This window comes from Equus caballus, chromosome 7, assembly GCF_041296265.1.
Source record: "Equus caballus isolate H_3958 breed thoroughbred chromosome 7, TB-T2T, whole genome shotgun sequence".
Lineage (NCBI taxonomy): Eukaryota > Metazoa > Chordata > Mammalia > Perissodactyla > Equidae > Equus > Equus caballus.
This window is the reverse complement of record NC_091690.1, coordinates 22,928,522-23,216,879: the sequence shown is the minus strand read 5'-3', so window position 1 is coordinate 23,216,879 and position 288,358 is coordinate 22,928,522. Positions and strand designations below refer to the sequence as shown.

Genomic DNA, 288,358 nt, shown 5'->3' with positions numbered 1-288,358 from the left:
TCAAGTTAGTGCTGTCGAGCCTCCACCAAGGCCCCTGCAGGACATATGCCACTGCCTTCAGGCAAATAGGTCCGATAGGAACAATTTACTTGCCACAGCTAAGTACAGACAGTGATAGCCTTGACCATTTGCCTTCTCAAACCAGTGTGTGAATTCAGTCTTCCAGGGGACCACCCATAAGAGCTCCTGCCATCAGCTCTGCCTCCTCCTAGAGCCACTCCTCCTTCCTCTCTCTCCAACTGGGTTTACTGCCACCCTCAGAGTTTGACCAGCCAATTACGCTGAGATCTTCTATTTCCGTTCCAGACATTTCTCAACAAGGGCTTAAACTCAGAGGCAGGAGCCAGCCCTAAAGGTCTAGTGGTTAAAGTTGATGTTCTCACTACTTCCGTGGCCCGGGTTCATTTCCTGGTCATGGAACACCACGACCCATCTGTCAGTCGCCATGCTGTGGTGGAAGCTCACATAGAAGAACTAGAAGGACTCACAACTAGGATATACAACCATGCACTGGGGCTTTGGGGAGGGAAAAAAACAAAAAGAGGAAGATTGGTAACAGATGTTAGCTCAGGGCGAATCTTTCCTTGCAATAAATAAATAAATAAATAAAATAACTTAAAAAAATAAATTGACAGGCAGGACAGCCCAGCAATCAAGCATGTGGGCTCCTGAGTCAGAAAGCCTCTTTGCAAATCCTGCCTCTACTACTTACTATGTGACCATAGGCAGGTTTTACTATCACCTCTAAACTTTGGTTTCCCCATCTCTAACGTGGGAATAATAGTACATAATTCAGAGAATTCTTGTGAGAACTGAAGGGGCAAATGCCTGTGGAAACCTCACAGTAAGATCTCCATGTGAGTTGTTGTCATTGTTTCTTACTGTATGCTAACTCCTCAAAAAAGCTCGCAGTCTAGTCACTAGACTCTAGAGGAAGAAACAATCACATAAATAAGTGCTATATTGTGACTTATAAGAAATACATATTTGATCATTCAAAATGTATTTCTCATCTACATTTGGCCTTTGTCCACAGTTCCAGGCTCACAGCTCCTAAAACCCTTGGGATTTCCTGTGATGAGAGCAATAAAGGTGTCTTTTGTTAAGTTAATGGGGTGACTTTTGGAAAGCCCTTAGCTAAACTAAGGATGGGGGGCTGGGTGCCAGGAGAACCAACTGTGTGATTAGAGGATTGGAACTTCCTGCACTCCGGGGAGGGGGAAGGGGCTGGAGACTGAGCTCAACTGCCCATGGCCAATGATTTAATCAGTCATGCCTATACAATGAAGGCTCCATAAAAACCCAGAAGGACAGGGTCGGAGAGCTTCCAGGTTGGTGAACACGCAGAGGTGCTGAGAGAGTGGTGCGCCTGGAGAGGGCATGGAAGCTCCGCGCCCTTTTTCCATGCTTTGCCATATGCATCTCTTCCATCTGGCTGTTCCTGAGTTGTATCTCATGTGGATCAAGGCTGCCACAGGGAGAGAAGCCCAAGGCGTCCCGGCCTACATGCCGATCTATATGACCCAATTCATGTCTAAAGTTATATGACCACGCAATACCCAGATCTCACCTGCACTCATACCATTTTAACAACTTTTTACATCATCTTTCCTTTGTCTAGTAAAAATAAGTCATGTACCCATGCCTTATAAATTTAGCCCTAACCCTCAACACATTGCAGCCTTTCACTGCCTGTGGGTCCTGTCCCCAGGCTATTCTCTGAATAAAAGAGCACTACAACCAGACATTGAGAGTCCAAGAAATCTTTCTTTCAACTCCTCGGCTCGGCAATATAATATAATAATATAATAAACATATAAATATATAAATATAAATATAATAAATTACTAACTCTATATTCTCTGAGTTCCATGAGCTGTGCTAGCAAATTAACCCAACCTAAGAAGGAGGTCGTGGGGACCTCTGATCTATGGCCAGTCGGTCAGAAGGACAGGTAACAACCTGGACTTGTGATTGGCATCCTGAGTTGGAGGGGATCGTTGGAACCTCCAATTTGTAGCAGGTCAGTTAGAAGCACAGGTGACAACCTGGACTTGCAAATGGCATCTGAAGTGGGGTGGGGGTGGGGGCAGTCTTGTAGGACTGAACCCTCAGCCTATGGAATCTGACACTGTCTCTGGGTTGACAGTGTCAGAATTGAGTTGAATTCAGGCCACCCAGCTGGTGTCCAGAGCATTGCTTGTTGTTGGTATGGAGAAACCCCTCACATACATATACACGTTGGAATTGGGTCCAGGAATCCAAAAGAATTACTAACTTCAATTCAGAACAAAAAATGCTGTAATAAAAATACAGTTGCTTCTCATTATTCACGGATTCCATATTTGTGGATTTGCTTACTCACTAAAATTTACTTGTAACCCCAAAATCAATACTTGCAGTGCTTTTGTGATCATTCCTGAACATGCATCGAGTGGTGAAAATTTTGAGTTGCCCGACAGGCACAGTCTTAGCTGAGGTTGAACAAGACCACACTCTGCCTTCTTGTTTCAGCTCTCCCACTGTAAATAAGTGTCCTTTTCATGGTCTATTTAGTGCTACGTTTTTCGCATTTTTGTGCTTTTTCTTGGTGACTTCACTGTTTAAAATGGCCCCAAGGCATAGTGCTGAAGTGCTGTCTACTGTTCTTAAGCACAAGAAAGCTGTGATGTGCCTTTTGAGGATAACATGTGTTACAGAAGCTCCGTTCAGGCGAGAGTTATAGCGCTGTTGGCTGTGAGCTCCATGTTAATGAGTCCACAATATATCTTAAATAAGGTGTCTTTAAACAGAAACATTTGTCAAACAAGGTTATGTATTGATCAGTTGGTAAAGATGCCGCGCCCTGAGGTTCGCAGGAAACTGACCCTGTATTTACCCCGGGAGCAATCGCTCAGTATTTGCTAAGTCAGTGTTGGTGGAGACTTTACAAAATGTAACTCCTGTCCCGTGAACAAGAATCCGCTGGATGTAGAAAGAGCCTGGAGGACCCCGAGGAGGATCAGTCAGCTCTGCCTAGAGAAGGGTCTTCTCAGAGGAGGGACTTCTGAGCTGACTTGGCCGGGAAAAGTGGGAGCTTCCCGGTGAATCAGAGGCTAGTGTGATCCAGGCAGGTGGGTCCACGAGCAAAGCAGGAAGTGGAGGCAGGTTTGCGAACTGCTGAGGCAGAAGTCCGAGGGCCATCCATCCTTTCATTTAACAAATATTTATTGCGCACATCCTAAGTGTCAGGCACACGTGAGTGAGGGCTGAGAGTGGGGGCCGGAGTTAGGAGGGACCACGGAGAACGGCCTGGGATGCCAGGCTAAGGGCTCTGGAATTAATCCACGAGCAATGGAGAGTCATCAGAGGCCTTTCAGGCAGAAGGATACAGTGACCCTAGGTGACCAGAGAGCAAAAGGCCGCGGTGACACTAAACATTTTCTTCCAGTGACCCAGTAGACTAAATAACCCAGAGAAGCGCCAGCATTGCCTTCCCTGGAAATACTGGCGGTTGGTAGACATCTCTACGTTTCTCAAGGCCAGGTTTTGCTATTTTCTTACTTACCTTCAAGAGTCTCGCGTGTTTAGGATTAAGAGCAAACGCCTCAGCGTCTCTGACTCAGCCTGTTTCTCTCCTCAGTCCATCTCTCACCACTTCCTCACGTAAACCCTGCCCACCGGCCACAGGGAATTTCTTCCCGCTCTCTGTTGTCTCTGGGCTTTGCTACATTTTGCCTGGCGTACGGCTCCCTCTTCCCGCAAGCCTCTGCCTGCAACATACGCCTTGCTTACTCTCTTCATCCTCTAGGTCTCAGATTAAAAGTCACTTTCCCCAGGAAATCAGACCCGTGCACATTCCTTTGTGACACTTCACACTGAATTGTTTTGCCTGATTTACTGTCCAACCTGCCAAAAAGGCCACAAGCTCCTAGAGGGAGGCACCGCGTCTGTCTGATTTACTGTTCAGACCCCTTGTACCTAGTGCCTGGCACTCAGTAGCTGCCTGTGAGCCCAAGGGCAGGGGGAGACCAGGTTCGCCCAGGGGACTTTGGTGTCCAGCTCACCTAGTCTATGAATTGGTGGGGTTTTCCATTATGTTGAAGGTTGAATGTTCCATTCTCCACTATGGGCACTCCACTACGGTTTCCCGGGACCCAGGTTTCCTTAAGCCCCATCCGCTTCCAATGATTATCACGCTACTGAGGGTGCCGAGTTTGTCCTCCAGCCAGCAGGACCCTCTGTGAACTGTGAAACAATTCATTCTTCTCCAATGCACCAAGTGCACTTAAATGTCTGTAATTACAGTTGCACTTTCTAGAAGGACACTAATTATCTTTAATTCATGGATTATACTTATTGCCTGGGAGCAAGAAAAAAAAAAAGTGCAACGCATTGGGGAGGAGATGTTCTGCTTCCTTGCTTGGCGGTGAGTCTTTTTGGGGTTCTTTCCACTCACCCTCCCAGGTCCAGCTTCTCTCCAGCTAGCATACCAGCTCCACTATGGTAGGTCATTCACCCTGATCTCCGGGGGGATAAAGGGAGGGAGGAAAACAGGAGACTTTTTCAGGTTAGTCTCAGAGAAGGTCAGCGTCTTGAATCAGTGTTTGATCTTATAGGTTCAGAAACTTAATTTGTCATTGATCCATGGCTGCTGTGGTCACTGATTCATGCTAATCAGACTCAAAAGAGACTGAGTCATAAACAGACAGCAGACTCTTTTCGCTGGGTGGGAGGGGTGTGTATTGCCAGAACTTGGAATGTTGGTGGCTGTGATCCAGGCATTCCTGCCCTCAACTCTCAGAAGGTCAAAGGATATTGGATATTCTGGAGGTACGTTCTATTCTAGCTGCCCCCTGACAAAGCAGAGACAGCATGGATTATCAGTCCCACTTTCCAAAGAGATGGGCTCAGAGAGGTTTTACGCAGACGTCATGATTTGCTGAGTCTTCATGTCCTTATTTACAAATTTAGGTCAGGGCTAAGTTTTATTAACCGTGATCCTAATGATCAGAAATCTAAAGGGATGTATCACATAAGAATTTTTATTGAAAATGGTAGTAACTTAAGTCAGTAAAGCCTTAACCTGCTAAGGGATGGGGCTCAAATTTGGACCAAGTGCATATGGAGATGTCAGTCTCAACAATTCTCCCTTTGTCACTGTCTTAGCTCAGATTCCCTAGAAGCAGAGCCCAAGTCAGGGGTGTGGGGACATGTCATTTATTGATGGAGTGCTCTTCAGGGAAACCTGGTTGTGAAGGGAGGAGAAAGCTGAGCCAGGATGTGGTCTCAGGTGAAATGTAGCCCTGGCCTGATCCATGAGGGGAGGATGCTGGAGCATAAACTGCATTGACAGGTGTCTCCCTCTGTCTGCAAGAGGACCAGCCTTTTGAATGCCTGCATCAGTCAGTGGCTGTGGGCTGCCCCTGGTTGGGGGGCTAGGGGGAGTGGCATTGGCCTGTAACTTCCAGATCAGGTGCCTCCTGTCAGCTGAGAGCAATTCTCCCAAGAAGGAGGCAGCCGTGAGCCCTTAGCAGCCAACACTGTAGCAGCTAGGGGCTGGGTGTGCCGACCCAGAGAATAGGACATGGGTGGGGCACAGCAGCATCTACTAATCACTAATCCTGTGCCTTGTCCCTCTCACCTCTGGGCATTTTATACATTCTCTTCTCTCTGCCCAGAACTTGTTCCCCTCCTTTTTGCTCAGATAAATCTTTTTCCTTTAAGCCTCATCTCAGGCATTGCTTCCTCCAGGCAGCAAGACTGGTCTAGGCTCAACCTGTGTTTCCCCATCGGCACCACTTTACATGTTAAAGCTGACTCCTGCTTGTCTGCCCTCCTTGACTGTAAGCTCCAGGAGGTCAGGGACCATGTCTGTCTATCCAGCACTTAGAACCAGCCCTGGCACTCAATAAATGCTTTTAGTGTACAGGAATTAATAACGCTCTTCTAGAGGATTTAAACTTGAGAAAAAGTCAAGCTGCAGTCACTAATGAAGCTAAGCCAGGTGCACCAGAGTGGGGTGCAGTGATACCTACACTATGCCCCAATCACCATGAACTGCGGGAGAGTTTTGGGGGCCGGGAAGAGTTGTGCTCATGCAGAACAGCTGGTTTGTTTTGAATTTAGAAGCACAGTGAACTTTGTAAGTGATACTTCCCCTTTTTGCTTTGGGTGCTAGGAAGCTCAGAGCCCTAGCCCCCGATTAAGTAAAGGGTGAATTATCCAATTCTAAATACAGGCGCCAAAGTTCCTTTTAAGGAAAACACTTTGAAGGCTTGAGGGAAATGAAGCCCCAGGAGTGTGGTCTAGACCTGAAGAAGCAAGGGAAATGAAGAGATGGGTGCAGGTATTGGAGCGGGGAGGCAAGAAGCCCGTGAAGAGGGGCCTGGAGACCAGAGAAGGGAAGGGAGACAGCAGAACAACATGGTGAAGGGCAATTGGAGAAAGTGAGTCACTGAGAAATTCTTCATAAGGTTAAGAGCAAGGGTGCTGAGCATTTTAAGCTGCTGTGGTCCTACAGCGTCTTGAAGCTTCAGTAAAAGCTGCTACTCATATGTATTAGGGCCGGTGGAATTTCAGAGAATGAGGGCATCAGCATGAGTCTGGTCAGGGGTCATGTGATACAGAAAAGGATCTACATATGCTTAAAGTGAGATGATTCACAAATTGGCACTCAGTGCCACAGGAGCTCAGACCCAGGCGTCACCTGAAGAAAGACAAGTCATGGCCCTCCCCACCCCACCCCGGTTCCCTGAAAGACTGGAGGAATCATGGTGTGTGTGAAAGTTAGGGGTTTGAGCCAATTTCACTTGCATCTTAAAGATGGAGTTAATTTAGGTGGCACACATGTTAGAATTCTATTTTAACAAGCATTGTTGTCTAATTCAGAAATCACAGAATGTTGGCCCTCACAGGGACCTAATTCAACCTCTCATTTTACAGCAGAGACTGAGGCCGGAAAGGTGAATTTCCTTGCCACCATCACAGTCTCAATTTCTTCACCTGTGACAGAGGAGGTCTTCTCCTTTTAATTTTGTAAATCTTAACTCACAATAACATTTTAAATGGCACGAGGGGAAGGGTCACGTCAAATAGCTGGGATTTCCATATATGTCAGGGCCATGGGAAGGGGCAGAAATTGACCCTTGAGAGGAAAGGGGGCAATAAACTAAGAGCTTACCCTCCTCCTTCTAGAAGCATCGTCTGCCTCCTCTGGCCCACAAAGTGCTTAGTCCCTGCTCTCAAGGGCAGTGCCAGTCACTTGGGTGGGAGGCTTCAAAGGGACTCGTTCCTGCTGTTCCTGATCTTTCTGAAGAGCAGCCTAACTACTGTTTACCACTCTCTACCTCCTCTTTTGTGTAAACATTCAAAAGCTTTTCTCTAAATGGAAAGAGACAATAACCTGCCAGGGAAGAAGTCATTTCCTGGTCCTCCACACTGAAGGCAGAACAAAGGCAATATTAACTCACCATTATTTGCTGAGTGTTTGAAATTCATCACCAACTTTCCCCCTGAATTCAACAGATACTATTAAAGTAAAAATTAGAGTTTTAAGCATTATAGTTTGGCCAGAACCATAGAAAGTCTTCATTTTTTAAATATTAAAAAACTGGATTTTGAAACAGCACAAAACTTCCTTTTCCTTCTCTGAATAAATAGAAAATAGAAGGTGGTGGTGAGTTAACTGCATAATCTAATATTTAACATTTCTTATGCAAATCTGGCCAAGAGCCTCTGTATGGTTTATTACAATTTGCATTTTGTGTATAGACCTAAAGGGGAAAATTTTTAATGTATGAATCTATAAAAATAATTATACATATTTTTTATTAAAGAAAAATAAGCTGAATTCCCCGTCCTCTTTCCCCAGCAGCGTTGTAAGGGGAGTGTACGAAAGGAAATACTGTGGAGAGGTTTCTTGTTTGGGAAGGTTTAACTCAATTTAAATTCTGTGCTGTGTCAAAGGGCAAATTCAGGAATGGACGGCTCCAACAAGAGCCACGTGCGCCCTCTGCTGGCGATCGGAGGACAAAGGACAGCGTTTCCATTGAGCGCAAAACTGCCATCCGTCAGGAAGAGGATGGCAGACTGCCAAAGGGCAAATCATACTTCATTAGAAAATTTTGAAGTAGAAAGCTTCAGTGATTCTGCTCACGGTGGTGGTTTTCTTTGTGATAATCTTCCTTAAATCACCTGATTTGTCTCATTTCCACGGGCTTTGTTAGAAACAGCAAAAGGTTCCGGACTGGCTGACTTGAGAACCAGAAAATCTAGAACTTATCCCAGGGTTAGGTAAGAGTGCATTACTTTGTGGTCTCGTTCACAGGGATCTAAGTCCCAGGAGGCCAGAGGCTGTGTCACTTTCAGCATAGCATCTTCAGCCTCCAAGCCCGAAGCTCAGCATGTAACAGGGGCGCCATGAATATCTACTGAACCGACGAGGAGTTGTGAAGAAGACTCCGCAAGCAAGGAGCCTCTGGCGCTGACTTAGATATCAAGGGTCCACAAGATGGGTTTCCCTAGGCGTGGCTGGAGCCTCTCCATGGCATGGTTAAGGACTTTTGAGGAGCTTTTCAAAGAGCTTTTGAAAGCCATACATACTCAGTTCATGAAGGGATTTTTTTTTTATTGCGATAACATTGGTTTGTACCATTATATAACTTTCAGGTATACATCATTATATTTTGATTTCTGTGTAGATTACATCATGTTCACCATCCAAAGACTAATTACAATCCGTCACCACACACATGTGCCTAATCACACCTTTTGCCCTCCTCCTTCTGCCCTTCCCCTCTGGTAACCGCCAACCCAATCTCTGTTTCTCTGTTTGTTTGCTATTGTTTTTTTATCTTCTACTTATGAGTGAGATCATACGGTATTTGACTTTCTCCCTCTGACTTATTTCACTTAGCATAATACGCTCAAGTTCCACCCATGTTGTCACAGATGGCCAGATTTCATCATTTCTTATGGCTGAGTAGTATTCCATACATACCACATCTTCTTTATCCATTCGTCCCTTGATGGGCACCTAGGTCGCTTCCAAGTCTTGGCTATTGTGAATAATGCTGCCATGAACAGGGGTGCATGTATCTTTATGCATTTGCATTTTCAAGTTCTTTGCATAAATAACCCAGGAGTGGAATAGCTGGATCATATGGTAGTTCTATTCTTAATTTTTTGAGGAATCTCCATACTGTTTTCCATAGTGGATGCACCAGTTTGCATTCCCACCAGCAGTGTATGAGGACTCCCTCATGAAGGGAGCCTTAATGAATGTGGCAATATGTGGCTATATTAGCAGGTTAATAATATCAAAGTTATCTAATAGCTATATATCACTTAAAAGGTTACAAAATGCCTTCCCAGATATCTCATTTGATCTCAGTAGTCCTGAGAAACGATTATTACTCCTATTTTACAGGTGACCCCTGAGCCTGAGAAAGGTAGATGATGCTTTCCCGGCAATCAGTGACAAGCTAAGACTCACACATCTTTTCTGTCCCTTAGTTCTGAGCTCTTTCCACCTCCTCCTAGCCTCCATAAGATTTAATGGTCACCTTGCCTTCTCCATGTCAGCTGAGGCTAAAATTAGAGGGGGCAGTCACAGCTTTTAGAGATCAACCTAGTAAGTCATATCACGGACATCTCGTCTTATTACTCTTGACAGCCAGACGACGGGAATCACGAAAGCCAGGCTTCTCAGGCCGCACCACGCCGAATGGGTGAACAACCTTCTTAATCGCTTTCTCCCGCCCTGTCATTGCCCAGGACATTCAACGCCCACTTGCGTCTTCCTGAGTGAGAAAAGTTTGCTCAGGGTGAGACTGTCGAACACTTCCCCAGAACGTGGAGCGATAAAAGCCCACGGTGGGTCAGTCTTCAAAGAGAGTTATAAGTTAGTACCCGAGTGACCGCCAGGCAGTGTTTGCTAATGACTCAGTTGGTCTGTTTGGTTTCAGGGAAAACAAACGAAAGGCCAGCAGCCAAAGGTTTGCTTACATCCTGGCTTCATTCAGAGAACAAACCTGCAAGGAGCGTGACGGCAGGAGGAGGCATTTCATGCCTCTGTACACGATGTTCCAGAGAGAGCCCTTTCCTTCCCTGCCAGCCAAGCGCCCCCATTCAGCCTGCACGACCCAGAGCAAATGCCGCTTTCTTGACATCCCCCATCCAAAGCACCCTGCGCTTACTCATCTCAGAGCCCTCATCGCCGAATTTTAACTGTTTGCTTGTCAGTTCCCCCCAGTGACTAGAAGTTTTTTAAGAACGGGGCCGTGCCTTTCGTCTCTGTATACAAGTGTTGGCTCTCAGAGGTGAGTCCCAGAAGCCGGAGTACAATCCGATGGCTTTCAAACTTCTTCATCACAACCTACAGTAATAAATACCTTTTATTTCATGATCCAGTAGCAAATATTTATGGTTTTACATATATATGTACATATATTATTTTATAAAACTGAAAAAAGCTTCACAAAATACTACTATAGGAAGTGCTACTATCTGGGATTTTGTTTTCTAGTTTATTCTCTATTATTTTTCCAAATTTTTATGGTGATGCACTAAATTGAGTTTATGATACCCTAATGAATGGTAGCTTGCAGTTTGAAAAACACTGGTGTAGTTGACTTCGTCTGCCCTGCCCCCTTCCGTTTTCTGTCCGCGTCTGTTGAATGCCTTCAAGCTGGGAGAGGAGGCGGGAGTTCTCATTGGGGGATGCAGCTGGGAAGAGAGCCATGGAGCACGGATGGAGCACGGAGGATACCACGTTCCACCTGGTTCCCTTTTAGCCCCTTGAACTGGATTTAAGCTCCTATGAGTAGGACTGAGTTTTAGAAACTAACTAGAATGTTCATGAGAAACCTTATAAAACTCTGGGCACAAACAAGGCTGTTTCAGGGTCTGGATTAGGAATCAGTAAACTACAACCTTTGGGCCAAATCCACCTGTCTACCTGTTTTTGCAAATAAAGTTTTACTGGAACACAGCCATGCCCATTAATTTGCATATTGTATACGGCTGCTGACTTGAGTAGTTGAAATGGAGACTCTGTGACCTGCCAAGCCGACAATATTTACCATTTGGCCCTTTGCAGGAAAAGTTTGCTGACCCCTGGGAGAGATGGAGAGTGTTTCCCACCTCTCTGGGAAGACGCCAGAGTGGCTCTGAGGCATCCGAGGCAGAACCCTGGGCACGGGCAGTGTCTTTCTCATGACAGGCCACGTCATCCCTTCCCCAGCAGTGGCAGACTGGGCACGTGGACCGGCAGCAGCCCAGCCTGAGCAGGAGAGGCTGACACGGCAGATTCTGGGTGGGAACTGCTGCTGCAGGCTGCAGCACTGCCTTCGGAAGAACCTGGAAGCACCTGGCTGTTACTATGACTGCAAAGGTGAGGCCTCTTGAGCCAGCTGACCCTGGGCCATGGGTTTCATTGGCATTCTCAGTGCCTGGAGCAGGAAAGGTACAAAGAGGGTGCTGAATAAATGCTTGCTGAATATTTCTCAAATGAGAAAGGAATTGGTGGCCTGTGGTGTAGAAACTGAGTATTTTCACAGCCCCTCTGGAAGGTCATGCCAATAAAGAACCTGGAGGCCTATAGCCCAGGACTGAAATTCTCTCTCTCACTTAGAGACCAAGACATCTTTCTCAGCTGCCTTGGCAACTAATATCAAAGATGAAGATTATGGGGGTTGGCCCTGTGGCCCAGTGGTTAAGTTCAGTATGCTCCACTTTGGTGACCTGGGTTTGGTTCCTGGACACAGACCTACACCACTCATTGGCAGCCAGGCTGTAGCAGCGACCCACATACAAAATAGAGGGAGATTGGCACAAATGTTAGCTCAGGGTGAATCTTCCTCAGCTAAAAAAAAAAAAGAAAGAAAGAAAGAAAAAACGAGATGCAGATTATGATAATAATGATTATAGCTAACAATAAATAAAGTATTGTGTGTCTATCAAGTGCCAAGCATTATATTCTAGGTCCTTTATAAGTAGCAATTCATTTTTATTCTCTTGACAGAAAGTCCTATTTTAATCTCATTTTACAGATGAGGAAACTGAGGCACAGAGAGGTTAGGTAACTTGCCCAAGGAGGAACAGCTAATAAGTGGCATAGCCAGAATTTGAAAATGGGATGATCTTTGTAGCTGGGAAAAAAAAAAAAACTGGATTGCTGGAACGAACAGAGATGCAGGTTCATTCATTGAATCCAGTGAGTTTTCTTTCTCTTGCCATCTAAGAATTTATTCATTCATTTAACAAATCTTAAGGAGGGTACCCTGTGTCTTTTCCATTTTGTCTGTAATTGGTCTGGAGGTGGGCACGTCACTCAGTTCTGGCCAATATGATGTAAAAAGCCTGCTGGGGTCTTCTGAAAAAGACGTCCTCCCCTGAAAATCCCACTTGCCGGCAAAGGCGGAGGAGAAAGATGGATTAAACTGGATGCTCAATGACACTCTTGAGCCATGTTTCCTCCCAGCAGTGCCTACTTCTGAATTTCTGATTAGTGAGATTAATAAATCCCTATTGTTTAAACCTCTTTTAGATATTGTCACTCAAACAGCCTCCTTTCCATTATCCTGTTATATTCCCTTCATAGCTCTTATCACTATGAGAAAGTATCTTATTTATTGATTAGTTTCCTTATCTGCCTATCCCCCCACTCCCTCTTCTAGAACATGAACTCCCCAGAACAGGGCCCTTACCTCTGCCGTTTGCTGCTCTGTCCCCAGAGCCTAGACCGAAGTGTTAGGGAACAAATATAAATCTAAGAGTCTGACAGTTCAATGGGGAAACAGAAAAATACACGCTAACATTACAATGTCACAAATGTCATCCTCGAGGTAAAAATCACAGGCGACGAGTTAGGGACTGTGCTACGTGGCTGCTGTGGCCAGTCTGGTCTCAGACTTTTCTCCCCAAAACGTTCATAAGTAAAAGTAGAAAACCTATCATTTTCAAACTCGTTTTAAAAAGAGATTGCTTGTTTTTATAAAACAAATTTAAACCAGGGAATCCTGTTTTAAAGGAAAGCTTGCATTTTTGTTTGCGGTTGTGCAAATGTAAGCCAGGGCCATTGTGTGGGAGGTGAGCAAGTGCAGATGTTTCCAGAGCAGTTGTGGCCTTTATTCTGGGGTGGGCGGGAGATGGCACATGTTTGAGAGAGCCTGGTCTCCACTGGAAGTGGTCGCTTCTTGGTGGCCTGAGTGGCCTGTGGAGCTGGCTGCTGGGAATTTTCATGTGCTCTTCCCGGAGCGTTGCTTGCAGAAAGGATGTGCAGGCTTGGGCATCTCTGCCCGCTAGAGGGACAGAGGTGGACCTGGCTTTCTCCATCCAGCCTGGACTGGCCTGTTAGTGTCCTTCAGGATAGAATCTCTAGAAATTGTGATCAGGTTAGAATACTATGTTGTGAGCATGTCCTATGAGGCTCAACAATTGAAAGCATCCTGAAAACGGACTGATACTGTGTTACGACACTGTTGTCCTACACCACCAAGTAAACAAAAATGGACCGATGTTGGCCTCTTGTGCTCTGATGTGATTGTTAATGCACGTGGGGGAGTGCGGAGGAAGGGCTCTCTCCTGTGGGAAGCAGAAATGCCCACTGTCAGTAATCCTAGGAAGAGGGACATCTTGGGATGAGAAATAAGGACTGGAGAGATGGGCCTCAGACCGGGGTGAAGAGGGAGCTCCTTCTCTCTCTAGGGTAGGGGTCAGCAAATTTTCTGCAAAGAACTAGATAGCAAGTATTTTAGGCTTTGCGGGTCATACACGTGGTGACAATACGCATGGTGATGGGGTCTAGAAACCAGAGGGAATAGACATGCCACAAGGAGGTAAGCTAACTCCAAGGAGATGCTTGGCCAAGAGCTATGCGATCAGCCTACCTTCCAGGACCCTCTAAGGATGTGGGCTCCGAAGACAGTCATTTCTAATAGCAGCTAAAATAGTACCTAAGAGTTTCTAATAGCAGTAAGATAGTGCCTGTCATCTCTCTTGTTAACTCCTAAACCTTTCTTCAGGTAGAAGTCACAGCCTTGGCTCAGATGTGTTGAGGGAAGTAAGAGCAGGGTCTGACCATACTTGGGACCCAAGAGCAAAGGGGCCAGCTGTTCCCTGAGCCTGGAGGCGATGGTGGCCCCAGTGGACCCTAACAGAGGACGGCTGTGCCCCGGGCAGTCCCAGCAGCAGTGGAGGCTGTCGTGCAGTAGCCTCTGCAGAGTGAAGACAGTTTAACAAGAGAGGCCTGTCCCTGGGAGAGAAGGAGTCCACAGGTGCTCTAGAAACAGTAGTAAATAACTGCAGACACTTCTCTGTAGGCATGTGTGGTCTTGAGCCATCACAACTGGATGTTTAAGGAAAATGAGGTCCTCTTTGGTTATCACAGGCGGTACAGACTGGACATGCCAGTTCCTCCTTTGATGTCCTCGTAGCACCAGCGCTTGTGAGGAGCACAGAGTAGGTGGTCAAGACATTGTTCTGAGGCTGACTGACAGCTCCAACCCCATGCTAGACAAACCGTCAGGCCCCAGCCGTCAGCCTCTACTGAGCACAATGACCTTGGCAGTTAGAACCAGGACTGAAGTCCACTGGGCAAGTCAAAGGAATTGCTTTAATTGCGATCATGAAGTGTCATACAGATCTGCTCTGCTCCCGTCCCACCAGGGAGAAAAGCCCCTCGTTGTCAGCCATGGTGGAAGAATGACGTTGAGAGCTCTCCTCCAACTGTTGGATGGTCTAGCCAGCCTCTCTCACGGCGGCCTCCACCGCCTCCCGGCCCAGGCAGAGGCTGGAGAACCTCTGCTCGCCAATCATGCAGTAGCTGCTCTTCAGGGCGCCCATGATCACCAGGAAGCCCCCGGCTTTAGCAGGCTGCTGAGGTTCTTGAGGGCTGTGCAGAAGGCAGGGAGGTCAGGGCAGGCGGCATCCAGGCACAGCGTGCTCAGCAGGCAGTCAGCCAGGGGCAGGGGGACAGCGCCCAGCGGCTGGCTCTGAGTCACATCGCACTTCAGGACTTGCTTGACCACCTGCCTCAACTTCTCCTCCTTCTCTGGCCCCTTGACTCTGAAACACACAAACCAACAAACGCTGCTTGCTACCTTACTCATGGGGACCCCAGATCTCTTTGGTGTCAATGCGACTAAGCCATAATCAATCTATAAATCAAAATTCGGGTGAGTTTATTATGAGCCAGATCTGAAGACTAGCCTGGGGCCTTCCTTCCCCAAGGAAGGAAGGGCACCAAAAAAGCGGGGTGTACAGAGTGGTTATATACCATCTTGGAACAATGAGCATACATCACATACACCCGGAATGTTCCTTTTACAGTTGTTACAAGATGCTTAGCTGGCACAACAGATAGAGGAACACAACAGATCGGTGGTCACAAGGTGAGCACAGCAGGTCGGTAATTAATCCTTAGTTCCCAGGAAGAGATGCTTATCCTTAAAGAAATGCCCATATATGGGGAAGCCACATCCCTGTCTTTAAGGGCATCATTTTTGTCTTTGGGACATAGTATTTAAAGCAGATGTACAATGTGTGCTCATCAGTCCCTTTTGGAAAAACAAGGTCAGGCCGAATTAGTTTTAAATAAATAGCTTCTTCTTATACTGTAATATGTACTATTGCTTTTCATTTATTTATCATCGGTCAGGGCTGAAAATGGCAGTGTGTCCCAAATGTTAGGTCCTTAGAGCCATCCCTGTGGTAACAGCAAAGAAAGAAGAAATAAGGGATCATTTTGGCATCTGAACGTGACCACATTCCCTTATGCTGGGTACAATATCTTTATAAAGTAAATAAGAACATGGAAATGATAATACAAATACCCAGCTGCCGCCCTCTACAATGGACTGCCCCCATGAAATTATTCTTCTTCCACTACTTAGAATAGTGTCTAGTTCATTTATTATTTATTATTATTATTACTCTTGTCCCCTCTACCAAACTGCGAGGTATTGGCTATTTGACCCATATGTACCAGGTAATAATGGGCTTAAAATGCCGAAACGGGGTCTTTGCAGCAGCAACTGATCATTGAGGGGCAGTGGGTCAACTGGAGACGTTTATAGAAAATGTTGATCCCTATCCCACAGCTGTGGCCAAGGCTCCTCTAGAGAGAAGAAAACTACAGTTTTCCCTCTCAGGCTTCAAAAAATATTACAGATAGATAGTGTGTTTTCTGATGGAGATCATATTCTTGGTAGCCTTCCCAGGAATCTTATCCTTTTCTGTCAAATCAATGGGGTTTCTTTTCTTTTCTTTTCTTTTTTTGGTGAGGAAGATTGGCCCTGAGCTAACATCTGTGCCAGTATTCCTCCATTTTGTATGTGGGACACCGCCGCAGCCTGGCTTGATGAACGGTGTGTACGTCCATGCCCAGGATCTGAACCAGTGAACCCTGGGCCATCGAAGTGGAGCACATGAATGTAACCACTACGCCACGTGAATGGCCACCTCAATGGGGTTTCTGGAGAGAAAATCAGTTAATGAAAAGAGAAGAGAAAGCAAGTGCAAGAGATGGCATAGAGTGCCTCGGATCCTTTCGGAATTAGTGGAGGAATGAAGGAGCAAACTAACAAATTAACCAAATTAAATAAATGCATAGAGTGCACAAGAGAAACTAGAGAAACAGACAAGAGAGAAAGAAGTAGCAGAGAGTCAGAGGGGTAAGAGAAAGAGAAGAAACAATGAGTGTGTAAAGTGCTCAGAAGGTCACAGAGCTCACATAATAGGAGTGAGGATCGGGGGATCCAGCCCTTCGAGGAAGTTAATGAACAAAGCACCAGGGGTGCTTACATTCAGGAAACCCACAGCCCATTAGCTCCCGGAGAAGACGGCCACTTGGGCAGCAAGGCTTGATGGAGACAGCAGAGGACGGTCCAACATCAGAGCCAGCGAAAGAGAGGCTTCCAGTGGGACTGTTTCTGGTCATGAAGAAAGGCAGTGGTTTAAATAAAACTTGGAGGTTTACCTCCCGGTAGAATGATTTGAAATAGTAGCAATTAATGGTGGATATCTTATTTAAATATTTAGTTAAAATCTTAAGCCTAGTGTGTATAATCAGTTATTTGCAAACATCCGTTAGTTTTGTTATAATTTTCCATTTAAGAAGCTTAGCAATAAGCACATGAAAAGATGCTCAACATCATTGGCCAATAGAGAAATGCAAATCAAACCATGAGACACCACTTTACACTTACTAGGTGGCTATACTGAAAAAGACAGACAGCAACAAGTATTGTTGAGGATGTGGGGAAACTGGAACCTACACACACTGCTGGTGAGACTGTAGAATGATCAAGCTGCTTTGGAAAACAGTCTGAAAGTTCCTCAAAAGGTTCAACATAGAGTTACCACATGACCCAGGAATTCCACTTGTAGGTATATAGCCCACAAGAATTGAAACATGTCCACACAAAGACTTGTGCGTGAGTATTTATAGCAGCATTATTCATAATAGCCAAAATATGGAAATGACCCAAATGTCCATCAACTTATAAATAGATAAATATAATGTGGTATGTCCATACAGTGAAATATTGTTCAGTAATAAAAAAGGAATGAACAACTGATACATGCCACAACATGGAAGGACCTGGAAAACATTCTGCTGAGTGAAAGAAGCCAGACACAAAAGGCCACACGTTGTGTGACTCCATTTATATGAAATGTCCAAAAACACAAATCTATAGAGACCAAGAGCAGACCAGTGGTCGCCAGGGGCCGAGAGGATTAGGGGGAAATGGGAGTGACAGCTAATGGGCACAGGGTTTCTTTTGGGAGGTAGAAATGTTCTAAAATTGTGGTAAGGATCGTACAATTCTGTGAATATACTAAGAACTATTAAATCACACACTTTAATCGGGTGAATTGGATCTTATGGGAATTTTATCTTGGTAAAGCTATTCTATTAAAAAAAGAGAGAGAGAAGCTTAGCAAGGTATTGGTTTCAGGGAATTCCTATGAACCGATAACCTGGTATATAGGGAACAATAATTACCTTTGGGTGGCTCTACCCGCTCCCCTATCAAGGGTAGAAAGGGTGGGAGGGGACCAATTTGTACTGATTGTCCTGGACTCTTCTGGTTTCAGCACCGGCAATCCCACGTCGTGGGAACCCTCCCAGTCCTGGGAAAACTGGGAAGGTTAGTCAGTCCCAAAGCAGGAAAACCAGTTACAAAGCTGCCACCTAGCCTGAGAGAATGTGTATGATTTGGCAGAACATTTTAAGATAAAAAATAATAATTCAGGGGCCAGCCCTGTGGCTGAGTGGCTGGGTTCGCGCACTCCACTTCGGTGGCCCAGGGTTTCCCTGGTTCGGATTCTGGCCGTGGACATGGTACCGCTCCTTCGGCCATGCTGAGGCGGCGTCCCATATAGCACAACCTGAAGGACCCACAACTAGAATGTACAGCTATATAATGGGGGGCTTTGGGGAGAAGAAGAAGATGAAGAAGAAAAAAAGAAGATTGGCAACAAATGTTGGCTCACGTGCCAATCTTTAAAAAAATAATAATAATAATTCAACATTATGGAAGTCTGTGTGGAACACAGATTTGAATAGGTAAATTAATCTAGAATAGAAAAATTTCAAATAACCTATCTGTACCTATGGATAACTTAAGTGTACATAAAAAGCTAAAGAGGTGACAACATGGTGTTAATTGAATGTGTTTAAGGATCATCCTCTATCATGGGAACATTGTGGGAGCCTGTATTTAAGTGATTACATCGAAAGCAGGTTGGACCTCTGTGCCCTGTTGTGTGTTAAGCTATTTTAAAGACACAAGTTACCACAGAATGAGTACTTGCCAGTCAGATGATGATGGAAATTGTTCCCAAACTGTGAGTCACACTGTGAAGTCTAGAAAGCTCTCAGAGAATGTGCCAGTTTGAGAGGGAAATTTGTTGGAAACACCCACTGTGGCGGATACCTGTGTGTCCTTGGACGTACAGCCAACATCGGTGAACTCAGTTCCCAAGGTGGCTGAGTAAAGATTACGCCTCAGGGCTCCTCGGGGCCTGCAAGCCCACCCGCGGGGAAATGGACTCGCCTGGAGACCCAGGCAATTACCACTCAGCCTCGCTTTTAGCTTAAGGGGTAAGTGATAAACACACACTAGTAAAACGTTAGGCCCTTTTACAGAGAGGGAACAGCACAGCGCCATTTCTCTAGTTCTAAAGATCTGCTCTCTCAAAAGAATCAATATGCAAATAAAAGGGCAGTGATTTCCTCTGTAAATATGCTGTCTGTGAGAGCCTGAGGCAGCTGGGGAGGGAGGGCAGGAATGAAAGGATGAAGAGCAGGATTCCCGGGAAGAACATTTAGCAAGACTGTCTTCGAGAACCCCAGGAAATTATCCCGGGACTTAGAGCAGGTTGCTCCCGCCCTGTCTCGGCAAGGCAGGTGGTGAATCAGAATCCCCTGGACACAGTTTTTCAATTACACTCACCTCCTCCAAGCCCCATCCCTAGATGTTCCAGCAGGCACCTCCGGAGGGAGAGCCATGAAAACGTGTACAGGAAGTAAAAAGCTAAATGAGCTTGGATGTCAATGGAAGAGTTGTAAGAGCAAGGGATAATCATTGGTTGACTTTCGGTACAGGCCACAGCTGAGTCAGGTGGAAGACATTCTGGGAGGCAGAGTCTGGAAAGCAAAATGCACACATGTATTTTACAAAGATTTTTTTGAACCTCTGCTATGTGCTAGAAGAGTGCTGGGCAATGAGGATGTAGGTGGAGCAAATGAGAAATAGGTCCTATCCTCATGGAGATTACAGTGTGGTGGGGGAGAAAGAATTAACCAATGATCATCCACAAAAATGGAAAATTAAGCTGTGATAAATGCTAGGAAGGAGAGGAACATGGCACTGCTGGAGGAATATTGGGAGCTTAATTTGGTCTACAGTATCAGGAAAGCTCTGCCAAAAAGGAGTCAGGGCAGCAGAGACATAGAGGATAAATAAGGAGGAGTTAACTAGGCCAAAGAGAGTAGGGATGGGAAGAGGATCTCCCATAAGAGGAAATAGCAAGTGCAAAGGCACTGTGGTGGGAGGAAACATGGAGGGGAGGAGACTGCCAATGTGGCTGGATCTCAGAAAATAAAGCAGAGCATGGTAGAAAGTGTGGTAAATGGGGTCAACAAGTGCCAGACGGGGCAGGACTTTGTGGACCATGTTAAGAATTTTGCTTTTTATCTTAAAAGGTATGGACGGTCTTTAAGGAGTGCTAAAGAAGGGAGTGAGGTGATCAGATCTACACTTTAAGTTGATTACTACGTTAGGACAGGAGTGGAGGTGGGAGGCCACTTAGGAGAAAGAGGATGGTAGCTGGGACCAGGGTGATGGAAAACATTGGAAGAAAGACACTGGTTCAAGAGGAACTCAGGAAATAAAATGGACAGAACCTGGTGCTGGTCACGGAACATGACTGAGAGAGAGATGGCAAGGCTGGCTTCCAGGCTTCCGGCTTGTCCATTAATTGTGTGATGGTGCCATTCAAGGAGATAAGAACACCAGCAATGGAGCAGATTTGGGGGAGATCATAGTTCTATTTGGGCACATTGAGTTTGAGAGGCTTTGAGACCTATGAGTAGAAATGTTTACACTTTGAAAGTAATGGCCAGTTGAGGATTTCTCAACCTGCCCTGTTAATTTTCCCCAAGAGAGAATGCAGTGAGAGCACCTATTTAAGAGAAAAGCATCCTTTAAAAAGGCAGAAAGTTCTCAGAGGCATCGCTGAAACAATCGTCATGACCATCAGGATCCTGATGTTGAGGAGTGTCCATCCCTTACAAGACATGAAAACATAGAGATGCTCTGGAATAGAGGCAGTTCACTAGTTCATGGAACAAATTTGGCATGACTGTGTCTATTTTGGGCAATAGACAAACACCTTTTTTATTTTTATTTTTTTGGAAGATTGGTTCTGAGCTAACATCTGCTGCCAATCCTCCTCTTTTTTGCTGAGGAAGACTGGCCCTGAGCTAACATCTGTGCCCATCTTCCTCTACTTTATATGTGGGATGCCTGCCACAGCATGGTTTGAGAAGCGGTGCGTAGGTCCACACCCAGGATCCGAACCAGCGAACCCCGGGCCACCGCAGCAGAGTGTGCAAACTTAACCACTGCACCAGTAGGCTGGCCCCAACACCTTTTTAAATAGATTGAAAATGTTTATGTAGAGAACATCTGCTTTAGAGAACTGCCATTCTGCATATGCTCAAGCTTTCTCCTGTCAGGGACACTGAGGTAAGCGGAGGAACTGTTTTCTGTAGAGACAACCAGAAGGGGCTCCAGCCTCCCCAGGTCCCTCCTGGCTGCCCTGAGGGCTGAGGAGAATAACAGCAGAGCACACCTCTGACTCATGCGCATCCCCCAGTGTATCTTGTTGGGAAGCTCTGTTCTAGACACCAGTGCTTTTCGAACTGTAAAATGCATACAATACCCTGCAGATCTCATCAAAAACGCAGATGCTGATTCTGTAGGGAGAGAGCGGGGCCCAAGAGTCTGCATTTCTAACAGGCTCCCAGGCAATGTGGAAGCTGCTTCTCTGGGGACCACAAGGCAATCTGCTCCAAGTCCCAGGAGCCAGAGGTTAATTAATGCTGTTTCTAGGATGTCTTAAGGTAAAAGTTCATTTTCTTCGGTTCACGCTTGAGCAGTTAGTTATATCTTAGTATTTGACTTTCTGACTCGAGAAATGAAGAGTGTGAGGCAAGAATTTGGTACCAGTGTCTTACAACTTTTCAGAGAGTGGTAAAAATGAGTAGTATCTAAATGTATGAGACATATTCCAAAGGCGGAGGAACAGGAGACAGCTCAAATTGTCTCTGGCAGCAGTCAGCGCAAGAAATAGCTTCAGATAAAGAAGAAATAATCTCAGGGGAAATAGGCTGTGGGTTGACAGAGGTACTTGACGATGCAAGAAAGACATAAGCTGAATGGGATCACTATCATTCTCAAAATAGTTGAAGCCACAGGATCTAGCACGAGGATAAGGCTGAGAATGCAGAACTTGACTGCCAAAAATACAATCCCTTAATCTAACGGAGCGACTGGGAAGGGACAGTGTCTCAAGAGGCAATTGCTACAACTGACGATTCTGGCACGAGATAAGAAATGCTTTTAGGGTCCTGCTACATTTTAAGGATTCATTTCTGAATGAGATGGGAAGGCTCGTGATGGCCAGGGAAATTGAGAACAAAGTTCTAAAAGCCCTTTTGACATGATTTGGACTTCAGAAAGGTGTGTTGTCTGACAATGACTGAGAACTTTTTTACAAACTTTCCCTGAAATTCTTAAATCCTCGGAAATTCCTAATGTATCAAATAATTTTGGATATTGTCCAAATCCTCATAGCTACAGGTTTTTTTTTTTTTCCTAGTTAATACCAATTTCATTCTGTGGAATCATATAGTCAATAGAAAAGAGAAGTTTGAAATTACTTTTATTTTGAAGAATATATCTTCAGTTTGAAGACTACAGCCAGCATAAAATTCTAAGTAAGGGATTTGCAAGTTACAATGGCCTATGAAAGTAGCCTCTCTCAACTTCTTACTAAATGCCAGGGAGAAAAATAGAGCAATATTTAGGCAATATTAAACAGTTTTATGACGTTGCTTACATGTAAGGGCAACAAAAATACATTCCCAATATGCATAGACTTAGCAAATATGTCACTTACATGTTCTTGAAAAAATTACTTGAAGACCTATTCAGTTGACTAAGTGATAAACCAGAATTAAAACCCCAATGACTAGAAATAATCATATAAAACGAGCATGATATAAAATGTACACACACTTGCAAATATGATTACAAACCAAAAACAAATATCCAAATGTTTGGGTGTCAAAAATTGTTAAATTCCTCATATTACAAGGAAGAAAAACAGTTACTGACTTTTACCTGATATTGATAAGCTTAGAGAATTTGTCTCCAGTAGACCTGCATTATAAGAAATACTACAACAAGTTCTTCAGGTGATGGGAAATGATGCCAGATAGAAGCCTAGATCTGAGGAAAGGAATGAAGAATACTGGACAGGATAGATATGCGGGTAACTATAAAAGATTTTATATATGTTTGTTTCAAATGTTACTGACTGATGTGAATATGCTGAAAACTACTGAGCTATACACTGAAAAATAGTTGAGATGGAGGGGCTGGCCCCGTGGCCGAGTGGTTAAGTTCGTGCGCTCCGCTACAGGCGGCCCGCTGTTTCGTAGGTTTGAATCCTGGGCGCGGACATGGCACTGCTCATCACACCACGCTGAGGCAGCGTCCCACATGCCACAACTAGGAGGACCCACAATGAAGAATATACAACTATGTACTAGGGGGCTTTGGGGAGAAAAACGAAAAAAATAAAAATCTTAAAAAAAAAATAGTTGAGATGGTAAATTTCAGGGCATGCGTTGTGTTTTAACCACAATTAAAATAAAATAATAAAAAACAAATAAATAAAAGTACTACTGACTACTTAAAGCAAAAATAATAACAATGTATTGTAGCGTTACAGTATATATAGAGTAAAATATGTGACAACAAGTGCATAAGGAGTGGGAGAGTGGGTTAAAGGAATTACACTGTTGTAATATTTTACATTGTTCATGAGGGAATAAATATGTTAAAAATACATAATGCAGTTTCTAGAAAAATCACATGCATGCATACACATACACAATCATGCAAAACACAAAAAGAGGTCAATATGGGCAAGCCCCATGGCTGAGTGATTAAGTTTGCATGCTCCACTTCAGTGGTCCAGGGTTCACTGGTTCAGATCTATGGTGTGCACCAACACACTGCTCATCAAGCCATGCTGTGGCAGCATCCCACATAGAAGAACTAGAATAATTTACAACTAAGATATACAACTGTATACTGGGCCTTTGGGGAGAAAAAAAGAAAAGAAGATTGGCTACAGATTTTAGATCAGGGCCAATCTTCCTCACCAAAAAGAAGAACTGAAACTTAAAAAAATATATATTACCTTAAAAAAAAAAGAGTCCAATAGAGGAAAGAAAAGTCAATAGAGGAGATAAAAAGGAATACTAAAAATGTGTATACTTATATTAAATGGAATATCAAAAATTATTCCATTCACCAAGGAGAAGCAGGGAAAAAAGCACAAATGAGCAACAAACAGATGGAACAAATAGAAAATATATACTAAGATGGTAGATTTAGACTTGATCATACAATATCAGTAATTACATTAAATGTAAATGGACTAAACAATTCAGTTAAAAGGCAGAAATTGTCACATTGGATTGAAAAGAAAGACCTACTACATGCTATTTGCAAGAAAAATATTTTAAGTATAAAAACACAGACTGGTTGAAAACAAAAGGGTGGAAAAAGATATATCATGTATATTTGTTACCTGTTACTGCATAATAAATTACTCCCAAACTTAGGAACTTAAAATGACAAAGATTTATCTCACAGTTTCTGTGGGTCAGATATCCTGGCACAGATTAGATGAGTACCTCAGGTGCAAGGTCTTTATTGAGTTTGCAGGGTTGGCCATGTCTTCAGTCTCATCTGAAGATCCAACAGGGCGAAATTTTCTTCCAAGCTCACTTCTTAGGACAAGTATGTGAAAGACAGCACCCAACAGGGAAGCTGTAGTCTTTTTGTGACCTAATTTCAGGATTGATGTCCCACCACTCTGCTGCATTGTATTTGTGACTTGAATAGAGTCACTAAATCCAATGGACACCCAAGGGGAGAGAATTAAACAAGAGTGTGAATAGTTGAGGTGAGGATTGCTGGGGGCCATCTTAGAGGCTACCTACCACTCCAAGCAAACATCAAGCATAAGAAGGCTGGTGTGGCCACATTAATATCAAAGTAGACTTCAAGACAAAGTATATTACTGGTGGAAAAGGGAGATATTTCATAATCATAAAATGGTCAATTCATCAAGAAGACATAATTCTAAAAATGTATATAGCTAATAACAAAGCTTCAAAATGCATGAAGCAAATGTTGACAGAACAACGGAGAGCGAGAGATAAACCCACAATCATAGGGTGAGATTTTAACACCTTCTCTCAGTATTTGATAAAAAAAAATCATGTAGAAGTTTAAACAATGCTATCAATCTACCAGACTTAATTGACATTTATAGAAACTAAGTCCACAACTGGATAATATACATTCTTTTCAATGTAGAAAGTACATAGATTGTTCACCAAGATAGACCATAAGCTGATAAAATAAAATGCTGACTACAACAAAATTTGATTAGAAACCAAAAACAATAAGATATCTAGAAACTCTCTAGATTTTTGGAAAGTAAGCAAAACAATTCTAATAATTCATAGTCAAAGAAGAAATCACAAAGCAAATTAGAAAATATGCTAAATCAGATAATAATAAAAATATGACAAATCAAAAATCATGGGATGAAGCTAAAAGAGTGCTGAAGAAAATTTATAGCTTTAAATGCCTACAAGAGAAGAAAGAAATGTGTGAAATCAGTGACCTAGGCTTCCACCTTAAGAAGCTAGAAAAAGAAGAGCACATGTCAGAACTATAGTAAGTGGAAGAAAGAAATTGAGAAAAGTAAGAGTAGAAATCAATACAATACAAAATGGACTGACAATCGAGAAAATCAGTAAAGCCAAGAGTTGGTTCTTTGAAAAAATTAATAAAATTTATAAATCTCAAGCAGGATTGATCAAGATTTTAAAAAAAAAAGGACAAATTACCAATTTCAAGAATGAAAGAGGAAAGATGACTAAAGATCATATAGAAATTAAAAGGATAATAAAGGAATATTGTAAAACACTTATGCCAATAAAGTTGACAATCAAAATGAAAAGGACAAATTCCTTGAAAAATAGTACTTATCAAAACAGACAAAAGAAGTAGGAAATTCAAATACCCAATAAAGAAATAAAGGTTCTCATAAAAAACCTCCACAAACTTGAAAAACCCTCAGCTTCAGATAGCTTCACTGGGGAATTCTATCAATCATTTAAGGAAGAAATAATTCTAATAATACAAACTCTTTCAAAAAATGGAGGAGGAAGAAATACTTCCAACTTGTTATATGAATCTAGCCTCATGCTGACATCAAAATCTGCCAAGCATGTTACAAGAAAATAAAATTATAGCTCAATACCCCTCATAGATATAGATGCAAAAATCTTTAACAAAATATTAGCAAATCACATCCAGGGAGACACAAAAGGATACTACTTCATGACAAAGGGGTTTATGCCAGTTTGATTTAACATTCTAAATTATCCAATGTAATTCACATTTTCAGAATAAAGGAGAAAAATCATATGACCATCTCAACAAATGCAAAAAGTATGTATGAAAAGTTTCAACATTCAATTAAAAACTCCCAAGAAACTAGGAATACAAGAGAACTTAGTCTGGTAAAGAATACCTATGAAAAACCTATAGTTAAGATCATTCTTAATGATGAATCATTGAACATTTTTTCCTAACATATGGAAATAGGCACAAATGTCTGCTCTCATCATTTCTATTCAACATTCTTTTGGAAGTCCTAGCCACTGTAATAAGGCCAGAAAAATAAATAAAAGTCATAAACACGGAATAGAAGAAGTAAAACTATTTTTATTTGCAGATGATGTAAGAGTATACATAGAAAACCATATGCAATCTACAAAAAACACTACTAAAATGAATTAGGGAAGTCAGCAAGGTCACAGGACACAAGGGCAATATACAAAGATCAATTATATTTCTATATACTAGCAAATGAAATAAAAATAAAATTAGCATGAAACAAAAATGAAATTAAAAATTACAACTAGCAGTAGTATTAAAAAACATGAAACACAGGAAAAATTTAACAAAATATATGTGAAATATGAGAACTGCAAAACATTGCTGAGAGAAACTGAAGTCCTAAATAAACTGAGAGATAAACCATGCTGGTGGACTGCAGAATCAATATATCCATTCTCATAAATTTATTTGTAAATTCAAAGAAATCTCAATCAAAATCTCAGCAAGCCTTTTTTGAAGAAATTGACAAGTTTATCCTAAAATTAATGGCACTAAATTTACCAAAAAAATCTTGAAAAAGAACAAAGTTGGAGGACTCATACTATTTGATTTCAAGACTTACCATCCTTGGTGAAAAGGATAAAGGACTAGCATAAATCCAGTGGAAATTTAGTAACTGCATGAAAGCAAAAAGGTTAATTGCAAACAAAATATAAAACTCCTAGTTTATTCATACTGCTATATTATAAAGAGTTGTACCACGAATGAGTCACCTTGATAACTTAAATTTAACAATCCACGTTTTCTTCTAATACGACAGTGTAGCAACAATATGTAAGAAAATGAACATAAAGTTTGAAATACTCTTAATAACCTTGAAGTCAGCAGACCATTAAAAAGAAATGGGAGGGCTAAAGAAATAGAAGCAGACTTCAGAGTTAATTTCAGACAGGAAACTGACCCAGGAATAAACAAAAGTTGGTAAATAGATGGGAATCAAATTTAAATGCAACTATAGAAAAATGAATTGACCTTCACTCCAAGAAGAGCATGGCGGCAAGCATACTCCTTAGGGACACGTTAAGACCACAGGATTTCATATTTATTGTGGGGATTCAGGAGTATTACCTCAATCCTCCTGTTGTTGAAGTTCAGAAACATGGGAGTCGTCCTTGATACTTCCCTCTCCTCATTCCCATAACCAATCATTACCAACTCTTACCCATTCTATCTCAAAAATTCATCTCAAAGTAATCTACCTCTCTCCATCACCTAGTCCAAACCTCCATCATCTCCTACCTGGATTTAAATTGTCTCCTTTCTGCATCTCTCATTCTCCTCTAAGCCCCTCCAACCCATTCTCCACACGATAGCCAGAGAGATCTTCGTAAAAGTAAATTTGGTCTTATTGCTCTCCCCATTATACCTGTAAGGGCTTCTCCTTACACCTGAGGCCACAATCTTTAACTTGGCCTGCAGGCCCTAATGATCTGGCACCTGCTTGCCTCTTGTGATGTGACCTCTAGGTAACAAGGGACCTCCTCTGTCTTGTTCACCGTTCTTTCCCAGTAGCTAGTACTACGGCACAATGTAGGTGCTCAATTTAAGTTTGTTGAATGAATGAATGAATGCTAGTAACTTTAACCGTGAGCCAAAAAGTGTTAGCCCTTGTTTCTTGAGGGAGATTGTCTTGCGAGAAAATCAGAGCTCTTTCCTGACCAAATCGTGGGATATGTTCATTAAAAACATATATGCCTTCCCGTTGTGAGTGAAAGACAAGAAAAGGAAAGACAAAGGATGTTGTGCAACACGCAACGTCTGCAGTATATGAGCAAAAGGGGAAATGTAGGAAAAAGTGAACTGGGGGAAGGGAGAGAGACAGTTCATGTGCAAATTAAACCCTGGGTAAAAGAGCATGGGGAAAGAGAAAAAATGTACAAAACAAAAACAAAAAACCCCATAAGAGCAGGAAAAAAAAGAAAGGTAAGTACAACTGAGCATATAAGAAACAGCCGACAAGGCCAGCAGGATCCTAGGAGAAAGAGTAAAGTGGTCCTTTTATGAGTTTGCACAGGAGTCTGTGGGGTCTCAGCAACATGCGTAGCAGCAAAGACATGATGCTCCAGGAGCCGATGGTCCGCTGGGCAGGAGAGTGGGCCTGAGCTGAGCAATTATGGGACAATCGGCCGAAGACCGAGGCACGTCAGGACGAGAGAAGGACAAGGCGAAATGCAGAACTGGCCACCTCTGGCTAGCAGGCTGCTGCCAATTCTCGTGCGGGGAGAAATTAATTTAAACAAGATTCATTTGCATAAATTTTACTTGTAGACGGAGTAGTGTAAGATTTTGATCATTAGTTGTGAGTTTGTAAAGCTCTATTTTTATGGATGGTGAGTAACAAATTCTTTTCAAATACTTCCTTGATGCTGATAATCTCAGTTTAAAAACCTAGTCAGCTTTTGCTGTATCTGGTGGCGTCAGCACTGGCCACCCCCACAGCAGAGTTCTCTGTGCTTGGATCACTAGCAACAGAACGGCTCTGGGGCACGAAGCTCTGACAGCCAGAAGCTGCTGGTGAGGAGCTGTTTTCGCCTTAGCTGATGTTGTCCCCAAACAAGATCTGATGTACCTGACCGACAGGCTGCACCTACACACAGCCCTGGAAAGGTTTTGTGTGTATTCCTCTCAGCTCAGTGTGCATCTCTTCAACTCTCTCCCTGTGCTTTCTGCTATTCTGGTGCGTGCACACACACACTCACTTCTCCGTCTTGTTCTCTCTCTCTAGCTCTCTCTTTCTCCATCTGAATTTCTGTTTGGTTTCTCTCTTTCTGTTTCCTTTGCTTTGCAACTTGGACTTGACAGATAATTCTTGGTTCAGAAAAACAACTGTCACTCAGGTACCCTCAAAAAGCCAGGAAGCAGACCCCAGCTTCTCTATCTGTTCCCTTCCAGTTCACACACGTAAGTCACCACTGGGGACCAGTCGAAGGCCCCTGGCTCCTTCTTCAGCCACTTCTCCAGCTCTTGCAGGTTCTGGTCAGTGTAGTCGGTGGCGATGATCTCCTTGAAGGATTCACAAGCAGAGAGGAGCTGATAGATGGTGGGGCCAGAGCCGACGTCAATCAGGACGTCTCCCTGCAGGCCATCTGGTCTAGAGGAGGGAAGGAAGAAGGGGGGACCAGGCATTATATGGTAGCGGACGGAGCCGATTTGCATCGTCTTTGCCAGAATTGTGATGGAAAGCCCCAAGGAGAGCCCCAGAGGCAGGTCATCTCTCTATTCACTCCTCCTCCCTCAACGTCTTTTTTTAAAACATCTTTTCATTTTCTAGTCCTCAATCCAGGGTGGTGACATGTTGCTGGGATATTTTTAGGTCTAGGAAAAAGAAAAAAAGATCTATATGTGGTGTAGAGACCCCTGATCCAGAAAGACCGCTACACAGAGAATGTAAAAACTGTTGACGGGAAAGCCTCAAAACGAGTTTATTTGGGAATAGCCAAAACAATTGCCATTCAGGAGCGCATGCTATGGCAACCACGGGCAAAGCCGGAAGGGAAAGGAGGGGAGCAGCTTTTATAGAGAAAAGGAGGAGGAGGGCGGGCTGTTCTAAATGAAAATCCATTGGGGGAAGTAACGGTTCAGTGCATCAACAGCTTCTCATTGGCTGAGCTTCGGCATTTCTCATTGGCTGGGCTGTTGCCAGGTGGGGAGAGAAGTCTTCCTTGAGTAGTAAAGTGGTTTTACTTCCTGTCCAAGATGCAAGCCTCCCTCTCTTCCTGTCTGGGGTAATTGGTGACGTGTGATGGGGCGTGAGAGCTCCCCCTACAGGCCTTCCCAACTCCAATTTAGTTAAGGTTTCTTTTATTAATTTCCACAAAACTATTAAGGAGTACTTTGGGGGAAAGTTAAAAAAAAGTTTTTAAATTGAGTTTATATATAATGTCTTTCTCCAAAAAGCACCCAGTTCTTCATATACTGGGAATTTTTTTTCCCACGCATATTCACAGCATTCCTTTGAGTTAGGAACAGAATAAGTATTAGAATCTCTGTTTCTTAAGTGGCCCATCATGGTTAAATGGCTGGCTCTGGTCACCTAGCAAATTCATACAGAATCAAGGACAGCACTCTCATCCTCTGATACCCTTTTGCATGGCCAAAAAAGACAATGGATGCAAAAGCACTTTGTAAACTGTAAAATATCTCTACCAACGTTAGTTTTTACCCTCATTAAAGAAATGATGCCCAAAGGGCTGTCAAATAACAATGCCTAGACACAAAACCCAGTCATGCCCTGAGACTCTATCTCAAAATGCATGACTTGCCTTTCGGAGGGGAGACGCACAGACAACAGACAAACTTACCTAGGCAGAAGATCTTGAAAATGTTTTTCAGAAGATACCTAAGAGTCTCATTTTCTGCAGAGTGCCTGGACCCAAAGTTGTAATATTTTCCTAAGTAATCCTGAGGGTTAAAATGGCTCAGATAAGTGTCCTTGGAGGTGAAGCCAGATTCCATTGTGTCTCAGGCCTGCTGCCACCAATCTACCGCCCACGCTCCCTCTCCTCAAGAAACTGGGTAGTCACCCTGCGGAGGTTGACTTCCTAAGTCTCAGGCCATTAATCTTTCTTCTATCAGTTTAGCCCATCCCTTAGCAATAGATGTTTGGTTAAACACTAACTGAGAGAAATATACCAAAAATGTTCTGGCTGTTCTAGGAAGTGATGAAATTCCTGGGGAAGGGAGCCTAGGAGAAGGGCAGAGTGGGAAGGGGTGGGCCATGAGCTGTATGCAATGCTCCGCCAAGGGGTGAAGTTCAGCCACAAGGGATTATAGACAGGAGGAATCACCTGGGCTCATCAGGGAAATTATTTAACTCATAGAAGAACCGCAAAATTCAGAGAGATGAGTCATCTCCCCACAGCAGCATCATTCTTCTCCTTCTCGCAGGGATTCTCCCGGGAACGAGAGCCCAGAAGAATAGTTTCAATTTAAACATGTGGAGGAAAGAAAAGAAAAGAGGGAAAATAGGAGAGGAAATGTGTTCAGGGCTAGAGAAGGAATATCAGATGAAGTCTGGAAAGAGGGTAAAAGAGCAATTATGAAAACATGGATGAGGCTTTCTCCAGTGTCTAGGCCAGCTACAATCCTGTAACCCCGTCCTCGTGCTCTGCACACCCCTCCATCCCCTCTCTCTGTCTGCGGTTTCACCCACCATTTCTCAGCATCTGGCAAACACCTCCTCCCTGAGCCTCCCCACTCCTTTCAGTCAATCCAAATCCTGACGGTTCTTTCAAAGTGAACTTTAAGCCCTCTACTTCCTTTAACAAGTCCTTAAATTCCCTTTTCTGGACTCATATTGCCATTAGAATCAGCTCACCCGGCCAACCATTTGATTTTTTGGTGTTGTGTATTTGTTCCCGGTTTTTCTGAGTCAGTTTTCTTCCCAAACTAAATTTTACATGTGTGATACACTAAACCACTAGCTTCCTTAGATCAACGACCATGGCTCAGTCCTCTTCATGTCCCCTACCACACATCACTGGGTGGTCTTCCTAGTAGGTGTTCAAAACACTGGTTGATTAGTGGACTGTTATCATATTGCACCAAATGCAGTTGTAGCAGTGTTCCATGGGTGATGACTTAGCAAGGGCCCATTTGGTTCTAAGGCACAGAAACTCACTCAAAGAAGCTCAAGTAAAAAGGCAATATTAATAGGAAAATATAATGGAAACAAATTGTAGGGTATCTAACTGGGTCTCATGAACCAAAAAATCATTAGTCAGCTAATTTCTCTCTCTCTCTCTATTTCATTTTGCCTCTCTTTGGAAGGCTAGGGGCCTCTATTCTCTGCAAACCAGCTTCCTCTTTTGCTTATCCACTATGCATGGCTCCATTCTGGCCATTCCAAATGGTGGCCTCTGCACCTGAACTTACACAACCTTCTAACTCATCTCCTCACAGCCGGCTGACCAGGTCTGCGTGGTCCAAACCCGGATTCCTCAGAGAGATAATCTGCCTGGTCCAGGCTGGGTCAGTCATTGACCCTTCCTAGTAAATGGTGGTAGAGGGAGTAAAGAAGATTTGTGTGGTATTGAGACGGCTCATTGCAGGCACTTAGATGGGGCAGACAAATTGTCTCAGATTATTGCAAATGTTGTACCGCAAGTCACAGACCTGAAGGATGCGGAATCAAAGCAAGGTGTCTTTGTGAAGGGTTCCGAGGCCCTGCTGCTGCAGCACTGACAGCTCCTGCTTCTCCTGATGCCCTGGCAGTGCAGGGCAGTGGGAAGCATCCAGAACTCAAGGGCAAAAGTCACAATCTGCCATCCTGGTTTACCACCAACAATTTGTATGAAAATGGCAGTTAGGAAAACTAACTTTTGAGATTCTTAAGCCTCAGTTTTGGTGTAAAATGGGGATAATAGTATGGGGGGGGAATAAATTCTCCTCTACTCTCTTAGGGTCTCTGGCTGGGCCTAAGAATTAAACTGATGTAAGACAGACCAACAGGAGAAAAGAATGTAAATTTTATTAATTTTTTTACACATACAAGAGAGCCTTCACAACAGAATGAAGACTCAAAGATGTGACCAGAGCAGGAAGCTTTTATACCTTTTTGACAAAGAAACAATAAATTTGTGAAGAATTGACAAGACAAAGGGGTTTGGACTAGGGACAGGAAAGGATGAAGAAGTAACTGAGATGATAAGGGTTGGTTTAACAAGGTTTGTTTGTACAGACTTCTCAACCCCAAATTCCCCGTCTGTGGTGATAAGAATGTTTTCCTTCATCCTGGTACAGGGAGGGTACCTTTTAGATGGGAGATTTATCTCCTGTTTTCAGGAAGAAAAAGGAGGGTCAGAGTGTCCTTTTTGTACCTACTGTTTCTTACGTGTCTTTAATTAAATATAATCAATATGCCAAAGTGACATATTTTGGGGTGACATACTTTGGTTTCCTTCAATAGTATTTGTTCTGTTCAATGTTCCCTGTTCAAGGTATTGAGAAATTTAAACCATAGCTTTGCTTACATTAAATCCTTACCTTGGGAAATGTACTCTATTCCCACTCATGAGTCAATTAATCAGGGAACTTAAAAATAGTGGTTATGTTGGGCCAGCCCCGGTGGCCTAGTGGTTAAGTTTGGTGTGCTCTGCTTTGGCGGCCTGGGTTCAGTTCCTAGGCACAGACCTACACCACTCTGTTAGCAGCCATGCTGTGCTGGTGGCCTACACTCTAAAAAGTAGAGGAAGATTGGCACAGATGTTGGCTCAGGGTGAATCTTCCTCAAGAAAGAAAAAAAATGGTGTTTATATAGATTATATATGGCCTTGATACTGCAGTACCCCTTGCCTCCTCACCTCATCATTAATTTTTTCCTACCCTTTCAGAAGCCACCAGGATTTATATTCAGGATCAGGTTTCACTATGGATAGTGAATCTGCTCCCTCATAATAGCCCTCTGCCCACTCTTACATGAATGTTTGCTATGATTATGAGTGTTTGAATATACATATATACGTGTATATATGAAGATGTAGTTCCAAAAACAGCAGCCTCTGGAAGTTTTTCTGGAAAGACAAGCTTTTTTTCTTTTTTTTGGGGGGGGGGTTAACATATCCTCTATGAAAACAAACTCTTTAATTATATAAAACAAAGACAAGATTTTTCAATCAGATCCTGGACAGTTTAAACAAAAATTTAAATCTGTGGTTTATTTCATAATCCCAAACTGAATTTTTCCTTTTTCTTTATAAACAGGCCACTATGGAATTTTTCTCAGAAGCCATTAACCCCAAACCCCCAAATCCTTTCTCTAGCAGTTGCTGCTAAAAATCTGGAACTTGATAGCCCATGTCCAAGAAAGATGTATAAATGTGCTTCTTGCTTCATCCTTATTATCTGGAGTCCCTGGAAGTCTTATTTTCCTTTTTGGTGTGGATTCAGAAACAATTCAATATATCTACAGGGAACATGAGACCAATCTTTGAGCATAGCGGCAACAACATGCTCATGGGTATTGAAGTGCACATAAGCTTTTCCAGTGGCCTTCCCACTGGAACTGTGTTACATGGTGATTCTAACAGGCTTCAGTGGAGAAAAAACGTTTATAATGTCCTGGGCATTGGCATTGACATGGAAAGGCAATCCTCTCACGTGGACAAAATGTGGTGAAAACATAATTCCAAAATCAACAGCCTCTGGAAGGAACAAAGAGCAAGAAGGAAAGAGGGAGAGAGGAAGAAAGGAGGAAGAGAAGGGAGAGTTAAAGGGAGGGAAAGAAAGAGAAAGAACAAGCAAAGAAAGCATGCCATTCTCATAGAACCTGGTAGCTGCTCTTCACACGTGGTTGGCTGATAAAGCATTTGATTCATTATCTCCGAACATGACCTCACAGGAAAATAGTTCTGCAATACTTAGTGCATAAAAGATCAAGGTAGTAAGGCACTCTTCCCCAAAATACCATGCTCTAGACTCCAGAGGCTGCTAGATCAACTCTGTTGCTAGAACACACTATACAAACCCAAAATATAAATATTGCTTAAACTTTCTAGATAAAAGATTCCACATATTGACATATCAGTTTCCAGCAATATGCCTGCTAGCTCTCAAGACATACCCTCTTCCTGAAAACCACTAAAAATGCTGATATATAAACATAGATATGTCATATTTTATATATAGCAATAGAGATGTTTAACAGAATATTAGACATAATTGAAGAGAGAACTTGTAAATTAAAAGATAGGCTAAAAGAAATTACCCAAAATGTAGCAGAGAGAGAAGGAGAAATGGAAAATATGGAAAATTTAAGAGACACAGAGTATGGAGTGAAAAGGTCAAACATATGTCAAATCAGAGTTCCTGTTGGAGAGAAGAGGTAGAATGGATCAGAGTAATATATAAAGAGATTCCAGTACTCATGAAAGGTACTGTATCAGTCAGAGTCTAGTCAAGAGACAGAATCCAAACCAGTAATTTGAACTGGAAAAATGGAATATAAAATTTAATATAAAGAATTATTAAGTAAGTAAAAAAATAGTTAACTACTGAGAGAGTTAAAAAGAACTCTAAGGTGTAACAGAGGTGGCTAATGTGGAAAGTTGCTTGGGCTGACGGTACAAGGGAAACAGAGAAAAACTTAGAAACTTAGAGTACAGAGCCATAGAACTGAGAGTCACAGGCCTGATGAGAACACACTGCTGTTGCAGGAATTCTGGCCACCTCAGGAACCCAGGAAATGCCACTGCAGGAACTAGCCATGCACTGAGCCACTAGCTCAGTGAAGACTGTCATTGCTAGAGGCTTCTCTCAGGATCACAAGCCCACAACCAGACCTCAGGGGAAAAAAACTCAGGAAGTAGCAAGTCTCTTTCTCCTCCTCAAGTCCTGCGTGTCCCTCCAGCAGACCCCAGTGGCAGAACCTAACATAGAGACATCTGGCAAAGGAGAATTGTGTTTGCAGAACCCAGCTTTCACATCATAAAATACAGAAGGGCAATTGGAGCTGCAAAGTAACGAATTGATAACTGGCACAGATATCAATACACAGGATCAATAATAGGTAATATTTATTGAGCACTTATTCTGTGCAGGTACTGTTCTATGTGTTTTGTAAACATTAACTCATTTAATCCGTACAACAATTCTATGAGGGACTACACTTAGAAGAACAGTGACTCCCAAGTGAGACAGATAAAAAGCAATCCACTCCTAGACATTTTATTGATAAAACTGCAGAACAACAAATACTATGAGAAGATGTTGCAAACATCCACAGAAAAACACAGGTTACCTTCAAAGAGTGAAAGTTACACTGACAGCTGACTTTGCAGGGAGACTAAGGAAGCCAGAAGACAGAACAATATTGTCAATGGGCTAAAACAAAGTACCTGACAATTTCAAATCCTATAACCAGAAAAAGTCTTTCTTTTGCCATTAATAGGTCTTCTCTAATGGAAATCCTAAATGACATATTTCAGACAGAAGGAATGTGAACTCAGATGGACGGTCTGAGATACAAGAAAGAATGAAGAACAAGTAAGGAGGCTAATTTGTGAGTAATTCTAAGGACATATAAAAAATAATCCAGATGGAATTACATACAAAATAACAATAACCTATAAATTTCAGGGGAAGGTGAATACATGGAGTTGAAGTGGCCTAGATCATTGTGTTGTCCAAGAAGGGTAAAAGTATTGATTATCTTTAGACTTTGATAAGTTAACGATGCAAATTGTAGTTCTAAGCAGATGATGGTGCCCTGCCCATATTCCCTTGGCGCTTACCAAGTCTGAAGAGGTCAACATCTTTCCACTGTAAGCACCTGAGACTCTGCCTGAGGGTTTTCTCTGGTCACAGGAGCATGTTCAGCCTCCACATAGAATATGCCGGAAAAGCCAGGGAGTTAATGCAGCGGTCCTCAGGCCCTCACCCAATGACAGCGCAAAGTTGCTTAATGAGTACACCAGCTTCCTTGCTCCTGGGATAGGAATGCTGAAACGTGTTCTATTTACTCTCCCAGAGGTCCCCAGCAGGACTGAGCTCCAGCTGCCCACAGCAGTAACTGGCTCATTAATGCAGCCTTCCTTTCTTTCTCTGTCTCACTTTCCTATTCCCTCATTGGTGCTTCATGGAATCCAAAGTAAAATGCCTACATTCCAATTTTAGATTCCACAAAGATAATGTAATCAAACTGCATCGACTTCCAAATTAGTAGAGGAGGGGAAATGGAGTGACCAAAAAAAATCAATTCAGAAGAAGCCAAGGAATGAGAGAAAAAGAAACATAGACCTGTTTAGCCAAATACAAAGTATAAAATAAGGTCACTTACAGAGAGTTAAAAACAAACAAAAAAACATAATAATACATAATACTTGAACAGCAGGATTAATCAACTTGATTAATGGACACATATAAAATATTGCATCCAACACCTACACATTCATTTCAAGAATACAGAGGCTGTTAAAAATTACCATGCACTAGCTCATAAAGCAGGCCTCAACGTATTTCAAAGGACTGAAATGATATGGAGTATGTTCTTTGACCAATGCATTTAAGTCAAAAGTCAAAAATAAAAAGATAGCTAGAACACCCTAATTTGTTTACAAATTAAGAAACCAAGAAGTAACCCATAAATAACCCATGGGTCAAAGAAAAAATCACAATGGAAATTATAAAATCTTTTAAACTGAGTAATATTAAAAATAGTACATATCAAAATTTGTGGATTGAAGCTAACGCAGTATTTAAAGCGAACTGTATTCCTTAAATGTGTATTCTAGAAAAGAAGAAAAACTGAAAATTAACGAGCTTATGAAGTTAGGAAAAGAGCAGCAAAGTAGACATAAGTAGAAAGAAAAAAAATAACACAGAGTAGAAACTAATGAATTTAAAAGTTAAGTTACAATAAGGAAGATTAGCAAGGCCCAGAAGTTGGCTGTCTGCAAAGACTAATACAATTAATAAATTTCTGATTAGAATGATCAAAGAAAAAAGAGACAAGGCACATATATATAGCCAATGTCAAGAACAGAAAAGGGCGTCTCATGGCAGATGCTGCAGACATTCAAAAAGATATTATGAAGGTATTATGAATAACTTTATACCAATATATTTAAAATTTAGATTTAGAAGTTCTTACGTCAATATACAACACATACAAAACCAAAATAGACATATAACCATCAAAGAATTTAAATTGAAAATTGTTCCCACACAAAACCTTCAAGGAAGATGGCCTCACAGGTGAGTTCTAGCATATACGCCAGGAATCAATAATTCTGCTCTTACACAAACTCCTGCCAAGAACAGAAAAAAGGAAAATCTCTCTCCACTAATTTTATGTCTAGTAAAACAATAATACCAAGGTTATTTGTAAGAAAGAAAAATCACAAGCTAAAATCACTCACAAACACAAGTACAAAAACCCTAAACTAATTATTGTTTAGTCGATAAGATAGCAAACATTTGTACGGTTCTTTGTTCCAGGCACTGGTTTAAACATTTTGGACATATTACTAAACCTTCCAATAGTTCCGTGTTAGGTACTATTATCTCCATTTCAGCATATGAGGAGACTGAGGCAAGAGAGTTTAAGTAACTTGCCCAGGTCAAACTGCCAGATAGTGGTATAGCCAGGTTTCAGACCTAAGCAGTTTAACTCAAGAGCCTATTTTTTTAGTGGTCACACGATGACCCCTGACCCCAGTGGGTTCATACCAGGAATACAAGGCAACTTGACATTCAAAAATCAATTAATGTAGATCATCATATTTATATATTAAAGGGGAAATGCCTTTTGATTGTTCAACACATTTAGAGAGAAAAAAATCTCAAATTCAACATCTATTCACAATAAAAACACCTCTTGGCAAACTGAGAAAAGAGTGGAGCTTCCTTAATGCGATAAAGATTATCTATGAAAGCTCCAACTAACATCATACTTAATGATGACACATTTAAAAGCTTTCTCTTCCACTTGAGGACAGAGACAAGAATGCTAACGATTACCAATTTTATTCAATGTTCTGCCAGGGGTCTTAGACAGTATAGTAGGTAAGAAAAATAAATGAAAGCTTTAAGGATTGGAAAGGAAAAAGATATAACTATTAGACTAAGCAGTTAATATAATGATGATATAGATAGAAACTGAAAAATAATCCACAAATAAACTACTGGAATTAGCAAAGTTTCTGGATACAAAATCAATATAAAAAACTAAATTCATTTTGTAGAGGTGGAAAAATTTTTCCTTCTTCCCTTCTAGGTTCTTTGGGTGTTCTATTAACTAAATTGACATAAGACAGATTAACAGGAGAAAAACATTTAATTACATACGTCCGGGAGCCCCACAAAGACAGGAGACTGAAAGGTAGTTGGACAAGTGAGGTTGATACCATCATGAGTTAAGGAGGAGTAGCGGTCTGGAGCTTCAAAGGGAGGAAGACAATTCACGGGAAGATGAGAAGAGCAAATGTTTGGTAAACAAATGTTTGCCACACCGTGAAGATGCATCTTTCTGATATAAAAGGTTATCTCTGGTATTAGCTCTTCTCCTGGTACAGGCTCCCTATGTAAATTCTTTCAGTCAGTTAAGGGAGACGTAAAAGCATTTCCTGGGGCTGCTGAGTCTTAATTGCCTTCAGCTCCAAACAATCCACATGCCAAAGTGGCACATTTTGGGATGGCGCATTCTGCTTCCTCTCAATTTCTAAACAGCAACAGTTATAAAATGAAATTTAAAACAGACTTCATTCACAATGGCCTTAAAAGATGTGAAGTACCTAGGAATAAATCCAACAAAATATGTATAAGACATTAATGGAGAAAATTATAAAATTTTATTGAAAGACATTAGAGAAGACCTAAATAAATGCAGAAATATACTACTTCATGGATTGGAGGACTCAACGTTGTAAAGATGTCATTTCCTTCCAAATTGATTTATAGACTCAGTAAAATCCCAATTAAAATCTCAATAGGTTTTTGTTGGAACTTGACAAGCCAGCTCTAAAATTTATTTGACAGTGCCAAGGGCCAAGAGTAGCTACTCTTGAAGAAGAAAAATAAGGTACGAGGACTTGCTCTACACATATAATACTTATTATAGAGCTATAGTAATTAAGACTGTGTGCTATTGGTACAAGGGTGGACAAATAGACCAATGGAACAGAGCAGAGAGCCTGTAAATTGACCCACACCTTTATGAACATTTGATATATGACAGAGGTGATACCCCGATCAGTGGGGAAAAAGATGGACTTGTCAACAAATAGTGCTGGGATAATTGAGTATCCATAGGGGAGAAACTGGATTAGAATCTCTCTTCATACTATACACAAAAGTCGATTCAGATGGATTTAAAAACTATGTATGAAGGGCAAAACTCTAAAGATTTAGAAGGTAATATAGAAGAATATCTTCATGACATTGGGGGTAGAGAAGGATTTCCTAAGCCAGATACAAAAACTATTCATTGTAAATTTGAGTATATTGCAATTAAGAATGTCTTTTCAACCAAAGACGTACTAAGAGAGTGAAAGACAAGCCAAGATACTACAACACATAAAACTGACAAAGGACAAGGATCCAGAATTTAGAAAGAACTTCTGTGAATCAAAATGAAGATAAAGAACAACACAGAAGACTTGAACAGACCCTTTATAAGAAAGAAATCCAAATGGCCAATAAACCTATGAAAAGAGCCTGAATCTCATCAATGAAACGCAAATTAAACCGCAGTGAGATACAATTCCACGGCCGGCAAATTGGCAAAAATAACATCTGACCAGCACCAGGGACCTTGATCACAGATATTCTCATGTATTTCTAGTGCGCACATAGATGGGTTCACCATTCTGGAAAACAGGCTGCATTCACTGGTAGAGTTGAGTTTGTGCATATCCTATGCCCAGCAATTGCACTCCAAGTGTTACACCTAGAGAAAATCTGGCACACAAACATGAATGTTCTTAGTAGCATTGTTTGAAATAGCCCCCAACTAGCGACAACCTAAATGTCCAGCAACAGTAGAATAAATGAATAAATTGGAGTCACAACAACAAAAATGGACCCTTTACAGCTATAGGCATCAACATGGATGATTCTCCAAATGACATAGAATGAAGGAAACAAGGTATAAGGAAGACTTACATTTTAATTCCGTTTATATAAAGTTCAAAACCATCAAAAGTAAACAACATTATTTAGTGATGCATAAATGAATGGTACACTGTAAAGAAAAGCAATGAAATGGTTTCTGTAGACGGCAGGATGGAGTTGCCTCTGGAGGGAAAGAAGGGGGTTGTGCTCAAGCGAGAGAAGGGGTGCTTCTAAGATCCTGCAGAGTTCTATTTCCCAACTGGGGGTGGTTACCTGGTGTTCCTTTTCTATTAATCTTTATACTATATGTAAATGTTTTGTGAATGTTTCTATATGTATGATATATCTCATGACTTAAAAAAACATCCTGCTGTCTAGACACAGAGTCACTTTTGAAACAAGCGCAGATTTTGAGATCAAGGGCACTTGATCATATAGGTTTTCCCATTTCCTCTGTGAGTTAGACCCCAGCATGTCTCTTTTTTACTCAGTTTTATCCAATGGGGTTAAATCACTCAAGGGCATTAAAGGATAAATGACTATCTCAACAAAAATGGGTCAAGGATGGCAGGGAGCATGACAGAAACAGCCGCTCAAGTTTTCCTTCCAAGTTTCTCTTTCCAATCCTGGAAGAAGTCCTTCTGTGCTTCAGACATCAAGGGCTGCTTTAGATCAGAGGCGCGGAATGCTCCAGAGATGATCCAGGCTCCAGGAGGCAGGGATCTCTCCTTTTACATCCCTGGCTCCTGCTTATCTTCAAGAAAGAAATGTGGGCCCAGGTACACCACAACCATCAGGAGGCTGCCCCCATCACCTCTTCCCGCTGCACAGGGGCCAGGGTGGGGGGTGGAGGGGGTTGGCTTGTGCTACAGAGAAGCACGCCTCCTGAGCCTCCTTCTGGTTCTTCGCTCAAACCAGACCCGAGGCCGGGTGTGAGGCCCCAGGTCAGAATCCAAGGCAGGGCCAAATTAAGCAGCTCCTGGAGTCAGAGGAACCAGCAATTTGGGAGCCTTTCATGCCCTTGGTAATTAATAATAAACAAAATTACAAGCAAAATGATAACTCATCAAATTTGATGTGGTCTCATAGGGCCTGCTTTAGATTCTAATGAACACGTATGCTGAGTCCAGGGATGATTAATCTGAGATTTGATGGCAGGGAGTGGGGAGCCCTTCCTCAGAGTCCACAGTCTTCCAGCTTCTCTGTTTTGTTAAGAGTCCTGGCTACCTGTGAGGAAGAAAGCAGGCTGCTCCATCAGATCGGGAGAGGGGCCCTGTGTGTGCACAAGGAGCCGTGCTTGCTATGGTTCTAACAGTGCAGACTCTCACAGAGTTTTGGGTTGAAAACCCCCTGCCACACAGATACTGATTCAGGTGGGAACTAGTTATCTGGCTATCAATACTCACAAGTCGCCACATTTTAAACTGGCCACCGAATCTGTTGCCCAGGTTGCAGAAAGCTTTGGGAAAGATGCCAATGGGGTAGGGGTGGGGGGGAGTGTGATGTGATCTGCATGGCTAAAGGAAGAAGAGTGATGGGAGAAAAGCGTTCTTGGGAGTGGGGGCAGTTGAGGGCTACTTGGAAAACAAAGAGTTTCCTGAACCTCAGCCTGGGACAATTCCAGGATGCAGCCAAGAGACGTCCAGCCCCATCCGCCCCCATTGAATGGTTTGTGGACTGCCGGGAGAGAGCATTCGGGGCCTTTGGCAGAGCCAGGACCAGTGGCTTTGCTGCAGTAGGTGGCCAGCTTGCTGGAGATCAGCATGTACCCAGAAGATGTAATGCCAAAGCTCAGTGAGGCCAAAAATCAGGCAGGAGCTTCCTCAACACCCACCTGGTAAAAGCTGAGAACTTGAGTGGCTTCTGTGCCATCTGGATTGTTTTGTTTTGTTTCCTTTCCTCCTTGGGGTGACGTCCCTTAGTGATATGCTTACTTACAAAGCTTACTAAGATCTGATTTAGGGCTAGCTTCCCTGTTCCAATGGTTTTTGTTTCTTGTTCCATACTAATTACTGTAATGGTATAATATACGTTTAGGACACCCATTCTATCACTAATAATGCTATGCAGATATGAGCATAAAGTATTTCACTCTTTTCTCCCTCTGTTTATTACACAAGTAAAATCAAACAGTTTTATGTTCTGAGTAAAAGCTGTTTGGACTAAGATTGGATCTTGTGATTCTGTTCCCCTTTTATTGTTTTGTTTAGTTTTTGAAAAAACATGAGGTCAGGCGATTAAAAGAGAATGTTTATGAAACTGGAAAAAAGCAGTGAAGGCTGAACATAGACTTTTAAAAAATTGAGGATGGATGTAATAACCTCCTGGAAATCAGATTCTATCATGCAAAAGTAAAAAGCTGTGATTGTCAGTCTTCAATCTCTTGTCAGAAGCTTTTGAAATGAACTAAAAATCTGTATAGTGGAAGTGAGTTCATCCATTCAATTCTGTTTTCTTTTTCCCCTCCCACTTTTCTCTTTCATTCCCTCCATAGGCAACCATTCTTTGGTGTTTGATGTATATTTTCTTTATGTGTATTTTTGTAAAATATGTATTATTGTTTAGTATGCACATACCTTCATTTACATCCTTTTCACTCTGCTTTTAAGGCCCATTCACATTGCCATGTGTACGCGTGGTCCATTACTTTTTGCCACTGCATAGTTCTCCATGACTCGAATCCCCTCATTTACTTATCTGCTCCCCCAGTGATGGACACCCAGATTACCTCTAACTCCCCAATACAATGTTTCTGTAAATATCCATGTCTCCTCTGTGTCGACTGGTGTGAGGATTTCCACGGGGTATAGGCCCAAGAGTAGAATTGCTGAGTCATAAGATATCCACGTGTTTAATTTTAGTGAGAACCACCAGATTGCCCCAGCAAGGCTACACCAGCCTACATCCCTACCAGCAGGGCATGGGAATTCCTATATCACCATACACACACACTCCTCCAACCTCTACCACACACACTCATACACACACACTCCTCCAACCTCTACCACAATTCTTGGAATGATCTATTTTACCAATTTTTGCCAGTCTAATGAGAATAAGTGAAGTGGTACACTTTTTTATTTTGTCTTTCTTTCATGGATTTGAGCACATCTAAACACGCATATCAGTGAGGTAGGTGAAATGATGTAACAAACCCCAAATCTCAGTGGCTCAACAAATAAAGACTTATTTTTTGTTCACATCACAGTCCAGGGTGGTGGAAGGCAGGGCCAGGCTACTGTTTCAGGTGGTCACACTTCTATGTACGTGTAGCCCTGTCTTCTTCTAGAGCCTAGAGTCTTCCACTGGATTCTCTGCATCCAACAGCAGGGGAGGGAAGACAGTGGCCCAGGAGAATGGCACAGGAGGTTGGAGGGCCCTGTCTAAGCTGTGCCACACATTGATCCATTCATTCCTTGGGTGGAACTCAGTCACATGGCCTGAAGCAAGGGGGCTCAGAAATGTTGTCTAGCTCTGTGCCAAAGAAGAGAAGACGTGTAAATTGGTGAAGAGTTAGACAATCTCTGCCACAAAATGTTTGTAACTTTGGGGGTTTCCTCTTCTATAAATTTCCCAATCATATCCTTGCTCCTTTTTCTCTTTGGACTTCTTCCTATTGTTGTTGACTTGTATATTCTTTGTATAGTCTAGGAAGTATTGATTCCCTGTTGGTTTTATCCATTGCAAATATTTCTTCCAATAGGTCTGCCTGATCACTTCGGCTATGAGGTCTTTCATCAATCAGGAATTGAATTTTTACGTAACCTAGTTAATCAACATTTAGCCTTATGGTTTTTGTTTTTGAAATTGTGTTTGCTGTTTGCTTACAATCTCAACCTCTGGATTTCTCTTGAATGTACTCTGTCACTACTTCCTTTGTCAATTTCCCCATCAGTCCCCAGTTTTCAGGGGAGTCACTCATTAAGCCACAGGGAAGTAGAAGGTCCCATAGAAAAGGCCCACCCAGAAACTAATTTCCCAGCCTCCAAGTCTCCCTTCCAGCATCCAATTTCCCCTAATCCTGTAGGCCCCAGCCTGGAAAAACTCAGGTCTCCAAAGCTCTTATAGAAATGTACAAAACTGCTCAGGAATCCTTTCAACTGGCTGGAGAGGTAGGCAAGAGCCAGATCACAGAACGTGTACCCATTAAGATGGTTGCAACATTAAAGGCTGTTGAGTTGGAACTTTCTCAGACACACTGCAACTTCTTTTAACCTCCCTCCACCTAGTTTTTTGACTTTGATCTTTTGCTCACATTGTCCCTTTGCCTGAAAAGCCCTCTCTACCTTTGCATGGCAAAACCTTCTTATTCTTAAGACTCAACTTGGGAATTACTTCCAGGAAGCTGTCTCTGACCTCCCTCCACCCCACCCCCAAGTCTAGATTAATGCATCTCTTCTGTATTCCCCAATGCCCTGCACATCTCTCTCTCACTGAACTTAGCACATTATATTGCAAGGGCTATTTGTCTACCTGATTGTGAACTTCTGGGAAGAGCCTGAGTCTGATTCACCTTTGTCCTCTTAGCACTAGCATGGGACCTAACACATGCAGTGGACTTAATAGCTGTCGAATGGATCTGACTGGCGTACTATGCCCCATGCCCTGCACTTGGTCCCTCCGCCCCAGTTTCACAGGCTTTGGGGACGTTTTCACTATAGCAGAGAGGGCCCAGAAGAATTCCTCTCCAAAGGCCAGCTGGGGTGCCTCTCCCTTGGTCTGTCGTCCAGGCTACTTATGGGCCAGTCTCTAGTGGGGCCCTGGAGCAGGCAGACTGAGGTTAGGTTTCTGGAGCCTTAGCTTCCATCGTGGAGAGGGCAGTGCATATTACACATGGCTGAGTGAAGGTTGGTGAAAACCAGGGTGCTCTGTGCTGGCAGAGGCCCTCCTCCTCCTGGTTCCCCCATTCAGAGGTCAGGTTGAACAGGGAGACAGGCCTCAGGCAAATGAGCATGCCGTGGACAAGCAATGTTGAGGGAAGAGTCCTCCCGCCCCATTGGCCCTGCAGCCTGTCAAGCTCAAGGCTCGGCTGCCACCTTGTGTCCAGAGAGTGAAGGACAAGGGAAACAATTAAAACAGAGCTAAGACTGGTCCCCAGAGAGCCACTGGCTGTCCTTGAGCCTTCTTCTCCCGAAGGGCACACCCCCTCACAGAGACTCGCATTCAGCAGCACGACTTGCCTTGTCCTCCAGGAGTGGGCCACCCACCCCACTCACTGCCTGTCACTTCCCCCGGAGGTCTGAGCATCTGGGATCCTCCTCTGGAAGGCAAAAGGGAAGGGCTTGAAATTTTTAAACGGGGCTTCTTTGTGGGAGGCCTGCAGGATGCAGAACAGGCAGGAGAGCAGCTCCTGTTGGCCTGTCGATTCTGCCTCCAGAGGCATTCTCGCTCCAATTTTGGAGAGCTCTGTTATAAAGAGAGGGAGACGGTTGGGCTTGGCACCCCTCCCCCAGGTGCCCCTGCTCTCACACCACTGGCTGTGCGAAGTCCCATCTAGGTCTGTCCATCCCATGCACCTGTATGGATCCCCCCTCCCACCCACTCTGACCCCATTCCTCTCCACAGTATGACCTTGTTTGTATCCTTCTTAGGGCTTCTCACACTCTCTTTTCATCTACTCTTTTATTGTCTGCCTTCCCTTCCCCTCCCAAGTAGAAGGAGGGCAGGGCCTTGTTGGACTTGTTCCCTGTATCCCCAGAGTACAGAACAGGGCCTAGCACACAGCATCCACTCAGTGTACCCTTCCTGATCCAGGGTCCCGAACATGCCAGTGTCCACCCATGGCTCCCACCTTGGCCACGCTGCTTCTTCAACCTGAAATGCCTTTAACGCTCCAGCCCACCCCACCTCCACCTCACTGTCTGCCTGGCAACCTGGGACTTACCGTTAGTTCAAGGCTCACTTTAAACACGACCTCTTTGGAACGCCTCCCTTATCTCCTCCAAATTAGGCAATTCCTTCTGTGTGACCTCACCTCCCGTAACACTGCTGTCATGACTGTCTGTGAGCTCAGTGAGGTCAAGAATGATGTCGTATGTATTCTCGCATTCTCAGTGCCTGGCAGATGGCAGATGCTAAATAAATATTGACGACATCTGATAAGCCCTGGAGAGGCTCACAGAGCCCAATGCCCCAAGTTCCGTCCCGAGGTCTCATAGGGAGACCATACTCTAGGCAAAAGAAACATCATATCATTGCCCAGTATCTTCCTAAGGCCATGTATCGTTTCCTCCAGCAGGAATGCCTTTCCAACCATCCTCCTCCTTTATAACTCATCTTGCCTGCCACTTCCTCCATGAAACTTTCCTTGAACTAATCCCTCCATCTTCGGTGCTTCCCATCACCATCCCTCTCCCAAGCAAATTCTGCCTTGTAGTAGAGTCCCATGCCTACTCAAGGGGTGCTTAATAAAAGTGTGTTGTTCGTTAATTCAATGAATGTAAACCCTTTCCGGTCCCTTGCTACACCTTGCACATATTGGTATTTCTTTATCTCCCATGAAGCCAAACATGATTCTGACTCATATTCGGCCCGCAAAGTGTATGCAGTAACTTGAATGTCGTATAAAGGAGCCAATAGCTCCTTGATGTGAATGCCGGTGTAACTAACGCCAGGACCCCAGAGGAACCTACTCGAGGGTGCACACCCACACTTCATGCAGTGAGGTAGTGCATTGGGCAACTCGGTCCTGCCAGAGCACCTGCCCTGGACACCCTCCCCATACGCCAGCCCACCTTACTCTTCACCTTCTGCTTTCCGGCCCAGCCCAGCTTTATGGCCACATACTTCAGTGTACATTTGGAGCTCTCCTTGGAAGGAGTGTTAACACTCAGCCTCTGGGCCCGTCTACTGTAATCTTCTCCTGGCAGCTAACTCCTGAACTGAACTCAGCCTTCGGGAGTCAGCCTCACCTATGACTCATGTGGTGGCACCACAGATAGATCTGACCCACCCTCTACTACCATCGTCAGTGTGCACACACACACACACACGCACCTATTCACATACACACACGGGAATATACAGAGATGCACACACATTGGGTAGAATATAATCAAGGCCTTAGATGTTGCAACCATGTTTAGTGTGAGGCCCAGACCTGGGCAAAGGTTCTGACATGTAGCACAGTGCCTAGCTTTACGTAGGCACTCGACAAATATTTGTTGAATGAGTAAATTCCCTGTTTGCCCACCTCCCGCCCCCTACCAACTGTCACAGCTTTGGCATTTCTCTGCCCCCTTGAAGGGCTGGCCTATCCTACCATGCCAGGTGCCCAGTGTGTTAACAGTGCCCTAGAGGGACAGGGCCCTAACCTTTGTACCCAAGTGTCTTCAGTTTTTCTTGAAGTTCACCAAACACAGTATGTTAACTCCCTCGGGGTCTCGGCACATGCTCCTGGGAGTTCCTGCTCTTCATTCCCCTTCCTTCACCTGGCTGACTCGTGGCCACCCTTTAGATCTCTCTGATCTGCTGCTGATTTCTTGAAAAAGTCTTTCCCAAGTGCCCCATCCCTGTCCCAAACTGGGTTAGGTGGGTTCCAGTGGACAAAGAGGGAAAACAACTTCTCAAGCTCTCTTCAGAACTGCTTATTACACGCATATATAGGGTCAGCCAAAACCTGTACACACACAGTGTTCAGGTAGTTCTCTACCAAGTGTATTCATGTTATATTTTTCGGGTCTCATAATAACCCTGGGGAGGGATGTTATTATCTCCATTTCAGAGATGGGGAAACTGAGGCTCTGAGATATTGACAATCCAGCTAAAGTCACAAGAACAAGTTAGCCAGAGAGCCAAGTATCAAATCCGTGTCTCCTGACACGGGGCCTGTGTTCTTTTCCTCTCCTGGGGCGGGGCTGCAGCATTAGCGGGGTGAGGATACAGCGGGTGGATGAGCTCAGAAGCTGTGCAGTCCCGAATTATCTAAAATAGGAGATCGTGGGGGACTCCACCCTCTTCACTCCACACAACCCTGAGGAGCCCTCAAAACCAGAGGAGGCACAGCTTTATTTCTCTGGTCCAATTCTTTCCCCAACCCTCGGCTATTAGTGGAGTATATCATAAACCTCTCTGTTTGAGCTAAACATCCCTGTTTACCTGGCAATCATGTACAATAAGACTCTAAAAGCATTTGCTGGTAAGAGTTCTAAATGAAACTGGCTAAATGAAGAGGCAAGCAAATGAGGTGGCAGAATGACAGGTGGCAGTCTGCCCCTGCTCGCTCCTGGCTCCTTCCAGGTCTGCTGCATCAGTCCCTTCTCCGGGCCACAAGGAAGAACATGCCCGTGTAGTCTGAGCGGTCGTCTGAGCCCTCAGCAGGCTGCTGAGCCTTCTCCAGCTTCTCAATGGTGAAGCCCGTCTCCTGCAGGGCCTCCAGCAGGAATTTCTCCTCCAGGGGCAGTGCGGAGAACCTCTTGTCACCCACCATGTAAAAGGTGGTCTCAAAGCCCCTGCTCAGCACCAGATGGCCCCTGGGCTGGAGCAGGGTCCTGAGGTGGCGCAGGGCTGCCCGGCAGGCCCCCAGGGTGGGGCAGGCAGCCTCGAGGCACAGCAAGGAAATGAGGCAGTCGGCGGGAGGCAGGACTGCGGGTTCCAGGGGCCGTTCTTTCAGAATGTCACACTTGAGCACCTGGCGGACAGTTCTCCTTAGCCGCTCCTCCTTCTCAGCCCACTTGTCTCTGGAGTGAAGAGGAAAGAGTGGCCAGCTGGGTCATGCTCATCGTGTGAGATGCAGACAGCACCCCTAGTCATTCCCTGCCTTTTTCACACAGACTCCCAGAATATGAGGTTGCCAGTTTTACAGATGAAGAAACTGAGTCCCAGAGAGAGAGGGGGTCATGAAGCCAGCTGTTGACAAGGTCAAGCCTGGGACCTGCTGACCCTGTGGTCAGTGCTCCTTCCACCTGCAGGCCCTCTCCTGCTTGTACTCCCGGCAGTTAGCCCATTCTCGTTCAGCTAGGTCCGCGCTTAACACGACTCAGGCAAGGGCAACAAGAAAGGGCAAGTCTGCCTGGGGTCAGCTGAGGAGAACTACAAAGCGAGCTTGGTAGACTTGGTTGGGGACCCCCAGTCTCTCCAATACCTTTCCCTCCCGTGTCCCCCGGCCACTCCACTCAACCTCCTCATCACCACACTCGTTTTCTTCTCCCCTGTACCTGTTCTCAGGATGTGGGGTTCACTCATATTGAGGTGTGAATAAGGACTAGTAATTAAAAGGTTTACTCTTTCCAGTTCTGCATTTTAAAAAAGTCCTAGTCTTAAGTAAAAGGAATAAGAATTCACTGTACAACTTCAATCACGTTACCTAACTAGGGAGAGTCATATTTTGGGAGTGGAGGTGTTATGGTCGACCTTCCTGGTGCCCTGAGATTACACAAGGTAAGTAAATTCTGTTCCACCTGCATGCGAGATTGGTCTTAACTCTGTCCCCCACCTCATGTGGTCCACAGAAAAATTACACAAGCTTGGAGCCACCTGGAGGTTGGAATTGGAACAACAGGTGTCCCAGCCAATCAGAATGGGTGCCCGCCATAAACAACCAGCGGGCAGCTGCCCTGCCATTCCATAGCTGCTTGGGCTCATACCTTGGCATTCTGGGTAGGCTTTCGTGACAGTTTCTTTCTGGCTCCGTGTCTGTCTCTACTCATCTATTTCTGTTCCCTCTTTTGGTCTTTATAGGACTCATATCTCACTCTTCCTCCTTTCTTCTTCTTAGGGCCCCACTGACTTCCTTACTTCTTAGTTTCCATCTGCCTTGCCATTTCTACGTGAGTCCTCTGGAAAATTCTTGATTCAGAGAGCTAAGTGAAGCTCCTGGTATCATGAAGTTCCCAAAAGAAACAACAAACCCCTTACCTGCTCCCCTCAAGCTGACATACGTATTTCACCACTGGAGACCAGTCAAATGCCCCTGGCATCTTTTTTAGCCACTTTTCCAGCTCCAGGCGGTTCTTGTCTGTGTAGTCGGTGGCGATGATCTCCTGGAAAGACTCGCAGGCGGAGAGAAGCTGATAAATGGTGGGCCCAGAGCCAATGTCAATCAGGAGTTTGCCTTTCAGTCCACCTGCTTTAGAACAGGAACATTCTAGATTATCTGTACCAAAGCATGGCTCTGAGGTCCACACTTGCCAAAAGGCTGCACTCTCTCTATCCCATTTGGAGAGGCTGTAGCGAGTTGGCCATCTGGGAATGTAAACTCCAGGAATCTTGCCTGCACTGACAGCCTCGGGCACCACGTAGCACAGTCCTGGGCACTGAGTACGGATAGTTTGGGGAGGAGGGGAGAGTTTGGAACAGAAGAGTTTGTTTGGGTGGCGGGCAACTAGTAGAGAACCGACTTTGCCATTTCAACTGCCAATTCACCCTCTCAATAAGTGTTCACAGAAGAAATCTGGTCACATTCCTGAGGACCCTGGCTTCCCTATTCCAAGCACTTTTTGCTGAAGGGCCCTGTGGCCCCACTGAGATCATCTATAACATTCCGAGAACAATCAGCAAACATTTATGGAGCACCAACTGTATTCCCACAAACTTGCCTGGCAGTGTGTGGACTAAAGGAGAATATAGGGCCTGTTCACAGAGCCCTTGGTCTCCCCTCTGTATCCTGCCTTCTCTCCAGCCAGGGAGAGACTGGGTTAACACAAAATATGCCCACCTGGCCAAGGGCTTCCGAGGTAAACCTCATGGCAACAAGGAGAGGAAACTAGCTGGACCCAAGGGTTCCAACTACCTGCTGAACTTCACCTGCTCATTTGCTCCTGGATGCTCTTGTTACCTTTTGTTTGTTCCCCGTTCATGTGTTTTATCCATAGGGAATGGTGGCAGATAAATTCAGGCAGCCACCAAAGGTTTAAGAAAATTTTACGGCAGAAAATTTTTAATTGGGAAAACTCTAGCTATGGAGTTAGATGTTCTTCTCATGTGAATCATGAAAAGATACCTATTATTTGATTTAATGGTCCAGCCTGCCTAGCACCATTCTTCCCCTAGGGGCAAATCTGAGAGCCACTCGCCCAGGATGTTTTTGTTGTCCTCAGTGGTAATCAGGCAGAAGAGCGAACTTTGGGACTTTGGAGCAAGGCTTCCCACACTTCATGATGCGCATGTAGCTTCTTTTGTCAGGGAGACGGAGAAGGCAGGCCCGCTCAGGACCATCAAAGACCACAGTTCTTAGATTTCATGGGAGGAGAAAATCTTGACCTCAGAGACCGCAGAAACTGAGGGCATCTCACCATGTACCATACATTAAGTATATATAAAATCTTCCTGTAGGGCAGTTTCACACTCTCTGAAGGTCCAAAGTTCCTGTCAATCGTCTGACCGCCCTGCTCCACCCCCACCCCAAACCTGCCCTACAGTTGAAAAACACCAGCATCTGATTTAAGATTCGCATGGCCACCCAACCTCCCCCAGGGTTGAAGGAGCCCAGCACCTGATTTAAAAGTGGCATTGTAGTGTTTTAGCAGAAAATGGAGGAATTCATCACTCAAAGGATTCTGGCCCAACTTGAAGTAGTCCAGGTAGGCTGTGGGTTCAAAATTCGCCTGATAGACATCAGGCACCGTGGATTCCTGAAAAGCCATGGGGAGCAGTGAGGAAGGAAGGAACCCTGGGTTTGTCTGGGAAGGAACCCTGGACACTGGCCCTTCTTGATAAAGCTTAGGCTTAGTCACTCCCCCTGGCCCTCAAACGCTTAGATGACCAGACAGCCAATGAAGGACGTTTCCTAAACCCTCCGCCCTTCGGCCATTCACCTTTGTCACACTCGCCTCCTCTTCTCCGCCTCTCCAGGTCCCTCCTCTAGCGACACCACCCTCCACTCCTACGCTGGCCCCCGGGCTTTTCAGTAGCTTTGGCTTGTATGGAAGGGTTTCTAGTCCCTTTTGCTCCACTGTATTGTACCCTTTCCTACAGTGGTTTTTCAAACTATTTAAAAAGCATTCCTAATTTTTTTTTGTTACCTTTTATTAAGATTATGATAGTTTACAACCTTGTGAAATTTCAGTTGTACATTATTGTGTCAGTCATATTGTGGGTGCACCACTTCACCCTTTGTGCCCATCCCCACCCCCCCACCCTTTCCCCTGGTAACCACTAATCTGTTCTCTTTGTCCATGTGTTTAACTTCCACATATGAGTGGAATCATACAGAGATAGTCTTTCTCTATCTGGCTTATTTCACTCAACATAATACCCTCAAGGTCCATCCATGTTGTTGTGAATGGGATGGTTTTATCCTTTTTTATGGCTGAGTAGTATTCCATTGTATATGTATATACCATATCTTCTTTATCCCAGTCATCAGTTGATGGGCACTTAGGTTGCTTCCATGTCTTGGCTATTGTAAATAATGCTGCAATGAACATAGGGGTGCATGGGTCTCTTGGAATTGCTGATTTCAAGTTCTTTGGATAGATACCCAGTAGTGGGATGGCTGGGTCATATGGTATTTCTATTTTTAATTTTTTGAGAAATCTCCATAATGTTTTCCATAGTGGCTGCACCAGTTTGCATTCTCACCAGCAGTGTAGGAGGGTTCCCTTTTCTCCACATCCTCTCCAACATTTGTCACTTTTTGTTTTGGTTATTTTTGCCATTCTAACGGGTGTAAGGTGATATCTTAATATAGTTTTGATTTGCATTTGCCTGATGATCAGTGATGATGAGCATCTTTTCAAGTGCCTATTGGCCATCCGTATATCTTCTTTGGAGAAATGTCTGTTCATGTCCCCTGCCCATTTTTTGATCAGGTTGTTTGATTTTTTGTTGTTGAGTTGTGTGAGTTCTTTATATAGTATGGAGATTAACCCTTTGCCGGATATACGACTTGCAAATATTTTTTCCCAATTGGTGGGTTGTTTTTTGTTTCAATCCTGTTTTCTCTTGCCTTGAAGAAGCTCTTTAGTCTGACGAAGTTCCATTTGTTTTTTCTTTCTATTGTTTCCCTTGTCTGAGAAGACATGGTGTCCTATGATCCTTTTAATACAGATGCCAAAGAGTGTACTGCCTATATTTTCTTCTAGAAGGCTTATAGTTTCAGGTCTTATCCTTAGGTTTTTGATCCATTCTGAGTTTATTTTTGTGAATGGTGAAAAAGAATGGTCAATTTTCATTCTTTTACATGTGGCTGTCCAGTTTTCCCAGCACCATTTGTTGAAGAGACTTTCTTTTCTCCATCGTATGCCCTCAGCTCCTTTGTTGAAGATTAGCTGTCCATAGATGTGTGGTTTTATTTCTGGGCTTTAAATTCTGTTCCAGTCATCTGTGCAGCTGTTTTTGTACCAGTACCATGCTGTTTTGATTACTGTAGCTTTGTAGTATGTTTTGAAGTCAGGGATTGTGATGCCTCCAGCTTTGTTCTTTTTCCTCAGGATTGCTTTAGCAATTCGGGGTCTTTTGTTGCCCCATATGAATTTTAGGATTCTTTGTTCTATTTCTGTAAATAATGTCATTGGGATTCTGATTGGGATAGCATTGAATCTGTAGATTGCTTTAGGTAGTATGGACATTTTAACTATGTTTATTCTTCCAATCCATGTGCATGGAATGTCTTTCCATCTCTTTATGTCATCATCAGTTTCTTTCAGGAAAATCTTGTAGTTTTCATTGTATAGGTCTTTCACTTCCTTGGTTAAATTTACCCCAAAGTATTTTATTCTTTTTGTTGCGACTGTGAATGGGATTGTGTTCTTGAGTTCTTTTTCTGTTAGTTCGTTGTTAGAGTATAGAAATGCTACTGATTTAAAACATGCCTAATTTTTAAACTAAATTCCCTATGAGCCCCAGTACATATGAGCAATAATAGGATGGAGATGCCTTAGTTGGTTTTTAATCTTTAGTGTTCTCTGAACTACACTCTCCATCACAATGCTCTGGTTTCTGTCCTAGACTACTGAATGGATGTTGATAATATTTAGTAAAATATGGAAGACAAGAACAGGTTTTAGTTGAGGAGTGAGGAGGATGAGAAGATGAGAAGAGATGGGTTTAGTTTGGAGCACACTCAATTTGAGGCTGAAAAGTCTAATCTAACCCAGATGCAAGTCTAGAACTCTCAGAGAGATCTGAGCTGGAGCTACAGATGTTGTGGGCTGAGTGTGCAAAACATACTTGTTCCATAACTGAACTGAATTTCTTCTTCGAGTCTCATTCAAATGGGTGGTAGACATTAAATCTCAGTCACTTAGAGTCTTTCTTCACCAGGGGTGGGGTGGGGAACTTACCTGGTGCCAGGCAAGGGGGCTGGCATTTGTCTGTGCTGCTGGCACCTCCTGAGATGACACTGCATGATCTGGTCCCAGATCACTGATTAACACGGGTTTCAACATCCCGTTTACCCAACCTCTGTGCCTGTAACTCTTTCTCTCTGCCTTATTTCCATTCCCCACTCAAGAGCAATGGAAATCACTCTCCCCCTCCTCACAATGCTTTGGGCTGCAAAACCACCACAGTAACATTTCTTCTGCTCTGGCACCAGGTTGAGAGTAGGGACAAGTCTGGGGTCTTGACAATTCCTAGCCCATATTCAAGGAAAGGACACATTTCCTATGTACGTGGTTTCCTAAGTAAATAATGATAGAGAAGAAATAAACGTGTAATCAATAATACAAATTTGAACTCTGTATATTGAACTCTGTAATCTGAAAACAGAGGTATACTTTTTTAAAAGCTATCCATGGAATATTAAAAAATAGACTGAATATAAAACCACAGAGAAATTATAAAACTTCCCCAAAGTAGAAATAATATAAAATAACATACAGTGATCAAAATACAATAAACTAGATTTAATTACAAAACCAGAAAACAAGAGACCCTACCACACAGAAATTTTTAAATTTTTCTCTTAAACACTTTTTGATCAAGGAGGAAACAAAAACAAAAATCAAAAATACATAGGGAAAAAATCCTACAACTAGACAAAAATAAAGCAGGGGAAGATTCATGATCTTAAATACTTATATTAATAAACAGAAAAAATAAAGAATTAAGCATCCAAAATCAAGAAGTCAAAAAAGAATAACATACATTTAAAGAAAGCCTAAGGATGAAATTAATAAAAATAAAATCATGTCATCTGCAAAGAGTGACAATTTCACTTCTTCTTTTCCAATGTGGATCCCTTTTATTTCTTTTTCTTGCCTGATTGCTCTGGCTAGGACTTCCAATCCTACGGAGATGAGCAAGTGCAGATGGAGAATGTGACTGACACTTCCACAAACTTGGCTGTGAAAGAGAGGAAAGACATCAGGTGGCAGCTAAAAGTGGATGATCCTTAGATAGAAAGAGAAAAACACTAAATATTTTGACAGTAGAGGAAAAGGCAAGGGTGGGTGCCAATACAAGTCAAATTTATAGGAATGAGAAGGAAACTGAGAGTTCACAGCTGGAAATTGTGTTTTTCCTGAAAATAACAAGAAGGAAGGTACAAGTGTTTGAGATTAGAGGAGAAAACCAACAGCAAATGGAAGGCAAACACTAGGGAAATACAGGATTATTAGGTATTGTCAAAGGTCCACATAACTTGGTAGGAGTTCAGTCTGCCCAGAAGTGTGATTTTCTCCATCATGCTAAAAATCTGGGTGCAGGAGAGTGAAGATACTGGATTGGTGTAATGTTGGGGTTTTCCTGGGCAGGTGGAACAGAAGGAAATGGCAATAAAGGTAGAAGAGACCACCGTCTCTTCATCTATTCAAAATGCATTCATTGAGCACCTATTATGTAAGATAACAGGTTAATGTTTAAGAACATAGGCTCTGCAGCTAACCTGCCTAGATTCAAAATCTAGCTCCTCTGTTCAGAACATATGTCCTTGGACAAGTTATTTAATCTTTTTTTGCCTCAGTTTTTTTCTGGAACTCATGAGGATAATAACCTACCTCAGGGAGTTGTTGAGAGGATTAAATGAGTTAATTCAAATAAAGAATTTAGAACAGAAACTTCACTTCTGGCCATGATGGAGTAACAAATATTGGAATTACTTTTCACCATAAACAACTACGAAACTGGACAAGATGCATGACACAACTGTTTGCAGGCGTTGGACAACAGGCAGTGCACAGCTGCAATTCCTGAGAGAAGGAAAACCCATAAAGGGAGCCCAGCATGAACCAGCTGTCTGCCTGGGGACAACTTCCTGACTACAGCACAGCAAGGTGGAACCCAAGAAGAGTCTAGCGTCATGCTGAGCTCAGAAGCAAAGATCAGAGTTTGGAGCTGCTAAAGCGAATGGAACTCTTGGGGTTGGCTGCCAGGAAGGAGGGAGTCATGTAGAGGGGCCACCAAAAGTCTTTGTGGGCATGTATGCATTTGCTGGAGCTGCCACAGCAAAGTACCACAAACTGGGGGCTTAAACAACAGGAATTTATTCTCTCACAATTGTGGAGGCCAGGAGTCTGAAATCAAGGTGTCAGCAGGATTGGTTTCTTCTGAGAGCTGTGAGGGAGAATCTGTTCCATGCCTCTTCCCTGGCATCTGGTGATTTGCTGTCAATCTTTGATATTCCTTGGCTTGTAGATGCAATACCTTGGTCTCTCCCTTTTCTTCACACGGCTTTCTCTCTGCGTATATGTCTCTGTGTGCAATTTCAACTTTTTATAAGCACACCCGTTATTCTGGATTAGGACCCACCCTAATGATCTCATTTTAACTTAATTTTCTCTATAAGGACCCTTTTTCCAAATGAAGGTCACATTCTGAAGTATTGGGGGTTAGGACTTCAATGTATCTTTTTGGGGGAACACAATTTAACCCATAACAAGTTCTCTGTTGGGTTTTGGTCAAGAACTGGGCTGCACATGCACATGTTGAGACTTTGCAAGAGACTGCCTGCTATGGAGTTGAGAGAAGAATGGAAATACCAGAGGTCACATGGTGCTGGGAGTCATCATTCCAGCCCGAGTGGAAAGATCTTGTTGCAGCACGTATTATCTCAGCATTCAGCTGAGACACCAGAAAAGTCATGCTTTGGGAAGAAGGACCATGCCCTAGAATAAAGGCTACTTTAAAGTCACCCTAACACAGTCTAAAACCAAGCCTTGATAGGGGCAAGGAAAGCTTTTGATAAATTAATTCCCTGTCGCAACAAAACACAACACTCTTTAAAGGAAAACACCATAATCCAGACTCCTTCTGACAGATCACTCACAATATAGCCTACAATAAAAAAATTACTAGATACACCAAGAAGCAGAAAAGTGTTACCCACGAAAATAAAAGGTATCAATGGAAACAGGCCCTGAGATGATCTAGATGTTTAAATAACTTTAAAACAGTTATAATAAACGTGTTCAAGGAATTAAAGAAAAATATAGTCTTAAGAAGGAAACAGGGAATCTCAACAGAGAAGTGGAAACTTCTTTTTAAGGAAATTCTAGACTGAAAATACAATGTCTGAAATGAAGAATTCACTGGGTGGTTTTAACAGCAGATTGGAGATGGCAGAAGTAAGAGTCCAAGAACTTGAAGACAGAGCCGTAAAAATTACTCAGTCTGAAGAAGAGAGAGAAAAAAAGATTGAGACAAAATGAACAGAGCCTCAGTAACCTGTGGAAAAAAATAAAGCTGTTGAACATATATGTAATTAGAATCCTTGAAGGAAAGGAAGGAGAGAATGGGGTAGAAACATATATATGAAGAAAAAAGGTCAAAACTTTCCCAAATGTGGTGAAACACATCAACTTACAGCTTCAAGAAACTCAGCAAACCCCCAAGCAAAGAAAGTCACACCTAGGCACACCATAGTTAAACTTCTGAAAATCGTGCAATCATCCAGAGAAAAATGACATATTACATACAGGAGAACAATGATGTAACTCATGGCTGAGTTCTCATCAGAAATAGTGGAAACCAGGAGATAAAGGACAACATCCTTAAAGCTCTAAACAAACAAAATAGCCGTCAACCCAGAATTCCATATCCAGCAAAAACAGTCTGCAAAAATGAGGATGAAATAAAGACATGTTCAGATAAGTGAAAACTGAGAGAATTTGTTACCAATAACCCTGCAGTGCAAGAAATACTTCCTTTGAAGCTGTTCAGGCTAAAGGAAAATGATACCTGGTGGCAACTCAGATCTACAGGAAGGAATCAAGAAGCCTAGAAATGGTGAGTTCTAGGTTTCCCTACCTCAATTTGCCTCCGGCTTCCTCCAGGCCTTCAATCACCTTTTCTCCCCCTGCAGCCTTAAATACATCTGTTAGGAAATTTTCTTTTCCTGAGCCCCCAGGGATCCAAGAGGACCACAGGAAGAATGGAAGACTTGACTGCTGACATAACTTGTTTGCTTGCTCCACAACTAATTTGGGAGGGTTCCACTGGTCACATTGTAGAGAAAAAAAATTAGCCCAGGTGAACCAGGCAAACCTCTCTCCAAGAAGGCTTTGGGGTCATGACAAAGAATGCTATAGAAGAAGGGAGCTTTTCACGATATCTGGAAGGTCTGCACAGGGAACTCCTTGGGAAGCCTTGGGCAAAGGACGGGCTGAACAGACCCCAGAGCAGGAACCCACAGATGGGAGTCCAAGAAAAACCACGGGGCTGCAAGAAGCAAATAGTAGAACTTCTATTTTTATTTACTTGTTAAATTTTTAAAAAAATTTATTTTAGTGTATTTTATACTTAATATGGTAGTACAGTGGTACATGTATATAATGCATAAATAAACACACAAATATTGGGATGCATATTCAAAACTTTAATGAAAATTGTGCAAAAGCTATAAAGGTGGAATATGACTGACCCCAAAGGAATTGTAATCTGCGGGCAGAAATTGCTTTACAAATTTTATCTCAGGACTGACTCCATTGGTGTATTCTACAAGGTTTCTGATGAGGATCTGTGAATTGGCTACATCATCTGTATTTAAAATACAGACTCCCACGTACCATGCCCACAGGTTCTGATTCAGAAGGTCTGGATAGGGAACCAGATATTTGAGTGTATGTTCAAGGAGCAGAACAAAACTCCATGGGTTTGGTGCACAGCTGGTCTGGGAACCGTGGTAAGTATGGCGTATGGGGATTGACCCTCTCTCAACAGCCTCAGAGGAAGCAAGATAGAGAGGGAATTTTGTGAAGTGGGAGGATTGTACAGATGTTCTGCCCAGCTGGAGGAGGCTGGGCAAGGGACTAAAACAAGAGCTATAATTAGCTGATCTGAGGGTTCCTTTCAGCTGTCACACCAGAGATCCTGTAAGAGGGAGAAAGGCCACTGCTGCTCTCCTACATAGCTCCTGATGCCTCAGAGAGGCCAGTGATGTCACCACTCTACTGAGCCAAAGCAGGGTCGACCAGATGACTCTACTCCACAAGTTCTTTTCAGACCATTTCCTCCTTTTTGCCCCCTGTACCCAGTCCCATTTGGGCCCTCATCATTTCCAACTGGATAGTTAATAATAACCACTTGTTTCTTTCACAAGTCAACAGCATGGGAGGAAGGAGATATTTAATAGAAATTACAAACCCAGGCAGTGAGTGGACCTAGTTTGGCTCCTAATTCAAACAGACCAACTTTAGAAAGTTATCTTTGAGGTAATCAGGAAAATCTGAATAAGGACTGAGGGACGATACTAAGAAATCACTGCTAATTTTCGAAAGTGTATGAATGCTATTGAAGTTATATAAGAAAAATTCATTTTAAAAAATGCATACATTGAAGTATGTGGGGGGGAAGTGACATGATACCTGGGATTTTCTTTAAAATACTTCAACAGAAACAAAGGAAAGAAAAATGAAAGAAAAAGAAGGAAGGAAAGAAAGGATAGAGGAAGCAAGCATGGCAAAATCTTGATAATGTTGAATCTGAGGGATGGGTTTTGTAAGGGATTCATCATATTATTCTACTTTTGTGTATATTTGAAATTTTTCACTAAAAAAAGTGTTCAACAAAGAACTACAACTGTGTCTGGCACACGGTATTGTATGAGCATTGGCATTTGTTGTCATACCAACAGTGGGGCAAGTACCACTCTAAGCACCAAGGATACAGTGGCAAATGAGGCCAACTGGATCCTGGTTCTTGCAAAGGCTACAGGCAAGGGGGATGGGACATGGACCATGACAAGAAAACAAATAAAGAAAATATCAGATGGCGGTAAATGCTATGGGGGAAAAAAACTTGAGATGGGATGGTCGGGCAAGACCCCACCAAGGGGCAATATTTGAGCTGAGACCTGAATTATGTGTGAAAGAGGCAGCCAGGCAAAGATTTAGGGGGCAGAGGCTCTTGGCAGAGGGAACAGCACATGCAAAGACCTGTCCTCTCTGGGGGCAGATGGAAGGCAGTGAGGCTGAGAACAGTGGCAGGAGGAAAGTGGAAGGAGGTGGGTCAGAGAAGCAGACAGTGGCCAGATGATTTCACTGGCAGCAAGGAGAGCTTGGCTAGGAAAATGGAGCCCCATGATAGGCAGGAACTACACATTTAGGAAAAGTCTTGGCTGCAACAACTTGAAAGGCAGATCAAGTATATACTAAGCCTATAGCTCAAAGAGAAACTGTGGGGAAAGAACCAGAATGTTAGTGTGTGTTGGTTGTTCTCCAGTGTTTGTAGCAAGATATAATTATCAAGAGATGAATTCAGGAAAAAAAAAGACAAATTTCCAAGAAGAAATGAAAGAAAATTGGAGGAATCCAGTAATTTGTATTTTCTTGGATATAGGTAAGCTGACTTCTTCTATGCCCTAAATTATAGGAAATAAGACTGGAAAAGGCTTCCAGCAATAAAGGCTCATTATTCAAAATTCTCTTACAAAGGGATTCAGTCCTGTGGCACACATCAGATTAAGAGTGTTACCTTTCCCATCCACGCTGACTCTTTCAGATGGCCCCAAGATAGCCAACATGAAGTTGACAAGGAGGCTTGGATTTGAGGAAGAAAAAGGTTAATAATCCTGCACCCAGTGGAAGAGACAGGCACAGAGATGTGTGGACAAGGCTTCTGGTAAGAGCATGTTAAGTGTGAGATGCCTATTAGGTATTCAAATGTATGTGTCAGTTAAGCATCTGAGTCTGGAACTCAGTGGAAAACTCTAGACTCCCAAACTAAAATTTGAGGTCATGAGCACATACTAAAAGCCACAGAAGTGGATGAGACACCAGTGAGGGGAGGAGATAGACAAGGTAAGAGGGTCAAGGAAGCATTCAGAGCTGGTCTAATATAATATGCAAATTCCAGCAGAGCAAGAGGAAGCGGCCAAGGAGCCTGAGAGGCAGCAGCATGTGGGGGAGGGAAAAACCAGGAAAGCGTTTCTGGAAGGAGCCAGTTACGTCTAAAGCTGCTGAAAGATAAGTAAGATGAAGACAGCAAAGTAGCCATGTGTTTTGGAAAATAGAGCCCCTGATGAGCTTGGCGAGACCGTTTCAAGGAAGTGAAAGAGATAAAACTCAGATGAGAAGCTTTACCAAAAATGAAGACGACAGTGTCTATACACAACTATCTCGAGAATTTTGCTGTTCAGAGGAAGAGGATTTGGATGGTAACCGAAGGGGGCTGTGGGGTTAGGGAAAAGTTTATTCGAATGGGAGCCGTTGGCATGCCGATGGGAATAATCTGGTTGGGAGGGAGAAGTGAATGCAGCAGAGAGAAGAGAAAAGTGCACAGCAAAGAACTTGGAAAGACAGAGGATGAGACCCGGAGGGCAAGAAAGGGAGTGACCTTTGATACGAGGACAGCACGTGATCCCTTAGATACGTTACTAGGGACCCACTTTATGGGACTTCTGGGTGGTAGGGATTAAAGATGGCCCCTCTCTCCTGAGAGCAGGCAGGCAGAGAGCTGGGCTAATGTAAGGTCGTTCTTGGTGCTTATTTTCTTTTGTTTTGTCCTTGAGACTTCAGAGAATCTAATTTAAATATTGCAGCCCGGTCTCAGCTGTGCTCTGGGAACTGAGGGAAAGGTCAAGGTCCTGTGCCTGGGATAGGGCGTTAAGGAGGAATGCTAATTGCCAAGAGATTTCTGAGAATAAGGTGAAAATCAGTCAAGTCAAACTTGTCCAGCCCCCACCCCCTTACTCCTGCCATTTTGTGACTCCCTCCCTTCCCAAATGGGGACTTCTTAGGGAAAGCCTTTCCTTCCTCTGCCCATCAAAACCCACCCTCATGCATGCACTTTTGCCTTCTCCCCACCTGGTGTCACTAGAAGCTCACTCTAAGCTGAAGACACCGCTGATCTAGGGGAGGGAGAAAAAGTGAAATGCTGCTTTTTAAACAAGTGCTAACAGATGATACAGAGGGGGAGGTAGCCTTTGCTCTGAGGATCTTTACAGTTGGCAAGAGTCGTAGAATCTTAGAAGTTTAGTGTTGGGAGAGGTCTTCTAAACCCTTTAGTTGCATTCATTTGAGATGGCTGGAGGGGCCAAGAGGCAAGGAGAGACAAGATGATCCAGCCTAAGATCACTTCCAATCAAATTATCTGTAGACCCAAATGTCCGAGGGAATCGGATTGTACACTGTCTCCCAGGGGGCACAGGTGTGAACTTGAGAATTCAGATGCTAACCAGCTGGAGCGGGGCTGTGGCAGGTTGTGGGGACGGCACAGGCTTGCTCGCTGTATTAGAAGGACAGTTCTCTTTCGAGGCAGGAGCTGACTTCAGCGGCTTTCCGCGATGGCTTTTTTAGGCTCTCTGAAGGTTCTCAGGAAGTGAGTTTGTCCCACTGTCCCCAGCCTTCTGCTGTCACCTCTCAGGCCCTCAGTGAGCCAGGCCTGGGGCACTCTGAGCTCCTTGTGCAACCCTTGCTGGGCCTGCCTGCGTCTCTCCCAGCAACAAAGCTTGTGGGGAGCTGGATTGTGATGTGTGCGTGATCCTCCCTCAGTGTAAGACGAGGCCCCGTGGATCCCTGGGGTTTGGCTGGCTGGCAGCAGCTGCCACACCAGCCTTTGGGGCATGTGAGGAGTTGGATTTGACATGGCCAGTTGGTCAGTGGGGGAAAAGGTGGGAGAAAAAGGGTCAGGATAGAAATAGTGGCTCAGAAGAACTTCTGGAAGGCCAACCGAACTGTCTCCCAAGTAGTTTCAGGTGTTTCTTCTCTGGATTAAATCTGGACCACATTCTCTCCTTAAGCAGCCCGACCTGGTACAGCAGGCGACCCAAGGGATCCAAAGCCACTTACAAGGAAACAGGCCTTCCCAGTCATTTTCCAGACCCACATGAGCAGCAGAAGCACCTGCAGCCAGTGCCCTCTAGGTGGCAACAGAGTCCCGGTGATGCCAGCAGAGGACTGGTCCGCTCTAGACCCCAGGCTCCGGGGTCCTGGCTATGAGGGCTTCTACCCTGGAAATTACTGTCTAGGCCATCAGGTCCCCTCCCAGGCCAGCCCTGAGCCCGCTAATCATTTATAATTTTCATTTTTATGGCACTGTGGTGTTTAGAAGGCTGATTCACCTGCCTTGCTCGAGTTGACGATTGTCCTGAGGGTAGAAGGGGCAGGCATTACTGTACCTCCTTTTACAGTTGAGGAAATGGAACCTCAGAGTGGTTCTGAGTTGCAGTCAAGGTCAACCAGTAAATGGCAGAGCTGGCCTCAGACCCAGGTCCTCGACTCTGAACCCCAGGTTTTTTCTGCCAGATCCCAGCTGCCCCTCTTCCTTGGGTGGCACAGCAGCCACCATGCCATTTCTAATCAGAGCAGAGCCTGGGTTGCTGGATCACATGGGTCCGTATGCTGCCCCTGATGGTGCCCACCTGGTCTTCAGAAGGCTGCCATGCCCTACGGCCATGGCCCAGCTCAGCCTCATGGGACGTGAGGGCACTCACAGAAGCAGGCAGAGCCAGCCAGCATGGTTACGGGCACTCCTGTGCCAAGGAACGGGACAACAGGCAGGCAACCATCCCACGGAAGCCCGCAGCTGGCCTCCTCACCCCAGACTCCCCCAGGTGTGCGTGGGGGAGGGAGGTGGGGCTGCAGCTAAGGTTTGACTTAGTTTGCCCTGGGAGAAGCTTCTGAGAATGAAGGAAAGGCTTTGGTACCACGGGTTTCCAGCAAATTCTGGGCAAGCATGTGAAGGAGGCAGAAAAAGCTGGGAGCTAGAGGTTTTGATTCCACGCAGGACTTCCTTCCTCATGGCAAAGAGTGGGAACTGTGAGAACATACAACTAAAAGGAAATTGTCAGACCTGGGTGGGCAGGCGCCAGGAGCGGGGAGGAATCTCCTTGACAGGCAGCATGGCGGAGAGGAAAGAAAGCTGTTGGAATGAGAAGGCTTGGCTTCAAGTCCCACTTCCACCATCCACAGCTGTAGGGTCACAGACTCAGTTTACCTGTCTGTAAAATGCGGCCAGTGCTCTGCACCTGACAGGAGTTGTGAAAGCCAAAGGGAAGTTTCCCAGTGTCCTGAAATAGAATATCCCTTTTGGGGGGTGAGCTGGGGTGTCTAGCATGCTCCCCGCTCTGTGGAAGAGTCCGAACCAGAGAAGGACCCCTCCCTTGGGTCTGGGAGTATGTATGGAAGAAGGCAATGATTTTCTCATTGTTGTCTGGCCCCGGTGACTCTGGGGGGGTATCAGACTTGGGGGCTCTGTGCCAGGTTGCTCCCTGCACCCCGCATTCCTGGGGAGATGCAGAGGAACCGGGTGCAGCCAGCCGGCGTACAGTCAGGAGCTTTGCTATTAATGTAGTCAGTAAATAAATAAAGGAGGGCTTAAGCTTAGTGTACAGCAATCAGCTTAGAACTACAGCGTAATTAGCGCTGCAGGGGGCGCAGGGCTGTGGAGTCAGGTTTAAATGACTGAGTTCACTTTCACCGACGCACCCCCCAGAGAGCAGCAGACACAGCCCAGAGAGGAGCCTGCTCTCCTGCCAGCCCACTAGGGGCTGGGGCCGGGAGTGGGCCCAGAACCACGGAGAGAGCTGGGGTGGCCCCCCATCTTGGCCCGGGACCAGATGTCTTCATGCACATGCACACATGCGCACGCACACACACACACATACACCCAGTGATGCCCAAGCAGTTCCCTGCCTGTGATGTGCCACTGTCCTGTGCTGGCTGCTCCTCCCTTTGCACATGGCACACACAGTGCAGGTGTCTCTATGAGCCAATATGGGCACATGTGACAGGGAGCAGGAGCGCCGCTGCTGGGGTCTCGATGCAGCCTGTGACATGCATGCACGCAGAGGCACCTGGGCTGGCATGTGATGGGCACCTACTTATCCAGTCTCACCTGTCCCTGGCCACTGCAACCTCAGCCCCAGATGCTAACTGCCTCTCTCCTTCCCTCCTTCTCCCTCTCTTTTGTTCATCTGTTTATTCAACAAAGATTGATTGGATAGCTACCGCAGGCCAGACAGCATTAGGCTCTGGGAATATGAAGATACGCAACACACAATTCCCGCCCTCAAGGAGCTCGCAGTTGGACGAATGGGGACAGTTAAGAAAGTGGTGGTTGTGGTGCACTGCAGCAGGTGGAACCCTGGAGGCTCTGTGTAGGAGGGCACTGAAGCCAGCCTCGGTGGCCAGGGAAGCTTTCCTGAGAGAGCTAAGGTTTGAGCTGAGACCTGAGTAACGAGACATCGAGATAGCCACACAGAAGGGAGGTCAGGACGTCTGTGGGTGCAGTTCCCACCTGCAAAGGCCCACAGGGGATGGAGCTCGGTGTCTTCCAGAAGCCATCTCTGGTCCAGTTGTCTGGACCATAGAGTAGGGGGTGGCCAAGTGACGTGGAGTGATCCCGAGACGAGGCTGGTGGGGTGGGCACAGGGGCTCTATCACTGAGGGTCTTGTAAGCCTTGTTAAGGAGTCTGAATTTCATCCTAAGAGTAATGAGGATCCACCGGGGACTTTAATCAGAGGAGTGACATGGCGTTATTTGCATTTTTGGAAAATCCCTCTGGCCGCCACAAAGCAGAGGATGAAACAGAGGGAGGCAGAGCACCTGGGGTCTGTACCCCCAACCCTCTCCCCTTCCTAGCGGGGGGGGGGGGGGGGTGCGAGGGGCTCCGCAGGCAGCCGGGTGGGGGCGCTGGGCAATGTTGAGCTAGATGGAGAAGGCCATGGCCTTGGACAAAGCTCGCCATCTCTCTCATCTCACCTGCCACAACTTGCTTGACTCTTTGGCAAGCCTGCTGGCTGGGGCCTCGGCTCTCTCACCTGTGGCAGGAGGGGAACCCCACAGAGAGGCTGGAAGGAGAGCTGTTATGGTTGATAGGATGTGATCCAAGTACCACCTGAACTCGAGCTGAGCAGCCTGGGACAGGAAGGGACTTTGTGGGCATGGGGGGAGGGGGTGACTCCCGCCTAATGTCCTTGGAGACACATTCAGGAGGAATATAGCCCCTCCCTCGGCTGCCTGGCCCCTCTTCTGACCCCAGCAGAGCACCCTCGTGGCCAGTCCCGTCCTGGAGGAGGTTGCCCGCTGCTGCAGGGCTGGGGCAGAGGGCAGCTGCGGCCGGGGCGGGCAGGGGGGCGGGCAGGAGGCGGCGCCGGCCGCCTGCCCCAGGGAGGGAGGGAGGGCGATGGAGTCAGGCCACGGAGCGTTCTCAGGCTGGCCCGGCCAGGGCCCCTTTCTCTCCATGAGATCATATCTGGGTCAAAGAGCATGTAAAGCAGGCAGACCCCAGCGGCCACACAAAGCCCATTCAGCCCAGCCCCTATTCACTCACCTCCTCTCCCCCAGAGCCCGCGCCACTGCGCGACCCCAGCGCAGCGCCTAAGCCCCAGCTTTGATGTCCAAGAACAGAAAACGGCGATTAAATGTTGTTTTAAAGAGGGAGTGCTCACTGCCCTCCCATCTGTCAAGAGAAAGCTGAGGCCCAAGGAGGAGGGAGCGTTGGGGAGGGGAGGGAGGCCGGTGGGGGGAAGGAGGGGGAGGGAAGGGGAGGCCTGGGGAATGAGTGGGACCCAGAGAAGAAAGGGAGGGACGGATGGCTTGGGGGAATGGGGGCAGAGGCTCAAAATCAAACCACGTATGTCTTTGGCAAAGGATTGTTTTCCAAGATGAGAAACATGGGAGAGGAAAAAAAATGTGGGACAGAGACATGAAGGCTAAAAGAAACCCCAAGAGAAATAATGAGAGACAGAGAGGAGGAGAGAGGAATGGGGAGAGAGGAGGATTGGGTGAGAGGAAAAATGAGAGATGAGGGGAAGGAAAAATGAAAGGAAAAGAGCAGAGCAGAGAGAAAAGCAGCAGAGCAGAAACTGAAGGCAGAGCAGCCAGCTCGTGCAGAGACTGAGAGACCGCCCTCTGTCCCTTCCTCTTCCTGGGAAGGTCATCCAGGGAAGTGAGCAGAGCTCCAGGTGGTTCTCAGCCCCACAACCCCGGGGCCATGCAGACCCCAGGCCTGCCTCAGGAGCACAGGGGCTGGAAGGCCGCTCTTCTGATCCACGTCCAGAGCAGGCTGGTGAGGCAAAGCATCAGGCCTTCCACTCAAGCTGCCTGCCGAGAGGGTATTACGCAGAGCAAGGCTCCCAGAACCTCCCAACAATGCTGGGGGTCAGGCGGCCCCTGAGGCTTGGCATTGGTGTCACACCTTGGAGGGACCACTGTAGCAATCACTGTTGTGTCCCTAGGTCTTGGTGAGGAGACGGGTTATTTTGGTTGGAGTTGCATGGGTAAGATGGCCTGGGGAAGAGGTGCTGAACCAGAGCGTCTAGGATTGGCTGGAACTGGTGTTACAGCGACAGAGGACCAGGGCTATGCTCCTGCCCCCAGTAAGAGGAAAGAAGAAAGGCCTAGATAAGAAGTGTTGGCCCAGAGACAGGGAAAGGAGGCGGGAGGGAGTGGTGCCCCTCGAGTTTTCTGGAAATGCTTTATTCTGCTAGTGGTGACGCTGTGTTTGCACCCCACCTCCCGCCAGTTCCCTCCCTGCACAGGGCCACCTGCTCCAATCTCCCTTCTCCACGGGGCGTGGCTGCCACAGACCCAGGGAGCTTTAATTGGGTGGCAGCTTCTTGTTGAGAAATTTCTGAAGCTTGCTTAGCTGCTAGGAAAAGTTGAAAAGGTCTCTATGATCAAGACCAGACAGGAGACCCCCTGCCTGTGGAGCCCTGGGAAAAACAAACCTGATTTGGTATCAGGAGATCTGGACGCCAATTCTGACTCTGCCACTCACCAGCTGTGTGTCCCGAGCAAGTTAAAACATAAGGAAATGGATTGCAACTCAGCGGCTCCCTACAAGGTCCGCTCCCTGCGGGCAGGGGTCTGTCTGTTCTGCTGCCTCCGTTCCCAAGGCCCTCAGCAGCAGCTGGTCCATGTGACTGGATGGACTGCCCACGCTGAAGGAGTAAACGAACGAGCATCTACTTCGTACACTGTACCAAGGATCAAACGACAGCACTGTATTTAGTGCTATTTTTGAAGCTGAAAAGTATGTTATGGACTGGGTATGTGCCTTGTAAATATGGCATAAAAGTGCCACATAAATAAGGCTGAATGTGTGTAATGCAGAGCTTTCTCTTCTCCTATCCCCAGACAGAAATCTCAGTTCCTCTACGGTGTTCCCCACCCAAGAGGCAGAAAGACAAGGCACTTTAAAAAAGAAAAGGGGGACACGTCAAGCCAGAGACAACTGAATTGACTTTATTCTCTTCTAACTGCAGATTCAAGGTATACAACTGAACATTGCTATTTTTCTTATGAGACTTATAAATAAAAATACAAAAAATGTTCACTACAAAAAAATCTACTGTTAGTAGGATGTAAAAAATATTCTCTTTGCTATAGAAGGCACAAACTTCACTTAGTGACACATGGAGAGAGAAAAAAAACCTGCAGCAGTAAATTCATTTTTTCTTTTTTTTTTTCTTTTTAAATCTTGTCAGAAACACTGAAATTACAAAGAAACGCATCAATCTACACGAAACAGAGGCCGATGCGGGAAGCTGCAATCAGGACGCACAACCTCGAGTGAACTGCTTGGGGCCTAGAACACACAGGACCAGAGAGCACAGCGTGGGGTGGGGGGGTCAGGGAGGGAGCGGGGGAGGGAGGGAGAGAGAGAGTGAGAGAATGGGACAACCAGAAAGGAGAGGGAGGGCAGGGAAGAGAGACGGAGGGTGGGAGGGAGAAGGAAAGAGAGATTGATTTGTACAAAAAAGTAACCGGTAAAATTGAAGAAACAAAATCGGGCAACCTCCTTAAAATTAGGCTAAGAGGAGGTGCTGAGGTAGACATGAACTAGAACATCAATTAATTAAAAACACCATTCTGTAATACAGAACAATCGGACTGGCACTTGTGCTGTCACGACAGAAGACAAGCCACAAAAACAAACAAATAACAAAACAAAACATAATACCCAAACCAAAAGGCTTAGTTTTGCTTGGTCCAGCAGGGCGCCACAGCCCTCAGTGCTATAATTTACATACATATATATATATATTTATCTTTATATATATGGGTCGGATGTCATGGTGCACCACCACGGCTTCTTAACCTTACAAAGATCATGCATAACACTATGTGAACAAATTCTATGACACAGCAGGAGGCTGGTACCCTGTCTGCGAAGCGGGACGCCAAGGACTCAGGGAGGCAGGGCTGCTGGCTAACAGGCCTGCGGGCCAGCACCCTTCTCCCCTGACCCAACTTCCCTGGGCTGTCTTGCACCCCTATCCTGGTCAGCTCTGCCTTTTTCCTCCAGCCATCAGTCCCACCGTGTTGGGTTAGTCTGGCTTTTTTCCTCCAACTGAAATATCCAGGTAAGTGCCACCATGAAGCTCCAGGAAGGAGGAGACAAGATGGGAGGGGGAAAAAAAAGATATAACAGAGGCCTAGGAAAAATGAACAAACAGAGTTTGATCTTTTTCTCCTTTTCTATCTTATGTCCAGTACCCCCAGCTTTCACTCTTGTTGGGCTTGCAAGGAACTGGCCACAAATCTCCCCACCCCCCACTCCCCCTCATGGACCGAGTCCAAAGGCTGCCCCCACTGCTGTAAGCCAATGGCCCTCTCCCTCTGGGGCCTTGATGCCCCTGCAGCCGGTTGTACCAACAGCATCCAGAAGGGTACCATACACTTGTGAAAAATTGCAGCAGTTTTTTTTTCTTTTTTTCTAAACATGGAAAAACTGTTCAGGCACAAAGATTAAACAAGCCCGCGTTGCATCCCTGGATTGTACTGAATCACTGGGTCCCCCAGCCTCCCTACCCACCCCTGCCCCCCAGATCTACCTTCCCCGTATCCATGGCCTCCTCCAAAGCAGCCCAAAGCAGCAATGATATTTACTATTTTATATCTCTCTCTTGCTATATATATCTCTCTCTATATATATTTGTCTATCCTATATACACATAGGATTTTAATGCTTTGAATGAGTGAAGGAGTGAACAGGGAAAGAGCACATGAGTGAGGGGGGAAATGTCACCAAAAGCATAAGGGACACACCTGTAGGAGGGGAACACAGGAAAGGACTATTAACCAACTTGGACGTTCCAGGCTGGAGAAGTTCCACTCTGCTGGATAAGGCAGTAGCAAGTAAGCTTGTCAGCAGTACCACAGCTAAAGGCAGCGGGCTGGCCAAGGGGCCAGATGGCAGAAAGAAGAGGCAAGTGAAAACATTCAGATCTCACCTGGGGAGACAGAAACCTCCCCCCGCCTAGTCTCCCCAGCCCCCTTTATCCAGACACATCTAAAAGCCTCTAGATAACTTCTGACCGTCACCTTGGCCGTTAGGCTGTGGCAAGGTCAGAATTTTTTTGTCTTTGTGAGTCGGAAGCTGGGAAAGAGGCATGTTGGACTCTGTTGAGGGTGTCTGGGGCTTCCTGGGGGAGCAGGGGAGAGCAAAGAGTACAGACGTCTCCCCATCAGTATCCTTCAGAGCGCGCGCCCTGACCCGCTCTCCCTGCCTCCGTGGGAGCACCCCTCCCTCCTAGGGATGGTGGGGGCGGGCAGGTGCTGATTGAGTACCATCCAGTGCTGCAACACCAGATCACAACAATACTGCATGATTTAACACACAACCACACACGAAAAGCACACGCGCGCACGCACACACATAGTACAAAGGGATAGTTTCTTGTTGTCGGTGTTGGTGGGTTGTTTTTTTTTTTTGTCTTTTTTTTTTTTTTTTCCTATTCACATTACAAAAGGAAAGGGCAAGTTTCTGCAGAACTGACGAAGGAACTAACAAACATTACAAAAATATTACAATTTGTAAATATTAGCTCAACCCTCTCAGCTTGGATGACTAGGGGAGGAGACCCAGGCTGCGTGGGGAGGGTGGGGGAGAGCAAGAGGTGGTTAGCTAGGCCTATGGGATAGCTGGATTCTTCTTTTCCTTCCCACCAAAGTTGAATGACATCTCACTGTTACAATACTGTTTTCTGGGATTTACAGATCCCCTGAGGGCCAGCCAGTCTCCCCTTCTTCCCAGACCGGGGGAAGAAGGAACAGTGCAGAATGATTTCTTACAGACCGCTCCTCCCCCAATGACTTCACTCTTTTCACATTATAAACACGACAACTGCTCTAGTCACATATTCAAGTTTAACATTTTTTTTTTTCCTTTCCAAAGCACTAAGTCATTATTACAGTTGCAAAATAGCATCCTGCCTACTTTATATCCCCCATCAACACTCTAGTGACACAGTTCCCCCAGCTCATATTCCCGCAACACACAATTTTTAAGGCCTTCAGATTTGGTGGGCGAGATGGCAGGGCCGGAGGGATGGGGCCGAGGGACAGGGGGGTGGTCACAGCAGCACCCATCCCTCTGACTTCCCTATATTCCTCCCAACCCTTTTCCCCAAAACCGCTTCCCTAAACCACTTTTTAAAACCTAAGATACAAACGCAGCCGCAACTTTCTCAGAGAGAGAGAAAGGAAAGAGGAAAAAAACACAACTCTTAACAAATAAAGCACGAGATGAAACAGGAGGGCCCATCCCAAAGTGAACACAAATATTGCAAATGTGCTTTCCAAAATCCAGGGCGGGGCGGCTGGGGAGGACGGGGGAGCAGCGCGGCAGAACGGGAGGCGCGAAGGGAACAGAAGAACGACTGGACGAACATAAGAGGTAGCTTTCGGAAAAACAACACCCCACCCCAACGCAACACAACAAAGGCTGGCTCATCCCCACACCAGCCCTGAAAACAGACCAATTTTGGCAATGATGATGCACACGGAGGTGGGACCACACAGTTGCAAGGATCTGAATGATACAGGCCCCCAGACCCGAACGACCCAGCAAATGGGAAGAAAGGTGGGATCTTCTCCAGAGCGTTTTAGGCTGCACCGACGCTGGGCGAGGATGATTCACACCCAGGGCAGAGCCGACAGTGACCCCAGAGCGCCCCCCAATACACCACCCCTCCGCCCCCCTTCTGCTGACCCCCTGCTCTCAAGTTCAGATCCTTCTGGACAGCTCCTTCCAGCTGGAAGGCTGTGAGAGGGGATGGGAGGGCCTCGGCCAGCTGAAGTCTATTAAACCGACTATTAATTTACACAAGAAACAGAAAAGAACACCCTCCCCAATCCTCCAACCCCCAACCAAAAAAGAGATACAGGGGTTAAAAAAGCTCATGAGGTCACAAAAAACTGAGGTAATTCAAGTACAATGTGCTAACAGGGGAACAGGGGGCACAGAAAAGAAGCAAAACATAACACAAGGCCAATCGCTTTCAACTCCTCCTCCTCTTCCCTGTGGACTGGGGCCCTGCAAGCCAGCAATTCTGTCCCGCTCCGCACCTGGCTTTTCCCGCTGAGCTCACCAGGTCTGGGGTCCCCCGGGCCCCTATGTTCAAAGGGTCCCCAGGACGACTCCACAATTCCCTCCTCTGGCAGCTACCCCGACCCCGGGGCAGGGTGTCGCCTCGTCCAGGTGTCAGACACATCTGGAGAAGGACATCCACATGCTTCCCTTGGACAATGAGCCCTTTCATGGATCCCTGCTCCCAGGGGCTGCAACAGGGGGTGCCAGGGGCTGTGTGTGTTTGTTTGGTGGGATTGTGTGTATTTAGTTGTTATGTTTTTCCATTCGGAAGCAAAAGCAGCCCAGCAGGGTCTTGCTCATGACAGGGCTTGACCAGGGTGGGGTACTCCGTATTTATTTTGTTTCGGGTTCTCAGCAAGCTAAGGATGGGAGTGGGGGCTCTGGAGTCAGCTTCCCCACTAGGGAGCTGGAGGAGGCAGGAGAGGCCACCCATCCACAAGGGGCTGGGCCTTCCCTGGACTTGGAGGGCAGGAGTCAAGAGGAGGCAGGGGGCAAGGGGGTGGGGGAGGGGGTGAGAGCCACGAGGCTCCTGAAGACCATGAGGGGCCATCCAGATGTGGCAGAGCGGAGGAAAGCAACAGAACTGAGCGATAGAAGGGAAGGAGGGCCCCTCCCCACTCCACTCTGCCCCCAGCAAACTAGAGCTGCCATTTTGAGCGTCAACCAGTGACCCAGCCCAGCCACACCATCTGTGGGCCCTCTTTTCCCTCCCCGCCCAGCCCCCATCTTGCGAGGAGTCAGTGAGAGGACAGCAGGCAGAGATGGTTTGGCTCTGACCAGAGGACCCCTCATCCCCTCTCTTGCCTCCATTTCTGGACACAAAATGAGGGTCTGGGTAGAGGGAAGAGAAAAATATGCCAAGATCTGAGCTGAACAAAACCACCTCCAGCCGCACCCAAGAAAACCAGGCCAACCTCCAGGCAGGAGAGGAGGGATGGAGGCCCCCGGGGAAGGGGCAGTGGTCAGGCAGCCAGGTCACCTGGAGCCCCAGAGAGAATCCAAGGCCAGACAGCTATCAGGTTTCCTTTTTCTCCTCTTTTTTTTCTTTCTTTTTTCCTTTTTTTTTTCCTTGCACAGTCCTTCCTTGACTTCACCCTCCCTAACTCTTCTTTCCTTGCTCCCCGCTCCTCCGCCACTGCCGTGGGCCTCGCCTCACACGTAGCACAGGTACAGGTAAGTCTTCTCTATCCTCCAGTCGGGCGGGATCTCCTCGGGCTTGTGGCTCTTCATGTGCTTCTGCATGGAGGACAGGCTGGGGCAGTACTCCGTGCAGATGGTGCACTGGTAGGGCGAGGCGCCGTTGTGCGTCCTCAGGTGCTTGATCATGGCCGAGTAGTCCCGGGAGCGCTGGTGGCAGAGCTTACACTCAAAGGGCTTCTCACCTGTGGAGGGAGGGCAGGAGAAAGCCAGGACAGAGGGAGGGGCCGTGAGGGCCTCCACAGGGATGCTCTGGGCCCTCCTTCCACCCTCGGGCTTGTTGAAGAGTTTAGCACTTCCCGCTGGAACTTTCCATGGTGATGGATACACCATCCAATATGGTAGCCGCTAGTCACACATGGCTACTGAGTGCCTGAAATGTAGCTAGTGTGACGGGGCACTAAATTTTCAGTCTTATTTCACTAACTTAACTTTAGTTTTTTTTAACATAACTAACTTTAGTCTTATTTAACTAACTTAAATAGCCACATGCAGCTCGTGGCGGCACTATCGTCCAGCACAGCTCTGGCCCCTTGCCTTCCTCTTCTTAACTCTCCCAGACACAGACTCTTCCCTTCCTTAAGAAAAGAAATGGAGGTCTAGTAAAGGGGCAGTGAGAGCCCTAAAGGCCCACAGCTCCTTCCAGGGGAGAGAGGGCACGTGGCTACGGATGGTAGGAGGTAGGGGTGAGGTGAAATTGAGGGAACCTGTCCTTCAAACATGCTGCATCTGGGCGTGTCTAGTCCTCTAAGGCTCTAACAACCTCCATGGACCCTGTCTTCCCCTTTGGGGCTAGAATGAGGGAGGGTCAGAGAACCTGGGAGGGCGTGGCCACACCCTTGCTGCTAGCCGACCTCCCCTCTCTTACAGTCCCCTGGAGCTGAGCAGAGGATGTAAGGGAACCTTGTTTCAATACAGTAATTAACTGGCCAGCCATCTCACTATCGATACTCCTTCGTGCAGAGGCCCCAGCAAATAATGAAGTAATGAACAGCCAAAGTGATCTAACTATCGACCGGCTATTTACAATAGTCACTGCCAAATGCATTTAATGATCCACCTGCCAGGTCACATCCCCGACAAGGGGCTAAGGAAGCCCCAGGGCTCTGGGGAATCCTCTGGGCTTCTCTGGTTGTCAGCAACGAGCACCCCATCCTCTGTTTGTGGGCCATGCTGGAGGCAAGAGAGCAGAGCTATGACAACACGTACCCTCTGCTTACTGCTCCCTGGGCCCTCCCCAACCCTCCCACAGGAGCAGGCTCTCCCCAGGCTGGCAGGACCTGCCTGAGGTCACCTCTCCCTTCCTCTGCACAGGACAGCTGTCTCCCCTGATGAGAGGAGGCTTCCTACTTTGCCAGATTCCACTACCTTCTACTACCTCTCATCCTTGGGGGAAGTCCTTCTGAATGTCTACCTTCTCCCCAACCCGCAGTGCCCTGGTGGTAAATATGTAACAACTGGCTCTCTAAAAAGACCTAATTTGTAGCATTTGCTCATGGCTATGTTGTCAATACTCCCACCATGGACGATTTTAAGCAACCAAGGTGATGTCATTGAACTTGGGAAGAGATGTACAAAATTGGCTTTCATAAGCAGGTGAAGCTCCAGCATTCCACTGCCCCAACTCTGGCAATTCTGAACATCGGGACCACTTCCACTTGTTCTGTCCTCAGACCTTGGGGAAAACAGTAGCTCACATTTCTTTTACGTAAAAAGGAATGCGAAGGCCGTGTGAAATGGTAAAACATTATACACGTAGAGGGGTTATTAAATCCATCTGCTCCTCTATCTGAAAACCGAACTCTAACTTACACTTTCCCAACCTTCACCATAACCTAACTCAGTGCCCCTAATTCTTACTGTAACCCTCAAGTAACATAAAGCCATCCTAACATTCACTTTCAGTTAACTGGGTCAACCTAAACCTAATTCGGGATTCACGAACAGGCATCACCTTGCACATCATCTGTGAATTATTGGTATGGCAGCCTGGAGTGCTAGTCTGGGCCCATGGGAAGTGTGCTGTGATCGATGAGCAATGTCTGCTTCAGTGTGGGGAAGAGGCGGTGGCCCTCAGACCACCATACTAACCCTAAGCAGAATCGCTTCTACTCTGCGGTGCAGCCTTGGACTATCGTCACCTGGGCCTCTCCGGGGAACCATCTGCCCTGCCCCCCCCCCCCTCCCACCCAGGGCTCAGAGCCAGCCCAGGCACCCGCCCTGGCCCTCAGTACCTGTGTGCACCCTATAGTGCGTCTCCAGCTGGTGCTTGAGGCTGAACTTCTTGCCACAGCCATTGCACTCGTAGGGTTTCTCGCCCGTGTGGATACGTTTGTGGCTCTTGAGTGTGCTCTCATCCCGGAAGCAGCTGCCACAGAACTCACACTCGTACGGGTGGTCGCCTGTGGGGACAAGAGGCTGGATCAGGCCTTTGTATCCCCCTGCCCCGTCTTTAGGGGACAGGAGGGTATGTTCAGCGCACCAGGAAGAAAAGACTGCCACATTCAACATCCTGAAGGCGACTTAAGGACCCCCAGACTCTGCTAGCCCCAGAGCACAAACAGGGAGCACATGTGCGCCCACACGTCCATACTTTACTGTGGCTCAGTGGTCATCCATGGATCAAGGGCCAGTCTATGGAAGAGAGAGCCCATTTGGTTCAGGGACGAACAGCAGTCCCCAGAAAGCAGGCGCCCACAAGGGTAGAGCAGACCTGGGGACTTTGAGACCTTGCCCCCCAGCTTCTCGGGCTATCTTCTCTTCCTTTCCTCCAGGTCAGGGGCAAAAGCCACTCCCGCCTGACTCCCCTACCCTCAAAAGAATCCCTCTACACGTATCCCCATGTTCACTGCAGCATTATTTACAATAGCCAAGACACAGAAACAACCTAAGCGTCTATTGACGGATGAATGGATAAAGAAAATGTGGTATACACATACACAATGGAATGTTATTCAGCCATGAAAAGAAGGAAATCTCGCCATTTGCAAAAACATGGATGGACCTTGACAGAATATGCTAAGTGAAGTAAGTCAGACAGAGAAAGACAAACACCATATGATCTCACTTATATGTGGAATCTAAAAAAAAAAAAAGCAAGTTCATAGATATAGAGGTGACTAGTTAACAATACTGTATTATATACTTGAAAGCTGCTGAGAGATTAGATCTTAAAAGTTCTCATCACAAGAAAAAAGAAATTTGTAACTGTAAGGTGATGGATATTTAACTTATTGTGGCAATCATTTTGCAATATATACACATATCAAATCATTATTGTACACCTAAAACTAATGCAATGTCATATGTCAATTAAAAAAAATCCCTCCAATTTGGGGAACTTCTCATTGTTACCCAAATACCTCCTGCTCTTTCCCTCCTCCCCAGTTTTATGTAGCTGTTCTCTCTGCTCGATCCTCTCTCTCCCTTCTTCTCTCTCTGGCAAACTCCTAGTCATCCTTCAAGGCCCAGCGCACATGTCACCCCTGTTTGGAAGCTTCCCTTTAGTCTCCCAGGCAAAATGAGTCACACTTTCTTCTCTGTCCCCAAAGAGAAGAAAAATCCAGCATTTCGTTTTTTTAGTAGTAGTAGCAGAATTTTTATGGGACTTTCTCATTTAAATGGGCCACATTTGTTGCACGCTCACTCCTGTGCAAAGAAATTCGCAAGGACCACATCATGTAATCCTTGCAATCACCTTAGAAGAAAAATATTCTCATTCTCATTCTACAGATGAGAAAAATGAGATGCTTAAGCATGGTCCCCAAGGTCAGAGAGCTAGTAGGTAGCTGAGTCAGGATTCAGATTCTGGTTGGGTTCCAGAGTCTGGACACTGAAGACTTATCAGATTGCTAACTGACATGCATACTCTATCTCCTGTCATGCCCACGGTGCTTCTAGAATGGAAGTACCTCCAGGGTAAGAAGGGAGCCTTGTTCATGCTTGTAGCCTCAGTATGTAGCACAGGGACAAGCCAGAGCAGACCCTGGGGAAATGTTGAGTATATGAAACCGGGGAAGAACAGCCTTTCCTTGGCTTGGAGTCTATGCCCATCAGCCTCCTTTCTGTGCATTCCACTCCTACGTCCCCTGGAGGGTGAGAGGTTGGGGCATGGGGATTAACCATCTTTCGCTTTGTGCCCAAAGTGGGGGCTTTGGGGGATGACAGGTGAGAACTTCAGCTACTTATTTATTACAGGAGTGAAGGCACAGACAATAAAGATAGATTGATCACCCCAGACTTTGTTCATGAATATTTAAATATCGCTGATTCGTCTTGTCACTGTAATTACAATTTCTCTGGGCTGCATCTCCAACAACCACAGTTTATGGTAAAGAATGGCCCACTGTATTTCACTTGTCCCTCTGCAGATGTGCGGGGCTGCCAACCGTGTAATGTCCTCTGCATTTCATACATTTTCTTCAGCTGAAGAAGGTTTCAGTCATCCACAATGACCTACGTTTTTTCATTATCCCCATGTCAAACTGCGCTCGTGCCTGGGCATAAATTGTCCTTCTCGTTATAGACTCGCATGCCTGTGCCTTCACTTCCTCTTTAAAATGATATTTTACTCTCTGCTCTCCCTCCCCTCCGCAGGCCGCTAACCAAACCTCCCCCCTCTCCAATGCCGGGCCCTGTACCCACATAAATTCTCATCTCTGCTGATGGCTCTGAAGGGTTTTTAAGGCTCTGTGGGGAGTGGATGCTGGGGTCTGCTCACTGGCGGGCTCTCTCATGGGGAGAAGATTTGCAAGAAGCTCTGAGGGTGTAGAGGGGTGGGTGGGAGCACTTCCATCAAAGAGTCAGACAGGAGAAGCTCAAAGAGCAGAGCCATCCCATGACGTTGGGTTCTCCCTAATCTATGGGCCATTGCTCCGGCTCAGAGGCATAGCCAGAGCGTCCCTCCCATGCAAATCTGGGGATGACCTGAGTCCTGGGGTTCTTGGCACCTGTCCATCCTCTCACTGCCAGGGCGGGTCCCCAGCCTCCAGCCCCACTCAGCCCAAGGGAGTAGAGGCCCATGCAGACCCTGGTCCTAATTAGTTGTGTATCTAACAGAGAGAGGGGTCAGTCTGTGCGCGCCTGGGCCCGCATGCCACTCTCTCTGCGTAGACGTCTACACACAGCCCCGTCTGACATCCAACTCCCCCTCCTTACCGAATCTGCAATGATTACGACTTTAATCAAGGATTCAGTATCCTCATTAAGACATAAATAAATAAATAAAGCAAGGGCCACGTGAGACTTCAGCCAGAGCCGGTAATTAAAACGTACATCGGCAGCCACCCGGCCGGCGGGGAACCGCTGTCTGTGCCTTTCCCCTCCAGACGGGGGCCCTGAGAGTCCAAAAAAACAAAGGGTTAAGGCAGAGAGGTTTGTCTGACCAGATTTTTATGAATTTAATTATGAAGTGGATCACATGTTAAATGAGTTTAAATAGGAAATCTCCAGAGTCAGCCAAGGGAAGGGAAGAAAAAGAACTTAGAAGAAAAAAAGAAAGACAAGCCATTCACACTCACACTCACACTCACACACACACACACACACACAATCTGAAGCACGGTGAGCACCTGGCCTAAAATCGTCACCCTGAGTTAATCGTGTCCGTGTCGCCATAATGTACACAAAACTGGCGGCAGAACTCAAAATCCAATTTGTGGTATGTTGATTAACTCTGTAGCCTCTTTAATGAGCTTGACATTAAGTGCAGGACAAACGAGACTAATTAGAGCCCCCTCCGGCCTACCCAGTGCACCTGTGACCCCAGCAGTCTGTCCTTACCTGGTGGCTTCCTTGGCACTGGCCAGGCCCAGTGTCGCCCTCCCCACCCCAGCCCCATCCCGTTAGCTCCTCAGACCCCTCCCTTCAGCACAGCTGAGAGTTTATTATATGATGGGCCATGTGAATCAGGGATCCATCAATGCCAAGAGCGCGGCTGGACTAACCTACCAAACACAGCTGCCGATGCTAAACACCCAGCCTCAGCAGCAAATGGGCCAAGGAGAACGGAATATTAATGAGGCATTGTGTGAGGGGTGTGCTCGGCCTGGATATGGCTGGTGTGCACAGGGCCTCTCTGGTGTGAAAATCAATGGGTGTATGTGGGGGGGGGGGGTGTGCGTGTGTGTGTGCATGGGCAGCATACATGCTCCATGTTTCCTAGATTAAGCAAGTACTTAATCTAGTACTTAATCTCCCAAACTACGTCTGCAAATAGCCCCTCCCCATGAATCTGAGCCATGATTGGCACAGGGGCAGGTGACATTTTGATATCTGAGCTCTTAGAAGGTGGCATGGACAAAGCAGGGCATATCCTGGGTGGACTTAGCAGGACTGGGATCACTTGAGTCACATGAAGCTGACTGATTTGACCCAGCAGCATGCTCAGAAGTGGCTGAAAGGTAATTGGCCATCTTTGATAAGGCTGAACTTGGGCACCCAGTGGGGAGGTGCTGACAGGATGGTACACATACCTGCAGGGATGTGTCTTCAGTCACTATAGACAAAGTCCTTGTCAGCATCCCTTCCTCCTTAGCCTTTCTTGTCAGCCCTACCCTCTGGGACCTCCCCTTGTCCTATGCCAGCAAAACTAAATAGTTGTCAGCAAATGTGGTGGTGCTAAGGCAGTATGGTCCCCTGAATAGAATGGCATCCAGAAGTGAGAGCCCTGGCGGCTCCTTGGCGAGGATGCCAACTGCTGGCAGGACAGGCCCGCTCAATCTGGGATAAATAAAGCCCCCTCCCTTAGCCAGCAGAGTCTGCTGTTTGTGAAAGGCCTGGCCTGTGGACTTAATTCCAGAGCTGTGACAAGACTCAAGAATGAAGACGGAAAGGGTCCTGCCATCCGTGTCTTGAGGCACACCGAGTTTTTTATACCCTCTCCAACAGACATGAGCACACACCCTGTTCCAAACTCAGATGCAGAGTCAGCCTGTCTGTCTCCCGGGCCCCGCCCTGTCGCTCACTCTCACCCCAAACCCAGGACAGAACACACACAGGCAGAGACACATGTAGACTCAGACAGGGGCATTCCTTTGTCCATGGACAGTTAGTGAAGACCCAGTTCTGCCTTAGAGAGAAGAAAGAATTTCAGTCATCTATTCCCTCGCTGGTGGATCAGGGGCTGCTGCAAGGAAGCAAATGTCTCTTGGACCTCAGGGACCAGGCGTCCCACCCCCAAACCTAGAAGATGGTGGCAGGGACTGCCAGTTCCTAAGCACCTGGCTCAGCCCCCTTGACTCACAACCCCCCTCCTCCTCCATTATCTAGAACTGGCCAAGCAGGGCTACTCATGACTCAGTGTTTAAAGACCCTCATTGCCTCCCCTTAGCAAGGTTGAGGCCCAAGTATAGAAAATTTGCTTTTGTTATTGTGGAGCAAGTAGGACCACTTCTGCAATATTCCCTTAAGAGCCGAAGCTGACTTCAGGAGTATGTGTACATGGGTAGGGAGCAGTGAAAGGGGTGGGGGGTACAGAAGAGAGAGTCAGAGACCATGTAGGTCAGTGTTTCTCAAAATGCATTTTGGGTCCACCCGCATCAGAATCCCTGGGAAATATTTATTAATAGTGTTGGGTCTTGGATCCCATCTCAAACTCACTGAGCCAAAGTTTCTGAGGGTGGGACCCGAGAGTCTGAATTTTTAATGAGCACCCTCTCTGTCAATCACAGAGAGATAACCAACGGTCCACAAAATGGAGAAGCACGGTCAACATTTACCTGCGCTATGGAAGCCCCTTCATGCTCAACCCTTGAGTAAAGGAGGGCTGAGGGCCAATCCTCCAGGCACCTCCGCTTTCTGTTTCGGGAGGTAAATCCAGACACTGGTTCCCAAGACCTCAATGGGCGTACCTGTGTGTGAGCGCAGGTGGCGTTTGAGGGCGGTGTGGCTGGGGAAGGTGCGGTTGCACTCGCTGCAGATGTAGCTGCGCACGCCTGCGTGGACCTCCATGTGCTGCTGGAGCGCACTCTGCGCCTGGAACCGCTTCCCGCACAGCAGACAGAAGACCGCCATGTCTGTGCCTGCGGGAGATAGGAGTGGGAGAACCTCAGGGGAGCGGAACTGAGGGCCATTTTTACCCAGCTAGGCCAGAGGGAGAGCCAGTGTCAAGACTAGCGCCCCCAAGCCTCCATGCTCAGGAGCAAACGCAAGGGCGGCCCGGGCCATACAATATTGATGGAGCACCAAGTATATGGCTCCACAGTGGACAAAATCAACTTACCTCCTGCCCTTATGGAACCTAAAGTCTAGTGGGAGAAAGAGAAACGTTAATCAGATACATCGCAGCAGCAAATCTGAGTCTGCAATGGTGTGGAGTGCTACGCTGAAGGCAGGGTACCCAGACGATATATATCAGAGGGACTTTTCGGAGTCTGGGACAGAAGACGGGGAGGCAGGGTGGCCTCTGTGAGGAGTCAAAATAAGGAGGAGAACATGGGTCGGCCAATGTGTGAATGCAACTAATTTAAAATCACATCTCAGAATGGTAGCTCTACATCCTGAGCCTTCAGACAAGGCAAATGAGGCACAGACGGACTGAGTAATTTGTCTAAAGTTCCACAGAGTTCAGAAGCAGCAGAGCTGGGATTCAACAAGCAGCCTAGGTTTGAATCCTCTCCTCATGCCAGCTACAAACCTTATTCTTTTAACCACTTCTCCATTCATTAAAGTACACAGCTTAACGGTCCATTCATTCAACAAATGTTATTTTAGCATCTTCTACAAGTAGGACTCTCTTTTTGGCACTGGGGATGTAACCATGGAAAACTATACAAAGTCCCTCCTCTCATCATAGACGTTACCCAGCACACCAGGCCAGTGGGGGAAGACGGAACAGCATCTAGAAACACTCTGGGCTGGAAAGAAGTGCGCTGAGTCGGAGGATCAGAAAGAAGAACAGCACAGTTAGGGAGGCAGGGAGGAGTGGAAAGAATAGCCAAAGAGGCAGAAGCCAGGTTGTGCGGGGTCTTGGAAACCATGTTAAGAGCTTTAGGCTTTATCCCAAGACCAATGGGCAATTGTCAAGGACTTTGAGATTTCCATTTAATTCTGTCCAGTTGTTCCCTGCACTGATCAGAAGCGCAGGCAGGTACCCAATGGTACTCTACAAAGACAGGCTACCATTTTCCGTTTGTTATCAACCCCCTTCCTGATGTTGCTCTGGAGCCACGGCCTTCCTGGGTAGAGCCCCGCGTGAGGAAGTGTCTAAACTGCCCATCAGAGTCCTAACTGATTGCTCAGTGCCCACCATTTTCGATTCCATTTCTCTAAGTACATCAGCTTCTCCGGGAAGCCCATCGGCTCGCCTCTCTCTGCTGGCATCTGGGCGACATAACCTGTGCTTAGCCCCACACTGCCTTCCCCTGTGTGAGGGACACAAGCAGGAAAGGTAGGGAGACCCAGCATCTGTCCAGCCTCCCCAGAGTGGAGGGAGGGGCAGAGCTTTGGCTGCTGGGAGTCGTGGGCTGCTCAAGGTGGAATGAGGGGGCTCCTGGTGGAAAGTGGGGTGAACAGAAGGACAGCATGAAGAGCTTTGCTGCTTCTCTGGTCCATGGATGCAGATGGCAACTGGGAGGTCTGTTCTCAGCGCTTCAGTCCCATTCATGGCAGGCTGGGGATGGACTAGCAAGAACGCAAGACCTCTCTTTGTCCCCTGCTCCTCCACCCTTCACAGCCATCAGTGTAGACACCCTGGAGTCTAGGCCCCTGCAGCCAGGTTCCATGCAACCAGCAGTCGCTGCTGCATCCAGGTCCAGGGCAGGCTGAGCAGGGGAGACTGGAAACAAGCTAGGGCAGGAGTTTGCTCCTGGCCCCACACTGCAGAAGGGCAGGGAACTAACACAGGCCTTGCACTAGGTGCTTTATCTGTTTTTGCCATCTCACTTGAAACTGGCGATCCTGCCAGGCAGCCATTCTCATCCTCGTTTTTACAAACGGGAAATCCTAGCGATAAACTACCTGGCCTAAGGTCGCACAATGAGAAAGCAGCAGAGTTGGGATTTGAGAAAGCCTAGGTCTGTTTGATTTCAGAAACCACAGGGCTGGGCCCATGTCTAGCTCTGGGTCTGCCACCTGTCTGTCTGGGCTTCTCCCAGAAGAGGCAAAGTAACAACACCAGCAAGCCAGCTCCAACATGGCTTGTTCAGGAGCCCTGGTGCATCGTGGGCCTGCCCCAGCAAGGCTAGAGAACCCAGGGCAGGAGGAGTGCACTGGAAGCAGAGTCACAGGGATAGTTCTGTGAAGCCTTCCAACCCACTAGGGGCCAACAGGATCTCTGGGAGGGAGTGGGGTGCTTGGCTCCACTTGACTGAAGGGCACTGGGGGGAGTGGTCTGCCCGGGCAGAAGCAGACCAAGGGCTGACAGTGAATCCTCAACATCCAGCCCAGCCGGGTCAACATGCCTGGGAGTGGAGTCCGTCTGCAACATGTTCTGTGACACGGCTGCCCTGGTTGCTTCACCCCGAGGGCCCCCAGCACCAGCCCCCTTTCTGTCCCTAAAAGCCCCATGTCAAACAGCTGCCTTAAATCGGTAAGATGGAGCAGGCTTTCTGGATGAGCCATGCCCTTGAAGAGCCCAGGTTTCTCCTTATGCTTCCCCTGAAATCCTCAGCGTGGAACGAGCCTGAGTCCGAGGGAACACAAACAACATTCCCAGTAGGACACCTGAGCCCAGAGGAGCTCTGAGGGCGACAGCACCTGGCAGGGCCGCCTGGGAATCCTGCCGTGCTCTGACCACATGGTCTTGCCAAGGCCCTCAACACTGCCACACTGCGCTGTCCCCACTTCATCCGGATGGCCCGAACCCACTTCGTGTCCACTCAGCCGACCCAGTGAACATTACCCAGTGGAGGCACTGTGCTAGGTGACAATGGGGATGATGAAATCAACCAGAGAAACAGGGTCCCAGACTAGCTGGGGACTCAGACAAGTCAATGATCAGCCAGGGTGACTCCAAGAGGGCTTTGGAGAAGATTCTGAGTCAGGTTTTGAGAAATGAAGAGTATTGAGAAGCCGAGGGTCAGGAGGCATTGCACAGGAGCCAGGCTAAGGAAACACCGTCAGCTGATGTCAGAGCAGGCGAGGCTGGAGGACAGGCCCTGAGGGCAGAGACGAGCAGGGAAAGTTCCTGGGGATCAGATCACAGGGAGCCCTATCGTGGGCAGGACAGATGAGACTTCATTCTACAGGCAATGCAGAGCCATGAAAGGACTGGGTGATGCTAGCATGATGCCAGCTATATGTGAGGGCAATGCCCCCAGGGGCAGCATGGGGACCAAGAGCAGTGGCAAGCGGCTGGAAGCAGGGAGAGAGCCGATAGCTTTTGTGCTACCACTGGAGGAGGATGGGGACGCACTAGGGTAGGAGCTGTGAGGACAGGAGAAGGAGTGGAGAAATGAAATCCAGGAAGGTGGCATGCCAGGACCCGAGGCCTGGGCTCGAGTCAGGAAGCGTGGTGCACCTGAAGTCCCGGACAGCCAGCTCTGCACCTTGGTGATAGGTTTAAAGTTATATGGTCACCACCTAGAAAGAAAATGCTACAATGTCCCTACAATGGCCTTTCTCCCCTTCCTGGGACAGATATCTCACAAGGTGCAGGGGCTCTCCCTGGCCCCCAATACACTGACCAAGGCTCAGAGGAGAAGCAAAGGGGACTCTGAAGCCCTGCACCCCATCTCCCCGTTCTTCTGTTTGGAGACCAACAGCTGGGAGGATGGAAAAATACTTAAAAAGAAAAAAGGAACGGTTAGGGGGGAGAAGAAGATGAGACACAAGAAAAGCTATTGGTGCATGCAAGTTAAAAATCTAGAGACTAGATGTGAGTTATTAAACAATTTGCTGTAGTTTCTGCCTAGCTGATTGTTCGCATGTATGAAGAGTCAGGGCAGATTCTATTACACTGGGAGATTAAGCAAATAAATGCTAGCTTTTGGAAACACATTAAAATGTGGGACTATGGAAATAAAATTATCTATAAAATTGTATTAGCAATTCATTAGCTGCAGTGAGCTGTGCGGTGGGGCAAGGGGGCCCGGCAGCTAGAACACTCTGCTCCCTTCTGCGCCTGAGCTCCTGAGTTACCTGCTGCTCCCTCCTCTGCTGCAGAGAGATCTCATGCCTGACACCACTGGGGAGAGGGGAGGAGCCTCCGCTGCTTGTAAAAGACCTTCAGAAATCACATGCAGCACGACACAAGGGAGAGAAAAGAAGACAGGGGTCCTGGCTCTGCCACTTCCTTGCCTGGTGACCCCGAGCAAGTCACTGAACTTCTCTGGATCAGAGTTTGCTCATCCTTTGCCTTCTTCTTTGCAGTTGTTGAGAGGATCAAATGAGATACCCATGTGAAAAAGCTTTATAACTACAAAGATGTGGCAGAGCCAATGCCAGCCCAGATGACGCCTTTGTCTGAATTAGAAAATGATGCCTTCTCCTCTGCGCAAACACAGATCCTCGCCTGGGCGCACAGCTCTGGCATGCACGGAGGGCTGGATCCAGCCTCCGTTTGCCCCCTCAGCTGGGCATCCTCCTGCAGTGGACAACCTGGATGAGGATCATGGCAGTCCTACACAATACACAAGCCTGAGTTGTTTCATCGACTCTGAGCTGCTTCTTCTAGGAAGCTGACCCTAGCGAAGGCATCTTGGATGAGTTACACCATTTAGGACTCAGCGCCAAGAACACCTTCTTTCTCCGAGCCCTCACAATTATAGCACATAAAACCCTTTGCTGCCTTACTTTTGTCATTCAGCCCTGCCTATGCCTACTAGATTGTAAGCCCTGCAAAGCAGGAACTATTCTCTTCATCTTTACATCCCCCAACACGGAGCACAGGGCCCTGCATAGAGCGGGCACTCAATAGCTGCACAGTGCATTAAAGAATAAATAAGGAGCTGTGGGATAATCACCAAGAGCATGGGGTGGGAGAGTGGACATAGGGCAGGGAGAGTCATGGTACAGACAGACGGGCAGAGCTGGTGAATGCTCAGACCAAATGAAGCCATTACTGAGAGCTTCCATCAAGGCTCTCCTTGGAAATCAACAATTCCAAGTGACTCACACACAGCTGAGCTCTTTGGGGCCTCTCACGTCTATCTAATGGGCTGGAGAGGGCCCCCAGTTCTTGCTCCACGTCTGAGCTCTCTTGTTTAGGAGCAAAGACTCAGACCACAGGAGGGCCAGTTTTACCACGTCATGGAGTGAAACAGTCAGAAGACCCCAGTTCAGGCCCAGAAGTGCAGCCCTTCCCGGCTGTGTGACCCTGGGCCAAGTAGCTGCTGCCCTTGGCCTCATTTCTTTATCTAGAAACGGCATTCATAACTAACCTGCCTTTTCCAATACTGACTTCACAGTGCTGTTATGAGGCAACTGACAAAGGTTTTTGAGTATGTAAATTCTACAAATCTATCATGTTCCATCAATCTGTAAATTTCAATGTAAATCAGATACATAAATGAACCTTGACCCAAAGAAATAATTTATCGGGTTAAAAAGTCAGCACCTCCTCTGCTCTCCTGAAGAATGAATGGGGCTCAGTCTTAGGCTGGATGCCAAAGGTGTCTGCCTGAAGGAAATCTGAACTAGGAAGAGGGAATGAGTGTGGCAAGGTTGAATGGAAAGCCTGGTTCTGGGTAACATGGGCAGGGTCCATGCAAATATTTGGGTCCCCATTTACATCTATTCTATCTCTGGAGATGGTGACCCACCCCACCCCCACCCCCACCGCCAAGGGCAGCACTGCCAGTTCTGGCTTCAGGGCATGGCATGTACGACTCACAGACTCCAAATTTAAAACAAGTTTAATTTTAGCCAAAAAATGGGAGAAAGCCAAGGCCAGGGTGGAACAGGAGACAGGAGGGGTGACACAGATCCCGGGTATTTATTTCACCCAGGTGATGACTAGGTCTGAAATTACGAGACACAAAAACCCTCATGTTTACACCTGTGCCATTTCCATACCAATTAGCTCTTTAATAGAAAGGAAGGAACAGGATCAGAGGAGTGCACAGCTGGAGAAGATTTTCAGGTGCTACACCTTCTTGGAGCAAGGCTCTTATTATCACCAGCTATAAGCAGTTTCTTAATCAGAAGAGCAGAGGGGTCTAAATATACTCCGGCTGTTTTTGGTAAGCTGGCCGTGACTACTACATGTGCATGAGCCAGGGTATGTGCATGCCTTTGTGTGTGTGTGTGTGTGCATGAACATGGACCACGGATGGGCCTCTTGTGTCCAACCCCACTCGACCTCACCCAGCAAAGGAAGAGGTGCTTCCCCTGCATGCCCAGCAGCTTCTCCCCACAAGAAGAAAATATCAAATTTACAGGAGTGTGAAAACTTTCATTTAAACTGGAACCAACTCCCCACCCCCACCCCCAAATCCTTCAGACATGTCATTCTCCTTCCTCTGACCCCCAGGATTACTCTTTTCCCAGATGCCATGGGCAGCCCTGTCACCACACACCAAAACCATCACTGAAACTGCCACCTTTCCTCCTTCCCGATCTTTCTCTCCCCCTGCCCCCAGGTTATTGTTAGAGAACATGGTAGAGCTGCATCATCCACCGTCAAGAGAGAAAGACAGACAGAGACCAGCAGTCCAGGGCTGACTCATGCCAAAGGCAAGAAGACTCCGTGTGCATCTCAAAGGATAGAGATGCTACAGGTGTGTGGGGGAGGGCCAGGGGGCAGACAGAAAGGAAATCAACACTCAGCCCATGACATCGGCATGGGTGCCTCCCTTCTGACTCCCCTGTGCCATCATTTAAGGCTTGGCTCCTTCTTAAGGGATCCACTGGAAAAAGGGTCAGGAGCTCCCTCTCGAGTTCTCCTGTTGGGCATAAGTTGCAGGATCATCTGGGAGGAGCTCCTGAACTCCCAGCCTTCCTCAGAAGGCTAGCTATGTGTGCAGTGAGGGCCCAGTCTGCCTAGCCCAAGAAAGTGTCAGCCCACTGACCCCTGGGAATGACAGCTGCCACTGAGTGGGAGGTAAGTCCCAGCGTTTCCTTTACTGCCTACGGCCTCTCTCTCAAGAGAAGTAGAGAAGCTGAGAAAACATCTTGGAAGGCTTGTCTCAAACCAAATTAGCTGCAAGCCTGTGCATGGGTGCTGGTCTCCTGAATCTAGTGTCACCTACTGCTGGGCACCTTTAATCATCTGCCCAGTTACATCTTCCTGAACCAAGCTAGGAGCTAAAAACCTTAGCACCTAGCCTTCTTGTCAATGCAGCCTTGTCAAGTCCAGTCTCCTTATCCAGCCCTCCCTATTTCTTTCTCCTTTCTTTCTTATCTGCTTAGAATCTTGGAAGACACCTATACATCTGTATAAGCTTCCTTTTCCACAAGGGAAAGGAGGAATGTTATGGTTTCATATCCTTAGTCCAGGGAGCAGAGAGTTCTCAATGAATAACCAAAACGGAGAGGAGCTGGAGCAGCTGATTCAGATTTGTTTTAAAATGAAGCCAAGGATGGGTGAGTGATTACATGTCTCAAAGCACACACATGTGTGTGCACATATACACACACACACCCCTCTCTCAGTCTCTTGGGGAATGTGGCCGCATCCTCAGGCGGCAGCAGCTAGCAATGCTGGCTCCCAGAAAACCATGTATTTGTTTAGCAGTGAGCTGCAGACACAAGTGCATTTCATTACTCGGCACCTTCAGCTACAGTAAACAAATTTGTCAGCTCACTAGCTCATTAAGGTGCACCCTGGACACAGGGGATTTATTGAGACCTGCACAATAAAAGTAACATGAATGGATTTACTAATTTTGTCAATCACTCCAACAAACGAGCCGAAGACGGGGAGAACCTGGGGTAGAGGGACAAGAAAAGGGGTGGAAAAGAAAGTAAAGGAGGTAACAAGGAGGAGGAACATTGAGTTTGGTTTGCAAGAGACAGTCAATGGGTTAAAATGGGGCCAGATCTGCGCTCTGCTGCCTGGTTACATGACAGCCTCCCCGTTCGCTCTACCTCATGCTGGGCCACCCTTTCTAGGGTGAAAAGCTGTCAAGGGCAAAATAGGTGCCAAGGGCAAACTCAATTCCAAGATGCCAATGCGGTCCTGGACCCCTAGCAGTGCCACACTGATAGGGACACACCCCTCCAGCCCCTGGATCGGATGAGGAACTTAGGAATCTAAGGATTAAAAGCCACACGAGGGGAAGCAGCAGCCTCCTCCACATGAGAACAGACCAGTTACCTCTCCTGGTACCTCCCACCCGCAGTCCCTTCACAGTCCAGTTCCTGGACCCTTTCAGACATTCCAGAATGAATCCAAACTTCCACAGCAAGAGCAAGGGGAGGAAGACGGCAAGGCAGTCAGTGTGTATGTGTGTAGTGGTGGTGGTGGCAGGGGTGGAGTGGGGTGGTGGTGTTGGGGTGGGAAGTAAATCCGGAGAGGTATGCAGCCCTCTGGTCTGTAACTTTCAAAACGACAGCAGGACTGGGGCAAAGGTCATGGGGTCCGAGGCCTTAAGCACCTCCGCCAGCTGTGGCGGTGCAGCCTGGAGCCCGCAGGACGCCTGCCCGTATAAATCAGCCATAAGCAGCACCCGCTGGGGGTGAGGACAATGGGCCCACACGGGGGTGAGAGGCAGGACAATGAGGCTCGGCCAGTGCGCAGGCCCGGAACAAATGTGCCCTGGCACCACAGGGGCCCCCATTTGTGAAACTAATTGGCCCACGATTGAAAAATTGGACCCACTTCAACAGTCGTGAGAGGAGAGGGGCGGCCCAGAGTCCCGTCACCTAGCCCGGCCCTGCACAGCCTGAGGGCCTGGCCCTGGGGACGGGAAGCTTCTCTCGGGTACCCATTTTGGCCTTTGAGATGGCACCAGTCTGGGGGAAGGTGGGCTAGGGGGTGGGGCAGGTGGGCACCGTACTGCCTTGAAGGACCCCTGTGCCCAGCGTCTCCTCCCAAGATGCAGAGACAGACTGCCTTCCTCAGTTTCTCTACGCTGCTTATTCTGTAGGAATAAAGCTCACAGAAGAGAGACAAGAGCTTGTCCATCCTCTGGGATCCCAAAGCCAAAGGGCTCCCTGCTTCCCTCATTTGGGGGTAGGTGGGTAGTGAATAAACACATAGCTACAATAAGTTCCTTCCTCAGTACATCCTCACTGGCACGTGCTCAGCTCTCCGCCCTCTGTCCGTGGCCACGTCTGAGGCCTGCAGCTCTCTGCAAGGCTGCATGGGAGCCAGACTGTAAGCAGCTAAGGGCCCTCAGTCTCTAACTCATCTGGTCCTGGAAGCTTCTGGAAAGAGAACTCCTGAAGTGTGTGGTGGGAAGTCAGGATGGTGTGGGAAAGGACAGGCCAGGGTAATCATCCCACCTTTGTCCTCTTGCCCTACCCTTTCCTGTGACTTTTCACTGTAGACTCCCAAATGAAGAGAGGTGGAAGCATGGGAAGCACTGGAATCTTCAGCTGGGAGGCCTGTCCTCAAGTCCTGGTTCAGAGACCAACTCGATTTGCACTCTTGGGTAGGTTCCTAGACCTCTCTGGGCCTCAGTTTCCTTATCAGAAAAATGAAGGTGGAAGTAAATGATCCTTAAAGGGTTTTCCCCCTACTCTAACAGCCAATGATCTCAGGCCTACTGAAGACGGTGTTGGATGACCGAAAAGGGCTTTCTCCCATCAAGATGTATTTCACTATTTCCAAAGTCAGCCTCGACAGCCTTCTTTTAGTTAAAAAGAATCTCGAGGCTTCACTGGGAACCACAGAGGGACAATCACAGGCAAGGCAAAGGAAAGACCTGAGCTTGACTGAGCATCTGCTAGGGGCCCGTCCAGGTCTGTCACTTTGAACCGTCTCAAGCAGCCCTGTGGGATGGGGATTTTCAGGAAGATGGGAGAAAAAGACTTGAGAGAACCTGCTATGTTCTTTCTCTCAAGGGGCCACCTGCTAGCTCCTCCCAGAACTAGCCATACACCCACAAGGGCAGTTCTAAAAGAATCGCTGTCTAAGGGTCCATGCATCTCCCTCTGTGCTGGGTGAGGGCCTGGCTGATGGGGTGGGAGAGGGGCTTTCTCTCCCATGCCCCCAGTGCCGGGGTGACAGAAAGACAATTGAGAGACCCTGCACAGAGGCTGTCAGAGAACCAGACCCTCTGAATCCAGTGGTCTTATTTCCTTAGCACAGTGCCAACGCATGGTAGGCACTTAAATTCTGAGCAGTGTGTCTAGAGCTTCCTGGGGGGGGCCTGGAGGGTCCCCTGAAGATGAGACCCCATTTCTTTATTTGGACAAAGTTATTGCCAGTCTCTTTCATCCCTTGTATTCCTCAAGCGTACAAGACATTTTCTATAGAGGTCACTCTCCAGTTCCAGGCATCTCCAAAGTCATCCTGAGGCCCCTGGGGAGGAACCAGGGCCCAGAAGAGGCATCTTTGGGGGAAAAAAACCAACTCAGCTAGAGTCTTATTTAAAATGTCCTGTGAACCCCAATGTATTCCAGAGACAGTGAGGTGGAGACAGGAGGAGGTCCAGATAGAAGAGAAGGGACAGACAGGGAGAAACAGACAGACAGAGGCAAGACAAAGACCCAGAGAGACAGAATGGGGTTGGGAGGGGAGCTGGGCTGGGGGAGCCAGAAATTCAAAATAAAATGAAATACTGATTGTTACAGAAATGAAATACTGATTATTTAAATACCTGACAGACATCGGGCAACGAAAAGAAAAACTACCCCATATAAATAAACAAAACCAAACCAAAAAAAAGAGAGGACGTATTCATTTTACTGACATTTTAATGGGTCCTCTCCTTTCCCCCCCAGAAGATGATTACAAATTAAGCAGCATTTAAATGCTTTTTACTGTCAACAATTAAAAGCAGGGCTGTGAGTCTGAGAGTGCCGTGGCCATTCATTCCCACGGTAACCAGGCTATCAGAGGCACTGCCAGCCTTCCCGTACTGTACCGCACACAATGGCCAAAAAGGGAAACATGTGCACACCGTTAATTTTGCAGGACACTCAGAAACAAATTAAAATATAAAAAGCTCCCGGCACAAAGATAGATACCAAGAGTGAGGGCAGGGCAGGTCAAGCTCATGGAGTTAAAGTCTCAGCAACGGCAGAGTTTCAGCACAGCCTGATTATACCTTATTGAAGGTTGCCTGGGGTTTGTTTCATGTAGTGTGTGTGCGTGCGTATGTGTGGTGCAGGAAGGATGAAGGGTGGAGGTGGCTTTCCTAGGGACCGAGGAATAAACAATTAAGAGAGTCCAGCACCTCTACGCCAGACCTCAGACCCCAGGGAGTCAGGGGTGGACACACCAGTGGCCCCAACCTGAGCTTCAACTGTGGGCATCAGTCCACCAACATCCACCCCTCCAGTACCTGCACCATTGCCTTTTTTCTGCTGGACCACAGGTAGGAACCAGGTGATCTTAATTTCACTCAGGCCAGAGGAAAGGATTTCATTCCAGGGAGCACCAAAAGAACAAATCTAATTTTTCAGAAATGGACTCTCTTTCTTCACTGTTGACACTGTCGCTACCAATTCATGTGCAACCCCTGCCGGCCCAGCCCGATACCACCAAGACTCACGTCTTTCTGAAAGGTTGAAATGCAGTCTGTGTTGTGTCTCAGTAAATTTTATTGCTAGAACTCTCTTTGAGCCAACTCAAAATGGATTCTAAGAACTCACATGGTCTCATGTACCTTTTAGAATAATGGAATAATGAAAACTCAACCCCAGGATGAAGGGGAGAAAAGAAAAGCTTACAAAGGAAAAGGAGTGGAAAGTGGGGGGGTTTGGGACGTGGGATGTAGCTACCAATTCCCTTTCCAGTTTGGAGACCAAGATGGAAAAGCAACAGAAGTGAGCCGGCTACCAGGTGGAGGGCGAGAGGCTGGGTTTAGAAGCAGCCGGGTACACTTGTGTGCCGTAAAGTTTAATATGCAGGAGGGATGACACAGAAATAAAAGAGACACGTCCCCTTTAAAAGGAAATATAATTTACAGTGTGCAGCCAGGCGGCCCATAGTTTCAATCTCGTTTACTATAGAGAAAACTCTGCTAGCTGTTCTCTATCCCACAAATCCGATTTAATCAGACAAGCCAGCCAGCGTGGCTTGGAGTAAAAACGGATAATTAGTAAACAGAGAGCTACTCCAGTGGTTCATTGGCATTCGAGTTGGGCTACTGTGTCGCATTTAAAATGCAGTCTGATGAAGTTTACAAAATCAAACCATTTGTTACTCCTATTGAAGAGGCTTCAGGCCACTTGCAATTAAATTGGAATTAGTGCTCAGAATGAGACACAGCAAATTCATACTAAAAAGGGATCTGACTTTGAGACATTTGACTTCACTTCAACAGTTTTCTGTGTGAGTGTGTGGGTGGGTGTTACTAAAAGACTCCTCGATCACCCCGACTCTGCAGGGCTCCCGACTCAGGGAGCCTGCCCCCCACAACCTGCTACTCTCTGGGCTGGCTGTGGGGGATGGGGCACGGGGGAGGGGAGGGACAGCTGACACTGGGGAGCCAGGCCCTGCATTCACACCAGGAAGATACTGTACGAGGGAAAATGTGTCCACAAAGGACCATATGGCTCCCTTCTGCATTGAGCCTTTGGACAAGGGGGTGGAAGGGGGGCGGGGAAGCTGCCAGAAGGCACACTTCCAGGGGGCACTGGCCCCGCCCACCTCAGACAGCAGGCTGGCGGCTTGGGGAGAATGGGGGCACCTTCCCCCTGTTGGCTGGGTTCCTGTGATGCTCCTGCCTTCTCTCCTTCAATGGCCCAGGCACAGGCAGGGTTTCTGTCACCATGTCCTACTCATCAGCACACGCCTGGTCCCCAGCACTACCATTCCAGAAGGGCAGAAAAGGTGGGGCTGACTCTGTCTTGGCAGGGCTTCTCAACCTAAAGTCCATGATGCCCCCAGCAGTCCAGGGATTGAACTCAGGAGGCTGGTGAACATGGAGGGGAAAAAAGTGACGTCTTTATTGTCACCAACCTCTAACTGAAATTTAGCAGTTCCTTCACTGGGGAATGAAAGCAACAAACCCGTCGTATTCGCTGTACTTGTGACTTGGTCATCGACAGCGCAGATATTTTCATACCATGGTACCAGTGTGGCAGTTATCTGCAAATATTTATGCAAACCACTCCTGCAAAAATACAATAGATATGTGACCACGGCTTGAGCTTAACAACAAAGGATCACACATATACTCTACTACAAATAGCTTTTTAAAAAATATTTTGATACCTGTATTTAATGCCACTGAACTGTATATTAAAAATGCTTAAAATGGTAAATTCTATGTTATGCATATTTTACCAAAATAATACAAAAAAGAATCCTTAGTCTGGACTGGTCAAAAGTTACTTGTTCCTCTACAAGCCCTCTGCTGCCCAGAATCTAGACTAAAATCCAATTTTATTCCTTCTAAACTTCTTCAACTGCAGTGAATGACAGAAAGGAACGCTCAGGCTCCCAGGAAGCAGGGAGCTGTCACTGATGGGTCCTGGAAAGGATACTGCAGGAGGTCCAGGCTCCCTTCTCATCTCTGACACCAACTAGCCTTGGGGGAGTCGCTTCAAGTTCAAGGTTTACTGTCTCCCTCTCCCCATCAGAATGAAAGCCGCCTGAGAACAGGCACCCGATTTCTCTCATACAGGGCTGTGTCTCTTGGACCCGCCAGGTTTAGGCAGGTGATGGCTATTTACTGGATGGAGGCAAGGAGGAATGGACAGGTGAAAGATTAAACAGATGAATTTTCTCTCTGTACCCCAGTCTCATCTGTGATTTAAAGAGGATAGGCTCTGTGATCCTTGAAGGCTCCTCCAGTCCCAAAGGGCTCCATCTGCTTACCTGCTCCTCTGTCTCCTGCCCACACCTTTGCCCCCCAGTGAGCAGCCGGGAAGCAGACAGTGGGTGGTGCGCGTGCATGGGTGGGGGACGACGGGCTATGATAGGAATGTGTCTGATGTGGAATACTGAGGGTGACGGCACTGCCCTTGGGTCCCAGGACTTTCCCGTGGACCTCAGAGATGGCCCTGCCCTGGCTCACTAGGCCTCATGCCCTGCCACCCAGAGGGGAAATGGTGACGATGGTGGTGAGAAGGAGGACAGTGAATTTGTAGGTTAGCTGAACACACAAGCGATGAGACGGAGCCACGAAGGACTGAGGAAGGGGCTTTTCTCTAGTGTCAGGCGGCATGTGCGCCTTTGAAAGCCTGGAAAGAGGAGGAGATCAAACTTTTTGTTGTTCAGGGAGGGTGGGAGAGGAATTTGATGATGGTCAAGAAAATCCACCAGCCTTTCCCACTTCCCCCAAATCTGGAACGACCCTCCTTCCAAGGAGGCTGTGTGGCTGACCCACTGAATCTATCCCAGGGAAAGGAGACAGAGCATCCGGCAGACACACGCCTGGGCCTCAAGGCCGAGTTAGGTGGTGTGCGTGCTCCTCAGACAAGTGATGGGCAATCCGGTCCTGCCCTCCCACACACTCACGCACTCATGCACGTGCATGAACACACACACTGCTTGACATTCTGAAGGAAGGTCTGTAGAGAAACCCCAGCCTCAGATTCTAAAAAGGAAATGCAAAGTTAAATGTCACTCGGTGGTTTGGGGTTCTTGTTTCCTCCCTTGTGGGTTTTGTTCCCTAGGTACCTCCCCTTTCGGTTCCTCCTCCGGAGTTTCTGGGCCACTCCCTGACAGGACTGGAGGTTGGCCCCGGAGCAGACGGGAAACCTTGTGGTATCTGTTCTGTTCTGTTCTATCCATCCAACACTAGTGTCGCTCGGCTGCCACCTCTTCCTACCCTGTTCTTCCCCTTCCCCTTCCAATCGCCTCCATTCCTCTCTTCGAGGAGTAGTACTTTGATTTCCCCGGGAGACAAGATGGGAGAGTCGCTTTTAGCATCACTCACTCCTTCACTCACTCACTCCTGCACCTGCATTTCTCAAATTTTAATTCTGCGTAGGCATCAAATACCAAGGCTCATTGCTAAGATACTTCTTGCCCCCAAGAAACTTACTGTCTAAAAGTGTAGAGCAAAAAGCCTGGACTTTGAAGTTGGATGAAACTTAGGTTCAAATCCTGGCTCTGCCATTGACGTATCAGCTATAGAATCATATGCGAATTTCCTAATATCTCTGGGTCTTGGTTTCGTCATCTGTATTAGAGTCGCAATACCCACCATGCAAGGTTGCTGGGAGGATTAGAGAAAATATGTGAGAAGTGTCTACCTCAGTGCCGGTTGGTAGGGAATCGAGAAATGGAATTTAGAACAGTGATCCAGTGGACTGAGTGAGGGCCGTGGGGAGACAGGGAGGTAAATAAGTGGACTTGGTGTTTTAACTTAGGTCCATGAGCCGAACAGGCCCCCTCCAGGAGGTGCTTGTAGAGAACACTCTGGAGCTTCCATCCCCAATAAGAGCTATTCCTTTGAAGTGTTAAATTTAAACCTCCTTCCCTTCAAGTTCTCCCATCCAATTACTCTCACCAGAACCTCTCTTTGATTTCCAAATCTCTCCCGAGCACGCCCTTCCTTCCTTCTCTCTCCATTCAGTCCACACTTCAAGGCCGATGGCTCTACTACCAGCTGCCTCCTTGCCAATTCCTGAACTCTCTTGCTCATTATCCTTCCATGGCACCCACAGTGCCAAACCCTAACCCTGGATCAGTCTAACTCATGCCCCTTCTCCACTCCTAGAGCTGCCTAGACACCCCACCTCTACTTCCCAAGCACGCACTTAACTCCTCAACCCACCATGATCGCATTCCTGCTCCCATTGTTCCACTAAGACCACAACTGTTTGCCTCTGATAACCAGGAATCCCCCATACGTCACTAAATCCAACAGACATTTTTCAGTCTTCCTCTCAGGAGACTTCTGAGCAGCATTAAGACTGATAACTACTTTTTCCTCTTTGAAACCTTTTTAGCTTCCATGACACCACACTCTCCCGGTCTCCCTCCTATTTCTTCCAGCGACTCCTTTTCAATCTCCCTCGTGGGTGTGATTGTCCTGGAGGGGCATTACATAATATGTTGGGCTTCCTCTGGATCCTGTTCTAAGCTCTCTTCTCTTTCTGTACCGTCTTGTTTTGTAAGCTCACCCACTTCCAGGGCTTAAGGATTATTCATATGCTGACGACTCCAAAAGTCCAGGGAGTCTCTCTTCTGACTTCCAGACATACCTGTATATCCAAATGCCTCTTGGATATTTCCCCATTATGGACGTCACACATGCCTCCCAATTGCAATATCAAAACATTATCTTAACAACAGCAACAACAAAGTTCTGCTTCTCCTCTTGTGTTCTCCATTTCAGTAAAGAGTGCCACTGTCACCCAATTGCCCAAGCAAGAAACTCCTTGCTTCCTTTCTTGATTCCTTCCTTCCATCCTTGATTCCTTTCTCTCTCACCTCTCACAACAAACCAATTCCCAACTTTCTTCAGCCTCCTAAATATCTTGATTGTTTCCACTTCTTATCCATCCCCACTGCAACCACACTGGCTCAAGATACCATAATTTCTTGCCTAGATTATGGCAACATTGTCCTAACTAATCTCCCTGACCTCAGTTTAAACCCCTCCAATCTATTCACAACCATGTAGTCAAAGTCATTTTTCTAAAACATAATCTGATGCCACTCCCCTGACTAAGACCTTTTAATGGCTCCCTATTGACCTCAGGGAAAAGGCAGAACTACCTAACGTGGCTTTCAGGGGCCTTTCACATTGAATGCCCATTTATCTCTCAAACCTTAGGTCTTGGCCCTCTTCCCCACTCCCATTGTCAGTTCCATGAACTTGTCTTATTCTCTCCTAACTGTGGACATTTACCCATGTTGACCTCAGCCTGGTCTTCTTCCCTTTCTCCCCTAGGACCCCCATCTTCTGCACTTAATAACTTCTTCTCATCCTTTAGATGACAACTTAGAGGACACCACCTCCGGGAGGCCCCCCCCACCCCGCAATTTCCCATCCAAGTTGGAGGCCTTCATGTGTGCTCTTATAACATCTTATGTCTCCAATATAACAATATGTCTCCTCTATATGATTTGCTTACTTACTTATCTGTCTCCTTATAAGGCATGAGCCCCCTGAGGATATGGATTTCATTTTGCTTACTAGTATGTTCCCAGAGCTTAATATACTAGTAGGTACATAATGGGTATTCAATAAATATTTACTGAATGGATAAATAAACAAACGGCTACGTAAAAGTTTAACCTCCTAATACCTCTGTGGGCTTGGGCCACAGTCCTTGGCAAGTTATGATTTCTAGAGCCCAAGCCATTCATATCTGACTTACCAACTTCAAGGAAACATGTCTCCTAACCCTCTGCAGCCACCCCACCACCAGCCTAGATTCCCTGTGAGTCCAACGCTTCTAGACCGGGGTGTTCTATATCTTTAACGTGTATGACTGTTAGGTGTACACTCGTATCCATATGCTTTAGAACCAGGACATGGGCTCTTCTGGGCTTGGTTTCTCCTCCCAACCTGGAAGTACTCATTCATATATTCATTCACGTACACTCATTCAAGTGCTACCCAGTGCAGAACTATCCGGACATCTCTTCAAGAGAGAGTGTCATTCACATCAATGGAGGATCCAGGTCTTTGAATGGGAGGGCTGTAGAATGGAGTTACAGATATTCCATGGCCAAAGCTGTGAGCTGGCAGCCAACAAGGACTCAGATGGGACCTAATGTCAAACCTGGCACCTCCTCTTGGTCACTGGCAGAACATGGACCCAGTACTGCAGATGCCCCTGGTACACACTTTTTACCTTTCTCCTCTAAGACCATAGCAGGCACTCAGCTCTCGGCAGGGCCTGCTTTTAGCTGCACACAGGTCAGCCCCCGCGTAGAGCCCTCTGCACCCGGCACTGGGTTCCTCAAAAATCACACTCTTGGTGGGTTTCATCCCTTTTCAGATGGTGATTATGTGTAATATACTATTCTGAGATTCGATTTCTACAGCAGATGGAAAACCCCTAAAACAGGGCTGCTAATGGAAATGTCAAAAGCCATGTCACTAACATGCACATAAATTGTGACCTCCAATAGCATCCAGCTAGGAAAATAAAGATTGATTTTTCTTAAAGAGTTGAACAGGCTTTTGTCAGATTTCGGTCCAGCGTTGCTCTCGGCACTGGCCAAAGACCCCAGTTTTTGTTGCTCTAGGGATGACCAGTCAGCAATGAACGCAGTGCCAGGCGTCCTTGTGAGCAAATGTGACAATACAGGTAGCCCCAGGATTACCAGTTCCCAGGCAAAGGTGCCCTGGCTCTGCCTGTATCCATTCAGGTCCTCCCTTTGTCCAGACACCATGCTCACTCCTATTTCCTGATTCCCCACCTCTCAAGCTCTAAGAACCCTTAAAAATGAGAGAGAGAAGCAACGTTTACTCAATCATCTTCATGCTTCTTTCCTAACTTTTTTGGGGGTGTGGGGGCTGGTGATTTTTTAGCCTAGTACAAGGGGCCATTGAGAATCAGAAAACACTGATGACACTTTCTGTTCATTCAGGTTAGAGTAACTGTAGGTTTGGAGGATTCTGGCAAAGGTCATTGAAAGGAGTGAGGAATCTTCGAAACGTTTCCATGTAAGCCCAGATGGAAGCACTGTGGAGTTTTGGAAGCTTTCAGGACTGGTGGAAAGGCAAGAAAGAAAGACCCTGTCCTTCCAAAGATGTCTACATCAAGGCTGGTTCCCCACTACCCTCACCCAGGACTGTCTTGTTTCACGAGTGTTTTCCACGCAGGAAACATGAGAGACAGCTCTGGATGGACGTCTTGTGGTCAGGGCCACTTTTCATGACATGAGTCTCCCCTTGCACTTACAAATTCCTTATTCTCCGTGGCGCCTTTATTTTCCAAACACTTCCCTCTTCTTCCCCTTTCCTTCTTCCTCCTGCGTCACCCAGTTGTAGTTGTTTTTCTGGAACAACGGCCCATTGAGAGCAGACTGTCATTTCCTAGTAATACCAGCACAGAGAATGCTAGAAGCCACCTCTTCATCCGAGGGGCCTGGAGAATAAAGCACCCAGAAAATGGCCATGAGGACAATCCAGGCCTCAGATATGGATGGGAGAGAAACAACCCCCAATCTCCCAACTACGACACCTCAGCAGCTTGTGAGCTGTGGGTCTACTGACATGCAGTGAGGGTGGTGGAAAATCAGGATGGCCTGAGACGGGGGTGATGTGGTGAAAGGGGACACATGTGGAGTCCCTGCTTCATTTCCTGACTCAGCTGCATCTAGGCCTAAGGTGTCTTTTCCTACCTCCACTGTCATTGGTTTAATACACACTTAATTTTAAAGACTTATGTTTTTAAAGATTGGCACCTGAGCTAACAACTGTTGCCAATCTCCTTTTTTCTTCTCCTCCTCCTCCCCAAACCCCCCCAGTACATAGTTGTATATTCTAGTTGTGAGTGCCTCTGGTTGTGCTACGTGGGATGCCACTTCATCATGGCCTGATGAACGGTGCCATGTCCACACCCAGGACCCAAACGAGCGACATCCTGGGCTGCCGAAGCGGAGAGCACAAACTTAACCACTCGGGCCACAGGGCTGACCCCAATATGCACTTAATTTTAGACAAAGCAACTTCTCTAAGCTCTGAACAGGCAGGATTTGGCTTGATTCCCCCAAAGAAGCTCATTCTGCAAAGGCTGAAGACCCCAAGGATAAAGTTTACTGCAGGCTGGATGGGCAGTCGTGTACAGTCAGCACAGGAAGGCTGCCTCTGAAAGCGAAGACAGAGCGTTCATATTAATTAACATCTTCACAGAAAGAAGACTCTCCAGGGAGTATCTGTTTGATTATTCTTATTTACTCAGTGATTTTGCTACTTGGTTATTCCCTCCCCTCACTCCTAAGGAGTCTAAATGGATTCTGTGAAGGAAGAGGAAACGGTGAAGCCTTTGGATGGAGACTATAGGAAAAGAAAGGGGAGAGGGTTCATTCTTCTGTTGTGTGTAGACAAGCTGCCACAGAGCGCTGTGACGCTCACAGATATTCTATGTCCTTTGTATGCCTGCAAATCTTCAACCCGGGACACTGGGCAAGACGTTCACCTGGAAAAGGTTTATGACAGAAGTCCGGCACCACTCAAAACTTTCTAAGTGACTGCTCTGGTGAGTGTCCCCACCCCATCTTATTCAGTCCTCATAACTGTCCCCAGATGGGAACCATGTGAGGAATAGCTGGATTATTGATTGACTGATTTACTTATGTACTAATTATTAGTTTAATTAGTTAATGAGTGGCTACCATAAGGCAATAGAGAGAAATAAGAATGCTATTAGAGCTTCCATCCCATTTATATTAGGCACCTTGTATGAACCCATCGCTGTGCTATACGGGCCTGGGGACACACTGAATCAGACAGAGGCCCTGCCCTGGCAGAGCTTCTTGTCCACCAAAGGACTACTTATAAAACTCTCAAGGTCGGAATTTGCAAGTCGAGAAGGGGTCAGGCCCCAAGTGAAAAGTGTCCCTATGCCTATCCCTCACAACATAAAGTCATACACTCTTCTTTAAGAGGCTATAAAGTGACACATTTACACACACACACACGCATGTGCACTCACACACATGCCTCCATTCCAACACCCACAGTGGAGACATGAATGGCTGCTATTCAGGGCTGGGGCCTGGGTTATGTCATTATACAAGAGCGGGCAAGCAGTTGCTCAAACTTTCTTGTACTGGAAGTCTGCTTCTGCCTGAGCTGATTTATTCCAAGGACCATCTGGGCGCAGAGAACAATGTGCTCTCCTATCTGAATGACCGGCTGTATTAGTCATACCCTCTTAGCTCGACCCCTCCATCCCCTAATCTTCACACTTTCCTTCATTCCCTTTGACGGAGGCCAAGGACTGGCTCTCTTTTCTCACCTCTTCCTGGGCTGGAGAAGTTCGTCAGGGACAAAGAGCTTTGCCCTCATGCCTGTGGGTCCCACAGTCAAACTGGGACAGGCTGCATGAAAAGGGACCTACAGTCCCCTCTCTCCTGGCCCCCACTGCCCTGTTTGGACATGAGGATAAACAGCCCCCAACAATGCCTACCCCAGGCTTCCCAGTACTTCCAGGCCCCAAGCCAGAGGGACTCAAGAATTAGCTCAAGGCAACTCATGTCCTAAAAGCTCCCCTTGAACTGGTCTTACTCCACTCTGACCCTACACACTCCCCAGTACTTCTGTGTATGGCTTGTACACCACCATCGCATCCTTTTTCACACCTGCCTTAAAGTGTCTAGCTGTTTAACGTAGGGAGCATCATATCTACTTTTTCTTTAAGCTACAGTTCCTCTAGAGCAGGGAAGAAAAACGATCTTTCATTTTTATCTCCCTCACAGCCTAGGACATAGCTAGACCCAGCGTCACAACTCGATTTTGCAGTAAGCGTGAGTGGATCCCAACACAGAAACTCTGAACCTTCTGCCTGCAGTAAAGAGTTCGAAGGGCTGCTTCATCCCACCCCCCAGCACTCTACCCAAAGGCCTGGGTTCCTCTGGGATGGGAAGGAGCCAGGCCTGCTCAGACTCCTAATCCGGCATCATACACTTGCTCAGAAAATTCCTTTTTAGGATTTCACCTGGATGCTACAAGTTGCTGTTTATCTTTGTGACCTGCAGGTTTTGTTGCTGGGGATGTGCTGATCTTCAACCCTCCCTTCCCCACTCTGGCTCCCACCAGACGCACCCCATCATTGTCTGCTCCATTCAAATGAGGTGGGTCTCAGCGCATCTGCCACTTGGTCCCAACCCCACTACACACACACACACACGGCTTTTACTTTATGTCTCGCCTGGTGCCAGGACAGAATTGATGGTGATGAGCGAAGGACACAGGAAAAAACTCAAGCGGACGATTAGCTGGGTTAGGTTTATGGCAACAGGCAGCAAACTCATTCATTTCATGTTTTGCAGAATATAAAAGCACTGAAACATTTTAATTTTAAATTCTTATCATTGAATTTACTGCTTTTCTCTCGCAATGATTTGTGTGGCTTTTTAATTTTTACAGTCTCTACAGAAGCCAGATGCTACTGCCTAAGGACAAAATAATAAAACCCTACTGCAGTCATGAGTTACAGAACAAAAAAGAAACAAGCAGTTGACAGAAGTTAATATCTCAATTTAACAGTGCTGCTTTGCTAATGATCCTTTGATATGTGTTTATTTAGAAAGGTCTGATCTTGACCTTGAAGGCAAACTCAACCACAAAGTCTTTATGAGAAAAAAGAAAGACTTTATTTATAGATTGGCTTTATGTCAATCATTCTGGCAGCTGGTCCCAGAATGCCAAGCCGCTGGAGGAGGGCGTAGAGGGAGAGTGGGACACACGTCCCAAATGAAGTGTTCACTTAGGGATCAGTGCGGGAGAGGGAAAGTGGAAGAAGGGCTGTGAGGGTAAGTAAAACCCAAATGGGGCAGGGCCCAGAAGCCCTGTTCTCTGCTTCCTTTGAAGGAATCAGGGTGGGGTGCTTATATTCCATCCAGACAGTGACACAGAACCAAGCATAACAAACCTCAGAAAAGAGACACACACACAAAAGGATGGTGCACAGGGCAATGGAACCAGCATGAAGGGTTCACCTGGGCGAGACTTCCAGGAAGGTCTGTGCAGAGCGGCAGGGCCTTCTGTAAGAACTCTCCCAGAACCGCGTGGAGGACTGACCTTCCACTCCCGGGAAGCAGGAGCGTAGACCTGTAAGCCCTTAGGGGCCCCGTAGTTCTGAGATTATTCCTCTAGCCTGTCAGCCTCTTTTCTCCCACCTCAGGCCAGGCCACTGGTCAAAGGAGATCCCTGGGGCTCGAGAACGTCAGGAGCTGGGCTGGTAGAGCGCCTCCTCACCCTGCAGAGCCCCCATTTGTCTGTGGGAATCCCGCCCCAGGCCACGCCTTGAGGTTCCTCCAAGGAGAAGCCCTGTGCATGCAAGGCCCTGTGCTGGTTTCTGTGAGACCTGAGGAGCTGCCTGGGGCTGAAGCCCTTCTCTGCTGAACAGGGCCTTTTGCTCCCACGGTATTCTACCCACTATGCTCCCCACTCCCACTATCTGTCCCAGGAAAACGCTACTTTCATGGTGTCAGTGACCACTATAAGGCTCAGAATCCCACCTCCAGCCTGGATGTCTCTTCTGAGCAGAAAATCCATAAATCCAAGAGGCCCCTGGATGTTCCACAGGCACCAAATACTCAACGTGGCCAAACCTGAAACCCACATCTTCTGCTCCCAAATCCACTCCTCTTCTGTCTCAGTCGTTAGCACTAACATCCGCTCTGTACTCAGGCTAGATGCCTGGGTGTCATCCCGGAGGTCTGTTGTTCTCCATCCCCACACATCCCAATCCGCCTAATTTTTTGTTACCTAAGAACTTCCCATACATGTCCTTCTCATTCCAAGAAGAAACTGCCTGGTCCAAGCCACTAGCATCTCTCACCAGGATTCCTGCGAGAGGCTCCTCAACACGGCTCGTGTTCCTCAGCTCTGACCCGCATACCACCACCCAAGTGGCCTATGGGAAATTGATGTGATCTCGCCACTTCCTTTTAAAGGCTTCCCAGGACTCCTCATCACCTCTGGATACAATCAAGGCTCCTTACACAGCCTAACAAGACCTCTGTGGTCTGGGCCTGCCCATCCCTCCAACCTCATCTGCCACATCTGTCTCTGACATGATACTTAAGCTACACCACCGCCATTTCCAAACACACAGGTCTGTTTCATCTGCCTAGCTCTCCCTTTATCTTGGCTAATTTCTACTTCTTCTTTACATAGGTAAATCCTGGTGTGCCTTCTTCTTCAGAAAGCCTTATCTGTCCCCTGGGTATCCACTGTGTACCCTTCCTCTGGGCTCCCACAGTGCATCTCCATCCCAGCACACAGCACGGGACACTATATCACCTGCTTACATGTCTGTCTTCCCAACCCCAGGTCCCTGAATCAAGACACCAGGATTTACCCATGTTTGCATTCCCAGCGTTTAAGCACATAGGAGGCCTGCAATGAATGTGGGATGAATGATGGCCAGTTGTTTTGGTTTTCCGAAAACAGCAGGCATGGGGGTCATTTAGTGACATGCCAGCTCAGTGAGAATCCGGATTTGGTGTGGGGGAGAGAGATGCTTCATACTTCCCTCCATCTCAGCCCTGCATAAGCCGAGGGAACATGCGCATGCGCTACAGGCTGCCTTCAGGGTAGATGTTTTTAGGCTGATAGCATCAAGTTTTGTCAGGTTTCTCTGGGGCCCAAGCAGGTTTTTCCAGACCAGCTGGGTGGGCATTCCCCTGCAGAAGTTCATCAGTCTCAAATGCTGGAGGCTGGAGCAGTAGTCTTTCTCTCTGTCCTTGTCACCCAGCCTCCTTCGGACCAAAGATAACAGCCAAGTCAGAGCCCTTATGGACTCAAACAGCAATTCATCTCCCTACTGAGGGTGGAACAAGGGAGAGGAAGGCCCACCGGTCAGTCCAGGCACAAGGCCGGCTGAAGCAAGACTCAAATCATGGACAAGAAACGTCTCAGCCCACCCCCAGCTCTGCTAGGAAGTAATCAGCACCCAGATCGCGGACATTTTTGCATTTGTCCCCACCCACCCAATATGCCAAAGCGGCAGCCTTTACAGGTGCAGTGTGTACGAGGGAGAGGGGGCCCCTGGGGAGAGAGGGCGGGGAGAGAACAGTCCATAACTGTTCTCTTCACAGCTCGGCAGCCCCATGGAGAGGTTCGCTCAGGGCTGCAGGGCCTGTTCTTACCTGAGATAAAGCAGGAAAGGAGATAACAAATGGAAGCCACAGCCTTATCTTGGCCTTCCTTCATCTAAGCTCCCACGTCCCCACCTGCTGCTCTGTTAAACCCTTCTCTCTGCCAACAGCCCTTCCATTTCTGGGTTGGCACCATGGACAGAGTCCTGGCCATTGAGGCCAGCCCCCAACCTCTGACTTTCCAGGTGGGAGCAGCCAACCTTTCTTATATCGTATCCATGGACGATGCTTGAATTTTACGGTCAACATCTATTATTTTTAAGATTTGTAACCACAAGATCATTCAAATTCAACTTTTACAAAATGAAAAACGATGAAAAGCTGTAAAAAGCTAAGGGCACATGCATGTGCACACACTCAGTAGAGGCAGTTCTAGAGATGAAGATTCCTCAGTCTCTCTCAGGAACATCTTGTCAACTCAGGAAGTTCTTACCAGCGTCTAACCTAAGCTTCTCTTTTATTTATTTATTTTTTTAAGGTCATTGCTTCTTGTCATAGGGTAAAGAAAAAGGGAATTCTTTCTTACATCCCTTGTACATGTTTCTCTGGGTTTCTATTCTCTTCCCTGGCACAGCTCACAACATCTAGGTGGAATCAATATATTCCACCAGAGAGAGACTGGAATGAGCCACCCTGTTTTTGCCTTCCCCTTCTTGGTAAGAGCCCATTCTGAGAGGCGAGTTCTTGGTCATCCTGGGCTGGCAGGCCAGGTGACCCTTCTCCACAATCCCCCAGAATGAGGAGCCTGAGCCTCCTTCTCTAGCAGAGGTGATGGAAGAGAATGGAACAAGTGAATCCCGGGGCCACTCAAGAAGAGCAAGAGGGCCACTTTAAAACAAGTTCTTTTACTGCAGGCAGCCAGCGACGGTCCAGACTGAGTTATGAGTCCTTTGTGTTGAACAACTACTAGTTATCAGGTAAGTCATAAAGGATCATTCATAAAATTAGATTCACCACTCGTTTTTATAGCACTCATTAAAGGACATAAAAGACAATTCTTTTCAGCATTTTGGTGCTGAATTATAAATTCAATTAACTGGACACAGTTAACTTCATAGATCCAGAAATCCTTATATCAAAGAGGCAACTCCCAACCAAGAGGAGAAAAAAGAAGACATGCATTCCAGCTCTCTCTGCAGGCCTCGCTTGCTTCTGCTTTTCCCTGTACTCATGCCTTGTCCTCTGCTTTGGGAAAGGAAATGGATTTTGAGGTCGGGGGGAAAAAAGGTTTTGAAAACTTGGGCCAGATACAGAACCTCTGTTCAGCCCCAGTTTACTCTGGGGATAAGAATAGCCATAGGTCAGTAATAAGGGTTCAGTACAGCATAATTAATATACTTGGCTGAGTACCTGGCACCTGGTCAGCATGCAATATACGGGAGATGGTTATCAACATCATTTTCTTAAAACTTAAATTCATTTCAACCCCACCTACCCCACTCAATCTTTCCTCGTAATTTAACCCGCATTCATGGACCATTTCACGTGTACCAGGCCCTGCGTTAGGTCCTGGGGATGGAGGGATGAGTAAGGCCCTTGCTATGGGAGTCCAGCAATGAGACTCAGTACTGTCCTTGTTAACATATTCCTCCTCTAAATTCCTCTCCATGCACCACCCAGGCTGGCATCTGATTACACAGTGACCTTTTGCTGGTCTCTGGTTGATTTATATATGTCTATATATAGCGTCTCCCAGCAAATTTATGTTAGGATAGTGGGAAAAGACAACATGAGCACCAGCATGAGGAAGCGGGTAGATTCCAGCCCAGCGCTGAAATCTAAAGAGTCAGAGTGGTAACGGGGTTGAAGTGTGAACTCTGCAGTCATTCGCTGTAACTAAAATCCAGGCTGGCCACTTACCACTGCTGTGTGACCTCAGGCAAGTTACCTTACTCCTCTGTGCCTATGTCATCCTCTGTAAAACCAGGATAACAACAATACCTGCCTTACAGGGATTTTATGTGGATTTAAGGAGGTCATGCATTTAAAATGTTTAGTACTACCTAGCAAAAAAGAAATGTTAATAAATATTAGCTATAATGGTTATCAGATATATATACCCCAGGGAAAGACGTTCATGGCTCCCTCATCTGGAAACAAGAATGTTCACCTTGAAAAGCTGATATAAGGACTAAGTAAAATGATCCAAATAAACCACTAGCACAGGGCATGGCACCCAGTAAATTCTGTAAGAATTCAGCAAATGCTGGTTTCTCTTCCCATGAGCAAGAACCAGATCCCACACGGCTTTAGGATCTTGCTCACCGCGGTACCCCATCAGTCCAAGTCAGCATTCACTAATTTAACTGGAATGGGGATGGAGGGAATAGAAAGGATTAGGATTTCTAAAGCTACTCTTTAGAAGACAATTCTTTGTATTGCGTTTTTTAAAAGGGGCAGGGGGACAAAATCAGGAATATGGGGGACAGGAGTTTCACGTGACTCCTACAGATAACTAACTCTAGGCAAATAAGTCCTCTGCCTGGGTTTCCAGTGTTGTTTGCTGAGCTGAGCGCCACGGGCAGAGGGTCCCATCAAGGTCCCGCTTCACTATCCTGGGGTATCACCAGGCAAGGAGCCTGGGTGGGATTTTAGAGCGTAAACGCCTCCCTGTAGCAGCGAGGCCACAGGGGAGCAGCACGTAGAATGAGGTGTCCTGGCCGTCCCAGGTCCGGGAGGTCCCCTGTCAGCACACAGGTGGACAGAGGCAGCTTCCACTGTGGCCACTGCTGAGCTTCAGCAGGAGGAAACTGAGTCAACCGTTCAGAAGGACATCCAGGCTGTCGGGGGAGGGGTGCTGGTCTTTAAAACCAAGCCGAGGACTTGGAGCCTCTCTCTCCGCAGATTTTGAGGAACAGGGCACAGAACAATTCCTCCGGGCCGTGCGAGTACAGCCTGTGTGCTCCGAGGCAGGGGGAACGAGCTGGGTGGTCCCTCAGGAGTGGTTCTCAAGTCTCGAATATCCAGGATTTAAAAACAACAACAGGAACATCACGTTTATCTTCCCTTAGCATCTGAAACTTCAGGAAACAATTCGGTGTGCTAAAATGAGCACGAGAAGGAGGGTCGGGAGAGCAGATTCCAGTGCCTGACTCTGTAACCCGCTAGCCATGGGACCCTGGGTAAGTGTGCTCGCCTGCCGCAGAGCTGTTTCCTCATCTATAACAAGAGAAAGTTGGACCAGAAGGACCGAAGTCCCTTTCTCAATGTTTACGGCTGTGCTACAGTCGAAGGATGAACTCCTTCCTTCCCACTGTCCCAAGCAGGGTCCACACTAGGCAGTGAGCGGGGGTGGGGGAGGGAACGCTGGGGAACCTGGAGGACATCTGGGGAGGGGAAGAGACATGACAAAGACCCTTACTTATTTTCTTTTTCTGAAAGTCACTCCCAGCTTCTTGGGACACAAAAGTATCTGTTAAGGTAAGTTAAACCTTCTCGAGATGAATTTTCCTGCTACTTTTAATTAAAAGTTCTTTACAATTAAAAGGACACTATTCAGAAAAGGTTGAGAAAAAAAATTTCATTGACACTCCCCCTACCCCCTCCCCCTTTTCCCAAGGAAAAGAAAAAGCTGTTTTGTGCACAGCTCACCCGGTCCACACTGTACAAAAGGAGGTGGACTGGCGGCAAGACACATGAGATGACCCTTTGACCCCGAACCGCTGACAAGTCCTCAATGGCATAAATACCAGATAATCAATCACATGCCAGGAGGGCGAGTCCCCCTGCCCTCGCCCCAGCGTCGGGGTTTATGAGAGATACACTGTAAATAGACACTGCCTTCTTAAAAGAGGCCCCCTCGGCATTCCAGGGGCCGGCCATAATCCTGAACCAGGCCTGGCCAGATCCTTGACCATCTCGTTTTACAGCTTTCATCGCGAGCTTATAAAGCGCTTTTCCCTCCCAGGCCACCACTGCAAGTCGGACTTCTGGTATGAAATGAAGCCAATCCTCGCCCCCTACCCATATACCCCAATCCAAGAGGGAACTCTGAAAATGACAGCAAAGAAAGCTAGAAAACAGAAGGAGCAGGGAACGGAGGAGGTCACCAATAAAACCCCTGTCGGGGTGACTGGTAGGGATGGGTGTGTGGGGCAGGAGCCAGACCTGGGGAGGTGATGAAGAACCAGTAATAATGACATTGATGACAATGACAACAATAGTGATAACGGTAGCTAATGGCTGTGAAACACTTAGTAAGTGCATCACACCAGTCTTAGCACTTCACGAGTATCCTGTTATCTATCCTCAAAAATAATGCTCAGAGGCAGGCACTGTTATTGCCATGCCCATTTTACAGATGAGGAAGCTGGGGCTCAGAGTTCAAATAACATGCCCAAGGCCACAATGACTCAGCAACAGGGAGGATGGGATAGAAACCCAGACAAATGACTCAGGTCCACAAACAGCCCCACTCCGTCCCCCCAAGTCTGTGGATTCCTGCCTGGAAGGAGAAGATGCTGGAAATCAATCCTTCGGATCAACCAGTACTTTTAGGTCATACAGCAGCCGGGTGGAAGGAGACATTAAAGAAAGTTCTGATGAATGTGGGTCTAAAAATCAATATACCATCTGGATAGAGTCAAATTTCCAAGATAACCAAGAAGCAGGCTGGTGTCAAGGAGAAAGAATTTTAAAACCAGCCCACAAGTTCTGTCATGCAAGATTCTCATCTCTGCCCATTCACCTTAGACCCCCAAGAGCTCTGGCAGCAAGTGCCAGGTCTGATGTGTCCTAAGGCAACAGTAGTCTTCTGTACCTTTCCTCTTGCTCCGAAGAAGTTTACCAAGATCCTAAACCCGCCCCTGCAAACAGGGAGGTGGGGGTGGGGAGAGGAAGACAGAGCCTCTTGGTAACTAATTTTGATAACGCTTTTGTGTCAGGGTCAAAGGTTAAATATGGCCACACTAATCCGCTTCTTCCAGAATTCAAGCACAAGGGAGATTGTTCTGTAGCTTAGCAAGAGGGCCTTTCTCATTGCTGGAGAAATGGTACTAACCAAGCCCACTGAATGGGGACGCCTGGTTGTTGGAGATAGATTCTTGGGTTCATTTGGACAGAACATCCCAGCTCCTGGCTGTGCAGTTAGGGTTATTTATTATTAAGATGGAGGTGAAAGGAATGCAAAGTGGCACTTAAAAAATTTGAGTCCCTCGGTCCTGCCCCACCCCCTCCTGAATAAGGCTTCCTGCAACACCCTAGAAAGAAGGGAGGTGAAAATGCTTGGGGGGTTTTCATTTGAGCTTCAGAGCAGGCCTATTAGGTAAGCGGGGTTTTCTGACCCCATTGTACCAATGAGGAAACTGAACTTCTAAAAGGGCAAGTGACTTGCCCAAATAAGTAGCAGCGCCACGACCAGAAATATTCTCTGTTCCTGTGCCTGCAGGAGATGTACACACAGGCATCCTTCAGGACGACATATGGGGCTCCTCAACAAACGTGAGACCCATGACGAGAAGGCCAGAGGAATTCCAGGCCAGAAACATGTCTCCTGAAGTCCTTTTCCCGAAGCTTACCCCCGGGAAGAGGGTGCTTCTGAACTGGCAGGTGAGACAGGAGTGAGTCGTGGAGACCGCTGGAAAGCTACCTGGGGGGCCTGAGATTGAGCAGCCCCCTCCTTTCCTCCCACTCTGACTGAGAGCTCATTTCGCTCCTCCTCTGCCCCCCCACCCCGTTGGGGGAACAGTCACCCCCCCCAAGGCAGAGAGGGGAGCTCCCGAGGGAGGCAGTCGCCTTGCAAGAAATGATTGTCCAAGTGTCAACAACCTGCTGCTTCCCAGAGCCTCGGGGTCAGAGGCCAGGACGGAGCACAATGGCTTTCTCGAGCTGAAGGGTCCAGGCAGAGGGGCCTCTGGGGGGTCTCCGGAATGCGGAGGCTCTGAATCCAGGCACCGGGGTCTCCTGTCTTGCCCTTTTATATCCTTCCTCCCTCTGAAAATCCCAGACACCACCAGCCTCAGAAACAGGAGAGCAAGAAAGGAAGGGGATTAGTAACAGCCTCCATACACATGCAGACACACAAAGGTTTACTCTACGAGACAGGGCGGGCAAATCATGCGCCCTCCTCACAAAGTAAGTTTGCCCTAAAGCAGGAGAGACGAGGGTGAGAAGAAAATTCAGTTGCAGCACCTCCTCCTGCCTCCAAGCCTTCCCTGCCCATGGCCCTCATCAGGGCGGGCACCTGCCCTCCTTGCATGCACGCCTCTGTCACAGCCCTCTTCCTGTCCGTGAGCTCCTGGAGGGCAGGCGAGGCAGGCTGTCCCTGGATGCTGGTATGTATGCCCGTGGTTGGTGCTCAAATCACGGCTGATGAATGAGGAAGGAATGACAGAGTCTGGGGAATCTCTTCCTTCTGAAACTTTCTCCACACTGGAGGTTACAGGTCTGGAAGGGTGAGCATGTAGGATCTGTCTTACTGACCCACAGAGGTCACAGTCAGTTATAAATCCTAGGATACCTCTCCCCCTAATTTCTGCCCACCATGTGACATTGCATACTTGATTACTGAATGGACCAGCTTGCTTGCTTCATCATTTTCTCTACAAATTAAGATAAATTAAAAAGCAGTTGGGGCCAGCCCCAATGGCCTAGTGGTTAAAGTCCAGCACGCTCCACTTTGGCAGCCTGGGTTCAGTTCCTAGGCACAGCACCACACCACTCATCTGTCAGTGGCCATGTTGTGGTAGTGGCTCATGGGAAAAAAAAAAAAAAAAAAGGAGGACGACTGGCAACAGATGTAGGCTCAGGGTGAATCTTCCTCAGCAAAAAAAAAAAAAGTAGTTGGCTTGCTTTCATACAGCACTCATTGTATGTGTAGGGCAGAGCACAGCAGGTGCAAAAGAGGAAGCCAAAGCCCCTGAGGGTATCAAGAGATGTCACAATTATAACAATACCTTAAATTTGATTGTGCTCAAGACCTTACAAAGACATAGTTCCTTCTAAGATCATTCTGGACCTCACATCCGTCTTTGAGGTATATGGCAATAACGGTGTTTTAATTTTTCATATAAGGAATCTGAGACTTGCAAAGGTTGAGTGACTCGTCCAAGGCCATACCGCTGGCAGGTGTAGAGCAAAAATCTGAATTTGGACAAGAACAGATTCCCCTTTCCCACTTCTAACCAGGAAGCTCCCTTCACTACTTTTGGTTAACCACGCAACAAGTATTTATTGAGTGACTACTTGTCCTAACACAGTAAAAGGGCCCAGGGACCCAAAGACGGTTCAGACAACACCTCTCACTCACAGAGAAGCAAGATGGCCAAATGCTGCAAGTGGGGTCGGTCCATGGTAGAGAAGACCAAGAGGAGGAAGTGCTTCCCACTGCTTATTTGGGGAAGGGTGTGGCAGACAAGGATACTGTCTTAGTCTGCACAGGCTGCTGTGACAAAATAGCACAACTGGGCGGCTTAAATAACAGATATTTACTTCTGCCAGTTCTGGAGGCTGGAAGTCTGAGACAGGGTGCCAGCATGGCTGGGTTCTTGGTGAGGGCCCTCTTCCTTGCTTATAGATGGCCGCCTCTCACTGCGCGCTCACATGGTAGAAAAGAGAGAGAACTCTACCCTCCTCCTCCTCTTAGAAGGACACTAATCCCATCAAGAGGGCGCCACCCTCATGACCTCACCTAAACCCGCCCAAAGGCCTTGCCTCCAACTACCATCACATTGGAAGTCAGGGCTCAATATATGAATTGGCAGGGGTTGGGGGGCAGAGGAGACACAAACATTGAGCACGTAACAGGTACACAACTGAGCTGAGAAGAAATATGCCAGGCAGACGAGACACACGAGAGCGTGGGAGTTAGGGGAAGATACAGCTATGCGTCGTAATGACGTTTCGGTCAATGACAGACTGCACATGCAACGGTCTGCATACACGATGGGGGTCCCACGAGATTGGTACCATGTAGCCTAGCTGTGTATAGGCTATACCATCCTGGTTTGTGAAAGTACTCTAGGGGAGGAAGAAATTTTCCTCCACCCTTATAGGTTCTTCTGGCTGGTCTAGGAATTAAATTGACATGAGACCGATTAACAGGAAAAAAACAAACAAAAGTTTAATAACACGGGAGAAACCCAGGATAACCAAGTAACTCAGCAAGTGGCCAAAACCCTCACCTTGAATACCATCCTCAGCTAAAGATGAAAGAAGATGTTGGCAGTGGGAAGAGCCAGGGACTTCAAAGGGAAGGAAAGCAATTCACAGGGGGTGACAAAGAGCAAAAGTCTGGAAAGCAAGTGGTTTTTTGGCTGCACAGAAACAGAAGAACACAGAGGAGAGCCCAACAACAGGTTTTCTAGATTTCTGCCCGTCTACCACCCAGTTCATGCTATGAAAGGTGACCGCTCACTTCCCAACTCAGCTTTTTTCATCTGAATTCTTTTAGGCAGTTAAGGGGGAGTTAACAGGAAAAACTTTCTGAGTCTTTCGTTCCTTAAAAATAATCAGCCTAAAATAATCCTCATGGTAAAGAGACACGTTTTGGGGTGGCAAATTTTGTCCCCCTTCACTATACTCTAAGATGTTCGCACAACAACAAAATCGCCTAGTGACACGTTTCTCAGGATGTATCCTCGTTGATAAGCGACACATGACTGTACATGGAGGAGAAAAACAGCAGGGAGAGGACGGGAGGATTGCACGTGGCTCAGTACAAGAACGCTGTAGGGGATGGCCAAAGATGAGGCCCGAGACTCTGACTGTGACGTGCTTTCCGGGCCGTGTACTGGCGTCAGATCTGATACCATCCAGAAGTTCTCAACTCTGGCTATACATCTGAATCTCTCGGGGAGCTGTAAAAAAATCTACATCTGGGGGGCCAGCGTGGTGGCACGGCAGTTAAGTTTGCATGTTCCACTTTGGTGGCCTGGGGTTCGCCGGTTTGGATCCCCGGTGCAGACCTATGCATGGCTTGTTGAGCCATGCTGCGGCAGGCATCCCACATATAAAGTAGAGGAAGATGGGCACGGATGTTAGCTCAGGGCCAGTCTTCCTCAGCAAAAAGAGGAGGATTGGCGGCAGATGTTAGGTCAGGGCTAATCGTCCTCAAAAAAAAAAAAAGAAAAATCCATATCTGGGCTGCATGCTGGAGATTCCGATTCAGCTGATTTGGGGTGGAAGCCCTTGCTTGGTATTTCTTTTCAAAGCTCCCCCAAGTGATTTTAATGTGTAGCAGGGGTAAGACCATGAGAATCCTTTGAAGGATCAGCACGGGAGAGGCAACGCTGGGTGAGCATTTCAGATGCCAGAGCCATCCTTGCCTGGGATGTAGTGCACGGGACCAGGCACTAAACCCAGGCTGGATCCACCCACTTGGCGTCGACCCCTCCCCTGCCACCTTGGATCATGCCACCATCCTGGGGTCTTAAATGATACACCCGTCTCCTCGGGTCTTTTCCCAGAGTCAGCTGCTTTCAAACCAACAAGCTGTAGCCCATCTAATCGAGTGCTCCCTGGTGATCAGGTGGAGATGCAACGTGGGGAAACACCGTGTGCAGGATCTATGGGTTTCTGGCCGCAGCAGAAAGGATTTCAGGCAGACAGGGATGCGGGACAGTACAAACAGCACCCTAGACCCTCATAGCACTTAGTATATTGAATTGCCTAGTATCATTAATTATCTTTTCAGACACATCTGTATTTTTTCCTTCCTAGCAATGGTTAGCTTTCTGAAGGCAGGATTTGGGTCTGATTTTTCTATTTGGCAAATATTCAGAGAGTACTTAGAACAGCACAATGGGTAGGCAAACGAGGTCTGAGGACTCCAGAGCACCAGCACTGTGCCTGCTCTGGGCGCCCCTGGCCCGCGTGGGGCCCAAAAGCTCTCAGTGCAGACCCTGACCAACGGATTGACAAAGAGGGCCACATGGGACAGAATCTCCCACTCTGGAGATCTCCTGGGAAAGGGGAAGACGATTATTTTCTGGAGACGGCACAGAGTTGTGGGTATCTTGGGGGACAGCAGGAGTGGTCCAAGACCAGGACTCTTGGGTTCTAGCCCACAGTTCGCCCCTCTAACTTGCTGTGTGATCCTGGGCAAATCACTGAACTTCTCTGAGCCTCAGGATCACCCTCCCTAATGCCCCTTGCTCCAGTTCAGAAGTCTAGGAGTCTACAATGTTAGAATTCTAGACCTTGAATTAACCTCTTCCAATGCGAATACATCCCAACACCGGGCCTAGCATATGTAAATAGTAGCTCCAGGCTCTGCTTCTAGAAGGTGGGGGATGTGGCACTATGACTCACTGTTGGGTCAGGCAAGTCCTCCTTCTGAGTAGCAGCCAGGCCCCCTCCTGGCATCCAGGAGCAGAAGATGGGGAGCCCAGAAGCATGCCACACCAGGGAATCCCAGCTGGGAGCCTGACAAGGTCAGCGGCCAAGACCTCGCCTTCTGGACCACCTCTCTGGAGACAGGGATCCCAAGTCATTTCAAAACAGAAAAACACTTGCTGCTCATTCATTTGTCAAAAACCTCAAGTGTGTTTCCCAGAGGAGAGAAGTCAGAGCCACTCCAGGGCCCCCCGGGGCAGCTTTCCGAGGCAAAGTCTCCCCCTTTTCAATTCCTGTAACTAAAATGAATATGGAAAAGATAATTACCTTTAAAACATACTTAATACTTGAACACATTATCTCTACCTGCAGAAAAAGAATGTTATCTGATGGGATCTTCCCCATAAGCTTAATCAAATTGCTATCTTAAAACTCTCTGGAGTCCTGTGAAACAGTAATAGAAAATCCAAGGCAGAGGCTGCAAGCATTTTATATTTGTTTGGTTGAGGGGAACGGGCATCCCGTCTGACAATGGGCACTTAGAGACAAAGTCATTTCCAATCTGTAATGGATCTTCTCCGAGGGGCGGCAGGGAACATCTCATCCGACCTAAACCTGCAGTCCCTCCCTTAGGTAACTTTCCCTAATGTTCGGAGAAGGAGATTCCCAAAGAAAAGGCTTTTTCCTAACACCTGTTTGGGGCTCTTTTTGAGGAAGTCTTCCCTAGTTGGGCCTAAGATACTTAACATGCGGAGATGCTTAACTTGCTACTTAACTCCGGGTTTTAACTTGGCAAATAAATCGATGTCTCTATTTCCCTTGGTCTGCCCAGCCCCCAGGCAGTGCCATTCGTTAAGTTAGTAGAGGAGGTAAATTACCTGCCCAGATCCTGCCCAGGGCGAGTGGCCATTTGCAAGGCTGGAGAAAACCAAAGGCAAACAGCTTCTAAGAAGATCGAATGTGAGGACTGGATATGTTCCCAGCATCTCAAGCTTGCCTGGAATGGCCAAGTAAACAGCTGCTGCAAAAGCGCCTGGCCGGTCCAGTTTATCTTGTTGACAGAAGCAGCAATAGGTAAGAGGTGATAACGTGCGGCATCTCTGTTAGTCCCTTCTTCTGTCTGCAGTTCCCACAAGGTCCTTGGGATATGGGGCCTGGTCCCCCGACCAAAGCATGGAGGGCAAGGGAGTGTCCCAGCGCACAAGTAAGGCACATCAGGGCTTGCCAAAAAAAATGAATGGGCTTAAAACAGAATACTAGGAAACCAGAAAATGATCAAGATACAGGTTTGTTGGCATGCAAGTAACAGATTACAAAGCAGCATGCATTGCGTATTACCACCCCATTTTCGTTTAAAAGAAAACAGAAAAAGATGGTGGGACTACAGGAAACATATTTCTCTTGTTTGCATGTATTTCTCATTTCCCCACACTGAGCACATATTAGTCGTGTGATTCTTTTCTTAAAATGGGTTGCCTGGGTCCGTACTGCCCATCCTGCCTTTGGCAAGAGTGATGCCGCCCGGGCAAGATAAGGGCTGGTTTCTCTTCTTGAGATCCACACCCCAAGGCGACTCCCCAGTCTCCTCCTGACGTTGCAGACGTCAGACTCGCATTCTTCTCCTGTTGAAGGGTCCGGACCTGATTCATTCTTTCTTCCCTCCCAGCTCTGAAAACAGTAGGAGGAGGAGGAAAGGAAGGAGGCACCTCTGAGCCGTCCTACTCGTTGCTGCCTTCTGTGAATAGAGTGATTCCAAACAGAGGACAGTCTCCGGCATCGTCTAAATGGCCACCATTATACAAACCGCTACCTGTCCAGAAAGTCCTCCGAGGCAGCAGGTAGAACGGATGGGGCTGAGTCTGTAAAAACCAACCACGTACCTGGAAGCTGCTTTTTATTTTAGTTGGGATATAATTCATAAACCATACAATACACCCTTTTAAAGTATACAATTCAATGGTTTTGAATGTACTCACAAAACTGTACAACCACCACCAACACTCTCTGATTCCAGAACACTTTCATCACCCCAAAAAGAAACTCCACACCCATTAGTTGTCACTCCCCATCCTCCCCTCCCCTCCCCTCCCCTCAGCCCCTGGCAACTACTAATCTGCTCTGTTTCTATAGCTTTGCCTATTCTGAACATTTCATACATTACGTAGCTTTCCGTGCCTGGCTTCTTCCACTTCGGTGTCAACGGTCACCCACGTTGGAGCACGTATCAGTACTTCCTTCCTTTTTATGGCTATACAATATTCCGTTGTGGGGACATACCACATTCTGTTTATCCATTTATCAGTTGATGGACATTTGGGTAGTTTCTATTTTTTGGCTATTGTGAATCATGCTGCTATGAATACTCATGTACAAGTTTTTGTGTATATGTATGTTTTCAATTCTTTCGGGTTAGAAGTTGCTTTTTCAAAATAAATTCTTGGGGCTGGCCTGGTGGCACAGCAGTTAAGCTTGAGTGCCCCGCTTCGGTGGCCCGGGTTTCGCTGGTTTGGATCCCAGGCACAGACCTACAAACAGCTCCTCAAGCCATGCTGTGGCAGATGTCCCACGTATAAAGTAGAGGAAGATGGGCATGGATGTTAACTCAGGGCCACTCTTCCTCAGCAAAAAGAGGAGGATTGGCAGCGAATGTTAGCTCAGGGCTAAAATCTTCCTCAAAAAAATAAAATAAATAAATTCTTGTTATTAGGTTGTTATTTGTCTCTCTCCCACATTAAAAAAGAAAGAAAGAAAGAGTACAGGATATTTAAAGGATGTTTTAAAAAAATCTGAGATTTCCAACTACTTGGGTTCCAAGGAAGTGACAGCGGCTTGTCCTTGCTGCACCCCAACCTCACACACATCCTGTCACCGCAGCTCCTCTGCCGCTCCCCTGGCATCACAGTACTGCCACCCTTACCCCTCAGGCCTTACCAGCCCTGTTCATCCACTAAGCAGGAATCTGTATTGCAGCATATGAAATATTTAAGCTGCTTTCTAAATATATACATTATTTAGCCTACAGTCTATAAAATATTTACATTGTTTGTCCCTCCCACCCCCAAATATCTGCATTATTTACAGTACAATCAGGGAAACATTAAACCTTGTTTTTTGACTTGCGCATCTCTTCCCTATGCCCTGTGTCACTGGGCGTGCACAAGCCGTGAGAGGCAATGGTGAGTTCTCTTGCCCAAGTCACAGAGCAGGCCCTGGGGATGCAGGAGATAACACAATGTCCACACCTGGATGGACACAATCGCAGTCACACCTGTCACCCCCACGGGACCAGGGGGCATACACCGCAGAATTTATGGGGGGCAATTTTGGATGCCAAGCTCAATGCCCCACTATTGCTGACATTTAGCTGCCGCCAGAATCTCCCATTCTGCAGAATGGGGGCTCATTCTGATTTATCCCTGGCCTCCAGCACTCTTCCAGGTGTGACCTCCGTCCTCACTTAGGTGGAATGAGAGTCTCTCTTGCTACCCACTTCCTCCGTCAGGCCCTTGGTGAACAGGGATGGCAGCTGTGACCTGGGATCACTGGCACGGGCCCATTCTTCCCAGGTACTGAGTTCTCCATCTGGACTCTGTCTTCACTGATGTGTCCTAATGGTGGGAAACGGAGGCAGCTGCCAGTGTAGCTGAGACATTAATGTCCTGAACCTCTCTCAAAATCCATTTCCCGACACTTGTTGCCTTTTAAGAAGACCTCCTTCATGGAAAGAATGAGACTCAAAGGCGATATTTTTCTTGTTTATAATGTGACCCTAATTTTTTAAATTACACAAACGGTACATGCCTGTAAATAGGAATAATTATTATATAATCATAAATAAAAATATATAATAATTATTATTATTCAGAAATAGATAAAGCAGGAAGTAAAATCCTCTTTGCCCTGTAATCCTGCTCTCTAAAGATAATCACCGTTAACATGTACAGAGCCTTATAGAATCTCACGGGATGACCTCTGTACGTTATATTAAATGGGATCACACTACACAACCTGTTTTCTCCAACCAGTTTTTATCGTGGACGTCTTTCCATCTCAGGTACCATAAGTAACAGATTCCTTACCTTTGGACATTTAGGTTGTTCTCAATGCCCTGTAACTACATATAATGTTGCAATCAGCATCCCTAAGGGAAGCTAAAAAATTGATCTTTGGTACATGAAGGCCAAAGCTGGGGAGGAAACAAATATGGAGGGTTGCTGAGCATCAGCCGCACTGTCCCCAGGGTTGGCACAGCTCTGCAGCACACACCTCCCCAACTCAGACACCTCCGAGGAAAGGTCAAGAGTGTGAAATCAACTCTCATCTCCTGGGTGTTGAACTGAGGAGAGGTTTTCTCTTCTTCCTCCCCACCCCCCACCTCCCTTCGGTACCTCTACTTACCCTGTTCTGTTTTGAATCTCTAAAATAATGTGACAAGTTAATGATGGTACAATTATCTAAATGTTTAACAGACATGTTATCTAAGTGAGTCGGATTGAGATTCCATCCCGCTGACAATAAACATCAATGGTGGAGCAGAAAGCGATAGGCAAATTATAGCAAACCCTGCAATTTCAATGCTATTAAATTTGGAGGAATAACAGCCTTGAGGCCTGTAAACTCTGAATAAAATAGGCCCTTGTGTTTGTCCAACTATTAAATCAAAATGCTACCAACATCCTAGAAAAAACAAGGCGATTTATAGCTTTTCAAGTTTCAGTTACACATTGGTTTTTATTAACTCCTTTCTGTCATCGGCAGCAGTGGTGTCACGAGGGAGCAGGGAGAGCAGACAGAGAAGCAAAGGGTAGGAGCTGGAGAGTGGCGTGGAAGGAGAAAGGAGAAACATGGCAGAATAAGGAATGGGAGCGAGGAGAAGCGAGCGGGAACCAGAGTCGGGGGCTGAGGGGGGTCATCAAGACTCTGCTGGAAGGAGGATGCTGAAAGGGAGAGAGCCACCCTCAACCACAGGAAGACGGGTACCCAAAAGTCCCATCAGACTCACCGCCGGGGCCCCTAAAGTTGAATCCCAGTCCTTCCGCTGAACGAGGCATATTATTTAGGCCTCTCAGCCTGCAGCTCCTCCTCAGCGATAGAGGCAGTGAGCCGGCCTCTCGGCAGTGTTATGACGGCTATATTAGACAACACATAAAAGGCCGCAGCGCCAGGCCCAGGCCAAGCTCTGAACAATAGTCCTCAAAGATCAAATTCCATCATTCCCCTCGAATTTCAGAACAGTTTCTAAAAGGCAAGAGATCTTCACCTTTAATCCCTTCTTCAGACACAGTATGCACTTATATTTTTATTGACTAAGCTTCTAAATGAAGTAAAAGAAACACTTGTCCACTGCTGAGGGACAGAAACCGTGGACATCTAAAAATAATCATCGAGAGCAGCCGCCACGTCAGGCGAGTCCTACATCCCAGTCACTCGGCTGAGCACTTCACACGCATTATTTTATTCAGTCCTTAGAATAGCCATATATTATGAATCAGAGTTTACATATGTGAAAACTAAGATGGAGAAAAATGTAGACCATCATTGCAAGATCAGAATCTCAGGCTGTGCTGGGAACCACAGAACCCCCAAAGCAGCCATTTTTCTTGCCCAATTCCCACACCCAACATTTGAGACAGGCAGAGAAACAAAGCAATTTGTCCCATGTCATAAAGCAAGCTTGTGACAGAGCCAGGATAAGAACTCAGTTTTCCTTTCTCCTAATTCATTATTGCTTCCAAATACCAGGCTGCCCCCCCGCCCCCCCAACGACAACAATGCTCACCATCATTTCTGAATGATGGGAGACTGGAGAAGGCAGGGACCACAGGAGTCCTCCTCACTGCTGCATCCCTATCCCAGGGCCCAGCACAAATGTCTGGCACAAAGCAGGCGCTCAAGATGTCTATTGAGCGAATGATCTTCAACCTTTTCTAACCCAAATCTGCATTGTGTCAGTTTTCCTCCTGTAATCCCACAGCAGCCAAACACCACCAATTCCCTCCAAGCGTGGCCCAAAGCCGCAATGCTTCAGATAGAAACTACTGGGGAGACGGATGGGCAGAGCATAGAGGATTTTTACGGCAGTGAAATTATTCTGTAGGATGCAACAACCATGGATACATGTCATTATACATTTGTCCAAACCCACAGAACGTACAACACCTAGAGTGAATCCTAATGGAAACTACAGACTTTGGGTGATCATGGTGTGTCAATGTAGGTTTATCGATTGTAACAACGTACCATTCTGGAGGGGGATGTGGAGAGTGGGGGAGGCCATGCACGTGTGGGGATCTGGGGTATCTGATCACCTCTGTACCTTCCATTCCATGTTGCTGTAAACCTAAAATTGCTCTAAAAAATAAAGTTAATAATTTTGAAAAAGCATTAGAGGCCCCTCCAGAAGGTAGCCATAGGGGCCCAGGAGCCACCAGGGTGAACAACGGAGAAAGACGGCTTGTCTGGGCCAGCAGGTGTCAGCTAGGTTGTCCTTCCCCACTCCACAGCTCCAGCGGAGCCGAGAGCCCTGTGCCTGGAAAATAAAACTCTATATTAGGCATCAAACATGCCTTTATAGTAACAGCATGAAACGAGGTCGAGAGTAAGTCTATGCGGGTGCACTGACTGTACGGACAGCAGCACATGACTCTCCCTCCCCAAGTGCCTATGACGTTCCACAGCCGTCTCGAGCTGGAGCTCTCTCATGCTCAGCTCCTTGGCACGCCATGTGAAACGCTATACAAATCACCCCTGATATTTATAAAAGTCAAATGCTATTATGTTTTCAATGGGGAGGTCACACCAAACTGCATGGAGTCCGCGTGTCCACCCAAGGACCCCTCCTATCCCACCCTGTGCCCTCCAGCTTGGGAAGGGGTTTGAGGCTCACTCTGCCTTTTTCCCCATGTAACATTTTAGGCAGATTAAGTTATTTCTCCCCATCTGGCCCTTCTCCCTTGCCCCCTCCTCTGGGGCTGGGACCTGGAAGCTGCCCTTGGGAAGAGGAGCCAGCACAGTTGCTGGTTTTCCTACTGCTGTAGGACAGGGGCCAGCCACCCTGACACGGCTCCTCAGTGCCCAGCACCGCGCCTTGTGCCAGGCCCAGGGCAGGAGAGGGGCAAGGCTGGCAGCCACCCTGGGGGAAGGAATGTTGCTGCTCACCCTTTAACTCCTCTGTCCCGCCCGCGACTCCTGCCGCCCCTCCCATGCTCACCGCCACAGAAAGGCCTCCAAACAAGGATTTCATTTTCTACTCTGAAGTTCAGAGCCAGAGACTGTCCCTGAAGCTTTTTCCAAGCATCATTAATATATCAGGAGTGAGAGCAGGGCCAGTGTAAGGAGACAACCAACAACACCAAGCTGGGGATACAGCTCTGCACCTTCAAAGGAGGTGGTCACACAGCTGCAGAATGTGTGCATGTGTGTGTGTGCACGTGTCCTCGCTGCTTCCTCCTTCCAAAGCTACAGCAAGGTGCCTCCTAGCCTCCTTCACACTGAAAAGGAGAGGACAGTGGGCAGGGCTCCCTCCAGCGCCTGCTCCCTGCTACCAGAGGAGAGCAGATCCCACAGCGTGGCTGCCCTTGGCCGCAAGGTGTGTTAGCTGTTTCTGGACCACAGGACCCTCCTGCAGCCGACATGGAAAAGAGGAGACCCAGCATCTCAACATTTGCAGCTGCTTGAGTGGCTTCGTGTGTAGCACAGGAATGTGGAAACTAGCAACTTTTTCTAGGCCAGTAAAAGAAAGTCCTTATTTTGTAGTCAGAGTGGAGAGAACCTTGGACTGGAAGTAAGACCTCGTGGGTCCTAACTCTAGTTTGGTTTGTTTGTTCTTAACTGACCCCCTTTTTCAGATATGGGCTTCTGAGCCCTGGTTTCTAGGCTGTTAAACAGGCAGAGTTGACTCCCTCATCTGCATATGAGGTTTGAGGCCAGGCCCCCATGGGGAGGGGAGACAGTGTTCAAACATGGGCTCTGGGTGCAGGAGCCCGAGGCACATGTTCTAGGTCCACCCAGGACTGGTCTTCCTTAACCTTTCCAGGGCTCAGTTTTCGCCAGCAAAGAATAGGGAGGAAAAATGTCTATGTTTTAGGACTGTAGTGAGCGCTTAATAAAATTATAACTCCAAAGTATCCAATAGAATACAGCTACTGGATATATAATATCCACTAAACATAATATTATACTATCTGTACCCAAGGCAAGTTCACCCAACTTGTTCATTTCCTTTGCAACATTGTAACCTTCAGGAAGACAGGGACCAAGTTCTGTTCACATTTGTTCCTTTGTGGTACTGGGTCCACAAAGCCCCTTGCACATAGTAGGTACTTTAAAACTCAGGGAATACGTGAATGAAGGAATGATGGGATGAACCAGTTGCACAGGCCACTCTGATCTGCAGCAAACCCAAGTCGCTAACCTGGTGGACCTGGTGGGGCAGGTTGGGGGCCAGAGGAGAGAGCTGAATTGCTTTGAGGCAAGTCTAGAGATCTAGTTCAACCTATTGTCCTGGCCCCAGAATTCCTAAACCTAGCAATAACTTCAGCCATCTTGAGTCTGCGTGTTTTCCTCTTTTCCTTACCAGGGCACTAGGCAGGCATAAGGTGGGATGACACAGAAGGTCTTACTTGAAGAAGGCAGGAGATGCAGAACACCCATGTTCTTGATGTCAAAGACACGGGCCAGGACACTAGCAGGAGACTCAAGATTCTGAGCCTTCAAGGGCACTAACCAATAGGGCCCCCTCTAAGATGTGGCAGGACATGTTCCTGGTGTTCCTAGAGGTCGGAGCACCTGCTCAGTGCCTATCCTAGCTCTGCAGCTTGTCTGGCCTAGGTTTATACATCATCTGTTTGGATACTAGCAGGGGGTGGTCCCCCTGGGCAGCCTTGGGCATTCCAGGCAACAGGGCCTTAAATAAGATCCACCAAATCTGCTCTGTGGGATTGTTCAACATGTGGAATTCATTCTGCCCTCACCTCTCCCAACTGTACTCAGAGGGCTCCAGTCATTGTTAGCTCAGTGGGCACAATGGAAACAGCCTCTTGGTCAGAGGACGAGTGAGGGATCCTGGAAGATCCCACCTCCACCTTAGCAAAGCAGCTGCATGCCATTCCTATTCCTCCACCACCATTACCCATCAACCTGGCCCTTCCCCTCTCACCTCCCAGTGGGGGAATGGGTGCCCTCTGGGGCGTCTGATGAAGCTCGCGATGATGCAATGATAGTAACCACCACCACCACTTACTGAGAGTTGACTCTGTGCAAGGCCTATGCTGAGTGCTTTACGTGGACTATCCTATTAAATCCTCACAATACTCCTTATATAATAGATGCCATCATTGTCCCTATGTTACCAAGGAGGAAACCAAGGCTTAGAGAAGTTAAGCAACCTGCCTGAAGTGATGGGGCTGGAATTTGAATCTAGACAGTCTGACACCAGATCCCAAGTTCTGAGGGTCACTATGCACTGAATACCCTGAACTTCACATTCTGACTTCAGGCTCCATGGGTCCCCCTCTTCCCTGAAGCCTGCAAGACAAACCTGAGCCACCCCATCAGGGCCCAAATTTGCCCAGTGAGTAGAGCCCTCTGGAGATCATGCGATCCATGCGCCTGCCTTCGGGCAGGTCCATCCTTCACAAGTAGCCATGTGCACACCTGCCTGCCCTGTCCCTTGGGCTCTCACAGTCTCTCTGGCCTGGCCCACAAACACCAGCACTGGCTCCATCTCCCCCATGCTCAGACCACAGGTGGGCGGCTGCTGTGACATCCCCCCATATGGATTAAAAGAGTTGGTTTCTACAGCTCACGCCGAAGGCCTCCTCACTGAGACCTCCTCCTTCTCCGACATGGTATGCTGAAGACTGTCCCAACCCCCTCGCCTTCCACTCAGCAGCCAAGGTATCTCCCCTGCCCTCTAATTAATGCCACCCGATCTGTCTGTTGCCCCCAGGCCTGTTCAAGTCCAAAATGGGGATGTACAGTGGCTTGAACAACATTATGATTTGTAAAACCCACTCCTAATTAGTTTGACTTTGAATAAAGAGGGTAATTATTTTTAAATTTATTAACTGCTGCCTGGCCGGAGAAGTTTCCAGATCAAATGACATGGAGAAGCTATTTCTGTTCAGTGATGCAGCAATTTATATTACTGATCGGTCATTAAAACCTCTGGCACAAAACCACTTGTGTTTCCTGAGCCAAGATAGTGTCCATGTGTCAAATTTCAAACCCAGAGTATAAATTAAGCCATTAAAGGTATTTATCAGTTTATCTGGACTTAAAGAACTACTTACTAATTTAAGACCTTCCCAATATAGAACCCAAGTGGTGCGCTGGGCGTGCATGTGTGTGCGTGCGTGTGTGTGTTCTCACTTTTTATTTTACTGAACGGTGTAAAAAAACTTCTGATGTGTAAATGAAGCACACGCAGCGCAGGGAGCTGCATAGCTGTTAATTCCTCCCCGCTCTGCAACCCAAACATTTTGGAAGCAGCAGTGTTTTGCAATATGTATTTGTCATAATATAAAAGGTGTAAAGTGCTCTCTGTTTATCTCCTCAAAGTCTTCGTGGTGCCAAAACAGAAAACTGAAGTGTGACAACAAAGCCTGAGCCCAGCCCAACCATCATGTGGCCTCCCAGAACACCAGCTTGAGCCCACCAAGATCTCGAAGGGAGGGGACGAGGAGGGGTCACACATACCAGGATAAAAATCCAGGTTAACTAGGGTCAAATGGGTGAGACGTGAAGATGACATTCATTGGGCTAAAATGGAATTGGGAAACACTTTCTACTAAACTCATTCTTCAGCGTCAAGAATAGCTGTAAAACACCATCACCACCCATTTGAGGCAGTGCCACAGGCTAGCGCTGTTAACTCCCCACATGGCAGCCTTGGGCACGGAATGCCCCAACCCAATCTGTTTCAGGGAATTTGCATCCTATCTCAGGAGGGGGACATGGGCATTGAGAATTTTTAGGGAAATGGGTCGCAGGGATCCAAAAGGCCCCTGCCCAGGACAGGAGCATGAGCTAAATGATCTCTGAGAGGCTCTCCCTAAACCGTTCAGCCATATACCCACGGACAGCAGTAAGTCAGTGTGCAGGCAGCTGGGGAGTAACAGAAAGAGCATTGAAAGTGAAGGTGGGTCAAGTTCCAGCTCTCCACTTCCTAGTGGGTGACTTCGAGGCCTCCACTTTCTCATCTGTTAAAAGTGTTTTATAAACTAAGGAATGAGAAATACAAGATGGCATTACCATTATTCTACTCTCCCAGGGTCTCCATTCCTTTTTCTTTCCAGAGCTCTGGCTCCCTGCTCTCCTGTTCACTCTCCTATGAAACCTGCTGCCCCACTGGCTTTTCCCAGGCCCATAACTTGACCACTACTTTCAGCATTCCTTATCATTAGGCCTCTCCCTTCCTCATGGGTCCCCTTTCTTAGAACAGAGATGCCACCTAGATTTCAAGTTGTGTTCCTTCATTGATTAGTAGAGGAGGCTGAGGATCCATCTGGTTCTACAGGAAACAGCACAATAAGTGATAGATGAGCTCTGCCCTGTGTCAGGAAGAGCCATCCCGTTGCCAAGCCTACGCTGAGGATCAGGCACTGTCACATCTATCCTCCCTGAGCCCAGCCTGCCCCACACTAGGGAGAGTCTGCACGCTCCTCAACGCGGAGGGAGCTGACCCGGAGCTCACACCCACGTGGCGAGAGAGCCAATCTCAAAGTAGACATCTGGTCTCATCTCTGATTTGGATTCATTTTCTACATTCCTCTCCCCTTTCAAGAGCTCCATTTACTCAACCTGGAGATAACGCAAAAGCAAGGCTGAATGGCTGGGCCCCAGCACTGCTGAAGGAAGGACGGGACCTTATTCCTTTTGTAGGTGAGGAGACTTGAAGGGCAGAAACGACAAGTAACAAGTCAAGCCCATTCACGTCCTAGGCAGTGGAGCTGGAACCCCATCCTGGGCTTCTGACTCAAAACTCCAGGTTCTTTCTAATTATATTTGAGACAAATATCCTTTTCTGGAAAGTGTTGATCACTTTCGAGTTCTCACTGAGTTAAATCCTTGAAAGGCACTGGTCCTAAGATGCTTCTTGACTTTCAAAGCTGAATCAGGACCCAGACTCTAGAAACAGGTTGGAATGTCATTAATACCACTGAACTGTACACTTAAAAATGGCTAAAATGGCAAATTTTATGTTATATATATTTTACCACAATTTTAAAAATTAACAGTGTAATATACCAAAACCCATTGAATTGTATACTTTGAACACATGAATTGTATGGTATACCAATTATATTTCAATAAAGCTATTTAAAAAAAAAAAAGGGGACAGGGACCATGTCCGTGTTGATCACTACTGTATTCCCAGTGGGTGCCAGGCACACAGAAGGCACTTAATAAGTGTGTGGGGTGTGCCCGTGAACAACCTCCCTGTCTGCTCACCCCGCGGGGACTCAGCCTCTCTACTGGTCCCAGCGGAGAGGGTAGCTTGTTCCCTGCGCTGCATACTTAATCCGGACCGACAGATTTAAGCTGCTCGGCGAAGCTGGCTCACAGCTCAGTCTCCTCAGCCCCCAGCTGGAATCCTCAGAGTGGGATTCTCGGTTACATGTCCTACTATTGTAGAAAGTGGCTGGGACCCTGGGAGACCTGGGTCCTCCCCTGGCTTTCAAGATAACCAGCACTGGAACCCTGAGCAAAAACTCATCTAGCCAAGTCATCCTCTCTATAACTGAGCAAAGGAGATGCTGACTGGAATGACAGCTCACCTAGAAAGCTCTCCTCCCACTGCCACAGGCCGCGGCAGCACCAGTCCAGAGCCCACAACCCCAGCGCTACGAGGTATGCTCTCCACTCAGGAGAAGCAGGCTTTGTGAGCCGGAAGGACAAGGAATTACTGATGACAATCACCCTAACAGCAGCAGCTCACTGGTCTTCCTTCTTCCTCTCTAGGCCCCGGTGGTAGCTTGGTAGCCGGTCTCCAAAGATGGCTGCCATCCATTCCTCTGTCCCTATATGTGCTTGTCACTCCCCCTTGAGAAGGAGAGTCTAGTCTTCCACCCCTTAAATCTGGGGCTACCCTGGGATGGCTCTGACCAATAAAATACGGTGGAAGTGATGGTGTATGTTTCCAGCCTAGCTTTTAAGAGGGCTGCAGCATCTGCTTCTGGACTCTGGGAACCCTGAGCTGTCATGTAGGAAGTCCAGCTACTCCACTGTATAGAGAGGCCACGGGAGGAGCACAGGGAGTCAGATGTGTGACCGTGGAAGCCATCTTGGACAGCCCAGTCGAGTCTGCAGCCAACTCCAGCCCTAGACACTATCTGATTGCAAACACAGGACAGGCCCCAAGTGCAAACCACCCCGCTGAGCCCTGTCACCCCACAGAACTGTCAGAGACACTAACGCTTTGTTGCTTTCATCTACTGCTGGAGCGGTTCATTACACAGCACTTACAACTGAAATGCTCCCTGTGGTCAATTTTCAACACAGGAGCCAGAATAATATTCTAAAAACACAAACCAAGTTGTGTCATTCTCCCATTCAAAACCCTCCAATGGGTTATTTTTTTCCCCTTCTCTATAAATGTTTGCACACAAGGACATGGTGTGATGAGGGGGTAGGTGTGGGGTGTGCGTATGCGTGTATATGCAGCTTTACTGAGATATAATTCATATACCACGTAACACACAATTCATGCATTTAATCTATACAGTTTAATAGTTTTTAATTCATCCAGAGTTGTGTAACCATCACAACAATCAATTTTAGAATATTTTCGTCACCCCAAAAAGAAACTCCGTACCCATTAGCAGTCACTCTCCATTTTCCCCTAACTCACTCACCTGTGGTACCTACTCATTTACTTTCTGTCTCTATAGACTTGCCTATTCTGGATGTTTCATATAAATGGAATCACACAACACGAGGCCTTTTGTGGCTGGCTTCTTTCAGTAAGCATGTTTTAATGTTTTTAAGGTTCATCCACGTTGTAGAATGTATTAGTACTTCTTTCCTTTTTACAGCCAAATAATATTCCATTGTATGCATATACTCCATTTTGTTTATCCATTGATCAGTGGGGGCGGGGGGGCATTAGGCTATCTCTGCTTTTTGGCTATTATGAATAATTCTGCTATGAACATTCATGGGCAATTTTTTGTGTAGACGTATGTTTTCATTGCTCTTGGTAGATACCCAGGAGTGGAACTGCTGTGCCATATGGTAACTCTATGTTTAACCTTTTGAGGAACTTCCAGACTGTTTTCCCAAGTGGCTGCACCATTGTACATTCCCACGAGCAGTGTATGAGGGTTCCGATTTCTCCACTCCTCAACAACACTTCTTACCGTCTGTATTTATTATCACAGCCACATCCTAATAGGTGTGAAGGACTGTCTCATTGTGATTTTGATTTGTATTTCTCTGATGGCTAATGTGCTCATTGACTGCGCATTTTTGGAGAAATGTCTATTCAGATCCTGTGCCCTTTTTAAATTTTGGCTATCTGTATTTTCATTATTGAGTCATAAGAGTCCTTTCTATTTTCGAAGTCCTTTACAAGATGCATGATTTGCAAATATTTTATCCCCCTCCAGTGGACCCTTAGCACATGCAGAATGAAACCTAAATTCCTCACTAGGGGTGAGAGACCCACCTGATGTCCGACCTCCTCTCACTCTCCGCACCTCGCTCCCTGCCCCCGGCCCACTGCTCTTCAGGCTGTTCCCTGAACTTGTCAAGTTCAACGCAGCCTCAGGGCTTCTGTAAGGGCCTGCTCCCTCTGCCGAGACATTCTTCCCTGAAATCTTTGAGTGGCTCACTCCCTCACTTTAGGACTCTTCTCAGATGTCACCTCAGCAAGGCCTTCCCTGGCCGTTTTTTATCTAAAATACCAGGTTCTCCCTATCACTCTCTACTCCTTATCATGCTTTATTTTTTCTTATTAGCATTTATTATAACCTGACATTATATTATACATACCTTACATATATCACACATGCATACACATTATATATATTTGCCTATACTGTCTCCCTATGAGAATCTCAGTTCCACGATGGGCAGGGATGCTGTCTGTCTCCATGTCACTGTACCTTACATGCCCCAACAGCGCCGAGCACATTGTGGGAAATCAATAAATATTTATTAAATTTTAAATACATCTACCACCACATACTGAACGCTTACGATGAGCCAAACGCTCCACAAAGCACTTCAAATAAAATATCTTCTTCAATCCTCACAGCAACCCCAGGCTATGAGGTAGGCACTATTATTACTCCACTTTTCTAACAGACAAGGAAACCCAAATTAAGAAAGTTTAAGCGACTTATCCCTGGTCTCACAAAGAGTAAGTGGTGGAGCCAATATGACAGCCGGACAGTCTAAGCAGTGTCACCCTTGTCCTCCCGGTTCACTTCAGCAAGTCACCTTCCTTCCTTTGAGCCTCAGTTTCCTTACCTATGTCATGGGCCTAGCCTGCTACCTTTCAGTTACTGAAAGACTGGCTAGGTGAGATCAGGTAAGGCCCTGAGAACAGAGCCTGGCACACTGTAAGCATCTCATAAGTGTGGGCTACGCCGGTGATGACGACGCTGCTGCCGATTACAATGAGGAGACGATGCTGATGCTGTGAGATAATGCTTTGAAATAAAATAAAGCCATATTGATGTCAGTTAATATTGTTCAAATGCATCCTTGGGTACACATTGCTTTCTTTTAGACAAGGATTGGACTCTCTCAGATGGGGGACCAGACAACTGTGGCCACATGAGGGTTTCAGAGTTAGTCAGATGGGGTGCGAGAGTTTCCTGAATGTTCGTTCACCAAAGAAAGGGCGTGCTTAGATAACATCACCGACTTTCTAAGGCCTTGACAAGAGCATTTGAGAGGATGTCAGTGTCCCATTAGAGATCTTGGTCTAAGCCAGGGCAGCTGTTCTCATGGGGCAAAGTCACCCTTGTAAATTCCTGCCCAGCCAGCCCCCAAGCAAGAGTAGCTGAACACAGCAGAACACATCCCCGCTCACAGCTGCACCAGGAAATGACTGGATGTCACGTTTGCTAAAAGAGAGTGCTGCTAAGATACTTCATCCCCATACACTGTCACACCATGGAGGACCCGGAGCATGGGAATCAAACTCAACTCACCGGTATGGGTCTGCCTGTGTGTCTCCAGGGCGTCCTCCTTCGAAAACTGGGCACCGCACTGATCACAGACAAAGGCTTTGGCACCGGCTGAAAGAAAGGGGAGGCAGTTACCACCAATGCGAAATGCCATTAGGAGGGGGTTCTGGGCCAAAATCCTGCAGGTGGATACTGAGGGAGGCATCAGATACCTGTGAAGACCCCAAGGCGGGAATAATCCACAGTCTCAGCAGCCAGCCCAGCCCCTCCTCCAAGTGTGACCACCCACCTACCTGAGCTCCAAATAGCCCATCTAGGGCTCCCCCAGAGAGAAGAGGGAACAAAACCAGAATAACCAAGACAAACAGAGACGGGGTCCAGGTGAGATGTCCCAAGCAGAAGGGGACTCTGGAGGGCTGGCTCCAGGCAAGGGTTGGAAAGGAGTAAATGAGACGATGAAGAGAAATGTGCCCTGTCGCCTAGATTATACTTTACGGAAAGTGGGAATGGTTGACATACTTCTACTCAGATAAACCCCTAACTCAGTGTGTGCAAAACCAAACTCGCTGTCTGCCCTAGCCACTGCCTGCATCTGGCCATTTAAAATCCCTGGGGGCCCCCACTGTGTCTTCAGGATAAAGTCCAAGCTCCTCACCATGATTCCCAAAACCCTTCTAGACATGCTTATCTTCCCTGCTTCATCTCTCCAAATCCTTGCTCCCTAGTCTCCAGCCCAACGCAGATGCTCTGGTTCCCTGGAGGAGCCAGGCTCTTCCCCATCTCCAGGTCTCTGTGTATCCTTTTGTACCTCCTCTGTCTTTGACATGCTTGCCCCTCTTCCCAGCCTCACAGTATACCAGGCCCTATTCATCATGCATGCATCAGCCTCAATACCCCAGCCCCCGTGTCTGGGTGAGGTACCCCTTCTTTATGCTCCCATAGCACCCTGTATGTTCCAGGTCATACCTCTCCATGCTCTCTTCTAAACGCCGGTGGACCTGGCTCTACCTCCTGCCACACTATAAGTTCCCCAAGGGAGGGAGCATGTCATCTCATGCACAGCTGCATCTGCCTGACATCCGGTGGGATCCCATTACTCTACACATTTGTGGAATAAACAAAATCAGTTCAGTGCAATTCAATTTGATAAACTTTTTTAGAACCATTACTTACAAGGCTCAGCGCCAATGTCAAGATAAACAGGACTTTTGCCCATGTGCTAACAGTCTTCAAGGCTCTAAAATGTCATCTCATCCAGGGGCACCTGTTGCAAGCCTTGGTGATTTTCCTTCAAAATGTCTTCTAGATGCATCTCTTCCATTATATGTGGATCATCACGGCCCCATCCAGGCCCTTGTTGGGTCATGCCCAGAACACTGGAAGGCTCAAGGACAGCTGCCACATCACCAGCCACCCTCTCTGATCCACCCAGCAGACGCAGGGTCCTTGAAAGCCACTTGATTCCTCATTTCTTTGCTCACGAAAGTGAAATGGCTCACAATTTGCACTGATGCTAAATTCCTCTACTTGGCTTCAAGGTCTTCCACACCCTGACCCAGTCAGTTGTCTGTCTTCACCAGTCCTCACTGGGCACCACTCGATCCTTCCCGAGTCTCTGTGCCTGAGCAATGCCGGGTCCCATTCCTCTATTTTCAAGACTGGAGTGTGCCTGTACCAAGCACCCTGGCCCCTCACCGCTCTACCTTTCCAACCTGCCACGGCACTTGGTTCCTTTCCACCCACCTTAGCACTTCTTGACCTGAGCCTGTGTTTTAGTCTTGTATTAGTTTCCTAAGAAGCAGAACTAAATATCCCAGTGCCATTTTCAAACCATCTCAGACTTCCTGAGGCTTTACCATATACCAGGCGTGATGCTAAGTGTTCGAGATATATCATTTCATTTGATCCTAACAACAACTTTTAAAAGTACACACTATTATTACTCCCATTTAGCAGATGAGAAAACTCGAGCTCAGAGAGGTGAAGTGTCTTGCCCAATGTCACACAGTAGGTAACAGGACAGGTGGATTCAAACCCAGGCAGCTTGACTTCAGAGCCTTTGCTCTTAATTCCTATACCCTTCAGCCTCCCTAGGGTTCCATCTGCAAAGATGCTTCATGGATAAAAAGGTGGGATCTAGGCTTCCTTCCCCCAAATCAAAAAAAAAAAAAAAAAATCCAATATACTGCTTTTATAATCAAAGTTTTGATTATATCAAAGTTTTGAAAATCCAAAATTCTATTTGGAAAAATGGTTCCACTACTTTTTTAAAAGTTTTAAAATCTTTGCCTTGGAGTATTAGCACATACTTAAGGAACAGAACTAGAATACAAGTTGTGCCAGTATAGACTTAAACATGGATAAACCGTTCTTGACAGTGAAGGGTATCACAATCCTAGAGTCAGGTCCTATGAGGGCACTGACCTGGTCTGGATTCCTAACGCCCAGCAGGATATACCTTCTGCTAGGGGCTCAGTAAATGTTAGTTGACTGAAGAAATGAGTAATAAAGTGTCCCAGGAGAGATATGAAGTCACTTTTCCTTAAGAGCCTTAAAAGTAAATATCATCATTTGTCTTAGGCAGCTGGAGCTGAATTCGCCTGGAGGCAGGGGGAATACCATGATCATCTCCAGGTGTCCCTACAAGCTACAGGGCGTCCTCGGGCCAAGGACGTGTACGGGGCTTACAGAGCTCCGAAGAAAGAGCCCAGAAACATCATGGAAGGTGGTCACTGTGTGTTCCCACAGGTGGCAGCCAGGACCACTTTCCCTCTGTTTATACTGGAGACACAGCTGGTGCCTCAAAGAGGAGAGAAAGGAGGCTGGGAAGGCCAGGGTGGATGCAGCCACAGCCCCTCACGATGAGAAACTGCCCCCAGTCCCAAATCATTCACCAGCAATGATTTTCTGTGCATCCGTAAGGGATCTGATTTTAATTACATTTCTTTGGTTCTGTCAGTTCTCACGGCTCCAGAAAGAAGAAAGGGGAAGGGGAGGCCCAGGAGGGGAGCAGGGACTGGAAAGCAGAGGGTGCCCTGTGGGCTGGCGGTCGCCATTGTGCTGGAGCTACCGGTGAGGAACCCGCTGGTGCTGCAGCTTCAAAGGGATGTGGTATGGAGAGTTCTTAGAAAACAGCCGTCGGTGCGGCTATAATAGCGTCTGCTTTAATGGCTGAGAAGCAGAGAGAAAGGAAGGAGGGCAGGGAGGAAACGCAGGCCGGATGTGTGCCATCAGATGAGTTCAGAGGAAGATAAAAACAGATTAGCACACACCATCTAGTCAAGGCTGCTGGCTGTCCCAAGCCTGACCGCCTCTGGGTGCCCTTCAAGTCCTCCGCTCTGCACCCATGCCCTCCCAAAGTCATGAAACTGAGCCGAGTGTGTGAAAGCCCCCCGTCCTCAGTGACTCTGGGTGAGAACCCTCATCACACACAGATACCACAAATGTTGGCTCCCACTGCCGGTCCCCATTCATGAAGCCCCAGGACTGCTCCACCCCCCACATCCCCAGGCAAGATTCCCCCCAACTCCCCAGGGTGAGCCCAACAACAAAGACAGGCAGTTCTAGGACACAGGAGCAGAGCGGAGAGAGGCAGAAACCCCCTCTCCCGAGGAGGCGTGTGCCTTTAAATTGTCTCCGTAATGGCTGGCTCAGAGGCAGAAATATTTGGCAGCCCTGAAATTAAAAGTGATAAATTTCCTCGCCAAGCTTTGATCGATAATAGAGGCCTCATCTGTTAATCAATAAGATAGTCTCTGCCTGTTTACCGTGCATATGCTGTTCGCCGCTGCCTTCAGTATGATGTCAGGTTTGCATTCAAAGCAATTCAAGTGTGTACAAACCACATGGCTATTCTCAAAATGCATTATGGTGACATCATTCAGCCGCTAATACATTTATAAAGCATCAGTGCAAGGGAGTGATGGGGAAGGAGGAAGGTCATGCCAGCTGAACACAATGGGTGCATATGGACATATCGGCATCATTTACCCCCTGAAAAATTTCCTGGGGCTCATCTTGAAGAGGGGAGAATGCCAGGGCACAGCTCAGGGATGGCCACGCCTCCTTAGAGCCTTCCTGCACACAGGGCATGTTTTTGGATGTCCATTAAGTATATGCCAAGAGGTAGATTACAGCAAATGAACAAAAGAGACAGAAAAAAAAAAAACACTGCCCTCAGGGAGCTTCCATTCTAGAGAAGAAGGCACATCTTTAAAAATCAAGTACAGCCACATGTCGCTTAACAATGGGGATACATTCCGAGAAATGCATCATTAGGCAATTTCCTCGTGGTGTGAACACCATGGAGTGCACTTACACAAACCTAGATGGTACAGCCTACTACATACCTAGGGTATACGGTACTGGTGTTATGGGACCATGGCTATATATGTGGTCCATCGCTGATAGAAATGTCATTACATGGTGCATAACTCTGAAAATAAAACAGGTGGTGGCAATTGATAAAAAGAAATAAATTAAGTGAAGAGGGATAGAGAGTGCTGGTGCTGCTATTTTATATGGGGTGGTCAGGGAAGACCCCCCTGACGAGCTGACATCAGAGGGGAGAATGGAAGAGGTGAAGGAGAGGAAGCCACACCACTGTCTGGGGACACCTGGTCCAGGCAAAGGAAGAGTGGGGAGGCCACCTGGTTGGAATGGAGTCAGTGAGGGGAGAGGGAGAGATGGGGTCAAGTAAGGGGACAGACCACAGGGAGAGAAATTAAATAGCCAAGAGGGAGAAGAGCCAGAAGAAAAAGTAGGCTAGACCCCCCTCTCTCCTCTCTAGCAATTATAGATCGAGTGGACCAAGGGACAGAACAGTGGGATCAGTGAGTGCAGGCCACTCACTGCTGTGGACATCACACCTCAATAAACCTGACTCCCAGTCTGTAAAATGGGGAGACCACGTCTGTCTGCCTCACTTGAGGCTGCCGTGAGGCTCCGAGGAGACCATGGATCTTAAAGAACACAAAACTCCGTTAATCATCAAGAGCTCTGTGGCTAGAGGAGCTCACTGAGGATGTTTCTACCTCGGGAGGCAGGCGAGATTCAGGTCAGACAGATCAGAGCTCAAATCCCAGCCAAGCTAGTCACAAGTTATGACCGTCAGCAAGTTCCTAATCTCATGAGTCAGTTGCCTCATCTGCGAAATGGGAAGGAGAGTAAGTCCCTCAGAGGGCTGTGACAAGGTGGGGAAAGTGCTCGACCCTCTATCTGGGGGGCAGATGCACAGACCCAGTGAGTAGTACCCATCAGCATGCCCAGTCAGGCTCAGGGTCATGATCCCTTTAAAAAACTCCTTTGTGTAAAGTATGATTGATGTTACTGAAAAGAAAGTACAGTTATTTGGGGGCCATTTATCTCGTGTAAAGTGAGCTTACATTTGTAAAGACATATTTCATTACAAGCACGCACACCCCCACCTCTTGTCCCTCGAATTTAAAGGTGAGTGATGGTCTCGTTGGGGGAGCAGGATCATCTGTCATAGGACCAACATGTCAGTATCGGCAGCTATTCACACCCGGCTCTTAAATCCTCCTGGATGAGCCCCAGGAGCCCCGTTCACGTGTCCTGTGTTGCCGGGTTCTTTTCGGTCTTCCCCAGCTGACTGTAAGCTCCGTGTGAGCAGGGCTGGCGTCTGTCTGTCTTGTCCCCTGCTCCCTCCTCCACGCCCTACTCCAAGCCTGACGTGCAGTTTGTGCTCACTAAACACGTGATAAACAAAGAAACCCTCAGGCAGGTTCCTGGGCGCAGAACCGGCCTGGGAAGCGGGCAGTGGCCATTCTGAGCACTGCCAGGCTGTCCCCTAGGGGGTGGCAGAGTCTTTATTCCACCCAGTCTGGGTTCTCTACTGTTCCTTTTTCAAAACTCAAGGACATGTTCTCTGGCTGGAACTTAGGCAGTTCGTGGGAGAAGAAAGGAAAGGTTAGAAAAGTGGGGCTGTCTGCTTCCTCATCTCCCTTTTATCAGCCCTCTGGCTCCCAACCCAGCTGCCCAGGACTCACACACCCGCAGCAAAGAAGCAGCCCCTCCCTCTAGCACGCTCAGGAGCCTCCAGTCCTAGGAGGCCTCCGATGGCCAGGGTAGACCCTCCACTGGCTGGCAGAGATCTGCTGAGTGACCCCCACTCCCAGCCCAGGAACTGAGTATATCTGAGTCGAGGTTAAAGAGACAGACAGACAGACATCCCTCTCCTGCCAGTCTCCCAGGGATCCTGCAGATGAGGGCTTAAGGATGCCGTAAGTGCTACACTCGGGGAACAGGAGCTGCCTGACCATTCAGAATTTTCCAGACCCCTACTTCTCCCCTTTCCCCTGACTTCCGGACACCTCCAGAAGGTTAGACAGGGGCTGGAGGAAGGAGGAGGGTTGAAAGCAGGTTGAGGTTGGGTGGAAAGAGGGGAGGCAGTGGCCACAGCCTGCATGGAGGCTGGAGCTGGTCTAAGGACTCCTTGCGTGGGAGCTGCCTTCACTCTCTGTTGAGAATCACCCCGACTTGCAGGAAGGAAAGGAGGGACATCCCAGGAAAGCATTTTCAAAACCAGAAAGCTTTCTATAAACGCTCAGCATTCCAACAACAACAGAGCCGAAAAGCACATCAGGCTCCCGCAGCTGCCCTCCCTCACCACCGCCGGCCTCTCCCCTTGGCCTCTCCCTACAGGCCTTCCCGACCAGAAATGGGGCTGGGCGTCCCAAGCATCCAAGAAGGGGAATAGAAGATGCTGGACGCGACCAGCTGGGAGCTCGTGTCTCTCTGAAGTAAATAAGGCAGAAGCCAATGAGAGAAGAAAAAAAAATGCAAAATCCCTCCCTCTCCCACCCCCACGCTAATAAAGGAGAAAAAAAAAAGGAACCACTGAAAAAACACCTAACGTTTGCCAGCATCTAATGTTGAGCAGTGTCCTTTTTCTTTTAATTCCTTGAGATTTTAAAATAAACATCTTGAATGTTCTGATGAGATACGCATGCCTGCTTACATAAGGAAGTACAGAGTGTACCAAAACAGCAGACCCAAAAAAAGCTTAAGCTGTCAGAACAATGAGTACAGACGCGGGGCATTTTACAACGGGCCAGGGTGTACAGTTTTATTTACAGTACCTCTTATCAGACAGAGAACAGTACACTGGCTGCCAATTCCAAAGGCCAGCACTGCGTGTTCTCTCGCTCAAGGAGATGTGCACTCCCCAAGAGGAGCTGGAAGGCGTGCTCTCTCTCCAGCTCTCTCTTGCTCTTTCTCCTTTATCAACAAAACAAAAAGTGATACAGAACCAGCATCTCTGTAAGGTACACAGAGCCATGGGAGAGGGAAAAGGCAACGCAGGTGGGCAGATGTGGGCAGAATGGAAAACCACCAGCGCTATCGATTGGCTCAGGATATGGTTCAAGGGTAGCTCTACCTGACAACGAAGTGGGAGAAAGGTCCTCGGGACCTGGCGTCACTACAGGACGGAAAGGTGAATGAACTAATGATGCAGGGCCCCAAGCAAAGGTAGGATTGAGAAAGCCACCAGGAAAATGTTCCAAGCTGGGCACTAGAGATAGGGGAATGACGGGATTGCAGGCGGCAGGGTTTCAGATCTCTGGAAGTTAATTTCCGATCAATGACTCGGTAGGCGGCTGGGCACCTCACATGTGGATAAATGTCCACTCTGTAGAAGATGAGACCTTGGAACGGGTCAAAGGAAATGCTGAAGCATCCCTGGTCTGAGAGAACATTTCCTAATGAACCTAATGAATAGCATACTACCAGGAGGTTCTGTGGTGTCCTGGTGCCCTCAGCCTTCACAGGGATTCTGTGGTCCTGCTCTCGTGTCCCACAGAGAAAACTGAGGTCCACCTGGCCCCTTATCCATACAACTCAATTCTCAGCCCAGAGAGGCTTGGAAAGCTCCTTTGCTACCACTTTTAGGACCAGAAGGTAACCCAATAGGCTTAGAAACACAGCCTACTGCCGGTACAAACAGATCTACTCGACACAGCTGCACAGCAGAGAAATGAAGAACCCTTACTCTGGAATCAAACAAAGCCAGGTTCAAGTCCTGGGTCCCACCATTTCTAGCTACCACCTGGGCAAGCGAATTATCTTCTCTGGGCCTGTTTCTTCACCTGTAAAATTAGGCACAGAGTATCTACTTCACAGGGCTGAGTGATGACTAATTTAAATGGCTACGTAAAGTCTTTAACACCATGCCTGGCATGCAGTAACTGCTCAAGAAATGTTAGCTGTCGTTAACAACATCATCATTATTACTGTTACTTTCTCCCCTAGTGTCAATGTCTGGACCCCACACAGACATCAAATGCATGCAATCAACATCATAACATTTAAAATACTCTTACCACCCCCCCACCCCCCAGCCAAAACACAGAGAGAAAAGAAGGGAGGAAAGATGTCCACTCTGGACAAGTCATCAGCAGAGTGGGAAGGGAGTGAAAGATAAAGGAAAGGCAGATGACACCAGCAAATGTGCACCCCAAGAAACCCCTATACAAACCAACAATGTATAGTCAAGAGAGGGTCGGTCACCTTTCCCTGGGAGAAGATCAAAGACATGCCCCCTCTCTGGTCAGCTCCCAACACTCATGGCCAAGTTTTGACGGCAGTATCATCCTCCTGCTGAGATGAGTGCGAACCTAGTTAAGGTGAGTTATTTTAAATAAAATGCAAGTTGGATGGTAAATTTGTTGAAGTGAAAACAACAACAACATACAAATCTTCCTGAAGTCTAAGAGTACTGATTTGGGGGTTTGCCTTACCCCTGCCTTTAATCCACTTCTTTCCCCAACAACTTTCACGACTAGCTAATCAAGGTATGGTGATTGATACATTGGCACAAAACCCTCTCTTACTATGGGAATGTCAACCCCTGATATGATGGACTAGACTTCCTTTCAGAAACACCGTGCCAACTTGGAGATGTCCCTGAGGTGGAGTCCTACAGTGCTAGTTGACAGACGTGGCTTTGGGTTTCTTCCCCTCATTGGCAGTATGGTCCTGGCATCAACTTTGTAGCCTTGCTTTCCTCCTTAAAATGGGGTTATTAATCCTTATAGGATAGTTTGAACAAGAACCTATATGAAGTACCTGGCACACAGTAGATGCCCAAATAATTATTAGGAGTACAGAATAATTTCACTTCATCAAGTTGATGAGCTCCAGGAGGCCGGCCTCTGGCCTGAGCCTTCAGGAACTCTAGCCCCTAACATTCCAGACCCACAGTTCCTTGGGGAAGTGCCCAATGAGTAAGTGGCCTAGAAGGGTGAGACAGCATTCTCTGGGGCTCTTGTATGCATGGTAACCAACTGTTTGTGATGAGAGAAGGGGCCACCATCAGATGAGGCAGGTGGATAAGGGGCTCAAGGAGGGTTCTGCTGGCCAGGAGCACCACAAAGAGAAATGGATGCAGAGTCCTGACTGTCCCTGCCCGAGCTGTGTCGTCTTGGGTGGGTCTCTTCATCTCTCCATCTATAAATGACAAGTTTTAAATTGGGACATCCCTAGTTTTCTTCTCCCCTAGGAGAAGAAAAGATGAATGGGTGTTATGCAAGAAGCTGGAAGCACACGGCAAAGAAAGCTAAACGTGGCTGTATAAGGGAGCTCAAATGCTTACACCCCTTGGTGATGGGAAGGTGGTGGCTCGACCAAGCTGGGGCTGTGTTCCCCGGTTCAGCCAGGGGACTCCTTCTTAGGAGGAATACCTTGCTCTATCAGGTGGGCAAAGCAGAACAGAGAGTCCAGACGCTGGGAAAATCATTAGCCAGACAGAGTCGGGCTAAGCCAATGAGGCCAAGGCGGAGGCTGCCCCCTGAGTTCCAGGGAACACTGAAGCCTTCAGGTGTTCACAGCTTTGTTTTGTTTAAAGGAAGTAGTCCTGCAGTCTTGGCATTTTTAAGAGACTAGGTAAAAAGGCCAGAAAAACCCCAGTGGGGATTTCCGTCATGATTTTGTGGGATATCCCCTCAACCCTTGGACACCAACAATCATCTTCCTCCCTGGTCCCTGCTTGAGGATTCTCAGGCGGAGGGGCTTCTGCTGCATCGAGCAGCCACAGAGCTCTGTTGGTACCTGAGCCTTTGGCCTTCTCCTCTCAACCTCGATTACCCTGCTCCTTTCTATTGAAGCACACAGGCCTTCACCCAAAATCTGATATGGGGGATCCCTCACCTTCCCGAGGGTAAGACTCATGAGTACTGCCTGGACAATGGGGAAAAGCACACCCAGGCCGCTCTAGGGGTGATGGCCAGAATCTAAACCCTGCCTACCCACAAAATCTCAAGCAATACCTGCCACCACCCCACGTCCCAACACTCCCTCCAATTAAATTTTCACTTGAGGTATTTTCAGAGGGAAGAGAGAGCAGCACTCCTCAGCCCTAATTGCATTCTGGTCCTCCCTCCCTTTCTTCTAGCAAGAACCTCCCTCCCTCATTTCCCGCTGACTGCAAAGCAGGCCAAGCCCTCTCACAGCACTGGGATCTCTTTGGGATCCTACAGTCATAATTCCCACATCTCCTCTTCCCAGAATCCCCTCTCCCTACTCCTAGCATCTCTCCCCAATTCCATTTGCAACTCCGTGTGTGCGTGTGCGCACGCGCGTGTGTGTATTCGTATGTGTGTACGTTAAGTTAAAATACCCTTAGGTCATCACATTTCAGTAAGTGACGAGAAACGAAGCATTTCAGAGGGCTCAAATGCTGTCACAAGTGTGATAACCATTGCACAAACCAGTGGGCGGGGCTCTGCACACAAGTGTCTGTGGACTCTTCCCTCGGCTCCCTTGAGATGGGAGCCCCTCTTCTTCTGGGAGCCCCACGAGGAAGCCCTGCCACAGCCCTCGCAGACATCCAGGCCAGACTGCCGGGAAGAGGCAGGATTCAGTCAGCAGAGGAGCCCCTCTGTCCAAGGCGACCCTGGCTTTGACATCGACAGATGCGAGCTTTCAGCTCAGGTACCCCCCAGCTACATCAAGAGCACTAGCCGTCTAACCTCTCTGAGCCTCAATTTCCTCACCTGCTCAACAGGTGATGATACATCCCTCCTCTCCCCCCAGTGAGACTTTGTAGTTGCGCCACTCCAGGGAGCATCACTCACCCAGAAATGAGCCACAAGGTTGTTAGGAGGTTTAAATGAGCTAATGCAGGGTGCCTAGCAACGGTAATTGGCGCTTGGCAACTGCACTCTAACTCTTCCCTTCCCAGGATCCTAGGGGTCCTGCCAGGGTTGCCCTGCAATGGGGGGCAATAAGGCTGCTGCTGGTGCAGCATCGACGGTAATAATGAGACTATTAACAACTAACATCTATCGAACATTTACTATGAAATAAGTACTATACTGTTTTAAACGCCACATATCATTTAATTCTCCCACCAATTCTAAGATTATCCCCATTTTATAGATGCGAAAGCTGAGCTTTTAACAGCTTAGTTCACGTGTTCAAAGTCTCCTAGCTAATAAGTGTCAAAGAAAAAGTAACTCAATCAGGGTGGCAGCAAGGGTAAGCCCACCTAACTAGGAGGGCCTTGGATTACATAAAAGGTTGAAGAGCAAGAAGTTCATAGGAAGGGGAGCAGAAAAAGGTCCCAAAGACAGTGTGCTCGAGTCCTCTGTTCTTCTCCACACTCTGGCTCACTCCTTGGACTTAGGGGATTTTCCCACAAGCTCCGAGGCCACCCTCCTCAGTTCATATCCTCTTCTCTGAGCATTTTCCCTGTTAAGAACAACCCTCACCTCTTGGTCTAGGAATGTAACACCACTGTCCATCAAAGAGAGTCTGGACTGAGAGCCAGCAGCACCAGGGTCTAGATCAGGCGCTTCTGTGGACTTGGCTGTATTCTAGAATCCTGATTTACCTGGCCTCAGTTTCTCCATCTGTAAAATGGACATCATGCTCCTAGCTCCTCCCTCCACCTAAGCTGGTATGGAGAGGAATGAGTTCAAGGACAGGACAATGTATAGAGCTTTACAAGGAAAGGTGCAACCAATCTTCAAGACTGACCTACAATAAAACCCCAATTAGGAACATCCCTCCACGACGGACACTCTTCCTGAGCATTTTCCTTTTGCCTTCTAAGAAGATAAGATATTCTACATCAAAAAAACAATCAATTGTAGCACTTAAGGTAGAAAAAGGCCTCTTACATTGATGAATGACAGCCAACTACAAAGACGGAAATAGACAAGGGTTTTTGGTTGATGTTCAGTTAACCAAAAGTCCCTTTATTCCACCCTCCCTGAGCATCCTAGCATCAAGGCTTTACGGAGCAGATGCTCACTCTTGGCTCTGAGGGTCTCTTCCCTTCCCTACTTCTCTCTGCATGTGTCCCTTATCACTTGCCCTTTACTCACTGCCCAAATTGGACCCCTTCTTCTTCCCAAGAACAGCGGGTATAGCCAATTAGTTTGGGGCTGAATACACAAATTTCAGGCCAAGGTGTCCATCCTAGACTGCAGTGTTGTCAGTGAACATTAGTTCATTAATACACACACACACACAAACACAAGCATACGGGTGCACATGCACACACACACCCTGGAGATTTCTCTCCACAAAGGCAGAAGCAACCAATCCACAGCGTCTACTGTTCCTCTGTTCTTGATGACAGCTGAGAAAGAGCCCCTTCACCTCACTCGCCCGTCACAACACCCACGACCTCATCTCAGACCAGGGCTCAGTGACTGCCATCCTCCCAACCCCTTCCTCAGGCCCCTCAGTGGCACCTCGAGGCTGCCAGTCTCTCCAGGCCTGCTGTGGCTTTCAGAAAACAGAGCGTTGCTATTTTTAGCCCTTCTCAGCCTAATAATACTCCCCAACACCCATTCAGCTTAATCACTTTATTGAGGACAAGACGCAGGCACTCCAGCCCGGGTGCTTCTGATGTTAGGAAGTAGTAAAATGTTCAAACTGGTTAAAAATGACACTCATTGGCTTGCCTTTGGTGTTTCTGAAACCTTAATTGTGGCTCAGGCTGTGGATCTAAAAGAACCTTGCAGGTTTCAGAGTCTGTCTTTCTTACCCCCTGCACCATAATTGAAGTGTTACATTACAACTACAGCACCGACATTTTCAGGCTCGAAATTCAGAAGGCTTAAGACTCCACACTTTTCAAAACAGAAACACTGCCCATCACACTTAATGCCCATTCTTAACATGAACTATCCCACCCCTCCCCCCCACCACCAAAAATAACAACTCGCCTTTTCTGGCTGACATGGTGGGCCAGCTATTTTCCATGTTAAGCCTGTAGCATTATCAAAGTGCATGTGAGACTAAAATGACATCAGATTGCTGCTTGAAAACAGGAAGGTTTGTTTGGTGTTATCAGAGGACCTGAGAATTTGGTGTGTGCAGAAAATTGACTGTTGGTAGCTCTTCTGCATGCCCTTTTGAGTCCATGACTTCCAAAGCTTTAGGGTGAGCATCTGTAAGGCATGCAACCAGTGCCCTGTGAACTCTGGGCTGGGGTAAATGGGCAGCCAGGAAAAGGAGTGGAAACAACGTTGCCTCAGAGGTTAAGACCAGTGGCTTCTGAGCCAGGCAGATCTGGGTTTACAGTCCAACCCTTTCTCTTACTCACTGGGTGAGCTTAGGCAAGGAAATTCAGCTTCCTCATCTGTAAAATGGACATCATAACAGTACCAATCTCATAGGGGTCTTGTGGGGATTAAATGAGATCAGGGAGGCGAGGGTCTGGTGCAGTACCTGGCACTTCGACCCTCAGTAAATGTTAGCTACCATTACTGTTGTCTCTGGTCTTCTTTCTGCTGTGGGCGCGTCCTAAGAAAGAGCATTTGGGCTTTTGACTCTTCAGCCTTGCGCAAGACAAAAAGGGAATCTGGCACCAGAATGGCTAACCATAGCCAGTTGTGTGCAGTTTCGGGATGTCCTTGGACACAGGGGAGGGAGGTCCTATGGACTCAAAGTGGTTGATGGAGCCCGTCCCAAAGCAGAAGCTCTCAGGGGGTGACTCCCCGGGTCCCTTCCAGCTTAGCAGGCCACAGCGGGGCCCCAGGTCTACAAAGAGCTAAATGACGCTCTGCCACATTCCTGGCCTTTCTCCCCTCCTTTCCTTCTTGGGCAAGGTATTCGAAGCACCTTCATAAACTTCCTGCTCTTCGGAAGGCGGAGGCGAGATGCCTCATTAACTTGCTTAGCTAATTTTACAATTTAACCAAACACCACATTCCTGCCTCCACGCAGCCAGCCTGACTGTGACAAACTTTTATAACTGAGATGGAGGAAGAAGACGGTCCAGGCCAGAGACTGAAGGCATCATCCTGAAAACTAAAGTGGGAAATAGAGAATAGAAAAAATCAAAGGGTCACTTTTTTTTTTTTAAACAGCTCTAAGTACGCTGCAGAGCAGAATTCTAGGCTGCGTGGGGCTGAGAAGTGAGGGAAGAAAACCACGCGGGGCATGTGGTGTCAGAAAGATGGAGTGCTCCGGTGACAATGATTCTTCCTGTCCCCCCCACCCCAGGGGGCTGGGGACTATATCTGGAAGCATAGTGACATGCTGTCCTCTGAGGGGCATGATTCAATGCTGATGGGCGGCAGGCCAGAGGCTGGGCAGGGCCACCCAGAGGACATGTTCAGCTTGGCAAGGCCCCAGGGCCCCTGCCAAAAGGCACTGAGAGACGCCTGCCCAGCCCACCTCGCCCCAGGGCCTGTGGACAGCGTCAGGCTCCTACCTCCTGATTATGAGTCTGGCTGTGGGTGGGGTGGGGGAAGGCAGTATGTCTAAGAAAGTTTCACTATAAAGAATCCTCTTGCGTAGAAAAGACCCCCAGGAGTTGCCATATTGGTCCCATTTATGCAGGCCCACACGTCGCCCACCCAGGAGAGACAGACCCCAGGAGTGACAGCTGGTATGACATAGGCCTTCTTACCTGTGGTCAGGCCTTTCTCTCAGTGCACAGGTCAGTAATGAAGATGCTGCCTGTGAGTCTCCTTGCTCCCTGGTCAGCTGTCCCCAGGCCTCCAAAGCCTGTACCTGTCCTCCTTCATCCTAAACTCCAGAGCATCTGACTCTGGACCCCAAATCTCCATCCATGCAGAACTGGCCCAGCAGGGCTCTCCCAGATGTGCCAAGTTGTTCCCATCAGGCCCCAACAAAGGGACCACGAGATCTGGGCCATTCGGGCTGAAAGCCCTGATGGATAGCAGCCTCCTGAAAGATCTGGTCTCTGGGCCTCTGTCTGTCCTGGGCTCATGTCGAGGAAGGAATAAAATGAGGAAGACTCCGGCAAATCAAAAGTTTCAGCGAGTTCTCTCCTTACCTGGAGTTACCTTGTTACTGAAAACGACTACAGCCTTGCATAATTACGCCAGCAAAATGCTCACTGCCGCTGCCAAGGAGCTCCCAGAGCTCAATTAGCTAGTAATCGCCAGCGAGAGAGCTGCCGAGACTTAATCCAACTACCCCAGAAGACTTCTCATCCCGACTACCTAATGAAAAGTTTAGAACTTGCTTTGATTTTTTTCTTTTTCCTGGCAAGTGAAAGAATTCCAATCAAAACGGGATGGTTGGGGGAACGAGGAGGGAGCGTGTTAACTAATATGGAAAAGTCTGGAAGAGACGTCTCTGTCAGGTCGAATCCTAGAGAAGGTCCAACTAAGGGAATGCCTCCCTACAGAAGCACCAACCCTCTCCCAGTGGCTTCCCACCTATGGGCAGAGCTGCCGCCACCTTCACAAAAGGCACACACGGGGCTTCAGCTGCGTGGTCTGAGAAGGTGGGCTGCAGCCCTGGGTGCCTCAGCCTAAGACAGACCCCCACCTCCACTCTGTTCCTCCATTTCCCTCCAGGATGACAAAGTCTCTGTCCTCAGCCTCACCAAGGCACAGCCCTCTAAGCTACGTGTGCTCAACCCGGGCTTCGTGGAACCCTGGACACTCACAGCATATTTTGCAGTTCATTAAGTCTTGTATGAGAAGTACAATACTCCGATCTGCATTTAATTTTAAACCGCACTTTCACGTTTGCATTTGTTTCTGTGGCTACCTCAAATTGGAGGGACCCCCTGCAGGGTCAGCTTTTAATTTTTAATGCAGCGTTTCTCAACCTGCAAGCCAAGGAGGGTCATAACATCCTTAGAAGTCTGAGGATTCTTGAGGAGGAGAACCTGGGCCCTAGGCCCCTTCAAGATTGCTGTGGGCGGAGGAGGAGGAAGAGGGAAGGGAAACCTGTCTAGCTGGTTCCAGCTTACAGAGGTTCTTGCTTCCTCTTGACCGGAAAAGCAAGTCTCTTTCCCACCATGAAGCTCCATCTGGACATACTGGCAGGAAAGAGCCATCACTGAAGCCGTTCCTCATCACCCTGGTCCTTGGGAGATTCACTCTCCTGTCAACTTTGCAACACTCACCCTTTCCCCCTTGTAGGGACAGTGAGCACACTCAGCCCTGCATGCAACGTTCCCTTTCTGGGGCTCACGTCATCTTCTCAGCCAGAACGACACCCCCCCTGCAGGTAAGGACCCTGGCTGCAGCCCCTCTGGCCATCCTGCTCGGCTTTGCATGCCACTGGCCCTCAGCTCGTAACTGCTAACTGATGAATTCATTCATGAATGATTTCTCCTCAAAAGAGGCCACATGTAGTGACCCAGAATAGTCATCAACGCTTCTCTGCTGCCCAACCTTCACCATCTGGTTCCCATTTGGTTGATGTTTCAGTCCCCAGAGAAGGCTTCCAGTATCCCCAGCGCGTGCCTGGGGAAGATGAGGTGGTTGGAGAACAGGCGTAACCAGCCTCATGCCAAGTGGCCCAGCCTCACTGGACAGACTCTGAAAGGTCAGGGAGGCGGCAATCTTCCTGATGTGTTACACTCCAAGTCACTGGAAGTCTAAGGAGCTAGTGACAACCCAAGCAGCCACAGCTCCCATGGTTCTGGGATGCAGTATTGGTCAGCTGCCCCTTTCACTCCTGACTCACCATCACAGAGGGCCTCCCCGCAGGAGCACAGCACCCAGCTGGGTCACCATGCAGGAGGGACCCCAGGCAGCATTCTAGTCCTAACCCTCCTCTCTGCATGGGGTGTGGTGGGGACTAGGGGGAATGATACAACCAAGCTCTCGTCTGGCTGCGAGAGTCACATACTCATCCACAGACCCTCCAGCAATGCTCCAGAACCACTCTACCCCCAGCCCTACAAGGTGATGAGGAGAAGTAATGGCCACAAGGGCAGCCACATGTGGCACAAGCAGAGCAAGAAGAAGCCAGTAAGTGACACATCTGTTCTTGGTGGCCTAGGTGCAAAACCCTGAACAGTAGACAATTACTGGGTCACCCACCCCACCCCCAGGACCCCTGGGGACAGGGCCTGCCCTGCTCTCCTTGTCTCAGCTCCCAAGTCTCTGAGACGTTGGGTATCTCTACACACAGAGAAGCAAGCATTTGGGCCAGGTGCAGCAGAAAAGCAGCCGTGTGGGGCCAGAGAGCCCTGGCCACAAATCCAGCTTTGCCATGTCCTGGCTGTCTGACCTGACACGAGTTATTTCACCTCTTCAAGCCTTAGTGGCCTCACCTGCAAAATGGAATCAGCATACCTACCTTCCAAGGTCAATGTAAGACTGAGTTCAGACAGGCAGAGCGCCAAGCACCATGCCTGGAACACAGCAGGCATCCAACAAACGTACGTGCCTTTCTCTCCTTCCCTTCTCCCTACCGTCCATCCTGAGCCATTCATTTATTCAACAGATATTTATTGAGAGCCTGCTGTGTGTTAGGCTGTGAGGATGCAACGGAGCACGCTACCAATAAGGTCCTGCCTCCGTTCCTCGTCTTCTCCTCCAGACTGCTGACCCCAGGGCTGGAAGGAAGCAGGGGAGTGTTTTGGCACTAGTCCCTACCAGGCGCCTAGCCACACACTCACCTACTCACCCATTAGTTTATTCAAAAAACCACTGAGTTATAACCACCACGCAGGTTATTCTGCTAGGTGGTATGGGGGATGCGGAAATAAATCACATGTTCTGAAGAAGCTTAGAGTCTAGTAGGCGAAAAAGGACAAGCAAATAAATAGCTATGACACAACGAAGGTGACAGGTGCCATAAGAGGGGGTAGATAAATGGCTAGGCGCAATCAGATCGGGGGGCAGCCTCTTGTCCTGCCCAGACAGACGCATCCTATGGCTGAGCCGGCTGACTTTAAAAAGAGAAGAAAAAAAGGAACACTGGCCAGGCTGGCACCGTTCCTAGCACGGGAAACAGGCAGGATCTATTTAAAACGACTAAGGCAGGTTAGAGCCTTTTCTGGCAATTCCCAAAACTCATGCTTCCTTGAGCTGACTGGGTAGCTGGACAGAAGCAATCCTGTCAAAATCCTGCAGATCTTTTAAAAAATCATTTAGCTGTGGCGGGGGTGATAATAGAACCTTGCCATTCAAAGGGAGGGTCCACACTGGGTGGAGGGGGGCGCTGGTGGAGGAGAGGAGGAGGGGATTGGGAGTAAAGGGGAACGCCCCCCAAATATGGATCAGGGCAACTGGCAAAGGAAATTTACGCATTGTAGTTGCTTTACTACCTAATTAATTCAGTAATTTCAAAAACAATTTTATTTATGTTCCATTTACCACATCAAAAGTAAAAAAAAAAATCCTACTGATGCTAAAATAATACCTCAAGGCATCTATTTTTAATCAGTTAAAAAAGGGGTGGGGGGAGGGAAAAAAAAAAAGCAGCCCCGGTTTCTATACAATCTCTCCCGGGCAGACCACCAACCCTCAGAGAGAGAGAGAGAGAGAACACAGCCAAACCCTCTCTGAGAGCCTTCCTGGCTGCTGAAAACCGAGCTTGTCAAAAAAAACAAATCCATAATGGCCTGAGGCTCCTCTCCAATCTATTTTCTGCTCAGCTGGTTTTAAATGAAGTTATTATGAGTCATTAAAACACCCGCAAGCCAGTGGAAGTCAGCCAATTACAATTTTAAATTTAGCCTGTTCTCTGCCCCAATCTCTTGTTTTCTTCCTTTGCCCACAGAACGCTCGCTGCTGCTGTTATTTCTTCCCTCCCTTCCTTTCCCCAAAGTGGAAGAGACAGTTATGAAAATGCAGAGTATTGCACGGCACGCAGAATCATTCATAGGAAACTCAAATTCTTAAATTACAAACTGCAAATCTTCAGCCCCCTCCAAAGTCAACCCACATCCCACCTCGGCCCAATGGATTCCTCGGAAACTCCAGACTGGGTCCTACAGGTCAGGGGGCTATTTTTAAACCGAAAAGGTTCATCAGTGGGGTCCTGTTGAGAAACATTCCCATCCATCACACAAAATCAACGTGTTCGAGGTTGAATGCAAGGGGGGTGGCACAGCACCAACGTCTGAGAATTAATAACAATGAAGCTGAAATTCAGAGGTAAGGCAGGCTTTGCAATCAAGCACGAATGTCGGTGGAAGTCACTAGATATGATGAGCTCATTTAGTTTTTAAATCTGCAAGGTAATGGTCTGTGAGGGGCCATTACAGCAATGGAACAATTTTGAGTATTTCATGTAAACGCTTCTCCTCGATCTTTTTTCTCACACGTGCACACGCAAACACATACACGCACAGACACAGCCGCCCCTCATTTCTGGGGACATAACCACAGCTTTTCCACACCTTCCAAGGAGTACAGTAGCATCTTTCCCAAAGAACTGTCCAATCCTACCTCCTCCATTGACCCTAATTACTGAGGAGTCTGGAAGCGCTGCAGAACAGACCCTAAGACATTTACATACACTTCTCATCACCTCTAGGACCCCTCACTCTCATGGTTCCTCTCTGAGACACACACACACACACAATCCCCATGAGAGGACCAAGGTTCTGCCCAGGAAGAGGAGAACCAAAGCCAGATGGAGCACCCAGGAAAGGGGTGGATATCATGGTGTTTCACTGAGTCACTGACAGTCAGTGTGGAGACTAGGATGCTACCATGTTTTTCGATCCACTTGGTGGCTCTGGGTGAGGTGGGACTTAGGGTCTCTCCTTACCAACTAGCCTTGTTGAGAAGAGAGTATGAAATAAAAAGAGGACTCCAGGTCCATTGTGACCAGTGGCAGCTTACCAAAAGTAGATGATCTGTTCCAACCCTTATAGAATGCAGATCCAAGGCCTGTGGACATGGCTGCCCCATGTTCTGAGGGTCCCCAGAGCTGAGCAGATGTTGCCATCCTATCCTTATTCTTGAATCTCCCCACTCAGTTGCTCCAACTGTGGGGCCCTCAACCGTCAGCTCCTCACGGTGGTTCACGGGGGCCTGTCCTCCCTAAAGCTAATCAAGCTGAAGCTTTGGGCGCCCTCCCTTGCACTGGCCCATTCCCTGGGAGGGGCTCCAACACTGGATATTCATAATCTTTTCCAAGAGAAGACACCCAAAATTGTGAAACAACATGACATCCACCCCGCTCTGGGTGCTCCATCTGCCTAGGCCTGTGGCTCTGGTTCTCCTCTTCCTAGGGCAGAGCAGTGGTCCTCTCATGGAGTCCTCTCAAGTCTCAAGTGCCACCAAGCCCAGATCTGCCCCAGAAATACAAACACTTTAGTAACAGGGTATTATTCACTTATTCAACAAAAACTTATCAAAAAGCCTTCTATGTTCTAGGCACTCTGCCAGGCCACGGGTATGTGAGGAAGCACAAACTACAAGGTGCCAGGCGGGCTCTGCACTGAGTTCCGTGGTACAGACCTGTGCAGGCACAGTGTCGGCAAGGTGTGCTTTTTAGTAGCAAAGTCCAGGAAGACCTTGAAAATCTTAACCCTGCTCTTCCACTTGCCCATGCTCAGCTCAACTTAAGAAAACATCCAGGGACCCAGGAAAAGCAGAAGCCAAGCAAGAGAACCCCACTCTGGTCCTCAAGTGGCCAGGGACAGGACCACACAAGGTTCCAGGTGCTGGGAGTACTCTCGGAGCACTTGCTTAGAGTCCTCCCCAGGCCTTACGGCCAACACGGCATTTTGTTCCCCATCCCAACCACCACCCAACTTCTAAGCTAAGAAACTTTGATGGGTGGGTGAGAGAGAGAAGACCAACCAAGACAGATGGAGACAAAGAGAGATGAAGACCAAAGAAGGAAGACAGAAAACACACAGGAGCATCAAGAAAAGGCTGAGGCCAACACAGACATAAGGACAGGGACAAAGAGATGAAGGGAGACAAAAGGAGACTGGGAAAAAATAGAAGGAGAGGAGAAAAGCAAAGCTGGAAATCAACACCCGCCAGCACAGCAAGCTCAGTAGAGAGCGCCGAGAAGGACAGCTTGAAGAGTATGGCACGTGGGTGTAGTGGAATCTGGTCCCTTGGGCACAGCCTTGGATCCTGGGACCCAGGCACAGCCTGGTTAGAGGGCTAGGGCATGAGGACTAAGGAGGAAAGGAAGCAATGGAGAACCACATAAATAGAGGACCACCTAAAAATCCTGGTGGGGTGCATGTGTGGGGAGCAAAAGGGAGGTGAAAAGGCCCTGGAAATAAGAAAATTGCCTTTGGGTGGATCCCACACACATCCTACCTTATAGCCCCATTATCCATTCATCCTCAGACAAAAACAAGGGCCAGCAAAGCAGCCCAGAACTTAGGAAGGATGGAAGGAGCAAAGCAGAGGAAGGGAGAGAAGGAGAATAAACAGCAGACAGACAGGATGTCCCAGCATCCATCTCTCTAGGGCCATTCGTTTCCTGATAGGAACGTCATCATCTAGCTCGACAAAATCATATGGTGGTAGGAAAGGGGGCGTGTGGAGGAGAAAGCATCCTATTTTGGGAGAGAAAAATCAGACAGAGACAGAGAGAGAGAGAGACAGACAGAGAGAGAGACAGACAGAGAGAGTGAGAAGGTTATTACATAATTTCCACTTTCTTCCCTCCACCCTTAAAGTAATGTTCTATCTGACAGGCTCCTCTCTGAGGGGGGAAAAATGACAAATCCAATCCCAAATTCAACAGCCTGTGTTCTGTTCGGAGAGCACACAGTGTACTGTACAGCCCATAAAACTCCAAACAGCCTCCAGACACTGCCGCAATCGTCCTCCATCAAAACACTTTGTCTTGCATACAAAAATAAGATACAGCGCTGCATGGAATACACAATCAGCCCATTACAGTACAGGGAGACTGCTACTTAGCAACCAGGGGGCTCTGAAGCCTCGATGCTCTACAGGAAGCAAAATCTGTCGAGCCTGTTGGGCAAATGATAAACATTAGCAGTATTAAAAAACACAAAAGCCATGTAAATGGATAGACATAATGCGGAAACGAATTTATAGAATAAATTGGGATGGGGGACTGGAGTGCAGGGGGAAGGCTGGGATCCAGAGGGATAGATGAGACGAACTTTCCAAACCCCTGCTAAGGCACCATATGGAGGTAGAGACGTGTGTATTTGGGGGGAGGGATATGCGAACCCCCTCTTCACACGGGGCTGGAGGTGAAGGGGCGGGAGAGAAGTGAAGAAAACACTGTTTAATACAATGACCTGCCGTGAACTTTCCGAACTTCGTCTGTTCAACTGGCTGACGTGAAGCCTTCGGGGCCGGGGAGACCCAGGCACGCACATCCAGCAGCACTGAGGGGCACAGATGTGGGGTTCTATCTGCCCTGAGGCCAGCATGGCACACAGCGCCATCCCAGGACCTGTCACTGACTGTCAACAAAATCCCTAGCCAAAAAAGAAAGTTAAAATAAAAACAAAAACAAAACAAAACCCAGACAACAAAACCCAAAACACCCCATCTGGGCTGGAAAAATCAGTATATTTCATCAGGTAAAGGGGAAAAATACTCTGGCTGTGAATCAGCAGCAGGGTTTCGGATCCCAGCCAAAACAGGAGCTAAAAAGCAAAACCATATTCTTCTGGTCTCAGTTTAGGCTCCGGAGGCAGAAAACGAGAAGGGGTGGGGGTGGGGGGGGCCGCGAGGAAAGGGGGAGGAGAGGGGAAGAAATGTATTTTTCATCAGCCAGTGTATAATTTATAAACAGCATTAAACAGTTTTTGTTTTCTTTTTCCTCTCTCCCGTGTATGGGCTTGGACAGCAGTCAAGCCTGCATTAATTTCTGCTTTGGGTACAGTGTGTTCTTGGAGGCACATCTGCGAGCGATCATAAACTCTCTGGAATGCTGGCAGAACATCCAGACCTGCCGCAGGCCAGTGACGACACCACTCTGGGAAAAAGTTCGGGAAGCAGGCCAAATTCAGGGTAGGGAGGGAGAGAGAGAGAAGCATGTTCAAGAGAGAGCCGGGCAAAGTGGCTTCTCTTGGTTCCTTCCTCTTTCCGCACCCCCCTCGCCCACAAGGACCAAAGGGAAGGCAGCGGGGCTCCAAGCCATGCTCATCGGATCTTCTCTGTGCTGTGCTATTAACCCAAACCCTCCACCGTGCCCACCTCTGAAGGCACGCTGAGAGAGTTAAAGGGCTCAGGCAGTTTCTTCTTGGTCCTCTCCTGGTTTTGCCCTGATGGCAGAAAGCTAACCATAAGAAGGGAGCACTGACGTTCATTGGGGGGCGGGCAGGGAGAGAATGAACTGACCATGGGTTCAGACCTGCCTGGATAACTCCCAGTCTCCTGCTTTCAGCAGACACCTAATCTGGGAAGAGACGAGGGAGACGGAGGCTGCAAGGTCAGGAGAAGCTGCAGGTCCTGGAAGCTGTCTTTCAATCAGAAGAGGCCTCTCCCATCATCGGCGTGGGGACCAGCTCAGATCCTTGCCTTGCAGTCACGGGGAATTTTCCAGCTACCTTGCTGCCCCCACCTTCTCTATCTTTGGGAAGAAGAACCCTGAATCCCAAAGCCAAGTGTTTCAAAAAGAAAAAAAAAGCAACAAGTACAATCCACAGATCTTCGACCTCTCATAATTTTTTTTCTTCCATCTCATCAGAACAGGGGAAAGCATGAGAGAAGCAATCTGGTTTCTGGCCCCAACCTCTCCAGCCCTTTTCCCTGCCAGACAGAGGACCCAAGCAGGCCCCGAACAATATGCCCCAGCCACCCCATGCTGTGGCTGGAATCGGAAAATCTATCAGCCATACACCATCTTCTGTCCTGGTGGCTCTAACTCTAGGGTGGAGTCCGGTGTCAGCAGAGGTTTCTCAACAGCCATGGCTCCCAGTGCTCAGAGAAGGGCAAGGGAGAGTGAGTGCAGGGGACTGGCCCCCTAGCAGGACCTGACTCGCAAAGAAAGGCTGAGTGCCCCTCACAAGGGCAAGAGGCACAGGCCTCTCTACACTCCAGCCACACCCCAAGATCGTCACTCAGGCTATTTCTCCATGGGTCTTATAAATCCTATATTCCAACCTCATGTACATCAAAAAACCCAACAGGCCTTTCTATTCCAGAGAAAAAAAGTGTCACTCCCTTATTCAATCCTTCAGTGGCTTTTCAGTGCTGTAGGTAAAATGCAGATCATTTTGCTACTGAAGGCCCTCCACAGTCCTGCCCCATCCCTCCCTTCTAAACTCTGCCCTCCCCAACCCGCCCCCCCCACGCAGCCCCCACACCCTGGTTACACTGCACATCACCATAGGTGTCTTGGGCTTCCTCCTCACCAGTTCCTAGCAAAATTCATTCTCACCCTCCATGTAAGTTCTACCATCCTCTAGAAGGAACACCCTCCTCCTGAATTCCTACTAGACTCTTTCTTGGCACTTTGCACACAGTGCTTTCTTTTATCATTGCTTCACAGTCAAACGTCTCTCCTGCTAGACTAGAGCTCCTTGAGGACAGGAATGCTGTGCATTCTGCAGTTTTCAGCGCACGGAGCCTGCCACAGAATTAGTGCTTAGGAAATGTCTGCTGGCTTCAAAAATGAATGACACTCCCAGAATAGGAGCAGGCCACCGAAACAGGCAAACCACTGAATAGTACGCAGCCAAGTCAAAAATAGGGGCAAGCAGTTCTGGGTGTGCTCACTTCTAATCCACCAGTATATGAAGCCAAGCTGCGGGAAACACTACCTAATGGGAAACCTTACACGAGCAAATCACAGAACCAACTGAGTCACCGCCCGAGGCTACGGTCTCTGCATGGACATCCCAGAGCTAGGGATCACCTCTTAAGGGAGAACAAGGAGCAGCAAACAGCACAGCACAGAGGTCTGGTCTGTAGATGCTTCAGGGCCCCATCACCACACGGGATGGGGCAGCAAAGGATGGAGAGGGAGACTGCCGCGTGATCCCGGGCTGCAGAGGGGCTGGGATTCCTCCCTTGCTCACTGCCACCATCTTCCACCCAAGGTCCACGCTCCAGAAGGAAGAGCTCTGCAAAGCATCCAAGGGGTCACTCTTTCACCCCAAGCCTCTTTCCCCATACTCAAACCCACCTGCTCCCCAAAACCACCTCCGAGAATGCAGGGCCTGGCCAGATCAATGTCATTAGTTAATGAGTTAGGCTATTGTTTGTTAATTTAAATGTATTCTTATCATCAGGTATATCTCATAAACACTTGATTAGTTAATACATTCAAACTGAAATAAAAACTTCAATTAAACGGAACATTCACTACTACCCTTTAGAGTCTTAAAAAGGAAAAAAAGAGAGAAAGAGAAAGAGAAAGAAATAACTGTCTTTAAGAAGGGCCTCCTACAGGGCAAACTTCTAATTAAACAAATTGTCAATTTCAACACAATGAAAACTGATTTAGGAGCGTAAATTTAGTATTCTAGTCACTGAAAATAAGACCTCATATTGTCGATCTCCTACAGGCTGATTTCCTCGGATAGGGACATGCAGAGGAGAGAGGAAGACAACGAGAAAGGAGGAAAAAGAAAGAGAGAGGGAGAGAAGGAAAAACAAGAGACAGAGTGTTTCACCCTTTCATCAATAATGTCTCCGCAGAATTCCATGTGGCCTGTTTTCAAGCATCAGAGAAACTCTTCCCTCGCCTGCTCCTTCACCCCACCCCTACCAGATTAGAAAAAAAAATTAATCGTGTATGATGACAAACTTGGCTCAGCACTCACTGTACACACTGTACCCACAAGGCTGGCTCCCAGCCAGGCCTGGCCCAGCGCCAGAACTACAATAACAAACACAGGCCATGCTCGCCAAGAGGGGGTGGGGGCCGCTAGCACGCAGAGGGAGCGAGCAAGGAACTGAGCGCCTGAGCACCGTTCAGCTCCGCTGAGCAGGAGAAAACAGCAGGAATGTGCCTGTGCAAGGGCAGCAACAAATTCAGGGGAAGCCAGGAGCACCGTGACCCTGACCCAGATCCCAGACTCTCTTCTCCATGGCCTGCTCCGGTTTAACAAATGGTCCCCAGGGTTCTGGAGCAACTATTGTTCTCCTAGGCTCTGCACTGCTGCTCCAACCACTGGTGATGTTCTGTAAAGTGGGTCTGCACTACAGACACTGAGAGGCCATTCTTGCTGTCGGCTTCCTGCACGGAGCTTTCAGAACAGGGCAGCAAGGAAAGCTCCTGCTAACTAATTAAAGGCCTCTTCTAAAACATCACACAGTTCTGTTCTCAGGCAACTTGGGGAGCAGTCAGAAGGTGTACAACCTGACTTCTGTGACTGGAATCTGAGAGAAGACCCGGCACCACCAGTCCAGCCCTCCAACCCCAACTCCCTGACAAGGCCAGGGCCCTTCAGAGGCCCCGGAGCCTTCACTGTGTAACAGGTGCAGGGGCAAACAATCTAGGAAGTGGTCTGGCCTCCCTAAGCTCTTGCTGTCATTTTAATTTCAAGACCTCCCAGCATAGGGGTGAGAGATATGCAGGACAATAGAAAGAAAAAACAGAGACTAGAAATGTCAGAGTGGAAACAACCTGTGAGCTATCTGCAAGGGTGAATTAAAGCATGATTAGGGCCCATCATAGGTCCCCCATCACCAAATCCTCCTTCACAAGGGCTTTGGCAAGTGAATTTTAGAGGGACAGATCGTTTGCAAAATCAGGCTTGAGGCACAGAGAAGAAAACCCAGGAAAACAGGACTCAGCTCCCAAAGCTGCTGGGGCATCCCTATGAGACTGTGGGACTTTAAAGGGGTATCTCAGTGAGGACAGGCATGCGCGTCCCCAGGGAACTGCTGGCTCCTCAGGGGTGAGGCAGAGTCACTCATGGTATCTGGAGTGCGGGCTCCAGGCCCACCTGAAAGGGTGTAAGCAGCTTCTCCCCTTTCTGTCTCTCCCACCGGCCCCACCAACACTGCTGAAGTGTGTTTCACAGCAGAACCAGCAGTTAATTCAGACTTGGACAATACGGGCCAGAGGGCTCCTGGCTGCCCCCACCCCCTACCCGCCCCGCCGCCGTACACCCCTGGGACACAGTCTAAACAGTTCCCAGTGCAGGAGAGAGTGGTGGGAGACTGGACATTCCCTGAGCTGCCCATGGGCCTCCCAGGCTGCACTCATTCATTCAACCACTATCTATAGGCTCCAATGTGCTGGGCATAATGGGGACAGGCCCTGTCCCCAAGTAGCTTCCAGTCCATTAGAGGAACAGAGGGAAAGGAAGATTACACCCCCCGAGAGCCTATCACAGGTCAGGCATGGCGCTAAGTGTCAGGTGTGAGCCTCTCAACTGCTCTGAGGCAGGGTGAAGTACTCCCATCTCACAGCTGAGGATCCGGAGGTCCAGAGGGTTCCCATTTCTTGCCCAAGGTCACACGGTCAGGAGATAGGTGCCCAAATTCCTAACCCTGGCTCCCAAGTAGGGGTCATCAGGCAAATCCATGAACAACCATAACAAAAGAAGAACGACTGTGCCCAAGGATACTTCAGATAAAGAAATATGGCCACCCAGAAGGAGGCCTGATTGCTTCCGGCTAGAGGTGGGGAAAGCTGAGGATGGCACTGCAGAAGGGACCTTGAAGATCTGGGAAGACTGGGAAGGGTTATTTCAAGCAGAGGGAATGGGTAAAGGAAACCCCAGAGCTCGGAAAGCACAGAGAGCAAACCAACAAGTAGACGAGTCCACTGGACTCAAGGAAAAAGTATGGAGAAGGGACGCTCACTGGGCTGAGCGACAGAGGGGGCGAGGAAGATTTAACCACAGGCTGAGAAGTGTATTACCCACACAGAAGTGTCCAACTCCACATAGATGGAGACCACACAGGGGCCTGGAGCAGGGAGCAAATGAGACGGAAGAGCCACACTCTGCTCTTGGGAGGGGTGGCCACCTGGTTGGCAGACGGCTCATGAAACCCCACACTGTACCCTAAACAGCATTTAAAGCTAAAGGGAAGCAAGGAGATACAAGGGGCAAGTTACAAAAATAGAACAAATAGAGACATGAGTACCAAGCAGAGGCTGAAGGCAGGAACGCCTGGACTCAGGACTCCAGGCCAAGGTGGGACAAGTGGGTGGGACGAGAACGGTTCAGCGGAGCCAGGTGTGGGGTGGGGAAGGCCCACTCGAAGAAGGAATGGAACACACAGAGTGGACACGCCAACATAGACTGCCACGTGGTCTAGCCCAATCCCTGGATCTGGAAGAGGGAAGAAAGAGAGGCAAGGAGCTAGGGTACCTCAGGAAGGGCCATAAAGGCCAGGGAGAGACAACATCCAAGGCATGGTTGAGCCGCACAGGCTCTGCAGCAAGGCTGTGGCGAGCTGAAGCATAAAAAGCTACCAAATAGCATTTACACAACTGTGCAGGTGATGCAAGAAGCAGGGAGAGACTGCAAACAGCCAGCCAGACGGAAAGCTCTGGAGTACGGTGATGGGAGCACACCACAGGGTGACAGCTTCAGGACTAGGGAAAAGAGAGGAACGGGCAAGCAGAAACAATCAACATTTATTAAATATCAACTGTATGCCAGAGAATGGACTACAGATGCCTTTAACATGTATTGTGTAACCTAACACTAAAGAAAAAAAAAAACTGATACGAGCTAGCAACACCTACACTTTACAGATGCAGAAACTCGGGTTCAGAACGCAAATCTGCCCAGGGTCACACAGTTAGCACCTATCACAGACAAGATCTGAACCTTCATCTGCCAGCCCCAAAGCCCATGCTCATTTCACAAATGCCAAACTGCCCAGAAGGCCAGATGCGGGAGGCAACAGGGGGAAGGAACCAGCAGGCGCTGACAGCTGACGATATGAGGGGAGAGCAATACCGAATAAGAGGACAGCCCTCCCCTCTCCCTAAAACGTGACTCCAAGGGTGAAAGGCAAGGGAATTAGAGGGAATACAGCACTGGCCCTGGCAGGGAAGTGTGGAGGCCGCCACAACTAAAGCCAGGGGAGCCCTTGGCTTCAAAGCAGCAACATCAGACCTGCTGTATCCTTCCCTCCACCAAGGACACGAAGCACGCTGGGTGCCAGTGCTTCTTCCCTTTCCACGCCTCATGGGGCAGAGCAGCTTTGCCCAAACATGAGCTGCACAGTCGACCCCACTAGAATTGGATAAAATTAACTTGCAAAAGACAGCACGCTGTAACTAGCTTTGTGTTCCAACCTTTCTATACCTATTTAATTAAAGGCTCCTGTATAATGTGAACCCGATAGTCAGATTCATTAGACAGTGAGAACCTAATTCCACAACTGTTTTGCTAATGAAACCACAGTCTACTTCGAAAGGTAGAGCACATGGGGCAGTGGGTGCTAACACCACCCTGGGAAACCCAGGTGAGAAAGAGGATGGGTTCGTCCAGATGGTCAGATCATCACGATGGACTTTCTGCTCCATGAACCTGGAGGGAACATCCATGGGACAAGGTGGACCAAGGCCCCAGCCAGCAGTGGGGACACTGTGCTCTGGGTGGAGGTGAAGGTGGGCAGGAGGTGGCTGCCTGTGCTCCAAGGGGCCAGTCAGGGCATCCTTGCCTACCTGAATGAGCCAGTAAGTGCATTCTCAGACGCAAACTATCCAGGAACCGCTTTCCGCAGAGCTCACACCCGTACGTCTTCATCCCACTGTGCAGCTTCCTGTAGGGGAAAGGAAAAGACAGGTTGCTGCTGCTCTCGCTGGACAGAAGGCAGGCCCACCCCCATGCGGGGGCTTTGCAGTCATCCCTCTGGCAGGTGAACAAGAGGAAGGGAGATAGAGGGCACGGGAGCTAGGGATGGGCACTGCTGGAGCCATATCCCTGGATCCTCAGACAGCCTAAAGTGCCCCCTTTTCTCATGGCCTGCTGCCAAGGAAGCATCCATTCCTGGTCTTGTCCAAGTGCTAGAAGAACAGGGCACTTCCTATTGCTTTACTCACTGGCACACGGACCAAGAAAAAAAAATCAGATCCAATTTCAGAGGGAGGAAGGAAGAAGCACTAGGAGAGTCAGACAAATGCTCGTGGTCAAAGTAGCACAGACCACACATGGAGGCCACGAGGCCTCTGCTTACCTGGGTCACAGCACCGCCCTTGCTGCGCTGCGACTGTGCAGGTGCCTGGCTCCCCTGCGAGACCCTTAGACGGAGGAGACCTGCACCTGTACCTTTTCTCTCTCGTATCCCCACTCCCACTGCAGTGCCTGGCACAGAGTAGGCTCTGAAGAAACTTATTAATGAATTGATGCTTTTATGGAGACAAGATGCTCCTGTCGGGGCATCCAGAGGTTCTTAGAACTACAGTCACTTCCCAACATGGAGAACCGGCCCCTAAGGCCCATCTTTTGAAACGTCTTCCTCTATTTCTTGCCAGAGGTTGAGCCCTGACAGAAAGAAAGCTTGCAAGAAACCAGATAACTTCATTCTAGAAATGCAAGGTGATAGTCATCATTTTGGCTTTCCAAACTGCTTTCATGCACGTTATCTCGTTTTACCATCACTGCAGTTCTGTGAGGTGGGTTTGGCACATATGATCACCCCAAGAAGACAGAGGTCCCAGTAACAACTGGCTCTGATCCCAACTCCCACCAGGGGCCTTTCCCGCCTGACCTCACTGCTCAGTCAGGAGCCAGCAATGGAGCTGGATAGATATAGGGAAGCAGGCCGGCTAGTGGGGAGCTGAGCACTGGGAAGAGGGTCTGTGCAAGGCATGGCCGAAGCTCTGAGCTGCTGACTGGCGTGCGGGCCATCTGGCCTGGAACACTGACTTTCCTCCCACCCACACTCCTGTTCTCAGGCCCTGTTCCCAGGATCCACCTCCACGCCCATCTCTGCGCCTTGCCTGCCACCTCCCCAGGGGCCTGGGCCCTGAGGTGTAACAGGGCAGGCAACGGCAGCCAGAGGTAGGAGCTGAGAGCGGTGGGACAGGCAGGAGAGCATTCAAGGCCCCCTTAGAGCCAACAACTTATTGCAATCAGAATGTGATGTGTTTAGACGACAGTCAAAGGCTGGAGAGCTGCTGATACTGATACTGACAAAACTGCGGGTGGGAAGTGGGGGTATTACAGACTCGAGCCAGCAGGACCTGGAGCTGGGCCTCACTGCCCCCAGATCATGACAACTAAGCCGAGCCACCCACTGCCACCACCTTCGAATCCCGTAATGAGAACACAACAGTGTGTCAAAAACATGCGGGTTCCCAGGTGAGCCTCCTGAGAGTCACAGTCTACGGGCCACAGGGTCCTGAAGACAGCATACAGTGCCCAGTGCGTGCGGCCTCTGATGGCGATCACACCCAGTCCTCTTCATAGAACTCTTTCTCAATCACAGTTTTGTTTGCTCGCCCTCCCTCTAACCCCTTGCCAAAGACAACAAATGATTTCCCAATCACAAACACACACACACACACCCTCATCCATGACACTGTAGTGTGCCCCACCCCCATGTAATCTTACTCCTGGCCATGGCTGATCCATCCCAGTTGAGAAATAGTAACAGTACAGAACATTTTAACTGAACATTCTTAACTCTAAATATATTTCACAATGCTGGGCACTAGGACATGTCCTAACAGCATTCTGGGCAAAGCAGGTTTTTAAATATGTACCCAGGCATATGAGTATGTTTGCGCACGCGCGCACACACACACACACACACAGGATAACTGAGTATTCCTACCACTTCCCCGGGTGTGATAGATGTTTGCTTTTCTAAGAGATGGTCCATGGAGTGGCAAAAGCTCTATTCACAAGTGGTTCAGCAAGTGAACCTCTTGCACACATTCATGGTCAGGTCTGGTGCATGGCAGCACATGGGATTTTGGTCTTATTTATTTTCATCCTTTTCTTTACTGGTGATGTCTTAGCTTCCAGAGGTGCCCACCTCTCAGGAGGCAGCTGTCAGGAGGAAAAGGAGGACAAACACCCATTCTGACTTGTTCTCCAAAAGGACTCTGGAATGACCAGTTTTCAGGTTTCAGCAGCCACTGCCAGGATAAGCATCCCCAACTCTGCCCTTGGACTCCCATCTCTTCTCCCTGTAGGTTCCAGAGCAAGTCTCTCCTCACCCTGATGAACAGCTTCTGGGAAGCTCACTGCCTTTTTTCTAGATGCCAGTGGATGTGCCTGGCAATTGGTGGAAGTGGCTTTCTTGGCCAAATATACTGGCGTGGCATGAAAGTGGACGTACCCTTGGCCCTTTATTACAGAGGTAGCAGGGTGCAGGGAAGAATGCCACGCGAGCAGCCAGAAGACCTGGATCCTCATCCTGACTCGCCCATTAACTTGTTCTATGATCTCAGACAAATCCTGCTCTCACAGTCTCTCTGCATTTTTTCATCTGTAAAGTGAGGTGGGTGATATCTCAGGTTTTGGTCCCATATGGAGCCAAAGTTTTATTATTCAAAAGTCAGACCCATATCCTTTTACCTAGCCTCCAAGGAACTCCTCTAAGGGGCACTATTATCCTCTCTGAGCCACGTTCCTGTTGTGTGATGTCCCATGACACTTAGGCAGTCAACCTAGGATAACCCAAGCAAAAATCAACCACCCAATCCCAGAAATTTATTCATTTTAAAACCTTTTAATCCAGATGACTTGAGTTTCCTCCTTTATTCACTTGCGGTCTATCTTTCAGTAAAAGAAACTTCTGGAACTCATCACCAGCCTGTCTTTGGAACCATTTGGCTGCCATGCATTTCCTAGCCTGCAGAGACACAGGTGTCCTGTCCTGCCCAATCCTTGGGGTAAGGACACTGCCCTGTACCTGACCCACTAACTCAAGTTATCAGAGGCAGCATGGCGTCCAGGTAACCCTACATGCAGTACAAGGACAAGGTCCTGCCCCACTGGCAGAGACCTGGGCAAAGCACACCAAGTTCAGAAGAGGAAAAGGGGAACATCTCACAGACCTGGTGTTCAAGGGAGCCCAGCACTGGTTTGCTCATAGCATTAAATATTGTTCAGATGCCAAGGTGAAAAGGTGGAAGCTTCTCCTAATTCAAAGGAAAAGGAAATGGCAGAGAAAAAAATTGAGGGCACTCAAGGGACTTAGCTACCAGTAGCCTCTCCGTGGCACAGTGTGCAGAATGGCCAATGGGGAAATAGAATTCCAACTGGTTTCTGGAGCAAAAGTGCAAATTTGTATGAACTCATGTTCTATCACTCTTTAGACCACAACCTCCCCTCCCCCCACCGCCATGATGCAACTGCAAAACATTTTGATTAAAATGGAAATTCTGTCCACCTCCTTCTTTACCACACACGCTCATATTTCCCCAGTCTGGTCCTCTCTTTTCACAAGGTCTAACTGCTCACAGCCATTTGAGGTCATCATCCTCCACTGCAACACAGGGAAGGAGGACAGCTGGGGACGTTTTTGTACCTTTCTGCATTCCGCCTTGGTTTTTACACTCTAATTCTCTGAGAAGAAGCGACATTGCTGAACAACATTTTGAAAGTAACCCAGTTCTAGCACGGTCTACGCATCTCCAATCTATATTCGGTGGAGGATCCATCTCCCCCATATGCTTCAGGTCCCCATCACCCACTCTTGGGAGAGAGCTCAAATTCTCCTCCACCCCCAGTGCTGCCCCACCTCAGACCACATCTGGCCTGTTGGATAAACTCACCTTAAATGTGACAGATTATCACTTAAGTCCAATAAAACAAAGAAAAAATTAACCTCTAACAGGTTTCTAGCTATTTTCTCAAGAGAACTCAATCATTAAGAGAAATTAGAGCTAAGCGAATCTAAACCTTTTAACAAGTAACGGGAGAGAAAGACTCATTCCTTCTCACTGATTCTCAACCACACAACTTTCACCAGTAAAACCCAGTTAACAAGATACATGCTCATCCAAACCATTTTTGTGCTACTGCTAAGTCTGAAAATTCATAAAGATTCTGTCTGCTTTAGACTGTAAACTATATAATGGCAGAAGCCATGTCTACTTTCCCTTTTCTTCATAGGGCCTAGTTAAGAAGTGATTGCTGAATGCTGCTGAAGAAATTCCTCTATCTAAGGGGTTGGGGTGGGTGCAGAGCGGGTCTAGGCATCCCTCGTTTCGTCCTAACAATAATCCAAGTACAAGAGCTTCATGGGCAGCCTCCAACCCAATGCTGGACTCTGTCCTGTGGCTCCTGAAGTCCACACGAGGAAGGCCAATGGCTATTTCATAGCCACACAAAGCCTGACCTTCAGACCAACCTCTCATCCTCAGGATAAGCCTTCATCTCCCCCAGCCCAGCTAGAACACAACAGCAAAAGAAGTGGAAGCAAGGAGAGACCCATGCCAAACTCCATCCTCCCCATGCTCAGCTGCCACGGACAGCTGACCACACCAGCTGCTCCCTAAGGGGTGCCCTCTATATCTACTCTTTGCAGGAGAAGCTCGGCCCACCTCCAACCCACCCAGGACTAAGGACCAAGGGAGAACACGAGGAGAAGGGCTGGCAGCACTGCCTGACTGAGAGAGAGGGGTTCAAGGCTCAACACTGCCAATGGTCCATTTCTTCCCAAGTTCCTCTGCCCAGAGACAACCAGCAGTGAGAGCAGACCAACAGGCAGGGAAGGTTTAGAGAGGGAATTCTGATCCGATACTCAAGGCTGCTCTCCTTCACTCTCCTACTCGGGAGCTGACCTGTGAGTTTTGCTGGGCAGATCAGCACTGAAAACTAAGATCTGTCACTGGGGAAAGTTAATGGGAGGGAACTCTGTAGCTGGACTACCCACCTTTGAACGAGGAAAAGTAAAGTGGGGAATCCAACGTATAAGGGCTTTTATAAGGTAATATTTTCCTTGTTCTCAGCCTAACTGACTCCAGTCCCTGAACCAGCACTCGGCTCTGGCCAGTGAGGTCCTGAAGACCTTTCCAACTCACCCTCTCCTTGGTCTGAGTTGCTCCACGTGCAGAAGTTAACCCGACGCTTGGAGCTCTTGCTTTCTGATCCCGTGACCATCAACGTGACCTACTCAGTGCTTCTAGAGGTGCTCATAAGAGACAAGGACGAGACAGGAGATTCTGTGAGTCAAACCCAAACCAAAGTCTAAAATGATCCTCTTCTCTCCAAGGCCTGCTGCCCACATGGCAACCAATACTCTCCAAGATCCTCTACTCACCATGGGAAGCCAGCCACCAAGCAAACTTCTGCTCCTCTCTTGAGGAGCAGCTGGCCAACTGGTGCTGACTTGCTGCCATGTCTCCCAAGTGGGCACAGTGAGGCAGGTCCCTTCATGGGGCTCTGCCAATGTTCTCAGTCTCAAAAGCAACAAATGATTCCTAAACCCAGTGGTAAGAGAACCTCACCCTGGCCTCACTCACCTCTCCAAGCAGAAACAGAGCTGAGAGAGAGAAGACCCTACGTACGTAAGCAATGCCTTTACTCTTTTTCCCCAGATTCTTAAGTTCAAAAGGTACCTTCAATTTACCTCCATTTACCTTTAATTCAAGTGACAAGAGGAAGGCCAAACAGTCAGAGGAAGGAATGAACCAAAAGTTATTAAGCTATGAGGGATTTACTCCCAAAGCCAACTTCCAGGGAGATCACGGGTGTTTCCACATGCGGTCCAATCTCCTATACTTTCTCCAAATGCTTTTTTGCCGGGAAGGAATCCTCTGCACAGAGCCTGTTGTACTGGAGGCCTCCACCCTAAGCCAGAGCCGGCCATTCACAGGACATCTGGGATACTCAGGGAATCTAAGGGTGACATTATATCTTCCCAAAGAATGTCTCTTAACGCTACCAGTAGAGACATATTCCAGTCTAGGTGGGTCATTAGTCACACCTGTGTCCTTTTCCTTACGTTCTTTCTTGGTATATCAAGTCCACAATTCAGCACTAAGCCATTTATAAGTTCTTCAAAACCCCCTGGAGGACAGGAACCAGGTCTCTATTTCTGCCTCCAAGGCCCTCAGCACAGACGCAGGCAGCCAGAGCAGACACACAAGAAGCTAACTTCTAGTGAAGCGGTCGCCAACCACCCTAAGACAAAGGGACACCTGATCACTAAAACCCAGTCCTGGGGTTGTGTGGAACCAGAGAGGAAGCCTGGTACCCCCAGGGAGAAAAGGAAGGGAGAACACTAATCTTGGCTAGGGAAGGGGTCACTTTCATTTCCTCAAGGCATAAGGGAAATTATCCTTTTACCCACATTTTTTTAATGTTGAGATTAGACAGTCATTTGACAAGCTGTGAACGCTTAGCTGGTATTACCACAAATTATCCTTCTAGCAATAGAGTTCGTTGCTCCCTGACTAGTCAATATTAATAAACATTACCGAATGCTTTTACAACACAATTTATTTTTTAATACGGCTCTTTATGTATGCCATAAAGTAAATATACCAATAAAAGGCAAAGATTTCAAACAACAGATTAAAAAAAGCAACCAAGAACAGAGTGCTAGTTAACACCTTCTGTGCTGCAGGATTGGGGTGGAGGAGTGGCGGGGCATACAGCCAGCGCCTCTCTGCTGGGAATCCAGACCAGTGGCACTATGGAAGATGGTGGCCATTGGGTTGTGTCAGAGTCTTTTAAAGGGAGGAGGAGAGAATGCCAAAGAAGGCACATTTTCTTAAGAATCTGGATTAGAAGTGTGGTATATTGACTGAAACACTGGATTAGGAGCAGAAGATCTGGTGCTTACTCCAGCTCTGCCAGGAATTATCAAATGACCTTGGTCAACCCCACTTACCCTCTTCTTGATTTCACTTCACACCTTTGCAACATGCAAGGGTTGAGTTAGATGATTTCCTAGGTCCTTTCCAATCAGGTTTACAACACTGAAAGGCTGTGGGGGCTGACAGGGTCCTGTGCCAGTCAGACTATAACCCCCTTCATGAAGGATCCATACCAGATTCATCCCCTCAACCTCTGTCACCAAGCCCAGAACATAGAGGGGACTCAGTGCATTTTTGTTGAATGAATGAACAAACATGAAAGGGATTTGAAGAGAAAAACATAGAGGTAAAAAAATCCGCCCCCTCTACACACACACATACACATACACATACACACACACACAAACACAAATCAAGAACAAGAACAGTTGTCTCTATTGTCCAAAAGAGAAGGCCTCCATGGGGTTCTCAGAAAGAAAGCCATGCATCCTGCCTTGGCCTGGGATCAAGGCCAACCTGAAGCTGACTGAAGAGTGGAAGGAGCTGTCCTGAGCCTTGAAAATATGAGGCAGGACAATGGCATTCCCCGCAGCCATAACCACACCAAGTACAGTGCTTTCAGATAAGGCTGCTGTGGGTGTTAAAATACGATGTCAGAAATGACAAAGGGGCATGCTAATCTCCCTGCAGCAACTGCTCAAAGAAGGATCTTCATGGCTGCTGAGCACCAGGAGGCCTGGGCCCTCTGGCTGTTACATAACCGGCCCTTTGTTTTAAAATACCGAGTTCTCCTAAGTCATTTATTTGAAATATCTCTATCAACAAATTTCACCAAGAACAAAAGTTTTCCATTTGTGCGCCTGGGCTATAGGATGATCTTATCACACACAATCTCATACAGTCCCTTTCAACAAGGTCTTAGCGTGCTTATCTGCGAAGTTCCTGGTAGCCAAATATGATTGAAATGTTCTATTTATGCTCACTGGATTAAGGAGATGTTGCAAAACGGCACAAAAACCTGGCAGATGTAAGCAAGGTATTACAGCCTGGGCGGTTAAGATCTGAGGGAAGGGGATCAATACACACTTTTGTAGTTTTCTTTTTTTTTTCTTTCTTTCTATTTTGTGTTCTTTTTCTTTTTTTTTTCTTTAAAGGAAACCAGAAAAGTTGTGCTTTTAGAAAAGGGAAGAGGAAAAAATAGTAAAATGCCTTAAGATTTACAGCTTCTTACAGTTCCTTCCAAATCCAAAACAGGGCACCATGATGCATGCTTGATGATGTCAGCCCAAGGGAAACAAAAATAAATCCCAAATATTCTCTCTAGATCCTAAAAGGCCCTATAAGGGAATTGAACTATGGTTATGGATGAGCAGCACCTTGCTTTTTCTCTCTCACTCCCATATGAGGCTTTCAACCAGCACAAATAGCCAATTTCTGGGAAAATCGTTTTCGAAAAGCTACAGATTCCTCCTTTACCTTGCTGTTTTGCCTGGGTATGTGGGGGAAACACTGTCTCCTGGTTATCAAGGCTCATTTTTACATGTTCTCGCTTTAGCCAGGAAGCCGAAATGCTACCTTGAAATCCCACAGATCAGCCCTGGATCCTCAGAGACTGGTGAAAATCGCTGAGGTTTATTAAGGGCCTACAAAAAAAGTTCCCCTGGAATTAAACGCATCTGAAAATCTTCTTAATGTATATTGCCTCATTCTTTCTGCTTTAGTACACCGAAAATTAAATTACTTTTCTATGAGGATTCTGAGCTTTAGAGCCATCATGTTAAACATCAGTTATGAACACAAGATAAGAGATGGGGCACATGAAACTGTATGGACACCGGATCACCTTGTGAAAGTTACTGTCATGTTAGTGAAAGAAAAAGGCAAAAACCAAACACATATATCCACTTCGTTGCTGGCTCTTTTTTTCCTTCCTCTGGAAAAATGCAAAAAAACCAAAATGTAGTCAACTGAGGTTTTATAATAATAATGCCAATGCATGTATATACCACATCTGACTTTGAAAGAGCTTGCTAAGGATCATCTCAACTACCCTGTGCTTGGGGACGAGAGTGCTGTCCCCATTTTGTGGATGCAGAAACTGAGGCTAAATGACTTACTTTCCCACATAAGCAAGGGGGAAGTCTCCAGACTTCCCAGCTTAGAATCCACATTCACATTTTCCCACCTGAGGAGAGACCATCCACGACCCATAATGTCCTCCCACAGCCTCCCCCTACAGGACAACCACCAGCAAGACAGAAGACACCGAGAGCACGCCCAGAATTCACGGGGCTCTAATTAGAGAGAGGCGAGAAGAGAGGAGCCACTAACACAACAGGTAAGCCAAATGATGGCACCCGCAGTCCATGGACAGGCTGGGTCTCGGGGACGTTATAGCTTCCGACAGGAAGGAGCTCAGGGAAGGCACACCGCCTCCCCGCCTACTGCTAATGACTGTATCTGTCAATCACCTACCCTGTGCCAGGCTCTGGGAAAGTAAGGCTGCACTTGAACCGCAGTCCATCTAGTTAAGTTCCCCATCAGCACTATTCTCCACTACTGCACTTTGTTGATTTCCTTTATGAAAATTAATGCAATCTACAGGTGTATACTGGGTTTTTACGGTGTTCTTTCTCTCTCCCAGACCGTAACCTACACGAAGGCAGAAACCCTCTGCTGTATCCTCAAGAGTCTGGCACAGAGTCCGGTACACAGCAGGCATTCAATACAGTTTTTTAAGTAACAGCTTTATTGAGATATTATCCACATACCATAAAATTCACCCTTTTAAGGTGTACCATTTGGCGGTCTTCAGCATATTCACAGAGCTGTGCAACCATCACCACTATCCAAGCCAGAACATTTTCATCACCCCAAAAAGAAACCCCATGCCTATCAGCAGTCAGTCCCCTTTCCTCTCGGCCCCCAGTCTCTGGCAACCACTAATCTATCTGCCTCCATGGATCCGCCTATTCTGAACACTTCATAGAAATGCGGTCACACACTATGTGGCATTTTGTGACTGGCTTCTTTCACTTAGCATATATGTTTCCAAGGTTCATCCATGTTGTAGCATGCAACAGGACTTCATTCCTTTTTATTATGGAATGGCAGAATAATATTCCATTGTGTAGACATATCACATTTAATTTATCCATGAATCAGTCGATGGACATGTGGCGGTTTCCCCTTTTTGGCTACTATGAATAATGCCGCTATGAACATTGGTGTACAAGTTTTATCTGTGAACAAATGCTTTCACTTCTCCTGCATATAAGCCTAGGAGTGGAATTGCTGGGTCAATGGCAACTCTACGCTTAACCTTTTGAGGAACTGCCACGCCGTTTCCAAGGCAGCTGCCCCACTGTACATTCCCATCAGCAAAGTAGGAGGTTTCTGATTTCTCAGTACAGTTTTGGACTAAATGAATAAAGGAATGAAGACTCCTCCTGCTGTAAAAAACCCGCAGAGAGGGGGAGAAATTTCCGAGGCTCCTCTGGTCGGCCAGCATCTTCATCTGTAGACATGAAATGCACACTCGTGTTGAACAGAGCCCCAAAGAAGGCTATGTATATTTAGTTCATTCTAGAGAGAGAATCGAATGAAAACAAAGACAAGGAAAGTAAAACCCAAGACAGCTCAAAGTGGGTCCTACCTCTGCGTGTGATTTCAACCTCCACCCTCCACCTCCACCTCCACGTCCAGACTCAATAATTTAATAACCCACACTCCTTAAACAGATTTAGTTGAAAAAAAATATGAGCAGGATCCCAGCTCAACTGCAGCTGACTCTGATTTGGTCAGCAATGAGCGGAGCTTTATTTGACAGCCCTGCTGTCTATGACGGGAAGTTTGAAAATATACTTAATAATATTTAAAACCAAAACACACACACAAACAAAAATCTCCCAGGCAAAATCTAGGCGAGGGACCCAGGGAGCTGGAACCTGCTGAGAACATGGGTGAGCCAGGGGCAAGGGCTGCTTCTCTTCCTGGGCTTGCTGGAGGGGCAGTGAGTCTGGAGCAGGCTATGGGGAGAAGCTCTGGGAAGGGTTCCCCAAACTTCGTTTTTCCCCCCTTTTCTTTCTCTGTAAAAGAAGGCAGCTGTATTCCTTTCTGCACAGACTCCTTGCAAAGAACAAACAAACAAAGGCTGGGATCGAGCAAGGCCCCTTGCAAGCTGCAGGTAATTAAAACGGCCTGTAAATGCCCCAGCAGAAAGCACTTCAAAGAGACAGTAATTCCAGCAATGGCCAGTCAAGACTGTGTGGTGTAAAAATTATGAGTTTTCCCAACGGGGAGCTTTGTGTGAAAAGGACAGGGGTTGGTGGCAAAGGGAGGGTGAGCCACACAGAGGAGGCTGACAATTGGTGTCCACACCCAGTGTGCACAGGACTGCGTGTGTGTGTGTGTGCGGCATGCACATGGGCAAGAGAAAGGGGGATAGTGTGAGTGTGTGTGTGCGCGCGCACATTTATCAACACCAAGACGCTCCACGCATGTGGGCATGGAGATAAAAGGAAAAATAAAATAAAAGCAACAAACACGCATCCTCTTCCCCTGCTGGGCCTCGTTTCCAGGGGGAGAAGTACCCGGCGGCTCACGTGCTCCTCCAGCTCCTAACTTGTGAGCCTGCCGAGCTGAGCCTGGCGTGTAGGAAATGCATAATGCTGATGACTCTGGGCCCAGTGACAGCCAAGGTGCAGCCGGCTCCCTGGATATGCATGTAGTACCTTCCATCTCACAGAGACACATACTTAGCGACTACATACCGCAAGCTATGTTATCTTAAAACAGAGGATGGAGAAAAGGCAGAGATCCTTCACCTTGACTGACGGCATTCGCCAAATCCTCGTGCTACCTACCTGGTGCCCCTGCACTCCAGGGGATGCGAAGACCAGTCCATAGCGTGGAGCTGATGCTCATGAGAATGGAGGGGGCACAGGGACCCTGGCCTTGCTCTTTTAATACACAACACAGAAAACTCAAACTGACACACACGTCACTGATCACCTGACCACAACACGGTACGTCTCAAAAAACAAAAAAGCCTATCACTAGTGTATTTTTTTCTGTATTCTCTCTGCAGAGACCTAATACCCACAAAGGGCCACTGCACCAGGCAGGAGAGATAATATCATCCCGAGAGGGCCTCCCCGGTCCCTCGACTCCCAGAGCGGGTCCTCCATTTTACCCCATCTTCTGTGCGCGTGTCTATTGTTGCACTGATGACACTGGGGTGGCATCTGCTTGCTTGTCTGTCTCTCCAACTAGATGGAAAACTACCTGAAGACACCGCTTGACCTCATTTCTCTGTATTCTCAAGCCAAACAGAAGGCATGGCATCAGTGGGTGCTGAAGACGTGTTCTGGGTGAGTGAGGGGGTGGTGCGTCTTGGCCACACTGTGGGTACCAAATAAGTCAGGACCTGGATGGGGGACATACAGCATATTGTGTAGAGCCTAGAACCCAACTGTTCCTCACCCTCATCAGGCAGTTGAGAGTTCATGAGGCCCACAGGAGCCCTGGAGCCTGCAGAAGGTTGTGGAAGGAAGCCCAAGCTTGTCGCTGCGGCAAAGAAAGCGATGCTGGCCGGTGGCTTTATTCCCCCATAAACAAAATCCTGCTCTGCCTCCTTCACAGCCCCACTCACTAACTCCTCCCTGACATTGCTGGCTTTAAGCCCACACATAAAAATGTCCTTTACTATTTTTATTTAATGAGCTTTCATTTGCCTCCCCTTCTTTGTAAATGAGAAAGAAAGCTCACCTCCTAATGGGGATGGGGAGAGGAAGCAAAGTGGAATCTTTTTAAAATGGGCCATAACTTCATGAAAAGCTTTCTCCTCGACAACACCCCCAACCCATCCCCACTCCTCCACAAGTCCTCAGGTCTCTCCATTCCCCCTGCATCCTCCCTTCTCACCATTCAAAACAAGATGCATGGATTTTGGACATTTGATTACTTTTAAGTATATATTTTCCCCTCAAATAGACTGAATACAATGGTTAGGAAATGTGACAGAAAACTATTCTGAGCCATTTATTGCCTTAATACCCACCTTTGTCCAACAGGCAGTTTTGACAACAGCGATAAATTCCAAATTTATGTCAACAGAGCATATGTTGAACACCTCATTTCTGAGCTAAAGCGGCATGCTGCCCTATAAATCACCGTTCTGTTTGAAATGAAAGTAGATTACAGGCCTGTGTTATTGAGCAGTTAGAGCTATAGTCATATAAATCAGAACTTTTAACTCTAGGCAATCCGTTGTGCAATTAACTAAAGGGTACTTTGTCATTTCAAGGCTTGTGCACAGACTTGGCAGGGCTCAGAGCTACCGGGGAAAGGGGTGGGAAGAAAAAAAGTTTTTAGGCTACAGAAAGGTTTTCGACTACAGCAACCATCACACCCTACAATGCCTTACCCCCCAACCACCACCGCAAGAACCTGCCAAGACTGTATACTGGCAAAGACAACCTCATAATCAGCATCTGCCACAAAGACAACATCATACTGAGTATTTGTCACCAAGTCACCTCTGGAATCCCTAGTGACTTCTCGTTCATTAATTAAGCATTTTCTAAGCACGAGCCATGTGCATAACATTGTCTTAGGTGCTAAGATGATGCCAGAGACGTGAGAGGTGATAATAGTAATGTAAACAACAATATTAAGACGATGTTGATAATGAAGAAGAAGTAGAAGAATAAATGTATATGAGACATATCTGAGCATTTACTATGTGCCAGGCACTATTCTGTGCATTTTCACCCATTATCTCATCCAACCATCAGAACAACCCTACGAGGCAGGGATTATTTTTATTTCTGTTTTGCTGAGGAGGAAACAGAGCACAAGGAAGTAAACAATTTGCCTGAGGTCATAAAGCTGGTAGGTGGCAGAGCCTGATACAAACTGAGTTACTAGAGGAAAAAGTTTAAAAACTCAGACTTGACACTAGCCCTGACTGCAAATTCCAGGTCTAAAACCTACTCACTTTAAGACATTGGGGTTTTCTAAACCTCGGTTTTCTGATCTGTCAAGTGGGATAATAATATTGTTACCCCAGTAGATAGAAAAAATGAGACTGAGCATGTAAGAAGATTTAGCACAGTGTTGAGAACATAATATGCTAAATAAACATTAGCTAGCATGGGGCTGAAGGAGAAGAAAGAAAGACCCTTGTCCCCTGGCCAGTTCATAACCTAGCTGGTGAGAAAGAGACAGAAAGAATCCTGAAAGGAGATCTGCTGGTGGGGTACCAAAATATCAACAAATAACCAATGCATGGGTGCGCAGAAGAGGAGCACATAAACAACGGGAGGTATGGCTAGAGATGACTTGAGGACATGGTGAGACTGAGCTGGTCCTTTCTGGGGCTTTGTAAACTCTGAAGGGCTATATCTACCTATGTTAGGAAACATTAAGAATGCAAAGGCCTCGGACAAGGGAGAGAACTCCATGTCATGGAGGCATCGTATGAGCCAAGACTTGCCATTAAGAATGAGCAAGCCATGCTAGACAAACCTTTGGGAGGTCAGCCTAGCTCATCTAGATGGGTGGGGGGAGAAGTGGGTGGGGATAACCTTGCAGAGGTCTAGAGGGAGCTGGATTACGCGGGAGTCCTAAAACAGAGGTTGACTTTGATCTCAGCTCTACAATCACTGAGCCGCCACCAAAAGCCTCCTTAGAACAATGGAGCTGGCTGGGAGTAGAAGGCTCAGGGTGGGCAGGGATCATGGAAGGAGCAGGACAGAGAGGAGTGCCCAATTCTGTATTGAGAATGAGGACATTTCGAAAGACGGTAGTGAAGTCAGCCTTCCAGAACAAAATGCCAACGCAATATCCCTGCCACGCATCTGTAAGATGCTTCAGCTCCCCAAGAGGGTACAAGAAGAGAGAGTTTGGAGCAAACCATCTATCTCTATCTATTGCCTAGCACAGGCACCTGGCTCTGTGGAGTACAAGTTACCATGGCAGGGAACTCAGAAGACCTGCTGCTTCTGTTTGCTACCTGGCAGCAACGTCCATCCAATTAAACAGGCCATCATCAACTGATCAGAATGCAGATGGCAAGAAGAACGTGAGCGGAGGAGACAGGCTACGTTACCTCTTCCCCCTAGTCATCTGGAGCTGTTACCAACTCAATATGGTTGGTGGAACAGGAATATCCAGGTCCCCTTTCTCTCTCAGGAGCCTAGACAGGCTGCAAAACAACTAGTTAGTTACTCGGCATAGTGAAAGATACAAGAAAAGTATAGGACAACGACCTGTCCCCCTAATGCTTACCATCTAATTGAAAAGAGAAGACAATACACAAAAGAACATAAACCAGTTCTTAGTCGTGCTCAGTCAGGTCCTGACTGCAGTCGCCACACCCAGAATCAGCAGGAATCAAAAACTCAGAGGCCTCCAGAGGAGGTGGGCTAGAGGCTGGGCTCAGAAGACACTAAGGATGTAGCAGGCAGAGAAGAGGAGAAGGTATTTCAGATGACAGAGGCACTAGGACGGCATCATTCCAGAGCAAGGGGCGGCCAACCGAGAGACAGGGGAGCTGGGGCTGAGGTGAGCATTGTGGAGTCGTGCAAAATGAATGGAGACCAGAACGCTAATGGGGGAGAAGGTGGGGTTGAAAAGCAGGCACAGAGGGAGCTATGGCAGGTCCCTAACAGAGGAGGGAGGGAGACATGAGGATTATGGTGGTTCAGAAGCAGAAGTCTGACATGCTCTAGAAGCCCTCAATGCCTACCCATCCTCTCATGACATATGGCACTAAAGACCATCTGGCCTTGGAGACTGGCCAGATATTTGCTCTCCGACCTCCTCCACAGCCTCCCATTCACAGACAAGTGGATTCCTTGCAGGAATATAGGGTGACGGGGCTTTCCTGCCGCCCACTCTGTGTTCGGTCACTTGCCAGGGTGCTCTGTCTTGCTCCACAGCTGGATGCCAACAAGGCAAGGAAATATTAGACAGAAACAGGCACCCTCCCTAAGAATCCCCTACTACACGCACGTGGACAAGCAGGCACGTACCCACCACACACCCCATCTCTCACCATCTGGCTGAGCAAACTTCTGGTCTCAGAAAAAAAAGAAAAAAAAAACCCGGAAACCTCTTAGAGATACTTGTTTAATATCTGAAAAGTGGGGGAGCAGATGAAGTACGCGAGTTTCATTTAGAAAATCATTAGGAACTATTATAGTAAAACGAGGCTTCCAGTTTCCAAATAAAGCTGAAACAATCACACTGAACAAACTGGCAGAGCTGGCGAATGAAGGAGCCATGGAGAGGAGCAGGAAGGAAGGAAGTCTGATAAAAATAATAACTGGAGGCAAATAGGAAGTTGTGACACGCCACGCCAGGGAATTACAGTCAGCCCCCCTTGCCCCTTCAGGCCAGAGGATCAGCTTGACCAATGAGCAATGGGAAATCCACCAATCAAGGTGACAGCCTGGAGAAGGCTCTCGTTCAATCTTCAGGAGTGTGGTCTCCACATTCCAGGGACCCTCTGTTCCTACACATCCATTTGCAGCCCATGATTTCCATCTTATAAATCCTCACAAAATCACCTCTGGAAGAGGAAGGGGCTGGCGTCAGCCTCTTTTTGAGATATAAAACTGGACTGGGGGCCAGGTGAGGAATGAGACAAGGGGATATGAATGAGTAGCTCCCCTCCGAGCAAGGGAAGAGGGAGAGGCAATTCCATTCACTCAAACTCAACAGATATTTACTGCCTACTAAATGCAAGGCATGGTGTGAGCCAGTGTGGAAAGGTTCAAAAGAATGCAATGCACAGGCTGTACCCTCAAAGACATTAAAGCTTAGAGGCGGAACACGAGACATGCATGTAAAAGATAAAGAACCAGTGCAAGCTAACAACGCATGACAAGAACAGGGCAGATGCAAGGCTAAATGCTAGATGAAGAGGGCTAAGAGTTTTGAATATAGGCACCAAGCATGAAAGCAGAAAATAGCCCCTTCTCCGTCTAAGGTTTACCGTCATCTGGGAACACCACACCCATCTCCAAACCCCCATGCATCCCTCCTCCGGCTCGTACATCCTCTCCTGGCTCCACTGCAAAATTCTACATCTCTATCAAGCTGGAAATACTCATCCTATCCACTCTTCAGTCACATGGCCTGTTTTTCTCTAAAATGGCAGCCCCCAGGGTTAAACCTCTTAAACTCCATACGGCCCCAAGAGTCACCTCCTGCCGTCCCATGCCACCTGCTTTTCTTTCCTGCTTGGGAATGGAGGACGGATAGGTGGGCCTGTCAAGAGCTCCCAGGCACCCTTCACCTTGTTCCCTGACAGGCTCCTCCCCAAGGGCCCCACAGGCCACTCCTCGCTTGCTGCTTTCTTTATAAGCCAGCCAGGAGAGCAATGCTCCGATGAGCGGTCCCCTCACCACCTCTCACCAACGCAGAGCTTGGGGCTTGCCATGTTTGTCACCAGAATAGGGTGATGAGCTCAGAGCAGCCAGGCAGGCCCTTCCTCCAATTCTGCACCATTCATGGGAGGAGGAAGGAGACTCCCTCAGGGTCTCAGAAAGCCCTCTACCTCCAACGGAGCAGTTCTCCATTGCCTCTGCTACATTGCTTGCTCCTTGGAATCCATCCTTATCCTCTCTGCCCAAAGAGAAGGGCATGGTCAACCTTAATAAAATAAACTGTTAATAGAGTGGGCAAGGGACTTCATCTCCCTTCCAGAAGACACAATCTAATTCACACATTAATTATCTTGCTAGAAGCCTCTAGGCCTCTCTCTACAAGCGAATTGGAAGGATTTGGAAGTGTCATGCCCTGGAAATCCTCGGATCTAGTCATATAAATACTTAATTGCCATCTGAACATCCACATCACATCACTTCAGTATACCCAACAAGTGTGTGGCCAAGTTCCTTCTCCAGTGAGGCTGAGAGATGGAGAGTACCACAGGCAGCCTTTTCATCTTTCTCCTTTACTCTCTACTCCTTTTCTTTCCCAAGACACTTGCATCTTGGAGACCATAGGAGAGCCGGGGGGGTGGGGGGGGAGGAGGGGGCACGCCGGGGGGGCAGGGGGGCAGTGCTCCCTTTTAGCAGGAAGCAATGGCTCTTTAACTGGCTGTTGGCTGTGACCTTAATCATGACAATGAGGTTTAGTTTCTCTTTTGGTAGAGAGATGAGAGCAGCAGACTTCAAATGGTAGATAATGGTTGGTCTCCTGAACAATGTACCCCAAAGGTCACTCCTGCATGCAAGAAATAAGAGAAGACACAGATGCAGTGTCTGTTTCCATAACAGCTTAACCTTCTAAGAATCAGAGGGCTTCAAGAGCCTGGGAGGTCCTTGGGCCTTCTACGTATCCAGGAATAAATGTACTCAAGCATTACAGACAGATCACCTAGAATATTTTTAGACTTCCAGATAAGAAATGCCACATAGAACATGGAGCAATTGTGGAGATGTCGGGGTAGGAGAATCGGACAGTAATAGAGAGTACAGGGCATGCCACCCAGCAGAAAGAGCTAAGTCATAAATCCCCGAGACAGCGTGACATGACCTTCAAGGGGGCTGACGCCCTTCAGTTAAGTCTATACTTGAATCTTAAAAATAAAACTGAAACACCCAAGACAAAGTCATCCTCAGTAGACATTATTTTCAGGTTCCATGATGGGGAGTAACATCCCCCAAAACAAACTTTTAGCAGGCAACTTTCTGCCTGATGATTAGTTTCATTCATGTCTTGTGGGAAACGCTGGAAAGCTGATCTCTGTAACCACCACCACAATGCTCCCAAAGCTCCCAGACTGACAATACTAGGAGGCAAGAACCTTAGAACATTCCAAAGCCTGTAGGGGACAAGCTCTCAGATGGTCACAAAGTTGCAAGATCATCCACAGAGCACATGAGCTCTCTAGGCCTCAGTTTCCCCATCTGTAAAATGAGGATGTTCCTTCTGACTCTGACAGTCTATAGACAGATCTGTGATCTATGAGCTTATAAGCCCCTCCCCTTATGGGGCCAAGACCCCATTTCCACAGGTGCTCCGAGGTGGCCCAGCACAGAGCACCCTTACGCTCCAAATGGTGGTAAATATCCTTCACAAATGCTAAGACAGTATTTGAAGGCTAATGCTACTTTTAGCCCTTCCTGGAAAAAATCTACTTATTTTAAAACTTCACCTGGGTTGTTCACACAAGGAAGACAAATTAAAAGGGAACCTGAACATGAGAAGGTAGCGAATGACATCGGAACCCCAGACTTCACTCTAGCCAGGGTCTAAGCCTACCCTGTCCTTCCAGGCAGAAGGATTTCAAGTGAATTCCATGGGACCCTCTTCCCTTTTTTAGCCAGAGCCCCACCATGAGATGGCGCACCCACAAAGGGAGTCCAGAGCACTGCAGAGGAGAGAGGAGCCACCCCACAAGAAGGAAGTGAGGTACAGGGAGAGCAGAGTTGCTTTCCTTTGAGCTGCACAAGATGCTGGGTGGGATAAAGGTCAGTCCTGCTTGGCTTCCTAGGTGCTGGGAGGGTAGGCCAAGGGGAGAGTGGTAACAAAAAGGTCACTTCCTGTTGCAGGAGCTCCCAAGAACAGTAAAAAGAAGACCAGTGGCTCCCATTTCCCCTGAGGACCAGCCATTCATTTCTTCCGCCTCACTGTATTAGTTTCCTTTTGCTGCTGTAACAAATTACCACAAATTCAGCAGCTGAAAACAACACAAATGTATTATCTCACAGTTCTGAGGGCAAGAGGTTCAAAATGGGTCTCACTAAGCTAAAACCAAGGTGTTGGGAGGCCTGTGTTCCTTCTGGAGGGTCTAGAGCAGAATCTGTTCCCTTACCTTTCCAGCTTCCAGAGGCTGCTTGCATTGCCCCTTCCTCCATCTTCAAAGCCAGCAACATCGGGCTGAGTTCCTCCCAGGCTGCCATCTCTCTGGTTCTCTGCTTCCGTCCTCACATCTTCTCTGACTCTGACACCCACCCTCCCGCCTCCCTCTTCCACATTTAAAGACCTTTGTGATTACAATGATCACATTGGACCCACCTGGATAATCCGGGATACTCTCTCCATTTTAAAGTCAGCTGACTAGCAATCTTAATTCCCCTTTGCCATTTAACCTAATAGTCACAGGTTCCAGGGATCAGGACATGGACATCTTTGGAGAGTACTATTCTGCCTACCATACTCACTAACCGTGCATCTTTAGGAGCAGGTTTTTCTGTCCTAACCTTCTGCCTGATGCCCTGAGGCTGCCTACACTATCCATCATGGCAGCCCATAAGCCTTTGCTAAGAGGTAAAGTATCTCATGTCACCTTCCTCATACCCCAAGTCACATGGCCCTGTGAGTTTCAGGAGCACTTGAATGTATACCTCACACTGGCGTAATCCACTTGCTATACCTACCTGTGGGTGCATATGCATGTGCGTACATGCACATGTGTATACAGTGTGTGGTTTCAACCCTTGAGAGAAGGAATTATGGTGTATACATCCTTGAATCTTCCATAGGATCTGGCACAACTCTAGACACCAAATGAGACACTCAATACTGGTGGCTTATCTGATTCTAGGACCAATAATCTCATCTATGGATTATCCAGGTTCCAAAACACGGCAATTGCTAAATTTTAGCTTTGGAATTAACCTGAAAGGAACTTGTTGAAAAGCACATGGCAGTGCCTTTCATACAACAGGCACTCAATAAAATTGTCCCTCTTTCTTCTCTCTCTGATTCCATTTCTTTTATCCATTCTCATTGCTCACTTCACTGATGGGGAGGGCTAGTTAAAATATGAGTAAGAACCAATAATGAAGCTTTCAGAACATTTGAGGATTTTCAATTCTTTGAGCCTTACTGTCACCCACCCATCAACCTGGTGGTCACAGGAATGCTAAATGTCAACTGTGTTAAATTCCCTGTGTAGTCCATCCCAGGTGTAAAATGCTGTGTTCAATTTCTCCAGCGAGCCATCAGCTGATCCCATTCCCACTTACAAAAAATAATAAATAACCCTTTCCTCACCTTCAGACGAAAGAGATGACTGAGCCTGTAAACCTACAAGACCAAAGCCCTCTACCCGGGCCCTGCCTCGTGCTCCCAGTGAGTCTGAAGACCAAAAAGGAGGAAAGGAGGAGGGGAAAAAGGGCAGAGCAAGACTCAGTACAAAGCTGCAGTGAGGAAACACGGCTCTATTTGGCGGTAACGCAACCAGAGTTGGGAGATCAAACCAAAGCCGCCAGAGGCTTGCAAATGACTTTTTCCCTGTACCTACTTTGGCGCCAAGACAAACACCAGGGGCAGAGAAGAAGGCGAATACGGTGAAACTCGGGCTCCTGAGTTTAGCTCCCACTAAATGAAGTGTGGAACCCATATTGAGATTACATTAGGCATTTTTCACAGACCCACCCTTGCTAAGAAAAGACTGTCCTGAGCCGGTGCTGGGGCACAGCCAGCTCTGCTCCTGGGTGTCTCAGAAGCCATACTTCACACGCAGCAGCCTCTCCACGTTGGGGCTCTCTGGGCACTAGTAAAAAGACCCAGGTCGCTTAGCCCACATCCACAGGAGACCTAAGTATTTTGCCAGCCTGTGGGGGCCTCTGAGGAGAGCCATGTGGGATGGTTACCAGAGGTAGGGTGTTCTTTGACGCCGCAATCTGGCCGTAAACCTGCTCTATAGTACTGCTGTAGTCCTAACAGGTTTCTGAGGACCACCAGGCCAATCCAGCTGAACACCTGTGCCAGGACGGCTTCACACTGCCAGGGGAGCAATTTCCACGGATGCTCACCTGCCAGGAGACCCACTGCTTCTACTTAAAGTCCTGGACCTAGCAAGCCAGGGCCAAGACCGCTGAAGCCCCACTTTCCTGCCTTACATGTGGGGTCAGTGAACCTGGGAAGGAAATCATATCAACCCTGACGGTGCTCTGGGTAAGATCTGCAGCCCAAAGCTCAGGTCTTAAAAGGGAAAAGCCCCCTTTGGGCTCTGCTGGACCTCAGACTCACCTATTGCTTTTTTAATTCCAAGACCAGAGTAGACTTTGGAGAGATTGGGCCACGTTTTCCAGTGGCTACCAGGCTCTCAGCAAAGAAGCATGGCAGAAAATGTAGACAGAGACCTTCAAGTGGAGAACCCAAGGGCATTCTGCCAGCATGCCTCTCCTCGGGCTGACCGGCCCCACAAGGTGCCAGAAGGGGTGGGGTGGAGCTAGTAAGCAGCCAACTCCTCTGGTTTAGGGCATTAATTAGGACTGGAAACTGCACCCCACATATTTTGCAAATGGATTCATTCACCACAAGAGCGTGGACACCTCAGCAAGGCAGGACACCAATGGATTTTGTGAAGAAAGGAGCAGAGAGATGGACAGGCAATGATTTTGATTTTGGAGAGATCTGGAAGGTTACCAGCCCTGTGAGTAGCTGCACTATAAAAAGAGTCAGACACGAAGTATTTCCTTTCCCATAAAATATTCATTGCCGCATGGAAGAGCCAAGAAGCCGAAACCTCAAGCATTTCTAACTTTGTACTGCAGTAATAACAGAGTTTTATAGGAACCTTCTGATTGTATTTATACCAGGCTATAAATACACTTCCATCTAAGAGAAAGGAGGGGAGACACATCTAGCTCCCCTCAGAACCTGGACTGTGAGGAGAAAGACTCCAGGTACGCTCACAGCTCCATTTAGCATTTCAGCTAGAAAACAGCAGATGGAGTGACCTACGATCAGTAGTTACAGGCGTACACACAGAGACACGACGCTCCGCTCCACACCTCTCACAAACAAAGCTTGGGACGCCTTCAAAACCCATTTATAAATGGTACTGCTCTTGCTTAACAATGGAACAACATCCGTAGTGCGTGATATTTACTCAGGTCTGCAACGGACAGAGCGCTTTCCCATCCCTCGATCCTGAAAGCAAGCCTGCACTGGGGGCCCTACGAAGGAGGTTATGCAACTCGTCCAAGGTGACACAGCTAGAAGGCAGCAGAACCAGGCCAAGAACCTAGGCCATCTGACTCCACCTCCAGGTTCCTTCTCTGAAGCTGCCTCTACTAATAGACACTGTAAGGCAAAACTCTGAAATACAACTTGAGAGATGAACCATGCTTTGGCGGCATGACTCTACCCTCTGTGACTGACTGATGTGGAAAATCGGTCAATCTTGCAGGGGCAGTGTTTTCCTTTTCGTTTATATGAAATAACGAACCCCTGCCAGAGGTTACCATGGTTGGTGATTTGCACATTAAACCAAGCGTCGAACGCTCTCTAACTACTCACATGCATTCACCAGACACACAGATGCACAGACTTCATTTAACTAGACTCTTTTACTGCGTTCTCGACAGAAAGGGTGTAGGTTAATAAAATGATGCGTAATAGTTGCAGAACATTTGGCACTGAAGTTTCAGTTGAGATTAAGTTCACAGTAAAAGCTTTTCCTTTACTTTCAGAAAAGGTGGCCTGCCCTTTCTTCAGTCTTACTAACTGCCCCAAACCCAGTTGGATTCTGCTTAAAAGACTTTTTTAGTATGTAAATTCGTTGACGTCCAACGATGTCTTCAAAGAAAGACAGTCAAAGATGCAGAGTAGGCAAAACCTCCCCACTTGCCCTTGGGTACACTCACACCAAAACCAGATGGACTCTGCCAAAGGCTCACTTAGGGCCATTCAAAACCAATGAACATGTCTACATATTCTGGAAGCACTTTTAAGTGTGTCGATGCCAGACTGTCTCTGACCTGCAGTAAGTAGAATAAACCTTGTATCATCAGAAAGTTCTGCTGGATGTCTCCGAGAATTTAGTTTGTGTTACAAAGACAGAGAGAAGAGAGTCAACTCTGGCCCCCTCTGGGATAATTTATTCTGCTTCCTTCAATTTAAAGTTAGTGTGGCCCTAATGGTTTTTAATGGTTCTAAATGATTCAATGAATCTGGGCATTCACTGGAGGGCCATCTGGGGACAGGCCTGCCTCTCTGCAAACTGGCAGGCTTCCCTATTTGTTCTGTAGAACAATAAATGTCAATGAATTAAAAGCTTCAATTATTCAGAACATTTCCAACACCTGACTCTTATGAAAAACCAGATCAGTGAAAACAAAATATTTTGTATGCAACCATTTAGTGAAAATGTTTAAAGACACATCCTAGTTCAGGATTTCTCAATCTCAGCACTAATGACATTTTAGACCAAATAATTATTTGTCTAAATGGGGGCGAGGAGGGGGACTGCCCTGTTCATGGTAGAGAGCTTAGAAGCATCCATGGCTTCTATCCACTACATACCAGTAACAACCTCCCTCAATTGCGACAACCAAAAATGTCTCCAGACATTGCAAATGTGCCCTGGGGGACAAAACTGGCCCCGGGTGAGAACTACCTTCTTAGGGTAAACACTAATTCAAGCCAATGCTACACCTTTCACGTGGCACGTGCAATCAGACAGGTTAGCCAGAGCACTAGCCCTCATGTGCTGCAAGATCATGAAATGTCAAAGGATTCAATTACTTCGCTACTCAGTGCTTACAAAAACAGGAAAATATATTATTCTGTTTTGCAAAGCGTTTCAGCAGAGCTTATAACCAAAAGGATTTTCTAGTTAAACCTCAGTTAGCCAGAAAATGTAATGAATTGCCATAGCTTCATCCCCTAATATCCCAGTTAACTGTGCTTTATTACACAAGCGTACACACGTACACAGGACCACCTTGAGCTACACTTATTTAGCCTCATAAAAAGATGCTACTATCAGCTCACTTCTGGGATCGAAAAGAGGGCTGAAAGCCTCTATTTTATTTAGGAGGAGTTGGGAGAGGGAATTGGGAAAGCAATTGCAAAGGAGAGAAAATGAAGTTTTGATCACCTCACTGGATACTGTCCTTTCGGGTGTCCAGAGCTCACTAATAAAAGCCACTGCAAGCCCAGAGACTGCCATCTACCTGCATTCAGACTAACCCACGCACAAGCTCCTACAGATCTTTATATGCATGTCCTTGCAAGCACACATACCGACACCCGCCCATCCACTGATGGGGACACATATGAGTCACACCTGGTCAAGCACAGCCCCATGGCTCCCTGAAGCCACAGCATCAGTCCTGGATTCACAAGTGCCACATCTCAACTAACCTGACAAATGAAAGTGGAAAGTGGCCAGGGGGAAGCTATGAAAATCACACGCAAATACATCTCCCCATCCAAGCCCCTCCACACTGCTGGGTGCACACGGCCTCCAAGAGGGCTTGAGAGTTTTTCCACTCTCTCCAATGACAAAGTAGCCAGGGACATCCAGATGCATGCTCTCCTCAAAGACCCAGGCAGTCCCCGGGATGGCACACCCTCTCTGGGGTCAGGCCAGGCCCTTGTGACATTTGCTCTTTCCTCCCACAAAGAGGGTGAGCTGACAAAGCAAAGAGGCCTCTCTCCCAGGCTAACAAGCAGAAACTTTCCTCCGTAAAAGAAAAAGCCTGCTCTTCCCTGGGCAGCCCACCTCTCTCTAGGACCATCATTAAGAGACACTTGATTTCCACACACACCTTGCTCATCCAAGGAAATCAATATGAAAATCAATTCATCCACTGATATATTTTATCAAGATACACGTGGCCATGCCACATTTCATTTACAGTGCAGCACTCGGGGAAGCCAAGGTCACGGATAGAAGGCAGACTGCAGGAGGCAGGAGGGGGAGAAGCCCGTATTCTGCACTGGCTGCAAATAGAAAAGTGAATGAAATAGGAACAGAGATAGAGAGGGGAGCCTGGGGATGCGACAATGACTGTATGTAGGAGGCGCAGCGTCGGTCCAGCTTGCCAGCTTGTTTAAATGTGAAATAGTTGGTAGATTTAGAATTCTAAGTATTTTTCTTCTGACCGCGGCAAACGAGAAATGGTTTCACTAGCGCGCTGGTCAGTAGAATACAAAATATTTTTGAGCAGAAAATGAAGAGGGAGGGAGAAAAACGGGGTTGGGTGGGGCGGAGGGTAAGAGAGACCAGACAGAATCTGGCCAAGACACGACCAAGACAAAGAATGAAAGGGATAGGCGGGAGGGCCAAGGGACATGTGCTGGGAGCGAGCGTATGGCAGGAAGCAATGGGAATTTCAACAAGCCTCAGGGAGAAAAATTATGATATCTGCATGGCTGCAAAGGGGCATATTTTTAGTAAATTTGAAAGTGATTTGCCACACACGGCACCATCCCACTCGGAGGCTCTCCGCCGGCTCCAGTAGCTGCGCCATGGATCAAATGTACTCAGTAATTGCAGAGTCACTGCTACCCTCTTACCTCGAAACAGAGCAGATTAAAATAGCATGAACAGCTATAATAACAGGTTTGGGATTCAGCTTTTTACAGCCAGAAAAATGCTTATGGAAATAAGGATTTTGCTGACTCTTTTCAAAGTGAAGAAAAGGAGAGAGAAGTAGCTCGCAGAGCTGAAGAGTGAACTGTATGTACCTGGTCCAGAAGGCCCTGGGCTGCGGCGCGCCACCTCCCACCCAGACCCAGGGCTAAAAATAAAGGCTGCTGCTCAGATTCTTGGCGCCTGGATGCACCCTGGGACCGGGCCCTCTCCTCCTCGTCCATCCTGCCTCCACACTGGGGCTGGTGCTACGTCCATTCCCTCCGTCCCTTCTGGCCCCAGGGAAGAGGGTGCCTGCAGACTCTATTTACCCCTGCCATGTGGAGTGTCAGCCTCCCCTTGGCTACTCCAGTGCCAATGAAGGGAGGTTGAGTAGGACAAACGGAACATCACGGGGCAGATGACAGGAGCACGCCCACTTCTGGAGAAGGCAGACTGGCTGCACTAACGTAGACCCCTTCTAAACCAGCCCAGGGTTCCATGGGCCAGAACCCCAAACCAGATGCTGCTTGTCTTTTAGGGCCGAGCTTCACTTGACAAGATCACCAGTATCTTCAGAACACGCCCAGGACCACAACTGCTGCAAATGCTCGTGTGCTGACCGCGGGCCAGGTGCTAATAAGGGCTCTATTGGCTTCCCCTCACTGAATCCTGACACCTCCCCCCACCAGGATCTAAGTGGAATCAGACAGTACTGAGTTTGAATCACGACCAACACTCTCTAGCTGGAGAGTCTTGGGCATGTTAAATTACTTAAACATCTGACACTTAGTTTTCTCACCTGCAAAACGGGGGATAAAACCAAGTGGATGGTATCCCCACTTCTCCACAACTGGGGCTCAGGCACCTTCCACGTGGCCCCTGCAGAAGTGGCTTGGGGTCTGCCCGGCAGGCATCTGGGCTGCCCACTGATAAAGCAAGAGCAGGCTAAGGTGCTGACTGCCCTGCCTCGGCCTGGGAAGATTCCCCCAAAGAGATGCTCCCGGGTGTTCATGCTGGCACAGGGCAGGTATGCCGGTGAGTTGATGCCGCGTCACTCAAGGGCATCACCCCTCCTAGTCACCAACACCTCGGGATCCCCCCAGGCCTTCCTAAGGAAGCCGTACAGCTAGTGATTTCTCACTCCTTGCTGTAGCCATGAACACTGCACTGAAGCCAGAGGCCGGATGGGATGGGAACAAGGGGAGGGGAGACTGAGCTCCCAGAGAGGGAAAGAAATGCTCCAAAGTCCTATCAAAACTAAGCAAGAAAAGCTTAGATCTGGGCAGGCCCAGCTCCCAGCCTTAGGCGGCCCACTGGGTCTTTACTAACTCGCCTCACATCACCAGGTGACGCAGCCCGGAGGCTGGGCAGGGAGAGAAGACATCTCTCCTCTCAGCGCCCAGTCTCCAGCCTTTCGAGGAGACAGCACCAAGGTTCTGCAACTCCATCCTAAGACACGTGCTGAGCTGCATTGTCTAGGGCACCAGATTAATCACATAACCCCTCCCAAAGCCCTGCTCGGGACTGCCAAGGGGCACATGTGACATCTGATAAGAGGCAGAGATCTGCATGGCCACGTGGGTGGCAGCTTCGGGCTTTGCCAGCAATGGAGCAGGCCCCTCCCTAAGCCCTTCTGACTCCCCAGCAGGCCCACAAGGACTCCAGTCAGGATCCCCCTTCCGATGCTTCCCTCCTCTAACCTCTGACACAAGTCCTAGTCGAGTCCATCCGACTCCACACTCAGGCACTGCCTCCCACCCGCCCACCGACACCTGGAAGGTAGAGCATTCTCAGCAGCATAAGCAGCCATCTAACCGTGTGTGTGTGTGTGTGTGTGTGTGTGTGTGTGTGTGTGTGTGTGTGTGTGTGTGTGTGTGTGTGTGTGTGTGTTGACAGGAGTAGGGGAGTGGGGGGCTTCAGACCATTACAGTGGCTCCCTAACTTCAGAGCCCATTAGAATGATCCCAGGAGCCTGCAGTATATAATACGCCTTTCTGCTCCCACTCCAGGGATTCTGATTCCAGCCCATCCCTGTGAGACGAGTGATTTTAACACGCATCCCGTGGGATGCGAATGCAGGTGGGTCAGCAGGTCACTCTGGGAACCCTTTGATCTACGGGCTGCAGTGGAAGAGAAGAACCATCTAGGGTCAGGATTCTCATGACAAGAGATGCACCAGGAGGGCATATCACATGTGAATGGCTTTTAAAATATGACACATGACACACACATCCCCGCCTCCATTCTGAGATAGGACCCAACCCTGGGGAGACACTGCTGTTACCAGGCTGTGTGACCCAAGGGAGCGGGCTAAATTCTTTGGGGGTAGGGGGGGTCTAGGGAGGGGAGCAGGTAGAAAATGTGGTGCAACCCTGATTCAGGAACCAGGGGGCGCTAACCAGGGTCCGAGGCGGGGTCGAGGAGCCAGTATTCCCTACTTCTGCTCAACCGGAAAAAGAAAAGACAGGTCCTGGCCTTCAGGATGCTTATAGTTGCTGGGAGAGATGAGGCTATTAAACCAGGAACAACCAGGGAACACCAGAGCTGCTCTCAAAATAAGTGTAATTCTGTGCAGCAGAGACGCTGCTGTGGATGGGGGGGTGGAGAGATCGGGGTGTCCCCTCACAGGTACGGGAGCTCACTGCGTCCTCAGGCCAGGAGTGGCCCTCCTACCAAGGTCATATGACCAGGGCCTCTGGGCTTAGCCACGAACACACAGGGCCTCACTCCAGTTTGTGAAAGTCTCCAGGAAATAAGTTTTCAGAACCTCCCTCAAGAGGCAGTCAGTCTGACCACTGCCCCAGGTCCTACTGCTGTCACTGCAGCCCAGGTCGCCAATCCCGCCCTTGAGGAAGACAAGGCCACAGCCACTCTCAACAATACTCAGCTCCCTCAAATTAGATATGGGGGTCTCACCACCTTCTCTGTCGTAAACCACACTGGCTCAGCCCCTTCATGGTCAGATTTCCTGGGACCACCCCACAGCACCTAGTTAGATAGGCTGTCCCAGACCTTTGTTACACCCAGGGCCAGTACCACCCAAATAGTCTGACATGTCCCCAGAGGGAGGAACGAGGACAAAGGGCACCGCTGCCAGGAAAACTCTGCATGGATAAGGAAACAGGGAGAAGGAGATGATGAGGCTCCTATTTAGTGGCTCCCTTCTAGATATTTCAATACAGAGCAGCAGATCGCCTCATTTTAAGACCAGCTAGGGCAGAGCTGGCATTAGATAAAAGCATTATCCATGCCTGGGCAAAAGGGATGGATTCCAATGAGAGATCACAGAGGCAAAAGGGTCAGAGCCAGAAAGATCCTTAAAGCGGCAGAAGCTTTGGGCGCGGCTGGTTCCAACCTTTCGATCCAGGAGTACACACTGAGCAGGGGTGGGAGTCTGCGGGTATAACTGAGGACTCCACACCAACACACTCAGTCCTCTCCTTCAGCGAAGCAGGACTTGTCAGTCCCAAGGGTTTGAGGACGCAAACCCAGATCCGGCCAAAAGGCAGTGGTCGTTTCGTCTCTCTGTGAGAAGGGCCACTTTGCTCTTCCTGTTCTCTCTGTCGCCTCTTGATGGAAAAACAGACGCATCTGTGGAGTGAATTTCCTTCATGGGGGTTGGGTGTGACTCTAAAAGATCACATCTAGCTGTCCAAAGCAAAAAGGGTCTGAAGCAAGATGCCACTCCTGTGACAAGCGGCACCCCCGGACCCTTGCCCCAAGCCTGCCTGCCCCCCAGGGAAAACCAAAATGGGGAGGACGAGGTCACTGGTCAGGAGAGGTCAGTGGGAGGAGCACTTTCAGCTTCTACTTTCCTGTCACCATTGCCTCCTTGTGAAGGAAATGGATGAGTCTTCTTCAATCTTTGTTTTCTTTCAATTCACCAATATTTATTAAGTATCAATTATGTATTCATAGTATCCTAGTATTCCAAAGACCCCAATATCCAACTATGCAGGTGGCTTAGTTCTTCTTTTTTTCTTTGCTCTTTTATTTTTTCAGCTTTACTGAGGTATAATTGACCAATAAAATTGTAAGCTATTTAAAGTGTACATCGTGATGATTTGATACACATTGTGAAATGACTCCTCCCGTCTAGTTAACACATCCATCACCTCACATATTTATTTTTTTGTGTGTGAGAACATTTAAGTTCTACTCTTAGCAAATTTCAATGATACAACACAGTGCTTATCAACTACGTCCCCACGTTTTACATTGGAGCCTAGACCTCAATCATCTGATAGCTAGAAGTCTGCACCCTTTGACCCCCTCTCCCTATTTCCCCCACCCCCCAGTCCCTGACAACCACTTTTCTCCTCTCTGTCTCTGTGAGTTCTACCAGAAGTCCTAGGAGGAAAGACAAAAATCAAAACACAAGTGACATCACGGGGCAGTCGTGTGGGAACCCTGGCCGTGCCATTTGATAGTTATGCGACCTTGGGTGCATTGCTCAACGACTCTGGGCCATCGCTTCCTCACGGCTAAAGTGGAAAAAAACCATACCCCCACCTCCTACTGCAAAGGCCGCTCTCTGGCTACAGGAGGTCAGGAGAGAAATCCAGGGGGCAAAATGTTAAGAACTGGCAAACCCCTAATCGGTAAAGGGGATATGGGAGTTCTCTGTATTATTCTTGAAACTTCTCTGTAAGGTGGAAATTATTTCATAAAAAGAAAACACATAGTGGTTCCCTTAGAGGAGGGTTGAAATGTAGAGGACAGTAGAGATATTAACTCTCCATGTATCTTTGTATTGCTTCATTTCTTAAAATGAGTGCGTGTGTCACTGCTGTCTTTTTTTTTAAGTCTGAAAGTTTAAAGGAAAACAGGTAGAAGGGGGAAGGCAGAGGGTCTGGGATCTGAGCCAGGCACAGGGAAAAGAGTCAGTAATGGTCACTGAGCTCCTGCCCCCTCCCCTCGGCCTGTGCCCTTAGCGCTGGGTGAACATGTAGATGGACAGGCCCCCCAGCCACAGCGCAAGCTCCCTGAGGACAGGAGACTGCCTCTCTCCTGCTTATGACCCCGCCCCTTCCCCAACCCCCTCCAGCCACACTCTGCACAGGTCATTCAATACCTGTGTCCACTGACAATGAGCACGAGTGAGAGGCTGGAACAGGTGCGCCCGGCAGAGTCATTAAGGACAGAGAGATTTTCATCAGCCTGGCTTGGCTTAACTGTCTCCTTCTGGTGCGTGAAGCTCAGGTTCCAGGGATGTGGCCAAGAGACGCTGATTTGCCAGTGGCCTAAATGGTGAGGCCTCTCAGGGTTATGGGTCCAAGGGGTTAATGTTTGGGTATTTTTTCCTCTCCCACCGTCCCCCTTCCAAATGACCGGCCCTAATCCCAGAGCTTAGCAAGGGTGGAATTCCAGAACACCTCAGTTCCGGACCTTGTTTGGTAGGCAGTCGGGGAAAGAGATGAAGGGAGAGATGCTGAGAAAGAGGAGAGGGTGGGAGAAGCATTTGGGGTAAACCTGAGAACTCTCTTGCAGGCTGCTGCCTTTTCAGTCATCACAGCCATGGACACGACTACCCAGAGCCCATCTTCTCACAACCTTTGCGGTAAGCACTGGTGACACTGATGTATTAAAAAATAAAGCAGGCTCTTTGCTTCCATGAGTTACCCTGACCCTGCGGCAATGCGCCTCGCATGACACTTACGGTGACTGGTAAATTGAGCAAACACGACATGGATGTCCTAAGAGTCAGAGAGAATCAAGCTGGACTTTACTCCCCATCACGCACGACCATCTCCCCAAAGAAAAGTGACCTTAAAAGCAGAACACATCTGCTGAAATCCTGCTGAGATTATTCATATGTTTTGATTCCTACTTCAGAAATAATAAGTGGTTCATGGGTTCCAAGTTTAAAAATACATTCATGATTTGGCCTCTGTAGCAGCCTCTATCCCTCTGGCTCAGGAGTATTTGCCACAAAAGGCTCCCTGCACCATCCTGGTGCCCATATATTCGTTTAGCCACAGGTGACAGGGGCGCATGGCCCCATATCATCTCTTTTTATTTTATTAAAAACTCTATTTTAAGGACATTGTCAATAAGAAAGGCTTAATTCCTCGGGAACGTAGAGCTAAGAGACTGGCAAACTGTAAATCCAGCTCTTTCTTGACAGTTCCTCAGAAGGACAGAGAATCCATGAGCATGAGAAATGGAAATTTATATTTAATTTCAACACCATGTGAAACCAAAATGGAGAGCAGCTCATTACAGGGTGTTAACAGCCAACAGGAACCCAAGGCCATCCTCGAACACTCTTCCATTCCTTCTCCAGCAAGTCCTCTCAGGTTTTACATATATATATGTATTTGCATATACATATACACACGCATGCATATATACACACAGCAGAGCCCTTCACCTCAAATGCAGTGCATTGACAATCAGGTTCAGATTCTAATCTAGCATGCAGTGTTGTCTTGACATTGTATTCAGCCTTCCTATCTATACTGTTCTCCTTCTGGGGGGCCTGATAAGCCCCCTTCCAATCCACAGGGCTCAAAGATGGATCCCGGCAGCCATGTTACACTATACAACCGCTATGGACTGAATTGTGTCCTTCCACCCCGCCCCCGGAATTCATATGTTGAAGCCTTAAACCCAATTTGACTGTATTTAGAGACAGTACCTATAAGAAGGTAATTAAGGTTAAATTAGGTCATAAAGATGGGGCCCTGATCAAATAGGAAGAGACACCAGAGAGCACTCACTGGCTTGCCCGCTCCAGTATGCATGCTCTCTCGCTCTCTCTCCTTCTCTGCCACATGAAGACACAGTGAGAAGGTGTGGCCGTCTGCAAGCCAGGAAAAGAACTGGCTTGGGTTCACCTGAACCCAACCATGCTGGACCTTGATCTTGGACTTTCTAGGCTGCAGAACTGTGAGAAAATAAGTTCTGCTGTTGCAGCCACCCACTCCTTGGTATTTTGCTATGGCAGCTCAAACAGACTAAGACAAGGACCCTCACCACAAAGCCTCCGGTGAGTAAGTGGCCAAGGGCAGACACCTACACAAGCTACAGTGGACAGATTCTCTCTCTAGAATTTGGGATATAGACATGGAAAGTTCAATCAGATCTTGTCATATGCAAACCTGGGCGTCCTAGGGTCGTCATTTTTAGACTCACTTCTGTCCACTGAGGGATGACAATGAAACTAGATGCACGGATAGAGGCTAGGATAAGAAAGAGAAAGAGAATTGCCTGAGTTTCTGACAGCTGATTCTTAGTTTTGCTCACTTGGCCTTTCAAAGGTGGGGCTGTATCCCTGGCTCTTGGGCTCCATGAAACACTCCCGTGTTAGGACAACAAATCCTCTTGATTAGCTTAAGCTGGCACAAATTGGATTTTTTACCTATAAGCAAAAGAGCCCTAATTAGCATACACCAACACAGACTTTGAGATCTTTAAGAGCCAATGCAGCGTCTTCTCCATGTTTATATAACCACCCTACCCTCATGGTAAACGTCCCATTCCACAGAAATCAAAGTGATAAATGTCTACTGAATTGAAACCAACAGGTACATCTGCCAAAAAAATACTCCTTAAAGAACCAGAAACCAAATACAGCCCAACTCAAGCTCCAGACAAAAATCAGTCTTCAACAACAATTATCTCTTTGCTGGGCCACGGATCTTGTACAGATTCGAAGGATCCCATGTTTTCCCCCTTATGTGCTTCACATACAGGGTGTGCATTCAGCAAGGGGAGAATAAAAGGCTGTTTCCATTTCTGATCCCACCCTCTGCCAACCATACCAGGCACACATCTGCTAGAATAAATGGTTGCTATAGAAATCACCATTTTTGGAACAGGCAAACCCAGTGTCTATGAAGAACGCAGCCATCTCAGTCCTCAGTGAAATTTGTGGGCTTGGGGCTCAGGAAGTGTCTTAGAGAACAGCCTGTACCTTGCAACCAAACTGACCGAAGATGGGGTCATGACACCACACGTCTCAAAGAATCTAACTTGACAGTCAAAACTGAAGAGCTGCCAGCAGGAGCTAAGGTTGTGCTGGAGGACCCTCCCTTGGGAGTAGAGTCAAAAATTGAAGATGTCCGTGAAATGCTATAAAACTGTCAATATAATACAGTGGCTGAGGTTTGGAATCTGGAATCAGTCAGTCCCGGGTTCACATTCTAGCTCTACCACTTGGAAGCTATGTAACCCTGAACAAGTTACTTACCCACTCTGTGACTCAGTTTCCTCATCTGTAAAATGAAGATGATAACAATCCATATTTCATGGGATTATTGTAATGATTAAATGAGATAATGTACATAAGTATTCAACTAATGACAGCAACGTACACTATTTTTACTAAATATCCGTGGTGCTAGCCAGAATCAAGAACCAGACATGGGAACAGCAAAGACCAAGAACAGAGTCATGGACTCTGTGTTTTGATTTGGTGAGGAAATAACCTCCCCATCTCACTGGCGGCCCAACCAAGGATGAGACTTCCATTCTGAAGCCTGAGGACGGTTATTTCAATGCTTGCATTCAGATGCTGTGGTGTTCCAGAGCCAGCTTGCACTGCTGCTCACATCTCTTCCCAACTCTGTCTTCAGTGACTTCACATTGACAGCTTGAAATCAGCCACAGTGGGAGTATTTACATCATGGAAATCAGCAAACACTACAAATCAGGTAGTTTTTCATTCTAGAGAACTAGTTGTTAAACATTTCCTAGCATATCAACAGAAGAGCTTCTATACCAGGAAAGTGGGATGTGAGAAACATTTAGTACCTAAGATTCTGTATAATCTCAAGGTTTCTCTGAACATGGGTCAGGCAGGATTTCACAGGACACAGGAACTGCAAATGGGCATTCCTGATCGTCCCTCCGTGTTTTTTTCCCAATCTTAAACTATGGAGATTGGCTGCCTGGCAAGGCCCTGTCAAAGGAGGTGCCATCTTGAAGAGGCTAAGGTTACATGGGTTCCCAGGAGAGGGAAAGGAGAGTCCTGAAGGATGAGCAGAAGATCTAGAAATGAAGGCTGGCGAGGAGGCAGGGCCCCTGGGGTCGATGCTAGCCATTCCCTTTTCCATCTTTCTCGTTCAACTCCCAGCAATTTATCCCAACTCCAGACCAGCCACCATCATCATCATCTACAGACCCTGACAAAGGCCCTCAGGTCCCAAGGAAGCTCCTGACTTGGTTCCTAACATGGCACTGCCACCCTTTAGAGCTTGGGATGGAGCTGAATAAAGAAAGCATCCAAAGAAGTGCAGAGAAAGAATGTGGAGGAACCCAAACTCAGCGCTTTCCAGGGGTGAATATGGAGTGGGCACCAAGAGTTGACGAAAATGGGACAAATTAGAAGAGAGAATTTCTTCCATTTCAGAGGACAGCAACTTATAGATACAACGAGAATTCAGGGTTAAAGGAGGAGATGCAGAATAGACTGAAGAAAAGGAGATGGTATGAATCAGCAGAGGAGGAGCTGGGGGATGAATGAGCTGGAGGGAGCTGAAATGAACTCTGGTGGAAGGGGAGCGCCTCTTCCCCACCTGCTCCCAGCCTGCTGCCCTTGCACCTTGTCCCTGTTCATTGTAAGTGCTGGCTCTGCCCCCGAAGTCCTGAGAGAACCTGGGGAACAGAGGCCTGAGGGGTCTGGAGGTGGCTCCAACTGCCTCTCTGCTCCCTGGGAAAATAGAGAAAGACTCTTGCTGGCCTCAGGCGAATCACCTCCAAGTGATTGTACATAATGCCCCACCTCTCCTTACAGACTTCCCTCCTGGAAAGGTCCCAAGAGGCTGCCTTGCTCATTCCTCTCCAGACAAGACCCTCTAACTGTGCCCACAGGACTCTGCCCTTCTTTAATTGTTAGAGAAGACTGTGCAATCTTTCTTGCAAGAAATCCCTCCTCTGAAGAGAGGGGCTTCTCACTGGGGAGTGAACAACCCCTGGTGACAAGAGCTTTCCTCACTAGTAGCCTGCCATGGCAGTGGGGGAAGCTGGTGTGTCAGAGTCAAGACCCCAGCTCCACCCCTTCCTAGCTGTGTGATGCTGCACAAGGCATTTAACCACTCTGAGCTTCAATTTATCCTCTGAATGCTGATTTAATGATACTTACCTCAAAGCTGTTGAGAGGATTAAAGAAAATCTGGCTTCAAAAGCACCTAACATAAGGACTGACATCACAGAGGTGCTCACCAGAGGAGAGCTGCTGCTCTGGTGGTTGTTAGAACCCACACCCCCAGCCCTGCAGAGACCCACACAGAAGTTTTCTACCTGTCCAGGTAAGACCAGACGGAAGTCCTCCACCATGCTGTCCAACTCTAAACTTCTGTGGCCTGACACCCTCACCTCAACACAGCCCCTGTCAAAGTTCCCTCTTTCTGCTTCATGGGGAGAGGGACTCGTAGGTCACTCAGAACAGCAGTGGATGCTGAATTAGCAGTTCCGCGCAGGAATCCTCCTAGGATATCCCGCAGGCAAGTCCAGGGTTACCAAAGGGGAAGGCAGTGGTGGAGAGTGAACCTGTACACAGATACACGCACACACTCCCTCACATACACACCCACATTTACACACTGACACACACACGCTCACTCACTCACATACACACCCCCTGAATTCTTCATCACAAAGGTCAACCTGAAACGTCAGCCGAACTCCAAGTCACTGTCTGAGCGATGCGTGCGTCCCCTATTCTTTGCTACTCCGATCCTGAGTTCGTCACTTTGAGATAAGCAAAACCACGCAAGCTGGAACTCTGTCTCATCAGAGACACATGCCCCATCCTCCTTTCATTAGTGACATTATTCTCTTCCTAACCCCTCCCTCGAGCTGAGGCTCTCTACCTATTCACCTAGGGGTGAGAGAGAAGAAATGGAGGACAAAGCAGGAGGCCAAGGTTCCAGCCACTTCAACTCACAGGGCCTTAGTTTCCTCATGTAAGACACTGTGTGCTCCCTAATCTAAGATGCCATGACATTTGAAAATCTGAAAATCAGTCAAAACTACCAAAAAAAAAAATTGTCCTCAACGCTGTAGCCCATTTTCTCTAGATCTTGTGGATTTTTATAAAGTAATCAAATATGCAACAGATTCAACACACTAATTTCAGACACACACCTGGGGTCCTGTGATAAAGTCAGTAGTGTCTAAACAGCCAAGGATTAAAATTTCAGAGAGTCATGATTTCATCAGTCACTAACTACAAAGGATTAATTTGGAGCGAGAGAAGAGCTCATGATTCGGGAATCCAGACCTAAGGAAAATATCTATCTCAGCTTTCCAGATGTCAGCACACACACCAATAAACGTCTTTGATGAAAACACTTCTCGTTATTCAGGGGCCTCCAAAAATACTGTTTTCTGCCATGAAATGAAGATACTTCTGATCCTTATACACTCTAAAATATCATCAAAAGTCAACGAACACAACTGAATTAGTATACAGACAACTTCTAGTCAAAATCTGTTTCCTTCAAGACCCATCGCAAATACACAGACCACTTCTACATAGTTTTCCCAAGATCTTCTCAAACATCATGTCCAAAACATGAATTTAATTATTTTTCCACCCAGAACTTCTTTAATATTCCCACCATCCACCAGTTATCCAAGCCATCACTCAGGAGTCTCTCTCAATTCCCTCCTCATAATCCTCCTGCCCAAACAGCAAGGCCTATCCATTTTACCCCTGCAATCTACCCTTCCCTCTCCGCCTCCTTTGCGGCTGCCATCACTCAGCCTGCATTCTCTCTCACCCACATCACTCAACAGGCTCCTAAGTGGTACCCCAACTCCAAGTTAACTCTCATATATCCATCCTCAATGTCAGACTGGGAGTGTACTTGCTAAAATATATTTCCTATTATTTCACTCCTCTGATTAAAATCTTTCAACACCTTGCCCCAAATTTACAGAATAAAGTTTAGGTCCCTTTGTTGAGCTAGCAAGACTTTCATAATGGACTCCACGTTGCCCCTGACCACCGCCTCTTCCTACCTCTTCATGCATCTCAAGTTCCAGTGAAACCAAATGCCCTACAGTCCTCTACTCTTTCCTCCCCTGGGCCTTTGCACATGCTGTTTCTTCTACTTAGAATGCATTTCTGTCTTGTCTAACCAGGGATCTTCCTCTTTCAAAACTCTGCTCAGATGTCACCTTCTCAGCAGTCTTATCTGCAGCCCCTCCCAAAGCACAGCCAATCACTGCTTCACCTCTGTTCCCTTTATCCGTTGTTCTTCACTGTAATACCACTTTACTATACTATACTGTATTGTTGTGCTTATGCATTTGCCTCCTCCTACTAGCTTATAAGATTCTTGGGGACAAGGACCATGTCTTTGGATTTCTGTGTCCCACTGTCTGGTATACAGTAGGACTCAATAAATACTGGATGAATGAATAACTCAGATGCAATCACGTCCCTCTTGGAGCTTCCAATGCATTTTCTGATTGTCTGAGAGAACATGTTTTATTCTGTCTTTGCTTACAGCCATTTGCGTACTAGTTCTAACCCCAAATTAAGAGCTAGGAAAAGGATTCCGTCTCACCATCACTTCTCCAACAGAGCCAAACGCATCTAGTAGGTATTCAGTAAATATTTCATGAATTGAATAAAGTGAGTTCAAAGCTACCTCCCAGTGGAGACGTAGCTTTAAAACACACACACACACACACACACACACAACACATACACACACACTTACACACACACACTGCTCAATCACCTACTTAGGAGGCCCTGAGAGGTTTCCAAATGCCCCAAAATCCATCTTCTGAGCTGCAGGTTACAGAAGGTCAGATTCCAACCTGAGAATGAGGAGAAGTTGAGCAAAGCTGAAAAAGAAGACTACTCTTTCAGGTCAGTGGCTCCCAGGGATTAATGTCCCCATCACCCTTCACTTCACCTAGAATGTCCATTAAACACATGTATCCATATTCTTATTTCTCTCTTCCAGCACTTTCTGCCCCCAATTTCAGCAAATCTTGGGGCTAGCATTTGGAAGTAAAATTTTCTTGGCAAATAAAAAAAGAAGACCATGGAAACACATCTCCAGTGTCTACTTCCTGGAGTTGTGATTTTCTGCTGAGCGTGGTGGGGAACGCAAGCAGCCTGCAGCCCACCGCTCTCAAGAGAAATGTGCAAGTGAACACATGGACACTCGTATGGATGCTAGGAGCCGGTGGGGCAATCCCTTCTGCAGAGCAGGCGGACACCCGCCTGCCTCTCTGTCCTTCTCCCCTCCCTTCCTCCAGGAAAGATAAATTAGCGGGCTGTCAGCAGAGGACAGCCAAAGCAGTTGTGTTTCTGTAAAGGGGCAGTGGAAGTGTCTTTGATTAATGAAACCTTAATACGCGGCTGTTAGACAACCTCTCCTCAGCCACTCTGAAGGAAGACAGATCCCTTCTGACGGGCTTTAACAAGAAGGGGAGAAAGTCCTGCAGCACGCCCACCACCCCATCGGGAGAGGGCCAGGCTGGCAGAGTCCGCATGAGGTCTCCTGCTCCACTCGAAGGAGCACAGCCTGGGGCGCTCCAGGGAGAGAGCATGTGTGGGACCCACTCCTCACCCTAGAAGAATGTGGGACTCTCGCCTGCTCACTAAAACCAACACCTGCCGATGTGCTAAGAGTCCTCTTGAAGTCCCAACAATAGACATCAAAGCTGATGTTTGGAAGTTGAGATAACAAGGAAAGGGAGTTAAAAAAAAAAAAAAAAAAGAGGGGGGAGGAAAACAACACCAACAAAAAGCAAAAAGTCTGTCTCACCTTTGACCTCTGGAGAGGTGACAGACCCCAAACACTTTAAACTGTGCTGGAGGACACACACTCTTCCCACTCGGGTCACATCCACAAATAAAAGCTATGGCTCCTTTCTCTAGGAGATCTTTTCCAGAGACAGTCAGACAAAGCTTCAGCTCCTCAGGTGAGGTAGAGAATCTAAAGATGTCAGCCCATCTTCCACAACCCTCTCCTACCTCTCTCTTAACAAAAGAAGGAAGGAGGGAGGAAGAGATGGCAGGAGGGAGGGAGGGAGAGAGGAAGGAAGGAACCTGTGCTCCTGAGGTCTTTACTTCTGTGCCCCTGCAGCCCATCAGCCTGAAATGATCTGTAGGACTTTCTATGAAAATAAGCTCAGGATTGGAACATTCCAGTGAACACCTTAACGTCCACCTTGACTTCCGTCCCACACGTGGAAAAGTAATGTATAGCCTATTCCTAGAAAGAACACTGATAAGAATTGAAGCAAACATTTTTTTTTTTTTTACACCAACACTACAGCTTAAAAATGTTCCCTCTATAGCACCCAGGCTGAACTTAGTAGCAAAAACACAGATCAATGAGGTGAGAGAATAGTAAGAAATTTTTCAAATAGTTTAGACATTCAAAAGGTCGAAAGAATGATATAACAAACCAACCACATATACTGAAGTCCCCAGTGTGTCCCTCCCAGTCAGACTTCCCTCTTGTCCCTCTCATCCCAAAGTAACTTCTCATCAATTTCCTACCTTGACTCTTCATCTATTATTCCGTCTTTCAACAAACATTTATTGGTCCCCTACTTCATGACAGACATTGTGTCAAATATCAGGGATATATTCTCCAATTAGAATATCCGGTTATTCTAGACCTTTAAGAAAAGACTCCAGTATTTCTACTTATTTCCTGAAAATACATCATAGAGACAGAGATAGTTCTACTGAATCACCTGGAGGTTATAAGACAGCCCGTCGGAAGAGTATTTTGGTAACAATTTTATCCCTACCATCCATTACTTTCACAAATAAATCAGCTTTTTATTAGAAAAAGAGTGGGAACTTAGTCTCCTCATGTACTTAAAACTTGACTAATCTAGCTAATATTGATTAAACAACTTTTTGTTGAGTGACTAACTGAATGAATAAATGAATACACAAATAAAAGAATGAATTGCCAGGTTTCAGTTGAAGACTAATAGGATGACTAGAGAGCTAACTAATGGCTGCCCCAATAACCTCAATAGAGTTGGTTTTGAAGAAGAAAGCCCCAACCAGCTTCATTTAGGAAGACAAAATGAGAGGATGAGCAATCAAAATAGAATGAGGAATAACATGGAAGGGGTATTGACAGGACATCTGCATTTTTTAACCCCTTTTCCCTAACAAATTCCAAACTATGGAATACTTCACAAGTACAAAGATGATGACTTATTTCTATTTGTCCTACATCATCTCACTCAAAGCCAAACATTTGTCAGGTACTCAAAAATATCTGTTGACTAAGCTGCCATGAACTCACCTCTGGGAAAAGGTCACGAGGAGACAGGTTTTAGATTGGGAATATCCTGAGAGCAATGCTAGCCACTCTGGAATTCCCCTTTCCCAAAACTCCAACCAGCTTCCAAGGCAACACTTCAACCTTATTTATGCAAAATCCATGCAACGTTGGACTTCAAGGCCCCAAACACCTCTTTTAAAGAATGGATCAGTCTAAGAAGAGCATATAGGAAAGAGTATGAGACTTGATCCGTTTGGTAAATTACTTATTCATAAATCATTATTGTACATTGATGCTAAAGATGCACAGAATTCAAAGATGAGTTTTGCTTTGCTCTCAAGCTAAACTCTAAGAAGGAAGGTTGGATACGCAGAAATGTTTCTGCCATAAGCCAGAAAACAGTAGGTACTCTGAGAGGTAAAAATGAAGTGATGGAAATAGAGATGGCTTTTATGGAGTTTTCATTTCAACTAGGTCTTAAAGACTGGGGAGGACTAAGAGAAAGGACACAGCGAGGCTGCCTCCTGTGGATAGACCACCTTTAGGATGAGTCTTTTCAGAATAGGGAAATCTTTGTGCTGCAAGGACACACTAAAAGCACAGGACTATATTCTCCTTAGAGAGAAGGAGTCCTCAGGAGACAGTGGACTTCTTTACAGGAAAAAAACTTTTTAACATCATTCTCTCTTCTCTTTCTCCCTCCTTCCTCTGTCTCTCTCTCTCTCAATATCTGAATACTCTTCCCAAACTCAAATTCTAAAACACAGCCATTAAAGGCTTTATCTATCCATTCTGCAGACATCATTATGACATTTTAAAATTAAATACATTATAAAAATATTATATGATAAAAGGAACCATAATCAGCATTGTAGGAGAAACGATAGACTAGGAAAAACATCTATCATGCATTCGATAGGTAAAGGATAAATGGTACTGATTTATACAGAAAGAGAACCAACAAATGTGTAAGGAAAAGACAAAAACCCAATAGAAAAGAAGAACAACCCAATGCAAAATGTTTTCCATTTTTGATGTAGTCAAGTTTATCCATCTTTTCCTCTATGTACTTTGGGTTTTGTATATGACCTTTTAAAAATATATTTTATATTATTTGAAATATATATTTCCCACCCCACCCCCAAGAAAACACATCTGACAAGTGCTCACAAGAAGAGAAATTCTGTTTTTATTGACGTGGGTCTGGAAGCCTCAAAAAAGAACAGAAAGAGTAACAAGGGGAGAGGGAAAATGTGTCTCAACAGTAGCCAATAAAAACACCAGAGATAAATAAATTCAGCATTCTGGCATCTGTGGACCCTGAAAAACTAGACTACGGATTAAATTAATTAGGAAAACCACCCACAATAAACCAATAGCACCGGGAGAGGGAGAGGGAAGGAGAAAGAAAGCTTGAAGGGCCGTCAAAACAGAGGCGTCAGAAGAGCTTGTGTAAAATAACTCCTGAAGGAATTTCCAGCCCATCATAGGACACAGTGGTCTCTGCATCTCATTCGGAATGTTTGCCTTGGCTGAGGTTCGAAACCACAAAAACATCTGTCCAGAAGGAAGCAACTGATTTCATTGAAATCATTCTGGAAACTTTTCACATATTGAGAGTAATTTCATGAAAGGACAATGCAGTTAATGTTACGCACTGGAAGAACAGTCTTGTGGTTAGCACCACTGGCTAGTTTCTTTCTCTCCCTGTTGGTGTGGAAGTGAAAGAGAGGGAGAGAAAGAGGGGGGGTGTTCAGAGGGGAAGAGAGAAACAATTTAAGGAGCACAGCCAATTATATAGGCTGGTTTTAATTTTGAAACTAGTGCTTAAATACCAATGGTATTGCCTTCAGCTCTCTGGAAACTACAGTGTAATTAGGTTCATTCAACTTAGCTTAAAACATGTCCAGTCATTAAAATTTTTCTGGATCCAGCCAAGTTATTACACACACACACAAACCCAGATCTCGAAGCCAAAAGTACATCAAGTCCCCAAGAAACAGCAAAAATGTGTCACTGCTTTTCAGAAACCATGCTTGTGCTTCGTGACCTTCCTTAAAGATAATGTTCTCACGATTAATTAATTTATGAATAGTTTCCCCCCCAAACATGCACAACAGGTTCCATGCAAATTCTTGAGCTTTTAAATTATACTGTTAATGAAAGCAAATAAAGGCAGTTAAAAGGCAATTTGCTCAATTGGTGTTAATATTTAAGCACAGCATGTGTAAAAACAAGATCACAGAATTCAGTTTTTACCGGGAAAACTTTAACCCAACTTCATTTCCAAAAGACCAGACGCGTTACCGAGAACCTTTTCTTCCCCTACCCTTCAGCATCAGGTAATGAGGCTTTTTATTAAGTAAATATTTCACATTAACCTCATCAGTTTCTATCACTTAGAAATTCTAATCTATAAAATCAAATCAGCTTAATCATGTTTAGATTAGATCCTGCATCCTGAAGGCAAACTAAATTGTTTACGTCTTCCCTCTCCTTGGCACACTCAGGCACCAAGTTTCCAAGTCCGCGTGCCTCCCTGGTCCTGTGGCTTCTCCTGATGGCTGACCCTTATTCCTAGATTCTGCACCAGTGAAACCAACACACCAGTCTTGGCATCTCAGCCAATTCTTTTAAACCAGCCTCCCACAAAAGCCGTAAAAGTTTACTAGCCGGCGAGAGTGGTTGCTGTGGCTTTGCCTGGAGTGCACCTAGACAGCCTTACAATAGGAGAGACCTATCCAGGTAAGATCAGTAACAGGTAACCTTCCTTGGGGACCCCAGGTTACTGCTTTGTGGGGTCTGTGCACAGGCTGCTGCAGAAGACCGTCTTATGCCCAATCTTCCCCCTTAGGGTCTGGGTGAAGTACCCAGAATCTCCCAGAAAGCCTGAGCCCCTCAAAGGGACAGGAAAAGGGGAGGAGGTCACAGTGAGGAGGGTCAGCCTCTCTGTGTCAATGAGGGTCCCCACCAAGAGCCTAAGGACATACACACACACACATAATTCGCCCCATTCTTCATACCCCTTCTCTGGGAGTCTAGTGCCCTCAAAACATAGCGTTTCAAAGTAGTATGATTTTGAATATGATGCTGAAGCTCTTTAAAATACCCGCTTTAGTAGACTCCCTCCAGAAGTCCTCTCGTGGCCCCCGTTCACTCCTTCCACCAGTCCTGGCTCTTCTAGCACACCTCAGTTTCCCCCACTGCTCTGCCCAGCCGTTCAATGGAAGCACGATTTCTAGGCTTTCCCTCAACACAACACACTGCCTAAGAGAACCAGCTGGGTCTGCCGTACACCAGCTCCAGAAGCCAGTTCCTGCTCTGCCTGGGAACCCACCGGGAGAACAGCCCCAGGACAACCTTGTCTCTGAATTCAATCGCTAAATCTCCCCGCAGCTTCCTAACCTTTTCTCCCTTCCCCCACCTCCAAGCCTGCTTATCCCCAAACCATTTCTATTCGATTAGGGGACTGGCCGCAGCAAGGATGTTTACATTAGGCTCACTTCCAGGCCATAACCCATCCTGAGGGAACACATTCCTGATCAGGGCAATGGAAAAAACTATGCGAAACATCTGGGCCTCTGTGCTCCCAACTCTGGCCTTGGGGAACTCCATCCACCTCCAGACTCTCCAAGAGTGAGTGGCATCAGGGCAGAGGACAGGGCCTGGCTTCAAAGGTCTGGGATGCCAGGGAAAGCTGCAGACATTTTTAGTCTAACCAAAGATGTCACTCCTCAAGGCACAAAGAACCAATCTCACTCACCACATTATTTCTGGGGAACCAGCACTTTCCAGAAGGCCAGTCTGTCCGCACTGAGACAAAGTTCCTTAAACAAGCCACATTCAAATGGAGAGCTACTGAAAGGCCAAAGGGAGCTCCACTAGAAAAAGAAACAGACATCTCAGTGATGGGGACATGTCTCGTACTCTTCCCTTCCTCCGTCTCTCTCCTCGCAAGGCCTCCTCGAGTACAGTGTCAGGTCCCAGCGCAATTAAGCCTGTCAGAGGTCAGGACAACACATGTGCCCTAGTCCCAAAACAGGACAGATCCACTGAAGAAGCAAACACAGGAGGTAGGCATAACCGTAGTCTGGTGAAGCCAGTTCTGGCTGGGTGCCCTTGTCTAACCATCAACACTGAAGCCAGCCTATCCCAATATCCACAGAGAAAATCTAAAAAGGCATGAAGAGCACAGGCTAAGAAATGAGACAGACCTGCATCTGATTTTCACTTACCCAACTTAAAAGCATGGGCTAAATATCTAACCTCTTTTGACTTCTTATGTGTACAAATGAGGTTTCTCATCTGTAATGCCAGGATGCCAAAGGCCACTTGTAGGGATTGAATGAGGTAACATGTACCAACGTTGAGCTCAGAGCCTGCCACACCATAGGTGGTCAACCCACAGGAGCCACCTCCCCCACGCCTAAGGAAGAAATCAGCTACCACCACCATCTCCCCTCATCAACCTCTACTGGCAAATTCCTAACAGCTTAGGTGTCTTTTAGAGAGTTGAGTGGGGAAGGGGGGGGTGAGAGAGAAGGAAGGAGGCAGATGAGGTCAAAGTTTCACCATGATGTTAAAGACAACTCTTTCCAAAACAAGTAGGCAGACAGTTATGAGTGACAGAGCACATGGACATCAATTCCACTCTAAACGGTAGTGTGGGGGCCGGCCCCATAGCCGAGTGGTTAAGTTCATGCACTCTGCTTCAGTGGCCCAGGGTTTTGCCGGTTCAGATCCTGGGCGCGGACCTAGCACCGCTCATCAAGCCATGCTGAGGCGGTGTCCCACATGCCACAACTAGAAGGACACACAACTAAAATATACAGCTATGTACTTGGGGGCTTTGGGGAAAAGAAGGAAAACTAAAATCTTTAAAAAAAAAAATCAGATCCTGTGACTGCTTCTGCAAGAATAGAAACTGGCTCACTGATTCACACTGGGCTTTTTTCAAGAAAAAAGATTCCTAAGACGCTAGAGAAGATAGGTCTTCCAGCTCCTGAGCCACAAGACTCAGTCGCTGCTTACTAATGGCTACAAATATTTTGTACACTCAGCTGCTGTCTGTGTCCTCTTTTGTCGGGCCTGGGGTCTCAGAGCTAAAGCTGGCACCAAAAGACCATCTGGGGCTGTTGTCTTACACACAGAAGTTTAAATAGCTCAATGAATGAACCCAGGAATTAATGAATGATACAGCCGTATGGTCCCCGTCAGCCTCTCCTCGCACAAGCAGCGCTCAAACCCTCCCAGCTTCGTCTTCTACAATGAACACTTCCTAAGTACAAACCAATAAAAATAATAATAATAATAAAGGTGGGCGGTGGAAAGGGGATCCCACTACCAAGAAGGCAGACTTAAAAAAATCTAGTCCCAAATCTCCCAGTCTTCTCTGTTCATTCCAGGTTAATTTGAAAATCTCTCTCCCCAGATAAGACAGAAAACAAAAAAAGTGCCGTGCTGCACGCCGTCTGCAAGCTCCAGGCCTCTCCGTCTAGCTCTGTTCCTCTCTGAAAACCATCTATCTCCAAGGTCATTTTTACCCACATACTACAGAATGAAGAGCACACATTCTCCCAAGATGTGTATGTATGTATCTGCATCATGCAGTTGAGGAAAAAGTCAGTGTTACACACGCAACCGCAGGGAAAGAAACCATCCTTTAGTCTCTTCTAATAAACATACATTGTTGTTCCAGAGTGGAAATTTTCAGTACTGCAATCACTTTGACAGTCTCAAAAATAGCGTTCTTTGGAGAAGAGACACCACAGGAGAGAGGGTCCCTTTGAAAACTGACCTGTACCTCTTCACAGACAAACTCCTGGCAGAGTCGCTGGATTTGTTCACTAAACAACCAAGCGTTTCATCGCCAGGGAGGCCAGAGCACGAGAAAACAGGGCTGATCTGAGAGAGTTAAATTAGATCTAAACGCAGTATTTTACGGTGCACATTACAAGGTCTATAAACTCTTCTCTGGACATCATCAGAACCAAAATATGAGGGACACACAAGCAGGCGTCAAGGCAGGTGAGTGAGCCTCACGATTCCCGAGGTCCCTTCCAGGACCTGGATCAGAATCCAACAGAGAGAATCTAAGAAGGCATTAAGAGCACAGGCAAGAGGATCTCATTCAGGCTACGACCCTCGCTGGCAGCAAGCCTGTGGGCAAGTCACTGACCCTACTCGGGCTCCATTCCCTTATCTCATATGCAAAATCAAAGTGATGGCTAGGACCCCTTCCACCTCGTGGCTGGGATGTCTGTACCAGGCAACAGGTTGTCTTGCTCAGGGGCGTATGGACGGGTACTCCTGCCCCTCTGCAAGCCCAACCAGCAAGGATCAAACTTGGCAAAATGACTGTGCTTTCAAAAACCCATCTAGTGGGAACTGGGCTATGAGGGCTGGTGTGAAGGGGAAAATTCTGGGATCTGAGGAAACCTCCAGCAGAAAAGCAGACAGACCAAAAACACGGGTAATTCACAGCATTGTTGGTAGTGGGAAGGGAATAAGAAGGAATGAGAATGAGCTAGACCTCTTTTCAGTCAGAAAAGAAAAGATGGTGAAATCATCACCCTTGAGCCAATTTATACTTCTTCTAAGGAAAGGTCCAAAGGAAACCAAAGTTAAGTATTATTTTTTCATTTTCCTATATAATCAATCTATCATAATTTTTTTAAGGCAATAACAGGAGGAGGGCCCCATGAACCCCAAAGAGGATAAATACAGCCATGAATCGGGCCAAGGCTGAATGGATCAGCTGCCCTCACTTCAGAGAAGCGACAGAACACTTCAGACGGCAGCGGCCGCCGTCCTGCTGTAGAGAGTGCTGCTCAGTGGAAAGTGGAGGCAGACGCGCCATCAAGACCAGGATTTTCCTCCTAACAACCTCTGCTGTTAAAGGTTAATACAGACTGGAGGGGTGGTGGGAGGAGGAGGGGAAGAGTGAGGGGATAGGAAAACATTACGCAATATTAGAATGCTACTTTTATTTTAAAAGCCATCATGTGTAAAGCATTAGTGTTTTTGAAATTGCATTCTTGAGTTAATTAAATGGACAATCTTTTATACATAAAAGTGAAAGAAAGCAATTAAAAGCTAAATGAAGAAAAACTGCCCTCCCCTGGTGATCTGGGCTACCCCAATCCCTTTGTATTAACGTGGAGCAAAGACAAGGATCTCCCAGCACCACTGTCCAAATGTCTCTTTTACAGCACCCTCGGTGACAGTTTGAGAAGTATTTGTCTTCCTTCTAAGTTTACCTATGAGACTGTTAGGATAAGAGAAGGAGAGAAACGGAGAGAGGAGGAAAAAACCTCATTTAAGCAGTTTATAAACAAACAAGGAAACCCAGCAAGGCCAGATCTCTGCCTCAAATGAAACCTAAATAGATCCCCCCCCTCTTTTTTGTCACCTCCAGTGGAAAAACAGCCACACCCAGCGTTTCACCCAAGAGAATTAATTCAGAGTTTTGGGCTGTCCAACCAGCCTCAGCTCACCGGCTTGGTTGCAAGAATCACAGCAATAGGAGGAACGTGGTCAGAAGGTACAAACTTCCAGTTATAAGATAAATAAGTACCAACGATGAAACATACAACATGACGTTACATGTACAACATACAGTGAACACTGCTGTCTGATAGACAGGAAAGTTGTTAAGAGAGTTAATCCTACGAGTTCTCATCACAAGGAGAAAAGTTTTTTCCTTTTTCTTTGTTTTCTTTTCATCATATCTACATGAGAAGATGGACGTTAGCTGAACCCATTGCGGGTAATCATTTCACAGTCTATGTAAATCAAAACATCATGCTGTGCCCCTTAAGCTTATACAGTGATGTATGTCAATTATTTCTCCGTCAAACTTGAAAAGAAGAATCAAGGAAGTATATTTAGATTACGACAAGAGAAACGAAGACTAGTCATAATGAGGAACTTCCTAAATGTACTGCTACGTCCACCTAGCAGGTGCCGAAACACCAACTGGTCTAATTTTTTACAGATGTGTCTTCCCCAGGCGGGTGGATGGCTATGGGTAAAGTTGCCGACTCACCTGACAAAACAGGTCAGGAAAAGGCAAATATGGTGGCCAGTGTGATAATCAACCCTGATCTCAGGGGAAACAGTAATGACAAACTCCCCTTCTGATGCCCCAACAGACTTAATCCTGTTACTCAAAGTGGTTGAGATTACTCTGGTGCCCCTACAAGAATGTCCTAATGATAAGAGGCATGACCTTTCTCTTTGGTGTCAGTAAGAAGAAAAGCATGCATTAGTCAATGTCCATTCAACAGAAATGGTTTTCCAGTGGAATCATGATGCAGAAGCTAGAATGATGTTCTCTGTTCTGGAAGCTGGGTGGGCTGAATCCCACCCCATGGTGAGTGGCTCCCAGGGTGCAGGCCTCCTGATTCCCAGGCCACAAGATCTCCTACCTCTTGGCTTCTGGGAGGTCCATCCCTTCAATGAATCTGACAGTCATGCCCGTAGGTTTCGAAGAATGCACGCAACCCATAACAAAATGGCACCAATCCACTCTCCAGTCCCTCCACCTCGATAATAGAGTCTTCTGGGGACAGTGCTGACTGCCAGCTGTTCCAAGGTACCTTCCTTTCCCTTCCTGCTAAGGAAAAAGGGGGAGGTGGGAAGAAAAGGCAAAGTAGAGATGGCCAGGCCCAGAAAGAGTAAGAAATGCTTAACTCTTGGGTGCCGGAAGTGAGGCCGATGTCTTTCACCAGTTGTGTCGGTCCCCAGCTAGCAGGCCACGTCTACAGGCTAGCACAAGCTTGCTGTTCCCTTACAAAGCCATGTAAAATCTCTCCCTGTTCTGCTTCCATCCTTTCTGCCTTCAAAGTAGGGACTCTCGTGGGGCTGGAGGGTAGAACCTGGTTAGCTCCCAGTTTTCTAGGCATGTCCAACCCGAGATAAAACAACAGATCTAAACCTCTCCATAATCCAAATGCATGAGTGTAGGAAAGAGCTCACAGGGCCGAGGAGGTGCCCGATTGGGATTCCACTCCCTTCCATACTCACCCTCAGCAAGGGATCTCAAACCGGCACACTGAGCAAGATTCTGGTCTGAGAGAAAGGAAGGAGGATGAGAAAAGAGAAAAAACTGGTGTGGATTACCCACAAATTCAATTATTCAGCCCACATACAAGAAAGAGTCGTTTGTTAAATTTCTCTTTGATTCCTCGGGCTCCAAACCCACCCACTGGTGTCAGGGAGGGGTGTTAAATAAGCCATCGAAAAGGAGCTCCTTTGTGCCCCCCACCACAGGCGCCCACACCTCCCTTTGAGATGGAGAGCCCAGCATCATTTGCTCCGGCCAAACCCTCCCTCTGTTCTGAGGCTGAGTTCGTCTTGGGCCCCAACTCATGAAAGGAATTCAGGATGGGTTAAACGTTACCTCTATCTCCACCCCACATCTCCTACGCCATCTGATAAGCGCTGGAGAAAACATCCTGTGTACAGAGGTTTAGATGCTGACCCAGGGTGGGGGAGCACCAACGATGCAGGGGCCACAAGGAGTTAATCCCCCGAGAGATAGGGGCCCACTCTTTGGAAAGTTCAGAGAAAGCAGAGAGAAGAAAGATTCCACCGGCTGTTACATGTGGTTACCAAAACACAAACACAACTAGAGAGTTCTATGTCCCAAAGTTAAAAAAAACAACAAGCAAAACCTCTATAGTCCCAGCAGACGGTGCACACTAAAAAAGAAATGAAAAAAAAGTGTGTTTAAGCAGAATGCTCAGCCAACCTGCAGTGCTGGTGCAGTCTCTGCCCTCTGTGCCCATCACCGGGTTAAACTGTGCTGTGGTCTCAGGCTGGGGGGTGAGGGGGTCTACATCCAGAATTCCAGTCGTTATTGAATTTTCCTCCATGCACAGTCCACTCCTCTTCCTCCTTCCTTCAACACAGGGCCTGGCCTGAAGGCAGGAGAATGCTTTGGATGGCCTCAAGGCTCTCTCAGCCCCTCCATTTTAACCTCAATAATCATAGTGTTATGGCTCAAAGCAGGAATAATTATCAAGGCAACGAAGTGCCACTCTACAGACCTCCAGTTTCAGCATCATTGACACAGTAATGTTTGCCTTCAAATAAGATCTTTTAATGTTCCTAGCAGCTGAGAGGAACAAGGCATAATGGTTTGGAAGGGCACCCACGTCTGACTGGATCAGTTAACATGAGCGCATGCAAAGAAAGAGCTTCAGCTGACTCTATTGTCCCTACCTGACACTTGGTTGGCACTGGGGGCTATGATAAGCATTGGGGAGCATCAGAGGCTTCAAGCCCAAGAAGAGAGCTGCATGAAAAGCTCCACGATTGGCCTTCTTTTGTGGAACTGCCCTAGGCTCTCCTGCCTATAAAATTCTCCAGGCACCCAATAAATAATTAAATGACTGTTCACCTCTTGCTAAACCACACCTCAGGGACACAGGACCAATCCCAGGGCCATCAGCAAAAAGCACCCCTCTTCCTATACATGCCAAGATCATCCCAGAAACACCAGCCCAAGCATTTCCCAATTGGTTTACTTCCAGAAAGACAGGGGGAAAAGACTTACCTGGAAGAAAGAAAAATGTGAACAACTGATTCCACCTTTTCCCTCTAACCACTCTTACTCCAACTGTGATGGATGAGGAGCGTGATGACAAATGACAAACCTTTCTCCTGAAAACCCCAGAGTGAAAAATTCACCAAGGATCCCGAAGACGGTCCATGCATAAAAAGCAAGAGAATGTTAGGAATTGCAGTTGAACAGCCTCAAACCCCAGGGAGATTCAAACCCAAACTTGGCTGCGAACGACGCACCAGCGCCTTCAGCCACAATAAGAAAGCCTCCCCAAAGCATTTTTTAAAGAATTTTTTTTTCCTGGAAAGAGAAATTGCAACTGAGAGCAGACCTGCAGGGCGAATCAGCTGAGGCCCCTGTCTCAGAAGGCCATGAAGGAGGACATTCCAGGCATCACTGACGTGTTCAGTGCCAACCCCAACATGCCAGACAAGACCCACCACAAGCTGAACACAGACCACCAAACCAAAGGAAAGAGGACCGTGATGCGGAAGCCAAAGGCAATGGAAAACAGGACTGTCCCAGGGACTTCTATTCCCTGGAGCAGCCCCCAATTTCATAAGGAAGAGAAATTAAAAGCCACTGACAAAACCTCGCCTGCCCCCTCTCCATTTGGGGTGCCACTAGTTCCTTCATCCCACCGTGATATATACAAAAATGAGACAAGGATATATGAATGCATCTCCATTGCGTGCAGTAACACGAAAAGTACAAAGAAATAAAAGCAGAGCCTCTGCTCTCAAGAAGAGGAGGAGGAGAAGGGAAATCACCCTTATTGGGCACTACAATAACAGTTAGGAGATCTGGTTTTTTTTTTTTCACTTGATGTTCACAATAACCTTACAAGTTAAGTGACATCCCCATTTTACAAGAGCCTCAGAATGTATACGTGATGTGTCTAAGGACATACAACTTAAAAAGTGGCCAAGGTCTCTGTGGCCGGCCCTGTGGCGCAATGGTTAAGTTCCCATGTTCTGCTTCAGTGACCTGGGGTTCACCAGTTCGGATCCCAGGTGCAGACCTACGCACTGCTTGTCAAGCCATGCTGTGGTAGGCGTCCCACATATAAAGTAGAGGAAGATGGGCATGGATGTTAGCTCAGGGCCAGTCTTCCTCAGCAAAAAGAGCAGGATTGGCAGTAGTTAGCTCAGGGCTAATCTTCCTCAAAAAAAAAGAAAAAAAGCCACCCTAGGGTCACTCACCATCCCAGGGGTCTTTCTGGATTCCCAAGCCAGCATTAAGTTTTGTGAAAGCAGTAAATACCCGATCTTTCAAAAGGAGGAATCCGACAGCCACTGTCTGGCCTCACTCTAGTTTATAATTATCTCAGTCTTATGAAAGGTTAATAATTTCATAAAGCTGGATGTGCCGTATCTCGCAAAAGTCTGTCAGAAAGGTCAGAGTCACTCCAGTTCTCAGTATTGCCTGATGATTAAAAATCTCCTGGAAAACTAAAATAACAAGAAGTCTCCTCGTCTAGTTTCATCTTTTTCCATCTGTGGCTGAGTAAACTCAAGAGGCAAGGGATCAGCCTGCCAACACCCCCAAATTTACACACTGCTCTATGACCAGACTCCCCTGACAAGCAGGATGAAATACTTGCTTGAATTAGTCTTGGTTTAAACACTTTTATCATCCAGCCAGGCCAGGACTGTAAAAATTAAATAAGTATCCAATATGTACTAGCCTCCTCAAAATAAGTCAACCGTCATGGGGAATAAGAGAGCAGGGGTGCGGGGAACCAATTTTTTTACTTGAATCCCTGGATCACTAGCCTTTCTATCAACTGCACAGACACAGCCTCAGTTTAGACTGGCATAGCTAAACTCACAACGTCCTCCTACAGGCCACCTCTGTCCAATTTGAAGTGTCACCTTGGGCTGAACACGAGCAGAGAGAAATGACTGGGTAAACCACTTACCATCACATGGAAAATCGAAAGGAAAGTAACATTTTGCCACTATTGATTAAGGAGAACCTGACAATCTGGGTTAAAAAACACACAAATAAAAATCAGGTCCCAGAATATATTAGTGTCATTAAGAGATCATCTGCCCCCGTCCGCGGGAATCCCAGGGCAGGGCAGCAGCTCAGCTGCGGCTGCCTCTGGGGTGCTCAGTAAGAGAGCTCATGTTTCTTTTTAAACCTTTAACTCACTTTTTGGCAAAACAAACCAGAACTGACTGTTTACGCGTAAGTCCATTTGAAGTTACGGAACACCAACTGGGGTGGAGACAGCTGAACACTTTGAAAGGTGCAGGAACACTAGGAGGGTGTGTGCCAACAGCACCCCCAAGTTCACAACACATGACATGTTTTACACCCTGACATCCAAACTTTTCTGAAAATTTTATCCTACTGAATCCCCAAGGAAAGGCAAGAAGCTGTATCATGGCTGTTTTTTCCAAAACAGAAGGCCAAGCGAAGGGGATCCAGGCTGCCTTCCCACTCTCTCCAAAGCTGCCTACCTCATACCCCTCACTCTCCAACACACACTTACACACACACACACGCACACACACAGACTCTTTGCTCACTTGAGTTGACATCGCACAGCTCTAAGAACCACTGACTCACCAGCAGGCTGGGTCACAAGACAATAGTATTATCCATTAGTTAAAATAAAGCCCCACTGGAGACTTAGGTTAAAATGTTTATTTACCAGCAGCTAGAGCTGTGTTTCTGGTTGCTTTTTGTTGTTGTTGCTGGAGAAGCATCTATCAGGGAGGGTCAAGAGTTTGAAGAGAACGGAACGGGTGTGAGCCAGGTACCCGGAGAAGAGAGAAATTTAAACAACACCTACACTTCCTTACTATAAGCTGCACCCTTAAGTGACCACATCATAAACATTATAAAATAGATATGATATATATGTTCAGAGTATTAGAGTCTGTACCTCTCCTCCTCAAGGGGAAAAAAAAAACAGAGGTCATGAGACCACCGTTTAGATGTGCGATTCCATACTTAGAAAAACTAAAATCAATACCTGTTGTAGCACCTCTCTCTCCCCCAGTAAGAGCACGGTTGTTTTAGGAGGATACAAGCTTCTGAAATGCAGCCTTAACAAACAGAACATTGCTCAACTGTTCCAGAGGCAGGTGTCATAAACAAGCAGCCACATGGCAAACATATTGATTTCCCAGCCCTTATCTCACAGCAACCGGTGCTCAGTTACCAGGCTGCTTTAATATGTAATTTACTGCAGGGAAAGAAGAGCAGGGCCTAGGATGTCTGAAATATTTACTGGAGAAGTCGGCAGTGGTATGGAGGTCCCCCACGAGGAGTGGCAACGTGCAAGCAAATAGGAAGAATTCTGGGTTGGAAGCCACAAATGATCATTAGCATTTCCAAACGGTTGAAGGGAGAGGCCAGACCCCACCCCTCTGGCCCTAGCCAAGAACCCATTACCCTGGCACTATTGATCTTCATCAACTATGTTTACGCTATGAAAATCCAGCTCACCACCGCCATTATTTCCATACGGATGCTTGATTTCTGCCAAAACAGTACAAGGAAATTACCTCCATCTATTACGTGCGTTAAATTGGACTCTTCAACTTGCTTCTCAGCCCACCTGACTCAAGATAAAAATAAAGAGGAAAGGGAGGTTAGGATTTCAAAAGCTCCTGGGCTGGTTTCTGCAGGACCTGGGAGAATGTTGAGAGTTTGATTTTTTTTTTTTCTTAATTTAAGTCAGACTTTTTATATACGCCAAGCTGCAAAACACCAAAAAAGATCCAACACTAATTAAAAGCAATCAATGTATGGTTACATTAAGTGGGAAAGAGGCTCTGTGTCTGGCGTTAAAGGTTGTACGTTTAAAATAAACCAAGAAATGCCAAAGTTAAGCTTTTTCAGATCCGTGCCAAGGCACCCACACGCCTGGTACTATATATATGGCGAGCCCGTACCTTCAGATGCTGGCCATTAAACCCTCAGAAGCACAGAGCGAGGCTGCTGGCTGCGAAGCCACCCCTGAGCAGAGGAAACTTCCATTTCCAGATTGCATATTTTCATCCTGAGATGCTAACTTATCTGGGCATAGATTTGCACTTTGAATTTCCTTAGGAGTTTTTAACTTTTCATTTAAATAAAAACCAAATGAAGAGGACGGGAAGGAAGAGCTGAAGAAGTTTTTGTTCAGAGGCTCACAAAATCTCTAGCCACATCTACACCCAGTCGCGGGGGACAAGGCACGCCACACATGGCCTCTAGAAACCTGACCACATAGGTACCAAGTCTAAAAACACAAACACCTCTTCCATAATTTTCAGAAATTCTGCAAACCTAGAATGAATTTCCTTCCTCAGGGAAACCTCCCTGTTCTGTAAAGCCACAGATTTTTTTTTTAACTATTTAAGGACGAAAAAAAATCAGAGTGGAAGATTTTCCTTCACTTCCCTCTGGGAAGAGGTCAACTAGAGAAAGTCTCAAAACCAAAAAAGGGGAGACTTTTCTAGAATCATAGGAGTCATAAAAACCCAGGGCCTCGAAAACTAATCGTGCCACCTGAGAGGCAGCATCTAATAAAAATAACTTTACCTAGTTAACAATAATAATGATGGTTAGAGGGCAAGGCTAGGTTGATGACTGATACTCAAGACCAAATATGGGTAATTGTTTTTCAAAACTTTAGCAAAGGGTTTTTATCAGTATGATGTTCTAAGTATTTTCCAAGAAGTTTTGTCTCAAATGCCAGGTGTTGCAATTAACATAAAGTACTTTTTTTTATTGTGATAAAATAGACATAACATAAAATATACTATTTTAACCATTTTTAAGTGAATGGTTCAGTGGTATAAGCGCATTCACACTTTTGTGCAACCATCACCACCATCCATCCACAGAACTTTTCCATCACTCCAAATTGAAACTCTATACCCATCAAACAGTAACTCCCTATTCCCCCTCCCTCCCCAGCCCCAAGTAACGTCTATTCTACTTTCTGTCTCTAAGAATCTCTTTCACATAAGCATAGGTAGGTACTTCATGTAAATGGAACCCTACACTACTATCCTTTTATGTCTGGCCTATTTCACTTAGCATAATGTCTTCGAGGTTCATCCATGCTGTAGCATGTGGCTGTGTCAGAAGTTCTTGCCTTTTTAAGGCTTAATAATATTCCACTGTATGAATATACCACATTCTTATCTATCCATTCATCTGTGATGGACACTTGGGCTGTCTTCACCTTTTTGTTCCCGTGAACAATGCTGCTATGAACACGGGTGTGCCAGTTATCTGTTTAAATCCTTGCTTTCAATTCTCTTGGGTACATACCCAGAAGTGGAATTGCTCACAAATACACTTTCGTTCCTTTAAAAGGAATCCATCGTTTGTGCTTTGGCATCCAACACCTTCATCAGAACCAAAAATGAAAAAAAGACAGAATTAGCTTGAAAAACTGAAGTCAACAATGTTGCTGAGGCAGAAAGCCACGCAGAGAGTGCGTACACGGTCACAAAAAGTGCCTATGAAGTGGAGCCCCTGCCGTGCACCGGGGGCTGCAGCTGAGACCCCACCCTTCCTCACTGGATGGGGGTGCGAGTTTTGAGTTCAACACCAGAAGTGTGCCTTCCAAAGGAAGGATTTGTCAGGTACAGAGAATGTGGCTAAACGGCTTCATGAACTAGCTGAATGTGCCATGACTGCCTGGACCTTGATGAGGCAACAGTGTTAAAAACACAGGCACATTTTTTGACCCGACCTGATTTAGACCTGCTAGGCACTTACTGTCCTAGGCAGCACGACAAAACCAGCATGCTGACATTTTAGGACGTGCAAATGTGCACAGACCACAGAAATCTGCCTTCCCAGCTCCCAACAGCTTAATAACCTAAAACACCAAGATAAAAATCGTGTGTATAGCTTTATGATAGGCATAGTTAGAGGTTTATATCTTACCACAAATCAGAAATATAGATAATCCAAACCCTCCAAATTTTCATGAAAACCGAGACCACATCAGCTCTCCCCCATCCCAGGCCTGGCAAAGTATTTCAGAAGCTCAACTGGAGATAAAAACTCAGGCAAAAGAAAAGGCAATTTTAACTTCCTCTAAGGCAAGTCTGCAGCTTTAATATTAAAATGTCCCTGGGAGGCTCAGACCGTGAGGAATTTACTTTTTCATGGAACAAACTTTTCTTTTAAACTCCCTTTTTTTTTTTAATACAGTGTCTTAAGTAGATCTTTTGGAATTTACAAGATAAATACTGGTAATTTGATTCTTATCTTCTCTAAATCCAATTCTAAGCCAATTTTGTGTAAAGGACACTAATTATAGCCTACAGGGAGAGAAAAGGTAACCTATCAGAGAGGATACAGTGGAAACATTTAAAAGGCTATGGGACCCTGAAAAGTTAAATAGATTTCAAATCTATTGGAGTAAGAATAATAATTAGTTAAATGGAAATTATTCTCAGGCCCTGGTCTACTTACCGTGGGCGCTTCAGTCTTGTCAACACAGCACCCAAGTGTGTCAGGCTAAAGGGACCTGGAGCTTCTCTCTCTCCAGAGGCCTAGGCCTGGCAGTGGCTTTAAGAAGACCCAGCCACGGTGAGGAAACTATGAGACAAGGGGTGGGAGAATGGGATCCTCTTGCAAAGGGCTGACTTCTGCCTTGTGAACAGGTCTCGTTCTCCCTGCTCCATATCAATGTAGAAGAAATTGTTTGTGTAAGATGCTGTGCTTTTCTAAGCTTCACTCTCAAGACACAGTGACAGCGACTGCGGAGTGCGTGCGGATACGTCATCCTTCTTCGTCGCTCTTCCCCCTTCGTGTTGTTTTTCTTGGCCTTGCACAAGAGACAGTCATGCTAAAAGGATGCCATAAACCCCATCTGATGTTTCTGGCAGCTTTACGGATGCCGGGATGTGCAGAAAGGGCCCCCTGCTTCTGTGGAGTTGAGCTGGGGGGTCTGCAGCCCGCTGCGGGGGGGGGTATGGTGTCCTGGCTGGCTCGGGGCTCACGGAGCACACAGGCTGGCTGAGGATCAGTGGAATAGATCCCCGGAGGCCTTGGCCTCTGGAAACTCTTGCTTCCACCCACAGACACTCCATGAGCTGATGACTCAAAACATCTCACCAGAACAGCCTTCATTCCAGGACCACTCCAACCACTGAAGCCCCATTGGGTCAGGGACCTTGTGTACCTGATTGAGAGGCAAGCAGGTTTAAATTGAGCCCTGCTCATGGAGCTGGCAGGAGCCACATCCTCCCACAGGAAGAGGCGCCTTTTCTAATTCACACGAAAGCACCGTATGGACTACCAGCAGCCATGCTTGAGCCCACACAGAAACTTCCTGAGCAGCAATGCCTCTCTCTGGAGGCGATCACCTCCTTCCCACTGTCTGCATGCCCAAGTTTCCCACTGACCCCCAGAAGCTAGGTGCCCAAACACCACAGCATTGCAATCCACGGTGTGGCCCATGCCCTCACCAACGAGGAGAATAAACTTTTCCAGGTGGCTTGTTCCTATATCCCAATGTGTGAATGAACCAACACCTCAGACTATCAGTGAACTAATCTGGTTTTGTTTTACTGAAGAGCCCAAAGAAAATATTTTTAAGGGCCTGTATTGAAGAGTTTAACCAGAGAAGGACTTAAAAGTCTGAACCAATGACATCACTATTCCAAACACACTAGCACAGAAAGAAAAAGTGGCTCTTGATAATGCAAGAACCATCCAGAACCAATCCTTGTGTATGATGTATTGTCCCAAAGAGCTAGTGTGATGTCTTTTCTGTAAACCCTCTAGAAAATGACATGGGTTAAGCAGTAGAAATAAGGCTCCCCATTTTTCTTACAGACTAGTTCTTCAGAGAAACCAGACGGCAGAGAAATCTGTACTGTGTAAAGGGAAAACTTCCTTCACTGTGTCTTTCCAATCTTTTTATGGGCTCTGGCTGCTTCCAGCTGCTGGAACAGGACACAGAAATGGCCTGAGGGATGAGTACAAGGTAAAGACATTTTCTGAGGCTCTTTCTAATTCTACATTTCAAGCCAATGCTCCACCATTATCAGGCCTTTCACTCATCTCCTTCCAGGTGTCCTTTTTCTTCTACTTGTCCCGCTGTTTACTATCTGCCTCTCTGGAAGATGGGCAAGGACAAGAGAGGGGGCTGCCCCGTTGGAAGGAGCAGTGGTGGTAAGTATAGGGGAGGAAGAAAGGGGGGCCAAAGAACAAAAGGCTGAAAGGAAGACCGGCCCCTCTGTAGCTGGGGGACAGTAACTCCCACCCATGAGCTGTTCACTTCCCCACAGCACGGACCACCCAGCACTTCCAAATGGCCCAACGCTCTCCAGCATAGGCTTGAATTTAACCAGCCTGTGCCACGGTTACTCTTATGGCCCTGATTTTTGGTCTTGAAAATATGGTCTCAAAGATATAATGAAAGGGCAAAGGCAGAAACACTTGAGGCTTCAACGTCCATCTGGACTTAGCTACTGGAAGTCAGAGCAGGTCGATCGGTGAAGAATGCACCGTCGGGCCTGTCAGAATTCACCCATGTAGGTGAATGGTCTTTTATCTTCTTTTAAAGGGCAGTTTTGGGGTGTGGTATGGTATATGTGTGTTTTCATAATCCTACAGCCTCAAACTTTAATCCTTTGAATGTTCTTCTGGAAACCTTCTCTTCCCTTTAACACATAATGCAGACCAGAGGGTGACCAGTATGAAGAACCCCAAGATCCAGGGATGGGTAGAAGGAAGACTGGGGGCACTACAAAATGGGGTCCTCAATTTGGCTCCTCAGGCTCATAAAGAGACTGTGGCCTGGTCAGCGTGAAAGGAATGAACACTGTGCAAGCCAACCCCACGTGTCATCTGACCTCATCCTACAACGATCCCATACATTAGGTACGTGCCACTGCTCTGACCATTTTAGAGATGGGCAAACTAAGGCTCAAGGAGATATCATGGCGAGAGGAGGAATCAGGGAATGGCAGCTCCAAGGATCAAAGAACGCACAGAAGTTGATCACTGTCCATGAATCTGCTCTTTGGAGAGAGGAGAGTGAGGGGAGGAGAGTGGGGTCCCCTCTCCTCTTTACCCCCCACCATAGTTCCTGTGAGGACGACAGGGCCATCAGGAGAAACACTAGTGAGAAAGGAATCATTTGTTCCAACAGAATAAGAGGATCAAGACAGCATGCCTCCCCCAGGCCCAGATCACAAAATTAGTTTCAAGGAGCAGCTCAGAGCTCTCTCAACACACACATGCCCACAATGCCAGAGCAGCCCTGCCCTCTCGCCCTCTCTCCCACCCCAAGCCAAACTGCCAGTGACAAAAAGCCCCTTCAGTGCTCCGGGTGCCCCCACCTTTTGTAGCAAGTCCTGGAAGGCCTGAATGCACAAACACAGTACCCTTTCACTGAGCCTCTCGGGGCTCCTGTTTCACTGGGGCCGTGAAAGAGAGTACTGTAAATAAAAGAGGCCTGGCTGACCTGCCCCTCCAGCCTCGGACCTCCTTCTCCTCTACTGTAACGGAGCTCCTGGTCCACACGGCTTCGGACACTCTGCTCAGCCCCACCGCCCTGCGCCCACGGGGCATCACAGGGCAGGAAGACAAAAGGATGAGGTCCGGGCTGGTTTAGGGGTGTCCATGAGGAAGGTCTGGTCAGCTTCGGGACTTGTAAGCATTTAAGCACATGTTTAAACGGCTGCAGGAAAACCATCTCAGAACACCATGGCTGGACTGGGTTAGGAGAGGGGGAGGGGCGGCCACTTGGTTTTGTTCTCTTTGTCCAGCCAACTGGACAAAGACAAGGAGAAGGAGAGTGGGCTGAGAGACTGGAGTCACCCTTGATCACGGCCACAGGACACTGTCCCAGCAGGCTGGAGAAGCAGATAGGGACAAAATCACACTAGGGGTAGTCACACACTTTACAAAAAAAGGAAGGAAAGATGGGATGGAGGGAAAGAAGAAAGGCACAAAGTGGTGCAAAAGTAGCAACTACACTCACATATGTAGAGAAAACACAGGCCAAACCCCCCGGGGCCACTCAGCCACCCACCATAACCACTTAGCCCTGGCATTTATAGCTGTTTGCACACAGGGCTGGGGGTTGAGAGTCCATGTGCATCAGCTCTTCAGTTGGACTTAGGGGTGGCAGGGAAAGACATGAGAATATGGTGAAAGGGTCTTTATGAAATGTCCATTGTCTGTCCTCTCCACAGGCAGGGAGGAGGACGGATGGCCCTGTGATCCCCCACTACACTGTGACTTTCACTAACACCACCTTAGGGCAGGGCACGGGTCGGGGCAGGACGAAATGGGAAACTTGGATGAGAAAACAAATAAGCAGAAACAACAACGCCATAGACATTTTTCTTAAATTTCCCACAAACATATAATGCTACAGAGACAATGCGCAGAAACAGTCTGAGAGGTTGGGTGGGATATTAGTATCTTGGGAAAAGGGCACGGCAGCCACAGGGCACACACCGTATCCTGGCCGGGAAAGCCGAAGGGGTCTGGACCTCTCTCAAGGACAGCCCAGGGCCAGCCCACATCGCATCGAAGAGAATGAAGTCCTTTTTTTTAAGTTTTAAAATGAGTTTCCCAGGATTGAGGGACAAGAAGGCTGGGTCTCTAAGTCACAGATTGGGAAGTTCTTACACAGACCTCAGACGAGCCCCAGACGAGGCCTCAGCTGCACAGGCCCTCCTAAACTATCTTCTCACCACCAGGAAGTCCAGGTGTTTCTGTGATGTGGGGCTGGTGGAGGGGAGCCCAGGAACTCTCCGGCTAGGCCAGGCATCCCTACTTTGCTTCCCAAGCCACTAACAGCTTCCCACGGCCAGCCAGGCAAGCCTTCAACACAGAGAAACCCAAAGGCTCAAGAAACCACCCCATCTTCATGCCACCCTCCCTGCATTAGGCCCCTAGCAAAAAAGCAAGAATGTTCTTCCTGACCCTCTCAGGCCTCAGATACCTGAGGGACAAGAAGAGCACAGGGAGCATTTGATGACTTGGAGGCAGCACCCTGTCACTCTGGGCCTCGGTTACTTGCCCATGAAATGGGCACGAGAAGAATAGTGCCACTTTTCTTGCTTGAAAGCTGTGAGCTGAACTAGATAACCTCCTAATGTCCCTTCCAGACCTAAGATCTTGATTATAGGAACAATCTCAGCAGCAAACAAGAGCAGCCAAGTGACCCAGAATTAGCCACTTCCTGCCCTGAGCCTGGCTGGCCGCCCCAGGGAGGCCCCAAGAGGAGTTACAGACCCGCACCTGCCATCTGGATGTCTATAAAACCCCTGAACCTTTATACTGCAAACACCTTGGGATTTACCTGCAAAGTCGAAAGGAGAGAAAGGGGGAGGAGCAGCCCAGCCTCCCTACCCCTCTCATCTCCAGATCCAGCACATACCTGTACCAGATTCACGCACCCTGCGGAGAACACACAGTACTTTGGCGAGCATGGATGCAAAAGGATGGGTCCCCAGTGGGTCCTTTAGGACTGTAGTCAAATCATCATCCCCTCTGCCTCCCCACCAGCTAACTCTGGTTAGAGCTCTGTCTGCTCCCATCCAAGCCCCAAGTTGATGGTGGAAGATGTCTGGGAGCCTAGAGAGACCAGATCCTCTCTCTGGGTCTTGGGGATCAGAGGCACCATCTACAATTCAACCCATGGAGCACATCATGGTTCATCACCCTGTGTTACCTGCCAGGTTGGGCACTGGGATAAAGGAAAGAAAAAGCCACAGTCCCTGCCCGCAAAGGGCTCTCAATTATCCTGAAGAGATGGCATGGAAATAAATACAGTGGTGTAGTAACCGCACTAACCAAGCGAGTAGGTGCAAATGAGACATCCTTGCCCTCGGGAGCCGCTCCTCGTAGGTTCCCTTAATCCACAGGAAAACCCTGACTGTGGAACCAGAGAACGCTTACCCTTTGAGCCCTGCCCCTCCCAGCAAAGCTCTCCCTGGTGGCTTCTCCTCAAGGACTGTATCTCAGCGGGATGTGGCCCAGTCAGGTGGGGGTGCTGGGTGGGGGTGCTGGAGAGCAAGGAAAGGGGAAGGAAAATCCAGTTGCTGGGCTCGTGGTCCTTGGCCTTGGGTAGCCTGCTCGTTGTCACCTGGCGGGTAAACACAGGCTGTAGAACATTAATACCTGTGCCTGCACAATACCGCATTGTGTGTGCAGGCCCCTGGCCACCTCCCTTCACACAGCATTCATACACCCCCGCCCTTCACTCCTGCCTGGCTTATTCCTGCCATAAGAAAGATGCCAATTAAGACAAATTTTCCACTGATCAAAAAAAAAAAAACAGAAAAAGAAAAAGCTCCAAAGCGAAGATGGTTCTGCTTTGACAATACCCGAGCCTGGGTCTGCTTTCTGGGCCCCCTTACTACCAGCTGTGCCCTGGGGGTTACCCCATGAGTACCACATGGCAGGTTTTCAGAAAGCTCAGCCCACCCCTGCTTCACAGGAACACCGCCATCCATCAGACAACCTCCAATTCATTAAGCCAACAATTTAGAGCACACCTGTGATGTCCAGGGTACCTCGCTGGACTCTGCAGAGGAAGCAGTGGAGAAGGGATGGCTATGTAACTAAATAGGACGCAGATCCTACCCCAAAAACTTAAGGTTTCTTGGGAATAAATGAACAGAAGTAGCAATTATAAAAGATCAAGCTTTACCTATACCTCTTTGGGCATGGGAGTTCCAAGGAGGGCCATGTTACTTCTGATTGGAAGCAAAGGGGAGGAATGCTTCAAGAAAGGCCCTGAGAAGGAGAGAGCATTTCTGCATGAGCTTGAAAGCCCTGGCCCTGTGTTGATGAGCAGAGATGGAGATGGAGACGGCAAGTGAAGGAAAGAATGGGAGTTCGATTCAACAGCAACACATACTGAGCTGTCATATGCCGGATGACGGACTAAAAGGTTGTAACACAGACACGAAAAAGATGGTCCCTGCCCTTGAGCGGTGTACAGCTCATGGCCTATGCTGAGAAAGGAAGAAAGAGCAGAAACGTGCCTAGAATCTAGTATCCTCAATGGTTTGGAACACCAAGCTAAGAATTTTCTAGTTGAGCCTCTAGAATAGGTAATAGAGAGCCAGTGCGGGCTTCAGAGCAGGGAGGCAATGTGGAGCTCTGCTTCAGGAGGATGTGGTGATAAGCCACTGTCGGGGCCACGGCAGGAAGGCTGGGGAGGAGACCAGGATAACCATCACCGGGTTAAGTGAGAGTGGGGAGATAGGGCTGGAGAGGCAAATGACAGACAGGGAAGGCAAAGGAAAGGCAGGGGCCGCAGACGACACCAAGGTAGGAGAAGAAGGCAGAGCCTCTGGCAGAACGTGAGGACACAGAAGGGGAAGATTCTAGAGGAACTGTGTTGACCTCAGCTCAATGCACACCAAGTTCTAGTTTCTGGCAGAACTGTTGTGCCCAGCAGCCAGCTGGAAAGGAATGTGTGCAACACAAGAAAGACCAAAAAACCCTCGAGATAGAGATGCGGAAGTCATCCACAAAGCAGTGATCACGGAAACCATGAGACTGCTGAGAAAGACACTGGAGAGAAAGAGGAGAAATGGCAAGGACATCTTCTTAAAAAACACCTACATTTATGGGGTGAGTGGGTCACATTCAGCATCAACTGACACACTGACAAGCCACCACCGTCCCTGTGAAGACCAGCATTTTGCAGATGAAGAAACAGACTATGGGGGCCAAAGTGTTGCACACTCAGAAAGAGGCAATGGGATTCAAACACAGATCCCACAGTGCTCCGTGTACAGTCCACACAGCCTCTAGGGAGGGAGTTTTAGGAACTACCGGGGAAGGGGGGCAAGGGAGCAATGCTAGAGTCCAGGAGGGCAGACTGCTTTTGAGAATTAGGAGGTCACAAGCAACCTTTGAAAGAACTGCGTCAACATAGTTACCTTGATGAAAGCAGATGGCAACGGACTGCAGAACTCCTTGGGGCAAATGGGACTAAAATCCAAAGTTGGGGAGAATAAATCTGTAAGCACCCAAGGATTTCTCGAAATAGTACCCACCTCATGGGTGGTTGTGAGGATGAAATGCGTTAACACAAGTGAAGTGCTTAGCGCCCAGTGAATGCTCAATTAGCTATGACTTACCAGGGACTTACGACGTGTGCAGCACGGTGGCAGGCAGTGTAGGGAGAGCGAACGGATGGATAAACCACGATGGCTATCCTCAGAGAACCCACGTTGTAGGTGGGGCGACCAGAGGCTCAAGCAGTTTAATACTAAGGCAGCAGAGCTCATAATCAAATGGTGGGCACTAGAAATGCTGCCGCAGACAAATGAGGAGGAAGCCAGAGGGCCGGGACAGGGAGACGACGCTTGCCAAAGAGGCCCCATGTGAGTAGGGCTTGAAGGCTGGATGGGACAGGAGACCAGGAGAAGGACCTATTCCCTTATTATTCCTAAGGGAAGGACCATCCAGGGGGGCGGGGGTGTCAAGCGGGGGGAGTAGTGAATGCCAAAAACAAAAGCACTTTCATTCCAAATCTGCTCTCCTGTAAGTGCCCTGACTTCTTGGAGGCCCAGGCTGAGTTTGCACTGCTGTGTGATGTTTGCAAAGGAGAGAGCGGGAATGTGAAAAAGGACAGGTGTGCACCAAGTCTAATGTGTCCGCATTCCATGTCGCTGGCCACGGGGCTCCACAAGGTGGTTCTCTCCCCCAAAGTGGGGTGTGGACTGGGAGCAGGAGTTAGGATGGGAAGGAACTTCAGAAAAAGAGCAAGCACCCAACCCAGGCTGCCTGCAAAGCTCAGACACCATCCCCACCCCCAGCCCCACACACTCAGAGATGGCTGGATGACAACAGAGGGGTCTGGCATGGCCTCACCTCCTCCAGGTTTGTCTTCTACTAAATCTCAGTTATGCAACCTCCAACCAACTCAGCCTTGCAGATGCCCAGAACTGCTCTAGCATTCAAAGTGTTCCATGACCTGGCCCCAATCCACTTTTCCTGCTTGCTCTCCCCCCATCCCATCCCACGCCCATCCTCCAACTCCAACACCTGTGTAAGGGCCCCCCGCCCCCACTCATACATTGCCACACATTTGCTCAACTCCTAGCTAGAAATGACGGCTCCTATCTCCATTTGTCCAAAGCCTAGCCATCCTCCAAGGACTAGCTAAATGCCACTTCCTCCAGGAAGTCTACCTGAAGCTTCACTAAGAATCGTTCAGCTCCTCTCCTCTGCTCACCTAGTACCTCACTTATGTAATAACTGAGCACACAGTCTGACACACAGACATACACAGTCATATACATATATGGCTATCATTTCTGTTCACTGTGTGCTCTTAAGGGAATTTATTAATATCTCAGCACTACCCCATAGCACTTTGCAAGCAGCTAGTACACAGCAGGTGCTCAATACATATTTTTTTAATTGAATACTGATAGCTAAGTCCTCACTGTATTGAGATGTTCTTCAAACTACAGGTGGTAAATCCATTAGAGGGTCCTGATTAACATTTTTAAATGGAATAGGAGAGAGAGAACAGAAGAGAAAATATCAGAGTCCACAGCATATAGTAAAGATAAAGAGAGTTTCGCTGACCCTTTGGTTTGAGGTATGTTTGTGTATGCCCTGGGTTGGGATGAAAAATGCACTGTTCACTGTGGACCACAGCCTCCATTCTAGAATAAACCAGCAAATAAAAAAGCCTGTAATCAGAGGTTTCATCCAAAACATAACTTCTGAAGAATTCCGGGGCGGGGGCGGGGGGCAGTGTCACTACTACACACTCTGTTCATCTGCCGACACCTCCACAGCTTCAGCGCAGAGATCTTCATGGAAGGGTTTTGGAATTCGGACAATAGTTCTCACTCACGGATCATTCCGGTAGGTCGTCTAGACTCCACTTACCGAGGCAGGAAGGCACATGGCTCCATGGTAGGCAGATCTGTAACTGGCTTTATGACTAAAGGGGATGTAGGACTTAACCCTTGGTTAACCAGACCCGATGTCTGAGCAGCTGTTAATCTAAACATTGTATTTTAAACCCAGAAAGCAACATTCCCGGAAGATCCAGGGTGAGGAAGTCTGCTCCCAGGCTTGCTCACTTGGGGCCCCCCTTGGAGAAAGGCAGTGGATCCGGGCTTGGCTGCACAGGGCTCTGTGGGACGCTCCCCTGCCTCACCTTCCTGACCCTGGCATCACTCCTTTCCACCACTCACCTCTCATCAAGCCCCCGCCACCACCTGCTACCTGGGACTCACGCAGTCTGGCCACAGATCTCTAGACGAGTTCAAAAGCCTCCCTCCTAAGGAGCTCTTATCCTTCTAAATAATGAATCTCCCAGCCCTAATTAATGCAAAGAAAGGGGTAATATACATTTTTCTGTTGCTTTAAGTTACAGCTAGTTAGACACTTTGAAGGAAGAGCAGCCTCAAGCTAAAGGGTCAGATAAGCTAAAATCAATATAAGCCACCGCCTCCGAATCTTTTAACTCACCACCTTCCCACCCCTGACCATCCCTGAGCCAGGCCCCCGCAGCAGGCAGGGAGCAACCTCCAAGCCTGCAAATGACCATCCATTCAAGCTAATATCCAAAGAAGGACCATCTGCCACCCAACTCCTGCTTCTTGTCACCCTCCACTTCCCTCCTCCCCCCCAAAATCACTACAATCTCTGGGAACAATCAGACAGCCAAGAACAAGGGAAATAACCTCAGAGCACGCAACGAAAACAATAGAAGGGAGACATTCAGAAGACATATTAACAGAAATATAACATCTTAAACAGTAGAGGTGAGAGTCTGGTTCTTCTCCAGATTGGTCAAACCCACGTGGTTATGTCACCGCATATAATCACCCTGATGTGATCAGATCAAACAGTGATATAAAATTTACAAATCTGGGGCCAGTCCGGTGGCGCAGCAGTTAAGTTCGCACGTTCCACTTCTTGGCGGCCCAGGGTTCACCGGTTCAGATCTCAGGTGCGGACATGGCACTGCTTGGCAAGCCATGCTGTGGTAGGCGTCCCATATATAAAGTAGAGGAAGACGGGCATGGATGTTAGCTCAGGGCCAGTCTTCCTCAGCAAAAAGAGGAGGATTGGCAGCAGTTAGCTCAGGGCTAATCTTCTTCATAAAAAAAAAAAATTTACAAATCTGGAAGTATCTAAAGGAGGACTATTGGAACGGCAAGAGGGACTGAAATCATGGTGTAGGGGAAACCACTGCCTAAATAGGTAAGAATATCTCAAAGCCTAGGGCCCAGTGTCTCTGGGATTCTAGAGAGCAGAATTAGTGGGGGACATTAAGAACTTTCTAGAAATGGAATTAGCTGCTCAGTGAACAGTAACATCCCTCTCCTGGTCCAAGGAGAGGCTAGGAGGCACGGAGCACATGCGAGCCTCAGAACAGGATCTGGCCACGAAAGTCCTTTCCAGCCCATGGCCCGTCACAAGGGGGCAACAGCAGAAGCCAGGGTACTGTGGCCCCTAAAAGGGCAGGGGGCCCAGCACTGGGACTCACCTCTTCATCCTGAAAGGTAGTGAGCATCGGGGGAAGATGGAAGGAAGAAGGTAAACCAAGTCCTGTCTATCAACTGCCTCTGCTCCCTGAACCCAGCCGCTGGGACATCAGGGAAAGCTAGCATGGTCCTGAGGTTCCAGGACAGGAGTCTCTACTCAGGACCCAGAGTCCCCAAAAGCAATTTCTTAAAGCTGGCCTCTGGGTCCCAGTGAGTGTCAGGCAGGGAAGGGGGTGGTCTCTACCACCTGTCAACTTTACCTTAGCTGAGGAACTGTTTACCTTGTTTTGGGTTATGGGTGGTAGGTGCCAAGGAAGACTGTCCCCCTTTCAGCTTCTCTTTTTTTAAGACAGACAAAGAAAAGAGAAAAACAAAACAACCTAACAGCCACAGCCCAAGCCCAGGTCTGTGCTGTGGGCGGCCTACATGAGCTTCCTTTATCCAACCACAGAAAGGCATCAGTGGAACCAGCGAGGGGCCCCAGAACGGCCTTTCCAAGCACGGGCCCGCGGCTCCGTTGAGGTTAGCAGTTAACCAGGGGCCAGGAGCCACCCGGGCAAACAGACCATGCCCCTCGTTACACAACGCCGCCTTATCTCCCCGTGCCACTGTCGGTTTGCAGACATTGCGTAGTGCTACAACCACAGCCGAGACTGGCCTGGGCCAGATAGCCGCCTATCCGCCTGCTATCAGGCGAGCAAGGGGGTACGGGACGGTTAGCCTGAATTCAGACGCTCGGGTTTCTATTAAAAGAGAGGCAGAGAGACGGGTAACAGTCCGGCTGGCCAGCTTCATAGCATCACTTCCTTTGATCCTGACAGCTGAAGCCCCCGTCCCCAGTCCACCTCCCTCTCCAAGACCCTCCAGCCAACGAGCAGAGGTGGCAAGGGTCCATTTCGTGTCACTTCCTCAAATCTTGGTGGAGCGCCAGGTACAAGACACAGGAAGAGGGGCTGACGGTCACTCTCGAGACTCCTTCTCACACTGACTCTGGAAGGTAGAGGAGGAGCTGGGGGCAGCGGGATATGGTTAGTGGACCATATCAATGTGGAGAGCTCTGATCATGTCACCGTCCTTCTCAAACACCTTCCAAGGCTCCCAAATGCCCCAGAATAAAGTCCAAAGATGAACGGCTGTTACGTTTATTGAGCAACTACCTTGTTACAGGCACAGCACAGGATGTGTTAGATGCATTATCTGAAATCCTCAGGCTATCCCACACGATATCCCACACAATAACCCCACTTTAGGGATGAGGAAAGCACGGTCCACAGTGCCTCAGGCGTGTGGCCAAGATCATCCAGTTCGCAAGGGGCAGCAGGAGAGTCAGCACTCAGGTCCGGACGAGTTCTCGCCACTCCTCCAAGCTGCCTCCTCTCCTCCCTGGCCAGGCATGTACGGCACCTCCATCTGACCCCAACCCACCATTCCATATGAATCACTCCAGCCAAAGGAAGTTACTTCCTCCGGGATCCTAGCACTTGTCAGAATCGCACTTTCACCGTTTTTCATAGGCTTGCTAGCCAACTCTCTCTCCCCCATCAGGAAAGCCCAGATGCGCAGAGGCTCTGTCGTCTCGCCCACCACTGAATTCCCAGGCCCTCCCCGTGTCCAGCACACAGTGAGTGTTCACCAATTTTTTTAACTAAAAAGGAATCCTCCAGGTAGAAGGCACTTCGTCTCTGAATTTCCTTGTGCTTTTCTGTCTACCATCATCTTTCCATTTTCTACTTTCTATCATAGTTATCAACATACACATTTTAAGTATTTTAACTCCTCTGCTCAAATTATAAGCTCTTCAAGAGCCAGTCCCATGTCTTACTAATCTTTGTATCTTAAAACCCTGAACACAGTACATCACCTGTAAATCTAAAGGACTCAGCGTACATTAGTCTAATCAGGCTCAGCAGCAGAGAGGTTAATGAGTACCCCAAGAAGCAAGTCACCATGCCAAAAATCCAGCCAGCACCCCTCATAGCCAAAGATTAGAAACTGCTCTCAAGTCAGATTCCATTCTTACCTCCCCCTGGGTGGAAGAGAGGAGCAGACCTGGGTAGTCACACGCAAGTTTGTGAAGGAGGAATTAAAGTAGGCAGCAAACGAGAGACATGGGTTCTAGTCCTGATTTTTGCCACCAGCTTGCTGTGTGACCTTGGGAAAATCACAGAGCCTCTCTGGACCTCCACTTGTTCTGCCCTAAATGAGTACGCTGAAATAAATGATTTTAAGGACGCTTCCACCCTGAGAACCCACACCTGCAAAGCGGGTGGAGAGCATGAATGCCTTCCTCAACAGGTGGCCAGAAGAAGGATGAGGACAAGGGCACTGAGATTCCCTCTTTGCACTAGTCCTCAACCCTCCAAAAAGAAATAAACAAACCTGAGCTGGTGAATCAGCCAGTCAGTCCCCCTCGTGAGGAAGGATGACAACCATGATTTGAATATGGATCCAAAGTAAACAAAAGAGAGAAAGGAGATACTGAAATGGATTTTCAATAAATCACTTCTCTCCAGTTAAACCTGAATTTTTTCCCACATGTGTGTACTTTCACAGATCCAGTTTGGGAGCATTCAAATTAGCACAACCTGGCCTTAAATACTGTGCAAAACACAGAGTAAGCATTTTGCTTTTATTTATGTCATCAATGGTTTCAATGGAGTGACTCATCCTTCCTCTTTAACACTCTGTTCTAATATGGCTTACTATAAATAATGCAGAAAGAGACGGAGCGACTGAGCCCTGGGCCTCTGCACAGCCAGGTCACAAAAGATCCAGGTCTGACGGACAATCCCAAGGTGAATCTGAGCTCGACGGATGCCCGGTGGTGGTTCCCATGGCGAAGAAGGCAAACATTCATTCCTTCTCTTTCCAGGTGTTCCGGACAAGTAAGGTCGTTAGAAAAGGGGACCAATATACACTGAGGAGTGCCAGGTGCCCAGCTAGGGTTTTTTTTTTTTTTGGAGGAAGATTAGCCCTGAGCTAACTACTGCCAATCCTCCTCTTTTTGCTGAGGAAGACTGGCCCTGAGCTAACATCCATGCCCATCTTCCTCTACTTTATATGTGGGACGCCTACCACAGCATGGCTTTTGGTAAGCGGTGCCATGTCCACACCCGGGATCTGAACCAGTGAACCCCCAGCCGCCGAGAAGCGGAACATGCGAACATAACTGCTGTGCCACCGGACCGGCCCCCAGGCTAGGATTTTAACACACAAGCTCCTTGAACCTTCTACAGCCTTCCCAAGAGACAGAGGCAGGATTCAAACTCAGGCCTCCATGCCTACTCCCTTAAGAGTCTGTATGTCAGAACTCAATCCATTCCTTCTGACCCCAAACTACATCTACTGTGGTGGTCTACATTTCTTAATGATAGAAGTGCCTCTCAGGACCCCAAATTCCCAGGAGGCTAAACCACAAATGCAAAAACATTGCAGCAATAAGAGGAGTCTGCCCCAGGCCCAGGCAATCAGTGTCAGCAACTCCTTCCAGCCCCAGCGGCTGGAAATCACCAGCCCCTGGGCCTGGTCCACCTCCCACCTAAGAATCGAGGCCAACATTCACCCCGGGACTGAGCTGACAAGCCCTCCCTACACATTCTTTCCAGAAGCCACCTTCAGAGTCACACAGTCACCCAATGTCATCACTCACTATATTCACCAGATGGGTCACGGAATTATTCTGACCATCTCCAAAAGTCAAATCTACCCTCCCAAAGGACGAAGCAAAAGAATGTGGCACAGACTTCGGAAAGGATTCCGAAAGGTTTCCGAAATGTGTGGGGCCGTGGCCACATCGCAGGATTAAGTGATCACTTATTAGCTATGCAGGCGTCTTTAGAACAGCAGTAGCACTTCACAAATGGACACCTTTATATGCACAGGGTACTTACATTATTCACCTATTATTTCATCTGCCGGCTGCTAGCACAGGGTTAGTACTGTCATCAATTTCACAGTGCCCAAAAGAGTTCACTGGTTCCTTCCACACTCTCTCCTCTGGGCCAAAACAGCAGGCTCCTAAGCGCCTAGTTCTATAGCTTAATAGTGCCTGTTTACAAAGTACCTTTGCTGTCCTATGCACTTCACACATATTTTATCCACACAGGCACATAATTTCTTACAGAGCAAGGAAACAGCGGCTCAGAAAGGCTAAGTAAGTTGTCCAAGGCACACAACAAATTCTGGAACCTCAGTTTTCACTCAGGATGCCTCCCTCTAAAGCTGGTGTTCTTCTCAGCACTCTACAGCCCCAGAAAACAGGCCCCCCCCCCCACCACCTCCCAGAAAGCCTCTTCCTTGAGGAACCGTCCCCCACCCCCCAATTCCTGGGCCACCTTTCCTATCTTCAGCATCTCACGGACTTTGTGCTGGCTGCTCCAACTTCCCAGCAAGCCTGTCCCAGGAGATACCCCCTGCTCTAAATAGCACCCTCCATGATCTGCAAACATTACAAGGACATCAAAACAAAGCTATCAGTTGGGTTCCTCGCTTTAGCAGCCAGTCCAAACTCTTTTTGTTTGATTCTCAGACAGCTTATTGACTAGGTGATGGGGTCAGAAGTTTTCACCCAGCCTCTTCCAGAATGGGGCACTCTGCTTGAAAAAGCAAATTCACGGCAGGTGGTGAGGTCCACCCATTTAGGATTTCAGATTTACACATTTTTAGCGAGCACAAATTACTTACCAGCCAAAAAGTTGTGGGAGTGAGAGAGGGTTGAGGGAGGAAAAGATAGGAACTAAAGAAGCAGAGATTACCCACACACTTTCCCACTCAACACAATGTTCCCAGAGACTCGGCACGTCCACGTGAAGGAGGAGAAAAGTAGGTGAGCGCAGAAGCTGATAAACTGCGTGACAAATGCAGCTGCTGTGTTTTACAAGCTACCTGTTTTCTGCCATCAGGTGCTTCCAGACATCTCCACCCCGATCTGAAAGAGGGTCCTCCTGCCTCCCCAACCTGGTCCCTCCCTCCTAACACACTACCCCTCACCCTGACCCCAACAGTTTATCTTTGCATATTGGAAAAACTGGCATTTATCAAGTAATCTACTCCTCATAGATTGTTAAACAGACCACAGGGGTTATCAGTGGAGTTGATACAGGAAGATAAACAGCAACCTCTTATGCAAATAGCACTAAGAATGTGGGACTGGCCACAGGACAAAATCGGAATTTAGGAGAACATCAATCTTAACCGTTTTCCTTAGTTCCAACCCTGCAAACCCGCAGCAACTTGGAGAAGATTCTCCGGGTGATTTTTCCTCTCTCTTTCTTGCACGGAGGGGCACGTGTGTGTGTCGGTCTAACCCGCTTTGCAAAGAAGAGCGGTGGCTTCGTGTCTGACTAATATAACTCCTTTCCGTGACCACAAGCTTCTCCTCCTCGCAACAGCCATTTCGTTTTTCTGGGATTTCAGACCAACTAGCGTGTACTTTGTTCAGAAAGACAGAAAAAGGTATTTTCCAAGGTGGGAGTCGGGGTCAGAGGGCGGGAGGGAAAAAATCCACAGAGAACCAGGAGTTCTGGGCTCCGAGACACAATCCACGTGACCGGGCGATGATACCTGCTCCTGGGCTCTGCCGATCTGCCTTTGCGTGGAGACAAACAGGTCCAGGTGGCATGTCTTCAAACTCTTCTCAGTATTTTAAGGGCAAACTCACATCAAGAGGTGAGCAGCTCCAAGTGACAAAAGAATTACCCTTGGAAGGACAGAGCAAGCTGCTTCTCACACCAGGCTGCAGGCTGGGGAGGGGGGAAAAACGGGAGAATGACAGAATCCAGGGCTGGCCAGAATGAAAGACTGAATGGAATAGGCTAATTTACACAGGAAGTAAGCACTTACCAGACCCTTCATCTCAACACACAAAACCCTCGGCCATATCTGGAAGCAATTACATCCAGTTAACATGATCTGCTTGCCACTAAAATTAACTGCAAACAGAAATATTTTTCACTTTTGCAGCAGGGGATGCCAAGGTTTGGCCTATTCCCTCCGCCCCCCCCCCCACCCCCACCCCACTGAATTGGCTGCTGGGGAATATTTAGCAGCTACTCGGCTCAAAAAACAAAAACCCCTCTTGTAGCTGTCAGGACACAAAAAGTAAAATAGTGGATAATTATGAAGGGGGGAAGGAGGGGGAGAGGTAGCAATGAAAACCATTGTGCTAGAAATGGAGGAAAGGGGCCAGGCACACGGGCCCTAAATGGGGCTGCGACACTCACGAGTCCGGCCCTGGTTTTCCACACTCAACTTCAAGGAAAGAAAAATGTTTTTAGAGTCACTCGATTTAGCAGCCGCTTCACATTGTTTTTAGGTACCATCCTTAGCCCTTCTGCCGAGGGGACGGGGGTGGGGGTATGCAGAGGGGGAGACTCACAAATGTTAGCGGAGCCTTAATTTAGCAGAGCATCCAGGGGACAAGTGTCACGATTCAGCTTTCGCCTTGAGCACTTCCCATCCCTACTCTACGAACGCCTTCGAAGCAGCTTTCATCGGCTCCAACAGGAGCAAGAGCTGCTATTTATTTGAGACAGGCGCAGCTTTTCATGTAGAGGGAAAAGAGGGCTGAATGGAGGTGAGAACTTGCCTCCCCCAAGTGTGTGCACCCAGCAAGGGACCAGTGTCCCATTCTCCAAAACTCCAGGTCCAGCAGCTCGACTCGCTGACCGCTCCTGTCCTTTCTCTTTGCACCCAACTCCGCAATCAGATAAGAACTTCTTTTTATTTCTCCTTGAACTACTGTCAACGATGCCATAAATGCTAGAGACAAATGGACAGATTTGTTTTAAAGTTCCGGAAGGAAGCATCATCTCCGACCGACCCCTGCCTGCCCCCAGGCCCATGTTTTGGGGCAAGACTCCGTGTGCTTCGCCCGAAAGTGCAGTTCACTCCTCTGTCACCAGGGGCCTTTAAAACGGCAGCAGCTGCAACAGCAGCAAAAGTAAGGCATCCATTTGCCAGACAAGTCACAAACATCTCAAAGAGTCAGGTGAAAGTTTCCCTCAAGAATGAGGTCAAACACTACTTACTGTTCTCTGCAAAAAATCACATTTAAAAACATTACTCCCAGGCCCAGAAAAAAAAAAAAGAAGAGGAAGAAGAAGAAGTAGCTTCTCTTTAATGATTCTAAGGCTATGATGAGGAAAAAATGGCCTCAATAGAAATGGGAAAAAAAGACTATGCCGTTGTTTTCAATTTTTTAAAACAAGTTTACAATGAGAAACAAAGAAACATGCACCTCCCTTCAAACATTATAAGCTGAGACCATAGCACGTGCCTGACCCTGGACTGGGCCCTATACTCTGTATGCACCATCCTATGAACAATATCATGGCAACACTGTGAAGTTGATGTTACTAACTTCCTCTCTCAGAAGAGGAAGCGGGTGGATCGGTATCTTGCCAGAGCCACAGAGCTTCTAGGAGGCAGAGGATGAATTCAAACCCAGGTTCAACCAGTTTCCCACCATGCCACAGCCAGCAACCACTCCAGAAAATTCTGACACTGCGGGGATGCAAAAGCAAGCAGACAACCATCCCCTGAAATCGCACGTCCCAGAGACAACCCCTGTGCGCGTGTGGGGGTCTCTCCTCCACCCCCCAGACCCCAGGCACACATCTAGGCACACACACTCAGCTCCGTCACCACACAGCCATCCAGGCATGGAAACGGTTAAGTTGCCCTCACTGAATAAATCAAAAGTTCAAGGCTGCAACATACCACAGTGATTCCCTCTTTACATATGACAAGAACCAGAGAGGGGCTGAAATCCCAAGCATCCTGAGCGGGGTCTCCCCGGCCCGCACAGGTTATGCCGCCAGGGTCAGGGCTGCGGACCTTTAGCGGCAACATTCATTTCCTGAACAGGACAAGTTCTCCTGACCATAAAGCTAATAGGAACTTCCTCGCACGGCAAGCTCCGGCTGACAAGGCTACTTGTCACTGGCCACGCAGGAGGAGAGCGCTGGTTCCCATTAGTGGGTTATGATGCCAGGTGCTACTAATAAGGTACATCGGCAAGAAACAAGAGCCCTGCTAAGTTGTCTCTCCAACTCTGGAAGTAATCAGGCCCGGGCTTCGGGGGTGGGGAGGGGCCTTACTTAAAGAGAGGGGTGGGGAGTGGGGGGTTTGGCCACAGTAGACCCCAGTAGCATCTAACCTGCTGAATGGCTTAAATAAATACATTTCCAACAATCCCTCCCCATTTCCCCCAGCTACCATAAAAGACTCCCCCAAATTAACACTCGTAATGTTTCCCCCAGCACTCCAGGCCTGATGGATCACCGAGGGCCATTATGGCCGGCCACATCTGCTTCTCACTATGGCAAGGAGAGTTGTGCCAACAGGCCTAATGGCATTAAGATCACAACGCTCAGCTAATCCACTTAGAGACCAATGCCGGGCGAGGGTGGCAGGGGGCTCAGCGAGCGAGCGGCTCCCTTGTCAGCCTGAGGTCACGAGAGAAGCGGGAAGCAGGGAGGTGACCTCACATGCGAGGCCCCGCTGTGTGCTTTACGTTACATGGTACCTCATTTAATATGTTGAAAACCCCATTGAGAGGTATGGGGCTAACCTCACTTCACAGGAGAGGACACTGATGCTTCCGACAGGGGAAGTCATTTGCCCAAACTCACTGTGAAGCACTGGCATTCAAACCCAGGGCCATCTAACGACAGTCTTTGCGCCCAGGCACTACGCACCTTGCCCCCCACAAAGACAATGGTCTGGTGGGGTGTCTGCTTGTTCTTGCTATGCCTAGTGCTGGTGGTTTGTTTGCATGTATATGTCCTCCTTTTATTTGTGGGGGATCTAAATGGCCCTGAAGACGAAAGAACTCCAAAAACTACTTCCAACTGGTCCACAATTTCTCCTCGTCATCCAAATTTCCATGACCAAGTCTTCTAATAACTCTACCAATAACGTCCCCCTGTTCCGGGAAGTTCCTTCTCTTCTCGAACTTGAGTTCTTCCGAATGCAAAGCTGAACGCAATCTGCTCCTGCTAAAGAAAATCAGGTCTCGAGGACAGAGTCGAAAGTGAGCTAGGAACGGAGAATTAAGCAGATTTTTGCGAGTTTTTAGCCAAAGTTTCCGTGCTGACGATAAAGTACCGGATCCCCTCCTTGCAGCTGCAGAGATAAGCGTCACGTAGGCAAAACCCAACCAGTTTTTCCAGACTGAGCCAGCATAATAAGGACACCGGGGCTTTTCAGGGGAAATAGAAAGGGGAATTTCTGATTATGCTGGCATGAAATTAACAGCATGGGATTTTTATTTTTGTAAGTGGATTTCTTTTTCGCTCCATTTTTCTGCTTTTTTAAGTTAGCATAAAAGGCCTCTATTGCTAGAAGCCGGCCCCTCTGCGTTGGTAACAGATGATGGAGTACAACGTAGTGCTCTGTGTGGAGCCTGTGTGGTCCCGATACCCCCAAAGACCTGAACCCTTTGCAGTAACAGCTCCTCCCTCTTTTCCGCCTCTCAAGGCACCAGAAGAAGCTAGGAGCCCAGAGCTGGCCAAGTGATGAGCCTCCTGGTCACCGGCTTCAGGGCACACGGAGCTGGTCCTTCCTGTATTCTCCCATATTCTCCCTTCCCTCCTGACTCCATCAGGAGCTGAAAGTCCAAGCAGGACATTACGGAAACAACGGTGAACATGGAGCCAGAAGACTGGGGCACAAACCCTGGTGCCACCCATTACTGTCTTACCGCGGACAAGTCCATTAACCTCTGCCCACCAGGAAATGCAAATACAGCATCCACCTTATAGGGCAGCTGGAGGGTTTGAGGAGATTCTGACGACGAACGCACTTAGCACAGAACCTGACGTGGATCAAGCACTCAAAACCACATTGGCCGAATGCACTCTGGGAAGCATCCTGCACTGGGGGCAGGAAAGGGAAGGAGCTGTGGCACATCCAGCATCCAGAAGCCCAGACTTCCCTCAGTAAGGGGGCGTCCGTGCTCATCTCTGCCTCGACCACAGGGAAATCAGCTCTCCCGGCTGGCCACGTGCACAGGTAATAGGACACCGCCTGGTAAGCCGCCTCTGGAACCGCTGATGATGGAGCACTGCCCAGCTAAATTTAAATGAGAACTGGAATGACTCATCAGGCCTCAGGTCATTGGGACAAAGAGTACCCTGGCCACCACAGTACAAGAGATCAGCTTCTGGGGGAAAATGCATGTGCTCACTGTGTATCGGCCCCAAACATGCAGCACCGAGGCAGCAGGTTTCATGGTGCTGGATGAACCACCGCCTGTGGAGAACGCAGGACCTGGACCAATACAAACACATTTTTTACCCTGCACTGCCAGGGTGACCCACTTCACAACAACAATGGCAATAAAAATACAATAGCAGACACAGAACACTTATTTTGTGCCACCACTCCTTGCGCTTGACAACCATTTACTGATTAATCCTTGTACCAACCCAGTGAGTAGGTACTGTTATTATTCCTATTTTACAAACGAGCAAACAGGCACAGAGAGGTTAAGTAACGTAACCACAGTCAGACAGCTGGTCAGTGGTGAAATGGGGATTCTGACCCAGATGGTCTATTTACTTAAAATGCACATTTTCTATGTGTAAAACACAGGGTTGGAGGTGGGGCAGTGGGGATGCCACACAAATTTTTCTTTCTACCAAAATAACGGCCACTGAGTCAGGACTTTCACCTAACAGCACCGAAACAGAACTTGACTAAGAAAACCTTTAGTCACCGAGGAAAATTCAGGAACCCTGTGATGGACAAACTGAGGCACACCTGTATTCACTTAGCAAGACTCTCAAGTCTCACACTGGGGCTCTCAGTTAGACTCGTTTTAAAGTCATTAATTAGAAAAAGTTAAAGTGAATGGGAATGTTTTTCTCCCGAATTAGCAAGAAATCAAAGAGTTGTGAATGGAGTTTGATTTTAACAGTTTAGGATAATCACTATTTTAAAGATTCATAAATAGTTTTCCTAGAACAAGCAGGAGGAAAAAGTGTTGCCGATCTACAGCTTTCCCCCCCTCCCTCCAGCAATCAGCAGCTCCATCCGACAGGGACAGCGAATTACAATAGGACTCCTCACTGAGACGAAAGAACTCAGGCAACTTTCCTCCACTGGAAATAAAATAAATCATCTAAAATTTCCAAGAGTTCAGTCGAGATCCCAGATGACTGGAGATGACAGTCTGGATCCCAGAGGAACCCTAAGCAGGTTAAAGTATTTTAAAACGGAGCCAGAGGAGACAGAGGGGAATCTTACTGACCCCCTATTTTAGCTGGCTGACTGCCAATCCAGATTCTAAAACAGAGCAAAATTCAACTAACCAAAAGGACTTCATGAAGACAGAAGTGCGTGTGTAAGGGGTGAAAGAATAACTTTTTATTTTTTTATTTTATTTATTTTTTTTTGAGGAAGATTAGCCCTGAGCTAACTACTGCCAGTCCTCCTCTTTTTTGCTCAGGAAGCCCGGCCCTGAGCTAACATCCATGCCCATCTTCCGCTACTTTATATGTGGGATGCCTACCACAGCATGGCTTTTGCGAAGTGGTGCCAAGTCCACACCCGGGATCCGAACCAGCGAACCCCGGGCCGCTGAGAAGCGGAGCGTGCGCGCTTAACTGCGTGTGCACTGAACTGCTGCGCCACCGGGCTGGCCCCAGAAGAACTTTTTAAAGAGCTCAACAATCCAGAAACAGCTCATCCAAGTGCCCAGTTTTACAAATGAAGAAATTAAAGCTCAGGGTGAAAAAGAGACCAACATGGTGACAGCGCTAAGAAAAACCGCAGAGCTGAGTCTAGAGGCCCGCCCTGGGAAACAGCCGGATGCAACTCAACCAAGCCTTCTGCCATCTTCCTATCTTCACAACCAACGAGCTCGACAAAAGACTAGATTTCCAGGAGCCCAGGAGGTTATAAACTTAAGTCATTCATCACCCCCAAAAGGATACTTCCTGGAAACAGAAATCGTTTCGGAAAGGATTTGAGCAAATCTGTGAATGACAGAGTTGCCGTAAATAGCTACGAAGAGAAGCTGGGCTCCACCTGACCTTTAGGATTGACGTCAAGGAAGATAGCTGTAGCCTCCAATGGTGGTATCTGAAGGATGGTGTTGGCACCCAAAGACTAGGTCAGATGGATCCGACCCAGAACGGCAATGCCCATGTTCTTATATGGCCTGGCGCAGAGCACCCAGCACTGTGAATCAGAAGGTGAGCTGAGCTCCTGGCTCTGACCATTTATAGCTACCTGACCTTGGGCGTGTCACTTACTCCCTCCTAAGCTCCTTTTCCTCATTTCAAGTTGGGGCTGATAATGGTCCACAATCCCTTATCCAAAACCACTGGACGCTTCTGAAATCCTAATTGTTCAGATTTTAGAAAGGTACTATGGGGCCTAGAGCGTTTGCCAGTCCCAGAGGAGTCTAGGGAAGCACTCTGTAATCAAACACATTAATATTTTTGCAGCAAAACATATGAATATTCAAAACAAGTGAGATAAATATAGTCTCACATCAGTTCAGATCAGGATTTGCCACTAAATGAGTTTGCTACAAACTTACATAAAACCTTCCAGCTTTCAGACTTTCTAATCACAGATATGGGATGATGGACCTGTACCCCCTTAGGGGAGCCTGTGTGGTTAAGAGAGCTAAAGTCACTAAAGGGACTGTGCAAAGAAAAAAGTGGTATAACTAATAAAAGGCAGTATTAATATTATTGCCGATGTGATCATTATTCCACAGCATGCTCTCTTCCAAAGAGAACTTGGTTTGACCTCAAGGATGTCTAAAGCTGGCAGAATAATGAAAGAGGACCAAGAGTCATGGGCGACTTCTACCTGCCTCAAGGTGGCCTAAATCAAGGTCAATGGCTATTGGCCCTCTACATGGTCAACCACTGAAAACAGAGCTGCTGGCCACCTGGAGGGACGAAGGCAAAGGGCCAGGCAGAACTCTGACATCTCAGCTATGTGGCTCACGCACCTAGAGCCGGCCCCAAGAAGCCACCAAGAAGGGTGCACACGTGAGTCCAGCTGGCTGAGGCCATTCCTTGTGGTTCCTGAGCACCCCTTCAAGAACCAGGCAAGAGTTCCTACTGTGTGTGTGCAGGATCCACACTGTGGCTGGTCTAAGGGCTTATTTGCAGAAGATCCAGAGGCTCCTGGGAAACCAGACCGCACTCTGATTCTGCAGCACTAAATTCAGAAACGTATTAGGAGCAGGCTGTACGAGCCTAGGGAGACTGAAGGCTATAAATGAGGACTGTGTTCACACTCAAGTCAGCCATACTGTTCCCTGTAACCTTATCACATACACATAACCCCGAGAATGAGAAGCTGCACTGGGCCCAGTTGAGCCTGTCCCTAGATCAGATCCAGACAAGGCTACACGCAGAACAGCTCCAGCCTTTCAGAGAGAGAACGAGAAAGAAGAGAGACTGAGCCTAGAGAAGGAGAGTCCAGTCTTCCAGAATCCCTTTGTGACCCACCCTCCCTCCCTCAGACATTGTCCTCTATAATGTGGGCCCATAGGGAAGGTTTTGGGGTCCAGAGCTTGCTCCTGTGTCTGCCTGGAGAATGGTGCTGATCCATCGAATCTTCTGACTGTCCTGACTTCCTTCTGCATCCTTTAGGTAAGGAAACACCATTTAATTTACCCAAGTAGCATCACTGTGTGGTCTCTCCATCAACCCATGACTACATATGACATCGCTTTGACATCTCCCCGTGCACCGCAGGGACCACAACTTCACTAAGTTTCGTTCTGTCTGTCGTGCCTATAGGCTCCCCTCTCACCAGCTTGGGACCAAGTCATGAGGAAACCAACTGATGGGATTCCTTAACCACCTCTCCCTCCTGCATCACTTCCCGGCCCTCTCCCCTTCCTTCCTCTCCATGCCCTTCTGTCCCCCACAAAGAAAAGCAACAGTAACTGCTGGGAACTTAACCTTTACCAACACTCTCGCCTACTGGCTTAAAAATCAAATCAAATCAAATCTGTAGCCTGTTACTTCACCATGTTCGTCCCTGTTACATTTACAGCCAATTCCACAGCTTCCGGACCTCCCACTCTGATTGTTTTGTCTTGTCTTTTTGTTTGTACTGATAGTTGTGATGTCGGGGGAGGAACAGAGAACAGTAGGGAACCAGGAAGTAGCACCTTAATCCTGGAGCTTTGAGGGAGAGAGAAAGAGGAAAAAGTGCATCTGAGCAGAAGCCAAGTGGCTGCCAGTCAGAGCAAGGGCCAAGCAGGTGCAGGAACACATTCTCCCCTCCTCCGTTTCTTTAGACCCCTCCAGCTTTCCACGCAAGGCACTGCCCCAGGCTCTAGTTTCTTGGGCTGCAGCAGCTCACTTTCTATCCTCAGTCAAAAGCACATTCTCCATGTCAGCAGCCCATAGCGTGACGCCAAGGATTCCAGGACCAGCGCCTCCCCATCACAAGCTCACAAGGACAGGCACATTCTCTGCACCACCTCACAGCCAACACAAGCCCGGTAGAAGGCAGAGCCGTTGATACGACCCACAACTCAGAGCCAGTGGGGGCGATGCAGAGACAAGACCTAAACAAGATGGGGGATCGAAGGGCCACTGCTCCATCTTCACAGTTACTGTGCACCAGGCACAGCTCTAGGGATTTCTTACTTCGTTAATTCAGCACCACACCCTGCTGACCATCTCCATCTAAATAGAGTAAAACAAGGCTCAGAATGGTCACATGACTTTCCCAAGCACTCATGGCCAGATATGGCTAGTTCCACCACCCACGCTCTATGGGGTACAACGCAGCCAGCCCTCCACCTCCCCCCAGAGAAGCGAGGGTCCCACAGAATGGGAACTTGGGACTCCTGGGAGAGTGATATCTTTTGTAGCTCTCTTAGGTAGAGAGAAGCAAAAATGACGCAACAGGAGTCAGAAAAATACTTTACTTTCCAGGGGGTGGGGGGTGGGCAACACGGGTGAAGCGGGTCAAAAGATTAAATTTCCAGCTATAAAATAAATAAGTCCTTGGGATGTAATGTACAGCATGGTGACTATAATTAATAATACTATACTGTATATTTGAAAGTTGCTAAGAGTAGATCTTAAAAGTTCTTATCATAAGGAAAAGAAAGATCTATAACTATGTATGGTGACTAGACTTATTGTGGTGACTGTTTCGCAATATATACAAATATTGAATCATTATGTTGTACACCTGAAACTAATATAATGTTATGCATCAATTACACCTCAATAAAAAAATTACTTTCCACCGTACCCCATTTCTCATAGCACGTAACTGAAATAATTCACATCCGGAGACGGCAAATTGATCTGGTCAAGTTTGAGGACCGGGTTTCCTCTTTAGGAAAGTTTGAGCAAAAACAAATACAACCCTGGGTCTATGTCTGAGCGGTACAAGCTTCAAGACGACACACCTCAGTGGCAGTTATTTTTCGCACCCACCGGAAGAAAAAATCGGTTATGTTGAGCTCAGCGGCACGTTCCGAAAGGTAAGGCTCAGAGCCACCAAGTCACCAGTTAAGCAGCGTTGGAGCAGGTTCCAGCTCAGCGTCGGGTAATCAGATCGACCTCCAGATGCCTCCCCTACCCGCCCCCCACCGCCCCTCTCTCACACCTCCTCCTCTACCTGAATGAGCAACACAGGAATAGGGTGGAGGGAGAGGGGTGCAAAAGGGAAAAAGCCACCCAAGATCAGCCAAACAGCAGGCCAGAGGGCATGCAGAGAACTGTGACCATGAATGACAACAGAAACCGGATTTCTTGACACCCAGAGACCACAGGGTGAAATGTTAGGCATATTGTTATGACAGATGCAGGCCAACACCATACCCACTACTGATTCCCTCCGTCTTTACTCCACTGCTGAGGAGCAGTTTTCAAAACCCTCTGTTCTGTAGACACGACCCTCTTCAGGACTGAACGGCTCCAAGAGGCAGCAGTGTGCAAGGGAGTTAAGACCTGAATTTGAATCCACAGCTGTGCCTCTTACTATCTATGTGACCCTGGGAAAACATCATAGTTTCTTCCTGTGTGAAATAAGAACGTCGCCTACCTCAGAGGGCTGTGGTTACAAAAATGTGACTCCATGTAAAGCACTTAGCATTGAACTAGGCACATCCTCCACGTCATAAGAACTCAGTGAATGGTTATTTCACGAAGGAAACAGAAGCCAGAGGGAAGCCAATGCCAGCCCGAAGTGGCATTTAATTCAATGCGAGTAGAGATGGGATAAGAATAAGGCTCTGCAGGCTGTAAAACGAAGACTCTCATACCCATCCTTCCCCCTTGAATTTAAATCAACTCCCTCCACGTGTCTGCAGAGACAGAGAATGAGAAGGGAGAGCAAGCAACGTTCCTGGCAATGGAAGTTCACCAGGAATGACGTTCAGAACCTGCAGCCGCTCTTGTGGCCTGAGCAGCATCCAGCCCCTCCCACCCTCCAGAGCTGCAGACCAGCCTACCTTGGCAGAAACCGCCACACGGGAACCTGGGTACCTGCAACCTGGCAACACGGCCAGATCCAGGCTGTGGGAGACCTTCCTGCTCAACCCCACTCCCTCTTCTCCCTCCCTCCACTTTATCAGTCACTCCAGGCAAGGGAGAATAGACCCAACGGCAAAGAAAGCCAACGGGAGCCCAAAGGCAAAAAGAGAGGAAAGAGCCTAGAAAGGAGCTGGGCCCATGAGTTCTCCCATGCTTGGAAAGACCCTCAGCCCCTCACCACACTTGAATAGTGGCTCTCTGGGACTTTGAAAGAAGTGGGTTTTTACCAATAGTAGGGAGGACAGGGGAGCCAGGCCCCAGGACTGGGGAGAAGCTGGGAATGAAGGCAGGGTGTCGGGGTGTTGGGGTGTCGGGTGTGGGACTGAAGGGGGGCCTACCTGTGCTGCTCCACAGCCTCGTTGTCAGGCAGCTCCACCCCACACACACTGCACTGCTCCCCGATGGTCCGGCTCTCTGACTTCATGCCCACAGCCAGCTCACCCAGCTTGTTGAACAGCTCCCTCTGGATGAAACCCTGGGGCAGCAGACCCCCATAGGTGCTGAAGTCCATGGAGACGGCCAGGGCAGGCTGCACGTGGAGGCCAGAGGTCACTGAAGACGGCATGCTCAACACGGCGTCAGCCTTGTGGTTGGGCAACACAGAGTAGACACCCAGATGTTTCTCAGCTGAGGGCGCGGGGTGCTCTGGTCGGCCCGGGGGACCTTGGCCAGCCTCTGCTGGAGGTGGCAGCTGCTCAGCGCTCTCCTCACGCCCATAGTGCAGCTCCCTAGCACTGGTGATGACGCTGCTGCGAGTCGGGGTCCCGGGCCCCTCTTTGCCCCTTTCCTCCATCTTGTCCCCCATCCCACCTGAGATAGTGGACTCGGCTGCCCCAGGGCTATCCTGGCCAGGTACCTCATCCACCTGCATCATCTCTGTCTTCACCTCAGCCACCCCAGGGTGCCTCCCACCCCCAGCCAGTGTTGGCTCCTCAGGCCCTGCAGGTGGCTGAAGAGTTCCCTGCAGGAGAGACTGTCCTATGGTCATCAAGCTGTCCACTGCAGCCTTGGTAGGACTCATGGCTGAAAGACCAAATGAAGTGGAGACTGAAGGGCTCTGGTCCACCATGGGCCCAGGGAGGCTCTGTGCAGCCACACTGGCATACCCACTCTCCTCGCTGGAATGCTTCGAGATGAAGATGTTCTTAAGGTACCGAGCCTTGCGGTCCTCTTCCTCCTCGGCCCCGCCGTCCGCCATGGTGGCCTCCGTGTCATTGTCATCTGAGGCCTGGATGGTCTCCAGGATCTTCAGGCACTGCTCCTCCAGGTACTCGATCTCCAAGATCTCGGCTGCATATAGCAGGTCATCCAGGTCCTCTGCCTTGGCTTGCAGCGTGGCCGTGTACGCATACTCCAAAATCTGCTGGAAGGTCTTTGGCGACAGGAAGTCCAGAGTATAGTGCTGGCTGTTGCGGTGGAAGAGGATTTCAAACATCTTGCTGGTGCAGGCCAGTACAGTCCGGTGGGCGTGGAACTCCTGGCTGTCCACCATGATGACCACATCACACAGGGTCCCGGCCAGCCGCATCTGGTTGGCCTTGCACAGGAGCCCCGTGGGGTGGCTGGGGTTCTGCAGCTGGATCATGCCCATCTTCGTCAGATCCATGGTGCTCCCCGCGGCTTAGGCATGAGGCTCTCTTTCCTTGCTGGCTCTGCGTGGTGGGGCAGGGTGAGTTTCCTGGGCCAACAGAGAGGTCTACACAGGAGAGGGCGGGAAGAGGCAAAAGAGATGAGAGAACAAAAGGCAGATTAGTGAATATCCCTAAAAGTAAGAATTCAAACAATACAACACAGTCCACCCCCCCTCCCCCCCTCCCCCGCCCCCTGGCCCATTTCCCAGCAAGACTCTTGGAGACTTTAATGGAGGAGAGGGGAGCTTCCTAGAAATCTACATGTCTACCTTTACAAGTCCAGAGATGATGAGAGTAAAGAGAAGGCTCTGCCACAGCACATGCCTAATGCACTGCTCTATGACGTCTGTTCTATGAAGTGAAATGAAAATTACAGTGGAGCCTTGTGAGTCCTGGGCTGTCTTTAAGTCTGAGAGTGGGAAGCTCCTATGCAAGGCTAACATTCATTATGAGGAGGTGCCCGGCAGCTACCTGAAAAGAATAAGAGTTTAACCCCTTCCTTTGGTCAATTTAAGCACTCAATTTCACTCTCAACCCCCTGTGCAGCAAATCTCATCTTAAAAACAAAGTTTCCCTAAATCCTGCCATACAGTGGTAGCCACAAGAGCAAAGCCAAGCCTAGCTGGGGCTAGCAGCCTACAGGCCTAGGAAAAATCCATGGTCCAATCCTGGGCCTCTGTCCTTCTGTTCTTCTCAGGGTTGCAAAAGACTGACAGACCCAGGCCAGCGCCCCTCCTTAGGTACTAAGAGAAACACACACATGTAACCCACACACTGGCTTGGCTCACTTCTACCCACAGGCACCTCAAGTTATTGTTCTATCTGTAATCCAAAATCTGGACTGGGCGTGTACATGAGGGTGTGTGCAACACACTAACCAGAGAGGGAGCAAGAGTTAACATGTGTGCACGCTTATATAAGATGCCACACTTACCCTTGCCCACAAGTGCCCAGTAGACATGAGAATCTATAAAAGTAGCAGGATAGATCATGAAAGAGCCCCAGGAGAGAAATCAGAGGAAACATGCACCCCTACATCCAGGAGGGCACACGCTGGGCATATGAATTCCAAGTGTGTCCCACAGGCTCCCAGGAATGGGCAAGTCCTGTGACCAGGAGCAGCAACTGATGCTGGACATGGCTTGGAGGCACTGGAAGCGATATTGGCACCAGCATCTCAGTGTGAGTTACAACCAGTATGAAGGGAGGACAGCGCTGGGAGACAAAGGCCTCTCCCCAAAGCACTGTTCCAGATCAATAACAGGGCTCTGGGAGGCCCAAACCCGGTTTAAAGAGTGTTAGGGAGACCTCCAGGCCCAAGTCACTCCCAGCCTCTGCCTTGCTGTAGCCAATACCGCAGTGAAAGGAACTGGGAGCAAAACAGAGCAAGGGCTCCCTCACTCTTGGAACACTGCTTGCCTCCGCCCCAAAAGGAGCCCTATTGGCTCCAGAGCCACAAATCTCACGCAGAAAGGGTTAACAGGAAGGCTAATCAAGATACTTTTGCTGCCCACCCTGGGGTGGGGACTGAGGCCGTCAAGGGTGGGATGGCCATTCATCCGCTCCTCGCCACCGTGCGCCTTCCTGAAGACTTCAGGGTTTCTGAGAACTAGGAGGGAGCAATCGAAAGAATGGAAACTGGGCTACGCAATTCCTTCCCCAAAGCAAGCTTCTCAGGTCCTGAAAGAAATCAGGGTGCCCTCGGCCAGCCATCTCCCCGACTCGCGGCTCGGCGCCCACGATCGGGTCGGTGTTGGCTGCGGTGCCCAGCCCGGCGGCTCGGGGGAAAGCCGGCGCTAACCTGCTCGAGCTCCGGGAATGGATCGCTTTCTCACACCCCCCAGTTCTCAGCCACCCCCACGGAGACTTGGAGACGACTTCAGCAAACTTGGAGAAGCAACTTTTCCCGGGAAGCCAAACGACAGAAAGAAAGGGAACCGGGCTAGGGAAGAGGGAAAGCGAAAGAGACCAGAACGAAGGGCGAAAGTCCGAGCGGGCTGGATGCCTGGGCGAGAGCGGCGAGGAGGTGGACCTGCCCCGCAGCGAAGGGGAAGCACAAAAGCCCGACAGAGAGTTGTGAGAGGAAAAGCGAGAAGAGATCTGCGGGCCCTCGCTCTCCGACCCAGAGCCGTGACCCCCGGGAGCGACCGGCAGGGTCCCCGGCCTCTGGCGCCAGCAGCCGGCATGCCCGGCCCAGGCACACTGCGAGCGTCCCAGGGAGCGGGCGAGTGAGTCCGTACAGAGCGCGTCTGTGCGTTCCAGTGGGTCCGCGGGCCGGCGAGATTGTGCGCATTTTGAGCGCGTGCAGGAGTGTTTGAGGGGCTGTGCGAGCGAGCTGCCGGCGCGCCAGGATGGGAAAGGCGTCCCGAACGCATCAGGTGCAGAGCGGGGTCACCCACCAAGCGCGGCCGGGAGCGCACAGCGAGCTCCGGCGCCACGGCCGGTCCCGCCGAGAGCCGAGGAGGGCCCGGAGCCCTGGAGACCTTCCGGAGCTCGGCCACGGCCGCCCCTCCCCCCAAAACGGAGGGATCAAGTCCAATCAAGAAAAAAAGAGCCCACCACGTTTCCCAAAGAGAAACAAAACCCAAAGTGAGTCCCACTCCTGCTCCTCTTCGCCCCCAGATCCACTCCTCGAATCCTCCGACTCTAGCTTCCCAGACGGCCGGCGAATAAACACACAAATAAACCACAACCTTATCTCGCGCCCGCGCACCGGTCCGCATACATACGAGCGAGCACCCACCGGCTCCCAGCTCCTCCGCCTGCCCCTGGTGGTACAAAGCCTCCGTATCCCCAACCTTCCGCTCGCGCCCTCAGCCCCTGTAGACTGCTCTGCCCCCTACCTCTCACCCTGACCGTGCCCTGGAGCGGAAGGGTTGGGGAGGCAGCTGCGCCTAAGCTGACAGCCGGGGCTCCCCCTTCCAGCCGACCCCCAACCGGCGGTAGCGACGGCTGCAGCAGCAGGAAGGGAATAAGCCGAATAAAATAAGGCACAAGCCCAGCGGCCGAATGGCCGAAGCGAGCGCGCCCCCCAAGACCTCTCCAACCCCGGGGCGCCCTGGCACGCGGCTATCGCTAAACAGTGCGCCCCTCCCCGGCCCCCTACTCACCGCTGCCGAGCCGGGCGCTGTGGGGTGGGTGTGCGTGCCTCTTGAGGGGTGTGTGCCTGCGTCGGGGAGGGGTGTTGCTGGGGAACTGTTGCTCTCGGTATCAAGGCGGCAGCGGCGGCATCGCCCGGCAGTTCGCAGTACCCGCTCTCATCGCCCTCAACTCTTCTCTGCTGCGAGGTTAGCAAATCACCACCGGCTGCGGCGCCTCCGCCGCGTCCCACGTCAACGCCAAGCCCCCTCCCCTGCGAGGCCCCGGCGCCTCTCCATCTTTAGTGCTGGCGGCCGAGCCCGGCTCCCTGCCCACAGCTGCCCCCCTCCCTCCCCCCTCCCGCGCCGTCCCTGGGCTCAGCCCGCCCACCCCCCCACACTGGCCAAGCCCGCGCACGCTCCCCGCCCCATTGCTCCCTCCTCTCCCCTCCCCTCCCTTCCCCGCGCGCCGCGCTCCGGGCTTTGCCTGACATCTAGCTGCTGCTGGGGCGCTGGCGGCCGCCTCTTACCGGCCAAGCGGAGAGGAAGGAAGGAGCTCGTGGAGAGGAGTGCCAGGGACTTGGAACCCTTAGTGGGGGTAATGGAGGTGAGGGGCGAGGCGCAGCCCCCGCCTTCAACCTCTTGGTTTTTAACTTCCACTGGACACGGGTTTTCTTTTCTCCTGCTGCTCCAGGCTCGGAGTTTGGTCCCCGGCTTCAATATTTGCCTCGATTCAGTGCGTGTCATCTCGCCTTTCACTTTTTCTCCGGGCTCGGGGCTACATCCCCTGAACCCCGACATCGGTTTTAGAAGGTCACTTTCCCCGCCCAAAGGCAGGCCTTCTGTGCCTCTGAGCATCCAGATTGCGAGAAGTCTCCAGGCGCAGAGTTCGCGGGCCCTGGTGAGCCAGGTGCCAGAGGGTCAGCGGGGATCTCTCGTCGAGGGGAGACGCCCCATTTTAGCTCTCGCGATCCCTGGAGACCGATGTCGAGGCCTGAGAGAAACTTTTCTCCCTCCCAGTGTTGAGCATCTCCTCGGCTTTGACCCCCAGGGACCCTGGCTGGAAACAGTTCCTGAGAACTGCGCCCTGCTCAGCGCAAAGTCTTCAGGGGGCGAGTGAAAGCCTGAAGAAGCTCCAGGCCCCCCAAAAGTGCTTCCTCCTCTCCGCTGGCCGCTCCACTTTAGAGGGTGGAGTTGAGATCACTAACCCGGGGGCAGAGCAACCAGAAGAAATCTGCCTTTCCTCGGGTGGTGGAGAGTCCCTTTCTCCCCCCTTTCCCTGGAGCTTGGCGAAGGTAGGGGACAAGAGGTGGGAGGGAAGCGCTCTTCTGGGCGCAGGCCGTCGCGGCCGACTAAGGTCCAGGACCGCTGGGGTGAGGGTGGTGGTGGAGAGCGCCCTCCCTGGGTCTCCGGACAAGTCAGCCCTGGAGGTCATAGAATCTTAGCAACGCGAGGCTTCAATCCCACAGTCCTGAGTCCCCACATAAGACGCGAGTGGGTCAAAGGTTTCCCGCCGGACTCACCTACAATCACATTCCGATGCGCGCCTCTGGCACTGCCCCAGACCGAGAGTCAGGCCCCGAGAACTGAAGGGTCATGGAAGGTGGCAGAAGCCAACTGGAGGCAAAATCCGCTTCCGGTTGTGGAAAGCCAGACGGTGGAGTTTACGTATCAGAACTGATCCGGGTTCAGGAGAGCTGCTAATGGGGTAGTCCCAAGGACAAGCAATTCCATCCCAGCAAGCGTCGCTCCTGTCTCCTGCTGGCAGGGAAAGTGCTCAGACCTCCAGGAGTAAGGGGAAAGAAGAAGGCGGGCAGGGAAGGGAAGGAAGGGAGCCGGTTACCCTCTGATAGCAGTGAAAACAGCAACAGCTAACCGATGCTAGAAAAGCCCAGGCCCTGAGTATTCATTTTGAGTAACAATAAAGAGCAATCCCTATTATAGACTATTTTCCTAGCTAAGGTCTATGCAATCTGTAAGAGGAAAGGAATGTAAAGAAAGTTAAGAATAACTGGTCTGCAAGGAGAGCAAGACGGGAGGGATGTAAGAAGAGGAGAAAGACCCTCCTTCTGCCTCCCCGGGGAAACAGAACAAAGAGTCAGTAAACTTGTTGAGCTTCTGCCTGATGGTGCCTGCTGAAGGTTGTTGTCTTGCAGTCTACATGTACCTTCTAGTGCTCCTGCAGTTAACCCTTGATCCTAATCTCCTATTAATCCTCAAATCAGTGAAAGAGAGACTCTGGAAACAATAGGAAAGAACGGTCCCTCCGTGGCCCTGGACTCGCCCACCCCATGCCATATTCGCTCTATGTGAAAATCTCCCTTGCTTCATAAACTCTGCCCATTAAAAAGCCCAGCTCTCGTTAGTAAGTGTTAAAGAGAGATTAATGCCTGAATTTAAGAGGTGGAGAAGGTAACAAAAAGGAGGAAGGCAGGCGAGGCTGTGGGCTGAGTGCCAGCGTTGGGCTCCCAGCATTTCCACTTAGCGCTAAAGGCTGGCCGCACAGCAGTTTGATAAGGTTTATTGGGCCCAGATAAAGCCGCAGCAGCTGCCCCCCACACACACACAACTGGCACCCTTTATAGCCAGAGCTATGTCCTTGGGTCCCCAGAAGGCTGATGAGAATCCCCAGTTCAGAGATTTCATATGGTGGCACCTAAAAACAAGCAGGATGGAAAATTACAATAGAAATCTCTCTCTCTGTTCATGTATTTGTAGTGATTTTTTTTTTCTTTTTTACTTTTTTTCTTGAAGGGTGTGGTAAGGGAAGCTGGAACATCAGTTTTGATAGGTCCTAAAAATAGAAGAGACCTCAGTCGTGCTGGGATGTCATGCTGGCGACAGGGGAATAGATGAGTTGACCTTTGGATGGAATTCCATCCTTAAATCTTCTTATTCCCCCATTTCCTTCTTTACTAACATACCTCCCACTGGTAGCAGCCTTTCAGAGCTCAGTTCGTAGGAGAGTATATCAGGTCTGAGGGATCTCACAGGAAGGAGACAGTGGGAATAATAACTCATTCTGAGCACTGTCTATGGATCTTCACACATTACCTACATTGTTTTATTTAATCCTCATAACAACCCTATTAATGCAGGTACTATTATTCTCTCCGTTTCTGCAGATGAGAAACCTGAGGCTCAGAGAGGTTAAGTGCCTAACTCAAGACCATAGAGTTCTTAAATATCAGAGCTGAGACTTTAAATCAGACCATTCTGACTGCAAAGCTCATGATCTTAACTTATAGATCATACAGCATCTAGCGAGATGGAAGAGGGAAACGGGGCTTTTAACTTTTCTTCTCCTCTTCCTCCACTGAGGCCAAGGTCTATGCAGCATCCAGCCAAGCTGAGGACCAAGCAGTTCTCTGGTGAATCAGGCCACCAGGTAAACAGACTCAGATCACTACCATCTCGGCACTTCTCCTCCCCCAACATCTCAGGCCAAAGTTGAGAAGGGAGTTTTGAATTACAATAAAACTTCAACCAAGCAGACGCCCAGGAAGAAGGCGATAGTGGTGTTTTGAGTATTCCCATTGTTAATGGAATGTCGAAACTCATTCTGTTCCAACTCCTTAGTTGGAAAATAGTTTTAAAATTTAAAAGTACATTTTCCTTTTCTTGATAAATAAATCAAGGACTTCTACCTTTGGGGGAGAAGAAGCTACTTTGCATTTCTCCAAAACTTGGTGATGAGTGGGGAATGAAGCATTTTCAGGGAGAGATGCAGGCAGCCAAGCCCCCCAGTGGAAAAAGTAGTCTCTTCCGCAGTTGAGGACTCCAGGTTGCCACTGGAGGATGCACCAGGCTGTCACAGGTACTCCTCGGGGAAAGACACAGCAAGCCTTGGGGTCCTTTTCTGGAGGCAAAGACTCTTACAATGTGTCAAGGTCATCACTGTAGATATTTACTAGATAGATGCAGATGCATCTACTATTATTTACAGTATGTAAAAATTAAGCAGAGTAGAATTTGCTCTCAATGCATATGTTGATAGTTATTTTTGATTTGTCTTTTTTTTTTAATTCTTTCATCTCACTTCCTTAGCTGTCCCTTCCAAAAAGCAGAGGGGGAAATAATCAGGTGACCTGTGGGCTCTAATTAGCTGAAGGTCAGAAAACCAAATAAGAAGATGGCTTCTTGACTAGTAATTGCCATCCTTTTTCCCTGTGGAGATCTGGTTAGTGGTGTTTACAAACTTGGGCTTCTCTTCCAGGTACTAAGTATGCCCTTCCTCTCATCTGTAAGGCAGAGAGTGAGTTTTCAAATGAAGAAGAAGAGGGGTTATTTCCTTCAGCCCCTGAGGCCTTGGGTCACTGTGATCCCAAGATCTTTGTGATTGAGGAAGAGAAAGCTTTTTCTTCTCTCTCTCTCCCCAGCATATTGCAAATGGTGTTGGGACCTAATGTTGTCAACTCAAAGAGCAAATCTGAGTTGTTATTAGTGCAAAGATGCCCTGAGGGGTAGACAGTGTGGGTGAAATCTGCAGTGGATGTTATGGGGAAGTGTGTTTATAATTATAATGGGATTTAATGTACACTGGGACCAGATGATGGCAGCCATTTAAAAAGAGATGCTTAGTAAGAGTGGTCCCTTAATGACAGGCAGCAGGGCTCAGGTTATTATGGAAGGAGCACAGTGTTTCAGTGGATGTCACAAACCATGTGCCAGGTTTTATGGGGATCTGAACAAAGCTTTGGGGTGAGACATAGCAACTATTGCTGTCAGCTCTTGGGCATAATGTGTTCATGTTGTTGTCTTTGAAAGGGGCATCTGTACTTAAGAGAAAGCCATTTTGTCTCTTTTAAATATACATCAGCAGCACAAACACACAGGCTCCCGGCCACATTGAGTAGTTTTTGGTATTTCTGGGAATCTGCTTTGTGCTGAGAAAGATGGCCTCAATTTCAAAACTAAAATTTTGTAGCGGTCGAGGGGTGCAGATTCCATATAGTGTACATGAAATGAAGCAGCATGGCCCATTACAAGTAATGGGAGTCCCACAGCTAAATCCCCAGGCACCATCCTGAAAATTAACCCCTAAGTCCTCATCAGAAACAGGGGCTTTTTTACACTTTGGTGTTTTATTGTTGGGAAGCCAGGAAGAGGGGAAATATGTAACTTTTTTTTTTTTTGAGGAAGATCAGCCCTGAGCTAACTACTGCCAATCCTCCTCTTTTTTTTGCTGAGGAAGACTGGCCCTGAGCTAACATCCATGCCCATCTTCCTCTACTTTTATATGTGGGACGCCTACCACAGCATGGCTTTTGCCAAGCAGTGCCATGTCCACACCCGGGATCTGAACTGGCGAACCACGGGCCACCGAGAAGCAGAATGTGCGAACTTAACTGCTGCGCCACCAGGCCAGCCCTGTAACATTTTTTTATGCTGTTTAAATAGCCAGCTGTTTAACTTTGGGGATGTTTAAGGTTATAGACTTCAATCTACTATTCTACAGCAGGAACACTATAGTTGTGTACCAAACCTGGAAAGGTGTGCAAGGGGAGGGGCACGCTCCTTGAAGGTACCACCAGAAGCCCCATGGTCCAGAAATACAACCCATATTCAAGTTGCATTACTCTATATTTTTCTTCCCTGATATGAGAGAAGTATATGAAAACTACTCTGTTCATTTAATATAGCTTCATCTATGGCGGTTGTGTTGTCTGTTCACAAAGCTTATGACTGGTCTCAGAGTCCTTAGAACAGAATATTTCATTTATCCTGACAAGGGATACAGTGAGACTGGACTTCCATTCATAGACTCTCAGAAGCTGAATTTCTGGAGAAGGTACTTTTCAAATAGAAGTGGTATGTCAGGGGCACACAAGCCACAGATGAGATGATTTTACTCAATAACGGGTAATTTGAGCCAATTATATTAAAATTATTTTAGCAAAAAAAACATTGATATCCTGTGGAGTGGAATTCAAAATCTGTACGAATTTTTAAGATAAAATGAGAGACTCCCTTGGAGTTCTCCCTTGAGAAAAGCTCACTGCCTTTTCCCCATTAGGACTGAGTGGGTGGGAGGCAGGGGGATGCCCCATGGGCAAGGCTGTTGTGGGCTCTGAGCCAGACTCAGCCTCCCTTGCCAGGGCAAGTTCATTTGTCTCTTTGGGAAGTCATTGTTGGATCTTTCAAGTAATCTTCTCCACCTCGCCCTCCAGCCAGAATTAATTTCTCCCTCCTCCATAAGTCCCTTAGCACTGTTTGAACATTTATCATAGTATTTACCACTATCTGCCTTGTATCTGACTGAGTTATGTGCATTCTGACCACCCCCTCCATTGTGATGTTCTGGAAGGCGAGGTCTCAGTCCTGTTCAACTCAGTATTCCCATTCCCAACCTTCAGAGCCTAGCACACTGTCAAGCCGAGTAGATCTCAGAAATGTTAGTGAATTAACTACTTAAATGAATGCGTACATGCGTGAACGAATGAATGAATGAGCAAATGGACATAGACACCCAGTGTTTTAGGAATTCAGGAGAGGAGGAACCATTCTGTATCCCAATATTTAGGGCAGAATTCTTTGTAGCTATGCCATTTTTACTAACCCTTGAAAAATCAGTGGAATATAGATAAGGGTTGAGGATAGCTGTTGAGTTTAATTGTATACAGCTCCTTGAGGGTATAAGTGGGTTCTATTTCAGTTTATGTCTCCATCAGGGGCCTAGAACCAAGCTTTTCTCAATATCCTAGGAGCATTAATAAATAGTTATTAAATCGCATTGAAGTGAAATGAATTGACTTAAATCACACTATTCATTATTCCTACAATGGCCTCGTACTCCCAATCCCAAATAGCTGTTAGTTAACCAGGCCAGGGCTGAGAGCAGAGCATCTGATCTCCTGCTAGGGACACCAGTGGGTGCACAACAGCTGACTGAATCCAGAACTAGCATATGAGACATGCATTAGCCACGAGTGCTGACAGATGAGCTCTGCTATCACCAGGTGTGGCAGAGACTGGCTTGCTGTTCTCCAAATGGCTTCATGAGCACACGCTGGATTACATTTTTCAGCGTATCTTGCTGTTAGGTACAGGCCATGTGATTGAGCTCTGGCCAACAAACAGATGAGCAGTGAGCAGGACAGAATGAACAGTGAGCAGAAGTCCATTGTGCCACTACCAGGACTGGCCCATAAGAACTCCCGCATGGAATCCTCCATGCCTTTTCCCTTTCCGTGACTTGACTCCATGAGCATGTAGATACCTTGGAAGCTGAGTGATGAGGATGGCAAGCCAGGATGGAAGGAGCCTGGATCCCTGAATCACAGCTTGGACGGGAGCTGTCTGCCCACTAAGACCACCCATTGTGGACTTTATAGAAACAAGAAATAAGCCTTCAATGTTTTGAGCAGGGTTGCCAAATACAGTGCAAGACACCCAGTTAAATTTGAAGATCAGATAAATCACTTCAGATAAATAATGAATAAGTTTTCAGTATAAGTATATCCTGTAGTTATACTAAAAAAATTAGCTGAAATTCAAATTTAAATTGGTGTCTTTTTTTTTTTTTTTTTTTTTTTTGCTAAATCTGGCAACCCTAGTCTTTAGCTATTATATATTTTGGAATTTGTTTTTTATATTAGCTAGGAATACCTTAATTAACACATCTTATTTCGTTTGTCAGAAGCAGCAGGGCCCCAGAGCTGAGATTCTGGCCTGAGACAAAGGGCTGCCCCCAGGTCCTCTTGACAATTAGCTTATGCATAGGGCAGGTCCATCGGGAGAATGGAGTATCCTGGATGGACAGAGCCAAGGGGAATACTAGGAAAGATCTTGACAGTTTGTAGTTCACCCTCTTTCCTATTAGCCTATTTTTCTTCAGCTGCCTCTTCCACTACGCTGTGAGTTCTATGGGGACAAGGGTGATTGTGGGTCTTACCTCTGTATCTGCAGTACTTGACACATGGTGAAAGTTGAGTTCTTGTTTGTGGCGGAAAAGCAGCATGATTGCTGGGGAAGGGCAGATAGGAAGGCATCATAATGTGGTCCCATCCAAGACCTTAGGGAGTAAAACCAGGACTATTGAGAACACCATCAAGCCAATGATCCCATCCCCCACTTTCTCCTGTACCCTGTAAATACTCATTGTAGCAAAAAGGCTGAGAGCTTGGACTCAGATTTACTCACATGGGTCTATGTTCAAATACCGTCTCCTACCTCCAAGGTCCTGGGTGATCTTGGGTCAATTTCTTAAACTCTCTGAGTTGCACTGTCCTCCCCTATAAATTGGGGGCAATAATGGTATCCACCTCACACCTAGAGTTGCTAAGAAGATGCCCAAGGAGTGCTTGACCCACAAAAAAAAAGATCTGAAAGGTGCTGACCTGGTGGCGCAGTGGTTAAGTGCGCCCATTCCGCTTCTCGGCGCCCCGGGGTTCGCAGGTTCAGATCCCAGGTGTGGACATGGCACTGCTTGGCAAAAGCTGTGCTGTGGTAGGTGTCCCACATATAAAGTAGAGGAAGATGGGCATGTATATTAGCTCAGGGCCAGTCTTCCTCAGCAAAAAGAGCAGGATTGGCAGTAGTTAGCTCAGGGCTACTCTTCCTCAAAAAAAATAAAAGATCTGAAAATGTTAGCTATTATTAGCGATGATATCAGGTACTCTTTCTTTCCACCTTCTTTCTACAAAATGACTTATTATAAATATTTGGGGTAAGGTCTTATAATAAATAAATTTTAAATCTCTTTAAGAGAGTGAAGGGTGACCTGGGATTATTGACATCATTGTAGCTGTGAGCATCTGTTTGAGGCCCTATCCTCCCAGTCTTGTCCCATTCATTTGGGTAGGATGAGGCAAGCAGGCAATAGAGGAGCGAGGCAGGGAATGCAAGGGGTGGTGTTAATTTTCACCTCGTAGCATGACGTGTTTATTAGTGTGCACATACGTTAAGCGCGGCAGCCTGGTTTCCTTGAGTTAAATAGCAGTCATGCCCAACTGGCTCTCCATGTACCATTACTCCAAGTGATTGAGCCAATTTCTCCCTCTGCCATGAGTTTAAGTTGTAAACCTCTCAGCCAGACCGGGAGGCAATGATGGGCTGCCTGTTGTGATTATTCTTAACCTTTAGGATTAGGCTCACAAGACCGGGGGTTTGCGGAGAAGTCCTGGGTGAGGCAAGTGCAACTACAGACTCCCACTCCCCTCCTCCCATCCCGCCCCCAGTCTGCATGTGTGTTTGCTTTGGCCTTGCAAAGAGGCCCAGTCCACCAGCTTGGGGGGAGTGATCTCTTGTGCTAGGGGAATGGTGACATGTTGGAGTCCTCGGTTCCGTTTGTCTGGAGATAGCAAGAGGAGTTGTGGGAAAGCTGGAAAAGGATTGTTCCAGGGGTGCCTCAATATTCAGAAGTCATTACCAGCCATAATTGTTTCTCTTTGCCATGTATTTATTAGCTAGACACTCAGAGATCCAGCTGCATCTTTCAGGGACAGCTGCTATCTATATGATATAAATATACATATTCATATAATAAATATAATTATTTAGCATAATTACACTGAGACCCAGAGTCACAGAGGGCTGCAGGGCTGGGAGAAAGGGGGTTAAGCTAGTTCTCTAGCCCAGATCCGCATTTTCTCTCTTGTTTTCTCTCTTCCGGTCCCTATTTCTTTTCTTTTCCTTAAAGGAATCTTCGTCCTTGTTGATTAATCCTGAACTGGCAGGGATGGCAGATCCCTGAATGTGGGCAGCTTGTTTTGCTTTTCTGAACAGTTTGGTCTCTGCAAAATCCCTAAGAAGAAAGGAGGCTTTCGGGTGTTTGCACTGCTTCTTTGCTAAGAATCCAAGTGTACCTATGGTCCCATCCTCGGTGAAAGATGCAGTCAAAAAAAAAAAAAAATGATGCTGTCCTCAGGAAGTTACAGTCTAATAGGCAAGGCTGGAATGAGCAAGGACAAGTGGTAGGGGCATTTGTATTATCACTTTTTCGTTTTCCAAAATAAAAGTGGATGGGGGAGGAAGAAGGTGTTTGGGTGGACAAGCACTTCACAGAACTTGCTTGTGATCAAAGATAACAGAGTAACCAAAAAAAGCCCAAATCTGACGTCTGTTTCCTATGAGCTTGTTAAACTCCCTCCCATAGTTTCTTGGAGAGGGTCTGCCAACAGTATGATAAACTCTGTAGTTTATGTAGAATGAATATTGATTTGATAGGCTTAAACAAATCCAAGTCATGCCTTCAATTCATTTCTGCCACGACATGTGCTGAATACTGCTTATGAGGTAATAACCATGGCTAACCCATATTGAGGACTTCCTCAAGGGCGTTGGCTCTTGACATGAGTCATCTCCTTTACGCCTCCAGATAACTCCATGAGTTGGGTCCTATTGTTATTCCCATTTTACCGCTGAGGAAACTAAGACAGAGAGAGGAGGCAACCTTCCTTTGGCCATACAGCTAACAAGAGGGAGAAGCCAGCTCCCAGCCTCCAGAGGCCATGCTTGAAACCAAGACCATGCATTCCTGCTCTTTGGATTAATTTCCATTCCTGGTAGCAGAGTCATTTGGTCCTTCATCAACAGAAGAGAAGGAGGCAGACTGAAGCAGATTTGTAAACCACTGAGCTTTTCAAATCTAATCACCAGGTCATTAGAAGGAGTGGGGTAGCGGGGCTGTTTCTCCAGGATTGAACACCGGGACCTCCACCAACGTGCTGGGGAGAAGAGTGCAGGTCTGTAACAGGCTTTCCCTGTGGTCTGAGTTTCTTCACAATTCCCTACAAATGATGAGGAAAAAATAATTTTCTAGCCTAACCCATTGGGGAAGCAGTGGAGGAAAAGTTGAGGAGGCGCATCCTCTATAGAGACAGAATTTAGGGAAGGATATTCACAGCATTAGTGTAACATTGCAGGAATCAAAAGAAAAGAGCCCAGGTCCTGGAAGGAAGTCGTTAAAGGTCCCTGAACATGTTGGTTGTAAGGCGATGGTACATTCCCATCTTTTTCTTTCCACCCTGTGTCTTCTAGGTTGAAGGCAAGAAAATGGGGCAGTGGGCTAATAGGAAAAATGGGTAGGCTGGTAAGGCTGTTACATTTATTTCCAAACAAGGACCTGCCAGCACTTGTGCCCACGCATCAACATACAGAAGGCAAGGGAGTTAATTTTTTGATAAGCATACTTAAGCTTAGACGACCAAGTAACGCTTGTCCTCTTCAAAATGCCTGATAGACTCAAAACCAAAAGGGACTTAAAACCCTGTCGAGCGCTGTCTCCGCATTTTAGAGACAGGAAGCAGAACAGAGAGGTGGTACAGTGTTCCCAAAGCCGTACAGCCAGTTAGAGGCGCAACTTGGAGCCCTTTTGAAAGGGGGCCATCATGAGGATGTCATTGAAGTCATTCAATCATTCTTGGAAATCTTGTGAAATTTCCTTCAAAGTACATAGCATTAATCTTTTGAAAGTCTTCAGTCATGGCATATCTAGCCATAGAGGGAAGATCTGATTTTCAAAACAAGCTCAAGAGGGTGATGAAGCTGGATAATAAAATCTGAGGTCAAAACTAGTAGGATTGGAGAGCAGTGAGGCCGAGATTCTCCTGTGGCCCATAACCCAGCAATAATAGCAATATAGCTTTAAGAAGTCTATCCTCTTTCCCAATGTGACCAGTTAGAAGCATGTAATATACATTGGAGATATATCATCTATTTATCTACATGTATTTATATGTATGAGTGTGTATACATACATAGACACATACACACACACACACACATATATGGGTGTATCCACTCTGATGGATTAGTTTAAAATTGATCCTGTTACTTGATAGTCATGATTCCTTTATGCACAACCCATGAACGTCTTCCTTTAGAGGGTAGTAATGGTGGCGATTCTCTGGAGAAGCAATGTGCCATGCTCTCTGGGCTTTGGAATCAGACTAATGTTGGTCTCAAACCCAGATCTGTCATTTAAAAGCAGTGTAAAATGAGACAGATTTCTTAACTTAAGCCTTGGTTTCCTTATCTATATAATGAGGACACTAAATTCTCTGTAACCTCAAAAAAGTTAAGGAACTTGGCCATGATCCCACAGTTCGTACCAGACAGAGCTGGGACATAAACCCAGGTCTTTTGGATTCCCCAAACCGCCTCTTTCCTGGAACACATGCTTAGGGAAGCAGAGGGCAATTGCCTATGAGGAAGGTGGCCATTAGGATTAGAGAAGAGGTTCCTATCCTGCCCAAGCTTTTCTTTCTAAAGCCATCTCTTATTCTCTGCGTGAAAGACACAAATAGGTAAGATCACATATGATTCTCATGATATATATGTTATATTCAGTGAAAAAAAGTCCTCTCCTACTTCCTCACTCATGTCTAAAATTAAAATGACAAAAATATTACCAGGAAGAGAAATTTGGTGGAAAGCAGGAAAGATTATAAATTGTCTGCAGAGTCTACTGCAAGACATGGACCTCTCTGGTTATGAAAGCCCCATTCTGTGGGAGCTCCCAGTCATCGGAGGGGATCTTCTTTCAAGGGATAGCACTCAAATAAACCCCACCAATACTCCACTCTGTGGAAGCTTTTTCAAAGACTTAATATCCTATCTTTCCAGAAAGAGAATTTTCCTTCTATGGAGTTTATTGCCTATTGAGTGCCTTCAGTAACAAGGAAAAAAAAGGTAATCATGAAGGATGTTAATTTTTGTCTCTTCCAACATCTCTTTGGAATGTTTATTGATTTTCTGTTAGGCAGATTGGAGACAGCATGGTGAAATTATAAGAACACTAGATTTCCAGTCAGAAGACCTGGATTCAAGGCTAGCTCTGCCAAACATTTCCTGTGCAACCCTGGGCAAGTTGCTTAACCTCTCTGTGCTTCAATGCTCTCCGCTGTAAACATGGAGATATTATATGGAAAATGTCTCTGATCATTTTAAAGCGCTTGCCCAGTTCTTTGAGAAGAGCCCTAAGACCTGTCCCTAATTTACTGTCTGACCTTGAGCAAGTTACTTCCCCTCTTTGGGGCCTCAGGTTCCTTGTGGATAAATGAAAATATTGGACTAGTTTTATCACCATGCCAGCCTAGCTATGCAATTCTATAATACTCTGTGGGCTCAGGTGCCAGCACCTTCTGGCTGAGACGAGGTATGATGTGGCTGAGTTTAAAGGAAGAGGTCTCTTTATTATAGCTTTGATGCCCCTCCTGAGGAAAGCCAGGTGTTAGGGGGCCTTCTACCTCCACACAAGAGCAGGCAAAATGGACACGGCAAGCTGGGCTTCAGCTTGGGCAGGAAATGGTAAGGTGCATCTGTCAGTGATGGTTCTTTGTGGTTCTAAAAAGGAAAGGAAATATCAGTGGTGAAGCCATGGCCAGGTCATAGAGGAAGGAGTGGGGGATGGGGGCAGGGTGGAGTAGTTAGGGGAGTGTTTAGCTGTGACCCAAATAAAGTGTCCTTGGTACAGAGAGGGGGATGGAGAATTAAAGATACAGGTATAGATATGGTCCTTTGAATCAGGTCGAGAAACACATTTGTTCCTCTCTTTTTCAGAAATCGTGCCCAACGCTGTACACTTGACTCAAAGCAGATACCGTAACTAAAGGTTGCTAGTTCCCACCTCAGGGCCTTTGCACTTGATGTACCCCCCGCCTCCCCCCATGCCAATCTCCCCTTCCATTACACAATACACTTGTTTCCCTGTTAAGATCTCAGCTCAAATGGCACATCCCTGGAGAAATCCTCCCTACAACTGACTGCCCCAGGAGCTGCCCTCTGTCCCCCAGCCCCCCTGCCCTGCTCTATTGTTTTCACAGCACTTGTTACTACTGGAAATTGTTTCCTTTGTTTATAAGGCTGCTTGTTTGTTTCCTGGCTCCTCTCCCCAGAGCCACGTTCCAGCCCGCGTCTAGTGAATGTAAGCTCCCTGAGGGCCCAGGGCTGGACTCATCACTCAGGTTGTGGCATCCAGAGCCCCAGGACAATGCTTGCATAGAGTAAGGCCAAATAAATATCTCTTCAAAGAGTGAAAGAACAAAACAAGAAATGTGCTGCTTTTTTTTTTTTTTCTCTCTCTCTCTCTCCAGGAAGACTTTTTAAACAAACAAGCAACATGTTCTTGAGAACCAGGGATTCAGGCTCAAATAAGTAACAGCCAGGGAAGAAAAAGCCGTCCTTCTGCAGGCTCTGAGGTAGCCATGCCGATGGCGCTAAAGTTATTTTTACGGATGCTGCTTCCAAAAGAAGCATCCTCGTGTATCATGATATGCCCGCTCTCTAGAAGGGGGTGCCAGCCAAGGAGAAGGCAGGAGGAGTGACAGTGCCTGGAATCTGTACAGCACGGTACCCAGCACTTTCACATCATTTTACTATTTCATAAATGAGGACACCAGGCTCACAAGGCGCAACAACTTGACTGAGATCATCCAGGATAGAGTTAGGACTTGGATCCAGGTCCACCGGCTGCTGGTGCCCTTATCTTTGCATTTAAACGTCCTACAAATGAACACAGGGCTGCTGGCTCCCCATGCCTGCCCCCATGGAGAGATCACAGGAGGACCGCCTCCAGATGGGGCTGGTAATGACAGACTCCTGAGCAGGGCCAGGACGAGAGGATGGCAGGTGAGCCAGCCAGGGTACAAAGTTTAAGGAGGCATCACTCTCGGGGCATCTTCAGGATTCTGAGAATGATGCCTCGTTAGATATTGCATCCTAGACACCACACTTGCCTCCCCTAGTCCTGGCCCTCCTCATTAGAGCTTTCTCCGAGTTTTCTCTCCTTTTCTATCATGTCATATGATCCTTCTTTGTCTAGAAAGATCATCAAAATAACGAAAGGGTAGAATGACCTTGGGGGAGGACTGGCTCACTTTGCCAACTTGCTTCTAACCACCTCTTGGCAACCTCCTCTCCAAATGGCCACTGAAATTATTTTCCTAAAGGACAGATATGTCACTCCCTACTGAAAATCCTTCAATGGCTCTTCTCATGGCCTACATTTTATTTAAAAAAGGCCTAAACCACTTGGATGGCCTTTAAGACCTTTACAAATTGGCACCATCCTGCCTCCTCAACACCGTCATGTGTTCAATGGACCATGTTGGCTTTGGACGGGCTGTGTCCTCTGCCCGAGGTACCCTTCCCTGTCTGTCTGGGCAAGAGTCGTTTACCCTTCAAAGTCTAACTCCAAGGTCACCCATGCTCAAGATGGCTTAAGAATTGGAGCAAAACTGATGTGGACCCAGCTCATCACTGGTGGCCAGAGGGATAGCCTGATCTAGGAGGTTAGTGCTGGGCAGAGGACTGGGACCTCACAAGCCAGCTAGCCCAGCCTCCCAGGGCTCTTCCCCACTGTCACCACACTGAGGGGTGTGTGTGCAGAGGGTTACCTTCAGTCCTCTGCCTGGGCCGTGTAACTTTATAGCCGGCCTAAGTGTGACTCCAGCCTTTGAACTAACTTCTTTATATTTTCCTGTGAAGTTGTTGGTAATCAAGTGAAACTAGGTTCCCAAGTAACCTGGCACCTCCCCGGCTGCCCAGGGCCTATTTTTAGACTTTGCCCTTTGGCATCAGGCTTCCCCAAGCTGCCAGGGTCAGAGGTGTGTAACTGATTTGTAGCTTTAGTACCTGCACTCTACGAACCCAGCTTTCTGCCTGGCTCTCCTCCTCCCCCCCTTTTTGTCTAAGCTCCCATCTCTTTGTTTTCCTTCCTCCTCTGTGTCTAACTTTTCTGTCTTCTTTGCATGATCTTGAGAATCAAGCCAAAGTCAGGCTGACATTTTGGCCAGGTGTCCCCAAGGAGCTCCGATTGAGATCTTTATTCCTGAAAAGAAAGTGCATGTATGTGTTGGTTTGGGAGATGCTTAGCGAAGGAAGACTATGCATGTATGCTGGATAATAATAGCTCTAGTAATAATACACAACAATGACACCTACATTTGCTGAGCATTAACTATATAGTAACTCTGCTGAGTGATTTTTCATGCTTTTTCTTATTTAACCTCACAGCAATCCTAAAAGATAGGTATGACTGCTATATGCCATTTTAAAGATTATTCTTCCTATACGCATTTCCAAATGAGAAAGTTTAGGCTCAGAGAATTACATAAGTAGCCTAAGGTCACACAGCTAGTAAGAAGGGCTGGTGCCGGATCAGTCTTACAGGCTTCAGCTCTTCCTATTTGGGAGATCCTCAAGTCACTTCACGTCTCTGTGCCTCAGTCATATTGTTTCTGTGACAGAAATAAGGAGAGAGGGTCCTACTTGCTTTACACCATAGTTAGGATGGCTGTGTGGGATAAGGAATGTGAGGTGCTATGTAAGTGTTAGTAATTATCCTTACGAAATCTGAAACCTTGTGAGATCTGGGACAGGAGAGAGTAACATAAGGCACTGGGAATGTTTTTCACATATGAAAATTATGTATATGTTTCCTTGTTTTATTTGAGCCTGTATTTTCCATCTTGAGAGATTATCATCCTTTAGAATCAGGCTCTTTGGTTAGACTATAGGACTTGATGCTCTTCAAAAAATGGTTTTATTTGTGCCTCGTGACTAGGTAGGACAATTATTATCTCCATTCTGCAGGCAGGAAAACTGAAATAAGAAGTGGCTGTCAGGATCCTGTACTCTTGTCCTCTTTGCACTCCTTCATGTTTCTGTGGTGGGAAGCTGGGCAGGTGACAATGTTGATAGAGCCGTAGGGCCAGGTGGGGTGGGCGTGGTGGTGACAGATCCTAGATCCTGCTTCTTTAGGAGCCACTCCTAGATTATCAGAACATGGAACATGCATATGCCCCTCACTAAACATCATCTGTATAAAACTGTCTAAGAGGTGAGCTGTGATTAACTACTTGTCATAATGTTGTTTTGTTGTCCTTTAAATAAGGGTTTTTTAACATTTTTGTCATTTTCTCTTTGTATTTGGAATCAGTGGTTTTTCATGTGTCAAACAGTTTCAGAGACCTCTCTGGCCCTAGGCTCTTTCCCTAGAGAGTGCCTACACAAAACAGCCCTGGGCAGAGCAGTAAGAGGTGTTACCTTCTCTTCAGTAAAGGCTGAGTTTTGGAGCTTGGGCTGGACAGATCTGAGCTCAAATCCCATCTCTTCCACTCACTAGCTATGCGTCCTGGGCAAACTGCTGAAACTCTCTGTCTCACCTGAGAAACGGAGAGAATAACATGTGTGGCTACTTTTCAACACTGGTATGAGTTTTAATGGGATGTATATCAAGGAGCCTAGTCCAATGTCTGCAATGTAGTGTGCTCAATAATGGTAGCTGTTTTTATTGAAGTTTTTCTTTTTCCTGATCTGGTTGGACTTACAGAGATTGCTCCCTGAGGGGTGGCCTTTTTGACAGCGTCTTTGTGAGAAGGGAGAATGGGCTGTAGAATTCATCATGACCATGTCTCTTGAGTGGTTATGAAGAGGGTTTTGATGGAGGTCGGGGCAGTGGCCAGGTGGGGCCCAGGCTGCTGGGGAAACTCTAGGTCCTCAGACCCCTCTCTCCTCTGGCTGCCCTATATCCCTTCATTCCAATGAGGGCCAGGCTAAGACCCAGAACAACATCCACAAGGGCCCCAAGTTCAGCCCCAAGTGTAGTTCTAGGACCCCCCCACAATTGTCCCATCCTGGGATGGAGGCCTGGCATGTTGGTCCTGCCCACTCCTGGGATGGGTAAGGGAAACCAAGGAAAAGAGTGGCATGAAATAGGAGGAGAAAAGAAAGCAGCTGCGCTGTTGAGAGTGTCCCAGACCAGGTGGGGCAGAGGAGAACCCTGACCTCGCTCTGCTGGAGGCCATGAGAGAACTCAGCACTCCCTGCTGGAAGGACAGAAGGACCCAAGTCCCTGTGGGAGCAGCAAAAACCATCCCGGCCTCCCCCTGAAGGGACCAGGGCTGTAGTCAAGGCCCGGTATAAAGAGCCCAGCCAGGAGCTGGGGAGGTCGGGGGGCAGGGAGGACTCATCCCCCTAATAATTCACAACCACTTAGGCATTTGTCAAAAACGCAGGTTCCTGAACGCCACTCTAAAACCTACCCAGTCACTGTCTCTAGGGGCCTGAAGTTCAAGAATCTGCATTTTAAACAAATTTCCCCCAAACGTTTGAGAGTTAAGAAGGAGGGGGTCTTTGGAACTGAATAGAGAAGGGTCTAGAAAAATTTCTCTGTGAGTCGATTTTAAATACTGTGCAAGTTAGATTCAAGACAAGATTGGCAACAAACATTTTGGTTTCACAGATATTTATCGCACACCTGCCATGTGCCAGGAACTTCGCCATCAAGCAGACTCGCAGCTCGGAGGGCGAGGTGGACATTGTAAAGAGCGATCAAGACTGTGTTGTGGGCAGCGCGGGAGCACGCATATGCAATGTGCCCGGGAGGCGTCCAGGAGCTGGAACTGGAAGGAGGAGCCGGGAGTGGAGCAGGGAGGCCTCCCCGTTTTTTATTTTTGAGGTCGGGTGTTATCAGGGGCAGGTAGATTAGCCTTGCTTTTATTCTATTAAGCTGAAGTGAAGGGAAGCCTCCTTTCTCTCCATCCTTGACAGTATTCTCTTTGAAGATGATAAAAGAAGATTGAACCACTGGTTCACTTGTTTGCTCGTCTGAAATTCGGCCTCAGTGCGGTTATGCGTGCCCCATCTCAGCCAAAGTAAAGGAACTTTCTGCTTTACTCTTCTCCAGCAAAAACAGCAGTCAGTCAAAATAAACAACCGTTGGAATCCAAACGCTGGCTCCTCCTACGGAAAACGCAAAATATTTTCCTTTTATATTGATAGAGGTCCCCGGGGTGCCTGGCACGGCTGTGCGCGCATCTTCAGCGCGCGCCCACCTGCGCGCAGAGCCGAGCAGTGATCAGGTGAGAAAATCATGATGCAGAGAGGCGCTCGGTGCGGGAGGCCTGGGTTGTGAGGTTTTAATGGGGGATACTTTGAAAAAGATCTTGTAAGTGAAGTTGACTTTCTGTGGCTCACAGGCCTTGATCCTGCCAGCAGGCCGCCTCCGCCCCCTCGCGGTGTCCGCTGTCAGCCCAGGGCCGAGTCAGCGCCTGCCCTCCATCCGCTCGAGGCCACAGCGGCGAGAAGGCTGGACCGCCGCGCGCCGGGAGCCGGGCAGGGTCGGCCGGACCCCCGCTGCCGCTTCCTCCAAGCCCTGCTGACCTCTAGTGGTCACAAGGTAGAACTGAACAGGACGCTGGGCCAGAGGGGGAAGCAGGCAGGGTTTGTCTCAACCCTCCGCGGGTCTCACCCCAGGTTTGCGCCTTAGAATCACCTGGGAGCTTTGAAAATACCCCGTGTCTAGGCCCCACCGCAAACCAGTCTCCGACGGTGGGACCTCGCGTCGGTTTTTTTTAAGGTCCGCAGGTCATTTTAATGTGCAGCCGGGATTAAGAGCCGTTGGTCAAAATCGGGCATTCGTTGCCCTCTAATGTGCGTGTGCCAGAGCAGGTGGCTTTGATGCCAGCGTCTGAATATGGCCGAGTATGTCTGCTCTCAAGTGTGCCCCTGAGTAGAGTGTCTGAGCACCCGTATGGGCTTTTGTGCCTCCCTGACGGCGTGTCTCTGATGCTGGTGTCTGACGACCGTGGGGGTCCTGTGCCTGAGTGAGTGGCTGCATAGGGTGAGTGAGCTGGGGTGGAACTCGTAACCTGGGCACAGTCTCAAGAAGCAAAGGGTCCTGGGGCTGGCCCCGTGGCCGAGTGGTTAAGTTCGCGCGCTCCGCTGCAGGCGGCCCAGTGTTTCGTTGGTTCGAATCCTGGGCGCGGACATGGCACGGCTCATCAAACCACGCTGAGGCAGCGTCCCACATGCCACAACTAGAAGGACCCACAACGAAGAATATACAACTATGTACTGGGGGGCTTTGGGGAGAAAAAGGAAAAATAAAACCTTAAAAAAGAAAAAAAAAAAAAAGAAGCAAAGGGTCCTGTCAATCTCTCTCTTGTCCTTAGGAGTCAGAGAGGATGTTTTAAAGTCTGTTTTCCCCATTAGCATAGTTCATACTCTTTGCTCCTGGAAAGTTCTTCCTGTTGTCTTACGTCAGTCCCCTCTCAAGAAGAGAAGAGTCTAGATTGAAAAAAATGCCAGCTTACCCATCAGCTCTGGTAGCAGCCCTAGGATTCTGGGGCTGCAGTACCCAAGGCTGCCTGGAGGGGCTGGCCGTTTTCTTCAGGCTTGGCCCTCCATCAGGCCCTTGATGAAATGAGTTGGAAGGGAGAAGAGCCAGCACCAGCACAATTAAATTAATTTCCAGCAGCTGCATGGATTAAAATTACCCACTTCTCTCCGGTCTCTGTCTAATGTTCCTGAAAACAATCTCTTGGTCCTCTCCTCCTCTTTCCTCTTCCTCATAGTCACAGCTCTCGGTAGATTTACTCCTGATGGCTCTGGCCTTCCTCCCCCTAGGCTTGGCTGGAGGGCACAGTCCTGGTATAGATGGCAGGTCTGACTGCCTAACCCTCCCCTTCCCACCTGCCGAGGGAGGGAGCTGGGCAGGGGCAACATCAGGGGGCAGCGTGACCCTCAGAAGTGGAACAGGCTGTCGTGGTGCCTCAGCCCTCACAGAGTTCCTGGGGCCTATGCACTCCCCATGCCTGCCCTTTCTGGGAGCAGAGAAAAGCCATCCCTATGTCCGAACATGCGCTGGACTTCGTCAAGGATGTGGACTCCAATGCCTGTGTTTCCATTAGCTAGCTCCTCTCCTTTCTGAGCCTTAGTCTTGTCTTCTGTAAAATGGAGAAGAGAATATCTACCTTCAGGTGGTCGTTGAAGACTGAGATAAAACGTAGAAAAATATATATATATATAACATATAGATAATAGAGCCTGAGCCATGGTGGATGCTCATACATCATATTAACGACTATAGTAATAGCAGTTATTGAGTGCATGTTACAGGGCGATGTTTTAAGCTTTTCACATGTACTATTTGATCATCACAGCAATGCCCTGAGGTGAATCCTTGTCCCCATTTACAGATGCGGAAGATGAAGTAGAGAGGTACTGGCAAACGGGCCCAAAGACAGCCAGTTAATAAGTGGGGGCCTGGAAAGTGAAAGGGGAGCTCTGGGAGTCTGATGACGTGTCCTGAAAGAAGCTGTCACCGGGCTGTGCACATCTTAGCCATGGTGTCTGCTTGTGTCTGTGCATGTGGGAACACATACACGCACGTGCGTCTTTGCTCCTGTACCCTTCCTCCTAGAAGAGTTTCCCCAAGAGGAATGCCTCTTGGAGAAGCAAAGGGGAAACAGACTAGTCACTGCGACCAGTAAGAAAAAACCAGCAGGAAGGGAAGCCCAGTGCCGTTGGACAGAGGGAGTGGAGTGATTCCCGAGGAGCCAGCAGGGCTGACGCGATGGGGCCGTCAGCCACCCTCACCTCGAATTCCGAAGCAGGCTCGTGGGAATGGGAACAGGCTTCCTTTGACACGGTCCTCTCCGGGATCAGCCTGTGTCTGTCCAGGGACCCTGGGGCCCAGCAGATTGAGCATGAGAGACAGCTCTCCTGGGGCTGTCAGGCCACAGTCGGCTCATCCCAGAGTCTCATCTGCTGATGTCAACAGTGGGCCTCATGCTTTCTGTGCTTTGCATGTAATTGACAATGGAATTTGTTAGTGGAATTTGGAGTTCTCCTCTGCCACACTGTTCCCTTCCTCACTGATCTGCTGAGTGGAGCTGGGGGCCTTAGCCTGGGGACTTGCTTCTGCCCTTTCCTGGCTGTATGACTGTGGCCATGTCACCACCTTCTCTGGTCAGCTCTGAGGTCTCATCTGGCCTAACATTCTCAGCCTGTGATGCCAAGCAGGTCTCCATTAGCTGCAGCCCACCAGGTTTGCTGGTTGGTGGAGGGGGGCGTGTGTGCAGAGGGGTCATAGCATTTGTGAGCACCAGATGACAACGTGTCATCATAGCAGAGGAAACGGTGTGTGAAAGGGGACGATATCATCCTGGCGCTGTCCCTGCCCACATGGCTCCATCGCAGAGTCAGGATCAGGATTTGGGGGTGACGCAGTTATTGGGAGGGAGCTGTCTTCCCTCCCAAATGCTTCAAAGGGATAAAAGGAAATATCAGAGCAAAGAAAAGGGACAGTCCAGGAGAACTGTTCCCAATTGTAGCTGTCCTGTGCATCGCACCTGCTGTCCTAGGCCCCTCGAGAGACCAATTCATTTAGTCCTTGGAACAACCCTGTGGGGGTGGGTATTAGTATGATCCCCATTTTACAGATGAAGACACTGAGCCATGAAAAGCTTACACAGCTAGTAGATGGCAACACTAGGATTCAAAACTAGGAAGTCCAGGTCCAGTGTATATGATTTTAACCATTACATTATATTGCTTCCCAAGGAGCGTCCCCAGGGACTCTAAGGAGTCATTTGGGAGAAGGTAAGTCACAAAGTTCTCTCTGGAACTGGCACTGGAATACTGCCCATGAAGACCCTCCATTTCAGAGGAAAGCCATGGCCGGGGAATAGGGGAGCCCCTCACAGCTGGGGGACCTGCTTATTGCACACTGAAGAACTGGCAGAGAGTTCTTCCTCTCTTTAATTTTTGCTTATAGCCCCCAGGCATAGGCCTCGTACTTCCACGTCCAGGGGATAAGGAACAACGAGATGCTTTGCCCTCTCGGGTTGGTTTTCTCAGACTGGCCCTTTGCACTGCACCTCTCCCATCCTCCTGAGGTTTTCACTTCCAGCTTCAGCCACCCGGATGCCCACCCTCCACAGTGGGAGGACTGGCAAGGCCTGGGCAGCAGACCGTCTGCTCATCACAGGGCGACATTGGCACGTGCGTCGCTTCCCAATTTCTGCTGAAAACACTGGCTGAAGATAGAACTGGGAGAAGAAGCCTTGAGGCAGGATTTGGGCAGAGAAGGCAGCCGCACCCATGTGGCTGAGCTGCAATAGACCCTGAGATGGGTGAATTGTGGGAGAATCCCAGTGCAGCCCTCACCCCACCAGCAGTTCACCCCCACGCCTTGGGGTGGTGCCGGCTGTAGTTGGCCTCCTGCCTTGGAAGTCGAGCAGTACAAGGGGGAAGCTGAAAGTGAAAACAACCCCAAAAGAGAGCAGAGAAGAAGATGAGTGAAAGTCCTGGCTGATGCAAATATTGACATAACCATTACGAGAGTAAATAAAACTCCCATTTATGTTATGCAAGTGCTATATTCTTTGAATACTTCTGTCTTGAGAAATTTTTTATTTCACCATAGAAGAAAAATGTTTTCATATTCTCTCCCGCCGCTCAGACCCAGAACCCAGCAAGGCCTTGTGCCCCCGAGAGCCATAATATTATTTGTTAACATTTTTATGATGCCAAATGGTCTGTAGGAGAACGGGCGCCATTCTTTAGCTGGGAAACCATATGGCACGACGAGTAATAAATAAGGTATTGTGATAGTTAATGAACCTAATTGCCAGCAAAGGCTTTAATACGGAGACTGTGCTGCTGAGAATTTAGCACCACATTAGGGATGCTGCGGAGCTCCCCCTGACTTCTGAGGCTTAATTTAAGTTCTATATTGCAAACTCCAGAAAATAATTCCAAACCCTCCTGCTGGAAAAGCAACCTGCTGGTAGGCTGTGATTATACCGAATTACTAAAATCGCAATCAATTTTATACACACAGTTAACCCTTGCCAGGAAGGACTCCCGGAGAGGAGAGGGATCAAGATCGCAGCCCATTCTACCTGTGGCTCTGGACTGAGGAGGACAGCAAGAGGCAGGAGAGGGTGGTACCCAAAGAAAGGGGCCAGAGCCAGGGGTCCTGTTCCGTAAAGAGAGGAAGTGGAGGAGATGCTGCTAGCAGACCTGACCGTCGGCATAGCCTGTTGGATTTCTCTAGTCCTGCGGGGTCCCCTTCCCTGTGGGACAAGAAGACAGAGGGTCTCGGAGAGAGGGGTCTCTGCCCACCCACCACTCCCAGCAGCAGGAATCCCTGGCGGGAGAAGGAACTGAGCCATTGCTGCTATTATTCCATAAGTCAAGGTTATTAACTAGAGAAGATCAAATCGTGGCAGTCAAATAACCTTGCACTGTGTAAAATGTAAATGCCGAACAGCTGCCGCTGAACTTTCACTGGTGTCTGGAACGTTCCCTGGGTGAGAGAAGCACACCGCAACGACGAGGAGAGGAGCCGGGGTAGAGGCGTTTCTTCTCTTTGGGAGATTACATCAAGCCTCCCTCACCCCCCAGCCCTGGCCGGGACGGAGGAGAATGGTCAGCTGTAGAAAGAGAGTCTCCTGGAGCGGGTCAGGCCAGGCATAGGAGGAGAGAACACTTCGAGGCTGTGGCCCTGCCCAGGAGGTGCAGATCCCACCTCTCATCTACCAGCCCATGTCCCACAGCGATGCCCAGGCTGTGGTTTGGAGAGCTGAGGAATATCCTTGGCAGAAGGGCACTCTGAAGGCGATGGGAAAGCTCATTAGGTGCTCCCTGGGATAAGCCCTCCTGTAGTTAGAGAGGGCGGGCGGGGCAGGTTGAGAGGTGGGAGTGGGTATGAGAAATAAGGAATCTTCCCGTAACTCAGGAAGACAATGGGAGAAGCCTAGGTCGGAGAAGCCAGCAAAGCCAAAAACATACTGAAGAGTCTGGAGAGTCATTGAGACCAGGTAGGAGGCAAAAACAGGTCTGGCCCGAGATGTAAGACCCTGCAAGGGGTGACCATGTATGGCCATATGGCTCCTCCCAAAGAGCAGGACAAAGCCCCTTTCCTGCTGTGGGCTAGGGTTGCTTCAGCCTCCTCTGGGATCTTGGGTAGACTCTGGAGTCCCAGCAGTAGGGTTTATAGGAGAGAGGCTTCAGGAGCCCTGGCATCAGGAAGTTCTGTGCACACAGCAGAGTCTGAGGCTTGGGGGTGGGATGGAGGATGAGGCATTGCTGTAGGTGTTAAGCTTCTTGAAGGCAGGAAACCTGTCTGAGCTTAGCAGTCAGCCTGTACACACCCAGGAGCCTGAATGCGATGGATATCAGAGGCATAAACTCCACAGGTGACTAGGAGAGGAAGCCCATCAGTCCCTGTGTCAATCCAACCTGCAAGGCAGACAATGTGGGTGACAGTTCCTCTAGGCAGCGCTGGCAGGGTATGAGATCACCATGGTCTGCTAGCGAGGGAAGGGGCCAGCCTCGTGTCAGCCCTGCTCTTGGTGCAGGCCCATTCCTGTGGCCCTGGGCTTGCCTCATGGTGCTCAGCCATGGCTCTGGTCCTGAAGTGGATGCTGTCAGCTGCCTTGTCTGTAAGTCGTGTTTCCAGAATTCAGGAATAGGAGACACTGAGACACCAAAGGTTTTCCCAGCCCCTGCCTATGGGGGTGGGGGGGAGGGGGAAGGAGTACAGGACCTGCGCAGACTCTAACTGTGATGGAGCTTTGGAAAACCACAGATGCAGGGACCCATCCCAGAGAGTCTGATCTTGGTCTGATCAGGGCAGAGAGCCTGGCCCGAGTAGATGTTTAAAGTTGCACAGGTGATCCTGAAGCAGAAGTGGATGGAGACCTAGTTCCCTGGAAACTTCCACCACCTTGCCCTCGCCTCGTTCCAGCCTTCTCCTCATCTCCAGACTGTGGAAAGAAAAATGCCTACATTCTTCTATGTAAGCAACTGAGAGAATACAGAGATTCTGCTTAAACAGCAAGCAAGCTGTAGAGGCAAAAGGAAGGCATTCTGAACTCAGGGAGGTTACCCCCCGGGTCAAGGGCACAGATGAAGTGGTTGAATTTTCACCTTTCAAGATTAGATAGATACACATCTGGAGGCAGAGGGATGAACTAAATGGCCTTTAGATCTTTGGCTTTTGTAACCTCATAAGTATTTCCATATTTACCGATGAGGAAAATGAAGGCTCTGTGTTCTGTTCTGTGACTGTTACTCAGGAAGGCACTGTTGGAACTGACAAGAACCCAGGTGTCTTGACTCTAAGTATGTACTCTTTCCACAATAGTTTGCTGCTTCTTCCTTCAGGTTGTGTTATCTGGGCACCGGGAAGATAAAACAAGAGCAAAAGAAAACTCAGGGTTCATGTTCATACATTGGATATGAGGGGGACTGAGGGACCCCTGAGGAGGTGTCCATTTCTGAGAGTGTAAGATGCTGCAGAAGCTTGTCATCTAGTTGGAGAGATTCTTACAAAATTGTAAAGCCATTTATTAAGTATGCAAGTTAATATGAGTGTAGGGGTGATGGAGAGAAGGACCTTATCAGAAAATGCTTCCTAGAAAGGGACTCAAAGCAATAAGTACTTACTATTAATTATGAATTGAACGCCCCGCTCTGTGCTAAAAGCTTTGAGAAAATCAAGGAAGGTGAATGTTACTGTGCCTGCCCACCGGGAGCTTTCTGTCTCATTAGAGAAGCAATATGCACATGAAGGCCTGGAGAATACCAAAGGAAGCAGGCCTCTGAGTCCTGGCTGTGGTACCCAGACACTCCAGTGCTGTGGTCTCCTAGTGAGACCTCGCCTTCTCTAGATTCTGAGAGGCAGGGAAAGTTTGAGCAAGTTGGACCAAGACTCCTTGTGACAATGGGGGTTCACTGGGGATCCTGGGCAAAGAGGTCAAGGTCAGGGGGTGTGGAGGTGCAGCTGGACACAGGCTCCTGAGCTGACTTTGCCATGCCATGGAGGCCTATGGGCTGAGCCAATGGCCTCAATGACCCCAGCTGCCCCTCTCCCAACAGAAGATGGTGGGAACCCACTGTGGCTCAGAGCCCTGTCAGATCCAGCAAGCGCCGAGATGAAGAGCTGCTGGGTGTGGATTTAGTCCTGTACATAAATACACTTTACAATCACAGAGAAGGCTTTCTACTCTGAGGAGACCATCGAATATTTTATAGTTATGCAGATCAAGTGAAAAGAAGGAGAATAAAGAAAAGGGAAGATAATTATTTGATGGAGTTCTCTTAGGATACGCCACAGCAGGGAATACTTACAAAGAATACATATTACTAGAGACACACTGCTATTCAGGCATCAAACTAACCTATAAATTGTCAGAAGCGAGAAAGGGAGGAAAAGAATGGGAGAGATTCGGGTGCCCATCACGCCATTAGCTCTGGGTTCCACACTCCACCTCGCTCGCAGCGGCTCTGTGCGCCAGCCACAGCAGAGTCCCGCAGAAGGGAGACGCCACCTAATAAATGTCTCTGGAAAATTACGACTGTACTGCTACAGTAAAAGATGGTGCCGTTTATCTCAGCGCCATCTGCACAGACTCATTTGTTGCTCCCAAGGCAGCCCACACGCACCCAGCAAGTTTGCAACTCTCCAATGGTTGGAGTGTTTTCTTCACGAGGATGCTGCGGGACTTGGGGTGCTAATTCCTCTTGTGGCTCTGGGCGGTCAGCATGAGAGAAGCTGGAAGACGCCTACAACTGGCCCTCCTGGTTGCATGAGCCACCCACTACAACATCAGATCTGGACCTCAGGGTAGGGACCAGGAGCCTGGCATCCTTCCCATGCAGGTGAAAAGGCACACAGGGCATCAGTCATTGTTTATCCATTCATTCATCTATTCAACAGACAATACTGAGCATCTTCTGTCTGCCAGGCGCTGTGATGGACATTAGGGATACCTGCACAGCTTGCTTGCAATTTAATTCAATTGCCATCTTCTCAACGAGGGCTTCTCTGGGCCCCCCATCTAAAATTGCAGCCACCCCCTTTTTGTAGCAGATGCTGTACCACTCTGCCAGTATCCTCTCAGATCCCTTTGCCATTTCTGTGTGCACCAACTTGGGGTGCGTGTTCACTTCCAACAGCCAGCACCTGTGTCTCTTTTTAGGAGGACTGCCTTCAGGCTGCTGGAACCTGCTTTGCTGGAGGTGCCTGGGACCATACAACCTGACTCCCACCCCAACTAGGGGTAGCCCTTAACCAATGATTGGTAGATAAAAACCTATAGACACACCAGCTCCCTTGCCCCTAAGGGCTACAACATTGTGATGTGTTCAGTATTGTTGAAACATAAAATATTGATGGGTAGGTCGTTATAAAACTAGGAACATGCTACTGCTGCATTGCACAGGGTCTGTGGGCTTTTAAACGTCTGCACTGAGCTCATTTCAATGACAGGCAAGAGGTGGCATTGCTGAAAGCTGGCAGCTGAAAGGGACAAAGTGTGGGTTTGGCAGGATGGGACCACAGTCTCTGCTTGGACCCCTGTCCATTTTCCCATCTACCTGGAAGACACAGGCAGCTCGGCACAGCAGCAACCAAGGCCATAAAGACCACATTACTAAGAAGGCTTGAGACTCCTCCCTTCTCTTCTTCCATAGGCTCCTCTGCTGACACTGAATGTAAACCTCTCTTCTGCCTCTGCCCTTCCCTCCTCTCTCTTCCATACTCAGCCCAAGAACCTCAACTTCACATATAAAAACCACCTTCACTGCCTCCAGGAGAAAGCAGCACTGTTCCTTCCGTTATGTGCAGAAGCCCCTCTTAGACGTTGCTTTGGGACTCAGTTAAACTAGTTATGCCACTGATGGGGCGTTGAAGCTGGGAAATAGGAACCAGAGTATGATGACGCCTGGTTGGGCTTTTTTCAGTGGGTGATGCAGATACGGTGATGGTGTTAATGGGGGGATAGGCCTGATCGGAGCTGCAGCAGTGTGCAGAATGAACTAGCTGGAGCCCACAGCAGACGGGGTAAGTCCAGCCAGCAGGCCCTTGGAGTAATCTGGGTGATTGTGTGCTGTGAGTGATGATGGTAGGACCCAGGAGCCTTGGAAGTAGCACAGGAGAGGAGGGAAGAGCTGACGGGTATTCAGGAAGTTTAATAAACAGAATTTGGTGACTGATTGTGTGTTTCCATATGGGGAGGAGAAATCTGGGGGGAGAGCAGGTTTTTGTGGGAAGGAGAAATGGAGGACAGAGGCGGAGACTGAGAAAGAGAAGTGTACAGAAAGAAGGGGCAAGGAGATAGTAAAAGGATTATAGAAAGACAGACAGAATGACAGAGACCAAATGATGGAGAAGCAGCAGTCAGAAAGAGTCAATGAAACTCCTAATGAGACTTCCTTTTTTTTTTTTTACTTCTTATTTTGAACTAATTTTAGACTTACAGAAAATTTGAAAAAATTGTACAGAGAATTCCTACATACCACTTGCTCAGCTTCCCCTCATGTTAACATTTCACATAACCACAGCACAGTTGTCAAAACCAAAACATCAACACTGGGACAATACTGTTAACTACACTGCGGATTGTATTCGAATCTCACCAGTTTCATAGTGAGATCTGGAGAGAGAGAAGCATACATAGAGAAAACCAGAGAGGGAGAATGAGGTTAGACACAAGTACCCAAGTCCCTCTTCCTGGAGAACGTTTAGAGAGTTCTCCATCAGAGCCTGAGGGTCTGGACTATCTTAGGGACATATATGAGGTGCTCTATAGTACGTGCCTCCTAAGTGGCTATTTAATAAATGAATGAATTCAAGCGCTCCAGGCATTGAACCAAAGTCATTACAGACAATCAGGCACAGTCCTTGGTCTTTTCTCTGCTTCCACAGTGTCCAGGATCTGTGGCCTACACCAACAGACATTTTCAGGAGGGCTCATGCCAAGGACTTCTTTTAATGTCAGGTTCTCAGCTTTGTCCTCCAGACAGAGGTCCCTCTAAAAATGCACTTTGCTGAGCCTTTCTCCTTAAATGCCTCCCTTGGAGGCACAGTCACGGCAGCCAGGATCTCAATCCGGCTCCCTTTGAGTTATGATTTAGGGGCTTAGGAGAAGTTTATTTCTGTCATGCAGGAAGGAAAGGAGGCATTTTACCCATCACTGGGGTTCTGAGCAAACTCATCCCCTTAATTTGGGAGCCAGGCAGTCTAGGGATGGGTGGACTGTCCATCACCCGAAGGTTCATTAGCTTTTGCCCCCTGGGCTCATCAAGCATGGTGGAAAGCCGACACCAGCAGAGAGCAGGTGCGTGAAACAGCAACCCACTGGGGTTCACAATGCCCCCTTCTCAGGCCAACTCCAAAAACCTATAAAACAGTCCCATGGCCAAGCCATCCTGCTTCCATAACAGTGACACATTCCAAGTCTTCTTTAACAAGGCCCATTTCTGTAGTTCTGTGCTGCATGAAGGGAGACAACTCTGCCATTTTGTCTCCTCTTGACTTCCGTATTTTCACCGTTAGTGACTGAGAGGACCTTAGAGTCTGTTGGAGGCCAATGACAGTCCTTAGCGGGTAGTGCCAGAGGAAAAGAAATGTAAAAATTGAACTAGCAACAGAGAGAAGGGCAAAGCTGTCACATGTCCCCAGCACCAAAGGACCAATGATTCCAGGCCAATATACATAACCGTTGTTGGAACTCCTAGTCCATCTCAGAATAGACATTCTTCCTTCCCTTCTTTTTCTTTTCTCTTTTTTTCTTTTTGGTTCAATGTGGGGGAAGAGACTGGAAACATCCATTAGCTGAGGAATATTTAGATAAACTCAGATACAATTACATCTCACACACCTCCAGACACTAGGAGGGTGCCCTGTACGATACTCTCTGGTCCTAGCCCTTGAAGACCTTGCCATGGTTCCCTGAAAGATAGATAACTCTGATGTTTCTCCCAACCTGGTGGGGAGATGCACGGGAATAACAAACAAGAGAGAATTAACGACCTGAAACAAGGTTTTTTCAGATTTTTCAAGTTCCCATATTTGACTCAACCCCCAAAATAATCACACATTGATCACCTTGCCTCTTTTTCCCTAATAACAAGGATAAGAAAGAGCTGGCTTATATAGAAACAGAAGGAATTCAGGTTGGCTCTAGTGCCCGATACAGTGCTTGGCACATAGTAGGTGCTCAAAAATATATATTAACTGAATGAATGAATGAGTGGTAGATACAGGGAAACTTTAATGGCTGGGTGATTGTGGAAAGAGCGTTGGAATTAGAGAGAACTGGGCTCAGCCTCTGGACCTCCTCCTTCCCATGTGCCCTTGGGCAAGTTATGCGACCTGTGTCAGCTTCAGTTTTCCTCACTAATAAAAACAAAGATGAATAGCTCCATTCTTCAATGCTATGGTGAAAAATAAGTAGAGAATGTGTGTGCTGGACAGTGCACAGCCCAGTGCCTGGCAAGAGGTGGATAATAAATGGCAGCTACTTTTGTGATTGTTTTTGGTAGTTGGGACCACTCAAACTCAGAAGGTTGTGGAGAACGTTGACAAAGAGGATGGAGGTTCTCTCTTAGGATTGTTGGAGGACATTCCTGCCCAGAGGCAGGAGGATGGATAGGTGAAAGCTTAAGGCGCAAGCTTGCCTTGCGATGCTAGGATTCTGGATGCCCATTGTGTGTGGGATGTGGTTGTTTCCTAATGCCTGAGAGAGCCAGGTGCTGAAGCAGAAAATAAGCAGACGTGCCACGCCGTCTTTCAGGAGATGTGGGGTCTGCAGCCCAGCAGTGCACACCTGCTTCTCTCTTCCTTGCTCTCATTTTCTCTCTTTCTCACAAACATATGGCGATTCCCCAGGACCACGCCCAGACCCACGGTCATCAGCAGCCAGTGCAGCTTCTGGTAAGAGACATGGGTTGTCTTAGGTTCCAGAACACACTTTTCTACCCAAGTTACCAGACAGTAAACCTTAGAGGACAGAGAATGTGTCCCCTTGCTTTTAAAAAATACTGCTGGCACCCTGCACATAATAGGTGCCTAATGAACCCTTCTTTTTATTTTATTTATTTATTTTTTGAGGAAGATTAGCCCTGAGCTAACATCTGCTGCCAATCCTCCTCTTTTTGCTGAGGAAGACTGGCCCTGAGCTAACATCCATGCCCATCTTCCTCTACTTTATATGTGGGATACCTACCACAGCATGGCTTACCAAGCGGTGCCATGTCCACACCCGGGATCTGAACCGGCGAACCCTGGGCCGCAGAAGCAGAATGTGCGCACTTAACCACTGCACCAGGGGGCCGGCCCCTAATGAACCCTTCTTGACGATGGTGAAGATGAGGAACAAGGATGTTTCAGCCCAAGGGCAGGTGAGATAGGAGGCTGCAGCAGGACGGGTTAGATACTGTGCTTTTTGGAAGCAGCGACACGGACAAAAGACCTTTCTCCCTTGTTACAACTCTGAGACCACAAGCATTTTCACAAGTGGGTGACCGCTGGCACCAAAGCCAACCAAATGATTGTTTGTGGAATCACCACCCAGCTTCTCTTTTTCACTCTCACCTTCTCTGTCTTCCTTTGATCTCCCGCTCCTTGTGTTTCCTCTTCTGCCTTCTTTTCCTCTCCAGTCTGTAGCTTTTGGTACCTGCTTGCTCAGTCTCTCAGATGTTGGTGAGGTGAGGTCTGGCTTTAGAATCGCTCAAGGCCAGACCTGAATGAGAGACAGCTCTTCTCCACAGAGCGCGAGCAAGGGCTCCAGCGCCAGGCCCGCCCTGCTCCCTCAGCCCAGCAGTGCAGCAACTCTGTGGGACAGCTTCTGTGTGACGAGTGTGGGGCCAGGCCCCTTCACACACTGTAATCTCATTTAATACAACAAACCTGCAAAACAGATGTTTTCTCCCCATTTTCCAGATGAGGAAAGCGAGTCTCAGACAAGGAGAATGACTTAAGGCGGTGGTTTGGAGCTTCAGCGTGTGCCAGAATTACCTGGAGGGCTTCTTAAAACGTAGATTGCTGGGCTCTGCTTGAGTTTCTGAATCAATAGGCTGGGGATGGGGCCTGAGAAGTGGCATTTCAACAAGTTCCTAAGTGACATGGATGCTGCTGCTCAAGGACTAGACTTTGAGGGCCACTGAGTTCCAGGGTGATGGCTAGGAAGTGGCAGGCCAGGGATTCAAAACCAAGCCTTCTGATCCCAAATCTAGTGACCTTTCTGGTCCCCCTCAGCTGGCTTCCCTCAGCAGAGGGCCTGGGTAGGATCTCTGTCAGCGCCCTGAAGTCTCTCCACCTGGAAATCGTGTAGACAGCTGCGGTCACCTGAAATCTCCAAACATCTGGAAAGTGGGGTGAAGCCAAAGGAAGTGCCGTGGGCTCTGGGCTTCAGCGCAAAGGGAGAAGGTCCAGAGATGGAGGCCCCTGTCACAAACCTGGCTCACTGGCCCCTAGAGCTTCTTTTACAGGGTGTTTTATGGGCAAGTTTTCAGTGCCAGCATCAGGGCCGGTGAGGAGCTCAGCCCTGCCAGAGTCAACAGCCACTTGAGCAGGTGGGGAGAAGTTCCCACAGCGGGGCAGTGTTAAATGGCTACTGCATTTAATTGTTAACTGAGCTCCTTCATTGGTTGAGGGAATGAGAGAAGGTGGAGGCAGGCAAGCTCCAGAATGAGCTGCAAGAAGTTGTATTTCTCTCCACTTTGGGCTCATCGGGGATTCTGTACAGAGCAGCCCCTTGGGGCTCAGCGCCAGAGTTTATGTCAACCTCTATGCTTGATGGGCTCGAGGTTCGCGCCTCCAGGTTAGTGGGACCCAGGAGGCTGGGGAACCCAGCTGCTCCTGGCATGCGTCTCACCATTCTTGCAGTCAGGGACTGACTTTGACCTTTGTGGGTCCCGAAATAGAAGTCAGAGCTAGTATGAAGCACCATAAAGCTTCTTGGCAGCCACACGCTGTCACTCGGCTCTTCAGGGCCTCATACTAGCAGAGAATATACAAAAGGGCTGCCTGGAGGCAGAGGGATGGCCACAGAGATCTCTCCAGGGCCCTGCCTACCTGAGATCCCAAGGATCTTGCATCTCCTGGAAC

At 47.7% G+C, this 288,358-nt stretch overlaps 2 protein-coding genes, 1 long non-coding RNA gene, 1 other non-coding gene and 1 pseudogene across 11 annotated transcripts; 1 reads left to right on the top strand and 4 right to left on the bottom strand.

Moving 5' to 3' along the window:
- Positions 1 to 14,616: 14,616 nt before the first annotated feature.
- On the bottom strand, positions 14,617 to 31,004 carry LOC138924977 (nicotinamide N-methyltransferase-like; annotated as a pseudogene). Its single transcript, XR_011440477.1, has 3 exons — positions 30,851 to 31,004; positions 29,414 to 29,635; positions 14,617 to 15,046 (listed from the first exon to the last, which is right to left on the bottom strand). The product of XR_011440477.1 is annotated as a nicotinamide N-methyltransferase-like (transcript).
- On the bottom strand, positions 14,886 to 15,030 carry MIR8983 (microRNA mir-8983). The gene has a single exon (NR_127989.1). It is a non-coding gene; the product is annotated as a microRNA mir-8983 (primary transcript).
- Positions 31,005 to 48,161: 17,157 nt separating the features above from the next.
- LOC100070808 (nicotinamide N-methyltransferase) lies at positions 48,162 to 52,761 on the bottom strand. 3 transcript variants are annotated; one of them, XM_014741393.3, is made up of 3 exons: positions 52,528 to 52,761; positions 50,952 to 51,162; positions 48,162 to 49,774 (listed from the first exon to the last, which is right to left on the bottom strand). In XM_014741393.3, exons 1-3 carry the CDS (start codon positions 52,676 to 52,678, stop codon positions 49,345 to 49,347), a joined length of 792 nt encoding a protein of 263 aa, XP_014596879.3. In that variant the 5' UTR covers positions 52,679 to 52,761; the 3' UTR covers positions 48,162 to 49,344. The 3 variants fall into 3 exon arrangements, with proteins under 3 accessions (XP_014596879.3, XP_023500618.2, XP_023500619.2); XM_023644850.2 differs by having other exon boundaries at positions 50,952 to 51,159; XM_023644851.2 differs by having other exon boundaries at positions 50,952 to 51,076; positions 52,528 to 52,736.
- A 21,305-nt stretch (positions 52,762 to 74,066) lies between these two features.
- Positions 74,067 to 256,584, bottom strand: ZBTB16 (zinc finger and BTB domain containing 16). 4 transcript variants are annotated; one of them, XM_023644848.2, is made up of 8 exons: positions 256,251 to 256,584; positions 254,761 to 254,930; positions 250,358 to 251,715; positions 163,825 to 163,922; positions 134,104 to 134,190; positions 82,782 to 82,952; positions 77,166 to 77,333; positions 74,067 to 75,116 (listed from the first exon to the last, which is right to left on the bottom strand). In XM_023644848.2, the coding sequence occupies exons 3-8, from the start codon at positions 251,623 to 251,625 to the stop codon at positions 74,887 to 74,889; spliced, it is 2,022 nt and encodes a 673-aa protein (XP_023500616.1). In that variant the 5' UTR covers positions 251,626 to 251,715; positions 254,761 to 254,930; positions 256,251 to 256,584; the 3' UTR covers positions 74,067 to 74,886. The 4 variants fall into 4 exon arrangements, with proteins under 4 accessions (XP_023500616.1, XP_014596663.1, XP_014596664.1 ...); XM_014741177.3 differs by having other exon boundaries at positions 255,258 to 256,506; XM_014741178.3 differs by lacking the exons at positions 254,761 to 254,930; positions 256,251 to 256,584 and adding an exon at positions 254,394 to 254,758.
- Positions 255,887 to 274,587, top strand: LOC102149854 (uncharacterized). 2 transcript variants are annotated; one of them, XR_011440476.1, is made up of 5 exons: positions 255,887 to 256,022; positions 258,049 to 258,115; positions 272,915 to 273,533; positions 273,651 to 273,850; positions 274,402 to 274,587. It is a non-coding gene; the product is annotated as an uncharacterized lncRNA (long non-coding RNA). The 2 variants fall into 2 exon arrangements; XR_011440475.1 differs by lacking the exon at positions 258,049 to 258,115 and having other exon boundaries at positions 255,888 to 256,022.
- Positions 274,588 to 288,358: the final 13,771 nt, after the last annotated feature.

Bases quoted from the DNA above. Each gene is read 5' to 3' on its own strand.
- ZBTB16 (XM_023644848.2), bottom strand. From the start codon at position 251,625: ATGGATCTGACGAAGATGGGCATGATCCAGCTGCAGAACCCCAGCCAC. The intron at 82,953-134,103 runs GTGAGTTGAGTT...TATCTCCCGCAG, and splicing joins ACACAGGCAGACCCATACCG to GCACAGACATGGCGGTCTTC. The intron at 75,117-77,165 runs GTACTGAGGGCC...CTCCCTCCACAG, and splicing joins GCACTATAGGGTGCACACAG to GTGAGAAGCCCTTTGAGTGT.
- LOC100070808 (XM_014741393.3), bottom strand. From the start codon at position 52,678: ATGGCTTTTCAGGAATCCACGGTGCCTGATGTCTATCAGGCGAATTTT. The intron at 51,163-52,527 runs GTGCTGGGCTCC...CCTGTTCTAAAG, and splicing joins CAATGCCACTTTTAAATCAG to CAGGTGGACTGAAAGGCAAA. The intron at 49,775-50,951 runs GTAAGGGGTTTG...TCTTCACTCCAG, and splicing joins TGTCAGCTTGAGGGGAGCAG to AGACAAGTGGGCTGAGAAGG.